The sequence below is a fragment of the Oreochromis aureus genome, linkage group 14 (assembly GCF_013358895.1).
Source record: "Oreochromis aureus strain Israel breed Guangdong linkage group 14, ZZ_aureus, whole genome shotgun sequence".
NCBI lineage: Eukaryota > Metazoa > Chordata > Actinopteri > Cichliformes > Cichlidae > Oreochromis > Oreochromis aureus.
In genome coordinates, this window is record NC_052955.1 from 26,371,963 (window position 1) to 26,630,136 (window position 258,174).

The 258,174-nt window shown below is 41.4% G+C and overlaps 7 protein-coding genes and 1 long non-coding RNA gene across 12 annotated transcripts; 5 read left to right on the forward strand and 3 right to left on the reverse strand.

The window, feature by feature from the left end:
- Window positions 1–254: 254 nt before the first annotated feature.
- On the forward strand, window positions 255–11,185 carry rps6kb1b (ribosomal protein S6 kinase b, polypeptide 1b). Its single transcript, XM_031752749.2, has 15 exons — window positions 255–445; window positions 1,820–1,857; window positions 1,955–2,075; window positions 2,201–2,269; window positions 5,580–5,727; window positions 6,619–6,676; window positions 6,913–7,013; window positions 7,126–7,216; window positions 7,341–7,431; window positions 7,560–7,667; window positions 7,751–7,813; window positions 7,945–8,022; window positions 8,170–8,277; window positions 8,559–8,671; window positions 9,778–11,185. Exons 1-15 carry the CDS (start codon window positions 377–379, stop codon window positions 10,031–10,033), a joined length of 1,512 nt encoding a protein of 503 aa, XP_031608609.1. The 5' UTR covers window positions 255–376; the 3' UTR covers window positions 10,034–11,185.
- Window positions 11,186–11,231: 46 nt separating this feature from the next.
- Window positions 11,232–18,047, reverse strand: slc33a1 (solute carrier family 33 member 1). Of its 3 annotated transcripts, XM_031752667.2 has the most exons (11): window positions 17,802–18,047; window positions 17,662–17,694; window positions 17,467–17,547; window positions 16,699–17,132; window positions 16,424–16,577; window positions 16,140–16,335; window positions 15,845–16,044; window positions 15,569–15,753; window positions 15,375–15,492; window positions 14,472–14,687; window positions 11,232–14,369 (listed from the first exon to the last, which is right to left on the reverse strand). In XM_031752667.2, exons 4-11 carry the CDS (start codon window positions 17,088–17,090, stop codon window positions 14,205–14,207), a joined length of 1,626 nt encoding a protein of 541 aa, XP_031608527.1. In that variant the 5' UTR covers window positions 17,091–17,132; window positions 17,467–17,547; window positions 17,662–17,694; window positions 17,802–18,047; the 3' UTR covers window positions 11,232–14,204. The 3 variants fall into 3 exon arrangements, with proteins under 3 accessions (XP_031608527.1, XP_031608526.1, XP_031608528.1); XM_031752666.2 differs by lacking the exon at window positions 17,662–17,694; XM_031752668.2 differs by lacking the exons at window positions 17,467–17,547; window positions 17,662–17,694.
- Window positions 18,048–20,812: 2,765 nt separating this feature from the next.
- Window positions 20,813–32,985, forward strand: gmps (guanine monophosphate synthase). Of its 2 annotated transcripts, none has more exons than XM_031752657.2 (16): window positions 20,813–21,081; window positions 22,427–22,599; window positions 22,748–22,862; window positions 23,209–23,306; window positions 23,539–23,642; window positions 23,898–24,091; window positions 24,725–24,890; window positions 25,754–25,905; window positions 26,035–26,208; window positions 26,533–26,638; window positions 26,837–26,952; window positions 27,617–27,742; window positions 28,458–28,573; window positions 28,654–28,784; window positions 30,597–30,769; window positions 30,950–32,985. In XM_031752657.2, exons 1-16 carry the CDS (start codon window positions 21,055–21,057, stop codon window positions 31,049–31,051), a joined length of 2,073 nt encoding a protein of 690 aa, XP_031608517.2. In that variant the 5' UTR covers window positions 20,813–21,054; the 3' UTR covers window positions 31,052–32,985. The 2 variants fall into 2 exon arrangements, with proteins under 2 accessions (XP_031608517.2, XP_039453883.1); XM_039597949.1 differs by lacking the exon at window positions 20,813–21,081 and adding an exon at window positions 21,806–21,824.
- Window positions 32,986–35,191: 2,206 nt separating this feature from the next.
- Window positions 35,192–40,721, forward strand: LOC116330344 (vomeronasal type-2 receptor 1). The gene is made up of 14 exons (XM_031752626.2): window positions 35,192–35,415; window positions 35,933–36,224; window positions 36,330–36,572; window positions 36,688–36,882; window positions 36,997–37,122; window positions 37,290–37,474; window positions 37,864–37,984; window positions 38,064–38,291; window positions 38,384–38,507; window positions 38,709–38,869; window positions 38,969–39,164; window positions 39,317–39,564; window positions 39,694–39,893; window positions 40,030–40,721. The coding sequence occupies exons 1-14, from the start codon at window positions 35,192–35,194 to the stop codon at window positions 40,343–40,345; spliced, it is 2,859 nt and encodes a 952-aa protein (XP_031608486.1). The 3' UTR covers window positions 40,346–40,721.
- Window positions 40,722–58,561: 17,840 nt separating this feature from the next.
- On the forward strand, window positions 58,562–178,594 carry kcnab1a (potassium voltage-gated channel, shaker-related subfamily, beta member 1 a). Of its 2 annotated transcripts, none has more exons than XM_031752741.2 (14): window positions 58,562–59,311; window positions 128,695–128,738; window positions 144,874–144,911; window positions 164,467–164,546; window positions 165,087–165,131; window positions 166,658–166,702; window positions 167,915–167,958; window positions 168,119–168,205; window positions 171,961–172,046; window positions 173,263–173,383; window positions 173,618–173,712; window positions 174,222–174,342; window positions 174,739–174,827; window positions 175,034–178,594. In XM_031752741.2, exons 1-14 carry the CDS (start codon window positions 59,025–59,027, stop codon window positions 175,121–175,123), a joined length of 1,272 nt encoding a protein of 423 aa, XP_031608601.2. In that variant the 5' UTR covers window positions 58,562–59,024; the 3' UTR covers window positions 175,124–178,594. The 2 variants fall into 2 exon arrangements, with proteins under 2 accessions (XP_031608601.2, XP_031608599.1); XM_031752739.2 differs by lacking the exon at window positions 58,562–59,311 and adding an exon at window positions 89,538–90,428 and having other exon boundaries at window positions 175,034–178,593.
- An 84-nt stretch (window positions 178,595–178,678) lies between these two features.
- Window positions 178,679–181,842, reverse strand: ssr3 (signal sequence receptor, gamma). The gene is made up of 5 exons (XM_031752729.2): window positions 181,630–181,842; window positions 181,161–181,287; window positions 180,692–180,790; window positions 179,570–179,701; window positions 178,679–178,943 (listed from the first exon to the last, which is right to left on the reverse strand). The coding sequence occupies exons 1-5, from the start codon at window positions 181,760–181,762 to the stop codon at window positions 178,877–178,879; spliced, it is 558 nt and encodes a 185-aa protein (XP_031608589.1). The 5' UTR covers window positions 181,763–181,842; the 3' UTR covers window positions 178,679–178,876.
- A 33,600-nt stretch (window positions 181,843–215,442) lies between these two features.
- On the reverse strand, window positions 215,443–221,106 carry LOC120443622. The gene is made up of 3 exons (XR_005615541.1): window positions 220,998–221,106; window positions 220,749–220,836; window positions 215,443–215,571 (listed from the first exon to the last, which is right to left on the reverse strand). It is a non-coding gene; the product is annotated as an uncharacterized LOC120443622 (long non-coding RNA).
- An 11,136-nt stretch (window positions 221,107–232,242) lies between these two features.
- LOC116330357 (TCDD-inducible poly(ADP-ribose) polymerase) lies at window positions 232,243–252,146 on the forward strand. The gene is made up of 7 exons (XM_031752640.2): window positions 232,243–232,545; window positions 233,571–234,614; window positions 242,325–242,514; window positions 242,820–243,007; window positions 247,344–247,694; window positions 249,195–249,452; window positions 250,514–252,146. The coding sequence occupies exons 2-7, from the start codon at window positions 233,596–233,598 to the stop codon at window positions 250,701–250,703; spliced, it is 2,196 nt and encodes a 731-aa protein (XP_031608500.1). The 5' UTR covers window positions 232,243–232,545; window positions 233,571–233,595; the 3' UTR covers window positions 250,704–252,146.
- Window positions 252,147–258,174: the final 6,028 nt, after the last annotated feature.

Here is a 258,174-nt window from a genome sequence, read left to right on the forward strand (position 1 = left end):
ATACTTATCTCTGCCTTCAAGAGTCAAGCTTTCATATTTAACAGTACCCTTGTCTACAAATCTTGTAAAGTGAATGTTAATGTTTTGCCGGCTTTTTGACTTACACATTACTTGTTAATATTTAAGCTGAAATAAACGTATTTTATTTACGAATAACAATTTCCAAGTAAATAAAAGCCAGAGGAGGAATTCCCAGCAGTGAATCCTAACTTGTGAAAAAAGCAGTGAAAAGAGGTTACCGCCCACTTTGTGAGTGCCGCAGTGCGCATGCTCAGTGTAGTAGCCGGTTATGGCGGCGGTGTGTGTTTGTCCATGAGGTGGGGGACTCCTGCTATTCTTGCGGTGTGTGACAGAGCGATCCGAGCGAAGCGCTGCCATGGCTGGAGTGTTTGACATTGATTTGGACCAGCCGGAGGAAAATGTCTCCGACGATGAGAACGAGGAGGTATACTTTAGCGGGAGACGCTGACGATTTACCGCGAAAGCTGTCACAGCAGAAACTCTCCACGCACGGAAGCTAGCTGCTTAGCCTGGTAGCCTGCCTGACAGCCGCCCGCAGGCCTTCTCCTGCAGCCGGACAGCTCAGGCCCTTTTCACACAGGGACATAGCCGAAGCTAGTGCTAATTAGCACGACCGGGATCGCGACAGAGCTGTCACCGGCTTTAATGCTAACGTGATCCGGCGATGACATGCGCACGGTGTTGACGCTGTGTCAAAGCCCAGCGCTGTCATGTTGGGAGTTGAGCAAAACGTCCTTACTTGGCCAAAGGTGCTGCAGTGATAAATGTAGCTCCGAGCGCAACAGTTTATTTTGGCAGGACTGTGACAGCCAGAGTGGGAATGTGCAGTGGAGTGTCCGCTTGTTTCTGTTCTCGCTGAGATATAAAAGGCAGCAATACTCCAGAAATACACTGCATTTTTAAAATGAGGGGCTTTGAAGAGCTGCTGTCCCAGAGTCTCGGCTTCTTATTACAAAAACAGCAAGAAAAAAACTTCCAAGTGCAGCTGCTGAACAGAAGAGAGTGCATTATACAGCACACACGTCTATATGTATAAACTTTATTTAGAAAGCTTTCCTGAAAGGTCACATCAGCCTCTTTAAAGAAGAAGATATGTTTATTAAGCCTATTGTGCAAGAGGCTATAATTTAGGTACTGCTATAAATATTTATTGTTTTCACGAGTGATTATTTAAGTGAGTTGTAGATCAGTTATTACTGACCAAAAGGCAAGAAAACAGCAAGAAAAGCAGTAAGTGGAGAAGCTGTAAGAAGAAAATGTTTGGTATTTTTTGCTAAACATTGACTTAATCAATATTCAAAAGAGCTGCTGAGTAACTGAATTCCCAAGAATTTATTGATGAAACAAGTCAGCTGTAAATGTAAACAGCTGTTTCCCTGCATGCTGCCAAGAACAGTGTTAGAAATGCTTTATTGTAGTAGTTACTTAAACATGTAGAGGACTGGGTATGTCCTTATGAAGTTAAAAGCTGAGAGAAAGCCTTAAAAACTGGTGGATCTGTCACAAGCTCCTTCAGTCCACATATTAAAGTATCCTTGGACACACTGAAAGTTTCCCTGGGTGCATCCATCGGAGTGTGAGTGTTAGAAAAAGCACTTAGGGATAGAGAATAGTCCCGTGTGTGATTGGACGAATAAGACGTGTAGAAAGAAGCACTTTGAAGAACTTTAGTAGGAAGGCGCTATTTATAAGTACCAGTCCATTTACCATTTACATCATGGGTGCTGTGGATTCTGTTCATGACAAAAACAAAGAAAAATCCTTCACAACTTATTTTGTTTTCCTCTTTTTCACCCAGGGTCAAATCGCTGATCTCATGGAGCAGTGCATTGAGTTGTAAGTTTTTAAAACTTGACTTTTGTGAGATTTTTATAACCAAAGAGGTCAAAAAGAGGCACGGGCATAATAGAAAGGCGAACATGTCTCACTGCAGCAACATGGATGACTGCGAGAAGATCGAGATATCCGAGGACAACGTCAATCAGGGCACAGAGAGCATCCGACCGGAGTGCTTCGAGCTGCTGCGCGTCCTGGGGAAGGGTGGCTACGGAAAGGTAGTCATTGCCTTGACAAAGCGCTCTTTTATTTTGTGCCTGTGATGTGGCGTCTGCTAGTGCTTTGACCCGCATTTCTTAAAGCGCATCTTTCTGACATGTCGATCCCTTTCCTCCCTGGGCAGGTTTTTCAAGTTCGAAAGGTTGTCGGCGCTGCGGCGGGCAAAATATTTGCCATGAAAGTTTTAAAAAAGGTACATTTCTTCCCCTTTTCTTTGCAATGTTACCCCTCGCCAATTCCAGAACACACAATCCTGTTCATCAATTAGAGCTCCTCTCATTTTGTTTCATATGAACACAGCTGCATGTTTGTCATTAAACATTACGATGCTTTGGTCTGCAAACACTGGCTGCCTCTGAAGCCTGTGGCGGGGTAAGATTTCACTGCTAGTTGGTAGATTGCCATCAGCTCTGCTCTACTGCAGCCTTGGCACTTAAAACACTCTGCCTCAGCCCATTAGACGCTGCTCGATTCTCACACTGCTTCTGCTTTATTGGCTTACGTGACCCTAGTGACACATTAAAGAACTGCCACGTTTCAGTTATTTGTTTAAACCCCTTGGCTTTAAGGCAGCGGCACAGCTCCGATATGGGGCTGTAGGGTGGCGATAGAGGCCAGGTTTCATCTTTATGAAGCATCTCAAGGTATGAAATCAGTCCTGACTTGCCCAAAATTCCCAGTTGCATACATTTATTTTCTTAAACTACAGTTTATCATCTCACGTTGGTCTGTCCTAACCTGCCAGTTGTTCCCTCCATGTGGACGGAGATCACTGTATGAATGCAGAATTTGAGTTAAATACCAGAATTTTCCAGAGATCACACTGAGATAAAACTTCCATTCAGATTTCATGTCCAATGAAGGAAAAGCTTAGATATTCTTCTTAATTTAAAACAATCAGATAAAGTTTGAGCAGTGATTTACAACTTAGAGCGTTTTCACACCTATCGTTCATTGACTCGAATCAGTTTTAGACTTGGAGCGTTTTCCTGTGGTTTGGTTTGTTTTCAGTATTTTTCAAAGAAAAATCAAAGCGACCAAATGCGTCGATACAAAACACGTGAGAACATTCAATCTACTCATTTGCCATATGTGTCCCTTTGAACCTATAGCTTCATTAGAAAACACATATGCATATGTAGAGTACTGTGTAAAAGTCCTGAGCTACCCCTCATATCTTGCTTCCACTGGGATGACTTTTAAATTACCTTGTCATTTTTAAAGTGGTCTTGAGGAATAGTTCTCCAGGCTGTTAAACCACGTTCTTTAACTGTGAATCATTCAAGCAGAGCAAAGAACCACTTTTAAGTAGTATAAAAGCACATCTCTTAAGGTGAATCTACAAAGAAATGCCAAAGATATATCAGGCTGACGGGCATAAAATAGGTTTGGTTGAAAACTTGGCATATCTTGGCATGGTAAATATATATATATCCATGAGACATGGAAAAATATCCAGCAATACTATCAGCCATGGATTGGCCTCCCCAGAGGCCGGACCTCAACATTACTGAAGCTGTGTGTGATCATCTTGATGGAGAACATCCAAAGAAGAGCTTTGAATGTCCTTCAAGAAGTTTGGAAAACTATTCCTGAAGACACTTAAAGAAATGACACGACAGCTTTCCTAACAGAGTTCAGGCTGTGTTAAGGGATAATAGTGATCATACCAGAAATTGGCCTCAAAGCTTGTTAGAATTGTACAAACTCTGCTTTGTATTTTCATGTAAGTTTGCTTGTTTCAATAAATTGCTGCATCTGTTTCCCATTCTCTTAGTAAAATGTAAAGAAAAGAGTTGGCTTAAGACTTTTGTTCAGCACCGTGTAAAATCCAGAATAGTGGTGTTTGCTTCAGCCTGTCAGTGTTTTTAACGTGATAGCCGAACTGCTGAACGCGTCGTCATTATCCCGTGTGTTAATGTTTCAGCCTGGACTGCCATAAAACCATCATATAATTTATGATTTACTCTCTAGTTGGAACTTTGATTCAGGGCTGCATGTGTGAGAGAGAGAGGGAAAGGGTCAAAGTTCTGAGGTTGGACTGCGGTGCTTCTGAGATGCTTGATAATCACATGTTAGTAGAGTAGTTAGAAGAAGTGAGAAGGGCTGGAAATTCACATTAAATTGCACAAATCAGCCAGTTCTCATTGGTCTTTCACTCAGTGCTGAGACAGCAGAGTTGCTGACGGGCAGCTTTTTGGCCTTCTGACAAAAGTGTTTAGTAAACAAAAAGAAGAGTGAAGGAAGAGAGCTTCTCTCTGTGCACGTAATGATTCCCACTAGACTGACACCGGTGTACTCCGGTAGGGCTGCATGTATTTTAATGCATGTTTTTTTTTGTTTAGTTTATAACTTACCAGGTGATTGATCTGCCTTCTTAAACTTATTAAAGTAGACTTAGAATTATAATAATGAAATGTGAATCTGCTGCTTTAATATGGAAGAACAAAAGATTCAAAAGCTTGACAAAAGCGAGACGCCACTCAGCACGTGCTGATTAAAAACAAGAAAACACAAATATCTCTTTAAGAAAAACCCCAAACCTTGGTATTATTTATCTGACAAATGACAACCGGAAGAACAGAGACAGCACACTGGACTTGATGCATGACATTCAACCACTAAAACTAATGTTTCTGTCCACGAATACAAGTAAATAACTGTAATTTGGCATCTCAATGAAAAATAATAGAAATGTGCTTTACTCTTTATTCTTTATTTCTATATTTTCTGCTTTATTGTGAAATAGTAAATTATTGTTGTTAGGCATGAATTTTTATGTTCAAACATTAAAAATATAATTTCAGTTAAAGGGTTTGCACGTACTGGTAGATTAACCATTACATTACTACAACATTAGTAATGTAATTACAAATACTTTTAACTTTAGGCCAGCTCTGACATAAACCTTACACTAATACATTTGTTAAGCACTGCACTATCCAGCTGGTTGTATCATGTGATCCAGCTCGGCAGCCAAATGCAAATGTTTTTACTTTAAAGGGTTTTGCACTTCCTGGCGACAGCAGTGAATTAACTGAGTTCTGTCTGTGCAAGATATCGTATATGATGGGCACTGTTTGCTAACTTTACTTTCATATTGCAAAATAAGATGTTACAGCATTTTATTTTGAGGAACTTAAGTGTTTAATGGACACAGAAGTAGCTTTTCAAACTACGAACATCCACGCTGTCGTTTATTTTCGGGATAAAAATTTAGTCTAGTCACTTGTGTAAAATGTTATCTTTTACTTACACTGTGACTCACATACATATATAGTGTCTCTGTGTCGCCTGGATGGGTGGCGTGTTGTTGGTCAAGCTTTTGAGTTGTTCTGCCCACCGTACTGCAGATGACTAAGCTGAAGCCCTGAGTCTTACAGTGAAGCCCTGTTATTTTCTCTGGATTAGTTACGCCGGACAAACAGGCAGTGACAGAACATGTGCTGCATATAATGCTGCTGTGTCTGCTTCTTAAATAATGTCGATTTATTCATTTGCAGGCTATGATTGTGCGCAACGCCAAGGACACAGCCCACACCAAGGCGGAGAGGAACATCCTGGAGGAAGTGAAGCATCCCTTCATTGTCGATCTCATCTACGCCTTTCAGACGGGAGGGAAGCTATACCTCATCCTGGAGTACCTGAGTGGTCAGTGCAAGCAGTACACTCACATATACAGAGCTTTAATATGGCTCCTAGCAGGCACTCTTCTTGTATCTTACTATATGCGTGAAATCTCTGTCTGCCTGTGAGCTCCTCCTAAAAACCAGCACAAGTTGAGCAACCAAAATTGGCACATAGATGCGTCTTACAGGGGATTTATGCTTCAGTGGGAAATCTACGCAATTTACCTAACGTCGTAACCTCAAATCCCTCTGAAACCTCACGCCAGATAAAATATAAAATTACCAGAAATGTAACTACAACAATCGTATGACCCCCTCAACCCTATGAGCAAGTGCTTTGGTGACAGTGGGAAGGAAAAACTCCCTTTTAACAGGAAGAAACCAGGTTCAGCGTAAACATCAGATCTGAATATTGTAAATACACTGAAATTAGTGTTCTTTGCATTTTATTTTCCGCCTTTTTTCTTTTTCCTTCTTCACTCTCTCATCTCTCTATAGTGCTCTCACGCGGTCTTCAAACTGTATGTAACAGGATCTAATGCACACATCCATTACACTGTAGCTGTCTTGTTAATCATGCATTTATCTCTTATGTGTCTGATATTAGATAATGTTATACTATTTCATTTCACTGTGAGGCAATTAACAGTTAATGTGCAGCGGTGGGAGGGGTCACAGCAATTTTCCTCGCCCGTCTCGGTGTGATGGAGGCGTAAAGGTTTATGGAGGTTAATATACGAGTAGTGTGAGTCACATAATTGTGGTTTAGATTCCCGAGCAGAAACGTTTGCGTCTATCGAACACGAGAACCTGACAGTCACCTCTTCTTTCTGCTCGGCCGTTCCACACGGGTCAGACATTTAGGAGTGTGGATATGGCTGTTAGTAGCATGAACATGTGTTCACCTGTGCAGGAGGAGAACTCTTTATGCAGCTGGAGAGAGAGGGCATCTTCATGGAAGACACAGCCTGGTGAGCATGACGATGCACTGAAACACAGATTGCAGGATGAAATGTTCGGATTGGTTAAAGATGATGTAATATCTCAGAGACCTCCGTTATAGATGTCGACAGTCTGAATGACTTCATTAGTTCTGTTACACTGCAGATAAGCATAAGCAGCAAAATATATGCTTTGTCTTTTCTTGTCTGATGGCTCAGATGCAATGTGGACCTCAGACCGCCTTAAAGTTTTTCTTTTTCTTTAGTTTTTACCTGGCAGAGATCTCCATGGCTCTGGGCCACCTGCACCAGAAGGGCATCATCTACAGAGACCTAAAGCCCGAGAACATCATGCTTAACAGCCAAGGTGAGAGGGGAAATGGCTAAAAAATTAAAAATGACCTTAAGATTTATAATGGCAGCTCTTTTTCAATATATATGTTAATGTGAGGCTAATGTTTGTGCCGTTTTCCTCAAAGGTCACGTAAAGCTGACAGACTTCGGGCTGTGTAAAGAATCCATTCACGACGGCACGGTCACGCACACTTTCTGTGGCACCATCGAGTACATGTGAGTACACTTCTTGTTTTTAATTAATCTCTTATCCAGCAATGAGAATCGCTCTTCATGCCAGCTTGATGATCTTTGCTAAGTAATATTACTGCACCAGTAATACGCACTCGCATTATCACAGGGCTCCAGAGATCCTCATGAGAAGTGGGCACAACAGAGCGGTGGACTGGTGGAGTCTGGGCGCTCTGATGTACGACATGCTCACAGGAGCGGTCAGTTAAACATTAACAGCCTGCAAAGAAAAAAAAGCTTTCTCATTGGCTCTTATTAATGGACTGTTATAAAATATGAATCCGCATTAGCGACGGTAGAGTAACCTCAGCTCCATCTTTTACTGCAGCCGCCTTTTACTGGTGAAAACCGAAAAAAGACAATTGACAAGATCCTGAAGTGCAAGCTCAGCCTCCCGCCCTACCTCACACAAGAAGCTCGAGACCTCCTAAAAAAGGTATCTAGAGGTTTTTTTCCCTCCTGTTAGTTGACTGTTGTCTTGTTATTGTCTTCTTATTTTTATTTTTTACTTTTTTGCAGTTGCTAAAGAGAAACGCTTCATTGCGGCTGGGAGCGGGAGCAGGAGACGCTGCAGAGGTGCAGGTGAGAATAAGCAGCTGGATATCGGTGATAAGTCGCACCAGCTCTTCCATGAACTACTCAGTGCTTATTTATAGACGCAGAACACGCATATTCCATCTGTTCATTGCGCTTTGTGTGTGGTTTTGCCATAGAGTCATAATTTCTTCCGACACATCAACTGGGACGATTTGCTGGCTCGGAAAGTGGAGCCTCCCTTCAAGCCTTTTCTGGTGAGTACTCGAGCGGGAAACTGCAAGAAGTCCTCAGCTTAAGTTTCAAGTTACGTTTCGGGAATGGCAACCAGGTCCTCTCCTGTTTCAGACGTGCTCGTGTTGCTGTACCCCCTCACCTGCGTGTCCTCTGTTCTGTCTTCGCAGCAATCGGCTGACGACGTGAGTCAGTTTGACTCAAAGTTCACCAGTCAGACGCCCGTCGATAGCCCGGATGACTCGACCCTCAGTGAGAGCGCCAATCAAGCCTTCCTGGTAACTTCTGACTCAGGCTCTGTTAGAGTTTTCAGTACTGAATCCATGTGCAGCATCTCTTAAGGGTCAAAGGATGACAGTAAGGTGTCATCTTAATGATTTCTCAATTGTTTGAGGATTTAATGATAAACTGTAAAGATTATTAATTATCACAGGGCAGAAACAAATATGAGACTGACAGTCGCTGCACTTGGCTCATTAGTAAACGAGGAGTCCTCTCATTAGTTTTGTCCTAAACACGACTTCTTCTCCCCTGACCTGTTTCTTTCCCTGTGATTTAGGGTTTCACGTATATTGCTCCATCGGTCCTTGAAAACATCAAAGAAAAATTCTCGTATGAGCCAAAAATCCGCTCACCGCGACGCATCATGGACAGCCCAAGAACACCGCTCAGGTAATGCCAGCGTCAGAAACGAGCGTGTTTGTGTTGCGACGGATGGTCCTCAGGCTGATGCCTCTGGTACAAATGCTTTTCATACAGAAGTAACGTTATCAGATCGCACTGAAAGTATGTTTTTTGGATAAAGTGATCACTTATGGTCTTTACATACAGTGCAGATTCTCAGTTGGTTTCATTTTGTATTAAACACAGAAGCAATTAGCTTAAAAACGAGTTAAAATAACATAGTTAACATTTTATTTTGTAAGTTATGGTGCTTTTAGTATAAAATTAGTGGCATGACCTCTAAAGATGTCCTGTGATGAGAGGCAGCAGATCATGTAAGTCCTGCATGTTCCAAGGTGTGCCCAAGTGAGTCGGCCTGAAGCCGAGGAGAGGCTGGGTTTTACCACACGACAGAGAGGCTGAAGCAGAGCACAAATTATGTTTGGGAACACAAGTCAATCCTGACCTAAGGGACTGTGACATGAGCTGGATGAAACATCAAGTTGTTGCTCCCGAAGGAGTTTCTATAAGTTCCTAAATTTAAGAACTTACTGTGTTTTTCCAGCATGGAGTCAGTTTTTACTCAGTGAGTTCAATAAAGACATGAAAGGTCCAGCTGACCTCCTGTGTGTTAGTTTAGTCCGATGGTTTTAAGACTGCATCTGTTGCTTAGTCGAAGATCACGCCACACTTTGACAGTAATCGGTGCTGAAATCCTGCTGATTCTCCAGGGTACAAATACTTTTTCTCAGATCTCTCTGCTTTCTGAGGAAGCTCAGATCCTTCAGTGAGTGCCGCAAGATGCTGGATCTTGTACCAGTCTGCATATTTAAACCAGTGAAGGGCAGGAGGTCACTGAGCAAACTTAGTGATGCTCTCCATCTCACCCGCTCGGCTCCACACTCCTGAGATTCTCCCTCAGACAGTAAAGAAACATCTGTCTCAATCATCTTTTTTTTTCTTCTCCATCACAATATTTCATCAGTTCAGCTGATAAAATCACTTGAAGTTCTTGTTACTGTGTCTGAATTTTGTCCTTTTTCTGCTGTTAAAATACAGAAAATAATCAATTTGCCGTTTTTCATCATTCACCTGTTTTTCCTCTGTCCTTTCAGCCCGGTCAAGTTTTCAGGCGGGCACTGTTGGCATCGGAGCCCCCTCGTTCCCAGCAGTGGACCCGGTGTCCTCCAGTCTCCTCAAGACCAGGCCATGGAACTGTCCACCCCAGAGCAGATGGACATCACAACCAGCGCCGAGGCCTCGGCCCCTCTCCCCATCCGTCAGCCTGCTGGGATCAACCTTGCTCAGATGAAGCAGCAAGCCTATCCTGTCATGGCCAAACGGCCCGAGCATCTACGTATGAACCTATGACCCCGCCGCCACTGTTTAGGAGAGTTTATTTCTTGACTCTTTTTTTTTTTTCTTCCTCCCACCAATGTTATTTTTTTAAGAAACAAAGCAAAAAAAATGGATGCTAGAGACAATGAAAATCCAAAATTGCACATCCGCACACTACATATACTGTCAGAACCTGGAGTTTGTGCGTGCATTTGGGACTCCGGCGTGCTATGGTTAAGTGCTACCGACAATATCACGTCTCACCACTTCTGACACCTCAGGTCTGTTGACCTTCGTCTTCTGCCCCGACCCCACCCCCACTCAAATGGACTACAACAGATGTTTGGAGGAGCTGCAGCCTGTAACGTATCTCACGGTGTGCAAGCAACTCAAACTGAAATGCAGTCGGCCTAGAAGGTATCCAAAGTGCTTTACGCTGTTTAAAAGTGGGGGGAGAGGCGAGCTTCTTCCATTGGAAGAATTTGGACAGGACTTCTCAGATAAAATGCTTCCTGTCTCTGAGTGAAAAGGTATGAATTTATTTAAAAAAAGAAAGATTGGTTAAGGAAATTGTCTTTGAGTAGCAGACAAGAAGAGGCTCTGGGGATGATGAATATAGCTTTATGTCTTAACAAACACATCAACGATGAACCAGAGAGCCTTGATTCAAAGGAGGAAACCCCCTGTTGATTTTTACAATCTTTGAGCGTTGGTGTTATGGATGACGTGTGAAACGGTTCATTTGGCGTGGGATCCCTGCCTCAGTTATCCACTCTTCAGGCATTACCACACTATAGGTTGTATCACTGGGGTTAGCTGGCACGTCACCAGGTACACGGGCCTCATTCAGCATTAGCGTGAACCACTTTCTCTTCCCCTATCGTCACACAAAACAAACTGATTTCGGTGCTGCTTTCTTTGACCCCACCCTCCTCAGTCTTACACCCAGCAGGAGATGCTGCGCCCCTGCGGTTTTTGGGACGTCGGACCTCACCTGACCCGTGGAATGATTCACATCGGAGACTGCGGCACCAGTTGATCTGGACTGTCTGCCGTTTTTATGCTCCAAAAACCTGGAGCAGCATTTACAGCCTCCTTGCCTCTGCATTAACTTGTTAAGGAGCAACATTTTAGAAGTCTTGGAAAGCAAGAAAAATTATAAATAAACTGTAAAAGAAATACAAACTGCCGTGTCGTGTTTTAATTGCAAGAAAAGCACCGGGAGACCTCGTATGTTTGCATATCGTTTAATTACAAAGTTGTGCTACGAGCACATTTAAATGTATCACCAGACATCTAATCAGTCATTTTTCCTTTTCTTTTGTAACTGGACATTTGAACTCATCACAAACACAAAAGGTGCAAAGTAAAAAAAACTAATGTAATTAAAAAAAATTAATCTTTTGAAGAGAGTAGTTTGTCACTCAAAGACTAGCTTATCGGGAAATAATCTGAAACCTCTACTTATTAAAAAAAAAAAAAAAAAAGTCACACTTTACTGATTCCCAAACAAAATCAAAACAATCATAGCGCCCTGATGATGCTGAAAAAGGATCTCAGCTGTTTAAAAAAAAATAAAACGTGGCCACAAATGAACATGAAAGGCCCCGCAGTCATTTGAAGTGGTTAATTTAATGTAAACTATGAGGGACTGAACAAAAACATGAAAAAAACCTATAAAAACATACAGTTTACAAACAGTTTGAGTTCAAAAGTAGCCGTACCCTTACACAAACTCTGATTGTGCAGTTCTGCTTTTCTATCTGACACAGTCGGACTTTTAAGTGCTGGTTTCAGAGGAATTCATTCATGAATGTGTGTACAGTATGAAAAACATCAGGAAAAAAAAAAACATACGCTCGTCAAGTTTCACTCCAAAGGCTGCTGGTCTGAGATCTGAATTGTTTGGTGGCCATTAAATTCTTTTCATTTCTTACAGGCAACAGCAAGTAAAACCCTTATCTACCTGCTACAAATATGTAATGATAAAAACTCGGGAATGAAACACCTGCCAAAGAGATACACTTCCACTCTTGGGCTTGTGAGATCACATTGAAACATTTTTTTTTAAGGAAAGCATATTTGTGTATAGCTCTTCAAATGAAGCATTATATAATAATTTCTCATAAACGTATAATTTTCAGTGGAATATCTACATAGACATATAGAGGACATTTTTGCCAACCATCAATGCTGTATTCCAGTGTTCACTAATGTGTCAAAAAGCTGATTGATGATAAAAAAATAAACTTTTTCCAGTGATGCTGTCACAGCTGTAAAACACTTGGCTAGTTTAGTGTTACTTATAGTCTCAAAATGTTTTTTTAATGCAACTATGTCTACTACTCCCTTCACAGAACTGAGCGTAATGGAAAGAGGAGTGAGGAGACCTCTGTGCACAGCCGAATACATCAGTGGGTCTAGCTTTAAAAAACAAAACAGATGTCTCATTGGTTCTTGATTGACTGCTTAGTTAGAAAGTACTCATCAGAGCTACACCGTCTTGATCCATGCTCAATCATCCAGGTAAGTAAATCCCAGAAAGTTAATTCCGTTAATCTAGAAGCTGCATTTTTGGTGGGAGAAACATTTCGTCATCCAAGGGACTTCTTCCATCTTGGCTACATCTGCATAATGACCAAAACTAGCACCACTGACTAACAATGACCAACGCAATTTTTCTGGGATATTAGAGCTAGGCTGTGCTTGTTTGAGAAGGGAGTAGTTCACACTGTAGCACAAAAACACATTCAAACAAGGATGCTGTGATGACGTCTAAAAATGATATATCATTTCAAGTTAGATGAAAAAAAAGTGCTTTTCCTGCAAAAACAAGGACCTTTCTAAGTGATCACAGCAAAAGCTGACCGTACTGTGCGAGCAGGTGCACTCAGCTAAGAGATCCTCGATATGCACTGCAAATGCAGACAGACTATATAGTTAAATGCCTACATTAGGTTTAATATGTGCTGCATCAATAATCTATAAATCTGGAGAATGCAGTCTATTAGTATCTGGGACCTGGCTGAATACTGAAGCATGCCAAGTATACTGTCAGGTGAAAAATCATACCAGCTGTCTTTGGAAGCTGAAACACCTTTACCTGGCAAGCTCTACTGAAAACCTAAATGGTCCAACAGTGAAGAGTGGCACTGACCAACAATGCAATTCCATTTTTAATTGGTCCTTATTTAAGAAACACATTTATAAAGCAGTTTAGATTTCAGATATCTCACTTCATGTAACCACAGATGGTTCGCAGTATGCAATTTAGAGTCTTCATAAGGAATATGCACTTAGCTGCCCAATCAGAAAAATAACTGGCGTATGAAAGCAGCCATATCGTTAAGTGCAGCTTTCTAAATGACAGTATATTTGTGAAAATGAGTATTCTTCATTGTAACTAATATTCTCTGCCTTCATTTTTTAACTACAGAGGAGCTCAGACGTTAGCGATGGTTTGTTTTTTTAAAGACTTAAAAGCTAAATAAGGCACAAATTACTTTACTGGAAAAAAAACCTACTCAAAAAGTCTTTTTAAGAAAATATTGAGGGGGAGGTAATTTAGCTGGATTACTACATGGACTGAGTTAAACTGCATATACTTAGGTCAGATTAAGTGCTTCTGCGTATCCTGACTGTCTTTCCCTCAAGTATCCTTTTAACGTAGACCAAACAAAAGTGTGGCAGGTGAACCAGTCTGTCTAAGATTTCTTCTATGAAAGGTTTAGAAAGAATGCTGTGCTTCTGCCATTTAGGGGAAAAAAACAAAACAAAACAGAAAAACTGCACAGAGCAGCATAGCCTGGCCATCCAAGCACATTTAAACGAACCCAAAACATGACCTACTCTTTGACTGAGCTCTTTTTGGTTAAGCGATTTCAAGCAGCAGGATATATATGAGAGACAAATCAAGATAACTTTGTAGCTATAGTCTGAGGGTTGTTTCAGTTTTGAGTACAATATCATTTACTATTAGCGAGATTAATGACAAAAGACAAAAATAGTGAAGATCTTCATGTATGTATAATTCAGCGTGACAGAAGCAAAGCGTGGGGGTAAATGTTTTCTGAATGTAGCAGCTAGAGCAGGGCCGGAGACACGGGATGTATGAGGATGGAAGTAGTTCAGCAGTTTTTGGAGTAGTTAATGAAGGTAAAGTGAACCAAAGAGTGCCTGCGGTGTAGCAGATAGCGCGTTCTCCTCAGTTCACTCTGCACTTCCAAGCAGCCGGGCTCTGCTCCTGCAGACGCCTCATTTTCTTCCCTAACCACACCCACCAGGCTAAACCAATCACAACACAGACCACAGACTCCACGTAGTAACCGTCCAGTGTCGTCACACAGACGCCGCCTTCCTTCACACACAGCTAGAGGTTTGAACATGGGAGAAAAAATTTTCGAACTTTTAGAGCATTATAGAAGAGAACACACACACCATCTTGCTCCATCCTCATCCTCTGATCACTTACCAGAGCCTCTTCAGAAGAGCCACAGCTCTGCCCAGCAGCCCCCTGGCATTCCTTAGAGGTCAGTGGATCGACCAGCCACAGAGCCACAGTGGAAGGCCAGTTTCCTCCGAGGTTAGTGACCGTGTTCAGCAGGGTCATGTAGGTCCCGCCGATAAGGGGGTCACTCACTTTGGCATGGAAAGCCATGCAGGCCACGTACATGCTATACAACGCCACCTGGAGAATAATAAACAAAAAACAGGAGGTTAACGAAGTTCTTTCAGTCTACTAAAACCTGATTTTTCTTGCTTAATTATCTTATTAATTCAGGCTTGTTGGCAAATTTCTAAAGGACTGCAGTCCTGTATAGTGTTTGTTCATGTAGGCCATCAAATCCTCAACTCTGGCAAATCAGCTAATGATTCACCTGGAACTTCTTCTCATCCAGCACATCCTTGTCACAAGGGGGCAAGCTCTGCATGTCGGATGCCCTTCCTGACACAGCCGCAGAGGGGAGTGCCTCTGTCAGTGGACTTGACCAGCGGCCTTTTGCTTCCCAAGTGAATGTTTAAGCCACTCTACTATGAAACGACTCAATCTCAAATCTCATATTTGCTGTTAACCTCCGTACACTTTCTGCATATCTTGAAGCTGCTTTGCAACCCATCTCCACTCAGTTTCTCTTTTCATGCTCTGTATAACTTAATCAGTCCCTGTTGGCATTGATGGCTGCTCTGTTATGTGCTGGGCTCTTGCTCCTGCTCTGCCAGAACAGAGCCACACTGCCCGATATCAATTACAGCAGATGGAAATAAGAGTCTTCTTTTGACTACAGCGGCTAGTAGTCTTTTCACAGAGGCAGTCACCTGGAAGACACTGTAGCACTCTGGACTAGAAAATAAGAACAGCAAAGAAATTGCAAACCTGATGCAATGCATAGCTGAGCAGCACTACGGCATAGTAGTAAACTGGGAAGCCTCCTTCTTGTTTTACGCTGGGAGTCCACCACACTAGCAAAGCAAACTCCAATCCAATAAGCAGCCTGCAGCATAGAACAAGATCGTTTTAGCTTTCTGTTTACTGAATGTGTGCGTAGTGTGTGCAGAATGCATTACAACCTAAATGGGAAGGCCTTGTAGAAGATGTCCAGAGGTCTGGGCCCTGCTGTGTATCTACTGATGACCACTGGTAGAAAGATCTGGAGAGGCACCATGGGCACTGCTAGCAATGCTAGCTGCTCCTTGGGAACTCCAGCCTCCATCAGCTTCAGACCTGTAACCGCATCTGCTGCAGAGAAACCCATCTGAAACACAAAGAGAGTGGAGAAAATTTACATTTCCACCCGGCAAATATCCAAAAGTGACACCTTCGTGTATCCAATAGTGACCAAGTACTTTAGCAGTGAGAAGCAGGAGACAAAAGGTGAAGACTGTTGGCATCTTGATGATGGATAATAGCAACTTGTAGGTTTCCATGACACCCTGTGTTTCCTCTGGGGTGGTAGTCGTTCTTCTGCCACGTACATTTTCCCTTTTAAAGATGGCAACCAGAGTGGTGGAAATCAGGAATACCACACCCCAAAAGAACAAGAAATCTGCACCAGAGGAAACAAAAGACCAAAACTGCTGTTTATCCACCAACAGAAATATATTTGACTTTTTTTTTTTAGGGGTTATGGAGAGAAAGTACCTGACAAGGTAACAATGCCGGTGTCTTTGGGCACTATTCTGAGGTATTTGTTGCAGAAGTCAGGAGACTCCAGAGCCAGAAAGAGCACATTTCCCAGGAAGTAGCCAGCTGTCTGGCCTACAGAGTTGCATGTAGATGCATAGCCCACATTTTCTCTGGATAACATAGTCAGTGCCCAGCCATCCACAGCTATATCCTTAAATAACAAGGAGGTAAAGAAAGCAAACGCCTTTTATTTATCGTTCTAAATATCTGTCTGTATCATGGTGTTTAAAGAAGCTTACCTGTGTGGCTGCCAGGAAGGCAAGCATGAAGAAGACCGCAGTAAGCGTAACCACATCTGGTCCTCCCTTACTCTGCAGCAGTGAATCAACCTTTGCGGAAAGGTAGAGCATGAAGAGGCCCAAGAGGTACTGTGTGGGCACCAGCCATGACTTTCTGCAGAAACATGAGGAAGACATCATTTGGAGAAGGATGTGCAGTCTAGAGATATCAAGTGTAATAACATGGATACAGATTAAAACATCAGGATAATCAGACATCCAGATGTCTTTCTTACCTCCTACCAAACCTACTGAAGTACAGGGCGTCCACCAGGGGTGCCCATAAAAGCTTGAGACTAAAGGGCCAGAAGACAAAGCTGAAGAAGGCTTGGTCTTTGTAGCTGACATTCTTACTCTGCAAAATCAGAGGGATGCTTCCACCCAGTCCAAGAGGAATCCCCTGCAGCACATAGAGAAACAGAAGCAGCAACACATTCCCCAGCTCGCCGTGTATCCCAGACCTGCGAGGCGACCCTCGCAGCAGAAGAGAACCCTGCTCTCTTTCGTCTTCTATCCCCGGCTCAGAGAAGTCACTCTCCATGTCGTTCAGGTTTTCAGGTGGGAGGGTGCCACCCACCTGCTTCCTCTGCCTCCCGTTCTTGTGTCTGATTAAATTTGAGGACTCCATGATGGATTAGTGGGCCTCAACCCTGCGGTCCTCTCAGCAAATCTGCAAAAGGAGATGAGTGAAAACGACTGATACAACTAAACCGATTTTTAGTTGAAGCTGCTATAAATGCCTTCAATCATTTAGTTTGTACAATGACAGCATTATGGGAAGCAGAAACATGCAGATCAAAGCAGATAGGTTAATATCATTTTTAATATGCAATGGAGAAGCAGTGAAAAGGTGCAGTGAAAAGGTGCAGTGAGCAACAAACAATGAAATGGGGAATTCACTGGACTGAACAATTCTGATGAAGACGAGAAAGTGAGTTTGTAAAAATTAATCAAATTACGCTGCATGCACATGGCAACACATCAGAAAAAAGATGACCACATACCAGTGCGCCTGTGCAAATACTTTGCATTAATCATAAACTGTGGCAGTCACTCATTGTTGGGGTTGAAGGTAGAACTGACGACTGCATGGAATCACAAAAAATCAAAATATAAAACTAAGTTAAACCCTGATCTATAATAAATGACAGTACAGCAAAGAGAAGAGATGTTGCTAAGGTTTACTATACTCAGAGTACATTAAGACGCAGGGTCCCGCTCTCATCTGAAAACTACCAAGTGTTACAGAAAGGTAGAAATAAAACACATCAAATCAATATAAGACGTTTTCAAGACGTTACAAAGCACATGTAAGTTGAAAAGGTGAATTTAGACATACCTGGTGATGGCAGCATGCCAGATCATAAAACACAGACGGTTGAATCACAGATTTAATCAACGGAAAAATCAGCTCATTCAGTTTTTTTCATTCAGAGGTAGGAAACATCTTCATAAAGACGAGAAAACACGAGAAACTGAAAAGCATTTCACTTAAAACTCTCACATCGGTGGACATCAACACAGCCAAGCAAGGAAATGCGACAAGTACAGCTTACAAATGTGTCCGGCGCCTACAGCTGACGTGTCAAAATATGACTGCATGTAGTTCCGCTTCAGTGTACGTAACGTCAGTACTAAATGTTGGTAAAAATACACTCAAGCGGAACTCCAGTTGGTATAATTTACATAAAGCATATTACAAAAAATGTAAAATGAACTTTAAATAAAAACCAGACCTAAAAAATATAAAAATGAAAAAACCTTCACAATTAACTGTTAAGTTCTTGTTTAGTGTTGTAAATAAATGCAATGAGTACAAATGTAAGTAATTTGTGTAAAATTAAATCGCATTATTCATATAATTATAATAATCATATTATTTTTGTCAATTTTCTGACATTCAGCCACAGCGTTGGAGATAAATTGTTAAATGTTAAGAACAGGAAGTTAGTGCGTGAAGTGATAAAGTTTGCAGTAAATAAAATCAACAGTTAACAGTATTTATTAAAAAATCAGTATTTTTTATAACTATAAGTCCATTTACTAGTTTTCCAGCAGTATTGTGACATATAACAGCCGCAAACTACCCAATATCTCATGTGCATTAAAACTACAAAACTGTATTACAAACAATTTTCTGTATTTTTAATCTTAAGTTGTTGTTTACACACAACCCTGTTTTTTCTCTTTTATGTGTGTGTGTGTAGTTAACTACCGAGACTATAAACAATAAATACTAAAAATGTCTTTATTGGGTTAATTGAGCTGTTTTACTTCATTTAAATTATTTTGTGAGAGGTTGTATTAAATATTTCGGCTGCTGTAACACAGTAGTTGTAACTTTTTGGATAAAGCACATCTCATCTCATTTTAATTTAATATTTCCTCTCTACTTTAATCTCTTTTGGCTGTAAGCTTGTAAGAGTGAAAATTTGTTAAAAAAAAAAAAAAAAATCAACAACAAACCAAAAACAAAATTTGAACATGGGTGAATGCTTTGTGCAATAAACTTAATTGAATCACAATTTCCCAGCACTTTGTTGTGATTCCTATCATACACAGTGGTTTGGATGACTTTTCCACGTGCAGCATTAGAATAGTGTTGCTGCAGTTCAACCTCTTTCAGTGTGCAGTAATTAGTAGTTTGCCTAACGATGAATGCAATGATCCATAATGCATATTAATTAAGCTGCTGTATTATTGTATGCTGCTTGGCAGCCCTGGATTATGTTAACCAATTAGGAAATTTTATTCATGCATCATTATTGAAAGCCTGTTACTACAATCACGCTTCTTCTCATTCATCTTTTACACTGTAGGGTGAGTTGAGCTACTCCTGAACTTTGAGAATCCAGATGAAAGAACATGATAGCGATACTGTAAAATCAAAATAAAGAAGATACGGATCGAAAACTCTTCGACCACCCCACGGGTTTTAAACAGGGCTCACACTGATGTTTTCTCCTTGATCAAAAGGTCTTTTGGCGAGGGTCATGATAAACCCATTACCCCACATTTAATTTAGAGAAAATGAATAACAGCATGCTTGGCCTTGTGGTTGCCATGAGTGCATGTGAAGCTGCTTATCCTCACAGATGGCATGTGACAACACACACGGGCATATTTGAGAATATCAGCATGTGATGGAGACTGTGAAGCTGCAGTTGCACTCATGTGAGAAGGTCTGTGTCGGTGTCAATCTACACTGAACTGCTCCGGGGCTCCACACTGTCAGCAGCTATGATATGTCTGAATTACTCTATTGTAACCCCATAAAATTTAACTATCAGTGTGCACAAATTATGTCATCTAGAGGGCTCTTGTATCAAACTATACATGAATCACCAAAAACCTGCAGACAGGGATCTTGAGCCTACTTTTAAACTATATGCTGGGGTGAATTATTCAAAACATTCCAATGATTCGGATTATTTGAGCAGATTACTTTATGTCACATGAGGACTGCTACAGTGGTTACCTTATTGGTTGGTTTATATCATCTGACTGGCCTTAAAGGACTCATTACAATACATTACAACAAATCTATGATTGGTATTTTCCCCTGGTCACGTTATGTTGTTCATCACATTTTCCACTGGATGGTGCTAAAATCAGCACATCTGAATATACTGTAGTAATTCTCAGATTCATGCACCTTAAAATAGTCCAACTTCCCTGCTCAGGGATATTTAATGGCTATTTCGTTTTTCACTTAACACGTGACTGACCTTGTGACCTCCAAGAGCTGGCTTTTTTCTTTTTTCATCAAGCCTCCAGAAATAATACTTTAAAGTGTGGCAACCTTGAAGCATTCATTGCTTCTTCTTGTTGCCAAATGACTGAGAATCCAAACTGGAGATGGAGAGATGGCTACATAGCAGCAATTTCTGCAAGCAAGTTGGGCCTGGGTGGGTGCTGGTCTTTGAAGTATGCAATAATCTATAAGTATAGAAACTGTGGCCACTGCAACATTATTATTGGCGAAATGAATGGAAACTGGATGAGTGAATGTAACTCTTAGTTTCTTCTTTAAGCTGCCTGAAAAATACATGGGAACAGTTTAATGTCACCCACACCTGGAACATCTAGTACAGTAGATGTGTTAAAGTACAGCGAGTTCCTCTCACATATTTGATGCTCCTGCTTGACAGAGACTGAGGTGTTATCACTGGAGCTACCTTATATTTTAGCATATATCGTTAAACTGTTCCTGAGATTCACAGTTTTGTCTGTTTTGAGAGATTGACTCATTTTAAGTCCCCAAACAAACATATAGTAATGATAGGCTGAGGAACGAAATTATGCTTGATGCCCAGCCCCCACGGGGGCCTTTCTCCCTTACTCCGATCATTTAACTTTTCGCTCCACCCATGACATATTCGCGCTACATATTTACTTAGCCTGCTCCCACTATGAAAGTTATTTCCCGGTCAGAGGAGGAGAGACTGTGACATCTTCAAACCAACAGCCCAATCTGCTTTTCCAACAGTAGTCGGCGTGCTGAGCCAGGAGCTAACCAGCAGCCCTCTCTCTGTGAGACCTGGGACAGCGAGGCGAAGGGGAGAGCTCATTCCACAACACGGCAGTCATCCATGGCTCTGTGCAACGGAGACAGCAAGGTCAGTTGAGCGGGAGATACCCGGGGCTCCAGTATAAGGTAGCCCTGGTGACTTAGTGCTAGGACCCGGGTTACTGCTGTAGTCCTCCCCCCGGTTAATTTCGGCCTCTGTGTACCTCGGGGGGGAAAGTTAAGAGAGCATGCAACGTTATCAACAGTACTGCTGAGGAGGAGCAGTGTGTGCCTGTTGCAGTGTTACATTAACATGTTGCTCATAGCTGCTAACAAGCCGGACGTGATAACTAATTGATGTTAAACCGGGAAAAAAAGGTTTCACTGATTTTCCCAGTAAACGTGGTTGCCCTTCTCTTATGGTGGACCCCCCAACCCCCAAGACACTACAGCTCCAAGCACCGCGTGGGTTTTAGCATAGCTCCGCTAACCTAGCAGCTACTCACAGCACTGCTAACAGGCTAACGCTCGTTACTACTGTTTATTCCAGCGGTGCGCTAGCTCGCTACACGGATAAACTGTTAGCTAGCTGTGGCCGGGCGCTCACAGTTTGTAATGACAGCACCGCAGAGCAAGAATGTTGTCTTACGATAACGTCTGTGTTCTTTAAGTAAGCGGAAATTGTGCTTTTGCTGAACTAATTTACCTCAAGCGGTAGCTGTCACACTCTTCGTGCTAACGTACGTTAACTGTCAGTTTGCTAACATCGTCACGAAGCTAGTGTGTGAGCCAACTTGTGGTTTACCCGTCTAACAATTGAAGCTGCTTACAGCTGCCTTATCAGCTGATATGGTGAAGTTTGCTCTGAAACGATTGAGTGATTTTTCTCTTGTGATTATTCTGCTTCAGTCCATGTTATTACCGGTTGTGCTTTAAAGGTTAAAATTGGAGGTGAGGGGGGTACCCAGCAAGTTGTTTTCAGAAACATTTACGGCGGAAGTTTCCCACTGACCACGTGGGATAATGTTTCTCTAATGTGTACCCACTTCGTTTGTTTATAAAGAATAATTTACTGTATTTAATTAACTGTAGAATGGATGGCACACTTCCCACAGAGCATGCATGCGTTTAAATAAATAACATTTGCATATAGCTGAGTGCTGAGGATCAGAGTTTGAACTGCTTCAAATACTGAGATCTCAGTCTTGATAATGTCTGACTTGTGAGATTCATGTGATAGGCTGAATGGTTGCAGCACATTTCACAAGATTTGCTGTCCGTCTCTGTTTCAGCTCACATGGCAACAATTATGTTAGGTTAGGCTTTATTGAGTCACAGCACTGGAGGAGAGTAAACTCAAGAAGGAATTGAGTTACCTTCTGCTGTCAGACCACTAGAAAGCTAGTCACCTCACATGCAAGTCTTCACTAATCTTTCTAAATGTGTGTCCACAGCTGGAGATCAGCAGCGCAGAGCAGAATGGGTCATGTGAAGGGGCGGTGGCGATCCTCGATGCCGGGGCGCAGTACGGGAAGGTGATTGACCGAAGAGTGCGAGAGCTGTGTGTACGCTCTGAAATCCTCCCTTTAGAGACCCCGGCCTTTGCTATCAGAGAACAGGGCTTCAGGTGAGCACATAAAACGCATCTGTACTTGAGACGTTTTATTTGATGCCTGTCATCATGTTTAAACACACTACTGTGTCAATGTTGAAGCCTTGAAAGTGCTTTAAAATGCAGTTTTACATGATTGTTTTCTTTGTGTTTCATGCCTTAGGGCAATAATTATTTCAGGAGGTCCAGCATCTGTGTATGCAGAAGATGCTCCCTGGTTCGACCCTGCCATATTCACTATAGGAAAGCCCGTCCTTGGGATTTGCTATGGGATGCAGGTATGCACACAATAAAATAAACTGTGATTGTATTCTTAAGAAAACTAAGTGTATTTCCACAAGGCTCTTGTCAAGGAAACATTTTTTACACAGATTGTCTCTAAGTAGCAACACGTTACTGTCACTCTGATTGAACCAGCTCCTCAGCTCTCCCACACCAGCTGGGACTTCACCACCTTCTTCAAGAGTACTTTTACACTGGTGGAAGAGAAGAGTAATACTCACTCTCTTTTCCCAGTGAGACAAAAAAAATAACAAGTACACTTCTTTACAGTGCAGGCAGTTTTACAGTCCCTGTAGCATATCTGTTTCCATTCCTTAACTCTGGTGTGTGTGTGTGTTGCAGATGATGAATAAAGTTTTTGGAGGAACGGTACACAAAAAGAGTGTAAGGGAGGATGGAGTCTTCAGCATTGGACTAGACAACACTTGCTCCCTTTTTAGGTATTGTAATTTCTTGTAACTTAAATATGTAGTGTTTTGTTATGTTTTACATACAGATCACATACATAGTAGTTGTTTTCATGCTGATGTAAAGGGGCTATTACACAAATAATGAGGAGTCTAAGGTAAAGGGTGTAGTCTTTATTTCCCTTATATAAACAAAGTGCTGAAAACGGTAACATGTATAGGCGATTTAATGAATCTTTTCGTGTGTGTGTGTTAATCCAATCAGAGGCCTTCAGAAGGAGGAAGTAGTCTTGCTGACCCATGGAGACAGTGTGGATAAAGTGGCAGATGGCTTTAAAGTGGTGGCCCAATCAGGGAACATCATTGCTGGTGAGCAGGACACAAGAAATGTTCCAATCCTGTTGAATATAATAAAGTATATTATGGTAAATTACAAAAGCGGCTTTATTTGGATTTGATGTTAAGTAAGCCTGAGGCTGTATCATATATATTTACATCTCACATAGCCTTTGAAGATGATGCTAATTTGTATCCTGGGTAAAAGTGCTTTTCCCTGACATCTCTTTGTTTTTTTCTTAAAGCTTACTAAATGAGCCCCTTAAAACATCTCTGTTTTCCCTTTAGGGATCGCCAATGAGCAGAAAAAGCTGTATGGGACGCAGTTTCACCCTGAGGTCGACCTGACGGAGCGAGGCATGGAGATGTTACGTAACTTTGTGTTTGAGATTGCGGGCTGCACGAGCAACTTCACCGTACAGAGCCGCCAACAGGCCTGCATCAGTGAGATCAGAGAAAAAGTAGACAAGTCGAAAGTGCTGGTGAGTGATGATGGGGGGGAAAAAGGACCAAAACTGAATATGTACTGTGGGAGATGATTCAACTAAAAGGCTGAAGCTAAAAAGCTGACAGTCAAGTGTGGTAGTCGCTCAGGAGGCGATGACAGTAGCAATGGTGGGAAGTTAAGTAGAACCAGTTAAACTCTCAAATTAAACCCTGTTGCATCTGAAAAGAAGGTAGCCCACTCCCAGAGTGGCTTCAAACTGGGTTTCATCTCAGGGGAGGGTGAAGGCGATAATTGAGTGTGGAAAATGGGCTTAAAGTACTGATATTATACTGTACAGTGAGTGGGATAGTTGGTAATATCTGTGACAATACTCTTATTCTGCTGTAGCGTGTTCCTGCAGCGAGTACAACATTTTGGATGATTTCCAAGAACAGGTTTAATCTTCTCTTTCTTAGGCTTAATATTTAGTAGCCTGCCAACAGATGAAACACCAGATGTGTGTATGACTAATAAAACAAGAAGCCTAAATAAATATAAACCACACATTTGCAGATAATTAGTGGGTAGTGTGAGTTGTGAAAATTGGGGCCAGGTGGTGAAGAATCAGATTTAATCTTTGCTCAGCTTTATCTCTGAAGACACGGTTTCTTTCTGATGATACTCGCAGGTGCTGCTGAGTGGTGGAGTAGACTCAACAGTCTGCACAGCCCTCCTGAACAAAGCTCTGAACCAGGACCAGGTGATAGCAGTTCACATCGACAACGGCTTCATGAGGAAGAGAGAAAGTCAGAGCGTGGAGGAGGCCCTGACCAAGTTGGGAATCAAACTCAAAGGTAGGGATCCAAATCCTGCAGTTCTTAAGCGTGTACATAAGGTATTTATTTGAAATTCATTTTTATCACACTTTATTTTTCTTTTTTTCTGAATTAATGGCACTCTTTTAATGCCTTCAGGTTCTTATTTTGAATAGTTTTCACTTTATGGAGTTACCCTTTCCAAAATGTTGTGACTAGAGCACATTCTTGTTTATAAAAAAAAAGGCTAATATCGTACAGCCTTGTGGTTTCTACAGGAGGGACATATCATCAGTGTTGTAGTAAGTCTGCTTTGGATTGTTACAGTATTGGGGATTATAATCAAAAATCCCTGTGGAGGATATGAGTGGGGTCTTTCCTTGTGGAACCTCGCTGTTAAGCTCTGTTGGGGTTTCAGCCAGGACTCTGTCTTTAACCCAGTGAGCGCTGAGCTCTTTCTGTACCTGCTGCTGGCCGAACGGCTCTGTTTTCACCAGCTGCACAGATGCACAGATATTCATTACAGCGCACAGCGGTTACAAAGTTAAAAGATGGTTGAACTTTGACCTTCTTTGCTCACTGGAGTGACAAACCTTGGCTGCACAGCATAAGCCACTGCAAATAATAATTTTCAGACAACCATGGTGCCATCGTTGTGACCTGTCTGAAAGCCGCTCACATCAGTAAACACAGGTGCATTCTGGGAAAACATTATCTGCCAAAGCCAGATCCATTTCTCCTTGTTGCTTTATTATTTTGGTCGCCCTCCTCCACCATACCAGTTTTATTATATTCACTTTTGTAGTTGAGTAACAACACCACAAGCTTACACCTGAGACTGAAAGTAAAGTTGGGATTGAGTTTTTGTTTTGCTGTTAACCTTGTGGTTCGTCTTCCTTCAGTGGTAAATGCAGCGCACACCTTCTATAATGGAACAACAACTCTTCCCATCTCTGAGGAGGACAGGACACCACGGAAACGCATCAGTAAAACATTGAATATGACCACCAACCCTGAGGAGAAAAGGAAAATTATTGGAGACACATTTGTCAAAGTGAGGATAAGTTTGAGTACTTTATTGGAAAGTGTTATTTATTGTTGGTGACATAAAAATGTCAGTGTGTTTAAGTTGTTTTCTGTGCCACCATACTGTTCTGACTGTATGAATTGTCCTACATCACAGGTGGCAAATGAAGTGATTGGAGAGATGAATCTGAAACCAGAAGAGGTTTTCCTGGCACAGGGTACCTTGAGGCCTGATCTTATTGAGAGCGCCTCTCACCTCGCCAGTGGTAAAGCAGAGGTCATCAAAACACACCACAACGACACTGAGCTCATCCGCAAACTCAGAGATGAGGTAAATCTAATTTCCCTAACCTTCTTAGCTAGCTACTTCAGTTTATAGCCATATTATTTGCAATAAAGTAGATGCATGGTTCAAGGAGAGCTTTATTGGAGTTTAAATCATAATAAGAAGCACAAAACATTTACATCGCTTACGCTCCAGCTCACAACACCAGTGACGCGTCTTTGTCTTATTAGCGTATTCATTGTCATGGATTATTTGCTGTTTGTTGTTATGTGCAGCCTCTTCTTGTGAATGCACAACTGTTTGACACCTAAGCGTAACGCTAGCCCGCTCACTGTGCATTGCTGATTCTACTCTGTTGTAATCCTCCAGGGAAAAGTAATCGAACCGCTGAAAGATTTCCATAAAGATGAGGTGAGAGCACTGGGGAGAGAGCTTGGCCTGCCAGAAGAGATTGTTTCTCGGCATCCTTTCCCTGGCAAGTACATAAACTCACAGGCCTATAATGTGACTGTTCTGACTGAACTTTACAAAAGTGTAAATATAATTACTGAGTCACACTAGAAGCCTTACATCCTTCATTTGCTAAAAGTGTTAATATATTTCCTGAGTCAGACACTCAAAGACTCACTTCCTTCATTTGCTCAAAGTGACAGTCATTCCTCTTCTTCTCTAGGTCCTGGTTTGTCCATCAGAGTGATTTGTGCAGAGGAGCCTTACATCTGTAAGGATTTTGCTGAAACAAACAACATTCTCAAAATCGTTACAGACTTCTCTGCAAGTGTCAAAAAGGTAAAAGAACTGCTGATTTACAGCAAAATCCCAGCAGCCTGGTATCATTTGTCTGTATTTTTATCATAAAGCGTCTTGTCACTGTTTTTACTCGTGAAGTTGCAGATAACTGCAAGATATCGCACACTAACTCAAATGTTGTGATGCGATAAGCTTGGATGGCAACCCTCCAAACATGCTTTGAGCTGATTGAACTAAAACAGCAGATTGTATGCTCTATGTTTGCTCTGAAGCTTGCTGCTAATTTTACTGATAATCACTGGAAACACTCCTCAGCTAGTTTTATCACTTCAGTTGTTTTGGACAATCGATAAAGTTTTATTTTCAGTTACGATTTTGGCTTCCAACAAATTAATTTTCCCCCCAAATTCACTCCCAGCCATGTTGTGCTAGATACAGGTCAGTTCATACTAATGAATTTACACTTGTGGTTAAATAAAATCTCCTGACAGGGCTGATGGGCATATTATAAGCTCCTGTGAAAGAGGATATTGGTATGTCATTTGATGAAAGAGCAAGCAAAAATTTTGCAAAGTTTGAAATTGATGAAGTGTTGTTGAAAACTGCTAGTCACATCGTCAGAGCTGCAGTGGTTTGTATATTGCAGGCTGCTGTCTCTCAGTTCCACACTTACAAGGTGCTTTTATTCCCATCTCCTCTCCAGCCCCATGCCTTGCTGCAGAGAGTCAAGTCGTGCATATCAGATGAAGAGGAGGAGAAGCTCATGCAGATCACCAGCCTTCATTCACTCAATGCCTTCCTGCTGCCCATCAAAACTGTTGGTGTCCAGGTGAGACAGCTGATCAAATGACATACAGTTAAAGAAATAGGAAAAGACATTGGACAGAAACTGCTGGCACATGTTTTGGTCAGTAAGAAAATGTACTTTATTGACAATTTGTGGATATTAATGTAAACATCATCTTTCCTCAGTGATTTTGTAAAAATCACATGTATTTATCTTTAGTCATGATTAAGATAATGTGGAGAATCCAAGTGTCCTCAGGTCCAGTGAAAACTTGACAAAGTATATGTTGCCAGCTGTTTGTCTGTTGCTGCGTTATAACTGTAATTAAGTGGTCAGCCACAAGACCAAGACACACCCAAACAAAGAGTGTCAGATTCTCCGTTTTAGAGTCTTTCTCCCTGTTGTCTATGGAGGGTGTGTCCTGTAGTAACTGTTAAATATGCCAAAAATGTTGGATTAGTCACGACTACTTTCCTCACCCAAAACGCTGCAGTCAGACAGTGTGTAGGTGTCTGTTAGTACTTCCTGTCTGAAGCCAGAGGTTTAAATTTGCCCTCAACCTCAAACTGGGACAGACTGTGGGCAAACACTGGCAGCTTTCAGCGGCTTTTCTAAAAGTGGAAGCTGACAGGTTATGTAGAAACTTAGTTTTGGCACACAAAAACAAATTTTAACAAAATGCCTTTCATACTTGATGACATGTATGAGATGTTGATTTTTGGCTAGATGGTAAGAATAAGAACATTTCCTGTCTCAGGGTGATTGCCGGTCCTACAGTTATGTGTGCGGTGTCACAAGTAAAGAATCTCCACACTGGGAATCGCTCATGTTCCTGGCCAGACTCATCCCTCGCATGTGCCATAACATCAATAGGTAAGTCATAAAATCAGGTTTCATTCGTCCACCCTCAGTGGACAACCGGGCAAAACATTCATGCCTCTTCTTTTTTCCAGAGTTGTGTATGTATTTGGGTCCCATATGAAGGAGCCGCCAACAGACATTACTCCAACTTTCCTGACCACGGGTGTTCTGAGCACGCTCAGACAGGCTGACTTTGTAGCTCACTCTATTCTTAGAGAGTCTGGTAAGTGCACGGTTTCAAATGTTTAAAGCCTCGTCTATTTTAGAATATTTAGGACTGAAGATGATTTAAAAGGTAAAAAATGCCCCAAACAAGCATGGTTATCGCAAAGAGGAAAACAAATCAAATCAAGACAAGTAGTAGAGATGGTAGATTTATTTATTTAAAACAGGAAGCACATAAAATAAAACGGGGGGCAAATTAAAGTTTTGCTTGCTTTCTGTTTGCAAGGGTGGAGAATTAAAGGGAACCTTAAAGGTGTAAATAGGATTTATGTAATGTTCATGCTCAAGCCATTTAATGGCCTCTAAGCCCTGTTCTCCAGGAAGAGATTACTCCTGTCAGGCTAGAAATGTTTCATTAAGGATAAAACAGTGTTGCACTGACTTGCAGTGATGCTTTCTGCCATACCAGCATACCAGCATACCACGTGACCATCATCAGATCTGCCGTGTAGTTCTACTGTTAAAGTAAAAATTAAACTAGGCATGTTTACATTTTAGTTAACTGATATAAGAATTAAGACTAATTTTCAGAAAAACCTGTACCTAATTGAAATGACATTGTGTGTTAATATAATATACAGGAAATAACTTTAGTTTTAGTCTTTATTAATTCAAATTATTATTCAAATTTAGGACGTTCATAGCAACTAAGAAAGTAATTGCTAGGAAAAAAACAAAACAAAAAAAGAGACTGTAGCTGTAGTTGGTTTCCTGTGAACAGTAGATTTGTAAAAGTTGAAGTTTGTAAATTTGTAGCTTTTTTTCTGTGGTTTGGTTGTTTTCGCACAGAGAAAAGTGCAAGTGAACTACAAGCGAACCAAAATGCGTCACTACAAACCATGTGAGAATGTTGAGTTCCCTCATTGGCCAGATGTGTCTGGGGCGGGAGCAACAAAAGTAGACACAGGAAGAAGATGCTGTGAGAGAACGGAGAATTTACGTTCATTTCACAGTCTCCCGTACAGACTTTTGCACATTTATAGTTCCTTCCCACATCGAAAATACAGAACATGTGTAACAGTTACACGTTTTTAGTTCAAACGTGTAACGCAAAGCTGGTAGTTGGTTCAGATCGGGGTCGGATCACGTTCACACCATGAACAAACCACTCTGGAGTTTGTTTGGAACTGCACCAAGACCACCTCCTCCAAATGGTCTGTGTGATGTTTTTGGTCTGAACCAGAGTATGATTACCGTGTTCACAGCTACACCAAGGGATTAAACCAATGTTAAATATATAAAAGCATCACATAATATTAAAATATGACAAATTACAATAAACTATCCAACCATTTTATTTCGCTTATCTGAAGTTGGGTCACGGGGGCAGCAAGTAGGGAAGCCCAGACCTCCCTCTTGTCAGTTGCCTCCTCCATCTTATCTGGGGAAATATCAAGTAGTTCTCAGGCCAGCCAGTTGAAATAAGTGTGTCCTGGATTTACCAAGGGGCCTCTTCACAATAGGATATTCCCGTCTGGAACACCTTACACAGGATGCGACCACCTCAATAGGCTCCTCTTGATGTGGAGGAGTAGCACCTCTACTCTGTGTCTCCTGAATAACCGAACTCTTCACTGTGTCGTTCAGAGAGAGCCCATCCACCCTTCACAGGAACCTCAATTCTGCTGCTTGTTGCTATGAAAACATTCTTTTTCCTTTTAAAAAAATAACTAACCTTAATAGTGTTTTTAAAACGATCAAGCCTAAATCAGTAGATTTATGGAGTTTGTCAACAGCAATGCTCTGTCTTTTCTGCCAGTTTTATGTTTCCTTTGGCTATTTTATGTGTAACTTCTGTTTCCCCGTTCAGGCTATTCTGGGAAGATCAGCCAGATGCCGATCATCCTCACCCCCCTGCACTTTGACCGTGACCCGCTGCAAAAGCAGCCATCATGCCGGCGCTCCGTGGTGATTCGTACCTTCATCACCAGCGACTTCATGACAGGAATCCCTGCCATGCCAGGCAACCATATCCCAGAGGAGGTATACCATTTGTTAAACCTGTACAGCTAACATTTTTCTGCTTATCTTGCCATCATGGCTCCTAATTCTGGTTTTCAGGATTGGAAATGAGTGACCCAGGAATTATTTAAATAATAATCATATCAACATTTCTCTTTATTTGTGTGTTTTAAGAGTTATTTGTCTTGTCTGATTCATCAGGTGGTGCTGAAGATGGTAAATGAGATCAAGAAGATCCCAGGTATCTCCAGAGTCATGTATGATCTGACCTCCAAACCACCTGGCACCACAGAGTGGGAATAAAATGCAAACATGACATCACAGTATAGAGAGAACAGACACACATATACACATACACACACATACACAGTGCACAAACACAATAGATATCAGTGAGGGCTGGTGAACTGCTCTCCTTTTCTGTCCTTCCAACTTTACTCCCCTCCCAGTCTCCCTCTGCTACCTCCCCCATCTCTTCCCTTTATCTTTAACATTCCCACGGAAGGCAGACTGTACTGTGACAGGCGCACACACAAAGCCACTACTGCTCTGCTCTCCCCACCACTCTACCCCGGTCTTAATATTTTTGGCGATAGGCATTGATAAATCCTGGTTATTGATAATATATTGTCTGTTTTGGGGGTTTTTTTGGTTTTGTTTTTTTAAACCTTCATGTACAACTGTGTATTTCCTCGCTACAGTGAAAAGGTAAATTGCTACTTCCAGGTGGCCAGAAGCTGTGAAAGTTCAGTGAGTGGACTTGGTGTTGTGCCTCAGGATGAATAAAACATGAAAGCAAGCAAATGGTAGTGTCATTAAAGGAAAAACAGAAAGGGGTGGGGGGTTAAAAATCTATAGCGGTTTTCTTTTTTTTCCTTCAGATGTTTTTGTTAAATTCTTGTAGGTGAGAATGTTCTCGACCTAAGACTATCTGATTTGTTCATTTCACTTCCTACCAAAGGTGGTGTGAACAGTACAGCTGAACAGACGAGCTATGTGACCAATCATCATTTAAAAATTTTTTTTTTTTTTTTGTTCGTTTTGTTTTAACATAAGTAGAGTTTGCTGTAGTGATCTGTTGTGGGCTCTTGACGATCTTCTCCAAGCTAATATCGTTGACGAGCTGCTGCTGTCGCCCCAGTGGGCAGCAGTCGACCCAAGAATATCTTCAGTATACGGACTAATGTGCAGCTGTGGAGGAGGCCAATATGACGGATAACTTTGTACGTGCCTGTTCTGTTGTTTTATTTTGGTTTTTCTTTGTTTTTTGGTGTGACCTGACCTGGACTCTGAGGATATAACACTGTTTCTCCTCATGCTGCAATATGTATGCTTTTTATGAAGAAGAAAAAGGCAAGAGGTCTAATAACTTATAACTACGGTAGAGTTTATAGCCACATTGTGTCGGTTGCTGGTGTCACCTCATCATGATTTTTGTTGCTCTTGTTGTGCGAGGGCAAAAACTTTTGCACATTTCGTTGTCGATCACCCGTTCAAGCCTCGGTGCTTTATCAACATAACAAATCACACATCCGGTGGAAACTTCATCCCCGTACATCGTGTCACCCTCGTCGTGTCAAAGGTCCTCGCCCTCTCTTGCCATCTTCGACTAAAGTTCAGTGTTTCAGAAAGGCATTACTGCTTTCGTTTATCTGCGTTCTGTGCTGTCAGAGCGTTCAGCGTATCATAATCTCTAGTCTCCAGTCGTTTAGACCTCCGTGAATACGGCGCTCAGGTTTAACTGAGTTTTAAAAGTGTGTGGTATCACGTCAGAAGTGTCACTCGGATGTGGTGGTGCTCATGCCTCCAGAATTTGTTTTTTTTGTGCCTCTCATCCCTCTTATATCCTTAACCTTTAGTGGCAAAGTACTCCTCATGCAAAATGAAAGGGGGAGAAAAAAACCCCCAAACTTGTCTTAACTGCAATGTCCTTCCCTCTGTTCTGCCTTTTTATACATCTGTGTTTATGTTACGTGTCTCCAATTTAAAACAAGAAAAACAAAAAACAATAGCTAATAATGACATATGACTTTGTAGTTCAATTTGATTGAGATATCCATGAGATTAAGTTATGCAATTCTACATCCGATTATTTTTCTGTTTGTGTGTGTTTTTAGTCAACAATGCTCATTCTCCTTAGTAACGTGCCTCAAACCAAGCCACTGCATGCAGTTTCAACTATGACATTTGTACAATGGAAAACTGAGCTTTAATAAAGATCTCAATGTTGAAACTTACCACTTCTATGAAAAGTGTCTTTTTTTTAAATTTTTAACCATTTCTGTTTTGCCTTTCAGAATTCTGTATTTATTTGTAATTTACACAATTAACTTTAATGGGTACACACCCAAAAAAAGCACTGATACATTTCTATTAAAAATGCAGTCAAACACTAATTGTTAACCCACAATGATATATAAGTCAACACAATACTGTAATAAACCAAATCTAGTTAATATTTTTAAATTAAAGCAGAAGTCTGCAGTTTATATTAACCCATCTTATTCCTAAAACAAGGCTTAATAGACATAACCTGCCAAAAGGCCCAGTTGGTCCACAAAGTGAAAGTTTCAGACAAAGTGCAGTTTTTAAAAAAAAAATCATTTTTTCATAATAATCATCTAACTAAATAAATCTAAGGCAAAAGGCTAAATTGCTGACAATTTCAAGGCCTTTGTATTTTCAGACATTACCCCCAGCCTGCCGCGCCAAAACAAGAATCCAAGCACCTGCGTTTCTTTTATGACAGCAGGCAAAAACTTGAGTCATATTTTCATAATGCACTTTTTACTCTTAAGCCCATCTTGAGATGTTCTTGATCTGTCTTGTGTGTAGATTATTTAATGTTAACATGCTCATTTATAGCAAAAGAACTGCAAAGTTATTGCTGGGCTGCATCAGGTTTGTGTTAACATGATCTGAATGTCCAAGAAAATTCACCCCAAGGTCAAACCTTAGGATCAAATCACAGGACTTTGTGATCAATGGAGAACAGTGGACATGTTTGGCCAAAACCAAATGCAGCATATCAGCTGTTCAGCACGGCGGTAGAGGAGTGATGATTTGGGCATTTTTGCAGCTACCTGCCCTGCAGTCTTTTAGTCAACTTTGAATCAAATGTACAACAGAATGTCTGAAAAAGAAAAGGTGAGCGTAAAGCTCAGCAGTCTGAAGCAACCTTTTAAAGAACAGTGGCCCAAAATTCCTCCACAATGCTGATGATATAGAAAACGATCAGTACAACTTCTTGCTACTGAGGGTTGTTCTAAAAGCTGCTGAGTCATGGTGGGATGTACTAACTTTTAACAGGAGTACATACAGTCCTGTAAAGGCATTCATTTCACATGACTACCTTATCTTTAGTCACATCTAAGTTTCTTCAAAATGCACAAATGTGCTTTTAAAACCTACACAGCACATTTAAAATAATTTAATGTAAATTATTACACATAATTGATTTCTTGCTGATCTCATCAACATCAGTCTGAGACAAATCACAAAGACCCAATCACACACTCCCGCTCCCACGCAGAGACCCCTGAGGTCAAGTTTCATCACTCAACTGTAAATGCAATACAACCAAATATATGAACGTTTAGATTGCAGCTTTCCTTGCCTTAATATAACTTAATGTACTAACACAGACACACAGAAAAGCTGCAGACTGTAATGGTGTTCAGTGTAATTTAGTTTTATCATGCACCTTTTGTGCGCAGTCAACCATCGTTTACTAACACGCGTCCCTCTGCGTGCCAGAGGTTCAGGTGTTTGCTGCTCCCCTCTGACTGAGAAACATGAGCAGACAAGCAGACGGTCACCCATCAACACACCCAGACCCGTACGCAGGGGACAAGGGACGATTTAGAAACAGTCACAGCGTTGTAAAATTGCATAGAGACTGTACAAGTTACCACATGCAGCTGCCAATTAACTCCTGGCCGGTGGCGGTTTATCTGCAGCACAGACTAATGAACTGCTTGGTATTTTCATACAGAGAGCACAGAGATAAACGAAATTAAATGATGGGATATTTCTAGGAATTTGAGGCAGATGTGTTTACGTGTTTTTTTGTGAATCTTTGGTGGTTCCAAAGTCCAGATTTCGTTCCTCGGAAGAAGCTTAAACCTGTTTGCAGCCTTTGGATTTGAAGCACACCTATTTTATTATTATTTTTACATTATTAATGACAAATTGGCATAAAGCTTGTGTGTTTAATCAAAATTTTAAAACCCTTGTCTGTGTTTCATATTGAGAAAACAATGAAGATACCATCAGCTGCTCATTTCAACCCGTGGCCCTCCTCTTTTGCCCTGCTGAATCTGTTAGGTTGCCTCGTGCAGCACTTTTCCCCAGAGAGCAGATAAGACACCTGTCGAACATTGCTGCTTCCATTTGCTGTCTACAGCTACTAGAGCTCACAACCCCTGTCTGCGTCTACACAGCATGGACATCAAACTCTTTTTCCTTGGATTATGTGCCCTTTTCTGCATCTTCAGACCTCTCTCGGCACAGTCTACATGCAAGCTGAAGGCCAAGTTCAACCTGGGCGGCTATAAGGACGTAGAAAAGAAGACGGTCGTGGTTGGGGGAATGTTTCCTGTTCACAAGCGCGTTGCTTCCAACAAGGGCAACACTTCGAGTGTGCCTCTCTCCTCAGGCTGTGTGGGGTGAGTCGGACATGTTTATGTGTCTTTTTTCATCATCGTTACTATGCTGGGTTAGTCTTCTAGCTTAGGGCGCTGGTACACTGTATTAAACGAACTAAAATTAAACTTATATAGGATCTTAAATGATTAAAGAAATTTTGTTAAAGTATCCTCATTTTAGTACTTTCCAACCTGACAGTTTACTCCTGGGAGTCTTGGCTTCATAATTTTATAACAGAATCAAGACAGAGTAGTGTAACACCTCTGGGGCCAATTAGTTACAGCAGGCCATATTATTATGGAGGCAGGCCTACAAAGTGTAGCACACAACAATAATCAGCAAATTTATTAAGGGCTAGTTTAAATTATAATGTCACAAGACTAAAATGGATTGCAATTAGTTGGTTTTCATGTATTGTCATTTTCTGCATACACTGAATACCTGTATTAACTGAAAGAAAGGTTCTTTCTTGCACAACTGTTTGTACTGGCTGATCTTTATTAATCTGCTGTTCCTTCGTCACTTATCATCCTGTAGGTTTAACTTTCGTACCTTCCGCTGGGCACAGACCATGTTGTTTGCCATCAAGGAAATTAATGCAAGGCACGACCTGCTTCCCAAAACTGACCTGGGTTACGTCATCTACGACTCCTGCTTCACCATCTCCAAGGCTGTGGAGGGCACCCTGACCTACCTGACAGGCCAAGACGAAGCTGTACCCAACTACCGCTGCGGCGATGGGGCACCACTGGCTGCTCTAGTGGGAGCCGGTGGCTCGGATCTGTCCATCGCGACTGCCAGGATCCTGGGACTTTATCATTTTCCGCAGGTAAGCCTGACACTTGGGTCAAAAAAATTGATAAAGTTAAGGAAAATGAACAAAGATAAAGAGTTCAGGCAAAAAGCAACAGCGTGTTCGTACTCTTGTCTTTAGGTCAGTTATTGTTCGACATGCTCTGCTCTGAAAAGTAAGTTCCAGTTCCCCACCTTCTTAAGGACCATTCCCAATGACGAGCACCAGTCTACAGCTATGGCCAAGATGGTGCTACACTTTGGTTGGACTTGGGTGGGCACCATAGCTGCTGATGATGATTATGGCAAATACGGCATCAAAGACTTCAAGGACCAGGTTGAGCAAGCTGGCGTCTGCATCTCCTTCTCTGAGACCTTGCCCAAGGTGGACAGATTTTAGTCAGTTTCGCCAGTCAGTATTTCCCTAAACCAACTGTTAGTTCACACAGGCATTTCATTTCTGCTGAAAAAAAAATTGTACTCTGATCTTTGGACTTTAGGTGCATTCCCCAGAGGCCATCCACCGCATTGTTCAAACTGTAATTGACTCCACAGCCAAGATCATTGTGGTCTTTTCATCTGACGTGGACCTCAGTCCTCTCATCAACGAGCTGCTCCGCAACAATGTGACCAACCGTACCTGGATCGCCAGCGAGGCCTGGATTACCTCTGCTCTCATCAGCCAGCCGCCGGGGGTGAGCAAACAGCTGACTGATGACCGAACGTGAAGAAATCCAGAAGGTTTAAACCAGTCTGGACCAAATTTTACTGTTTGAGCTTAGCTTGATTATTTGAATGCTTCTATCCAGGTGAGCTCAGTCCTTGCCGGCACCCTGGGTTTTGGGGTGAAGAGGGCTGACATCCCCGGTCTTCAGCATCATCTACTGAATCTGGACCCCTATGCAGACTTGCTCACTGAGGAATTCTGGGAGACGGTGTGTTTGTTAACCTTGGGAACTTGCAAACACCTACATGGTAGAATCAGTATTGCAGTGACAATTAAACTGTGAATGGTGAACCTTCATTGAAAACACTGACAATTAAACAGACGCCCCACAAATCCCGAATATAACAATTTTGTGATTTTACTTTTGTCTTGCAGCTGTTTAACTGCACGTTGGACTACAGCAAAGCTCTGAGAATGGCAAAACAGAGGGCCACGTACGTGAACGGCACACTGTCCAGGACAGTGACAGGATTGCCTGATGGGCTGTGTACTGGGCAGGAGTCTGTGGCACAACTCAACAACACGTACTCTGACGTCTCTCAGTTACGAATCACTTACAGGTCAGCTCATAATGCCACCGCTCAAAAAACAACCAACCAAAAACAGCAACTGATATATAACCTTAACCCAGACAATTAAATGTGCTACTGTTGCAGCATACACTGAGAAAACACTGAGAGCAACTTTGTTGCTGTTGTCGCACAGTGTTCCTGAAAGCAATTTATAGTTATCTATTTTAGTCCTGTATGTAAAGCCTCAGTAGCAGTGAGCCCTGTGTGAACCATTCACTCAGTGCAGTGTGTGCAGCTTTCCTGTGAACTGTTTCTACCACAGAAAATAGCTCCCGAGTAAGCAAGGTACTAATTCTGAAAAGGCACATTTGTCCTTTTGTTGTCTCGCTGTAGCAGGGTGGTGATGTTTATAATAATGAGGAAACTGTTTCACGCAGTGTGTACAAAGCTGTGTATGCTGTGGCCCACGCCTTGCACAACCTGGAGCACTGTGAACCTGGAAAAGGGCCGTTTGTCGGGAAAACCTGTGCTGACATCAACAACTTTGAGCCGTGGCAGGTAAACGTGTGCAATAATGAGGTCACGTGTGTGCGTATTGTACTTTTGCTACTTAAACCTCAATTTTTCTCCTCCTTAGCTGATGTATTACGTGAAGAACGTGCGTTTCAAAATGCCAAACACAGGGGAGGAGATCTTCTTTAACGACGGAGATGTAGAAGGCTTCTATGACATCATCAACTGGCAGGTCAATCATAATGGGGAGATATCTTATGTCACTGTGGGGAACTACAATGGCTCTGCAGCTCCAGGGGACAGGATGACCATAATGAACGACTCCATTGTGTGGAACAATGACATGTTGGAGGTCAGCGGTATATCGATAAAGAAGAAGTTAGCATATGCTCTTTTTAGATTATGATTCGGTAGCTCATGTATTTCTGTTGCTATGTGTAAAAGCCTCCTCGGTCAGTGTGCAGTGAGAACTGTCAGCCGGGCACCAGGAAGGGGATCCGACAGGGAGAGCCGGTCTGCTGCTTTGACTGCATTCCCTGTGCTGACGGAGAGATCAGCAACACAACTGGTAATTAAACAACAGGACTACATTTCTTAAATGGTTCATGGGCTCATTCTTCTACTCTACTTGAGCACTCAAAGCACAGTCACTGTTGACAATTTAAAAACTCAAGAATTTTGAAATAGACCCAACACCATTAGCACATGTAGATTATGGTAAACATGGTCCTGCTGCCCTCGTATTACACTTGGCCTCCCTTTATCACAGATGCCCGTGAATGCATCCTGTGCACTGGCGATTTCTGGTCCAATGCGGCTCATGACGCCTGTGTACCAAAACTAATTGAGTTCCTGGCCTTTGGAGAACCACTGGGAATTACTCTTATTGCCATTTCTGCCTTTGGAGCTTTAGTCACCATCGCTGTCGGGGTGAGAAAAGCCAAACACAAAATTATACCTCTGAGAAGCTCCAATGTGGAGAGGAAACAAGCAAAAAAAAATGTTTAACTTCTTATTTTTTTCTCCCAGGTATTGTTTATTATGCACATTGGAACCCCTCTGGTGAAAGCCAACGATACACTGTTGAGTTTTTCACTGCTCTTCTCTCTGGTGGTGACCTTCCTCTGCTCCATCGTCTTCCTCGGAGAGCCACAGCACTGGAGCTGCATGACCAGTCAAGTAGCCTTGGCTCTAGGATTCGCCCTCTGCCTTTCCTCCATAATTGGTTGGTTACCAATTGAAATCATTTCCCATTTTTTATAGCTTATTTAACCTTTTTATGTGCCTTGATCCAGTCAAAATCAAAATCACTGAGATTTTCTCTATAAGGGGCAAAAAGGCAATCTGTGTGTTCACAGTGAACTTTTTTCCCTTCAGGTAAAGCAGCAGTATTGATGCTGAGAGCCCAGGTGCTGAAAGCTGCCCGAGCCCGAGCAAAAGCTGCTGCCAAAGCTGCAAAAGCTGCTGCAAGAGCAGCCGCTGAAGCAGCGGCGAATGATGGCAGTCCTGATGTCATCGTAACCAACACACTCCACAATGACACCAGTGCCCCTGCTATCCCCGAGGTCGACCGTCTCACCTGTGCTCACCAGAGGGCAATAGCTGCTGTAGCTACATTAATACAGGTAAACATAAATAACTCATCACTGGGGTAAATCTTAACCAGCTGTAAAATACGTCTGTCCCTGACCTCTAAATGTTTGTAACTTAAAACCATGTGGAAGTACTGCGGACATTAACATCCTTCTTCCCAGGCTATAGCGTGCACAGTGTGGCTCATCGTCCTACCTCCACACCCGGTCAAGAACACCTCTGGTCAGAATACAAAGATCATTCTCGAGTGCGACGAAGGCTCTGTGATTTTCATCTGTTGCATCTTTGCTTATGACATCCTGCTGGCTCTGCTGGCCTTCATCTTTGCCTTCATAGCTCGCAAACTGGAGGACTACGTCAGGTAGGTCACAAAAGGATAGTTAAGCATTTTGCAGTGCACAGCCTAATTTTTCTTGTGGGGGAAATATTTCATAACACACAATGTCATTTATATTTTTGTCACATTAGTTGTGTTCTCTTTTTAAAAACTTTTACAGTGAGGCAAAATGTCTTACCTTCGGCATGCTGGTCTTCTTCATCGTGTGGATCTCTTTTGTCCCGGCTTACCTCAGCACCCGTGGCAAGTTCATGGTTGCCGTTCAGATTTTTGCCATCCTGGCTTCCAGCTTTGGCCTGCTGACCTGCATCTTCTTGCCCAAGTGCTACATCCTTTTGATCAAACCTGATCGTAATAAGGAGGAGCTGATGAAGCCCCGACCCAAACCTAAAGATGGAACCTCAACTGGGACGTCAGCGTCTCTCGCTACGACTGCAACTGAGGCTACAATTGCAACCACTGCTATCGATGACTAGTGGCGAAGTAATAACTAAAATTAGCCACAAATGTAAAAATAATGTAGATAGAAGTTGTGCCACTGACAGCTGGTGCTTTTAATTAGGCTTTTTAGTCGTGTTGATCACATCATCATGCTTGGTCTATAATTAATGGGCAAAATATTTTATTCTGAAAAAGATATATATATTTCTTTTGGATCCACAAGTATTCATGCAAAATTGTGTCCATCTCTGAATACCTAAATAGACTGAATGTGTGTACCAAAAACAGATATATTTGTAGATATAATAGCAAGTTCAGGCTGTTAATGTAAAACCTCTTTTCAAACACTGTCCATTTCTTTAAAACAAATTGCATACACTTAGCTTCCTGTAAAAAACACAAAAATGTATGTATAGTGCACCTCTGTTGGATAATTTTATTACTTAATAATATAATAAATGTTATTATCATTACAATTATCATTATGTCATTATCATTCACTAAAATATACATTTTTCTCCTTAAAGAAAAACATTATTATTATTTTTGTAGATTTTTATATATTATGCTAGATAACTTTAATAAAAAGTGGATCTGATGCCTTGGAGTTGGCCTCCTGTGTTGTCTTCCATAGTACAAATGAGTTTGTAATGAATGTTATTGGCGCACTATCAGCCTTGCATAGTGCCAAGTACTTCAGTATCCATGTGTGGGGCACTGAGTCATAGGCTTTGTTGAAGTCAATCCAAGCAGTGCTTAGGTTGGTCTGCCTGGTCTTAGAGCCCTGGTGTACTGCTCTATCAACCAGGAGCTGGTGCTATAACCCTCTCACGTTATTTCTAATGCCTTTCTGAGTTGTGCTCATGCATTGCCTCATTTGCCTACTCTGCTAAGTTGCTACCATGCCTGTTAGGAGCTTCGGTGATGTGGAGAGGCATTTGCCTGGTAGTTTGATGCCATTGTGCCCTTGTGGGGCTCCTTCATGATTAGGATTGTTTTGCCATTCATGACATGGTCCTCCAGTCCTCCTGTGCTGGCTCACCCTTTTCTCTCTCTATCCCTCCACTCTTCATCTTCTATCTCTGTGTATAGACGTGCATGTGTGTGTCCAGCACACCTGTGCTGATAAACTCACCTGTTGGCAATCCTGTGATCACCTGGTCACTACTTAGGAGTCTTGTTGGCTACTCTTGCTTCAGTCTGTGCTGTGCTTTTCTTAGGTTTCCAGCTTACCTGTTCTGTTCCCCTCTGTGCAGGACTCAGGATCCTTCCAAGTGAGAAAGAGTTTTTCCTATGAAGACATATTATTCTGTTAATTTACCTGAACTGGAGCCCTGAAACCCTCTGACTGCTTATCCATCTTCATCCATTGTCATTCACAGTAAATAAATGCACTGAACTCAACCTCCTGAGGCTCCATTATGAGTCCACCAGTTTATATCTGTTATGACAGTCTAGATAAGTACCTGCTGTTAGCAGCCCTGTTATTTTTGCTGCCAGGCAATCATGGAGTCCTGTTCTTCCTTCAGCCAGTCTGTTCACTGAAGTGCAGAAGACTGTTAGTAGAGACAGGTCCTATATAAAAAAGAGGTACAACAAAATGTCTATAAATGAGGCTCTAGAAACGGCCAAACAAAGCCTCACGGCTCTGGCCACTAGGCTGAAGAGATATACCAGAGAAGCCAAGAGAATAAATGGCCTGTTCTCCAAAGATTCATCCAGGGTGTTTGCTTAGCTACAAGGGAATAATAGCACAAGGACAGACCCATACACACACATCTGGGAGAGCGAGGTATTACACAACACCAAGGCCAAGTGGCTGGTAGATACAGCAACCTCACAGAGCGAGAGCCAGCCAACATCTCAAAGGCAGACAGACATCAAATAACAAGTTTTCAGGATGAAGAGCTGGACAGCACCAGAGCCTGCCATGATCCATTAGTAAAGACAACACTGTAGGCCAAAACCAAGGCAGTTACATAAGTTACCATCAAATGCAGAATATATGAAAGCGATGCACTGTCCCCGCTGTTCTTCAGGAATAGTTCTCCAGGCTTCTTGAAGGACATTCAAAGCTCTTCTTTGGGTGTTGGAGGCCAATCCAAGATTGATAGTGTTCAATTTTTTTAATTGTGTGTTTTTCGATCTATGTATGCTTTTGCTGCATCTGACATGTGTTGGTGTCATCCCGAAAAATTAAGAATTTGCCAGTCGGATACTTTCCAGATGGTTTTGCATGGTGGATCAAAATTTAATGGTACTTCATAATTTCATGAGCTTTGTCAAGATCTCCAACACCACTAGTTAAAATGCAGCCGCCTTTCCACTAAGACCGTTTCTGATCAGGTTACTAATGATGCAGAAGTCACAAAAACTCACAAAAAACAATTTAGCAAATATGATATACTTGGCTTTAGAGGGTTAAGCAGCCAACAGGCCAGATGTTGATGTCAGGGGCTGATATCAAGAAAAACATAAGGACATTTGAAATGTATTGTACAGTGGTGTGAAAACGTGTTTGCCCCTTCCTGATGTTCCATTTTTTTCTATGTTTGTCACACTTAAATGTTTCCTAAGCCTAATAACTGGCTGGGCCACCCTTAGCAGCAACAGCTTTAATCAAGCGTTAGCGAAAACTGGCAATGTGTCTATTACAGCGCTGTGGAGGAATTTTGGCCCACTCTTCTTTGGAGAATTGGTTTTTGAGCATGAACCACCTTTTTAAGGACATGCGACAGCATCTCAATGGGATTAAGGTCAGGACTTTGACTGAGCCAATCCAACGTCGTCATTTTGTTTTACTTAAGCGATTCAGTGGTGGACTTTTTTGGATCATTGTCCTGCAGCAGAACCCAAGACATTCTCGTTCAGGATGTTTTGGTCGACAGTAGAATTCGTGGTTCCATTTACCACAGCAAGTCTTCCAGGTCCTGAGGAAGCACAACAGTCCCACACCATCAAACTACCACCATCATGTTTTATTGCTGGTATGAATTTCCTTTTCTAAAGTGCTGTGCTAGTTTTATGCCAGATGTAACAGGACTCAAACCTTCTAATAAGTTCAGTTTTTGTCTCATTGCTCCACAGAATATTTTCCCAAATGTTTTGGGGATCATCAAGATGTTTTTTTTTTGGCAAATGTGAGATAAGCCTTTGTGTTCCTTTTGGTCAGCATTGGGTTTCTCCTTGAACTCTTCCCATGGATGCCATTTTTGCCCGCTCTCTTTCTTATTGTTGAATCATGAAACCTTAACTGAAACAAGTGAGGCCTGCAGTTCTTTAATGTTGCTCTGGGTTCTTTTGTAATCTCCTGGATGAGTCGTCAATGTGCTCTTGGAATAATTGTGGTTAATCACTGTTAATTCATGATTTAACAAGAAGGAGAACTACTTTCTCCTTCACACTTTCACATCACTGTAAAGCTCTTAGCTGGCTAGAACAATCCAGCAGAGGGCGCTGATGTAAGATTTTCTTTTCTTCTTCTTCTTTTTAAAATGCATGTTGGTTGTATATGCACTAAATTGGCCACAACTCTCACTCTGATTTAAGACATCAAATTACTTTGATGAAAGGCTCTAATTTGATATCAATACAGGAAAAAAACATACTACATCAATATATATGGAGTGGTGAAAGATTAAAAAGATATGATGAATTTTTCAGACTAATTTTATGAGATGGAGAGATATTAATTATGATGGATTGCATGTGATGGGCTCTTACTGCTGAAGAGATAAAAGGAAGCACAGAGACAGCAGAGCGCATCATGATATCATGTGTGGGTCTGTGTGTGTTTGCTGCTATAATGCTTTGATAATGTCTGTGTTACAAATGATGGAAAAGCTATATTTTGTGTTGCTTTATGCCTCTTTCATCATCATCATCATCATCATCATCCACCACTGCTATTTTTTTTCTGCACGTCAGCCTGTGTGCTGATCTGTGAGTGTGTGTGTGAGTGTGTGTTCTCTCTCACTCCTGAGCACGTGACTTTCTGGGAAATGGTGAACTGTGTCCAATCAAAGCTATCGGTGCGGACGGTAATAAATTCCCCTGGTGACAGAGGGGTGAAGGAAGGAATGTTTATAAGTTATTGTCAGCTGACGACAATGAACAGAAACACTGGTGCTAAATTGAGACATAATGTGTGCACGTGCATCACTGCATATATGTGTATGTTAATTTTACTTTGTTTCTGAGCGTGCGTCCGTGCTTGTTTTCAGTTATCTGTAGGCTGTCAGAATAGTTTACACTCTGTGTTTTTAGTAAACGTCAATTCTCAACACCTGTCTGCTATAAATAAGAACTGTGCCTATTTCAAACTGATGGCTTATAGCATTTGTGTTTCTTGACAAGTGCAAAATCCAGTGTTTAGCAAGTCCCCTTCTGTATAAAATCTAATAAATATGAAATTCAATAACTTAAAAATCTAAATACTCATAATGGTGGAAGTTGGGAAATTCCTGTGCTACAACGGCCAAAACATGAAAATGACTGATTGATTGAGAAGGTGGGACTGTTTTTTTGTTCTGTGGCTCTGATTAGTTATCAGTTACCATCATGTTCATGCAAGAGTTATGGAAGGGAACATTTAGATCTGGGCTTGCCAGAGTCTGTCTACACCTTTTAAACTGCCAGCAGGAACTCGAAATTTAACAGCACATGTGATGGAAACAGGAATTTGTGGAGGTAAGTGTCTTAGATTACAGTGATGTACCAGGGAGATAGACTCACACAAGTTTTCCAGAATTGCTTACTTGGTTATCGTTGTTAACAAGCTGTGGAAGTCTGTGTAGGTTCTCAGACATCCAGGTTGTGGTAGTCTTAGGAGCTTAAAAAAAATAATGGCAACTGGACTTCTTCAAGTTTCTCTTATCCAAGATGCTTCTTCAGTTCTAAAAGTACTGAAAGCTGCCAGTGATACCCCCACAGCCCCACAGTAGCACCCATGGTATCAGTTTCAAAATCCTACTCTTCTTGAGTTATTGCATTCACAGATTTTCAGAAAACGTGCCCTCTGACTTTGAGGTCGAGGTTACTGAAATTCAAACTCTTCAGAGGTTTTTAAAAGATGGTGTCAATTGGAAAATCCTAGAGGATTTTCAGAACCTGACCTTTGGCCTTGAGGTCAAGGTCACCAAAGTTCAACCTCATTCAAGAGTTTTGGTAGATGCATTTATATGGCGAGGTAGGATATATCACAGGGCAGGGACTGGAAACTCAGAAACTGAGAGGAAAGGACATAATACCAACTGCCAGGATGAATAGAACAGAATATTGCTGAATTTGAAATGTTTTTCCTCTGGCTTACTTGTTGTTTCCTGAACAGAGGCACCAGAAGGCTACATGACTGGCAGGCGAGAATATGAGAGAGCTGGAGAGTAGGCAGACAGGTGGAAAACAGGTAAGTCATTTCCCTGGCTGGGAATAGGAGAAACAGATTGGTGTAGACAGACTCAGGTAAATGGATATCCAGGTAAACCGATTTTCAGGTTGGGGTCCAAGCAGACAACTAGGAAGGAGATCAACACACGATACCATAGAATAAAAGCCAAAAACAGTAGCAGGTAAAAAGGAAGGCCTGATTACCATGGTAACGACAAGAACAGCCTAGCAGAGACAGCTACACCGTCCAGCCTTTAAATACCAGGAACCAGGAGCCCATGCGTAGGCCAGTACAGCAGAGCCAGCCCAATACTTCCACCTGAAGCTTGAAAGTAAAGGTGGAGAGAAAGAAAAGGGGAAGAAGACCCAAACTCTATGTTGCTGGGTCCATAACAGTATAAGAATTTACTTATAAGACTTTCCACTCATTTAATAATGTTGTTCATTTCATTGGTATGTTATTTCAGCAGTGGCATTCCATCATGATAAGCAAGTCAAGCAAGGCAGTGCTTGACTTCTCAATCTAAAAACAGACATAAATTAAAATATACGATGTTGTTGAAATGCCATGAAGCCGCTTGCGCGTTTGCATCTATCGTTTACATTACTGTCATCTTGCAGCTGCAGTCTGCTATTGCCTCTGAAAGCTGCACTGATTTCCTGCTCGTAGGAAACTATAGCTGTGTCTGTTTTACAGGCATGTCCTTCTCCCATTAACTACTGGACTGGAGCTGGGCAGACAGGTTTTTTTATGCGCATCTTTTACTTTAAACTGTTGGGAGACCAGAGATCAGTTATAATAGAGAGAAAATGAAGTTGTGCAGAAAAGTGATGGAGTCCATGTGAGGGTTGGGGGTGAGGGTAATGTGGAAAGTCTCTGCTTGCTTTTCCATAAAATTCCCAACATGCCATTGCAATTTAGAACAAAAGACTACTTCCTTACATGAAGCTTATCAAAACTTGCCTTCACCTCTTCTCATAGCTTAAGTTACCCTCACTGGTTACATAGGCAGGTAAACAGTAAACACCATTAAGGACCTTTCATCGTCATGAAACCAGTCACTTCAGAATAGTTTCCATGACATTTGTGTCATTACCTTGCACTCAGGGACCCAGGCGTGTAAAGGATCACTTGAGCTCCTGGTGATCTGTATGTGTGTAATTCACAAAGACATATTTCATTTAGTTTATACAGCTATATTCCTTCTTCTATTACTATTATACTTCAGGCGCATGTTAAGAAGATCACAGTGTTGGCAGCTGACACCTGTCACTAACTGTATTTATACAGTCTATTTCCCCCCTGTGGAGTGAGAAGAAAAACGCCTGCAATAAATAATATTTCAAAGCTGCAATTATCTCTTTCCAGCATCTCATACTGAAGATAAAACGAACTAACCTGTCAGGAGCTGTTCTAATCAAAGGAGTTTCTTTTCTGTTGAAAGAACACTAGCAGGGTATCGGACGTGTGAAGCTAGCTCCTTGCCCTTAGTTTTACAACACTCCAGGACATATTGCTTATAAAAATATAAAATAAAATATTACATATATCTTATTCTACTAATTTTCTTTTGTTAAAAGAGAAATAAGTGGCTGCTACATATTAAAAAAACACTTTGTGAGAGAAAATGGAGACCAGTGGGAGGTGCAAAGGCTCAACATGCGTCTTCTAATTTAATAGTGGAAGGAGCAGCTGTCCTGTTTTGCTCCACACAGTTTGGCACCTGTGCAGTACATATGTGTGTGTGTGCATGTTTGTGTGTCTTTTTGTTTAAACTCTATAATGTCACCACATTTTCTTTATCACCCTCTCACCATTCCTTTACTGCATTTCACCCTTCCTCTCTCTCTCTTTATATAAATGTAGTCTGTATATCCACCTATACTGTAGTATTTGCTGTAGTAATAGTAGTAGTACTATCAGTTTACCTTTCAGTGAGAGCTCATGAAAACAACACGAATGACGGATTTTGTTCGTCCTAGAATTTCCACCCTAGTGACTCCGACATTGCACACGGGTCAGGTTCGATACACACTGTGTGACAAATTTTCTAAATGACCTTGAAGGACAACAGGTCTCCAAGTAGAGGTGGTGAGTGCAGGTCCATGTGAACTTTGGAAATATGATGGTTTATCTCAAGAGACCAAAAGTGGACGCACTAAGCTAGGAGGAAATTAACTTCTAACACTGGGAGATGCTAAAGCTCTGAGCCATGTGAAATCCTGGCCAACTAACACATAACACTTCTAACTACTACCCGCCTAAATGTTACTCTCCAGTGTAAGAAGAAGGAAACTTGATTTGATGTCAGAGGGCTGCAGTGACTTTTGCAGAAAGGGAAGCAGACACACACAGACACACAAAAAGCACCCTCCACCTATTAACAAGACAAATAATAACCATTTTATGCTGTCCTTTATTCTTTAAATATGCTGATAGCCTCCTGTAGCTTCATGGACTCGACATGGATGTCTTAGTAAATTATTATTATTTGTATAATTAAATAAACATCTACCATACTACCCCAAACATTTACTATTTTACTATACGTTTTACTATTATCTGACAATGAAGAGTGGTGGAGGACGTTTTTAGAACCATTTCTTTAGCAAAAGAAGCAAGAAAACACTATGAAAATATCCACCACATAGAAAATTGTATCATTGGAAAATTTACATAAATTATCAAAAGTAAAAAATAAATATTCTGCACAAAAATATTAAGCTCTATATAAAGCTCTTGAGGAGTGGAGCTATAGACGTTACTTTTATTTTTATTGCACAGAAGGACAAGGGCGTGACAGGTATGTGCAAACAGCATCCAGGCTAGAAGCAACCGCTAACACAATTTCAGGTCTTTGTAAGCACCCGCACAGACAGCATGCTAACACTAAGCTAAGCTAAGCTAAGAGCCCACAGTGATTATAAAGCTGATGTGTGCCGACCCCAGCCCAGCAGCCAGAGCGAGAACTTCAACAGGTAAAAAAGTGATGCTCAGTCAGGTTTGCAGCCTACCGTTTCTACCTGTTCATGTTTCTAAGGTAGAATCATTGTGATGATTGCTTTGAAGTCTCTTTAGGCTGGTTTTCATGTTTGCTTTGTATTCATACTTGCACACTAAAATAAAGACCTTATGTATATCTTAATTAGCACAGGGTTTTATGTCGGTGTGTGGAACTGTTGCCTCAGGTTTAGATTGTTAACTGGTAATTTTAACACAGTGTGATTTAGTAATTTTATGAGAGTTGTGTAACAAATTACTTTCTTAAATAAATAAAATAGTGTAATGCATTAGCAACAAGTAAAATGTTATACATTACTTTTTTGTGTAATGAACCCAACACTTGTGGTCAGTAAGAAAACTTATCTATTGATAAATGACAGAAGCTTATCTCTTTTCTATTGCCAGCTGTTTCCACCCAAAGTGTGGTTCATAACTGAGCAGTGAAAGTAGTTTCAGCAGCAGCTTAGTTCTCACACTAGTCTCCTGTCAGTCTCCCATCACAGACCGAAAGTTTATCCACAATGAACAAACACAGATAACCAGAAAAGTCTCTGGGCCTCTCAGCTTGACAAGCTCTTGCCATTGTTTATGGGTCGTAAAATGAAGACATACTACAGTTTCATATGGCATCCAAGGCAAGCAGAGCTTCCAGTAGCAATAGCCAGTTGTAGCCACAAGATGGCAGTAATGTGAAGGATGGATGCAAACATGACATGCTTTATGGCAGAACAATGTTTGAGATTAAAGGAGAGGGATCACTTTAACTCTGGTACATTTCACCTAATGTCTATTTTTAGATTTGATTAGGCAAGCAACTGAAGCGACTCCAAGTGTAGGATTGCACTGATCTGTGTAAATACATAGAGTTATCTGGACAACTGGAGCCTGGAATGTCCTCTGGGAACCAGTTGTTATTGACAAAATGATGGGCAACAAGCGAACCTCTTTGTGTTTGAACCCAAAAAAGGATGTAGGTTCAACGTATGTCTCCTCCCTTTGGTAGTAATGTGGTCCAGTAAGACCAAGAACAAAATTATCTTTGAGCTAACTGTCCCAAGGAAGAAGTTAGTATAAGAAATGACTGACATACTCAGATCTTTGCTGTTAGTGCAGTGATTTGGCTGAAGAACCATCACCTAACCTGTGGAAGCAGGATGCCACTGATGTTGGTACGTGAAGAGTAACTGGAAGAAGCCAGAAAGACTTGGCTGACAAGTCAGAGAAAAGTAGCTTTTGGCTCTTACTGTGGAAAGAAGAGAAGTATTGGACGTAAAACCTAAACTGAGATCTAGTTGCAGGAGACGACAGGGAGACTTTTCTGCTCCGCCAACAGAAGAAGAAAAGAGTGACATTTTGAATATTGATAGCATCTGACTGAAGACCCTACAGGTGACCTAGCAGTCATATAGAAGAGGTGCAACAAGCAGAAATTCCCCAACCGACTAACATCTTGGCTAAATGGAAAAAGAAAAAACTGATGCAGTTCGTCATAGAACCAGATGTAAAAACTGAAGAAACATGTCTGTAATTTCATATATGTTTCTGATATTTTAAGTTGTTTTTTTTAATATATCAGACATTTTAAAAACATCCCGCGTAAACAACAAAGTGCAAAGTCCCAGCAAGTTTCCAATCCAAATTAGCTGCTGACCATAGGCGGAGGTTCACCCTGCAGCCAGCACTGACCCCAACCTTTGCCCCGGGCCCCTCACACATGTCCAGTGAGCTATCAGGCTCCCATTACTTGGTTGAATAATTTAGGGCTGACACTCCATCACTGATCTATTCACTTGACCTCTGAGGACACCAATCTTTGGGTGTCCACTGTGCATTTAAACTGGTGCATGCATTTGCTTTTTAAGGTCTGTTGGCTGGATAATAAACCACTAATGGATCAATATAAAAGAGGAGCATTTTTGTCTACCTCTGTCAGAAGTCAAGACACTTGAGAAAGTTAGCGAAAGTTTGGAGACTGCATTATGTGCCAAGCTTTCCCGCAAAGCTCACTCTTGGCCTTCAAGTGACGGCACCTTACTAAGCCTGCTTTTAAATGAACTCCACAATAAGCCCAAATCCTCTTTCTGCTTTCCTGCTTTTGCTTTTACTTTACTGCTTGTATTTGACTAGCTTTATGCTGAGTCAGGTGGCGAATAGCCCCGTAGGTCCTGTGCTCTCCTGACATTAATTTGCATCTCATCAGCATGCTATCCCTCTCCTCTCCACAGACAATGCTTGAAAGAGTGCACCGAGCGGGTCCTTCCACTCACCTTCACTTTTCCCCTTCTTTTCACCATTGTGCTTTGCTGTTTTGTTCACCGGTTTCTGGTACATTCTGGCAGGAAATATAATTTACATCTGACTATGGTTTAAAAAAAACATTATTGAAATGTTGGGTTCAATTTTGAGCATCGAACTTTGCTTAGAAAAATGAACTCACATGTCCTTGCATGCAAATCTGCGAGCACGCACACACAGAATCTACACATGCAATACAACTTCAAATAACATAGTAATCTAGACAGCAGTTCCATGCCCTGACTCCCTTTTTTGGTCACTTAAAATACTGTGAATATTTAATAAACTGGGTTTCCCTGTTTATATTGTAACATCTAAATTGCTGCAGTGGTGTCAGTGCTATAGATGAAAAACAAGCAAAGGGGTGTGCGCTTCAAACAATCACGTGCAGTGTGTATTTCCAATTTACAACTTCTCTCTATAATTGTGCATTATGAGCTCGGGCTTGTGCGTTTGCAATGTGTGTGTTATCGTATCCTTTTATAATTCTTTCAGCTGTTTTAGAACTCGGATATGTTGTGTACTCCTGCGTGTGTGAGAGACTGTGCGAGTGTGTATGCATTGTCGACACCCAGTCGTGTTTGGCTCCCTCCTTTTAGGCCAGCGCAGGCTGTGACGAGACAAGGAAACTGGGATCCTGTTTCAAGCTGGATGAGGCTATAAGAGACCAGGGAGCACTCTGCACAGACAGACACACTGACAGGCAGAAAGGAGAGAAAAAGAACCAAGTTCAAAGAGAAAGAAGTTCTAGAGCTAAGGACAGTTTCAGATAGTTTGGTAGAAGGTATCTAAAAATTATTGAGAGCGTTGCTGGGTGATTACAGGACAGTGAGATATGCATCACTCATTGAGGCTGGAGTAACCGTCATCTCCAAACGAAGGTGCAGGATCAAGAAACATTTGGAAACCTTAAGTGCGCTCTTTTCACCTTGATCTCTGAGCTCTGCTCTTGAGGGGAGGGGGCCACGCTCTGGGGCCATGCTAGCTGCCCGAAGCAGCGGAGGGGGCGTCGGAGGGCCCGGCGGGCACCAGCCTCCCCACGTGCACCGAAAACACTCAGTGGCCTCTCTCAGTGGGCTAAAAGCCCAGCGCAGCAACTCCCAGGATGCCAAGCGCAATTCCTCCTCCGGGAAACAGGTGGCACAGCATAGAAACAAGGCAGCCGTAATCAGAGAGATGGAAACCAACTGGTACCTGAAAATGTTTGGCCTGGGCAAAGACGAGACAGTTGCACAAAAGACTGGCATGCTGTACAGGTCAGTTAAACCCTGTCTAAGTGTGTGTGGGCATGTTTGTCAGTGAGTGATTGTAGATACTTGAGAGTGCAAACAGACTGATGGCCTAACGTGTTACACAGAGCAGCTTGTTGATGAGCACAAATCATTTGTGAGGTGAATCATGCACTCACCTCACAAGTACTTTGGAACACACACAAACACGGACACGAACACAAGCGTCAAGTCTTTTTTTATGATTATCTACACATCATTAACACCGTCATTGGTAAGTTTGTTTGTGCAACTGTCAGGAAATTCATAAAGTGCGTGCATGCACACTGATAGATTGTTCAAGTATTTCTGTGCTGGACCCTCAGGGCTATCTGATGACAAGCGGTTCCCCCTCCGTCCAACCGTTTCATTTGTGTGTCACAGGAGTCACGCTGGTCATTACGACCTCGGCTTAAAGTTGTGTCACCAGATCTGTCCTTAATGCTAATAGCAAGCATCTGTCTCGCTGAATTAGACGGTGTTGACATCTTCCACCACCATGGTGACAAAACATGGAGGCTGGAGGGAGTGTTTTCATTCTTTTCTGTGTGATTGACAGACAGGAAGCACCAATAGCGTTGATTCCTAATCCCATGTTTTTGACGTAGACTAGTGCAGCGAGTGTCTTTTTTTTCTTCTTCTTTTTTCCTCACACATGGATATTTTTAGTATCGGGTTCCCCCAGCCCCCTTGTAATGTCTCCCCCTCTCATCGCTCCACTGCTCTCTCTTGTTGCTAAATGCCTAATCCATCTGTGTCCCATTCCAATCATTCAAGCCTAAAGCTCCACATTTATCAGTCTGCAGTCCTGCCTCTTCCTTTCCCTCCTTCTTCTTCCCTCTCTATATTCTCTGTCCTCTCCGCTGCTTTTGGCTTTGTTCCCTTTAATTTAGAAAAAACAAAGCAGAGCAGGGAAAAGAGACCAGAATGTTAAAGCAGCAAGGGACACGCTGTGATTAAATAAGGTTGAGGTCTCACAAATATTGATGGATTCATTTATGTTGCAGAGCAGCCATTCAGAAAGGATTGCTATAATCCAAATTTATTTGTTTAGTCTTCATAAAAATTAACTGGCGGAGGGTCAAAGAATCAAACTGTACACCCACACACACGAACGTGCACACGCTGTGTGTGTGGCTCAGTTGTAAACTTACAAAGGAGATTATTTTCCCCAGTGTTGCACATTGTATTTTGCCTACACTGGCTTATTGGAAAACTGGAAGCAGTATTTAGGAATAATGGTAAAAAGAACAAAAAGGCAGCTTGGAATAGTTTGCAAAAAAAATATACTGTACTGCATTACCAAGATGATGCATGTGCATCAATAATGGTAGTTTTACGCTGTCATCATAGCACCCCGGTGCAAATTCGCAGGAATGGTGCACTCAGTGGATCGGTGCCTGTTTGTGATATTACCACAAAATACTTCTTTGCCTTTTTTGTGTTGCTTTCAAATTGTTTCAGAAAATTGCACAAAGACATATTATAACAAAGAATTAAGTAAAAACAAGCCCGACTTGTCTAACGAAAAATGCACATTAAGCATCGGAGTGCTGTTTTCAAATGTGACTTCAAATGGTATTAAACAGTCTTTCCGATGACATGCTTGGGGCTGCACACTTCACATGCTCTTTATTTACGGGCTCATAAAAGTATGATGAAAGCCTCTCGCGGTTTGATTGACAGCCCTACAGCTGCGTGTGGAACGTGAGGACAGTGTGTGTGTGTGTGTGTGTGTGTGTGAGTGAGTGAGTGCATTTAATGGGCATGTTTCCAAAGTGGTGAGCTCAATGTGCCACCAATAAAACCTACACTGTGTGAATCACTGTAAGATTAGCACGACCTTCACACATGTGCACTTACCCTCTCTAACATGGACAAGAAAAAGCTTTATAATTGTTTCCGTTTAGAGAATCGGTACTGACCATTTTGTCCAATCACTCTGACTCAACTGTTATGTTGTGGATTCAGTCTTCTACTTGAAAGAACAGATAACAGTTTCCTCTGACCTAGAAATGCATGAACCCCTCTACAAGTCTCCGTCTTGCCAGTCAGCCAACTCGTGCCTGACACACACACACACACACACACACACACACACATCTGCCAGCGCTGTGCTTTGAGCCGCTGACGTGATGCCAAACATCATGCGATGACTGGCTATCTGCTCTGTCTTAATTTAAATCAGAACAATTGATGCAGTTTTTAGCTCTCTGGTGATTCGTCTTGAAACTCGGGACAGACCATAACTAGAAATAATCTGCTTTGTAACCACTTCTTTATAAATTGCCTTTTCTACCCCCGTGCTAATGCATTCCTTTCTGTGCCACAGATTCATTAAATGCTCATTTATTTATTCTTTGACAAAACAGGGTATTTAAACGATGTTTTCCCTAATTGCTTTTGTTCAGGTATTGAAAATTTAATTAACATTTTCTGCTTAGCCAAATTAATTATGCGGCCTATTTTCATTTTCTTTTGCAGCCAGATACTGAGAAATAACCTCGTAAACTTACCTTTCATCATTGTTTGTTTGCCCATTATTGCAAAGATATTATGGATTACTTTAGTTTTTAAATAGAACATAGTGAGTATTTGTCAGGGACAAGCTTTGGAACATTTAGCCTAGATGTTACAATGCAAACACTCTGTTCATGTCCAAACTGAGGCAATAGTATACTTAAACTCACTGGACTTTTTATTCTAACAGGTTTGACCCCCTTTTGTGTCCAGAGCAGCCTTAATTCTTGATGGCACAGATTCAACAAGGTGCTGAAATCATTCCTCAAAGATTTCGGTCCATGTTGATTTGACAGCATCGCACACTTGCTGCAAATTTGTCCCAAAGGTACTCTGCTGGTTTAAGATCTGGTGCCCGTAGAGGCCATTTGACTACACTCAACTCAGTGTCATGTTCAAGAAACTGGTTTTAAATGAGTTTGTGTCATGGAGCGTTATTCTGCTGTAAGCAGATGGTCAGTAACAATACTCAGACAGGCTTTGACATTTAAACGATGATTAGTTTGTACAAGGGGCCAAAGTGTGCCAAGAAAATACCCCACACATCAACAGCCTGAACTGCTGATACAAGGCAGGATGGATCCTTGCTTTCATGTTGTTTATGTGAATGTTGCAGCAGAAATTAAGAGTCCACTTTTGGTTAGCCTGCGTGAATTGTAGCCTCTGTTTCCTGTCCTTGGGTACCCGGTGTGGTCTGCTGTTGTAGCCCATCTGCTTCAAAATTTGCAGAGATGCTCTTCTGCATGTCTTGGTTGTAATAAGCGCTTATTTGAGTTTCTGTTGTCTTCATCAGCTTAAAGCGGTCTGAACATTACCCTCTGACCTCTGTAGATACTGTTTTTCTTTGTGGTCTGCACAGAGTGACTTAGATTGATGAGTCAAATAATTTATTAGCACCGACCCTGTTAACAAAGTCTTTCCTTTTTTGACTTAAAACTACATAAACACATCCCTGACGATAAATGCTTTTCATGGAAATGGACCATATAAAAAGCAGCACATAATAACTCCTGTGACCTGGAGATGATCAGCAGAATTATTCACAAGCTACGATTAGTTTGTAATGTACTTGTGTTTCCATTTACACTGGGCTGAATCAATATCTCATTAAACCCTGTTGCTTTTTCAGAGCGTACAGTAAGCCAGGCAGCAACAGTTCTAGGAATAAAACTCAACTGACCCGAATAATGACAGCCAACAGTATCGTTGCCCTCGTCTGACCGTGTATTGAGATTATATTTCCTGATACCTTCGGCACCAGGTGTGACAAAGGTGCGGCAACACGATACTATTGTTGCAGAACAAAAACACATGTTCCTGTAGAGCTTGATGGATGAAACACGGGGATGGTGTCAAGATCGGCAGTTTGATTCACACAGCTGGGATTCTTTTGCACACATGCGGGCGTGCTAAAGTATCCATCCCATAATATGGAAACACTGTAATACTGAGATAAGTGTTAAAAATATTTATCAGTCACATAATATGTTCTTTTCTTGTTAGATCACACCTCTTCAATGATTAAAAGAGCACATGAAAAGACAGATTTCCAGGCTGTCTTTGCCATGTGTGTGTGTTGTTCTTATGTCATATGTGGCGAATGAAATAATTTTGTCTGCCTCACTCTTCTCAGCATTAATATAGATATTCATTGATAATAACAATGGGAGTTAGTGGGGGAATTTAGGCCAGCACACTGGTGTTAAACAGGAGCAGGACAGTCCCTGAGGGCTGGAGACTGATCGCTGACATGATTATTGCTGCCTTTGAGTCAGATGGCAAAGACGAGGCTTCTTTTTTCTTCTTCTCCTGCACGTAAACAACACAGAAATGTTGTTTTATTACACTGCAGATAATACGAGGTTACAGCATCCACACACATGACCGGTGTGTCTTTTTGAACGTCGTCCGCAAACTGCTAAACTTGTCCTGTTCCTAATATACCGTGGGCACTCGGTAATATGCAATCTTTATATGGGGATTCGCTCACTGGAGGGAGGATATGTGGGGGTGGTGGGGACAAAATGAAAGAGACGACTAATTAATCTCAGGGAACAATGAGCTGGTTTTAAAATGAGAGTCGAAACGTATGAACTAAAGAGTTAAAAGAGAATAAATGAGGGGGGAGGAACTCGAACTGTGTCACAACAAGGACTGGGACAAAAAGGTTGTTTATGCCTAATTTTGCTGCTCATACATGCCCCCAAACTGTCCCAGCTTCTCCGTCCTGGTGCCTCTTTTGCTTTTCTTCCATCATTCGCCCTCTGTTTTTTTTTTCTTTTCTTCATCAGTGACTCACCTGCCTAAATGTTGAGCGGCTCAAAGGAGAATGTGACTGTTGTGAACACCAGAGGCCAAAATAAAAATTAAAAATAGAAAACAGAAGAGAAAAAAAAATCCAAGTGAGACAGAGAGAAAAAGAGTGAAATTAATTGGAGCTTTTAATACGACAGAGAGCATCTGTTGTTCGAATGTATGTGCATCAAAGGTGTGTGCAATGTATAGTATGGACGTGAATATTCCAGGTCCATAAATACACTGTAAACACACTCAGGCGTTGCATAAGCTCAGATGACTTCCAGCTGCCAGGCATGATCAGGTTTTCCACCCACCATGCTGGACAACAAGCACAGCTGCCTCTTTACCAACCTCCATGTGTCATTTTTGCATTAATAGTCTGCCATAATTTCACGTCCTGCAGGTACAGAACAGTAAACCTTGAGGTTATTACCCCCAAAACCCCAAAACAAACAAACAAACCACCCCCAAAACGAAATATCCCACGTTCAAACAAATTCTTTTATCACATAGATTCTACAGTTCCTGCATATAGCTTTTGGCTGTTGCCACTGGATGTCTGCAGGATAAAATGAGGAGCAGTCAGGCAGTATTTGCTCTATACTGACACATACACAGATGATGGAAGACTGAAATTCCATCATCTGTGTATGTGTCTACTTGTGGAAAGAGTGACAGTGTGTATCTTAACTCAAATTTCCTGATATGGAAGAGTGGCATTCCTCATGATTCCCACAATCCACTGGAGGACCAGACATGATGTCATTGAACGCTCCCATGAGAAGGCTAGAGGGGAGAGATTATATACTGTGTGTGTGTTTGTGCAGTCAAGAAGAAGGAAAGACGAGAAAACAGGCTTTTCCACTTTATTTTTTTGGTTTACCTAATTATGAAAACGCCACTCTTACACTGTGCACGACTGAATAACACGCCGTCGGCCGTGTGCAAGCATCTGCTCGAGTATGTGTGTCTGCATGTTTATATTACGTGTTTGTTATGGGCAGAACTGCAGAGTACACATTGTTTAGAATAAGAAGGAGCAGAAAGAGGGCAGGGTAGGAAAAGAGAGGCAAAAAAGATGAAAAAGAATTTAAAGGTTGTTGAAAGTGAAAAAAAGTGACTGCTTTAAAAGTGCAACGAGTGTGAGAGACGGGCTGACAAAAACCAAATGGCAGGAGACGTGAATGCTGGAAGAGAGACGAGAGAGAAAATCAGGAGTAAGTGAAAGGGCTTGTGACGGAGGGAATACTGGGAGACAAAAGAGGGATGATGAGGAAAGGCAGGGTGGGAGAGAGGATAAGGGGGTGGGGGGTGGAGAGGAAAAAGGGGTAAAGGAAGGAGAGAGTGAGAGAGAAACAGAGAGTGAGAGGGAGGGAGGGAGAGAGAAAAAAATGTCCCAGATTCCCATGCTATTTAATAGGGAGCAAAACCAAACTGAGCTTATAATGTAGACTGGCTGAGCAGGGGGCAAAGTGACAGCATCAGTGTGTGGGTGTGTGTGTGTTACGTGTGTGTGTGAGAGGAGAGGGACTGTGTGTTTGGCCCTTTTGTTAATCTGTCGTCATGTGTGTATATGTGCAGACAACATATATGGCCTGGTGCATGGAGAAGTACATGTAAGGAAGTAACCTGTTTTCCCAGTGTGGACGAGCAGCCTGCAGACAGACTGGACTCCAGATTTCAGTTTGAAAAAAGGCTCCTTTCAGGGCTGGATGTTTTGTTTTTGTTTTTAATAAGAGGAGGACTTGTGCAGCTTTATTTTGGAGGAATACTTCACACTAAGATTTAATCAGATGCTCTCACACACACGCTCCTCTGCTCTGTGTAGCTGTGCGTGGGTGAGGGGCCTACCTGGATTAATCTGAGCGCACATGATTGTGGGACATGCGAACAGCAGAAAGGAGCGATTGAAGGGGAGGATAAAGTGAAGAAGAAAGCTGGAAGATGTACTTGTACAAGGCAACGTGCCCGGAGATCCCCAACCCGAAACAGAAGGGGTCCAGGATTCAGGGTGGAGGTCAGGGTGGGGTCCAGGCCCAAGGCCTGGGACAGGGGAGGCTTGTCGGAAAGACGTCTATGGGGACGGGAACGCGACCCTACCCTCCTCTGATGCTGTGGACGGCAAACAAACCCAACGGTGTGGTGGAGCTCAAGCAGCTGGAGGAGTTCCTCAACTTCCACTCGCTGTCGCTGCACGACACGGTGAAGAGTCAGACAGGCATGGCCTACAGGTAACCTTACCTGTATGTCTCTGTGAGGGGAAGTCATGTTCGGTCATGTTGACAGACTTATCATTTCTCTTTAAAGAGTTAGTAATGAAGAGAGTTTTTTATAATTAGTGTTTGGTTGATTCTACATCTGTGACATCTGAAGAGAAGCGTGGATAAAAATCAAACAGTGTTTCAAGCTCTCCCCCCACATGCTCTGCGTTTACATGCTTCTAAGGTCATGCTTGCTTTGTAATGCCCACTGCATAATGGGAACTATTGATCTCTTTTGAAACTCCCAAGCTAATTGATCAGTAGCTCTGAGTGCTGTATACATAATTTTGAGTCCTCTCTGTTTCTGATGGATGCATTCATCAAGTAAGTAATACTAAGTATAATAAGCTATAGTTTCAGCTGCATGCTGTATTGAGCTAGCCGGCACATACAGAACTAACTGTGGCAGGAAAAAATGGTTGAATAAGTCACATGTCAACAAGCATCACCACAAGCGCATATGTTTGTAATGCACACGTGCTTAGGTTCTTTTTTTCCCTTTTTAATTTTGTGAATCCAAGATTTGTGGGTGTTTTCTTTAAATATGTACAAAATTCATGTTCACAAATGCTTTACAGTGCTTTAAGAGTTGTCAGCACCCCTTGGATTTGATATGAGTGCATATTTTTCAATGTATCAGAGTGTGCACACAGCAGGTAGAAAATGAGCGTCATCATTCAAATAGCTCCTGTTAAATGATTTTTTGTTTTGAAGGTAATCCGGTTCATGCTCCTTGTGCGCTGGTAGAATCTGCTGTCATGTGCTTGTTGTTTTTCTCCAAGTTCGTCATCTGTGACTAAGCGCCGTGTTGGTGAGTGGTTTGAGCGAGTGTGATCGGGACATTGTGGATCGCTGCTCAGCCCCCAGGCAAAAAAAGTAACACGTAGCTTCTTTGCCTGAATCGCCTGGTTGTCTCCGGAGAGGACAAGAGAGGGGGATGAGCTTGAGTAAAGCCTTCTCTGTTGTTTACCTCAGCTTGTTAGAGCTCATTAATCTTAATTTATACCTGAATATGAATCTTTTTAATTGCTTAAATGTTTAAAAATGTTTCTTTTTCAATTAGAAACTTAAAAAAACATCCAGTGTGAACTGAGAGTCCACACTGACAAAACGGAATAAAAAAACAACTTGGGAATCAGAGGAAATAAAATATTCTTATTCAACAAAGTAAATCAATAAAACTGCATAGTGTGGTTTTAAAAAATTAGTGTCCATGTGTGTTTTATATTTGGAGACACTGCTGGCTTAGCATTTCCATGAACTATATTTCTGTCATTCGTTCCCTGGGGCTTCCTCATCAGTGGTTCTTTGCAAAATCCTGCCAACATATTTCACTGTATTACAGTCAGTGTAATAATAACACGGACTAAACTTATTCCGTTGTTGTGTTGGTTTAGAAGATCTGGCAGCTCAGAGCGTGACTTTTCCATCACCCCTCTGTGCCCACCAATGGAGAAAGGGGGTGTAGAGAGGAGTGTGATGGGAGTCTGTATCTCTGTTGGATCAACCTGGCTAAAGGAGCTCATATGGCCATTCGCTATTAGCATTTGCCTGGGGACATATTGGCATATGTGCGTTCGAGGGCCTGTGTGTGTGTGTGTTTAAAAGTTTGTGGCTATTGCCATGGTAACCTAATAGAACAGCTGGCTGCCCACGACCTTTTCCAGGTCAGTGTGCTTGTCGGTGGTCAAGTTGAGCAGTCCGTTCACTCAGACGCACACAAATAAGAAAGAAATTTGAAATTTTGTTAAGTAGAAAACATTTCCCTGCATTAGCATGTAAAACAAGCAAACCTTAGTTTTAACCATAAAAGAGATAAAACGGGGCGTCAGTTTAGCTCATGGGGTGAGCAGGTTATCAAAGGTGGCGGCCCCGGGTTTGAGTCTGACCTGAGGCCCTTTGCTACGTCTGCTCTCTGTCCACGATCTACAACTGTGCTTTCTAATAAAGGCAGTTTTTTTGTGGGGGGTCTTTTAATGTGGGGAAAAAATAAAACAAACAAAACCATTCGTCACTTCACCCTCCCAAAAAAGGGTTACAAGATATTAATAAAAATGCTTTTATTAGCACATGAACACCCCAAAGGAAGAGATGCAATTCAGTCAAGTGCCCTCTGTGACCCTTTAATGTGTTTTCCTTTTAAAGCCCTGCCAGCTCTGTGGGGGTGAGCTGAGGGGAGTTGTGACTTGACAAAACATAGAGAGCATTTTCTAACCTTTTTGGCTTGTGATCCCTTAAAACAATGAATCTGTTCTTATGATACTTTAATATTTTATAAGAGGCTGGAAAATCCTGACCACAAGTTTAAACACTTAACTAAAAGCAATTTCAAGCCCAGCTTGTTTGGTGCTGTGTCTAAATATTATATTTTAAGACTCGAGTTTGTAAAATAGCTACGTAAAGTATAGTGGCTTTTATGTATGGAAGATCCAAACCTGGCGCAACCGAACTGTACACTTACCACTTTATTAGGCACATCAGTTTAATCACATGGCAGAATATGCAAATTGAAGCATTTAGGCATGCAGACGTAGTCAAAATGACCTGCCGAAGTTCAAGTTGAGCCTCAGAATGGGGAAGAAAGGTGATTTTGAGCTTGGTGTGGTTGTTGGTGCCAGAAAGGCTGATCTACAGGAATCTTCTTGAATAATCATCTTTAGGGTTAACAGAGAATCTCCAAAAGTTGATTCTGTTCATCTGGACGCAGCGTTTTGTGGGAGAAACGTTTCGTCACTCATCCAAGTGACGGATGAGTGATGAAACGTTTCTCCCACAAAACTTTTGGAGATTTACTTTCCTGGATGATTGAGAATGCATCAAGACGTTAACAGAGAATGATCTGAAAGATCTGTCTCATAGCAAGAGGGTGTCCTTGTGCCTGTGAGGGCTCTCATTCGGTACAGCAGCTTCCTCTTTTTTCATATAAAAAAAAAGGCATTTTTTGTCTTCCCCACCCCCACATTGGAAAGCTATGACATCACAACAATGTGACTGGTCAACTGCAATGTTGATCGTGGATCAGCATTATTGTGATGATGCTAATGGGTGATTCTATGGATGGATGGACTGGATCCATATCATGAGAACAGATGATATGGATCCACATGAACAAGTGCCTGGTTAATGTCTTAGGTCAGAGGAGAATGCAGAGTGCATCGAGCTAACGTTACAACCGAGGTATGCAGAAGAGCATCCCTCAATCGTGAAGCAGATGGGCTCCAGCAGCAGAAGACCGCACCTTCTTCCATCCCTGAAAGCAATGAGCAGGAAACTGAGGCTACAGTTCACACAAGCTCAACAAAACTGGACAGCAGAGGATTGGATTGTGTTGTGGGCTCAAATATCTCCAACTGATTTCTTTCACTGTACCGAAAAATCCTCCACAGGCAAATCTCAATTCATTAGAGCACCTTTGGGATGTGGTGGAACAAGAAATTCACATCTGCAGCGACTGTGTGATGCTGTCATGCCAGCATGGACCAAAATCTCAGAGGACTATTTCCAGCACTTTATTGAATCCGTGCCACAAAGAATTAATTCAGTTCTCCGAGCAAAAAGGTCCAACCTGATATTAGCAAGGTGTATGGTGGGTTTAAAACAGGAACACACAGACACACAGGCATTCTTTCAAATGATCCAAAGTGCACAGATGGAAAGAGGAAGAAGAGGCAAATTCCATGTAGATATGAGCTCCACAGAGTGCCCTCACATGCCCTTTAGTTTATTATTCATGAGTGTGTGTGCCTGTTTGTGGGGCGTAGGTGAGTCCTTTCAGTTGTGCAAGAGCATCAGTGAGTGTTTGTTAGACAGCAAATTACCTCAGTGTGTGTGCATGTTCATTATATCATTAATATGGGCCCTGACTATGTAGGTTATGGTGACATCATAGTGTTCATTTCAGAACATATGCATTTAACATTTTCTCTGGGCTAATGTTAACACAAGTCGGGGAGATAATGATGCACTGTGACACTGTAAGTAGCATTTTAGAGAAGCGGTGATTGCTCTGTACCAGAACGTAGCCTCGGAAATGGATTTTGACATCAACCCAGTGCGTGTTAGTCCTGAACACTCCACTACAATGAATAAATATCAAGCTGAAAGCTAAGTTTTGTGTTCAATCAGCCTCCAGAGCGACAAACAAAAAGCGTGAATCGAGTACATCCCCTTTTAACCTAGATTCCAAAGTTATTACGCACGCAAATGCACTCTGCCGATGTTTGATTACTCACGCTGAATTAAAACAGACATCAATTCAATCAGCCAAGTGGGGAAAAAGATTAATCTAAAGGCCATGATATTATTGGATACAGCAGGGGAATGCTGGGTAAGGGCACAACAGTGAAGGGGAATTCAAACCTCCAGGGGGCAGAAGGTCACATTATGAAGCATATGCCATGTGCTCTTGGGTGTACTAATGTGTGTTTGTGAGTACGCGTGTGTGTACTTGTATTGCTCATGTTTTCACAGTCACATCGCGGGGACCTAAAAAGGGGATGGAGACAAAAAGACCCCATAATTATTGGACAGAGACTTGGTTCAAGGTTAGGACAAGGCTAAGTTTCTAGAAAATGATTGTAAGACGATGAAAATTCGCTTGAAGTGATTGAAACTGAACTGCCAGTGTGTGTGTGTATGTGTGTTTGTGTGTGTGTTCAGACAGTCTGGATGTTTGTCAGTCCATCTGATTAAATGAGCTCTGCCTGCTGATCGACTGTGCTGTGAAGGTGACAGAGTTACATTGTCCCTGCAGTTGCTTCTCTCCTCCCCTGTCACTCACTTCTTTCTCTGTCCCTGCAGCCTTTGCTGATTTTGTTCTGTGCATAATTCATAGTCTGTGTGCATCAGCCATTTCTACTCAGCCTTTGCTGTTTTCAGAATGTGAATTAAATTCTCCACACTGTAAAACACTGATACTAGAAATGACTTCCCTAGATTTGTAGTGTTAGGAATGTATTCCAAGGTCTGTACCATGAAGTAAGATTTCAGCTTATTCGGATAACTTATTGGGTTAACTCTGGGTTTTCTGTACTGCAAAGGTAGTTCACATCAGCAGGTATGAAGTCAGCGGATACTCACCAGTCAGTAAAATCAGTGTTAATTCTGACAGTCTGATAGTCTTATGACTAAAATTTCATTTTGTTTTAGTCATTATTTAGACATCTAAATTCTTTCATAAGATTATACTAGACTCAGTCTGAAGTTGATTACAATATAAAGTATAAAAAGTTTGTTGTGTTTTTATTGGTCAGAGTTGCTCCACACACTTAAAAAAGCATCTTATTTTTCTTGATATCAAATGAGAAATGTCCCCTTCGGTCTACTCTACTCTTCCTCCCAAGCGTTGACATTTTCTTGCATTTTCAGGAGAAACTGGGAGTATGAAAGATGTTTTTATAAGAACTCTTTACTTGCTCTCAGACCAATAAAGACCACTGAGGTTGTAGCTAAAACAATAAAACCAAGACTGCCTTTTAAACTTTTATCTAATGAAATACTGGATATAATCCACCAGATTCTTCCGTGTCTTCGTGATAGAGCTGTGACGTTAATAACTCTGTTAACTTACACAGTTGGCATTTTTACCAGCTTTCTTTCCAGCCTTCAAATAGACTAAACTTTATGGATAGAAATAAATCTTCCTCCAGTCCTGCTGACCAAAGTGCTCAAAGCTCGCCCGCATTCATACAGGACTTTTAATACTGAACTCCTGCACAGTGCTTTTCCTCACACACTCACACAGCAGCCGTGTTGCTTTCAGTTTGTGTTATGTGTTCAACCTCCCCATAATTTTCCAATTTTATGGTTTTGTCTCCGCTGCATTTTTTCATGTTTGTGATTGGCCAGCACCACTTTTTTTCCCGTGAACCTGTGAACTCCTCATCCTGATGGCCAGTGTTAGAGTAATTGGTATGTAATGGAAAGACACCATGGGCATGTAAACTTGTGCTATAGCAGAAGGGTCTTCTGAACTTACAGAAGATACATAAAAGTAAAAGTTTGCAGTTCATTACTATTACAGTTGCTTTTAATGGCAGTAATGAATGCTCCCTTGCACCTGGAGACATTTTTCATATATTAAAATGTATAAAATTGACCGATTACTAGCTGGAATTATACTGTAGAGCACCGCTCTTTGGTAACAAATCCCTCAGGTCCTGCTGCTGGTTTGTCAAATCAAAACGGAACTCCAGTACTGTGTAATATACTAGGCTTACTGACCTCTCAAAGTGCTTTACAAAACTACAAATCACATTTTAACCATACAGCACATTATATACGTCACATCTATGGTCCATTTAGTATAACCAGTCTTAGGGTTGGTGGAGGAAGCCCGTGCAGGCACAGAGATAACATGCAAACTTCAGCGAGGCCACAGGAAGGCTGCAGCCAACCTGGAGGTTGGAATCAGGGGACAACACCACTAACCACTGCTCCACCGTGCCTGCCATAAAGGCCAGTGAAGGTCATGTCAAAGTGGACGTGAGCCCTGTACCTACCCTGCTCGACTGTCCTGGCCTTGAACCTCATGTGTTTTCTCTCTATTAGTAGTAAATCAATATTCAATATTACATTAAAAAAGTGTCTTTAAATGGCAGATATCAGAATGTCTGGATGTAGCACAGAGCCACGGCTCAGCGTGTGCGCTTGAAGCCATTTATGATTCTTAATTTGTTTGATCTGCTGCTCACCTCAAACAAGTACAAGCAGAAATTTTGGATTTTTAACTATATACTGTAAATTTCTGTTTTTTTGTTGTTGTTTTTTTTTTACAAGTACAGTTAAAAATTAAAAAACAAAACAAAAACTGTCTGGGCAAAGAGTCACCAGAACTTTTTCTGTAATTTTACACATTTATTTCTTACAATTTAAGTCCAAAGAGTCGTGCTGACAGATTTCTCTCTTTGTCACAGCAGCTTTTACTTTGTAGAAAAACAGTTAAATGTAGGACTTCTTTACACTGACAGGAAGGGGAATTTCAGTGGTCTGGACCACTTAAGATCAAAGTGGGCTGTATGTGGCCTGCCATGTATAGGCTGTCAGGGGTGTCAGTGAGTTTGACACCCCTGGTCTATGGCCTTTTGTCTGACTTCCTTGGGGAAAACGCCGTCTCAGTGTGGACGGGAGGCCAAAACAGAGAGAAAACATGGACGTAGCCTCAGGGACCACGGTGTTGCTTTTTATGGCCATTTCCCTTATTTCCGGGTTTCAAAAATGGCAGTTTTGATTTCTGTGAAGGAGTCGCCTTCATGACTCGTGACATCCCTGACAGACTAACTGGTGACATGCGGTCTGTTGACGTCATGTTTTTGGATTGACTTGGCACGCTTGGGAACCCGGCTGAGCAGGTACTAAAAAAGTACCTGGTACCAGGTACAACCACCTAATGGAAAACCCTAAAAACCGAGTTGAGTTGAGCCGAGTAGGTACTTGTGGAAAAGGGTTATACATGTAATAGGACTAATTTACAACTGTAATCCCTCCACTAACAAACTGTCTGTGAAGCTGGATTTAAAGTTAGTTTTTAGAGTGTGCGAGTACAGAAAGCGATTTCAGTGCCAATGAGTTTTATGTAACTAAGTTTCTTACCAAGGAATGACTGATAAGAATCTGACATCTATCAGGATGCATCTGGAGGAAAAAATCTCCACAGATTTCCTTCATCTACATTTGGGCTTGGAATTTCTAAACCAAAGCATGAAATAAGGTTTCATAATTATGGCATGTCTTCCTCGGAGGCTCCTGTTGTTTTTGGTCACACACCAATCTATTTTCTCTGTGGACGTGCCGGATGGACGTCAGTATTCCTGATCGTGCTTCAGCTGTTATCCTGTAATCTGGTTGCGTGTGTTTGGGGAAAAGAGAGACTGAACCCTGAGATAACTTAAATTAAACTTTAATATTGCACACAGACGGTGTTGATTGCATTTTACGTACATTAACTAACTAATGTAAGTCTAATAGCAGCAACCAACCATCCAACCCAGTGACGTCACTTTCTGTGCTCTCACAAGGTGGTGCTACACATTCTCTAAAAACCTCTAAAGACTTTTTTCTTAAATCCAGCTTTACACCAGTTGACAGTTTTGCAGAGTAGTGCTGCATGGTGTAATGGTGTAGTGTTTCGTGTCCACTTTAAATCAGGACTAAGAGATTTGAGCCCTAAGCTGCAAACCCAACTCAGAAACTGTTTCTGTGCTCCACATCACTTCAAAGCATGAGAAATATAAATAAATGTTAAATAATAAAATATAACAGCTGTGTTTGACTACCCAAAGAGCAGCAGTGACAATTTATTGACTAAAACCAGTCACAAGCCTCTCCTCTGTGGACCGGAGCCCTTCTGTTCACCCACAGTGTTTATGCTCAAGCTTTTGCCTATGTAAGGAGAAACTGTTCAGGCACTGCACTCCATTTATTACTCACAGACACAAAGAGAAGGAAGAGCAAAGTATTGGGTGGGCGAAAATGGGCGATGTTAAAAAAATACAAATGCTTTAAAAATGATCTTTAGGGAAGCACATTGATAATATTATATTATTTATAGCCTCTGCAGTGTGTCATGGAGTTTAGACCCTAATCTGTTCTTCCTCACTTCATGTTGTGTATGTATTTGTTTCTGTGTGCACAACAGTGTGCGTGCGCGTTTGTCAGAGATGGGAAGCTGTAGTTTGTAACCAAGACGCACAGTTGCGCTCCTAACCAGTGAGTTACGGAGCGAGTAAATACACACACTCACAGAAACAGATACGCCACAGTCAGACACACAAACACGCAGATAAATGCGTCAATTGCTCATCCTTTATTCATCTTGGAAAACAAGTGAATATTTAACAGAAGAGCTGGTGTCCTCTTTAAATAGTTAATTGGTCAGCCGGTCACAGAAGTGGCGTGCGTGTGTGCAGTCATGTATCTAACTTTATAAATACCATACAAGTCTACAATCTGTACATCACAGTCTAAGTTTCTGCATCACTAAATAAAAAAATAAAAAAATGAAGAAGAATCTAAGGTGCCTGCATTAGTTCTTGCTTTAGAGTCTTTTCTATTATGAATGTAGAGGTTGTGTTAAACTGTGAAGGGCTTTACACACTTGGTATTACACCGGCCAAGATCCTGTGACACCTTTGGCTTAGAACCAGTCATGTAATAAATTACTTTGGACTTGGAGAAAGAGAGCGCCTCATTTTGTACTGTAATTACAAGATAGGGCGGTCTGTTTAATCAGGGATTTGATTGTACATGTTCAGTTAGGTTACATGCTAAAGCTGCAGTATAGTTTTATTCAAGCACTTTATTCAAGTACAAATTTGAGGTAGTCTTAGTATGAGTGTCACACCACTTCATTCTGCCAGTTTAATATGGCAACAGGAAGGATGCAGTACTTTATTTATTTTCTACAATTATCTCACAGCTTTAGTAATCTTAGTATTATTGCCTATTAAATATAACTCTTATAGCATAGAAAGCTATATTATAGGCTTTGACAAGTATAGGTGAACTGGATCTGAAGACCTCACTCTCCTCAGGAAAGAAATTAAACAAAGTAGCAAAGTCCTGCTGACTGCAAAAACTGATAACAGTTAGTCTTTGTTAAAGCTTTCATTGCAGGACTACAGCTGAGATTTGTAGGAGAAGCTTTGTGAAATTATTTGATTAGTTTTAAAACCTAAACATTTGTTACTACCAGTGCTGGGATCGTTCCTCAAGAAAAGCAATGTATTGCACAGTTCTTGTTACCTTTCTTAAAAGTAATGCAGTTTGTTACTTAATTCGTTACAGTACTTGTTACATTAATTTTATTACATTACTTTGTAAAATGATCTGAAACGCATTGTTTTCGTGATTCTTATTAAACGTTAGGCTGCAATCCCACACACTAATGCAAAACTCTATGCTAATGAAGTCTGACTGCAATCTTTCTTTTTAGAGTTTAAGTATGAACACAAAGCCGACAGCACAAAGCAAAGATGAAAACCAGCCACTCGTAAAGGACTGGATCACTTGACTGTAACCAAGTGCTCGTCTACAGCTATATACACTCATTAGGTATACCTTACTAGTATTAGGTTGGACACTGTTTGCCTTCAGAAATGCCTTAATTCTTCACGGCATAGATTCAACAAGGTGCTGAACTCATTCCTCAGAAATGTTGGTCCCTGCTGACATGACGGTATCACACAGATCTCCACATCTACCACATCCCAAAGGTGCTCTGTTGGATTGAGATCTGGTGACTGTGGAGGCCATTTGAGTACAGTGAACTCACTGTCATGTTTGGAAAAACCAGTTTGAGATGATTTGAACTTTGTGCCATGGTGTGTTATCTTACTGGAAGCAGCCATCGGGAGATGGGTAGACTGTGGTTACAAGGGATGGACGTGCTCAGCAACAATACTCAGGTAAGGCTGTGGTCAATGCTCAGTTGTTACTAAGGGGCTCAAATTGTGCCAAGAAAACTGAAGCCTGAACTGTTGATGCAAGGCAAGATGGAGCCGTGCTTTTATGATGTTTATGCTCAAATTCCGACCCTACCGTCTGAATTTTGTAGCAGAAATTGAGACTCATCAGGCCAGGTAACATTTTTCCAATCTATTGTTCAGTTTCGGTGACCCTGTGTGAACTGTAGCCTCAATTTCCTGTTCTTATTCCCTGACTGGATGGACACCTGGTGTGGTCTTCTGGTGCTGTAGCTCACCTGCTTCAAGCTTTGACATGTTGTGCACTCAGAGATGCTCTTCTGCATTCCCTGGTTGTAATGAGTGGTTATTTCCAATTAGTGTTGCCTTCCTATCAGCTTGAAGCAGTCTCTAAATTTTCCTTTGACCTCTGACGTCAACAAGGCATTTCCATCCAGTGAATGGATATTTTTGCTCTTTTAGATCATTCTCTGTAAACTTTAGAAATGGTTTTGTTGCAACATCCCAGCAGATCAAGAGATTTTTGTTCTTCTAATATGTGTGTGTAGGAGTGTATATGCAGGAATGGATGAAAATCTGTTTGCTTCTGTGTTTGCATGTATATGTACGCTTATTTTTAATGTGTTTTCATTCAAACTGTGAAGCATTTTGTAGCTGTGTGTTTCAAAAAGTGCTACATGAATAAAGTTACTATTACTAAAAATAAACGCTTCTCTTGTAAAGCCATATTTGCTCCAGTCTGGCTTTACGTGTACTCAGACAAATGGCCCCTGCACACTTGCACAGGTGTTTTAGCTCTGGCTGATTGCACATCTGCTTAGATTGAGCCTGAGAGTAATGAATGTTGATGCCGTCCTTAAAAAAATTGATAAAGTTAGTAGGTTTTTCTGCTCTGACAGGTGCAGACTAATTAGAGGGAAATGGAAATTCCCCTTAATCAAGCACGCTCGCACAGTTACAAGAAGAGTTGCAATCACACAGTATGAGTGAAATCACCTGTGCAGACGTTCAGACAAGTTACATTTTGCTCATGAAGAGCGATTTGGTAGATGGTTAAATAGGTTTTTATTGTAAAAGCCCTTTTACTTAAATACAGATTAAAGTGTTAGACGTAGCAGATCCAAACTAAAAGAAGAGGAATAAAGATTATTCCTCAGGAAGAATTGCTTGAAGCTTTTTTGCAGTCTTCTTGTTCTCACTTAGACACATTTTTGCTATTTTTAAAGTGACTTATTAATTCCCCGTGGCTTATCCTGTTCTATCAAATGCTTAAACAAAGACATAACCCTTAACTTACACCCAGCACAGAATCAGTTCTAGTGTTACTCTGTTACACCGATTCATGATTAATCAATACGGGTCCAATAGTGGGGGCAACACTTTCACACACATCTCCGCTTCATTAGTCTGTTGAGTGAGCTAAAGTGTATTCTTAACACGACTCTCATCAATAATTGAACTCCACAGCTTGAAAAATCAGCTGGACTCTGAACACGTGCAGCTATGAGTTTTTTCTGGCTCCTCTTTACCCCGTGCTGTGTCTCAGCCACACACACACAAACACACACACAAACACACACACGCACACCCTCTGATGTTCCACTTATGTCAGCACTGGCCGACTGCGTAAACCAATAGGACATGAGTTTGTCCTATTGACTTGCTGTTTGGGAGTGTGGCAGACAGGACCTAACTCTGCCAGATCGGGCCAAACCCTCATCATGGATCAGTATGCTTGACTGACCTTTCTTTGAAACTCTCTTGGCTTTAAAAGGAATTTGCAACTTGGTATTAAATCCATGAAAGACAAACACAGACTCGTAGATCTGAGCACTGGTATGTTAGAAAGAAAAAGTCATGATGTTATCACTGCGGTGTAGTAATTTGAACTTTTTCTTCTCCTTGGTACGGGCTTTGAACATTAGAAAAGCACGACTATCTTGCTCCTTGGTATTTGTCCATTATTGATGAGGGGTGTTAGGCGTCATTTAGGAGGGAGACCTCTCCTTGGGTCTCACTGAGGTCACTGGAGGATAAAGCCACGGTGGAGCTTCATCTTACTCTCCCACACTGCTTTACGTCAAAGGAAGGGAACCTTGCCAAGTTTAACTTTGTGTCTCTTGGACGCACGCTCATCCTTTCCCTTTAAAATTATAGGCCGCTCTTCCAGGTAAGTCTGTAGCCTCCGGCAAATCTGACCACAGCCAAAGTATCACAAGTTCTAAAGATAATCTTTGAGTTACGAGCACACATCTGTGTAACTCAGTTTTAAAAACCCCACTGGAGGTAGCTGATGGGTGTGTATATATATGTGTGTTTCTAGCAAGGCTGGGATGTGAAGCTGAACCACTTTCTCTTCAACCACTATTTTAAGATGAGTCTTTGAGATAAGAGCAGCAGTTAAATGCCTAATTTGTACCAATGGTGCAGTGCGCAGGAGGGGAAATGGCGTGGGTGTGAGATGAGCCCCTAGAGGGGAAAGGAGCATGTTTAACAGTTAGATGTGGGTGTGTGAGTGAGGAGGTGTGGGTTAGAGAAAGAAGATCCGAAATGAGACACTTGGGACTCTGGTAAGGAGATCAAAAGAAAGAGGCTTAAAGACGGTGGAGAGGAGTCCTGTTGTTTAAGTGTTGGTTTCAAGTTTTAACACTAGGGGGAGCCATAGATCTGCTGTCCCTTTACCTTTGGACAACAAAAGCATCAACCTCTAGACTCTTTTCAGCTGATTGAGGACCAGTGATTGTCTGCAGTCACTTCATTTGCACTTGATCAATTTTAAGCAGAGTAGGTCTGAATATTTAATTATCTGTGCATTGTGTCATCATTGTTTGCTTTTCTTGATTACGAGGTGAAAGGGGGAAAAAACTGTGCACAGCTGATGATTGTAGATCAATGTAACTAACAGTCCCTTGTTCCAGTGATGTTACCAGAAATACTGTTTGCCACAAGAGAGAAAAAAAGGGCCTGACTGAAGTGAAATGTTGCTTTAAGGGGTGCTGCAGTGCTCATGCAGAGGTGGAATCAGTTGGAGTGTCGCCTATTGAGGATTTCACAGACCTTTCAAAACCACCGCTCAAGAATGTCAATGAAAAAAAAAAAGAGAAAAGTAACCTGGCTCCTTCAGCAGAGAAGCAAATCCTTTTCTCCTCATATCGCTCACGCTCTCATCTTCCATCTTTTCACTTTGCCCAGGTCACCTTTTTTTTCTTGTTGCTTTTTGTCACCTTGATGTTTTGCCTTGTTCTGCTGTTTCCTTCTTTCTCTTTCTTTTAATGATCTTTTCCCCTCCAAAATTTCTTTGTCATTTCTTTAATTCCTTTCGGCTTGCTCTTACTTTATCTGCTTTTGTCACATTGCTAGTACGACTTGGGTTATAGACTTTAGAAGGTCGCACTTTTCACAAATATCTCACACACAAACAGAACAGTCAGGTTTACAGCTGCAGCGTTATCTTGGAAACTTTTTCAGCCGATAGCTCAGCTGACACCCTTTTACACACCCAGATGGCAAATTTCATACAGAGTTGCTCTGCAGCTGCAAGCTGTTTTGCAACCCACCTCATGAGAAAAGAGCTTCTGCTCTTTTCACCTGTAGCTTCACGTATATGCAGCTTGGGCCTCATGCTTTCCACGATAAAGCAGATCCGTACAGCTAAATATAAGTTACTGCAGAAATAAAATTAAACACAGAGCCTATATCGTCAGTCATCGCCCTCGTTCTCCTCATTCTGCTACTGGAGTGAATTCACTGCAAGCAGATAATGGTGCTAAAGAGATGGCATTCATCCAAGACTTAGCATAATTTGACACAATTTGGCAAACATAGTACCTGCATACAGACACATTTGATCATATTTGTAACTCATATTACCTCAGTGGTCATGTAAAACAATCAAATATGGGTAGGAACGGTTAAAAAATATTGTATTTTTCTACAGGTTGAGTGATATAATATTCTTACTGGCTTCATACTGCTTTGACTGCAATTACATTAATAAGAGTAGTTTTTTGGCAACTTCATCTGGGTTCTGTCTCCACTGCTGCCTGCTGTGTATCTATGTGTGTTTGACAGGGAGGAGAAGCTGCAGCTCAAAACATGGTTTAGAAAATTTAGTGTAGTTCTTTTTCCTCTTTGGCTCAGGTGCTGTGAAGAAAAACACTTAGCTTGCTGCGTCTAGTTCGTAAAAGTGTGGAAAAGCTTAAACGAGCCACATCAAACAAGCTGTTCTGTCTAAGCACACTCGTAAAACTATCACGCGGATGGAACTGCGGTAAATTCATTCATTGCACAGACAGAACTTTTTCAGTGCCCAGCCATATATCTCCACTCAGCAGCACTAAGCTGATACAGTGGCGTAGGCAAAGTTTAGAATCACTTCCTTGGATCAGCACTTTTCTCATCTGTTCTCGGTGTGTCTCCCCAGATTGTAATACAGAGGAGTGGAGCTTGAACCTTTTCCAGACTCTGTGTGTGTGTGTGTAATGCTTATGTGTGTTCATGGGTACAGTGTGATAAGAAAAGGTAATACATTGCACTCCCTCAAGACCCATTAAGAGAGGAGAGGTAAGAGAACAGGGGACAAAAAGTGCAACATAAAAGATTTCGGTTGTATCGGGTATACATGCACGCACACGTGCACGGATCCTGACGACTTTGCTGCAGCATTTATCACTGTTTCACAAACAGCTGGTAACCGCTGCAGCAAGAGACTCACAAGTCCCAACAATGTGTGAAAGTACCACACAATTAGCTTCATGAAGGCAGATACACAAATTTAGAAGTTTACTGTTTTAGAGCGACTTCACTGCAGCAATGCAGCACATCTCTGGTGACTGCAGTCTCCTGTTTTTAGCATATCTTCTTCTTCTTTTGGCGCCTCCCTTTAGAAGTCGCCACAGCAGCCTCACCCTGTCCCCAACATCCTCCTCTGTCACATTAACCCTCCACATCTGCTCCATCCTGGCAGCTCCATCTTCAGCATCCTTTTTCCAACATATCTACCATCCATCCTCTGCACATGTCCCCACCATCTCAGCCTTGCCTCTCTAACTTCGTCTCTAATCACTCCCAGTGAAAATCTGAATATCTTCAGCTCTCCAGCCTCCAGCTCGGCCTCCTGTCTTTTTGTCAGTGCCACCGTCTCCAAACCACACATCATAGCAGGTCTCACTACCATCATGTAACCCTATCCTTCTGTCACAAATCACCCCTGACACTCGTCTCCACCCACTACACCCTGCCGGCACTCTCTTCTTCACCTCTCTTGTGCACCCAGGTATTTAAATTCACCCATCTTCACTCTTACACTGGTTTCCCTCTCCTGTTTTCAGTGTATAATTATGTTGATTTTCACTCATCCTACTACAATGTTAGCTCACTTGCGGATGTTGCTTTTCAAAAATATATTAACCACAATAGGTTCAATATGAAGCACGAATTATTGAGATAGAGTAATAATAGTTAATGTGTTTGGCAGTTAAACTCCGATGACCCATCATGACAGAACAAAATCCCAGTGGTGAGAAGATTTAGGAAAGGACCCCCCCTGGGTTTTGATAGCGGTGAAGATGAAGACTGAGGCTTGGACGGAGTGCTGAGTGAGAGCGGGGTGGATGTATGAGGTAGAGGAGCTCACCTACTAATGTCAGATTGGTGGTTCGACCTCTAGCTGCTCCAAATATCCATGAACAAGATACTCATCCCAAGGCTGCACCCATCAGGTTGTGAATGTTAGATTGAAAGCATTTAAACATAGAAAAAACATGCATGTTGTAGAAAGGGCTTTAAGTGCTCAGGTAGAGTAGAAAAAGGCTTTATTTAGTAGTATTTAGCATTTACCATGAGACCCTTAAAGGGAGAATGACAGGGGGCGCAGATTTAAACGGTGCAGAGTGGCAGCTGATTGGCCCAGAGAAGGTGGGAAAGAAGATGATTGGACTAGATTACCGTAGAAGTATTGACAATGACAGCGTGGGCGGATGAGTGATTACAGATCTTCCTTACTGAACTTACGCATGAGCTTCAATACAAAACCGTCCTTGGGTCACTTAAAGCAATTTAACTGAATAGCTGCAGGGTCGTCCAATAATCGGAAGGTGAGTGATTTGACCCCTGGCTTACTCATTCAGTAAGTTGCAGTACTCTTGGGCAAGATGCTGTAAACTATAAAACCTGCCCCTCATGTGTCATCTGTGTGAAAAACAGCTGTAGGTTTAAAAAGAAATAAAAGGTTTTGATGGGGTTAATGTGTCGTTTAGTCTGCGTGACTTGAAAAGTTCTATAAATGCAACACATGTGTTTCTATAACTTGAGAAGCCCAGTCACGGTCTGGTCTCATTTTAAAAGACTGCAGTTCATCCAGGATTCCTCAGCTTAGCGGGAGTACACCACATTGTTCTCAGATTGTTGCACTGGATACAGGACATGTTCACTCTCACTTCCTTTAACAAGGATAGAAACTTGCATTTTCATGACTACAGTAGTATTATGTGCCATTAGTGCATCTCAGTCAGTGAATTGTTGCCTGCGTGGGTAATGTGACACAATAACTGTGAATGGCTCAGTCTAGTTTTATTTTTTAAACTTCTGTCCTTAATAAACAGCATTCTCTTCAGCTAACCAGAATGTTTTTGTCATTTCTGCTGTGTACCATGCATATCACTGTAACAATATGCCAAATTTCAGTAATCATGTATAATATACAAGGAAACCAAAAGCAGCACCTGTAGAAAATGATTGTTTAATCCCTACTATTCCTTCGATTGTTAATTCAAAGCAACAGTAAATGTGTCATGTGCTGAAGTTTGGCTTCTTGTCTAACTGTAAAGTCTCTGAATTCGATTATTATTTAAGAGCTTCTGGCAGGTACAAAAATATTGTCCTCTGAGACATTTATTAATATTGCAAACTTATTTTTCGGGCCCTTTAATTACATAAATATTTCACAAAGTCTGGAGATTATTGATGCCAAAATGTCTCAGAGGAAAGTGTCATTAAAAGTTGTCTCTTCCTCATGAAACTATTAAAAAATGTAACTGGAGCAGCACATCTAATTTATTTTATGACTACAATTCATTTCATTAAAAGTCCAAACTTCAACAGTAAATCAACTTTAAAGGCCAGTCCTCTATTTGAGGTACACACTTAAAACATTGTGTTATTTTAGCAATTTAATGAAGCCACAATAAGGCACTAATCAGAAGAGCCAAGTGGTTTGGGATGAGGTGAAAGCTCTCCCTCGTATGGCCGCTTCACCTCCCCATTATCTTCAAGTGGTTTCATTTCAGCACCTCAATGATTATTAAAGCGGGGCAAGCGAGTGCATTTGCGGTTATCGTTATTGAATCTCTCCTTCCAAAAAACTACTGAGGCCACTTTGCGAATTAGGCTTACTGAGGCTGTAAATGTAAATATACACTGACATCTAAATAAGTAATAGGTCATTGGAAGGAATGAGAGCGAGATCCATCAAACCAGGCTATGGAAACACAGTTTTAATCAGGTAAAATAACCTGATGATAATAGATTTTCACGCATGTAATGTCAGATACACGATGAAACAGCAGGACGTGCAGTCCGTCTTCCATACGGTGTACGAGCACACGTACGTGATTGTGCATGCAAATGAAGGTATGCAAATACAAATGCAGACACCAGAGTCAGGGCAGTGCGGGGCGGTGAGTAAGCTATGTGAGGAATAATTTCCATACAGATGAGCTAAGCGTTTTCTGCTTCACACCAGGTTTACATTTAAAGGTTGCTTATTGATTTAAATGCTTCTCACTGTGGGGCTCCATGTTACAGTACTCAAAGCGTTCACCTGTTCAGCTAAAGGTGCCAGTCTTTTTCCAGTGCAACTCCAGCGTACACCAACTTTAATTTAGGGGCTGAAAGAACATCAAAACACAGAGCAATCAAGACTCTCGTTCTGTTTTATATGTTTTATTTTTATCCAACTGTTTTTTTCGGGTTCTTGCTTTCCTGATACCTGATCTTGTGGCCATCATAGGCATAATATTTGGTGTAATGGAGTCTGGAGGGTGGTGTCATCTTCTCGTGCTGTGGGTGTCATCACTGCAGTTCAGAGCTGGGATGGAGAAAAGAAAACTTGCTGGAGTTTTTGCCCGAATTTGCTTGATAAGAGTAATTCTTACCTTTAAAGCATTAATTTATTTTCTCTGTTGCACCACTAAAAGACTCGCTTCAGACGCATCAAAGCGTCTCCAACGTGCTGTGTCATTGTAGTCCCATATTGTTTCATCTCCAAGGAAACCAGAGTGTATCCTGCGTTCCTACAGATGCTTCCTGGTTGCCATCTGGCATCTTTATTCTTGCCTGGTGTTATTTTATTGCTGCTTTTTTCCCACACATATAACGCCTCCATACTGTTTCCATAGCAATGCTATTGCTGAGATGACGGTTATCTCTTGTTGTTACAGCTCTTGACTATCAAGTGTCCATATCTGGAGACTCTCTAGCAGTCAGGAACGCTGCTCCCTGCAACAAATAGCTAATTGTGGTGCAGGTGGTGTAGGCGTAGAGGCTTATTACGAAGTGCAAGTTGGAGGACAACCCTGTTACGTCACGCATGAAGGTACAAAACTTTTACAAAAAAAAAGTTGTGCTTTGCAAGTTTGGTGCCTTTGCGAGTTCTTATTGTTCACTTCTTAACTTGGTGAAATGAGAGTTTTATTTCTGTTTCTTCACCAAGCTGTTAGACTGCAGCAGTAAACACTGGCTATGAGTTGTGCTGTGGGAAGGAAGCGTTAACACACACACACACACACACACATGCACACACAGCAGGACGGTACAAAAATTATACTGCTGTTGCAGTCCTGCAGAAGTACGAGAGCCCAGTGCCTTGCTCACAGGCACTTTATAATAAGCTCCTCTGCCATTTGTGCATACACAGTGTTTCCCTCCAGACAGCTCATGTTCCCATGGTGACCAACTTAGTGATTAGTATTAACATAAAGGCATCCAACAAAGACATAAAGCTCAGATGGCAGAACATGTGGAATTCGACTGCATACATGCTGCAGCTTCCGCTATAGTTGCTATTTTTAAATTCCAGTGATCTTAGTTTTTATATTCACATCAATAACCTCAACAGTTCAAAAATTCCTGTCTCAAACTGGCTCTGAGAACTTGGTCCAGGCATTTAAATCAAGTAGTTTAGAGTATTGTAACGCTCTATTTGCCAGATGATCCAAATCAGGGATGTCCAGCTCACTTTACCGCATACAGCCCACTTTTATCTCCAGTGTGTCGAACCCTTAAGACTCAGTGTAAATATGTTTAAAACCACATTCAGTCCCATTTTATTATAAGAAAAATGAATGCATTTTTAATAGTATGTCTCAGTTTTTCTATAAGAAAAAGAAGAATTGCAGCTGCAGTAAATGAAAGAAAAGTGCAGTGTTTTTCCTGTTATTGTTTATCTGATAATTAATTACTTTGGTGTAGTGTGACTGGGGGGTCTTGATCATTAGGGAGAAACTGTGAAAGCTACAGTAAAAAGTCAGAAATCGACGCCCGCTGTCATTTTCTAAAGCTATCCAGGGGGCCAGATTGGAGTCTTTGCCTGGCCGAGTCTGGCCCCTGGGCCTTATGTTTACACCATCTCTCCCCTCCAGTACATCTCTAAGTTGCTCAGTGTCTATAACCCAGTCAGAGCTCTCATGTCTTTAGGTTCTTTTTACTGTTCTCAGAATTGGATCTGAGTGTGTTGAGGATGCTTTCAGTTACTGTGCTCCTATTCTTTGGAACAAGCTGCCCACTGACCTGAGATCAGTTACATACTGATCTGCGCATACATTTAAAAACAGACTCAAAACCTCTTATTACATTTTGCTGTTTATTACAACAATTATTTTATCTTCTGTGTTAAGCACATTGAGTTTCCATGTAATGAAATTTGCTATATAAATATAATTGCAGGTAAACCTTCCATTCGTAGAGCAGAAGAGGAAACTATTGGTCTGATTTTAATCTCAAAACACCTTCTGTTTACATTTTTTGCTTTTATTGCCTTTTAAAAGCATTTTTGTCCTACTGAAGTCTTGGCTCTTGGCTACCAATGAAAATCAGGTTGTTGTCGCAGATGCCATCGAATAATAGCCGATGGGATACAACCAGAGACCAGGCTGAACGGAGATAAGCTAAAACAGTTTTTGAGGTAAATTTATGGGGGCCAGATTAACAGAGCAACTTAAATCTGTCTTGTTGAAAGTGTAGCTGTTGTGCTCAGTGATGTTAGCAGGTGCTGCCATGCATTGGCATTTCAGCGCAGGGAGGCCAGAAGTTAGTCTTAGAGTTAAGTTGATTGGTTTCCTTTACACCATTAATTTATTTGTGATTGGGATTAGCTGTCAATATGTAATCTACAGTAATTTGAAGGTAACAATATTTTTGATTTGACGGGCATGCTGTTGCTTCGCAAGTTAGACAATCAGCTCTTTAACTAATCGCAGTGCACTCACACTAATTGCAGTAATTTAACTCTTGAGCTGGGCCTGCTGAAATGTTTAATTACAAAAAATCCATTAATTATAGCATGAAGAGTAATTATGTCTGAAGATGCATAGCTCTGGATACCGAGTCCCCATGTAACAACATGTTCACCGTTTTCAGCCCATCTGTTATGAGAAAATATTTTTCATTAATAATCAAAACATATGAGCTGACTGTCACTAACACAGAGAAGCTGGTGTGATGCATATAAGACCAGGAGAGTTTGACCCTTCTTGTTTTCACCCGCTATCTGACGTCTAAATAACTAGTTGTAATCGAATGCTCCCCCAAGAACAATGAGTCAGTGAATGGATACTCTCAGGATTATGACCCAGTAATGACCTGTCTGTGTTGGTGTCTGGGTTTTTATATCAGCGGATGAGCCAGAGATTACAGAAAAAGGAGAAATGAATGCTTTTAAGTGTTCTATTAATATACTAACGTGTGTTTATTGTATTTTTTCAGAGAGTACATATTGGATTCCTAAGAGAACCAAATACACACAAGAAATACAAGCAATACTCATATATACTGCCGCCTATTATCAGCTAATGTAATGAGTTTTTGACATGATATGAAAAAAGTGTAATTGTTTCTGCCTAAATAGGAGTGTTCTGCTCTCCCAATACACATTTTTCAAAGATGTATTGTTCTATTTTTTCTTTTAAATTTAGCGTTAAATCGTAGAGAGTGCCACACTACTTAACTGGCACTTTGTCACATACAGTAGCCTGTTGTAGAGTAGATGTGGTTTTATTTTCAGCAGTAATGTGTATGCTGTGAGTGGAGGTGGCAGCTGCAAAGGGTCTGGCTTCTTTTCACTCTGACACACCTCAGCGCTCGGCCACCGGAGAGTGGAACCTCTGCCTTTTATGCAAAGCTGAGTGGGGATGTTCTGCTCATTTGTCACGGCAGAGGAGCAAACTAGGCCCGTCCGCCCACCTTTGCATTTGTAAAATACATTTTACCAGTTTTGCTTTTGTGATGTAGATTCTAATGATACAGAAAATGTAAGTAGCTTGGAGAGAAGGGCTCTGAATGTGAGCGAAGACAGCAGCTGTTGCGTTTGGGATGGCTTTCATATCTTGACGCTTCATCTCCCGCACATAACACGCACAAAAAAAGGAGACGTTTCATTTTATGATACCTGTGGTGGGCCGTACTGTAAAAAGGTTGAAATGCTTTAAGATCTGTTCACAAAAACTGAACCCTTCAGGTAGTTAAATGCAATTATGCAGCTCAGAAGCTGCTCATTTGAATCACATTACAGCCCATCTCAAACTCAGTGTATGTCCCCACTCAATACATATGGGTGTACCAGTGTGAGGAGAGGGAGGAAGGGATGACTAATATTTTATTTAAGACCCATCTCATATGTGTAGTATGATCCATGATGATGCGTGGATGATCTTAAGGTCGAGATGCATCACTTTAATACTCTTATAGCCATAGCATCCTTCACTCATAGCATCATTCTGTCATGGCTGTGTGTAGGCAGGCAGGGAGGAAGGACCCAAAATGCAGGACTCGGAGGCAGATATAAACTAAAAACACACCGCTTTATTGGCGGACGGAAAAGGCACATAAACTTAACTAAACTGAGAATACAGAAATAAACTAAGCAGACAGGCAGGCTAGCAGACGGAACACACAGTTAACTTGAGGGTAGGAGACGTTAACGATGCGACAGAGAACAAAGGTAACACAGGGCTAATATACACACGGCAGTAATCAAGGAATGAGGCACAGAAGGGGAACACACCTGGGAGAAATCACAGCTGACGAGACAGGGGAATAGTAAACCGAACACACTGACACCAGACACGAACCTCCAAAGTAAAACAGGAAACAAGAAACAACTTACAAGGAGGCAGACAGACACTGCACTTAATCTAGAATAATAATCAATACTATAGAAATATACCAAAATATAAAGAACTGAAGAAGCTGGGTCAGAATGACCCAGAACCGTGACACATTCACTCATAGTATCCTTCACTCATAGCATCCTTCACTCACGATCTACTCTGGGGCAGTAAACATCGTGCTTTAATATCACAGACGATACAGGAATAAATCCCCGAAGAAATGTGCGTTATTCACCAGGTGTCAGCAACTTATTACCCAGGATGCTCTGCAAGTGTATGTATATATACAACACGTGTACTTGGAATAAAATCACGTTCCATTCTCAGCGAAACATACGAGCGCTTACCAAGATTATTTGAAACCTCAATAACTATAATGTAGCAATATGCTAATGCTTGCAGTAGGTTTTCCCTAATCACATGTTAGCATGGTTTGCATAGTCGTATTCTGAAAATTGTGAAGAATAATTTGTGCATGATGGTAATATTTACACAAGATATGAGAAAAAGCAGATACGCAGTATAACTTGTTTCAAATGTTTCCGAACTGATAGACTACACAGTAAAAAAGAACTTCCTACTCTTAAAATTCACACCGCTAAGCTAAACCACATAAAAAAAAAAAGCTGCCAAATATTGTGTAGGTTCACCTTGTGCTGCTGAGAAAGCTGTAACACCACAACATGGATTCCACAAGACCTGTGGGCATTGTCCTGTGATATCGAGTGCTAAAACTTCAGCAGCATGGACTTTAAGTCTTGTTAGTTGTGAGGAAGGCTGATCTGGGGATTGGAGTTAGTTTTCAAACACAGCCCACAGACATTTGATGTCTGGATCATTCGAAGGCAGAGTCAACAACTTGACTCCGTGTTCCTCAAATCATTCCTGAGCAATTTTTGTAATGGAGTAAGAGCGATTATCCTGCTAAAGAGACACCTGCCATCAGAGAAAAACAGCTGCTGTGAAGATTTGCTGCAATGTTTAAACAGTTGGTATGTACCAAAATAACTCATGATGGATCATCGGAGTCTAATCGCCAAATAGACTGATTAATTAATTGCATCTTCTTGAGCAAGCTATATTTAATATGAAGATACCACCAGCACACCTGGACCCCTTTAAAGTACAGCAGTCTGCAAGGGGTGACACTCCAAAGGTTTAGCACTGTGGTGTGTTAAAAATAAGACATCATAAGAACCCTAAACCCCAGTATCACTTTTCTTCTTCTTCTTCTTGTTTTTCTTTCGGACTATAACAAAGTTTGTTCTCCTCAAGTTTTGCTTAGCGTGCAGTTCAGGAACGAAAATGAGGACACAAACGGATTCCCCCCCAGCTGCCTTCATGGTTCAGTCCGTGGTGGGGACAGCTCGTCAGATTGGCAGGAAATGAGCAGCTTTTATTGTCGTAAGGAGGACAAATGTCCCCAATGCTGTTGACTTACATCATCGCTCTCAGAGCAAAACTGCAAACAAGGTCATAATTATGCAGTATGTACGACACAAAGAGAACACGATGTGCTGTAGTTCATTCATTTTAACAGCTCTCTAACAGTTTTTTACTTGTTTCTGAGAAAGAAATTGATTTTGTCCTATTGAGATTTTATACACAACATATTTAATGCACAACATAAAGAATAAAATAAGCAAATTAAACATTTTCTGTTGACGCTGCGAGAAATTAAAAGCCAAGTCTGTTTTTATAATTTGTTCGTAATCTATTATTAGAAATTATTTGTGAGCGACTTTTAACCAAAAATCACATGAATAGATGCTCTAAGAAGAAAATACATCAGGCAGAATTGTTGGCTGTCACAGCTGTGTGTAATACTGTGCTTCAAAATACAAACATATGCTGCATCATATTAATGAATAATCAATTTTTCCACCTCACCGCATAATTTTGCACACAAGACACATCGGTAAAAACAACTTGGACATTTCTTAATGCCCTCATCAGCTGAGAGTCCTTAGCTGTATACATCTTCATTTACATTTTGTAAAATCTAAAAATTTATAATTTTTTGAAAAGTAGAATTGACTTGTGCTGGTTAAAACGAGTCAGTGAATATAAAATTCCTCTAAATTGACCAATAATTTGAATTGATAGAAGTTAATTTGTAGTTTGGATTACTAACGTCACCCATTACTAACACATCAGTCGTTGCCGAGCAAAACACTGAAATCCATCTTTAGCAAAGACAAAAAGTGCAGCAGTTTCTAAACCTTCAACTAACTCGGGTGTATAATTTCTAAAGATTTGCGCTATTTTGAGAAATGACAGATTTCCAGAGTACAGACAATATAACAGGGATGCTGTTCTCCACAGATACAACATAACAAAACTGCGAGATTGCCAGTGATTCCCACTTCTAATCTACATAAACACTCATTCGTAGCTTGAGGTATCTCATGAGGATTTCACTATGTAGTGTGTGGGCTTTTGCTGACAAAGCTTATGACCCAGCATAAACACAAAACATGCGTGCACCCACCCACACACACACACACACACAATCAGGTGCAAAAGTAGGACACCGTCTTGCGCTCAGAGTTATGGATGTGTCATCACTTGCTGCTTATGGGGCAGCTGCAGGGAAAACAAAAACAAAGCAGAGACAATAAACAGAGAAAAAAAGGCTCAAACTGTGCAAACTAATTAATAGATCATAGAAACGGGGCCACATTTTAAGCTCACAAGATATTTTAGTCCACAGCCCTGATATTGTAATCTGGCAGTTCTTAAGTTAGTTGGACAGCCCTAAATATTTCACATAGATCAGTAATGTATGTGCCTTCATGGGACACAGCTGCAAAAACTCCTGTGAGCTGACTGCTAGAGCATTTTCAGTTTACCTTGACCCAAAGAGAGAGCCAGAAGTGATACGTCGTTTAACTACCCCTGTTTTAAAATACCCGTCATTACTCACAATTAAATCAAACGCACAGTGTTGTAATTGTAATTGATGTTCAAATACTGACAGTGTTGTTTGAGTGGATGTGTCCTAAAATGGTATGGACCCAAATCAGCATACTATTTAAATGGCCTGTATTTGTATAGCGCTTTACTAGTCTCTAAGGACCCCAAAGCGCTTTACACAACCAGTCATCCACCCATTCACACACACACTCACACACTGGTGATGGCAAGCTACATTGCAGCCACAGCCACCCTGGGGCGCACTGACAGAGGCGAGGCTGCCGGCAGGTAACAAATTGATCAGTAAGCAATTCTGATACAGTAATTCTTCAAATGAAATTTTGTAAAGTAATAATAAAGCAAATATTTAATTGCTACTTAAAGATACTCACTGCACACTTTGTTAGCAGTTGAACAGGTTAACTACACCTGTACCTATTAACACAAAAAGGCCCATTAACACAAATATCTAATCAGCCAATCATATGGCAGGAATCCTTTGTATTTAGGCATGCAGGTCAAGATGACCAGCTGAAGTTGAGCACATGAATGGTGAAGAAAGATGATTAATTCAGATGTGCTGGTCTGAGCAGTTCAGAAACAGCTGATCTGCTGGGATTTTCCCACAAAACCATCTGTAGGGTTTACTGGGCAGCTCTCTGGGCAGAAATGTCTTCATGATGTCAGAGGTCAGAGGAGTTTGGCCAGAATGCTTTGAGCTGATAGGAATGGATGTAGAAGAGCATCTCCAAACACTGAACCTTGAAGCAGCCACAGCAGCAGCAGAAGACCGCACCACAGGTGCAGCTCCTGCCAGCAAATAACACAAAGCAAACTACAGTTCAACAGAACATTGGAGACACTTGATTTGTCCCAACTGAGCATCATTTAAACGCCACAGTCTGCCTGCGTATTTAACACACGTATCACGAAAGCTGATATAATCTCTGAGTGGTTTCTCGAACATTACACAGCTGACTGTACTAAAACAGTCACCAGACCTCCACAGTTAATGGGAGGATAGAGAGATGTTGGAGGCCTAGAGGTATAAATTATGTACAGATAGCATCAAATGAGACTTCACTGCGAAACTTAATGTATTTTCTGATTTTTCTGCCAAGTGAACTGCCAAATTGTTTGAGCTGGGTGTTTTTATGACACAATGGGATTCAGGTTTCAGTATAAAATGTATGTACTTAAGATGTTGGGAAAGTTAAATCATGTGACAGAAGCTTCGGTGGAACAATGGGACAATTTTTGAACCTACATGTCTACCTGACTTAATGCAACAGATGTTGAAACCTCACTGTTTTTGTTTTGTTTCGTTTTTCTTGTTCTTTTTTGTTTGTTTGCTTCTTGCTTTTGTTTGCTGTATTTTTGTATTTGTTGTTATAAAATGCAAAATCTAATAAATACTTGGAATTTAAAATGTATGTACTTGTAAAAACACATACAGGGTTTTCTCTCTGTATACTGTGTGATTCAAAGTCCAGTCAGTCCAGCTTTGTAGCACACTTTAAATAATCTTCCTTTCTACTCAGCACTTTTCTCCTCATTAGATGAGTTCCTGCTCCATGTTTGCAGTGGGTTGGGGATCTGTGGCTCTCTTGAGGAGCAAGGCAGTATTGATCCAGAATGAGCTGCTTTTCAATAAAGTGGAAGATTGATCCAAAGCTCCGTATATCTTCTCAGTCAAGGAAGAGATATGAGAGGGGTGAGATGATGTGAGGTTTTTTTTTCCTTGAGTTAGGAATCAGAAATCCTGACATTTACAAAAAAAACCCCATAATATATTTTATACATATATATACATATATATATATGTGTGTGTGTTATGTTTTCTGTATGTGTCATAGTCAGATATCATCATTAACCTCTGCCAAAAGCTGTTTCCCTGGTTTCCTTAAGCCACTTTACCTCAAACGGCTGTATTTTAAGCCCTATTTAGACGGGGCTAGTTTATCAGGAAGAGTTGCTGTGATGTTGTTATATTTATCATGTGTATAGACTCCATAGATCCATTAGTTTTTGATTCTACAAGCTATTTTTCCTGTGGATGATAACTGTCAGAAATGTTTCTGCAGTGCTAACAGATCCTACTGATCACACTGCGACAGCAGCAGTAAGCATCATATTGTGTGGAAGCTCTGAGTGCTTGGTTAAATATGTTGTCTGTATATGTCTGGACTAAAGCAGGTCTGTCTTGAAGTTGGCCCAATGCAACCATCTAACCAGTAGTTAAAACACTTGGACTTTTCAACTGCATCTTTCTGCATGTAGATGGTTACTATACAATTTATGTGTATTAAAATGCCCTTTTCATTTCAGAACTAACTCTTAGTTAGCTCTTGGAAACATTGCTCAGAGATTTTGGTGTGACATGATACCGTCACACAGCTGCTGCAGATTTGTTTGGCTACACATGGATGATGTGAAACTCCTGATCCACCACATCCCAAAGGTGCTCTGTTGGTTGCTCTGCTGATTGTGAAGGCCATTTGAGTACAGTGAACTGTAGCCTCAGTTTTCTGTTCTTATCTGACAGGAGTGGCACCCGATGTGGCCTTGTAGCTCATCAGCTTCAAGGTTCAGTGTTTTGTGGATTCATAGATGCTATCTGCAAACCTTGGATGTAACAGGTGGTTATTTGAGTTACTGTTGCCTTCCTGTCAGCTTGAAGCAGCCTGCCAATTCTCCTCTGATCTCTGACATCAAGAAGGCATTTTCTCCCAGAGATCTGCTGCTCTCTGGATAGTTTCTCTTATCTGTAAACCCCATAAATGGTTATGTGAGAAAATCCCAGCAGATCAGCAGTTTCTGAAGTACTCAGACCAGCCTGTGTGGCACCAACAGCTGTCCCACGTTCAAAGCCACTGAAATCACCTTTCTTCCTCATTCTGATGCTCAGTTTGAAATTCAGCAGCTCGTCTCGAACATGTTTCTGTGATCAAATGGATTGAGTTGCTGCCATTTGATTGGCTGATTGGATATTTGTGCTAATAAGCAGTTGAAGCTATTTAATGAAGTGGCCTGTGAGTGCTGTTACTTAAGGAAGAAATATGAATAATTTGCTTGGACAAACAAACCAAATAAGCTAACAATGAATGAAAAACACTATTTTTTGTTGATTATGTTAAGTTAGTGCAAACTTGCATAAATGCTGCAGTGTTGATATTTACCCTGCATGTATGTGAATATGACTGCACACGCGCGCACAAACAAAAGACAGAGCCTGGAGCAAAATGCTCCATTTACCTCTGTTTGACACCCCTCATCGAATTACTGAAAAGCACACAACAATAACACCTTACAACACACACACACACACACACACACACGCACACACAGTCACACAATTGGATGTGCTGTGATCAAACACACAAAGATTTATAAATTCTGTCTCTTCTCAGCTTTGTTTAGCCTCAGCCTGCTCCTTTGTGGTCATTTTCTTTCTCCTGATTCCAGTTTCTCCACACCTCCCTCATTTCATTCATCCATCCTCTTCTCATTCTCTTTGATTTGTAGCTGGCTTTTCGGTTGGATGCATCATGTGCTAGGGGATTTCAGAAAACTGTTACTTTATGTCAGCAAATACTCTATGATCCTGACTTGCACATTTGCTTACTGGAGATTTTTTTTATGCATGCTGCAACATCCATTTAATTTTCTAGTTACAAGCTTTATAAGCCAAAATTTCTCATTCATTCTGGTAAGTTTCAGTATGTGCCTTGGTGATAGGATATCTCGCCCTTTTAGTGCTAGTTGTACCCAACACTGAAAGCCTTTGAGACAAATAAGTCCAGAAAATAAGGATGTAGTAAAAGACAAAAAAAGAGAGGGGAAAAGAAAAAAATGAAATGGCTCAGAGAGGATCGTGGGTAGAGTGTTAGAGAGGGAATAATAGCTTTGCTGTACTGACATTAAAGGTGCAGGAAGGAACCTTAGAAACGTGTGACAGGTGAGCAGCAGTGAGAGAGGGCGAGTGAGACAGGTAGAGTGGGAGCTAGAGAGAGAGAGCGCAACAGAGAGCGAGTGGGAGTGAGTGAGAGAGAGAGAGAGAGAGGCTGTGTGCTGCACCACATCTCTTTCAGTTCCCCTGAAGGTGCGCTTTTGGTAAATGTGGCTTCCCTGCTGAGAAAAACAAAAAATAAAAATAAAAATAAAGAGAAGCCAGAGGAGCTCAAAACGAGCAGAGCGTCCAAAAACTGAGAACAAACATCAGTTAACGAGGGAGTCGGAAGAGTGGGGGGAGAAAAGAGGGGGAGAAACTGGGGCATGGGCACATTAGTGACACGCATTAACATCGGCAGGCGGGACCAAAGGAGCGCCGAGGAGAAGAAGTGAAGAGACGCGGGGGGGTGGGGGGTGCTGATGGCAAAAAAGTGCGATGGGGCACAGTGACGGCACCTGAGAGTGACTCCTCTGCTTTGTTTTGTCTGTCCTTGCTGCCCTGTCTCCTTATCCCTTTCCTGACCCTGTCCCCTCCTCCTCCTCCTCCTCCTCCCTCGCTCTCTCTCGCACATGCTATCGCTCGCTCTCTCTTCCCACAGTCAGACCGGGGAGAGCGCAGCGCCTGGGTCGCATCTCCATCTCTCTGTTTCCCTTTCGCTCCCCTGCCATCCTGCTGCACCCTCTCCACCTCCACTTATTGTCATTCTGCAGCTGAAACCCTGTTAGGAGAAACAAAAAAAAAATAAAGATCTCCCGGCTCTGCATCAGAGGCAAGACACAGGAGAAGGAAAAACCAGCGGGGGAAATAGATTGGGGATCCCTCACAGAACTGAGGAGTCTTTGTTCTTCTCTAGCTTTTGATGACTGACCTGTTCTGCTGACTCTCTTCTGAAAGGAAATACTTAAAATGGGACACTTGATGTGAGCACAGAAGGAAAAAATAGAGGAAAAGCTTTTCTTTCTTTCTTTTTTTTTTCTTGCTGGTTTATCTTGCTTCACAGAACAAAGTGGTGCACATGGAGAGGGAGCATTTGCGAGAGAGCGACTGAAGACTGAAGTCCATTTACGAGGAAAACAAAAGCGCTTCGAGAGACGAGGAGAACCCGAGTCTGAGCTAAAGAATCAAAAAGAGGCTCCTTTCCTCCTCCTCACTCCTCCTTGTCCCGTCTGTAGTTTTCCTCTTCGCTCCCCCGACTGAAGCCCAGCCATGCAGGTGTCCATCGCCTGTACGGACCACAACCTGAAGAGGGGCAATGGGGACCACAGCAAGCAGAGCGCCACCAGCCCCAACGTGGTCAACCAGGCCAGGGCCAAGTTCCGTACCGTGGCCATCATTGCGCGAAGCTTCGGCTCCTTCACGCCACGCCACATCTCACTCAAGGAGTCGACGGGAAAACACACTGGCATGAAGTACAGGTGTGTTAGAGTATGTGTGGGGCACCTTTAACAAAAAGCAGAATTTGTTTTTTTGTGTGTCCATCTCATTTACTGTATCCCAATGTTTTTCTGTTATACTTACCTACAAAAATGCCCTCATATCAGTGGAGATGTATCTATATTCTTTAATCAGTTAATCAGTTTATTGACGTGACATTTGATCATGTCTTTTTAGCAAATGTTTTTTTTCTCCAAAATAGGGACCCAAAGTTTTCAGATAAAGACTCTTTAGATGAATGAGCTCTTATTTAAAAAAACAACAACAACAAAAACGATTGTTATCTACATCTGTAGTGACTTTCTCTGCCTTTAAGCTGAAGCACCTTCTGCCAAACCTGTGTTATATTTGCTGTGAGCTTGCGCTACACTTTTAAAAATTGTGATCTGCAGACTCCAGACTGATCAGTAAGTCGTGCAGAAGCTGCTCAGCCTGACGGGACTCGTAAATATAACGCCGTGCCGGGAGATTACCGACAGCTCCCGCGGGTTGATTGTCTGTTCTGTCCGTCGCTCTGACTGCCTCGCTCCTTACAGTTCATTTACACTTTCTTTATGTCTCACACATCGTCTCGCACACATCTTTAAACCTCTCCGTCTTCCTCTCAAATGCTCAAATTCTCACGTCTCAGAATGCCATGAATGGAAGCAGAGTCTTTTTGCTTCTGCCTCTCTCCCACACACCTAAACACTTTTCTGCCCCACTCTTCTCTCGGCCTCTCTGTGGTGTGCAGAGACAGCTCTGCAGTGTGGGCAGAGCGTCTGAGTTGGATTTGACCTCAGCAGTATTGCTGCTCAGCTGACTTGTGTGTTTGACTCTCATCGCCCGGAGCTTCGAATCTTATGTAAAATATGGTGGCATCGCTTGATTTCCGAATCTCTGCGGATGACGGCGAAATCGAGCTGAAAAGCACGTGTCAGAGGGTCTGAAATGACTGCTGGTTTCTGTGCGCATAGCGATGAGACAGTGATGCACTGCGTTCTATTAAACAAAGCTGTTTTTATAAAAGTCAACACGGTGCCAAAGCAGAAACTCGATCTGGCAGCGATTTTGCTGCAGTTGGTAAGTGTGTGGCAGCTGAAGCCAAATCAAAAATCTGCAAATGTGGCTACTTTTCATGCTCTGATGGTGATGAAAATGGTAATCGATGGAGAAAAACATTTTTCCACTTCCAACTGTGAGCAAAAGTGCACGGTTCTTTTCTTCTTCTTTTATTTTTTTCTTCTTTTCGGAGGGAAAGTGTGAAGGTATTGAACCATTGTTAGCATGAGTGATTTTATTCAACTTCAGCAAACATCAGTTGACAGCTCAGAGTCACAGTTTACTGTGAGGGCGTCTGGATGCCTTGCTGATTAATTGTGACATGGGTGCATTTGCCTTGCACACTGAAGTCTTCCTCACTCCTTTTTTATTGGCCGGAGCTGCAGAGAACACACAAACTGATTATCAACAAAACATAGTGGCTGTACTAAATATTCTCTAATGCTTAATGATGTTTGGAATAAGGATGTGATGATTTATCCTCTAGTCTATTAATTGTCATTCTTTATCCTGGATATGTTGGCTTGGAAAATTGTAACATTTTTCAGGCTAAGAGTTTCATTACATACTCACTGGAATATGAACTTGTCTAGACACCGGGTTATGTAAGTGGGTTGTGATACTGCAGGACCAGTAACTAGAGACAGGTGATACGTCACCCTGTGATGAACACCTGTGACGCACCTGAAGTCAAATTTGCAGAGCTACACTTGGCAAGGAAACTGTGTTATTAACATGAAGCACGTTTAGTTTAGGAGTCTAAAACCATTATCCCACTTAAACTTTACAGTCATGTTTCTCATAAACCACCACAGAGATCATGCCAGCGTTGATTACCATAGTGCCGCGTCAGCGCTTTGATGATGTGAATTTAGACACTCACAGTAAGCTTTGGGAAGATCAGCGACTCACCTCATAGCGGGGGTCAAACGAGTATTGATTGAGCTGCCTTGAAAACAGACGTGGTTGGCAATAGTGCTGACATTACTGTGATGCCAGTAATTACAAGCACTGCAAATTAATTGCACTCATTCCTTGCGTGGCCAGTATTGCTGTCCACATGATTATTTGTAATAAGAAGATGAAACCGATACGACAGATGTGGAGATCTTGGCGCTAAATGACTGCAAAGAGGAGAAAATAAAGCCAAAAATGTTTGTTTTTTTTAAGGAATAAATGTATTTAAAATGAGGTAAACTAAAAAAGAAAATCCTAAACTCAGTCCATCTCGCATGTTGAGGTTGTGGGAAGAAAACAAGCAACAAGCAGACAGTCGGCTACAGTGATGCCATGAGAGTAGTGTTGTGTGTGTGCCAGGATTTTGCAGCTTTAGTCGTGCATATGTCAGCACAAATATGCCCACAGTTCAGGCAGAGTGTGTCTATGTATATATAACATATATAACAGCTTAACACTTTAGTTTTTCCAGTTCAACTTTAAATGGAGCTCTGTACACATCTGCACACACTCGCTTAAACATGGCTCCCTGTACAGGAGAGTGAACCATATGCCAGCACAGTCATCCTGTCAGTTTGTCTTCAAGCTTTCAGTTGACAGACGGTGGTGAAAAAATGACTTGTGACAATAGACGAGGACAGGCTAGAGTTTCTACTCACTGCTGTACAGAAACAATGAGCGGAAAGATGGAGAGAAAAGAGGAGAGAGATGGAAACGAAAAGAGACAGAGAGACGATACCAGCGCGAGTGCTAATCATTCCACGCAGCATTGTCTTCTCCTGACAGTAATGCTGATGGACAGTATGGGAGGAGATAGTCCCACACTGTCCATCTCTACCACTCTTTCCCATCGCTCTCTCTGCTTCTTTTCGTTTCAGGAAGTGAACCCAGGGTTGCGCACACCATCTGCTCTGGCACTGCAGTGTAGGTGAAAGCATGACAACAGGAGAGGTGTTTCATTCTCTGTGTGCACCTGTGTGTGTGTGTATGTGCTCCTCACGGCACAATAACACACACACACACTGCTGCCGCTGCAGGCTTTTAAGTGTTTACTCCCTTTAAATACGAAGTTATTTGTTTTGTGCCTCGAAGCCACAAAACAAATAGTCATAAATGTCTTTGTGAATTGTGGTGAAAAAAAAAATCAAAAACTATTAAACTAGCACAATGAGGCTTCTGTTTGTTTTGTACAGCGCACCCACTGGGCATGTCCGCCTTTGTAAAAGATCGACGTAGCCACTGTGATGTCAACTGTTTTGAAGCTGCTGCCTTTTGTGCTCATTTTGAAGCTAAATACGATGATGTTTGGATGAGAGGCTCGAGCTCGGGAGTGATCAGCTGATGCTAAACCAAGATGAGATGGGAAGGTTGTCATTTACTGTTAGAAGTAATTTACTGCAAAAAGCAAAACGTTTGACTTTTATTACAACAACCAAGGGAACGAGGGAAATACGCTAATAAATATGTCATTATTAGTCATAGAGACCAAAACTTTTTTTTGCCCCTACAAGACTGTAAACAGAATTATTTCTATTCTGTTGGGATTTACTTACTTCCATAGCTATCCTCAAGTTGGTATTTGGGGAACTTTTTGGCTCATTGTTTTTAAGGTTGAAGTTGCATCTTGGACAGGTGAAAATTTAGAGAGGGTTTGTAGTGATAGCAGTAATTTAAATGTTGTCATATTCAGATAGGACTTGTACAGAACTGCTGAAGTGCATCAATACTTGCCTTATTAATTCATTAGCTGGTGGAATATGTTGTTGTTGTCCTGCATGCAAGTCTGACTGAGTAGAAATCATTGGAATCATTTTTGAATAATTTCAGTTGAAGCAGAGAATTGTAGGTCTGGTTTGTGCATGTGGTGCTGCAGGATTTAAATACATGACAGGATGGAAACACAACTGGAAACTGATACAGACTAACAGGACAGGGGAAGCAAAGCAGAACACAATGCACACAGGACAACAGACTATCACAATAAAACAGGAAGTATGATAACCACAGAGACAAAGATTACGACACATGGGCTTGACACAGGGATGGAACAGACACAGGAACATGACTGACTTTGGAGACAGAAAAGGAACACTAAACATGGAGACAAGAGATAAACATAAAGACAAGGCTGACTAAATGTGGAACACAGGCATGGAAACGGAAACCTAACGACTAGATGACAAAATGAAGACCAGAAAACGTAATATTACACAAAGCGGAAACACATCTAAAAGAACCAGAACCGAGATTATAAAATAAACCTTAGAGTATGAAATAAACCAGAATCCAAAGATTCTAAATACATAAACACAGAGTCACAGACCCAGGACCATGACAGGGATAAAGTAAATATGAAAAAGTAGGAGAGATTTGTAACTTTTTTTTTCTTATTCTTTATTATTCTTTAAAAAAAAAAAAGAAATAAATGTTTATGTGGTTGTGAAAAGAAAGGTAGGGTTTTTTAAAACATATTGTGAAATGTCAGGCATGGCATTATGTCCACTGGCAGGTGAAGTGACTAACACTGATTATCTCTTCTTCATGGCACCTGTTAGTGGGTGGGTGCAGGTGAACATTTCATCCTCAAAGTTGGTGTGTTGGAAGCAGGGAAAATGGGCGAGTGTAAGGATTTGATTGAGTTTGACAAGGACCAAATTATGATGGTTAGACTGGGTCAATCTGCAGTGGTCAGTATCAAAAGTGGTCCAAGGAAGAAACAGAGGTGAATTAGCAACAGGGTTATAGGTAGCCAAGGTTCATTGATGCATGTGGTGAGTGAAGGCTGGCCTGTGTGCTCCGATCCAACAGACGAATTACTGTAGCTCACATGGTTGATGCTGGTTCTGATTTAAAGTTGTCAGAGAACAGATAAGGAGCTGCATAGCCTCAGACCTGTTGCTGTGCCCATGCTGACCACTGTCCACTGTGGAATTACCAACAATGGGCATGTGAGCATCAGGACTGAACCACGGAGCGATGGAAGGAGTTGGCTTGGTTTGATCTTGCTCTCTTTTACATGGATTTCTGGGTGAGTGTGCATTGCCTACCTGGGGAACTCCTGGTACCAGAGTGCACAAAAATGGTTCAGGAATGATTTGAGGAGAACAACAATGACTTTGAGGTAATTTCCCAGATCGCAATCTAATCAAGCATCTGTGGGATGTACTGAACAAACAAGTCTGATCCGTGGAGGCCCCACCTCACAACTAACAGGACTTAAAGGATCTGTAGCTAATATCTTGGTGCCAGATCACAGCACACCTTCAGGAGTCTAGTGGAGTTCATGCTTCGATGCGTCATAGTGTTATGCCTAATCAGTGTATGATAAGCAATCATATAAGATGTATTTGTTATTAAAAGTAGTGGCTAAAATTAATAATAATCAACTGTGTATATACTTAAGTTTATTAGTAGAGGAAATTCTGTATTACAAGGACAGATTCAGCTTCAGCATCAGTACTAACACAGACCCATTACAGCGTCAGCTCTAGCAGATTAGCTTGTGTTTGCCAATTGCTATGCAGCTCAGCCAAAGCTTTAATTTCCTATTACTGCATGCTAATGTTGATATTCAATCATCTTAGGATTCTAAATGTTTGTTTGTATAAATCTCATTCTGTTTAGTATAGGTCGACTTTGTTTTACACCAACAGATGGAGGAAACTGTTTTAAAGGAGGGGGGTGGGGTTGTTGTGGGAACAGCGGGGGTGTCAGGTGTGACTGTGAGGTAATGGCAAATGGTTTACAGGACTCACGGGTCTAGTAGGAGGCTCCCTCAGCAGAATTTGGCTTAGGGCTCCAGGGAGGTGAGGACCAGCTTTGAGTTTTACTTTTGTCACAGTGCATGGCATCTGTTGGGCACCCTCCTGTTTCTTTGTACAGTCATTTCGGAGACATATGTGACTTTTAGTTGTGAAGCTACTGTGGGGCAACGGATTGGCTCAGAGGAGCATAGAGAGGCAAAGTCAACACTATCTGACAAATAAGCCTCCACTACAGCAGCTGCTATTAGAAACATTCACGACTTTAGCACCTTAAGTTGAACGGCCACATCACGAGCACGGAAAATCAGCACCTCCCCCCGAAGAGTACTGATTTCATGAAGTAATCTGCCTGTCTTTTGAAAAAACTTCTGCACTGCTGAGTCTTCTCTGCCCTGCTGTTGTTGCAGAAATGCGGAATCTAAACAAGCTACCGCCTTTTGCTCAGAGAGGCTCTTCTGACGAGCGGCAGCGCGGCGGGAGGACAGAGATACTGAACAAACAACAGTGTTAGATTGTTTTCTTTTGGAAATGCCGCGCAGATCTAAATTTGTGACGTGATCAAAGCAACATGCTGTTGATAAAGGCTGAGTTCCAAGGTTTTCTTCCTTCTGACAGAGAGCCTGGAAGTTTCGGATTCGCTTTGAATCTCTATGACTCTCTGTCCTTAGGCCTCACTTTTTGAAGAGTATTCTGTATTCTCCTAAAGGAACACATGTAACAGAGGTGGGATGATGAAAAGCGAGGTAGTATTTACCTGAAGTGACTCTAGCTCTATGTGGTCTTTCAACAGCAGCTCTCCCTGCGTTCTCAGGTCACTGAGTACACACAGGGAACAGGATGCCACTTTATACTGTGTTTTACCAAGCGTGCTACCACCTCAATGCACCAATCGCTCTCAGGACGTCGAAGGAGTTGCCCAGGCTTCATGTTAACACTGTGTCTCACCTCGTGCTGAACCAATGTGCACCCTGTGCTTTGACAGATGTATTTGAGGACACACACACACACACACACACACACACACACACACACACACACACACACACACACACACACACACACATGTGAAAAAGAGTTATCTCAGGACTCTTTGCAGTCCTGTGAAAACTGAGTACATCTTTACAGCCTCAACAGCTTATTAGCAGTGCTAATAAAATGCACTTGATTAACTGATCATCATCAAGTGTGAGCACCTCTATAAAAGCAGAAGTTTTGGCAGTTTGCTGGTCTAGAGCATTTAGGTGTGTGTTAACAGAGCTACGATCTTCCCAGCAAATTCACTCCAAGGTCAGAGGAACCACAAATACTCTATACATTGGGCAGCACTCAGTTAGCATGCTTAATGTCAAAGCTGAGATAAGACTAAACAAGTTTGGCTTTTATGGAAGGGTTGCCAGGAAAAATCTACTTCCCTCTAAAATCGAAAAGGGTTGCACAACTTCTGGAACGAAGTCCTTCGGACGGATGAGACCAGACTGGAGATCTTTAGCAGTAATGCACAGCACATGTTTGAGGATTGTTTTGCAACTACTACTGTATACAAATGTATTCTAGAGTCAAATGTGAGTGAGGCCCAAATTGCTTCATGCAACAAGCACAGCAGCAAATCTACAACAGAAAAACTAAACGCAGCATTGCAACGGCCCAAAGTTCAAAGTTCAGACCTCAGCCTGACTGAAATGCTGTGCATACATGAATATCTCAGTCAACCTCAACTCTGTAAAGAAGAGTGGGACAAAATTCCTCCATAACAATGTGAGAACGATTAAGTCATACAGAAAACAATTACTTCACCTTATTACTGTTTATATTTGGTTCTTAGAGTTACTGAATCATGAGGTGTGCTTAGTTTTTCACATGACTGTATGAAAATCACAATACCAAATTTTCCTAGCTCACTGTTTATTGTATTTTTTATTTTGCCATGGATGTGTGGGCTTGAATGTCTAATGTGTACATGATACGAGGAGTTTAATGGGTTACAGGCAATGCCAGGGATGAGTAACTGACACGCAGCAAACCAGTGGAGTGGAAACAGGAAATTCAGATAAACTGGCAAATATTCGTAACAAGAAAAATGACACGCTCACAGAAAGCTGCTTATTTATCAGTGTTTCTGCTTAAAAGTATGAAGAAAAGGGTCGATATTCACATTTATGTTGGTAGAAAGAAGAGGAGACTGTTCGTCTAAAAAACTGTCACTGGTTTAGATGTGATTGGGCCATATGTGGCAAAAAAAAAATCTGAAAAACTTGGCAGGAAAAAAAGCTAATTCCCGATGACCTTTCAACATGTGTTGCAATGAAAAAGACATGAAGGCTTTGTGAAAACTGGGCAAGCTTTTGCATGAGCTAATTCACACACTGCTAATTTGGCAGAAGAGGGTTGGTGTCAGCTCAGTTACTGTACATTGCCTGCTGAGAGCTTGCACAGCGTTGTGAAAGGCCGGATTAGCAACTTCTGTAAAAGGAAAAAGAAGAGTGTCCATGTGTTGTGGCGTTCTACGGAGGAGCTGTGAAACGAGAAAGATGATAATGAATAAAGGAAGGAATTCTTTGCCTGCTGGTCCCGCTCCAAAACCACCAAACAACAAATACTCAACAGCCCTATCCAACGCATTATCTATGCTTGTTGCTATGGTAATCGTGTCCTCGACTCTATAGTGCCATCATTCAATTTGGAACACTTTAAAAGACATCCACACACACACACACACACACACACTCCTGTTTAACATCATTTTAGAGGACATCACCATGACTAACGCTCATTTCCTGAGACTCACTCTAACCTGAAACACAGTCACAGCTGACTTTAACCAACACAGCGTATAAACTGTCTGAACAGACTAGTTACTTGTCTCCAGAAGATCGCCAAGAGACCCGCAGATACACAATGAATACTTCAAGCTGAGGGTAAACGGAAAAAGGCAACTGAAGCCAGCGGAGGACTAATAGACATAACTGTGTTGGAAACATGGAGGGGGATATGATGTGATGCGATAAAAGCAGAATAAACAGCGAGCGCTATCGGGTTTCCGTTCAAATATTGTGCAAAGTTTGAGCAAATTCCCCGAAACTGCCAAAACAATGCAGTTTAATGTCTGTTCTCATTAACAACCATTATGCAAATATCAGTAATAGCTGACTGAGATAAACAGCTGGTGGCACTAAATCTCCAGTCGGGTGCTATTAAGCAAAGGAAGAAGGATACGAGTTGAAAACTTGACATAGTTAAGGAAGCACAGTCAGACCTCCAATTATGGCGACGTGGGCTGTGTTTTGTGGTTGCTGTTTTTGCTGCTGCTCGTTGCGTTGTCCATATCAGTCAGTGTTATGCACATGCTGACAGCGCTCCTTAAAAGCATGTGGCTGGAAGCGCGCTCGGTGTCGTAATTACTTAAAAAGTTGCTGATGTAAGAGTAGGTGGTGAAGATGTTGTACTAATTGGTACTGATTTCAGCATAACTGGTGATCTAAGAGAAAACTGTGGTTCATAATTTATTTATTTTTTTGTTACATGTCTCCTAAAAAAGCTTAACAAGCCTCACAACTACTGTACTTTCATATTCCCCTAGATCGCTGCTAAACGGCATAATTTAAATAATAAAATAAATCTCTTCTAAGGAGCCTTCATGGGGGTTTGACGGGTGGGTTTAAAGTCTTTTCAAAGGTAGCAAAAGCCTCTATTTAAATCACTCAAGTGATGCTGGGATGATTAGAGGAGCATAGAAAAGCAAAAAGGGAGGCAAAAATGAAAAAGAGAAGAAAGAGGTGTGTCAAATGTCTGTGAAGGTTCTCAGTCATCAGGTGTGTCAAATGTACAAATTATACAAGTAAATCCCTGTGGGTGCTTATCATATTGAACTGTGGGAGGAATAACAAAGTGTGATTGTCTGTGAACTGTTTCTCTGTCCTTGAGCGTCCTGTAAGGCGCTGATAGGAGCTAATATTAATTATAGCGACAGGTCCGCAGCTGAAACTGGCGCTGACTTCAAACCTTTTATCTCATATGTGACAAAAATTGATAAGAATAACAGCTCTCTGTGCGTAGCCGTGCAAAATATATCACACAGTCAGTGGCAGCTGACTTTGTCGTTCATTGTTGTTCTTTAATTAGATCCCAGTAGCATGCTAGATACTGAGCCCAGTCCCAGCTCGTCACTTTTGGGCATTTGGTACGGGGCATTTGACAGTTTGGCTTTTTTTCCTTTTCTTTTTTCTTTGTTTTTGTAAAAATACAATGAAAAGTTGAATTTTAAACCAAACCACCTAAACCTGACCGTAGGTAGATTCTGTTGTTCTGTTAAATAGGAGTGTCTGTGCATCCAGTACTGACACAGACAGACTAAAGGACGACTTTTGTATGTGTTTCATACTGCTGTGATAAAACAGCACTATTTGACATCTTTGGAGAGAGAACCAGAGTTGAGAATAGCATGATCAACTTTTACCCCCATAAAGATGACATTTGGAGACATCTCTTGTAGATTTAATGAAAAGTTTTGACACCTTGGTATATATCGATAAAGATGTTTTGACTATTATTAGAATAGTTTCCAGATGTTTTTAAAGGGAAGCTGCACAGGCAGATACTATTGTCACTAACATCTGATGGATACCCAGTTGTTTTGTTCTGTAAGCAGCTCTGATACACGACAGAAGCCACTCAGAAAACGGATGTTCTCGGATGGTTTGTCAGTGTTTATGGTGTATTGTTTTGGTGTAAGTAAAGTAGCTCAGTATTGCAGATGTTTTTGGATTGCTAAGGTTCTTATTCTGTTTAGTGTCCAACTGTGTTTTAGCTCATGTAAGCAAAAAAATGACTCTTCTTTATTCGCACTACCCGTGTTATTAGTGCTTGTGGTTATCTGCGTGTTGATCCTCCAAGGATTCATTAGTTGCTCTGGAAGCTGGTAATTAATCCTTCATCCCAGAAACAGGCTTCTTAGCAATTACCGCAAACAAGTTGTTCTCTTTCGAGTTGTTAAATCTGTTTTTGGTTTCTCAAGTTAAAGTGCAACATTTAGCTAATTTTGATGCTTCTGCCATCCTGACAGCAGCAGGACATTTGCTTGATTTCTTGAAGGTTCGTGCACCAAGTTTACATAAACCAGGAAGAGATACAGTTTTGTGCAAAAGTTTTGAATCAGCCATTATTTTTTTACATTTTGCTTCCAGGGAGCCAGAGTCTTTTGTAATCTTTTAAATTGGCAATAGTTCTCCAACTTTCTGAAGTCTGAAGACTTTCAGAGACTTTCCACTCTGGAGAAACTACTTACAGCTAGCTTGCCTAAGAAAGTGTTAAGGAATAAAGGTGCTCATACTAAATATTGACCTTCAAACTTCACATTTTCCCAGCAAAATATAAAAAAATGAAGACTAGCATGAGATTTTTGAACAGCACTGCATAATGGATAAAATGTTTGCCTGTTAAATATAAACCATGAATAATCAAAGGGTCATTAATCAATAATCAATTGAGGTATATGCTGGTGCTCTTCTTGACCCTCTTCTCCTCTTAATTATAGCAGATGCAGGTGTGGATAGTGCTGTGAGTTTCAGAGGGGACACACACTGCCACTCTGTAAGCTGTAGTGGGATGGATGACAAAAAGCAAAAATTACTATGCTTCCTTTGACATTGTTTCAAACCACACAAGTTGAAAATTGTGCCAAAAAGCAGAACAAAGCTGCACAGCTCTCTCTCTCGCCTCCAGCTAAAAATCTCTGCATCCTGACAGCCATGCCAGTGTTGAAACCACATGTCCATCAGCCAAAATGCTCTATGTGTGTGTGTGTGTGTGTGTAACAGCTGATCCCCTCAGGATGCCTGTCTCTTTCACACTACATTGCCTGACAGCTCTTTTGCTGCATTTTCCAGGATTAACTGTGATTGTGGCCCCACTGGTCAGGAAACGTGAAGTCATATACATTTGTGCATGGCACCATTCGTCCCTGCTAGCAGCAGCCATAAATCAAACTGTGAATACTTCACCTTGATCTTTGTCAAATCGAGTGCATAATTCAGTATTTGAGAGATGAAAAGCAGTATTTTATAAGGCACCTTAAAAAACGGGTTCTTAAAAAGCCTCTGTTGTTTGCGCTTTAACTTTCAACATGCATTTTCTGTTTACCTGTTTAAGGTGGACCTTTTTGGGACAGGCAGGTAGAAACAGACTGTCAAAACCAACATCTCTGTACAGTCAGACCCATTTTATGGGCTAATAGCTCAGATTTGCTCAAATTATGGCTCCAGGTGTAAGAAGACAAAATATGTGATTTAATAATAAACAGCAATGATGGTGGAAATTGTGATCAACCCCAGTAAGAACTTGGACCACTCTGCCACCAGTTAACTTTTAAATAAGCTTCATCTTGTCTTATGATAAGACATATTTCAAGAAGTATTCTCACAACACCACACTTACAAAAATGTGTGCAAAATGCAAGTACGCGAGCACTTAATTGCTCCCTGATGCAGCAGTAAGCTTTGCATTTTGATCCCGAATTGAACTTTTAAATCCCACTCATCCATGTGCAACAACTTGAGACCACAGTACCCCAACCTTTGTTCCACCTGCCATATTAACTATTAAATCAAAACATCTTTAATTTAAAGGGTTCAGGATGCTTTAAATCAGCTGTGAATTGTTCATTCCTGTTGAGCATTAACCAGGATAGTATGCAGGGTGAGAAGCCTGCTGTCGAAGCCTCCTCCTGGCTGCATCACACTGTCCCCCTGATCTGTCTGCAAGAGTTATTGTGTCTTAAATAACAAGAAAAGAAAAGTGCAGCCATGTTTCATGGTAAGGGATGCGGTCATACTGAGATGATCTGGAATGTGCTTGGTTTTAGATTTATTACGGTGTTAACTTTGAAACAGTTTACTTGACATTATGTGAGTACAGAGAAAATTTTTGTTAGTATTTAACTGCTAAAAGCATGTGGCAACCGCTTAAATAGCTGGTGTAAGCTTATAAGTGTGCTATTTCAAAGTAATTGTGCTTTTAACAGCTTTAGGGAGTGCAACCCAAACCGTATTTACTCTACAAAACATTCATTTCTTTTATTGCCTTAAACATAACAAGAATAGCTGGTATTTTTACTGCTGCTGGCTGTGAGTACAGCTAAGCCTGGCATTGCAATATGTTTCCATCATTGGTATGTGAGCTGAATTGCACCTTTATTTCACACAACAGTCAGAAGCAGTTCTTTGTGGGCTCTAGTAATTTCTCCAGCATGACTTCCCCTCTTTTTCTCTCTATTGCAAATCACAGATCCTGGGAAAATGTTAATGATTTAGAGCTTTGCGCTCAAATAAGTGTGGAAGTTTAAAAATCAAAGGCGATAAAAACCTCTGAGCACATCACTCTGCAACCAACTGCTGCCTGGCACGCTTTGATCTCTGGCGTATTGTAATGACAACATTAACATTCAGCTTTTTGAAAACAGCGTTGGCTTCTTTTTGTCTCCCGTACATCAGGTTCGACATTTTGCTGACATGACAATGGAACTGCGCTGAATTACCATCAGATCGTGATGCAGAGAGACGTAAAAGACTGAGAGATCGAAAGTGAGAGAAGGTGTCAGACTGATTATTACTGAGCCTGAGCAAATCCTCAGCTTCAATGATGTCTCGCACATTACTATGTGTAAGCCCGCCTGATTTTGCAGCGTGCATCAGGGCGCTTGTTCTTTGGTGCCTGTATGAAATACTACACAAATGATAGATGGCTTCCTTTTTGAATTACAGGTGGGGCACACTAATTCATTCGCAGTGTTTTCTTTGCAGATGTTCTTTTTATCCTGACTTCAGATGAGTCTCCTTTTCTCCTTTTGTCCCTTTCTGTTTTGATCTCCTTTCTCTCACTTTGTCTCTTCGTTTCACTTCCTGTACGGAGAACAGTGGCATTACTTATTACCATGGTGAATGGATGCTACTCAATTTTGCTGTAGCCTGTGAATGATGTCATGTTATCTGCATGGTGGACTCCAATTCACATGCCCAGTATGACATGAAGTCACTCGTGAAATGCAGACATGTTAACTTCAGCACACTTGTGCTTCACATTTTGCTCATGACTGAGCAGGAAAGGCTCTCAGATCGTCTCTACGCACGAACACACTAACATACTTTTCTACATGGGGAAATCTCCCTTTGATGTATTGCTGTAGCCCAAAACATCTGCATGATTTTTGGTTATTTACAGTTAAATTTAACCCATTTATGTAGCCCTTTTTTCCAGTTTAAACAAAAATTTTCAGAACACATCTGAAATGTTTTTGGGGAGACAATAATGTGACGGACCAGCTGTGGAAGTGACAGAAACTAAAACATGTGAAAGACTGCACTCAGGCTTAAAAGTATCAGACGTTTCATGTGTGTTGATTGTTCTGAGTGGAAAAAGATGCAAGTTAATGTGTTTTTAATTGCATGATTCATATAATACTTCCGATGCATGTTTAGCGTTAGCTGTTTGATGTTAGCTTGTCACTTCTGCAGCTGTTCTGTCCCATTGTTGTCTCCCCAAAAACACTTCCTTTGTGTTTCACGGGATTTTGTTTTTATTTTGTTTTTTGTTGAGCTTTTGCAGCATTTTTTCTGTTTCTATTGTGTTTTATTCAACTTATTTTGTGTACATTTGACCTTTCAGACAAAACAAACAATATAAATGGAGGCGAGAAAACCGTGATGTGCGTTTTTTAAAATTATTTTTTCTTTGGCAGTTTATAATACTTTATTAGTTGTTCAGTATAAAAAAATTAATAATTACAGATTATTTATAATATAAACAAACCCTGTTCCTAAAACACTGTCTGTAAAACACAGAGTGAATTGTTTAACTTTGCAAATGCCCCACTTTAAAAAAGGCACACTGCTGCCAAGGCAAAATCTCAGTTTTTCCAGTTTTAAAGAAGGTGATGTTGTTGGTTTTTTCGCCTGGTCATTGCTCCACCTCTTCACCAGATTTCATGGATTTCAGACAGAAAGGTGTTGCATAATCTTTTAACAGACAAACAAGCAACACTGAAAGCATACCTCTAGCATGGCTTTGTGTCGGAGAAGGGAACAGTTCAAAACTAGAGTAAAAACTAGAAGGGCATGAAAGAGGTCAGCCCACCAAAGACTCCATATAAAAGATGGATGTAGCTTCAGGGTCTAAAAGATGAAGCCAATGTGGAAAGGCTATAAAACTACATTTTTATTTTATTCTTTTTACTGCAACAGAGGATTCAAAGGAAGTCTAATGTTTAGATCTCTATTAGAGAGCAACTCTTCGGGCTCTGTGATATATGACCTCAAACACTTTCCTAATAAGTTGTGGGCTTTGAACTCCTGGTGAATACAACAGAATGTTCATTTTATAAATCATGGTCCTCATTAGAGTCAAAAAGAACGGTATGCTTTAGATTGGGCCTAAAGTGTGTGATTGGCAAGTCCCTGCAGCAAAAGCGTGTAATGCACGTACTGTGTCAACTTTCAGAACTCCAAGTTGGTAGTGGATGTGTATGTCACTGACTGAAATAAGTGTTTTATCCTCAAGGAAACCATGACATGCTGAAGAAACCCTTGTTGGCAAACAGTGCTAAGATGCTTCTTGTAGTTGGTCACCAGGTTTGCACATGTCTTGGGAAGGATTTTGTCCCGCTTCTCTTTGCAGAAACTCTCTAAATCTTTTAGGTGGTGGTCAGATGGTTTCATCTGACCACAGCACTTTCTCTCAAGCCTTTGTTCATTTAGATGTTCACTGGTAAACTGAAGACAGTGTCTGTACATGTGCCTTTTTGAGCAGGTGCTGGAGCAGGGTGCTGCAAGATTTCAGTCCATTACAGTGTAGTGTGTTACCGATGATGTTCTAGGTGACTGTTCTCCCAGAGGCCTACAGGTTATTGACACGCTCCTCCTGTGCAATTTTGGGTTGATATACCACCTTTCTCATGATCGTCCTTGTTCCATGCTTGCATGGAGCTCCAGACCGAGAGTGATTGATGGCCATTCTGTATGTCTTCCATTTCTAAATAATTGCACCAGCAATTTTCACCTTCTCACCATGCTTCTACCTGATGGACTCTTTCTAGCAGGTCTTGTCCTGATGCCATTTGGCAGCTCATTGGTCTTACCCTACACACATAATGACTTGATATCAAGAGACTCTGTAATTGATTGATTGGTTGGCTGTGTGCCCATGTGGAACACAGGTTACAAGCTGTGTTAACCTTTAAAGAACATCCCGTTACTTTGCTTTGAGAAACTCTTTAGTTGCTTTTGCAGGAAGGTTTGTATTATTCTTCTTTTGCACTGTGAAGCCCATGCTGTCAGTCTGCACTTCAATCACATATTGATACTTTTATTTAAAAACTATTAAGGTGGTATACAGATGTAAAATCTGTATCTGACTGTATCTTGCAATTCAGCAGAGGCATAAGCATTTGAGAGATTTGGGTTCAGTTCCCGGCAGCAGTGTTTACTGCTCAGGAAGCTAATCAATCCAGCTGTCAATGTTTGTGTAAGAGGAAGATTAAAAAGTGATCATGTCCTCATTATCACATTATCAAATCCTGCTGTCCATCCAGAAAAGAGAAAAGTGTGAACCTGCAATGTGTTTTGGATGAGGACTATTGTAGTCTACAAGCTAAAGCTTTGAAACTAGAAATAGTACAAGGAGATAATCAAGAAACAATAATGTCCTTTATGCATGCTGATGAATGAGTAAGGAATGTTCCTGATCATATCTGCATATGTAGTGTTGGGGGAGATGAACTGTGTGTGTATGAGGGTGTGTGTGTGTGTGTGTGTTGCTATATGAAGGCCATATACAGTAATTGACTTCCGTCTCCATGGAGATGTGGATAACTGCAGGAACCTCTGTTGTGTGGGTTTGTCTAATGCATGCAAGATTTTTACTTGGTGGATGTTTTGTGGCTGTATTTGAAAGAGGCAACTGGTTTGTGCAAGCTGAGTTGCAGAGTGTGAATTCAACAATGCATACTGTGTGTGTATGTGTGTCTGGATGCTGTATTGTGATTTCCAGCTGCAATAGCATAGATGGTATTGTTTTCACCTTAAAGAAAAATCTGGTCCGAATACTCAGAGAATTTGCCCACATGATCGTATCACAAATTTAGTGATTGGATCTTGAACACATCTGGCACTAAGTGTAAATTTGAATTTCTGGGTTACTGGGTTAGCCTGAATCTCCCCATTACAACTGCACATGCTGGAAACCGCCTACGACATGCGAGAACACATGCACTATGACAACAGCAAACATCCAGAATAATAACAGTGATTCTTGAGGAGAGCACGGATGAATTAAAGGGAGACTAAAAGTGCGAGTGGGGTGGAAGGTGTTAAAAGACCACCCGACAGTGTGAGTGGGTGTGATGACTGAACAGCGGAGGAAGGTATAAAGACAGGTATTCAATCACAGACTGAGTGAAAAACTCCCTCGGTTAATTCTTTAATACGAAGAAGATGGATTTGTTTTCTTCCGTCTCTCGTTTCGCATCCAGTTTTTAATGTGTCGACATCAAAGCTGACAGAATAAGATCTTCCTGTGGAGAGGCTTGACCTCTTATGTTCGCTGCACTCATCCTCAAGCAATGCACAAAAGGCAGCTGTAGTTTAAAACCCACAGCATCATTGTAAAGCCCTTCTTAGCAACTGAAGGCTTGAACATTTATCTCTTCGTGTAGAGAAAGTCTTCTCTTCTTCTCCTCGAAAACTAACACCTGGAAACTGCATCTTTGGATATGAGACCGACATTAAAAACTGGACTGATAAGAACTCAGAAACTCATTACTGAAATTAAAAGAATCAGTACTGCTCACATGTCACATTTCTTGGCATGGCTTTATTGCCTGCTGGTGGATTACACGTTCAAACTCTTAATCCCCCCTTTGCTGTCAAAATGGCCGTAACCTTTTGAGACATGGACTCCACTGAAAGTGTGCTGTGGTATCTGGCAACAAGATGTTAGCCACACATCCTTTAAGTCCAGTAAGTTGCAGACCAGGCCTCAATGGACTGGTCTTGTTTGTCCAGCACATCCCAGAGATGCACGATTGAGATCTGGGGAAATCTGAGGTTGTGTTGTGCCCCTCAAACTATTTCTGCTGGGTGACCGGGGGCATTATCCCCCATCAGAAGATACTGTTTCTATGAATGGGAGTAGATGGTCTGTAATAATGCTTAGGTAGGCAGGACCCAAAGTTTTTGAGCAGAACATCATCCAAAGCATCAAACTGCCTCCACTTGCTGCTGCTTATAGTGCATCCTGGTGCCAGGTGTTCCCCAGGTAAGTGACACACATGAACCCAATGTAAAAAAAGAAACAAAACAAATGATTCATCAGGCCAGGCAATCTTCTTCCATTACTCCATACTCCAGTTAGTGTCTATTATTGGCAGTTTCTGCAGTGAACAGGGGTCAGCTTGGGTACCCTGACTGGTCTGTGGCTACTCAGCCGCATATCAAACAAACAGCAATGAACTGTGTATTCTGTCACCTTTATATCAGAACCAGGATCAACTTTTTCTACAATTTGAACTGCTCATCTGTTGCATCAAAGCCTTTGCTCCCTACATGCATCAATGTGCCTTGTCTGCCAATGACCCTGTGGTTGGATCACAGCTGTTTCTTCCTTAGACCAGGAATACACAACATGACCTTCAGCTTTGGAGATACTTTGGAGATAGCATTTTTCTGCTTCCAACACAGGACAAAATGTTCAGTTGCTCCCTAATATAACCCACCCACTAACAGGAGCAATGATGAAGTCGGTGTGTGTGTGTGTTTAAATATATTTTTTCTTTTCCCTTATCTCTTCCTGCATCTGTCCACCTCTCTATCATGCTCCAGTTCCACATGTTAGTGCAAATCCACAGTATTCAGTGAGCACAGCTTGTTTCCCTTTAAAGAAACGTGTGATTAGTTCTGCATACATCAGCATGGAGATACATTTGTGCACACTAATTGTAGCTTTACTAAATGACCCCCTTCTTTTGTCCTGGTTCTATAATTCCTCTATAATTATCCCCATTTCTCCATTTCCATATCCCCTCCTTTTATTTGCCGTAGTTTGCTGGTGTTGGAAAGGGTTGATGTTGTACAAGTGAGTGTGTGCTTTAAGGTATAGTATGATATACACCATAAGCTTTATTTAACAAAAACTTTGCACTGTGTTTTGAGCCAGATAAGAATTTTTTAAATTGCTTACATTGCCTGGCAAATAGGTCAACAGAATCCCAGTAGATATTGCATTTTTAATGATGTAATTTTGTTTGTGAAAAATGGATTGTAGGGTTCATTAGTGTTTAATCACCCAGCACAGCATTATTCTTTTCATATCACTTAGCAAGCACTTTTTATCTGAAACCTAATTTATCACATTTACTTCTTCAGATAAAGATGTGATATATACACCTGGCAAATACAAATACACTTAAGAACTTAAACCTTACGATGGGAACCTTAATACCTTATATGTCTGAAGAGTTTGTAATTAACCCCTACCCTTCACTGGATATCAGCAGGTGCAGACTGATGCAGTGGGAAAACTTGAAACAATGAACTTCCACCATGAGGTGGTGAATAACTGTGCTGCAATAAGCAAATAACATGAAAAAATTAGAATATATTTGGATACAACACATAATAACAAGGTACATCTTAACATTAATCCTTTTTTTAGGTGTTCAGCTAAGGCCCAAGTCACACAGGCCAGCTAGTGAACAGTTGTGAAGGAAAAATATGTATCCCTTGACTTCTTGCAAATAGTTGCTTGAGGTTGATAGCCGTCGGTATCAAACTGATTGCTAAAGGCTATTCATGCAGGTATAGAGATGGTCAGTGACCATATGGCAACAACAGGTTGCTCGGGGAAAAATGTGTTTTCCCCAAATAGCTGATTAATGGTTACTGGGAGTCACTCTGTCAAATTGCTTGCAGTGCTGCACAACTGCTAGCAGAGTGGCTCGCTAACTACTATCTAAGCGCTAGTAAGTATGACACAAACCAGAAATGAGGGCCATTGTGCCTCAAGGTAAAAGTTGCAACAATTGAAACATGATGGCTGTAGTAGTGAGGCACAGCTTTTATTTTGAAATTGAATGTTCCCCATTTCTAGTTTGTGTCACAATTTTTCAAATTGTTCTGCCGTTTGGCTAGTAGTTAGCAAGTTTGTAGACAAGTTGGCCCAAAGCTGTGGGAAGTAGGGTGGTGTTGCAAAAAGCAGACGTCAGAATAATGTGGCAGGATGCTGTAGAGCTTCTGTTTTTTGTTCTGTTTGACGACTGGTTTAAAGGATAGCACCGGACACAAAATAGAATTTTAACCATGCTTTTCTTTCTGTACTTTTTATGAACTCACCAAGGGTCATCTCCTTAATTCCTTATGTTCTTTATTCCACATGCTGTAGTTAAGTGAGCTAAAGGGTAAAAACAAAGATCATTAAAAAATATCATCAAATAAAACTTGCGAATCTCAAATAAAACAGTAAACAAAGTGGAACGGAAAGGCTTTTTACTGAGTATAACCTGAGAGTAGGTCTGCTGCAGTGTGCTGCTGGCTCAGGAAGCATTATTACCGAATCTGGCAACCCATTTGTAAGGATAAAAAGTGACAATTTCACATCTTTGTTCCTGATGTTTTAAACCTCTACGAACTCAGCAGGGAGGTAATCAAATAAAGAGTTTGTGAAGTGTAAAAACCTGCCCTCTTGGCCAGGTCTCTCTCGGAAAAGAGATTTTAATCTAAATGAGACTTGTACCTGGATAAGTAAACGATAATGAAAAAGGTTCTTGACTGTCAGACATATTGTGGTTGCCAAGCAAGACACACATGCAAAAGAAAAGAAAGGCTTGTTGGGGTAAAGTTATTTTTTATGCAGGATAAGAAACTGAGCATCATGAAGAAGAAAGGTGATTTTGTAAGTGACTTTGAATGGTTGTTGGTGCCAGGTGGCCTGAGTATTTCAGAAACTGCTGATCTACTGGGATTTTCCCTACACAACCAACTCTATTGTTTACAGAGAATGATCTGAAAAAGATAAAATATCCAGAAAGCGGCAAGTCTCTGGGAGAAAAGAGTTTGTTGATGTTAGAGGTCAGAGGAGAATGGTCAGGCTGCTTTGAGGCTGTTCCAACCAAGGTATGCAGCAGAGCATCTCTGAACCTGCAACACGTCAAACTTAGAAGCAGATGGGCTGCTGTAGCAGAATATCACACCAGGTGTCACTCCTGTCAGCTAAGAACGTGAAACTGACACAGCAATATACACAGGCTTTGTGTGAAGGTTGCCAGGTTGGATGAGTCTCTCCGTCTGCAGCAACATTCAGATGGTAGGGTCAGAAACAACATGGATCCTTCCTACCTTGTATCAATGCTTAAGGCTGGTGCTTTTTCACTTTGCACATTTTGGGCCACTTAGTAACAGCTGAGCTTTAATCACAGCCTCCCTGAGTGTTGTTGGTGACCATATCCATCCCTTTGTAACCACAGTCTACCCATCTTCTGATGGCTGCTTTCTCAGTCCAGTAGAGCACCTTTGGGATGTGGTGCAACAGGAGATTCACATCATGGATGTGCAGCTGACAAAACTGTGTGATGCTGTCATCTGAGGAATGTTTCCAGCTCCTCGTTGAATCTATGTCATGAAGAATAAAAGGACCTCTGATGGTAACAGAGGGACCAATCCAGTGCTAGTAAGGTGTACTTAATGAAGTGAGGTACAAGTGGTGCAGGCTTGTTAAGAAAGCTTGACCCCATGGTAAGGAAGCACCAAAAGTCTTTTTATTCTGGTGACTATGCTGCAGGACCCACATAAACTAATTCACTTCCATGCTAGACTCACCGACATATCGACTAACTGACATTTATTTTAGCAGATCTGAGAAACTCTATTGTGTCCAAATCAATCGTGAAGTGTTTAGAAAGTATTACAAGGAGCAATAAGTGCTGGAACACAAGTTTTCCTATATATTGAATAATTCTGGTCTGCAGATTTTCTATGTCAGTTTAGTGAATGCTCGACTTTCCTCACAGTGTTTAAGCTGTAAACCTTTTGTAAATCCAACCTTAGTTCAGCAAAGGTTAACTTAGTTTGTGAAGAACTGAATCAAAGCGCTGAAGACAATTGTTGATCCTTCAAAGGGACACAGAGGCTGAATTTAAATGGTGAAGCAGCCTGAATGTTAGGCGGTCTCCTTGTGCACTGCACAGTATATAGTATAGGGTGTTATCAATTAATTAGACAACCTAGCGAAAGATATATATCACAGAAAAATAAAAGAAATATTATGCAGCTCTAAGTGTGTTCAGTATAAAGGTTATCAGAGAGATTTAGAACAATAACAAAAACCATAATCAGATACAATTTGATTGGGTTTCCCCCCTGAGCAGTGTCAGTTTACAGAGCCTCAGTTTTTTTGTGAGAAAAGACATTTCCACCTTTTTTATATCTATAAAAAAGTATAATTAAGAATCATAGCTCATTTTGGGTTTCTTTTTATTAGCACTATAAATATGCAGTGATAACGGCGTGGAAACAGCAGTGAGTAATAATAATGTGCTGTACGTGGACCCGGCCAGGCTTGACTGTTTCTTGGAAAAGCCTGTGCTAGTATATTATGCCTTTTACGCTCCACAGCAGCTTTATGACATTTATTAAGATGCTCATTCTAACAGTGTGTGCACTCGCAGTATTGTCTGTGTGTGTGTGTGTGTGTGTGTGTGTGTGTGTGTGTGTGTGTGTGTGTGTGTGTGTGTGTGTGTGTGTGTGTGTGTGCATGCAGTTGTATGTGGGAGTGCATGCACCTGTGTCCACCAGCGTATGGTATGTCTGTATGTGGCTCTGTGCCTGTACTCCTGTTAGTGGTGTGAGAGTCTGTGTGCACATGTGTTCAATCAAATCTATAAAGCGATAACTTAAAGAAAATCCCATCAGAGCATTTCTGGTCGGCTGTTCTGAAGGATTTACTGATTGTGGCCCACACACTTCACTTCCCCCGACAAGCACTGTGATCGCTAGAAAATGTGCTGGCTTTGACTTTTCTCCACATGAGTAAAATTCAATTCAGTTTCTGAACTTTGGTGGCTGAAAGTGTCAGTACTATGTTGTGGATGTTTTGAAAGAGATTTTTGACACGCTAAGGTTTGTCTTGTTATTGCTTGCATATGCGATTGTGTTTGCTTATTCAACAGCTTGCAGATTGTTTGCATGTCTACTTTTGTGTCTTGCAGATGCGAGTTTTTGCCCGTCAGTGATTTTTGATGGTGTTTCATTGTGTAACTTGTTCCACTTTAGTTACAGCTTTACCCATGATGGAAACCCCTGAGGGTTATCACAGCCTATTAAAGTGAATATATTATCCTTTAATCATGGTGAAGTGAAACCTTGCTTGCATATGTTCGATTCAGCAGCGACAGTCTCAATGCGTCTCTGGGGAGAGTTTTAAACAGGCTTATAGACAATCATTACTTCTATGTTCCTTTTTTTTTTTTTTTTTTTTTTACCAAGATAGTAGAGTGTGGGTGAACTAATTATCTACAATGTGTTTACCCCAAGATAAAGCTTTTTGTTTTCTTTCTCATGGGTCTCTCTGTTCTGGGTCAGGCAAATAAACAACTAGCTACTTTGTTTGGGCATCAGACATCATTTGGAGATCTTCAGCTGATTTCTTTATGAGATAAAAATCAAAAAGCACTCCTGGTTTGAATTTCGCTTCTATCCTATTTGAACTCATCTCCTTGTGCACCTCTTGACCACTTTTCAGTCCTGCTGTTGTCTTTAGAGTCCTTCCTCGTGTACTAACCACTTGCAGAAGCACATCTGGACTATTGCAGTGAACGTTCATGTCAAGCTGACCCAACTTTCATGTTTAGGATCATCAGTGCTAATAAGAGCTGGGCCCCAGCAGCACATCAGGTCAGGTGCAGGGCCAGGTGGTCCTCAGTTCCCCCGGGGTTGGACTGTCAGTGCTAATTTCAAAAAACTCCTCAGTGAGAAGAATCTGCAGAACTGTTGTTGCATGCCATTGCACTTGTTCAAAGTCCATTGAAAAGTTTAATTTGATTTGCCAGATTTGGCTCTTTGCAATTTCGTCCTGGACGGAAATTCAAGTCGCATTTTAAACATAGTGGAGAAGATCCAGCATGCATCCGAGATGCAGAAATGCAAGTGAAAATGTGACTTCCAGAGAGCGATCTAAAAGTAGCAGAAGTGCTCAAAGCACTGCAGACTGTAGTCTTTATTACAAAGAGTCAAGTGTTCTTTAAGTTATGCTGGGAGTATCACAGAAAGCCGTACCTTTAGCTTTACCAGATTTACTCCTCACAGGGTAGTCTGGAGCTGGAGCCTCTCCCGGCTGTCGTTGGGTGAGAGGCGGGCACCCTGGGCAGGTCGCCAGTCCATCACAGGCGTAACACAAACAGACAGACACCTACAGCTACTTTAGAATCAGACAAAGGCACATGCAGAGAGAACGTGCAAACTCTATACAAAAAAGGTCCCAGTCGACCAGCACGTTTGAATCTGCTAACTTTCTGTTGTGAGATGTTAGTGCTTAGCTCTACACCACAGTGCCACCCTGATTAGTGATGTTACAGTAATACAGGCATACATGCAGTTGGTTATTCTATATGGTCCATTAGTAGTGACAATGTCTTTAGCAACATTCTTGTGTTTCCTTGTTAAGACCAATAATAAAAACTAATAATAATAATAAAAAAAAACCCCCATCTATTTATATTGCAATGGTTTTTACACTGGAATGATAAGTAATAACTTGGACTTTAGCAACACAGAGTCATCAGGACACCTAAGTAGTCTATTTTGCGTGATATGCCTCCATAGTCTTTCTCTTGGTTGCTTAGCACCTTATCATTTACTGAATGTAATTTTCTCAGTGCTTTTTAAAGACATATTAAGGTTTCTCCCTCGTAGCGTGCCAATTTGATATCATGCATCTCTAACGTACTGACCGTGACCCAGTAGATGAAAGAAATCCTTATGTTTAAATAATTAATAAAGGTCTGGACTAATTGTTTGACATTCATCGGGCAACCATTGTTTCCCTGCTATAGGCTGCATGGATTAGACTGCCTGAATAGGAGATTACATCAACTTTTTTGTTTTGTTATGTCCTTTATTGTTATAATAGAAACTAATCGCTTTAAACAGGCTTGACAGCAATGTTGCATCTTCTCCAGTCAAACTTTTGATATTTAATTCATGTCTTTATAGATTAAAAGATCTCATAAAGGTTGTATGTTTCCATTTCCATTTGGGCTCCTAATGTTGTTGTAAAGTAAAGTTTGTAAAATTTCTGGATTTATTACTATTATTGTTTTGTTTCAGACTTTCTGGTTTGTCTGAAAGTGTGTGAGTGTGTGTCCGTGCATTAATCTCCTTTATTGATTGAAGTCCTAATTAATGTATAAAGCAGCCAATAAGGATTAGTTGAACAAACAGCTTAAAAGAAAACACAACAAAGAGCCTCTTGTTATTGCTAAATGGTGAGTTTTTGTTATTTGTACATTTTAGATAGGGTGTCTACAGTTGAAAGGAAAACATATTTAATTTTTAATTTTACTCGTGCACCCACTTCATATGTACACAGCTGGCAGTGATCGTGTGCGCTCATTCCACTTCTTCGCTTGCGTTTTCCAAATTGCTTCAGGGACTCGATCTACAAATCTTCTGGTGACAACACCACTTAGATACAGTATATCTGAGGTGGCTCGTGGCTCCGTTTGTCCTGTCCTTCTGTCGCTGGCTGATCCTCTGCTGCTCAGCGATGAGTCTCAATACAGAGAAACAGATCAGCCTTGTGGTCCTTGTCACAGCAACAGACATGCCGTACAGGTGGCATATTTTTAGACGACAGACAGATATGCTGAGTTTTATTTAACAGCTGCTGATGTGGTACACTTCTCCTAATTTGTACATCTTAATAATGCACACTGCAAACTCATTACTGTTCCTCTGTATTAAAGGGCTCACCACATAATTCAAATAATCCCCGGGCTGTGAAGCTCACAGAAACTGTATCACTCTGCAGAAGAAAAATTCCATCTATGATTTCTGAAAAGAGACATTCTGCTGAGGCTTTCAAATGATTTTTTTGATGCTTGCCACAAGGCAAGTGCCATCTGGTTCCATTATATCCAAGTGAAAGCAGACATCTCTACAGCTGATAACCACAAAACTTGGCAACTCATGCCTGGACAGTGCATAAATAGCACTGCAGGCCAGAGAAACATAAAAATAAAAATAAAATAAACATGTTAATTTGGTTTTGGGGTGAACTGTTAATACGAGGTCTTGACTCTCTGCCAGCAGCCCTTACAGCTTTTAGGCTCATCTGTATGTGTGCACTCTGGTGTGTCTGACTGACTGTTTGAATCAAGATTTCTGTGTAAAGATGGACTTGAGTGCCCCGGACGCCTAAATGTTATTTGTTACAGTGTGAAAATGTGTTATTTTGTATGAAGCTTGTTAATTCCTCATTTAGTTGCAGAGAACTTCAGGCGGAAATACATGCTAATCCCTGTTTAAACAGGATTAGTGTTTCTCCGAGTCTGATAATGGGAATGTTGCAAGTGGCATCCTTAATTTGGATCCAATGGGAATCTGCTGTGGCTGTCATTTTTAAAAGCCTGTGAAGTGCAAAATCCACAACAACCTATTTGAGTTTAGCCAACAAATAATGTTTAATATATATGATAATTTAGTCTGACATGTTAATCCTGCATTATGTTTTTATCATCCAGCAGATGATGCTGGACCAGCTGTTCATGTTAAAGCACAGACTCCTGTGCAAAGCCGGGAGCTTTAACCTGTGCAAAAGATTCTCTTGGAGTTAATATGGAAAAAAACGAAAAACATAAGAGACCCTTTTCCACAACATTAATCCAAGCACATAGTGATAGAAATCCTCAGTAAATTACAAGGTCAGCAAATACACAACGGTGGTGTGATCACAATTTTGTGGTTACTCCGAGTCGGTTAGATGGATATTTTATAGCAGCAAAAGCAGAGCGACATGTACGCAGAGACTCGATTTAACTTGTTAAGTTTATAAAAGTGAAGGAAAAGTCGTCTGAAACACTAAAACTTAAATTTCAGACGCTTACAGCAGTGTACCCCTCTATCTCCATGCTCATAATGAAGTCAAGCTGAAACCATCAGCCTCACCTGGCACAGTCCTGCACTGATCATCCACCTCATGTTTACAGATTTTAAATAATCGCTTTCTTTTTTATTGTTTTGTCAATACTTCAGAGGTTTGTGTATAATCTTTTTTGTGATTTGGAAACTAAATTAAAAATAAAAAGACTACCACGTTTGAAAGCTCATAATCGAAACAGAAGTGTGTGTGTCTGTGTGTCTCTTCTGGCTGACGCTGAAATCTGTGATTTTTTTTATTTTTTTAAACTTAAAATGTTATTTGATTAATGTGGCACATTACAACGAGACAAGAATCTTGCTGACGTAATTTCTCTAGTGAATACACTGCTACTAATTCTGGGTCAGTTGGTCGGTCACTCTTTTTGTCTGCTCTTATTATCCACATCTTCATTTTCTCTCCCTCTGCGTGGAAATCCGTGTTCAACAACAGGAAAGAGACCTTTTTAATATAGTCACGATCGTAGTGCAGAATCTCAGAACAGTTAACACAACAGCATCACAACGAAACAGCCTTTAAGATGTGTGTGTTTGTGTCTGTGCACGCCTGTGTGTATGCATGTGTGCCTCTGTGTGTGGGCACAGTCTTTGCTGAAGGAAAATGTGGGATCATTGAAAAATCTCATTTAGTGTTTGCTTTGTTTTGCCCCCAGGCTCTGAGTCATGTAGGACCACAGTTGAGGTTCGGGGAAATTAAACCAGAGAGATCTGTTTGTTAGACACTTTGAAAAAAATGGATTGATTTTGTTCTTCTCAAATAACAAATCCAGACAAATTTGCAGTGTTCTGAAACAGTGGGCATGTGTAAGTACATGTATATTGATCTGCTCGTCTGAATGTCTGAAAAGTGAAGCAAATCCGCTTTCTGTATTGGCCAGGAGAGGGTGAATCACCTGGCTTTGGAAAAGAAGTCCAAATTTATAGAATAAGGGAAAACATCTCATTCTAACTTGATTTATGACCTCAGTGAACACTTCCCTCACGAGTTTATGGTCTCAGTTGGGAGTTTCAGTTCCTGTTACAGGAAATAGACAATAAAGCAGGCTATGATGGAGGGCCGCCTTGTAATTGATAAGTCATAAGGTGTTAGCCTGCCTTGTCCTCGGTTTTTCCATTAGAGCCCACTCTTGCTTGTCAAGTCTGGTTTCAAAATGATGGGAACATCTAAAATGCCAAATCCAAGGCTTCAAAATGACTCCAGAACTGTCGTTTATATACAGTCCGTCATAAAATTGTACAATATTTCTGTTTCTGCGTTGCCAGAAAGCAAAATATTGCAAACCAACAAGAAAATATATTTCAGTTCAGGATTTCATCAACAGTCTGTCCTTAGTTTTCACTTGAAGCTGCTGCAGATACCCCCCAACAATATCATAATCTACTGCAAAAAGCCCCTCAAGAATAGTTTTTGACAGTAGCGTGAAATATCTGCAGTCAGCACCTCTGAAAATTGAAGGGAAATTGATTTGCGCCTGCATGAGTGGGGTGCTGTTTTGGGATGATGGATATCAGCTTGGTTCAATATGGCAAAGGGAAAAATTATAGAACAACAGATGAGAGAATTACCTGACTCACCAACAGAGGCTCTGTAGCGGTATGGATCATGTTTTGTGGAAATTGCCTTTCTTTCCCCGAGATACTTTGGAAACCACTAACGCTGAACAAGAAGGCCACTTGACAACAACTAGATCAGAGACTTTGGCAGAATGATTCAGGCCTGAGTGATGAGTATCCTTGCCTACGCAGCCAGTCTGAGTCACTGCAGACGCACACAGCGCTGTGCCCGGTTGTGTCCTTCTGCAACTGTTCTGCTGTGCCAGTAACGTGTACACACAGCTAATGGTGCCTACTGATTTTTACACATGCAAGATTGTACCGGAATCCACACGGCTTTTTATTTCCCTCGCCCCTCGTGAGTAAACGTACAACAATAACACGATTACATCTGTGCATATATATTCCCGGCTCATTTCTGTAAGCGTGAAGCTAATTGTTGGTAATTTGCATTTTAAATATCTAACTTAATGCAGATTTGCCTCAAGAGCAAAATTAAGCATGTATGTATTTTTTCATAACAAGGGGACCACTACAACTGCAATCCTGTTCCAACAGAGCTGAATAGATGGGAGTGTCTGATCCATTATAGCTCCTGGTGGTATTCCCCTATTGTGGGGGCTGAATTACAGTACACTGCAGGTCCTTTTATTATTTCCTTGTACAGCGAGCTGAACTCATTCCTCATGTCCATGTTTCGCTTGTGTCAAATTTTCTTCCAGTTCTCAATCAGTTTCTCCTTGAAGTAGCTTACAGAGCATGCAGCATACCAAGAGCTTATCATATCCTCAAGTCATATTGTAGGGGAGAGTGTGGATCCAAAAAGTAGACTCAGATGATGGAAGTGATTAACAGAAAACAACTTTCCAATAAGCAGCGAATATAGAAACAATATTCATAAAGCCAAACCGGGGAAACTGGGAGATATTTGAGGAGGAGTCCTACAGATGATAAAAAAACAATTGATAGTCCAAAGTCAAAAACGCAGGGTCAGACCCAGGACCATGACATCTTATGTTTCTGGGTCAGGAAGTCCATTAAATCATGTCAGAAAAAGAGTTTGTATTTGTAAACTTAAAGAGTGGAAAGCATGGAGGTCCGGATGTTAGCGCTGTTGACTCACAGCAAGAAGGTCTGAGGTTTGAATCCACCATTTGCCTGGGGCTTTTCTGTGTGTAGTTGGCATGTTCTCCCCGTGACTGTGTAGGTACTCTGACTTTCTCCCACAATCCAAAGACATGCAGTTAGTGAGGTTTGGATAATTGCTCAATCTAAACTTCCCATAGGTGTGAACTCCCCCACCCCCCACCCCTACTCCCCCACCCCCCAACCCTCAACTGGATGGACAGTTGGAACTTAAGGTTATTATAATACACAGACATGCATTTTTGTACACAAAGGCGCCACCTTAAATTTTCACACTCACACAACTGTAAAGTTGTCCAAAGACTGATTGGCTGAAAGTGCACCTCCTGCTGCTCGTATTAGTCGTATTATCTCGCCCCCATTGCTAGGTGACAGCTTTTATATTGCTCCCATACACAGGCTGCTGCATTACTCTGTCTGTGTGTAGGCTTTAAGAGCTCCTCCCATTACCTTTTTACCCCACCCACTCAGTGTTCAAGCTTTAACCGACATTGAATAACCCCACTGCTGAGACTGCTCCTTCGTGTATGCACTAACATATGCCAACAACACGACACTGACCTATAATGCACGGAAACATTTTCGCTCAGATGGACCCACTGGCAGGCACAACATGTGAGTTGATGCAAACGGATGTATAGACACACACACACTCGTGCAAGTGTATGTATAAAGCACACGTGAGCATATTTACACATAAAAACAGAATTAGCCTCTTTTTTCTGCAATAACAGGCATCAGTGCGTTTTCCAATTGAGCTCCACAGTAGTAGACAATATTAGAAAGAAAAAATGAATTATTAATGTGTGTTGGAGCTGCAGCCTTAAACCTTAAGGACACGACATAACAGTAACATGGAGATCTGTGGTCACGCATGTTGGTTTGTTTGTTCCTTTGCAGGGACAAAAGTACAAATATTACTGTTTATTTCATAAAGGGTTTAATAAGGCTGTGGTTTAAGATATTAGTTCTCCAGTGGAGTAGTTTTTCACTCATTTTCAGTCTAGTCCTCCTACCTGACCATTTTCTTTTTTTTATGTTAAACAACATGACATTGACCTATAAAAAGGGCACCTAATTCATGGGGTGAACCATCTGTGGTTTGGGGCTGCATTTCAGCCAGTGGTGTTGGGGATCTTGTCAAAACTGATGGACTTACAATGCAGAAAAGTATCACCTGGAAGGCACATTGATCCCAAACACGCTGCCCTGCAGTGAAAGCATACTTGGATAGAAAAACACACAAAGGATCACGATCAGTCATGGATTGACCTCCTCAGAACCTCAGCAATATTGAACCAGTGTGGGATCATCTTGTCAGAGATCAGAAAAAAAAGGCAGAAAAATCCAAAGACGAGCTTTGAATGTCCTGCAAGAGGCCTGGAGAACTATTCCTGAAGACTGTTTAAACAAAAGACAAGAAAGGTTGTGTTGAAAGCCTGTTGAAAATTGTGCACATTGGATGAATTCTAAATACATTTTCATTTACTCTTCCTACTTGTATTTATTTATTAATTTTCAGTGGAGAAAAAATGACTAACAGGAGTTGTCCCAGTTACTCTTCATGGTGAAGCTAAGTCGGCAAAGATGGATTCAGGAGTTGATGGCGAGAATGCAAGAAAAAAAACTATTCAGTTCCAGCTGTGACAAAACCAAACAAGCTTTAATACACAAAGGAGCACATACAGTACAGTATCTATCCCTACGTTCTGTTTTTTACATTTTTTAATTTGGCTTCACCGTTGAAAATGTGATCGATAGTGACGCATGCAGTCAGTAGAAACGTGTAGCGAGTTAATGTTTAAAAGATGGTGGCACGTAAGTGGGAGGTGAAAGGAAAGTGAGAGGACAGCAGCGATGTTGGTTTGTGTCAGAGGAGGAGGACTCATGGCAACAATGTGATTATACAGTATGCTTTTAAATGACTAACAACGCTGCATATTTTTACATAGTTCAAACCGATCTTTTTCTCTACTGGCAAAACACTGGCAAAACAATTATATGTATATATATATAAACACACTGCTAATGATGTGAAAGCATACCTGGATAGAAAAACACACCCTATCAGTCATGGATTGGCCTCCCCAGAGTCCAGACCTCACTGAAGCAGAGTGGGATCATCTTGACTGAGGGCAGAACAAAAGGCAGCCAACAACCAAAGAAGAGCTTTGAATGTTCTTCAAATGCTTGGAGAACTATTCCTGAAGACAAGAATAATGGAATAAATATATAATAAAGGTGGTCATATCAAATATTAACTTTTAAGCTTACACTATATTTTCATATATGTTTATCACATTTTAGTAAATCACTGCACCTTTCCCCCCATTTTCCTAGAAATATATAAGAAAAGGAACAGCGACTCAAGACTTTTGCACAACACTGTAGGTGTTAATGTGAGTCGGTTTGTCTCCCACTGTATTTCTCCCTGTGAGAGACTGGTGTCTTGACCAGGGTATAGCCTGGCTGTTTTCCGTAACCCTGAACTGGACAAGCTGTAAAAAAAAAATGTACGAATGGAGATGAATGTGAAGGTCAGGGCATATGTGAGAATATGTGGAAAAATGACACGCAAAGGAGTTGATCTGAGTACTGCAGTATCTACAGATACAAGTACAAGAAACTAAAGCACTTAAACAGGGATGTCTCCATTAAGCGATGCCACAGACAAACAACGTATGTTGCCAGAATTAGTGTGATTACTGTAACATTGTAACCTACTTTATCTGGAGCTCAGGTGGCCTTTAGGCATGCATCCAGTGCCTCGTCGTCATCCCCCCTCTCTCTCTCTGACACTCTCTTTCTGTCTCTCTTTCTCACAGACTTTTTTACACTCGATGGAGAAGTGTGTCAGCCAGTCTCTTGTGGCTCATTACTGTTTCTGCATATGACGAGAAGCAATTTGATTTTAATTTGCAATAGGGTTGCAAATGTGAAACTAATCTATTTAAAAGGCATCCACAATATCATCAAACCAATGGCAGACCTGAAATTATTTTGTTAGACATTATCTAATAACAAGAGCAGATAGGCTGCCTCATGATGCGCTTTTTAAAATCAGTTGTACCTCAAAATAAAGTGTACAGTGTTTATTGATTAGGGTTTTAAAGTGTTTGCATATGAATAAATAAAGAGATAAAGGTACAAACATTTCAACTAATATGAAATCATAAAGTTTTGATAGGGAAGTATGAATTAGTTTTAAAGTGCTTTCCAACTGTTTTAAATATTTTTCACCAGTGGGCATCTTCCTGTAAGTACCAGCGGCTCAGAATGGCAGTAGTTCCACCTTTGCTGAAGGATATCGGTGTTTTTTCACTGTAAATAAAAGTCCACATATATGCAGGCATATGAAGAGCCAGATGTTCGCAGTTATTTTCACACCGTGTATTTCAACACCAAAACTAGTTGGTTAGGTTTAGGAAGTGAAGTTAACTGGCATTACCGCCAGAGATTTTATATGCGCCTCTTCTCATAGACGTCTCCTACATCATCTGGACAGCTTTCTGTTTATTATTATGACAAATGATAACTGCCGTCTCCGCCCGCTGCAGCAGGGCATATCTATCGGGCGTTTACTTTCAAATTCAGGGAAATTTCCTGTCTGCCAGCTTTTATCTGCTATTTCGTCTAAAATAAATGAGTCCAGTCGTAGTAATAAATACAACCTGACTGGTGACAAACTTAGACACTGCCTCAGTCAACAGACATCTTAGTCATTATTATCATGACGGGATTAAAGCACAAGCAAAACTGACACTAAAGTCTTTTGTCACATTTAGAGCATTCCCAATGCTTCTGGGCCAATTACACTCCGCTGTCTAGTAAAAACAAAATAATGTTAAAAATGCAGAGTTGAAGTACAACCTATTTTTTCTTTCTTTTTTCCTGATTGCAGATCCTTTCCCTACTATACTGGGAGAGGTAATCAGTGACAGATCTGTGATGATGACTGCTGGCTTGCAGGAGAGAAACGGAGAGAGGCTGTTTTTGGCAGATGAAGAGAGAGGATAATATTGCCCATAGTGCCGGGGGTATTAGAGAAAGTCATTACTGTCCATCATCAGGCAAATGAAGACATGTTTAAGCGGAGATGAATAGGCTCATTGTTGGGAAGGCTTGTTATGGTAGATCTGATGGGAAAAGTGACTGTGGGGGGGCAGGTTTCATATTTCAATAAATATTTGATGGGAAGGGATGGCTGTATTGGTTTGCATTAGCATGTGTGTGTTTGGTGGTGGCTTGGTTATTTACGTCTGGCTGTAAATGGTTGCATAACTACGAAGAACCATTTGAAAGACGCTTTTGACGTGGGAGAAATCACTTTCTTACTTCATCTATGGAGCATAGAGAGCAATCCTATTTTCTTCCTCTTTCAAACCTCCTCTCTGTCTCATCTATTATCATCATCACCGTCATTCCTTTATCCATCATGCAATTAAAGCCTCAGAAAGCTGAATGAGAGGACGTATTGTGTCAGCTCACCAGGCCGCCTGACCTGATCTGAGAAGTTACGTGTTTTACTGGAGTATAAAAACTTCTAGGAAAACATGCATGTGGTTATTTTATATTCCCTGTTTCTTTCACGGTACAGTAAGAGGTAATTTCAAGCAACTTTGCAGCTTTGCTGTTATTTAGGAAAGTCAAAGTTTTATTCTGGAAACCTACTCTTTGTTTTAGGATGTTGAACCAGTCCTGTGATTCCTGTTGTTTGGTTCATTGATTTTGAAGCAACAAGGCCTCCAAATCAGATCAATTGGATGGGCTGGCATTTATGCTCTACTTTCTAGTCTTATGTACCGTTCAAATCATTTTGGACAGTAGCTAGTGTACATGCAGTAGGGTGTTTATTTCATATCTCAGAATCAACCTATAGGAGTGTACTGGAGGCAGGAGTTTTGTCACAGGTATAATGGTAAATGTTATTGTAGAGATTTGTTAAGAGTCAAGTACAAACGGATCATCTATCCATTCACTATTTTCCACATATCCAAAGTCGAGTCGCAGTGGCAGCCAGCCACATGTCCTTTCCCTCAGCCACATTTTCTAGATCCTCCTGCAGGATCCTGTAGACTTTATTCTTTTGGTCATTGCCCAGATTAATGTGGGACATCGATGAACTGGTACATCGGAAGCTTTCCCTTCAGTTCAGTTGTCTCTTAACCACAACAGTCTGCTGCACTGCCTGCAATACTGCTGACGCTGCACCAACTGGTCCACCCCACACTACACCTTCTCGTTAATCATAAATAAGCTTTTAAAATACTTGAACCCTCTTCTTTGTGACAGCCTCTGTTCTTGAATCCAGAAGTATTTCACCGAGAACAATGGCCTCAGACTTGGAGGTGTTGTCACCCCAACTGTTCCACAATTAAAACTGGAAACGAGGCTGTCTGGCTGTCGGTCATTGCGTGACTTTTGTCAACCCATCCATCCACCCCAACCTCCTCCCTACCCACACTTTATGACTCCATAATAAAGTCACATAAGTTCCTTCTTTTGCTTTTGTAATCATTTTTCCTTTAATGTGAACTTATTTGGTTTGTTTTGTAGTTCAGAGTTTTGTAGTTTTGAGTTTTCTTTAGAGTTTTTCAGGTCCGACTATCAGACGTTATATACTGCAGTGTTTTAGGACAGCTCCTCATTACAAGCATAGCCCATCATCATTACATTTGCTGCACAAATGCTCTGTCTAAATGAATTGGTGGCTTCTTTATTAGTCATCACGGAGGGCAGTTTTTTGCTTTGCTAGTTCTTTGTTGGTAGATGTATGCTCTGTTTTGGCTCAAATAAAGCTTTTCTCTTTAGACCTTAAATAGAGTGCACCTGTATTATCATCACTCATGGTCGTGGCCAGGAAACTGAGGCATCATCATTAATCGTCAGCAGGGGCATCCACTGACTGACTCAGCACCTCTAGTTTCTATGATCTAAATTCAAATATTGCCCTGAATAAAAGCCTTAACTTTGGGCTTTTTATAAATATCCTCATTTTTTCTATAACTGAGAAGCTACACAGAGCAGTATTCATACATTTTCTAAATTGCTTTCCTGTTCTGGGTCACCGGGAGGGCTAAAGCCTGAGTCTGTGAAGATCAGGTGAAAGACTCCAAAATGCAGTTTGAGTCATTTACAGAAAAAGTTCTGGTCATATTTACATACTCGTACTTAAATACTGTATTCTGACCATAGTATTAAGAAACTTCAGTGGATGAACTTTGGCTTTGTGTGGAAATCATAAACAGGTAAAAGGCTCTTCTAACCATATTTCACTATTAAAGGATAATAAAAGTGTAGTAATACAATAAAAACATAATTTATAATAACTTTTTGTAGCTCCTGTTACTTGTTGTTCAAGAGCACCTTGTTCTTAATGTCCTTTATGGATATTTTACAGGTGTCAGAGGATTTAATGCATCATCTAAAACAGATTTTTATGCCTGATTTAGTATTCTGATACAAAGGTCACATGGGTAATGAAAAAATTAAGTAGTTTTGACAGGTGGGCCAAAATGAAAGATGCTGACAGCTGTGAATAATGCACTGCAAACCTGATGCTGTAGTGAGGCCATGATGTGTTTTAATGAAAACTTGGTTGGATGAAAATTTTTGTTTTTTTTACATAAACTTTCAATGAATAAATAGATAAAATGTTACATTTAGATAAAATCCACTTTATCAGCACTTTTAAGTTCTTGTATGTTATCTGTATGGCAGTACAGGTGGTCAGTGACTTCAATAGGAAATATAAAAGGGATTAAGGAAGTTTTCGATATTTTCATTGTCCTGTGTGTGTGTGTGTGTGTGTGTGTGTGTGTGTGTGTGTGTGTGTCCTGCTTTAGGGGTTTAAGGAGTTGTGCATGCTTTCATCCCAACTGCTTTTATACAGAGCGTACAGCAGCATGATGAACAGTGGTTCCTTTTTTGGGCTTTCAACTTTTCAGGCTGCAGAACGAACGATAAGAAGTTTATATACAAAAATGATGACGTAGATTACAATTCCAGGTCAATTATATACTATCCTCTAAAACTACAGTACAGTAGCAAGTACAAAAGTGCAAGCACAACATATTGTAACAGCTTCCCCCAGGAAAATCATTCACGTGTGTGTTGCCTACAGGCTGATGAATTGGAGCGGCTGTTTTACCCCTGCACCTGCTTAAACCCCAGAAGTCAGTATTAAAACTGTGCTATGAGTATGTGTGTGGGTTGGTGTGCATTTGCATTATCATGTCCAATGGTGACTTTATCTTGATCGCACACTAATCCACGGGGACACTGTGGGGTGAAAAATCTAGGTCCCCAGTGAATATTCAACTTGTATATCTGGATATGGAGGACAACATTTTGGTTGATTAAGGAATTTAACATGGGGGAGCTTATGCTCATGACTACCATCACTGCAACTAATTTACTTTAATCTTCTTTACATATTTTACCAATCAGATTTGTCAGCTGGGCACAAACACAGCTCCAAAAATTTAGATAATGTTGGTAGGTGCCCACTAGATGTTTAGGGTGAAATCATTAGTTCCCATATCAGCCCTAGAAATGTGCAACTTTTACATTTACTCATCTTTGTGCTGTCCCTAAAAGAATAATTATTGCAGAACTTAAATTATAGGTTAATATTATTGTTATTAATGTTTAGTTTTTATGTGTATTTATGCAGTCCAGTGTTTTTTTTTTAAATGCTAAACAGAGCAAATGTCTTGAGATACTCTGCACACTGTTATCAGCGTGTCTCTGATTTGGTGGGTTAATAAGGTTGCAGGCAGCATGATGATTTGTGCCATAAGAGGATGGTCTTATTACTTTTATACTAAAGCGATGCAAAAAACATACTCTGCAAGATGTATGTAAATAACATCACTAATGAGGCTATTAGAGCTCATCAATAGTAAACACACACACACAGTTTTGACACCTTTACACATCTTTCTTTAACCTTTCATGTGTGCAAATATTCCTCACTGCTAGATGCATACATCCAGCAGTTTTGCATCTCTTTTGCATCTTGTTTGCACCAGTGTAGTTTTTCTTTACTCTGCCAACCTGCTTTAACTCATGTCTCTCTCTGCATCACACTGTTATTAATAACTGTGTGATTTTCTCCTCCCTGCGGATGGAAACATAACATCAAAGGGCAGCTAACCATTTGAATCAGCCTCATCATCATCTCCACCTCCTATACATCCATGCAGGTTGTATAGGAGGATTACTTGGAGACCTGGATGAGTGAAATTCATTTTAACTTTTCACAGAGAAATCAGGAAGAGAAGCGTACTGTCAAGCTGTCATGTGATTATGTCAAGCAAAGCCAAATTCAGCGTCTTGTAAAAAAAAAAAAAAAAAAATAGACCAGCTTGTTAGTCTCCAGACTGTCAGTCTGCTTGACGTTTTGCTGCATACACAGGTTAATATTGACTACAGGTGAAAATGCCTGTAAGCGGACACTATTGAAGGTAAAGTTTGTAATCGGTCAGATTAACGACTGAGTCTCGTCTTTAAAATATTATCCACATGTGTTCATTCCGCCGAGGTGTTTGTATTTTATCGAGATCTGACGCATGTTTTTTTTCCTATTCATGCAGGAACCTTGGAAAGTCCGGACTCAGAGTATCTTGCTTAGGACTGGGTGAGTAGACTTCACTCTGCTTCGCTGCCCACGCTTCTTCACATTGTCCCAAACTCAGAAAAGATCAGGGAATTGATTGATTAGGTTTGACCTTTTTTTCTCATAAACTAACAAACACTACTGTTGCAAACATGCACATACTAGACCAAATCACTGAGTGTCTAATCAGGTCATATAGATGCTGTTCTGTGTAGGCTGATGGTGAAATTTCCTTACTTTGCTCTTAGGTTCAATGTAGTCCCACACAAAACCAGTGGCCTGCATGCCTATTTCTGCCACCATGTAGGGCTCTTAAAACAACAGAAGAGCCTTTTTTTAGGTATACACAAAAATATAACAAAATGTTTTCTACATCTTTTATCGGTTGAACTCCGAGGAGGACTCCTGTTACTGAAACACAGAGTTGGCTAAATAAAAAGCAGCCTGGAGTATATAACCCCTAAATCATAAGACAAACAGTATAGCTATAGTTTTACCAGTGGAGACAAACTGTATGTAGGCCTGCAAGATAAATGGACGCAACTGTGACATAAGCATAACTGTAAAAGAGAACAAATGCAGAAGCTGAATTAACCTAAAAATTGAACTCTGGGTAAGAAAACGGTGAGTTTGCCTGCTTTGATTTATGGCTTGACTTCCATTGATTGGAAGGATTTTGATTCGGTGACCCACTCTATTTTTGATGCTTTGATAAATACTGTAGTGGTTTACACATTCAACTAATGAAGATCTCCAGTTCAATCCTGGGAAGAGACACAAATCCATTTGGGGGTTATGTGAGGAAAGGCATCCAGCGTAAAAGTCTTCCAGATCACACACATGGAGCTGCTCGCTGTGGAAAAGAAGAGAGCAACTCAACTATCATCTAATATAATATTAGTGGTTTTTTTCCATTTCTTACAAGAACTACAGTTTATTTGCTAAACATTTGTCCGGAAATCCATTAATCAAAACCTCAATCTTTATTTTCCAAGCTTGAATGCCAACCATCATATTTAAACACATAATATATTTAATTTCAGTCCAGCTTTTGAAGTTATAGAGAAACTAGAGATCATTACCAACTCAGATTCACAGAAGCTGAAATATTTATTATTTTTTCTTGTCCAATTTTTTTGTGGAAGTCCTCTGATATTGCACACGCTGATCCAATCATAGTCCCTGCACTCTACCATCATTTATAAATAAGTCATGTATCTTCTCATGAGTCCTTCTCCACCACTAACATCCTACAAATTAGAAAGGGAAACTTGAGTGTGTTTAAAGCTAAGGACCGTGTAAATAAAACTGCATATAATCATGAAATGCCTTAATTATCTTTAGTGTACCTCTCAGACACATTTTTGCAGAGGTGCATATAAATTGATGGCATATGCAACAGGAAAATAGTTTGTAACAGTTTGACAATAGTTAAGGAGTACTGGTGGTTCTTACTCTTAAGGTGGTCGAGCAGCGACCATCAACAAAATCACATCAAAACTCACAGTGTGTTTTGTAGAGTAGTAGTAGATACAAGGTGTGATCAAAAAGTTCTGGGATCAGGTCCATCAAAATCGATCCGTGGCAGATTGAGTAGTAAAGGTCTTGATCACGAGCATGCCTAGCTTTCAGCAGGGCTGCTATTTTCAGCTCATCTGGCTGAAGGAGTGATGACCTCAAGGGTTGCTACTCCTTTAGTACCGGTCAGATTTTATTGAAACTTGCACACAATGTTCTTCTAATGGTTTTTCATCTAAACTGTGCTCAGATCAAGGTCACATTTTTCATTTTGCAGTCAATAATTTGTGAATTGTGGTGGATTCAGGGCCAGATGAGCTCCTACATCATTAATGTTCTGGTTAGATTGCTTCCTGAAAGTCCCGTTCTGACCACCACTGTGCACTCAAAGCTTCAGCAGAGAGCAAACATCTGGCCTGAATTACTCGTGGACATTCATGTCCAGTGATGAAAGCTGGATCTTCATCCGTGAGTGAGCAGCTTTTTTAGCATTGTAAACACACTTTGTAGTCATGGTTAAACACAGAGTTTTCTTTACCTGCGTTCATTATACAGGGTGGGCCATTTATATGGATACACCGTAATAAAATGGGAATGGTTGGTGATATTAAAGTCCTGTTTGTGGCACATTAGTATATGTGAGGGGGCAAACTTCTCAAGATGGGTGGTGACCATGGTGGCCATTTAGAAGTCGGCCATCTTGGGTACAACTTTTGTTTTTTCAATAGGAAGAGGGCCATGTGACACATCAAACTTGTTGATAATGTCACAAGAAAAACAATGGTGTGCTTGGTTTCAACGTAACTTTATTCTTTCATGAGTTATTTACAAGTTTCTCTTTGTTCACAGCCATTGACATGTCGAAGAGGTTAACACGTGAGGAGCGGATCGAAATTGTGTTGATATCTGGTGAACGCAGTAACCGGGTCATTGCAGCAGATTTCAATGCAAGACACCCTAAGAGACCACCCATCTCCCATGCTACAGTTAGCAAACTGCTTCCTAAGTTTCGTGAAACTGGTTCAGTGTTGGATTTGACAAAATGTGGACGCAAGAAAACTGTCACTAATGAAGAAACATAAGTGGCTGTCCTAGCTTCATTCAGCAAGAGCCCACAGCACTCGCCGCATGTCACTGGAGAGTAGCATTAGTCGAACATCCCTTCGGCGGATATTAGCTACTCACAAATGACACCCTTACAAACTCCAGCTACTGCAGCATCTCAACGAGGATGACCCAGATCGGCGCACAGAATTTGCAGAATGGGCAAAACAAAAATTGGAACAGGACCCTCAGTTCACGCAGAAGATTTTGTTCAGTGATGAGGCAAACTTTTATGTGAATGGTGAAGTTAACAAACAAAACCACCGCTATTGGTCTGACACTAACCCACATTGGATGGATCCTCCAAGACTGTTGGAACACAAAAGTGATGGTTTGGTGTGGTATATGGGGTACAACGATAGTGGGTCCATTCTTCATCAATGGAAACCTCAAGGCCACTGGATATTTGAAATTGCTACATGATGATGTGTTTCCCTCTTTATGCACTGAAGCTGGCACGTTCCCTGAGTTTTTCCAGCAAGATGGTGCACCACCACATTATGGGTGCCAGGTCCGAGCATTCCTAGATGAACAGTTTCCTGGAAAGTGGATTGGTCGTCGTGGGCCAGTTGAATGGCCCCAAGGTCTCCCGATCTGACCCCTTAGACTTTTATCTTTGGGGTCATCTGAAGGCAATTGTCTATGGTGTGAAGATACGAGATGTGCAGCACCTGAAACTACGGATACTGGATGCCTGTGCTGGCATTTCTCCTGCTGTGTTGCTATCAGTGTGTGAAGAGTGGGAGAAGAGGGTTGCATTGACAATCCAACACAATGGGCAGCACATTGAACACATTTTATAAGTGGTCAGAAACTTGTAAATAACTCATGAAAGAATAAAGTTACGTTGAAACCAAGCACACCATTGTTTTTCTTGTGACATTATCAATAAGTTTGATGTGTCACATGGCCCTCTTCCTATTGAAAAAACAAAAGTTGTATCCAAGATGGCCGACTTCTAAATGGCCACCATGGTCACCACCCATCTTGAGAAGTTTGCCCCCTCACATATACTAATGTGCCACAAACAGGACTTTAATATCACCAACCATTCCCATTTTATTACGGTGTATCAGTGGCGGTCCTAGCCTGTTTGGCGCCCTGGGCGAACACCCCCTCGGGTCCCCCCACCCCCCTCACACACACACACACACACACACACACACACACACACATATGAAGAGAGAGAGAGTATGCATAGTGTGCAAACGTCTACTAAACAGACATCATAATTCGTCATGATATGATGGTCAGATTGTGTGAGGGTAGATACCAATAACAGCTTGAGCTGATTTAACTCCGGTGAGAATTGGATCAAGGTAAAGGTCACACCAAATGTGAAAATAAGGAAAAACTTTACATTACACAGTCTTGATAGATGTTCAATCATCCAGGTAAGGAAATCCCAAAAAACTGACTCTGTTCATGTGGACTTAACGTTTTCAGTGGAGACTGAAGAAGTCACTTGGATAAAATTCACTTGGAAAATCAATTGCATGCAAAAAACACATTTTCAAACATCAACGTGTTAGTATTTGGAATAAATAGCATAAAGTTAGTTGTTCTCACTTCCCAAAACCTGTTCAACTACTTCTTAATGCAAATATTTTATCAGCCCATCAAACGGCAACCACTCCTGCATTTAAAAATATCAACATGGTCATGAAAAAGAGCTAAAGTTCACACTGAGCTTCAGAATGGGGACAAAAGATGATTTAAGCATGATGCATGGTGCAAAAATGCTGATCTACTGGAATTTTTCCACTCAACCATCTCTAGGTGTTTCAGTGAATGGTTATAAAAAGAAACACACACACACACATGAAGAGAGAGAGAGTAGGCATAGTATGCAAACGTCTACTAAACAGACATCATAATTCGTCATGCAATGAGAACAGGAAAAATCAACAATTGACACTGACTAATTAATATTATATTATTGTATATATTGTTTGGAGTTTAGTCTGTTACTGTTACTATTTTTACCATTTCTTCTTGGAGGAACTGTAACCCACATAATTTCCTTAGGGATTAAGAAAGTATTCTGATTCTTAATGTTTTAGGATACATGACCTGCCATTATCCAGTGACACATCTGCTTACCTGTATCTTTTGCTCGTTTCTCCTTGTAGGAGCCATAATTAAATGTATTGAATTTTAATGATCACTGGGTTTTCGTTTGTTTGGTTGCTATGGTGATGTGTAACGGGAGTCACGTGGGTGCTAGCGGCGACATTAAGAGGATGTTGTCAGTCTGTCATTGATTGGTTTGATTTTGACAGAGCAGGGCTGGGTAGCCGTAGTTTTTGTTGACCGTAGCACAACGAGTTTCCCCTTGTTGCATTAGAGCCTGTGATGTTTTAAGAGTTTGAATCGCGAGCCGATCACATTGCTCTGTAAACTTTTCAAGCACTTTAATAAACAAGCCAGCAATTCCACCTCTCGCATTATTGCGTAAAGTTCACAGCGCGTCAGGCAAATAGGCTCAATCCCCGGCCTCTAGCGACTGTGGAAGTCGCTACACTCCTCTTCTTTTCTCTTTTTTTTTAAACTTTAAAAACGGGTTGTGTGTGAGACTTTAAATCAACAAAATATAAAATACACATTTTAAATTGTTATTGATCCCTTTACCCCGAGTCCTAAAATGTATATTTATTTTTTTACTCTTAAATATTTATTGTTCGTTTACTTGCACTGCTGTAAGCCTCGTGGTCTCGTCTCTCTATATACTGGACTGTATGTAGCGGAGAAGTTTACTTTGACTTCTTTGACTACTTCGACTTTGCCTGCGAGTAGGTGCACCGAGGGCTCTCGCGCTCACTTTTCGCGTATAGAATTTTGAAAAAACATCGGTGCAAATTATAAGTCTGTATCATAATGTCTGGTGTTTTCGTGTTTGTTGGTTTGTTTTTATTTTGTTTTATTTTGCGAGTTGGTAATTTTGCTGCTCCAGCCAGCCAGAGAATCCCCGCCTCCCGCCCTCTCCTCCCTGTGCATAAAGCAGCAGGCGCACCTATAAAACGGAGGGCCCCCTTACTCCCAGCAAATGGGCGATAGAAAACCGATCGGTGCCTATGACATTCCCAATATGTCATGGCATGATGTCGGGGCAGCATGAGTACGAGCAATTTTTTTTTTTTTTGCCGATACCCGTGATGCCGCCCCCACCACGATGCCACCCCGGGCAACCGCCCGTGTCGCCCGTATCTAAAACCGCTACTGCGGTGTATCCATATAAATGGCCCACCCTGTACTTTTGACACACTGATGTTGTTCCTTAACTATTTGTCACTATTTGTTGTTATTTGCCCCAACTATAGACTTTTCCTGGCTTTCTCATGTTCATAAGAAGTGCTGCCGATCTCAGAGATGTCAAGTCGACCCAATTTGCTTTCTTGATTATATATTCCAGCTGTACCTTCTACTCTGTTTACAGCCTAAACTGCACATCTGGTTCAAGACACTGGCTATTTTTAGCCACTTGTGATGCTTGACATGAAACAACACTGAATGAAACAGTTTCTAGATTATTTGAGATGGTTCCACTCAAAATGTGTTGTGGTTATTTTTACTTCACTTGGATATTTCCCGATAGAGAGCGCAGGAGGAAAGTTTCTCTGTGCTCGTGTCTCGGGTTAATACAGATCCATAAGGCATTAATTTTTCTCATGGACTTTTTTCTCTCCTTTCACCCAGGCTGGTTGAGGCAGACTGCCACCCACCCAGAGTGTGAGGTCTCTGCTTATTACATTTTTTTCTCCTACTATTGCCAAACACTTTCTTAAAGGGATCAGTAGATTTTAACTAAAGCAATCAAGATGTAATTGAAGACTTTCTGTTTTAATTCAAGGGCTTTAACAAAAGTGTTGCATTAACTGTTTATGAATTACAGTTAATGAAATAGCAGAAAATGCCATTTAAAAGAATGAAGAAGCTTATTGAGTTCATCAGTCAGAATCTGATGTTTAAAACAAGCATCAGGTATTCAACTAAATTATAAGCAGCTCCCTCTTAGCAGCATGTAGAAATAAATAACAATAAAAACAAATCTAAAAACACCAAAACATTCCAATGTACAGAGTTTGTTCTGTACTATCATGATTTTGTTCTCCACTGGCCCCATTTCCTAGTTTGTCTCCTCTTTATGTAAAAGGATCTTTACTGTTGTAAGTTTAGCTGCTGAGGTTTATCATGTGATGCCATGTGTCCATTAGCCAAGAATGTCGACATTATAGTGGTTTCTGTCTGTCACGGGATACAATCTGTCGCAAAGAAGGTTGCTGCATCAAAAACCTCCTAGATATTGCTTTGGTTGCTAGGAAATTGTCATAGTTGTCTGTAGTTTCTCATGTTTCTGTAAATACTCGCTAACTATTAGCCCAGCGGTAGTAAAATTTGAGAAAGTTCATTGCAAACTGGAAATGGGATAGGTTCGCCTTCAGAGTAAAAGTTGCATATTTGAAACATGTTGGATGAAGCGTTTTTACGCACAGCTGTTACATTTTTTTGCTTTTTCTACTTTGCATTGTCTTTTTCAAAGTTTCAGCTACAGCTAGCATGGCTGCGATACGCTAGCTACCAATGCAATCACATAGAGGATTTTGTCAGCCGGCTGGGGAATACTCTTTTCCTCTAGTGCCAAGTGGTTGCCAGATGGTCACGGACCACTCTCTAGGCTTGTGCAACTGGTGCCTCATTCACTTGATCCTACATTGTTGCCATGGTTGTCGCACATTCAAAATGGCGGACGAGTTAACGTGGCTAGTGGTCACGTGTCTGCAAAACCTCAAACCTTTTGTTGGGTGACAAAAATTACTGCAAAGGCTAAATCAGATGTGTAAGTTTTTGAAGCATCATTAAAAAGTATCTCATGCCATTCATATTGTATTTTAAGAGGTGTTTATGTGCCGTATACTATGTATATACTATACAAACATGCACCACCTTTAATTTTAAGGTGACAACTTGCTGGATGCATTTTTTTTAATAAATATGCAGCTGACACAAAATTATTTTCCAGGGACACCTTTGGGTGCATTGCAGAACTTTTGTGTGGCTGTAAGGTTTGGCTCCTCCACAGGACGATGCTGAGGGCTGCTGCCTCAGGTGGTTCATGGAAGATTGAGAGGTCTGATTCAAACTGGCTGAAATCCACAGTGCAGAAAAGGTCAGCATAATGCTAGCTACCTGCCACACGCTGCGGGCAGGCCAGACATGATGCTGGCAGGAGAGGGGGGGGAAGAGAGACGGCAAAGGGCAGGATGCTAAATTGTGTTTCATTGTCACACTTGATGGTAGAGAAAATAGATGAGGATGTAATGGGTGTACGCTGTGAGAGACTTGTCTGTAGCTATTCTCATAGCTCTACTGTACTGTCAGACCAAAGTTCATCAGAACAAAATATGATGACACACTCAGTCAGTCATGTTAAATCATGCCTGTCAGTGTGCAAAGTCATGACGATGCCATGGGGGATACACAGACCTTTGTGAACATGTGGTTTAAACAGTTGAAAATGTTTCCACACCTGTTTACTGGCTAATCCTGAGATCTCATCAGGTTAAAACTGTAAATAATCCTGGTTTTCACACTGAAACATTAGATCCATACAGATGAGTTAATCATGTCAGTTTCTAAAACAGTGATTTTATCTTTGCTGCACTCTAACCAAGGACCCAGGGCTGCTTTTAAAAGTTAGAAGTTGCTCAACTTGGCCAAAAAGAAGTGTGTTTTGGATAAAGCGTCCAAGAGTTATGTAACAATAAAGGAGCAAATTGACCTTGTCACGGAGTGGCTGACTTCACACTGCAGCTACTGCAAAAATAATGACTGCTGCTGTGTTTAAGATTCAGAGCAACACTGCTGAGGTGCACTTAAACAAAAGAGGAGAAAAGCAACATTTTCAATATATTTAAGGTGTAATTGCAGTACTGTAAATAGAACATAAATAATACAGTAGAGCAATTTCAGTTTCCATTACTAGGATAGATCACTATTATATTCAATTTGCTGAGATTATTTTCTTCAGATAAATTTTACAATTAATTCAAATATTTGGAAAAAGTGTCATTATCTGCAAATCGTGTTTAATCTTTAGGTTCGTCTCAGGTTGTGTTAATGTTTAATGCAGGTATTTGGTTAAGAACATGATTTTTTTGTAACTAAAGGATTCCATTAAGGATACTTAGCATAGCCCGTTTCTCTTCCAAGCTGTTTTCTTGTGCTGCGTTACTCAAAATGTAAAAGATAACCTGCACCACAGATGAATTAGCATTCCCAACAAGTCCTGATCCCAGGGACACAGTGCAGTTTGGAGGGATAGCTGAGAAGACAAGAACGGGGAAAGTCAAGAAAAAAAGAGGAAAACAAACAACACAACTTCTGAACTGTCTTTGTTTAGCAGTTTTGCCCTTGCTCTGCCAGTCTCCATCGCGTACTCACTCTGTCTTTATCTCTGTGAACCGCGCTTCTTCTCTCCTCATCTGCAATCCTTTCTCTATCCAAACTCTCTTTTAACACTAGAAGGATGTGGAAGGATGAAATCTGGGGTGTGCAGTGAGAGCGTTTAATGACATGCGCGTATGTTTCTGTGCAAATCTTTTAGGCACTGTTTAATTCAAAAAATGTGACAAATGAAATTTTAGCTCATCCGGACAATGAGCCAGTGAGCATGGTAAGGTGTCCATCTTTCTGTCTACAGTTCTCAAGAAGTAACTACATAACATTATAACATTATGACCACAGACAGGTGAAGGGAATGACACTGATTGTATCTCCATCATAGTACCTGTTAGTGGCTGGGCTATATTATGGAGCAAGAGAACATCTTGTCCTCAAAGTTGATGTGTTGGAAGCAGTAAAAATGGACGAGCGTAAGGATTTGACAAAAGGCCATATTGTGATGGCTAGATGACTGGGTCGACTGGGTCAGTGCATCTCCAAACTGCAGCACTTGTGGGGCGTTACTGGTCTGCATCTATCAGCATCTATCAAAAGTGGTCAAAGGAAGAACCGTAGTTAACCAGCAACAGGGTCATGGGTGGCCAAGGTTAATTGATCTGCATGGTGAGCAAAGGTTAGCCCGTGTGGTCAGATCCAACAGACGAGCTGCTGTAGCTCACAATGCCAAAAAACTTGATGCTAATTCTGATGGAAAGGTGTCAGAATGCACAGTCTGTCGCTGTTTGTTGTGCATGGGGCTGCATAGCCACAGAGCATTCAGAGTGCCCATGCTGACCTCTGTCCAGCACTGGATCATTAAACAGTGGAAGAAGTTGGCCTGGTTTGATGAACCATGTTTTCTTTTACATCACTTGAATAGCTGGGTGAGTGTGAGTGTTACCTGGGCAACACCTAGCACTAGGATTCCCTGGTGGCTGTGACCTCTTCTCAGAGCTCAGTCCAATCCATGGAGGCCCCACCTCGCAGCTTAAAGAACCTGCTGCTGACATCTTGGTGCCGATGCCACAGCACACGTTCGGAGGACTGGAGTCCACGCCTCGACGGGTCAGGGCTGTTTTGGCAAGTGTAAAGATTTGAACAAGTTTGTTTCACAGCACTTTACTTTTAAAACTCTTACACTTGAGTACATTAAGTACTCCACAGTATTGCTCATTATAAAATATATTTGGATCTTAATATCTGAAACAATATTCTATCATAAAAAAGAATTATCCTCTCAGGACACTCATAAAAGTTCATGATTTGGATTTTCATGAAGACGGGACGCTTTAGTTATCTAGAAATTGTCCTCAGTTTAAGTTTGTTCAGTCCAGCTGACACACGCTAGTCTGCAGGGGCATTTCTGTTGCAGTCCTATTCCAGTTCTAAAGAACTGAATTGAAACTCCTTCTCAGCGCAGGCATGCAGAAGCTCTGTGCCTGTGCAGTTACAGCAGGCAGTGCAATGATCACACCACCAAACAAAGCTTACTTTGCAGTGTTTTCAGATTAATCTGTCTTTTAATGATGTGCAAACAAGTGGGAAAAAACTGTTCATTAATCCAACACTACTCAGCGAGTTCTGCCTCCTGTTTTTCCTGGCAGCCTTCCACAATAAGAAACCGTTTACACAATCTCGCTGAAGCTGACAGTTAAATATAATCTGTTTATTAGCATCTGAAGCTCAGTTTAATCAGTTATTTCCATCCCACTAACAATTAATCAACCCGTTCCACATTCACTCAAAGCCGAATGTCATGTTAGCTCAATTTATATTCATACGAAACTGAAAAAGTTACAGACCGTGTAACGACTGTCTGCAAATGTAAAAACCTCTCACCAGTTAATGGAAAATGAATTGATTTTTTTAAAAAGGTGATTATCACAAGTGAGAGACCTGGAGGGTGGATTAATTGATAGGTGATTAGTGAATTCATCGCGTCCTCTCAGTGTTGGCTGTCTGCTGCTGCAGATAAACCATTATCTCTTCAGTCAGTGAGAAAGCTAACAGAGTGCCTATTGGGGTCTGCAGTGGCCTCACTATGCTGTCAACACACACTGGCTCCAGCCGTGCTGATTGGTTGTGGAAAATGGAAAACAGAGTGTTTGTGGAAACCTATTTTTAGTTGCTGACAAAACCAAAAATAAAGTCGATGCAGAATTCACGATCAGCATTATTTGAGTCTTCAGCACTTCTGTGTGAACCCGAAAACTTTGTAATCTGTCATCTCGCTCATAGCACACAATCCAGGACCTTTTTTTTTCCCTTTAAAGCCTGCTGCACTGATGCGGCACAAGTGATTGATGAATTCTTAAAATGGTTCTCCTGGAAAATCCTGCAGTGTTTAAGACAGGAAGAGGTCGGACCTCTGTGTGCGTGTCGCCGAGATTAACAGTCCACAGCTTCTACAGCACATTCTGTTTTCTACTTTGACTTTACTGTACTTTAGTGCAATTCAGTGAAAATGATCACCTTCATTAGTTCAGCCTCAGTAATCAGTCATACTTCGTCATGCAGCACTTAAAGTTTCCTCCTACTTTTCACTCATTTTAACCCTAAAAGTAAAATTTCAACTCCTCTGTGGCTGTAACCTTGGCCTTCAGGTGGTGATATAACCACTGCCAACAAACTGCATCTGATGATCTGAGCTGGCTCTCGCTGATCATCTTATGAACAAGAGACGAGGTAGTTTATGACAAATGCCTTTTTTAAGTTGCAGTATTTCTAGAATTTATATATATATATACTTTCTTATGTTGTTGGCTTGTTCACTACCTGTGAGCCACAATGTAGCCAAAAGAGTAGACAAGGTAGAAATAGATATGGATTTAACAGGAGACGAAGGATGGAAATCAATAAAACTTGTGCAGGAGACAAAGGCATAAAACTGGACTGAAAATAGGTCCAAAGGAGTCTGTGCGTGTGTGTGTGTGTGTGTGAGAATGAGAGCTTTTCTTTGTGTTTGTGTTCATGTATTATAAAAATAAAAGGCACCACACAAGGTATGAAATACAGGTCAGAATACCAAAAACATGCATATGTAGATATGCATAAATATGCATATGCCTCAGTATGGAGGTTCATATCCAAACATAAATACGGTTATTAACTGATTTTTAGACACTTAAATAGCCCCACAGTGTGTCGCTGGAAGGACCAGGGGATTTTTGTTAGTTTAATATACTCACTTCAAACTTTCAGTACCTTTCCTGACTCAGCCTTTCCATTTGCAGCCAGAAAGGTTCAAAATACTGAAAAGAAGAGTTAAGAGGTCAGTTTAAGTGAGACACCAGAGAAATGCTTCATCTAAATTTGTGCCATCCATCACACTGTCAAGCACCGGACTTGGGTCCACCTCTGAGAAATTTAGGTTAAAAGGACTCCCACAAAGCTCTTTCCACAAAGCTGCTTATATTCTTATCATATTCCTCCCCTTTAACTTCTTCTTGGGATCGTATCGTATTTATTTTGGTTTTACTTGACCTGCTCTTTGAAAACAAATTCTAATCTGGTAGAAAAGGTCGAAGAAGTCGAAATGAGAAAGGCATTTAGACATATTCCTGTGCCATTATTATAAATGTTACCGACTTGTTTCTTGATGTGAACACTTTTCAGGTTTAGAAAAAGGCACTGCAAGGTTATCAGGTTTATTATTGTTGCATAGCAACATCAAGTGACTCTTCCAGCACTTTCCACTGGCAGCTGCAAGAAAAAAAAAAAGAAAGCTTGTCTTTTTTCAGGGCTTTAATTTCCATCAAACAGAAACGTCAGCTGGATCTCGGAGAGCGGTGGCCTTGACACTAGAGCTCCGCAGGGTTTTCATCCCACGCTGAGCCTCAGACACAAAGCCCAGAGCAGCCACTGGACATCGTCGGCTGTGATTACATTTCCACCATGCTGGAGAAAGCTTTAAGGGATGATTGAGCCCACACACACACAGACACACACAACGTCCAAATGTCGACACAGATATTACAACACACAGCGGCGAACTTCATGCGCACGTGTTGATAAGAAATAACCTGCGCTGTACATACACTGTATAATAAGGATTAGCTCTCATGACTGCACCGCAGGTACACTTGAGGCGTACGGAAGCTGCCATGGTAACTTGTGTTAAGGAAGTCTAAAGGCAACTTTTTCCACCAGCCGCTGGCGTCACTTCACCCAGGCTCCACCTCTGCTTAAAAACTTTTGATGTATGTTTAAACCTCAGCTTTTTTTTTTTTAGCTCCTTATTAAATCAGTTTCATTATGCACCAAAAAGATCCAATACATCCTCCGGGTGTCATCTGTAAGTTAAACCTCAGTGGAGTTGATGATACTGCAATGTATGGAATAATGAGCTGTAGGATATCAAAAGCATCCTGCCTGTTGGGAATGAGGAGTTTCTTCTCATTCCCCCACGCTTTCTCTGAGGTTTATAAATTGTTTCATGACAGCTGAGCTGCTGAGGTCAACAAGGCCTGAAGAAGAAAGACTGCGTGTTCATTTGGTGTGAAATTGTGACCACTGGAGCACGGAGTGGGCAAGAGAATGACGATATAATACATTTAATAAAAAGAGAGCAGGAAGAGGTGGAGACTAGCATGGCCCGAAGGTAATTAACAAATATACTAAGGAAGAGAGTGATCGGTTGGCTAGTTGGTTGGAGGGGTTGCTTTATTAGCCTCATCACTATTGAAAATGAATACTGAGAGAAAGGTAGAAGGACACACCATGTTCTCTGTGACTTACTGAAAGTAATGTTTGCACTAAAAATGGTCAAAATGTATAGGGCAGTACATGAAATTCATGTGATCCTAATAAAATGTTTATATGTGTTACAAAAAGAGATCAGTGAGTATGAATAGATGAATAAAATCTAACTGATGCTTGTGAAATGTGTTATGTTCTGGATCAGTATTGGCACTGAAATCGTCCTCTGTGTAGGCCAGTGTGACACTGAAGTTGCCCTGAGACTGAAGTACAGAGTTGGACTGTATAGATCCAGGTGTTTTCAGTCCCATTGTCACAGGTGTATAAAGTCAAGTCTTGAAAGAATGAGTCGTCCTAAAGATCTCACTGAATTCAAGCGTGGTGATGTAATAGGATGCCACTGTTGCAGCAAATCGGTTTATGATATGTTTTTCTCCTCCTCCGATCAGCTGTGAGTGGTAATAATGTAAAATGGAAATGTTTATGGTCAAGTGGTGGAGTTTTAAGTATGTCAGGGTATTGTTCACGAGTAAAAGGAGAGTTAAGACACTGGTCATTTTCGGAGGCACTTGGAGTAAAGCTGCTACTCATTCACATTAGGAAGTGCCAGTTGAGGTGATTTTTGGCTAGATTGCGACTCGGAAGGTCTGCTAGGTGAGGTGTTCCTGGCATGTCCTACCAGGAAGAGGCCCTGGGTAGGATGTAATCCCTCCAGGATACCCTAAAGCCTGTCTGGCTTGGGAATGTCTCGGTCTCCTTCAGAGAAGCTGGATGAGGTGGCTAGGGATAGAGCGGTCTGGGTTAGACTGCTGCTGCCCAGATGATGGATGGATGGATGGTTGGTTGGTTAGTTGGTTGGTTGGATAAATAACTTCAGGAACCACAGTAACTCAGCCATGAAGTGGTAGACCTTGCAAAGGTAGAGAGTGAGGTTGTGGAGAGGTGCACAGTGAATGAAAGTGACCAGTGTTCTGCTGGCTCAGTAACCGCAGAACTCTAAATCTCCTCTGGCATTAACGTCAGTACAAAAACTGTACACAAGGAGCTTCGTGCCATGGATTTGTCATACTTTTATTCATATAGTGTATGTCTGATTTCACCAGTGGAAAAGTTTGGGGAGTGGGGGATGGGGTTCAGGATTACTGCTGCATAAGAAGATTTCTCTTGAATTTCTCAATATTTTAAAGATGTTATGTACAATAGATGATAAAAAAGGTCACTGTTTAACTGTCTGAACACATTGTCTTTCATAAAGCCTTTCTTAATGCCCTTATCATACAGTTGCATTAGGTGACTGTAGCTGCTTGTAGGGTGATTGTGGCGCAGGAGTAGAGCTAGACAGAAAGCTCACTGATGTAGTAAAAAGTACGTGTATGAATGTGTGAATGAGACAGGTTGTATAAAGTGCGTTGAGTGCCAAGGTAGACTAGAAAAGTGCTATTTATGAGCCAGTCAATTTACGATTTGGTGACCACAAAAAAAACATAATTAGTTCTGAAATGTTCCACCAGGGCTTTCTGGTGTTTAGGCTGAAAGTGCGATGTTTATTCATGCATGGAATTCGATGCAGGCAACACATTTTGAAAAAGCTGGGAATACTGGCAACAGAAGACTGGCAAAGTTGTGCAATGCTTAATCACCATTTTATGTGACACGGTCCATTTTTGGAAGTTCCCTTTAGCTCAATTTAGGAAAAAATATGTGATGACAGTTTCCATGGACCTGCTGCCAAACTTCACAGGTGAACTGCCTCATATCTTGTCAGGCAGCCCAGATTTTCTTGCAACTACCAAAATACACATAAGCCTTTCTGCATTAACAGGTGAGCAGCAGACACTTTTCTGATATAAAAAGGTGTTCCTGTCTCTCTGTCTGTCTGGCAGAGTGGGACGCTTTCAGATAGCTAAAACTGTTTTGACTCAATCTGAATAGAAAGCTACGTGCATAATTCCCTGAGGGAATGTGCTGAGGATTTAGTGTCTCCTCCGGTTGTGGCGGCTCAGCCTTTTGTCTGGCTTATCGGTATTGTCTGCGGGACAATCGGGACCGTGGCGTCATTATTCTCACATGCACAAGCACATGAGGACAGGGGATGCAAGGTCTTCCAAATATGCACGGCCGTAGCAAACGAACAGTCATCAGTAAAGACAGAGAGAGCTAACAGGGGCTCACACTAGGTGATACTTCAGTACTGAGCAGCAGCTCTAAACAGGACAGATTTTTCTCTTGGGAACTTGACAGCCTCCCTCGAATGGTGTCACAGCCCCGGGATTAGTTCTGTTTACTTCACGATGTCAAACAAACACACACACACACACACTGACACAGACAGAAAGGGCTCACAGTATAGAAATGTTCCCTAATGATGAAATGTCTCTGCCTCTCTCCCCTCCAGGTACATGGGTGACATTTGGAGGACAGATAACAGACGAGGTATGAAACGCTTTCCTTTATTTTACATGTCTACTTGATGTCAGTGCAGTCTGTTCATTGATTACACCGATGCACAGTGTATGGCACGTTAGACCGGTTGGTGTGGCTTCTTTTTTTACCTATTAAATAATGACACAACTTTTTTGCCAGTCAAATGTTTAAATGCAATGAAACATGCTATATAGAGAAAGCTGCCTTACTTATGGATGAAACAGCAAATATGGGTCCAAGTGCACTGATATAGGAAACTGATGAGCCATAATAGACAATGTAGCTTAAAATTACACTGACATCACTGCCCACTTGCCATAAAAAAGAATGAATTCAAAACTGAATCCCTTTTGAAAATTGCCAACAAAGTCAAAAAAGGCTGCAGGCCAAGACAAGTTGGCAGCATTCGAGGTAGAGTGGCCATCCGTAGCCATTTCTGTTCTCCGCTGTTTTATTTCTTGTTTAAAAAAGAAAAAGATGCAATCTTTTTTGTTTGTTTTTGAATCAGAATAAATACAGATTGACACTGTAAATGATCCACGGCAGACCAAACGACATGTACATGCTTTGCAGCGTACTTTATTAACAGACGGTTGCTGTACAAACGCAGTCAGCTGCAGCTCCGCAGCTCACAGCCCGACACATACTAACAACCATTACAGCAGGACCCAGTACAGACTTTAAGCCGGCGAGGCGTGATTGCGGATGCCGCTCAGGTGCGTCCGCCTCCCCTGCAGTGGCACCGCAGACCACGCCTCGCCGCAGACACTTCCAGTGTTTCTTTTTTCTGTGTCGTATTTATTTGAAAGTCTGTAAGCTCCTGAAGCAGGTGCAGCTGTGTAGTCCTCCAGGAAGGTTAATTCTTCTAACTATAATCCATCAAGCAAAATGTCACATACAAAGGAGCAAAAACATAATCTGGTGAAGGGATTTTCCATTCTGTACAACAGTTAGAGTCATAAGTTAACCAAAGAACTGTCACTGTGACTGTGGGACATCTGTCATGACTGTTTTTTTCTGACTGAGTGGTGTCACAGTTAACCTTCAGCACACCATACTGACAGAGCCCTCTAACACCCACAGGCTCAATTACGCCACAGTTTCACTTTGTATTCCTTTATTCCTTTAAAGTCACAGCCTTCACCGAAACCTCAGGTTCGATGAGTCGCTTTGTTTGGATCGCAACACTTTGGTCCACACAGGACAGAAAAGGTCAGCATGATGGCTACGCGTGCACACCGAATTCTCCTTTGCACTTATGCTGATGAACTCTAACGTGCTCTGATGTTGCCCCTGGGGTCCCGGTCTTGGTCACCGCACATACGCACACACTTAAATTGACACAGAAGAGAACAGCGCTCACCCAGGGGTACGCAGAAGCACCGAGCTTATGTAAGGGTATTATTTTTCTTTCCTTAGGGTTGCTGGCGTTGACTTACTTGGTACCCTCACTCAAGGCTTAGCACCCTTTTCCCCTTCCATTATCCTGAACGTCCCCAGTTCAGTGTCAGTAGCATCACTCAGGCACTTCAGGCTGTGACAGCTGGGGGCGTTATGATCAATTCTGGCTGTCTCGTGTGAACGTGGCTTTAAATTTTTAAATCTTCTGTGTGCTCGTGATCTGTGTAAAGTGATCTACGGTAGGAACAACCAGAAAAAGAAGCTGGTAGGGCAGACAGAGGGTCTCGATGGACATGCAAAAGCAAGAGTACTATCATTACATGCAGTGCTGGTAGGTTAACCAGTCCTCCAGTGCCCTGTTCAATGTCATTGTCATCAAGTCTGCCCTAAATTTGCTAAAACGTCCTCAGCAGGGTTCATCGTCCCTGTCCTCATTAAGAAATGCACAACAACTGTAGCACACAAACGGAGATAAAAATGCACAAGGCATCAACACGCAACACTAATATTTTCCCTTTATTTGTATTCAGAATAATTGTGTAATAACTTTATTGATATTGGAAGAATATACTAAAATATTAGTATAGATTTTCTAACGCTAGGCAATTCTTGGAGAGCACGTCTTATCAAAGCGCTACATCCTCGTCTTAACGATAACACATTCCCAGACAGGCAGGAAGTTCAGATTAGCGTGGCGGTTAGCGAGCTGATATTGCTTACTCATCCAAAAAGGGCAAAAGTGGATCCATAAATCATACAGTGAATTTGAAGACAGCGTCTCTTGTTCGTGTCAACGTTGATGCAGTGAGTTTGAAAGGGGAGGAGGCAGCGCAGTCATAAAGTCCTCGCTCAAGGTTGTGTGGGTAGTATGTGGGAGGCTGCTGCGGCCTTGATTCTGAGGAAATAAAAAAATTAAAAAAGTCAATTTTTTTTCTTATTATATTCCCTCCATCTATGAAAATCCAATTGTCTTCCACCTTTTGTGCGCCTGAAGAAAAAAAAGGGGAAAAAAATGAGGACAGAAGCCTGAAGCGTAGTCGCCCATGTGTTCCTGCAACTTCACAGTGACTCAGTGTTTGACTACAGGAGGAGGTTTTTATTTTATAGACGTGCTGCTTCTGCAGTTTCTGCCTGTTTTTTTTTTTTAAAGCATCCCATCGTTTGAAGGCCGTCACTCATATTCAGCTCATCTGAAATGCCTAGAAGTCAAAGCAGAATTGAGTAAGCAGTGATGCTTCAACACCACTGCAAACTTTCTGACTTCACAAATGTCCCTTTCAGCTCTTTGACAGCGACCGGCCTGTTAGCATGTTGTGAGACTCGTCATCAATAAGCAGTCACCCTGAAACTATCGCTCGTGTTCTGGTTTAATTCACTTTGTCCTTGTAACGCTCTCTTCTGCATGTTTCTAACTCTACCAGCAAATAAATATCAGTTTTAAGTTGTCACCACTTTTCATTTATGCAATCCATCTATTAGCTTCTTACTTACCTCATCCTTCATCCTGTAGCTGTTATCTTACCTAAGACCTCCATTCATTCACTTTATTGAAAATGACCCTCCGGTGTGGCCGACAGTTCTGGCATGAGGTTGCTTCCCTGTTTGCACTCAGCGGAGACCAGTAAGGGAAAGAACATGCTTTTCATATTCTCTGTAATCCCTCTTCCCCAAATCTTTCTCTCCTTAAGTGACATCTCCTTTCTCTAACCTTTCCATTATCCAGCTCCATCTTTTTATTCTGCTCTGTTTGTCTGATGGCAGTCCAGGGCTCGGAGACTGAATGAGCCATTTTGAAATGTGGACACTGTTATGTCCGTCCTTTATTTCCTTTCCTGGCTGTTCACTGAACCTTATCTGAAAGCCCTGGATTTGCATCTAATGCATTTCTTTAAAAAAGGAAAAAAAAAAAAACAAGAAAAAATGAAATATATGAATATATTGTATTAATGTTGGTTATACTAAGCTGAGAAAAAAACACTTATAAAATTACTTTTCACAGAGGGAACAGAACAAAATGCTGTTTGCTGTAAAGATTCATCAAAGACTGGATATAAAACATGGCCATGGCTCCAGTTGTGGTTATTCCAACCTTTCCTATTTCTCAGATGATTTTCTTTCTACAAGCTATAACAAACAAAAATCTATTTTACTTTAATGTAAAATATTATTTTATAATAAAATAAATTATTGAACTTTAAAATGTTGCACAGGATTTTTCAAAATAAAGTGCTCTGCTACTAGAAAGAGGTGCAAATAAGAAATAAATGGAAATAAATTTTACCTGATGGTGGTTTCGAATATTTTACCTAAACAAACAGAAGCAAATGCAACACATTTATGTAACAGAACAAATTTCAGATACTGGTTTTGACCAGTAATGGGACAATGACCTTTTTTGCTTTCTAAAAGCGCTTTGATCCTGTCGATGCTTATACCGAGGCTCACACCAAGGCTCCTGGCTTTTGGTTGTCTCTGAACTCTGGTTGGATTTAGCTTTAGCTACTTTTTCCCTTTTAGCGTCTTTAAAATGTCCCTATTTACCCAGATGAGGGGATTTAGGTGTCTGGTTAGGTTTGTCATTATAAACACTTTCACGCCAACACTTTTTATCTCAACTATGAGTGAAGAGCTTTTGTGCTAACAACATGTTAGCATATAGCTGTGAGTGTGAACTGGGCCGATTAACAATCAGCCAATCTCAGACCTCGGCAGGTAGATCGTGACGCCTTCGGTGCCTACTGAATTTTTTTGATTTCTCTGTCAGGTCCACTCGTCACTCTAAAGCTGGTGACGTCCAAAATGCTGATCTTGAGGCAATAAAACAAGAGTTTCTGAACCACTGTTGACTGTTGTCATGGTAGTATGTCTGTCTTTTAAATACAGTCAGTAGGGTGCAACAATCTGAAACACTGGATTAGTTTTTTTCAGTCATGTCATAACATCATTCATGTATATTTACTTTAGCAAGACAGGTTTCAGCATCAAATCAATGGTTTCATGTTATTTTCCATAACTGTTACTACAAAGAGTTTACACAAGGTGATTTATAGACGGTTATTATAGTTTTAGATCTTTTAATTACTTTATATTTTTATTTCATTTTGACTTTTTGTTTTTAATTCAGTTGTGTTTCGAGAGTGTATTTTTTTTCTTTTATTTCAGTTTAGTTTTTTATTGTTTAAAATGTTTGTTAGTTTGCCTTTTTAATTATTATCGTATGAAGGGGATATGTCCATGCAAAACTTGGGAAATCAGTTGAGGTTTTACAATAGCATTTACAATAAAATCACAATAAAAACGCAGAACGTCTTGAAAGCAGTAGACTAACAGCGTTGTAGACATTCAGAGTCTCATTAAACACGCCTGCCAACGCCTCATTTGTGATACTATTTTACCAACCTAACAAATTCTAAAACTAAGGATATTACTTCTTCTTAAATGTATATTATTTTAGTTATTTTTTCAACTTCAAAAAATTAATTTCAGGGGTTGTTTTTTTTTTTTTTTCAAAACTGTTAAATAAAATAAATTAAAAACTAACTACAACATATTTTTCACCTTTAGTTTAGTTCTAGTTTTACAGATTTTAAAAGAAGGGAAATGTAATTACTTCTATTGCAGTGATAGGATAGGTTCTTCTTCCAGGATTCCCCAAATCCAAGTATCAGAATTGGTGCTGAGAGAAATGAGTTAGACTGACGGATCTGTAACAAACAACAACAGCAAAAAAAGAAATAACTTGTCATTCATACTTTAATTGTTACACACTCAGAACCCGTTTATATCTTTGGATAATTGAGAGAAAAGATTACAGGATTTGATTTCCTCTCTGCTGGCATAAAGGCCAAAGATGACTCGCCCAGGTGATTCTGAATGCACAAGTGTTCGCCACTACAACACTAGGATAAAAAGCCAGCAGCTGCACTTTTCTTCTAATTCGTTGTAGTTTTAGCAGCTAAAACTACTCAGTATTATGTTGGCAGGAGATGAAGAATGCCTCTCTCTTTTTTTCTCCTTAAGCCTTTTCCTGCTGTAGAGGAACACCACTTGGATTCCTGCTTTGCTGCTACAAGTAAAAATGCCATTTTAAGACTTTCCACAGCTGGCAATTTCTCCATTGAGAACAGGTGCTGCTGTTTCAACAGGTGATGCTACATTATCTTACCAAGAATCTCTTCTGAGGATTGCGGTTAACTTTAAAAATGGATTTTAACGTATAAACTAGAAAGCGAAAATTTCAGAAGAAATTTTATGTGTGCCTATGCCGCTGCTAATCAGTGTAGTTTGCCATTCATACGGCTACAGAGAGCAAAACTCAGCAGAGCAGCCATTCTCCACCATGAATTATGATAAAAACAAACACCGCTCGCGCCTCACAGATGACAGCTTACAGTTTTGGGTAAAGATGAGGTGACTTCGTACAGCCCCGATTTGCAGACGCTGTGCACAGAGGTTCATGAGCAGAAGTCCCATTGTATCACGGCAGACCCCGACAATGTTTGCATGAACATGCTTTGAAGCATTACGTTATGGACCACTTTTCACACATGGTTGGTGTACCCACACAGGCAGCCGTAGCTTTTCAACTCATAGCCCAACACACACCCAAAAACAGCCAAGAGAGCACAGACTTTACACCCGTGGGTCCACCTCCCCTGCAGCGGCACTGCAGACCACGCCCGACACACACATCAAACACATAAAATAAATATGTATGCACTTTCGCATTCACTTTTTGTTTTTGTTATTTTTACACAGTGTTCTGAATGATGAACAATGGTCTACAGCCAATCTTGTGTATTATTATACAAACTTTGGTTGTAAGATTCAGATAAGCATTTAATAAATGCTAAATATTTTATATGAGAGTAAGAAAGAAAAGTATATCTTTATGTCCACCTTTCTCTGTTAATGCCCTACCTGGCCCCTGGCAAAAGCTTTGCTAGATCCGCCCCTGCACAGTTACCAGCTGTCAGCTACACAAAAAAAAGGAGCTTGGTGTTTACAGGGAGTGCAGAATTATTAGGCAAATCAGTATTTTGTCCACATCATCCTCTTCATGCATGTTGTCTTACTCCAAGCTGTATAGGCTCGAAAGCCTACTACCAATTAAGCATATTAGGTGATGTGCATCTCTGTAATGAGAAGGGGTGTGGTCTAATGACATCAACACCCTATATCAGGTGTGCATAATTATTAGGCAACCTCCTTTCCTTTGGCAAAATGGGTCAAAAGAAGGACTTGACAGGCTCAGAAAAGTCAAAAATAGTGAGATATCTTGCAGAGGGATGCAGCAGTCTTAAAATTGCAAAGCTTGTGAAGCGTGATCATCGAACAATCAAGCGTTTCATTCAAAATAGTCAACAGGGTCGCAAGAAGCGTGTGGAAAAACCAAGGCGCAAAATAACTGCCCATGAACTGAGAAAAGTCAAGTGTGCAGCTGCCAAGATGCCACTTGCCACCAGTTTGGCCATATTTCAGAGCTGCAACATCACTGGAGTGCCCAAAAGCACAAGGTGTGCAATACTCAGAGACACGGCCAAGGTAAGAAAGGCTGAAAGACGACCACCACTGAACAAGACACACAAGCTGAAACGTCAAGACTGGGCCAAGAAATATCTCAAGACTGATTTTTCTAAGGTTTTATGGACTGATGAAATGAGAGTGAGTCTTGATGGGCCAGATGGATGGGCCCGTGGCTGGATTGGTAAAGGGCAGAGAGCTCCAGTCCGACTCTGGCGCCAGCAAGGTGGAGGTGGAGTACTGGTTTGGGCTGGTATCATCAAAGATGAGCTTGTGGGGCCTTTTCGGGTTGAGGATGGAGTCAAGCTCAACTCCCAGTCCTACTGCCAGTTTCTGGAAGACACCTTCTTCAAGCAGTGGTACAGGAAGAAGTCTGCATCCTTCAAGAAAAACATGATTTTCATGCAGGACAATGCTCCATCACACGCAGCGTCCAAGTACTCCACAGCGTGGCTGGCAAGAAAAGGGTATAAAAGAAGGAAAAACTAATGACATGGCCTCCTTGTTCACCTGATCTGAACCCCATTGAGAACCTGTGGTCCATCATCAAATGTGAGATTTACAAGGAGGGAAAACAGTACACCTCTCTGAACAGTGTCTGGGAGGCTGTGGTTGCTGCTGCACATAATGTTGATGGTGAACAGATCAAAACACTGACAGAATCCATGGATGGCAGGCTTTTGAGTGTCCTTGCAAAGAAAGGTGGCTATATTGGTCGCTGATTTGTTTTTGTTTTGTTTTTGAATGTCAGAAATGTATATTTGTGAATGTGGAGATGTTATATTGGTTTCACTGGTAAAATAAATAATTGAAATGGGTATATATTTGTTTTTGTTAAGTTGCCTAATAATTATGCACAGTAATAGTCACCTGCACACACAGATATCCCCTAAAATAGCTAAAACTAAACACAAACTAAAAACTACTTCCGAAAACATTCAGCTTTGATATTAATGTGTTTTTGGGTTCATTGAGAACATGGTTGTTGTTCAATAATAAAATTATTCCTCAAAAATACAACTTGCCTAATAATTCTGCACTCCTGTATGAGATTAAGAAAGAAAAGTATATCTTTGTGTCCACCTTTCTCTGTTAATGCCCTACCTGGCCCCTGGCAAAAGCTTTGCTAGATCCGCCCCTGCACAGTTACCAGCTGTCAGCTAAATAAAAAAGGAGCTTGGTGTTTATTTCTCTCAGAAACAGTTCATAACTTCCTTCAACTCATTCATGTCACCTAAAAAAGGGTAAACCTGTTTCTCCCTCACCAGTTCAGCTCTGATGATTCAGTAAGGTCATCTCCTGGTTTTGACCAGCCGCTTCTACAGCTGTGGCTCCAGCAAACATCAGCTGATACTAGAAATTAAAATCAAATGAATTCTAACAACAGCTGATCAAGCTTAAACGTGCTGCTGTTGTTTAGCGCGATAAACAAACAAGAGAGAAAAGCCGATCATTGATCAGTTTCATGACTGAAGTTTGAACAGGCGAGAGAATGACAGGGGAGGCTGTCATAAACTCCATCGTGCTAGCTACCACGCAGTACGAGTTATTATAACTGATTGTAAAAAGTCAGCACAACAAAAATAAACTACACCTAAACTCGGTTTATATCTGACCCAAATAGAGTGCAGGTCATAACTTCTTACCTGAAATTCAGTTCACCTCACGCTCCGACCGGCAGCCGCCTGCTTCTCCTGCCTTCGGTTTCCCTGATCCGCGATCTACCACCGGTCGATCGGCGGTCGCCTCGCCGCCTCTCGTTCCCGCATGTTCTTTCTGACACACACGGTGGATAGCTGCCCTCGGTTGTAGCTCCGGCGTCAGCGACTACCAAACAACTCAGTTATTTTTCCACATCGACCAGCATCTGGACAATCCACCGCCTTTCACTGTTTGTGTCGTTACTAAAAAAAAACCCTCATCGGCTCATAAAAACGAAAAATAAGTCCAGCTATGACCCTGAGTCAAAAAAAGACAGCCAGCTCGGGTTAGCTAGCTACCTGTCTAGCTCTTTGCAGGCACCGAAAACATCAGAGCTAATATGGGATGTCTTGGTAACACGAGCAGATATTTGAAGTTTACATCTGGCCAATCCACCACCTTTCACTGTTTATACCGTTACTAAAATGAATAAATAAATAAATCATCGGTCCATATAAACGAAAAATAAGTCCAGCTAAAACACATACTGTCGGCGACGACCGGTGCTGACACGAGTTTCACCCGCCTCAATATAAGCCAAGCCTGGGTGCTTTTTCACGAAGGGTCGCTAGCGGTGCTAGCTAACTATGCTAGCGGCACTAGCTAGCTAGCCGGCTATCAGCAACACATAAGAGAACTGCTGCTAAATAAACTACACCTAAACTCGGTTTATATCTGACCCAAATAGAGTGCAGGTCATAACTTCTTACCTGAAATTCAGTTCACCTCACGCTCCTGCCTTCGCTTTCCCTGATCCACGATTGACCTCCGCGTTAGTTAGCAAACACCGGTCGATCGGCGGTCGCGGCATGTCCTTTCTGTCATACACCGTGGATAGCTGCCCACTGTTGTAGCTCCGCGTTATAGCACCACCAAACAACTCAGTTATTTTTTCACATCCAGCTGTAACTCCGATTCTGTGCGAGCATTTGCGAGAGACCGGGGAGGTGAAACGACAGAGAGAGTCCCTCGCTATCCATTTGCAGCCAAGTGCGGCAGCTAGCTAGGTAGCCGGCTAGCTGTCAGGCAGGACCGACGTCGTCAGAGCACTGTCGCTAAATATGGGATGTCTTGATAAAACAAGCAGATATTTGAAGTTTACACACCTACATTCTCGCCTGAAAATATCTTAAAAGTTTATTTTGTGACCTAGAAACACGAATAAAAGACATATAAAAAAGCGAAGTGGTGGCCGCCATTGTTCACTCTGTAGAGGCGTGCTATGAATTGTGGGATATGGAGTTTTCAACACAAGGATAAATCTTTTCGGCTGTACTACCCGGTATACCACTAGAGAGAGCCAAGACACCACAAATGAAGTCTGTTTATTTGGCGCCAAAAGATGAATTGGCCTAAATTTGTACTAAAATATTAATATTTAAAAAACTATAAAAGTCATAAACACCAAAAGTCACAACATAATAGTCCAGCTCCAGCCGCACAAAATGATCTAACATATGTAATCCTAATGTCAAAACTGTTTGGCAGAGGAGCGGGAAAATTTTCACTAAAATATTAATATTTAAAAACTATAAAATTCATAAACACCAAAAGTCATAGCACACCATTCCAGATCCGGCCGCACAAAATGAGGTAACATATATGAAGCTTGTCTCAAAACTGCGGGCGTGATACGTGCGAAATTTAGGCGGAAGATGGAGAATAATAATAACTAGAAAGCGAAAATTTCAGAAGAAATTTTATGTGTGCCTATGCCGCTGCTAATCACTGTAGTTGCCATTCATACGGCTACAGAGAGCAAAACTCAGAAGAGCAGCCATTCTCCACCATGAACTATGGTAAAACAAACACCGCTCACGCTTCACAGATGACAGCTTACAGTTTTGTGTAAAGATGAAGTTACTTCATTACAGCGCCGATTTGCAGGCGCTGTGCACACAGGTTCATGAGCAGAAGTCCCATTGTACCACGGCAGACCCGACAATGTTTGCATGAACACGCTTTGAAGCATTACATTATGGACCACTTTTCACACATGCATTCACTTTTTGTTTTTTGTTATTTTTACACAGTGTTCTGAATGATGAACAATGGTCTACAGCCAATCTTGTGTATTATTATACAAACTTTGGTTGTAAGATTCGGATAAGCATTTAATAAAAGCTAAATATTTTATATGAGAGTAAGAAAGAAAAGTATATCTTTGTGTCCACCTTTCTCTGTTAATGCCCTACCTGGCCCCCTGGCAAAAGCTTTGCTAGATCCGCCCCTGCACAGTTACCAGCTGTCAGCTACACAAAAAAAGGAGCTTGGTGTTTACAGGAGTGCAGAATTATTAGGCAAATGAGTATTTTGTCCACATCATCCTCTTCATGCATGTTGTCTTACTCCAAGCTGTATAGGCTCGAAAGCCTACTACCAATTAAGCATATTAGGTGATGTGCATCTCTGTAATGAGAAGGGGTGTGGTCTAATGACATCAACACCCTATATCAGGTGTGCATAATTATTAGGCAACTTCCTTTCCTTTGGCAAAATGGGTCAAAAGAAGGACTTGACAGGCTCAGAAAAGTCAAAAATAGTGAGATATCTTGCAGAGGGATGCAGCAGTCTTAAAATTGCAAAGCTTCTGAAGCGTGATCATCGAACAATCAAGCGTTTCATTCAAAATAGTCAACAGGGTCGCAAGAAGCGTGTGGAAAAACCAAGGCGCAAAATAACTGCCCATGAACTGAGAAAAGTCAAGCGTGCAGCTGCCAAGATGCCACTTGCCACCAGTTTGGCCATATTTCAGAGCTGCAACATCACTGGAGTGCCCAAAAGCACAAGGTGTGCAATACTCAGAGACATGGCCAAGGTAAGAAAGGCTGAAAGACGACCACCACTGAACAAGACACACAAGCTGAAACGTCAAGACTGGGCCAAGAAATATCTCAAGACTGATTTTTCTAAGGTTTTATGGACTGATGAAATGAGAGTGAGTCTTGATGGGCCAGATGGATGGGCCCGTGGCTGGATTGGTAAGGGCAGAGAGCTCCAGTCCCACTCAGATGCCAGCAAGGTGGAGGTGGAGTACTGGTTTGGGCTGGTATCATCAAAGATGAGCTTGTGGGGCCTTTTCGGGTTGAGGATGGAGTCAAGCTCAACTCCCGGTCCTACTGCCAGTTTCTGGAAGACACCTTCTTCAAGCAGTGGTACAGGAAGAAGTCTGCATCCTTCAAGAAAAACATGATTTTCATGCAGGACAATGCTCCATCACACGCGTCCAAGTACTCCACAGCGTGGCTGGCAAGAAAGGGTATAAAAGAAGAAAAACTAATGACATGGCCTCCTTGTTCACCTGATCTGAACCCCATTGAGAACCTGTGGTCCATCATCAAATGTGAGATTTACAAGGAGGGAAAACAGTACACCTCTCTGAACAGTGTCTGGGAGGCTGTGGTTGCTGCTGCACGCAATGTTGATGGTGAACAGATCAAAACACTGACAGAATCCATGGATGGCAGGCTTTTGAGTGTCCTTGCAAAGAAAGGTGGCTATATTGGTCGCTGATTTGCTTTGGTTTTGTTTTGAATGTCAGAAATGTATATTTGTGAATGTGGAGATGTTATATTGGTTTCACTGGTAAAAATAAAATAATTGAAATGGGTATATATTTGTTTTTGTTAAGTTGCCTAATAATTATGCACAGTAATAGTCACCTGCACACACAGATATCCCCTAAAATAGCTAAAACTAAAACTACTTCCAAAACTTTCAGCTTTGATATTAATGAGTTTTTGGGTTCATTTAGAACATGGTTGTTGTTCAATAATAAAATTATTCCTCAAAAATACAACTTGCCTAATAATTCTGCACTCCCTGTATTTGTCTGTCAAAAATAGTTCATAACTTCCTTCAACTTATTCATGTCACCTAAAGAGTAAACCTGTTTCTCCATCACCAGTTCAGCTCTGATGATTCAGTAAGGACATCTGCCGTTTTACAGCTGTAGCTCCAGCAAACATCAGCTGATACCAGAAATTAAAAGCAAATGAATTCTAACAACAGCTGATCAAGCTTAAACGTGCTGCTGTTGTTTTGCGCGATAAACAAACAAGAGAGAAACGCCGATCATTGATCAGTTTCATGACTGAAGTTTCAACAGGCGAGAGAATGACAGGGAGGCTGTCATAAAGTTCAACATGCGCACACAGCTGTATAGAAACTCCGTCGTGCTAGCTAGAACGCAGTACGAGTTATTGTAAGTGATTGAAAAAGTCAGCACAACGAAAATAAACTACACCTAAACTCGGTTTATATCTGACCGAAATAGAGTGCAGTTCATAACTTCTTACCTGAAATTCAGTTCACCTCACGCTCCTGCCTTCGCTTTCCCTGATCCATGATTGACCACCGCGTTAGCAATCGCCTGCCCGGCCTCATATGTCTCGTTGGCGGCATGTCCTTTCTGTCACACCGTGGATAGCTGCCCTCTGTTGTAGCTCCACCACCAAACAACTCAGTTATTTTTCCACATCGACCAGCATCATCGGCCCATATAAGCGAAAAATAAGTCCAGCTAAGACACAGACCCTTGCCGGCGATCGGGCGATTAAACAAATTTTAGCCACCTCACTATCAGCCAAGCCTGGGTGGTTTTCACGAAGGTCGCTAGCAGCTAGCTAGCTAAGCTAGCGGTGCTAGCTAGCTAAGCTAGCAGCTAGCTAGCTAAGCTAGCGGTGCTAGCTAGCTAGCCAGCCGGCTATCAGCAACACGTAAGAGAACTGTTGCTAAATAAACTACACCTAAACTCGGTTTATATCTGACCCAAATAGAGTGCAGGTCATAACTTCTTACCTGAAATTCAGTTCACCTCACGCTCCTGCCTTCGCTTTCCCTGATCCACGATTGACCACCGCGTTAGCAACCACCGGTCATCGGCGGTCGCCTGCCCGGCCTCGAATGTCTCGTTGGCGGCATGTCCTTTCTGTCACACACCGGTGGATAGCTGCCCTCTGTTGTAGCTCCGGCTAGCCACCACCAAACAACTCGGTTATTTTTTCCACATCGACCAGCATCATCGGCCCATATGAACGAAAAATAAGTCCAGCTAAAACACAGACCCGTGTCGAGCGATCAGCGGTCGCCTGCCCGCCTCGTATGTCTCATTCGCGGCATGTCCTTTCTGTCATACACGGTGGATAGCTGCCCACTGTTGTAGCTCCGCGTTATAGCACCACCAAACAACTCAGTTATTTTTTCCACATCCAGCTGTAACTCCGATTCTATCACGAGCATTTGCGAGAGACCGGGAGGTGAAACGACAGAGAGAGTCCCTCGCTATCCATTTGCAGCCAAGTGCGGCAGCTAGCTAGGTAGCCGGCTAGCTGTCAGGCAGGACCGATGTAGTCAGAGCACTGTCGCTAAATATGGGATGTCTTGATAAAACAAGCAGATATTTGAAGTTTACACACCTACATTCTCGCCTGAAAATATCTTAAAAGCTTATTTTGTGACCTAGAAACACGAATAAAAGACATATAAAAGCGAAGTGGTGGCCGCCATTGTTCACTCTGTAGAGGCGTGCTATGAATTGTGGGATATTGAGTTTTCCACCAAGCATTACCGTAACTTTTGAATGATTTGCGCAACCTTAAAAATTCCAATGGCTCCTGAAAGCAGCGACGCTGTGCGCACCGTTGAAATTGTCATCATTACGGTAATCCAAATAAGGGTACACAGGCTGTACCACTCCCGGCATACCACTAGAGAGAGCCAACACACCACAAATGAAGTCTGTTTATTTGGCGCCAAAAGATGAATTGGCCTAAATTTGCACTAAAATATTAATATTTAAAAACTATAAAAGTCATGAACACCAAAAGTCATGACATAATAGTCCAGCTCCAGCCGCACAAAATGATCTAACATATGTAACCCTAATGTCAAAGCTGTTCGGCAGAGGAGCGCGGGAAAATTTTCACTAAAATATTAATATTTAAAAAACTATAAAATTCACAAAGACCAAAAGTCATAGCACACCATTCCAGATCCGGCCGCACAAAATGAGGTAACATATATGAAGCTTGTCTCAAAACTGCGGGCGAGATTAAGCTGCAAAATTTCAGGCGGAAACTGGAGAATAATAATAATAACTAGAAAGCGAAAATTTCAGAAGAAATTTTATGTGTGCCTATGCCGCTGCTAATCACTGTAGTTTGCCATTCATACGGCTACAGAGAGCAAAACTCAGAAGAGCAGCCATTCTCCACCATGAACTATGGTAAAAACAAACACCGCTCACGCTTCACAGATGACAGCTTACAGTTTTGTGTAAAGATGAAGTTACTTTGTACAGCGCCGATTTGCAGACGCTGTGCACACAGGTTCATGAGCAGAAGTCCCATTGTACCACGGCAGACCCGACAATGTTTGCATGAACACACTTTGAAGCATTACATTATAGACCACTTTTCACACATGCATTCACTTTTGTTTTTGTTATTTTTACACAGTGTTCTGAATTATGAACAATGGTCTACAGCAGGGGTGGGCAATTCCAGGCCCGAGGGCGGTGTCCTGCAGGTTTTAGATCTCACCTTGGGTCAACACACCTGAATCACATGATTAGTTCGTTATCAGGCCTTTGGAGAACAGGACATGTTGAGGAGCTAATTTAGCCATTTAAATCAGCTGTGTTGGTTCAAGGACACATCTAAAACCTGCAGGGACACCGCCCCTCGGGCCTGGAATTGCCCACCCTGGTCTACAGCCAATCCTGTGTATTATTATACAAACTTTGGTTGTGAGATTCAGATAACTATTTAATAAAAGCTAAATATTTTATATGAGAGTAAGAAAGAAAAGTATATCTTTGTGTCCACCTTTCTCTGTTAATGCCCCCCCCTAAAAGCTTTGCTAGATCCGCCCCTGCACAGTTACCAGCTGTCAGCTACACAAAAAGGAGCTTGGTCTTTGTCTCTCAGAAACAACTCATAACTTCCCTTCAACTCATTCATGTCACCTAAAGTGTAAACCTGTTTCTCCATCACCAGTTCAGCTCTGATGATTCAGTAAGGACATCTCCTGATTTCATCTTCATGCTCCAGCAAACATCAGCTGATACTAGAAATTAAAATCAAAAGAATTCTAACAACAGCTGATCAAGCTTAAACGTGCTGCTGTTGTTTAGCGCGATAAATAAGAGCGAACAGCCGATCATTGATCAGTTTCATGATTGACGTTTCAACACGCGAGAGAATGACAGGGGAGGCTTCGTAACGACAGAATAAATCATAATGTTTTCTCTGAATGTGGGACGATTCCGTTTGTACAGCACGGCAACTCTATGAACTAACCCTAATGAATAAAATAAAGTCCAACGTCAGTAACTTAGTGCGCACACAGCTGTATATAAACTCCCGTGGCATTACGATTGTAAAGGTCAACGAAAATAAATTACACCTAAACTCGGTTTATATCTGACCCAAATAGAGAGCGACCGGTGCTGACACGAGTTTCACCCGCCTCAATATAAGCCAAGCCTGGGTGCTTTTTCACGAAGGGTTGCTAGCGGCGCGAGCTAACTATGCTAGCGGCGCTAGCTAGCTAACCGACTATCAGCAACACATAAGAGAACTGCTGCTAAATAAACTACACCTAAACTCGGTTTATATCTGACCCAAATAGAGAGCGACCGGTGCTGACACGAGTTTCACCCGCCTCAATATAAGCCAAGCCTGGGTGCTTTTTCACCAAGGGTTGCTAGCGGCGCTAGCTAACTATGCTAGCGGCGCTAGCTAGCTAACCGACTATCAGCAACACATAAGAGAACTGCTGCTAAATAAACTACACCTAAACTCGGTTTATATCTGACCCAAATAGAGTGCAGGTCATAACTTCTTACCTGAAATTCAGTTCACCTCACGCTCCTGCCTTCGCTTTCCCTGATCCACGATTGACCTCCGCGTTAGCAAACACGGTCGATCGGCGGTAGCCTCACCGCCTTTTATGTCTCGTTCGCGGCATGTCCTTTCTGTCACACACCGGTGGATAGCTGCCCTCTGTTGTAGCTCCACCACCAAACAACTCAGTTATTTTTTCCACATCGACATCAGCTGATACTAGAAATTAGAAGCAAATGAATTCTAACAACAGCTGATCAAGCTTAAACGTGCAGCTGTTGTTTAGGCGATAAACAAACAAGAGCGAAAAGCCGATCATTGATCAGTTTCATGATTGAAGTTGCAACAGGCAGAGAATGACAGGGGAGGCTTCGTAATGACAGAATAAATCGTAATATTTTCTGTGAATGTGGCACGATTCCGTTTGTACGGCAACTCTGAACTAACCATTATGAATAAAATAAAGTCCAACGTCAGTAACTTAGCGCGCACACAGCTGTATATAAACTCCCGTCGTGCTAGCTAGCGAGAGAGAGAGAGTCCCTCGCTATCCATTTGCAGCCAAGTCGGCAGCTAGCTAGGTAGCCGGCTAGCTGTCAGGCAGGACCGACGTCGTCAGAGCACTGTCGCTAAATATGGGATGTCTTGATAAAACAAGCAGATATTTGAAGTTTACACACCTACATTCTCGCCTGAAAATATCTTAAAAGCTTATTTTGTGACCTAGAAACACGAATAAAAGACATATAAAACGCAGTGGTGGCCGCCATTGTTCACTCTGTAGAGGCGTGCTATGAATTGTGGGATATTGAGTTTTCCACCAAGCATTACCGTAACTTTTGAATGATTTGCGCAACCTTAAAAATTCCAATGGCTCCTGAAAGCAGCGGCGCTGTGCGCACCGTTGAAATTGTCATCATTACGGTAATCCAAATAAGGGTAGACAGGCTGTACCACTCCCGGCATACCACTAGAGAGAGCCAACACACCACAAATGAAGTCTGTTTATTTGGCGCCAAAAGATGAATTGGCCCAAATTTGCACTAAAATCTAAATATTTCAAAAACTATAAAAGTTATAAACACCAAAAGTCAGACCATACTAGTCCAGCTTCAGCCGCACAAAATGATGTAACATATGTAACCCTATTGTCAAAGCTGTTTGGCAGAGGAGCGGGAAAATTTTCACTAAAATATTAATATTTAAAAAACTATAAAATTCATAAACACCAAAAGTCATAGCACACCATTCCAGATCCAGCCGCACAAAATGAGGTAACATATATGAAGCTTGTCTCAAAACTGCGGGTCGAGATACACTGCAAAATTTCAGGCGGAAAAAGGAAAATAATAATAATAATAAGAATAATAAATCCGAGGAATAGTAATATGTGTGCCTCTTGGCATAGGCACACATAATAATAATAAATCCGACGAATAGTAATATGTGTGCCTCTTTCCATAGGCACACATAATAATAAGAATAATAAATCCGACGAATAGTAATATGTGTGCCTCTTGGCATAGGCACACATAATGACTGTTTTCAGCTTTGCCTCCGAGCAAAAGGCCCATGTGGGAGCTGCTCTGTGGCTACAACATCTTAAATCAGTTTACAAACACACTTTTTATTGACTTTTATTTTGCTTCCTTTTGGTCCTTTTCCATTTTTTATGACTTTTGTTTCTTTTTGTGTGTGTTGTCGTTTGTTTTGTTGCCGTTCTATATAACATTGTGTTACACAGGGGATGTGCCTTCAGCATGTTCATCAAAGGAATGTTAGTTACTAATAGATACTAATAAAATCAAATTTACTATCATTGTTGTTATCACACAGAGGCTAGGAATGCTATCCCGCTTCATGCTAGTTGCAAAGTGATGGTTGAGGAAGGCCGAAAACATTTCTCAGAGGAGACGTTATCTCATTCTTCGAGAAGCAACGCCTCCACTGTCTGCCATCACACACACAAAAACCCACACATACTGTACATGCATTTGCACAAACTCACGCACCTCATGCAGACACGTGAACACAAACACAACACAGCACACCCTTGTGTCACTACAGAACTCCACAGGGAAATGACAGTAAATTCACTTAAAGTCCTCCATGTAATAAAAGTCACCTCAGGGAAATTGGATCTCAGTTAGATGATTTATGGTCACCATGTCTGCAAATACAAAAAAAGGCCACACACAAACACACACACACTGGCACAAAGCATGAGTTAACTAAAGAGAAAAGAGCTGATACAGCCGTACATCATGGAGTCGAATGATTTTTCACAGCTAATTACACTGCGGTCCTACTTGCTCAATAAAATCTGAATATGAACAGACTTCCAGCGTAGCTTCACACGTGTGCAGTTCTGCTTAAACAAAATGGAAACGTTCACAGTCGTTCTGAACCACCAGGTGAAGCATGAATATAAAGGCGAGCGTCACTGAGGTGGTTCGCCATTGTGACGTTCACTGTCACATGAGGTTCACGTAAATCTGATAACACCAATCTTACTGACCAGCCAAGAGGCAGTCTGGCTTCTGAAGGTATTTGACCGCCATTTCTGCTCCTCTGGAAGCTCTCTGTGCCTCACTTCAGCTCAGCTTTTCTTTTATTAATATCATACTACCCATTTTTTTATGCTTTCTGAACCAGATTATGTGTTATTAAGTCGCTCTCGAGATGGCGTGGTCTTTTATATTTGTTATATTGAAATACGCCATTGCCTGTAACGTGCTGCATAAAAATCATTTGCAGTTAAATAATACTCCAAGGAAGCCCTCTGGTTGTAATTCCTCAGCAGTGATTCCTAGATGAAATGCGAAGCTGCACAGGCTGATGATGTGTGTCATGTTTTCCTACTTTGAAAGAGATTTGGGTAAATCTTGGACACTGTATCCGTGGAAACACATGAATATTTAAAAGGAAGATACTGATATGCGGGAATAATGCGGCTCCCTCACGGCCGATTCATCAGTAGGCGCCTGAAAGAGGAAAAAAATTGTTTCTTTTTGGTAAAATAAAAACTGCAAACTAACCTTTCTGTATCCTCTCTTTTTTTCCTGTGTGTGCTCGATCTGACCGCTTGCCAGGTTGCAGAGCAGCTAATGACGATTGCCTACGAGAGTGGAGTCAACTTGTTTGACACAGCTGAGGTGTACGCGGGCGGCAGGTGGGTGATACACACACCAGTGTTTTTGTGTAATCGGCTGCAGGTGTCTGGTCTAGCTATCGCCAAAGTGCTCTTACTATAATATTCTCTAAACAGTTAGAAACCATGTCACATTTAGTGTGATTATTCATGAGCTTAAAAGACATTATTCATTCGAAATTGTAGGTTTCTGTTCAGGATTGTAGCAATGTTTTGAATTTCTTGCACATGTCTGTTCTTTGCTTTTCTCGACCACCGTTATCGTCTCATTTGTGAGGTCTTTTTATTTGTGACCTCACAGATGAAAGCGTATGTCAGTGACCTTGTAATGCAACAGCAAGCACTGCAGTTCCAATAAAAAGACTTCTACTTGCAGGAAGTATTACAATACGTTTTTGAAGACCCTTTTATTTCGCCGTCCAACTGCCTGATTCATAAACAACCGGTTTGCACGAGGGCCTCTTTTGTTCCTCTCTGTACTGTGGGCCGATACTGTGGAAGGAATGTTTATGATTTCAAAGTGCGATTTAATAACAACGCTTCGTTTATATTGCCTTGCAGGGCTGAAATCATTCTAGGAAACATCATCAAGAAGAAATGCTGGAGGTAATGGTGACATTAAAACGTATGATTGCTTCAATACTTCTGCCTGAGAGAGAAACATGGAGAAGGATGATCTGTGTGTGTGTGTGTGTGTGTGTGTGTGTGTGTGTGTGTGTGTGTGTGTGTGTGTGTGTGTGTGTGTGTGTGTGTGTGTGTGTGTGTTGCAGATGAAAGATGCATGACACTGTGTTTTGGATTTTTTTTTCTTTTCCAGTGAGGAATTGTACTTTGTGTCAAAGCAAAAAAAGGGAAAAAAAACCATTTATTAGTATTAATTCCTGCCTTATCATCATAGTTTTGTTTTTCTTTTATTAAATGAAGTTAAATGTCTAGTTCATGGACAATACAGACACAATACAGCAGCGTGAAATGCCTGCAGGCATTTTTTCCACAAATTTAAATATTCTTTTTATGGAGTTATTTAAACATGCTCATTTTTTTTTTATTATTGATCAGCTCTGTAGGAGACGGGGAGAAGAGGAGTTACAGTAACATCAAAGGAAGCTCAAATATTGCACATTTATACGTCTGAGTGCAAAAGAAGCTGCACAAAAAGTTGAATTTTCAGATCATAGTGATGAGATACTGTGGGATCACCGCCTGACGTATTTGATATGAAGCCGTACCCCTAACCTAAATTGTCTTAGAACAACAGGATGTGATAAGTGATGGAGTCTCCCTGCAACAATAACGCTTGCCACTCTATTATATGAAGCTATGGAAACATGTATTTGCTAATCATTAGGTGGATTAGGCAGATCGGTGTCATGCACCGATCTGCCTACACCAGTCTGCGAGTGCTATCATGACAAATGCAAAGAACAAGCGCTCCACTTTACACTTCTTGGTCATATGTTGAGAATTTAGTGTTGGTAACGTGACGCACAACAGCGCTGAATAATAATAAAAAGCTGCAGGGCATTTATTGATTTGTCCCATGTGACTAAAGTCTGCAAACACTCTCACAGCTCCTGCATTTAATTTGCAACTCTAATGCGGTGAAACCAGGAATCGTGTTTGCTTTTGCTGCCGTGTGAGATGCTGTAGAGTTTAATGATTTCACACAGCGCCAGATGTGAAATGACAAGGATGTCATCAAAACTCTTAAGCAAGACGGGCGTAGCATTTTCACACCTGTTGCGTGGATAACTCATTAGTCCGCAGTGTGACTAAACATTGAGGTACAACAAGACTGTGCTTTTGAATAAACAACTTAGCAATTAAAATGAATTAAAATGGGAAAATAGCTGTAACAGACATGGTAGTGAGGAAAGCTGCAATGCAGTTAGTCTTTTTTATAATACAGAGTCTTATATATATAACACAGAGAAAACCCCAACAATCAGATGACCCGTATGAGCAAGCACTGGTGACAGTGGGAAGGAAAAACTCCCTTTTAACAGGAAGAAACCTCTAGCAGGAAGACAGAACAAAAGACACTTTGCATGTGTCTTTGCACTTTGTCACGTTATTACAATACAGCACATTGCACTAACTTTGCCTTATCCTGCTTTCTCTTTGCTTTCTAGGAGATCCAGCTTGGTCATTACAACTAAACTGTACTGGGGAGGAAAGTAAGTAAGAAACCCTGCAAACTCTTCACTTCCATGATATGAACTGTAATATCTTTTTTAGGTTGTGTTGCTCACAAATTCTCAGTAATGTATTATCTGTTTGCAAAAACCCCTTGCATTGCATTTCTTTCATGTGAAACATTTGCAAAGCTCTTTTTAAATCCTGCATTGTTTACACGAAGGTTGGTATCCGTCTTCTTCTTCTTCCTTTTCCTGTGTTACAACAAAAATAAAATACAAATAAAATAAAAATATGTCCTTGTGCATCTGCGCTCGCAATGCAAGCAAAACAGGGACCATCTGACAGAAAGATAGTAGTATTTGAAGATACCTCGAGTTTTCTTGGGCCAAATTTGCAAACGTGAAACGATTTTTTTCTGTGTCACAGAAATAAAATATCGTCAAAAATCATTAAAAAAAACCACCTAAGCACCTAACTTTGTTCAGATAAATAAAAATGAAGCATGTATTTTAGTTAAGTCACTCAAAATCATAGAAAAGACATTATTTTCTCCTTTTGTCTCTGCTACATTTATCATTTTATATCCTTAATGTCTTTCAAAGCATTCAAACTTTTGCCTCTCTGCACCAAAGAAAGTTTCCTTTTCATGTGTCCATTTATCTCTGTTAACAACCTGAACGGCAACATGTCACGTAAAGTAACAACCAATGGGAGAACCAATTCTTCTGCTGAGACTGCAGAGAGAGAGAGGAGAGGGGATAAAGAAATCTACTTTATAGCACACACATCCAAAACACACACACACACACACAGAAAAGAAAGAGAAAGTCTGTCAAGCTCCAAGCCAGAGGCTGCCCAACTGGGTCTTGTGATAAGGAAGAGGTTATTCTCTAGTTTTCAAGCATTTCCTCCAAACGCAGAGTCTGTGCTACGTCTCTCTCCTGCAGAGTCTGGATGCATAATGATGCTGAACAGCTGAGCGTGCGCTGACCTATTTACTTTAAACAGCCTGAAATGTACATTTGGAGCTCGTGTTTTTTGGTCGCCCAGCGGGGTTCAAAAGTACCTTAAATTGACTTTAAGTCTGCAAAGTAAAACCAGTTTGAATTCCCACAATTTCAGGAACTTTAAAAAAAAATCTTATTCCATTTTTGTATATAAAAAAACAAGTGAAGCTGTTTTTTTGCTGTTGTTGTTTAATTAAGTGCAGTTTATGATTGATGTGATATGTATGTGTTTTATTCGATCAGAGCAGAGACAGAGAGAGGGTTGTCAAGGAAACACATTATTGAAGGTGAGACATGCAAATTTAACATCTCCAAAAATGACAAAGTTTTTTTTTCTTAAAGAGTGAAATTGTTTAAAATTAGATCCCAGTAACATGTTATAAGTCTTTCAGTTCATTAACCTTTGAGTGTCCTTTGCCTCCGTGTGTGTGTGTGTGTGTGTGTCAGGTCTGAAAGGCTCTTTACAAAGGATGCAGCTGGAGTACGTGGACGTAGTTTTTGCCAATCGCCCAGATAGCAATACTCCCATGGAGGGTGAGTCAGTGTATCAATATTTCCAACAACATCCAGCTATGAAACTAATTGAATCAGCTGGCTCTCATTCACAGTGTCTGACTTTCAGCAAATGGAACTGTTGGTGTTATTGTGATAGTTTGTAAGATTCATGAAATAGTTGCGTTGTTGCTCCACAGAATCATATATTTACACTTGCAGAAACATGGCTTGGGTTACCAGTATCATGGCTGAGAACTGTATATAAAAATAATCAAGTATCTGTAAGTAATGTAAGTTATTATGTCTTTTCAAACATAATTCTGATTTTTGACTGTAGAGAAGCTGTCGGTGAAATCCAGTGTGCAGAAAGCTATTTTCTGTTTGCAAGACAAATTCAAGAAAACCTCAGAATATCTTGTCTAATCTGAAACACAGTGCATTAATTTATCACGAGTGTTTGTACAGTGTCTTTGACGAAGAACATATTTACCTAGTGGTGTTAGAGCTACTTATTATTTCTATTATATTGAACTAGACATGTAGACTAGTTTTGCTCTTGGAAAATCTGTTCTTTAGTATAACTAAAGTGAGGCAGGCAGTTCTGCATAATTCATGATCAAGAAGTTTCTTATTAACATGCATATTAGTAGTCCAGTGGTTCCTCATTAATCATTATAAATTGATTGGGTACTATTGCTTACTGAGGTAGAGCCTCTTAACAGTGTGGTTTGTTTCAGTAGCTTTTTAATTAGTGCTTCTAAGCAGTCAGTAGAGCTGCTTTGTTTTATATGAACTGTGCTCTGGTTAATATTACATTTTAATATTCCAATATAAATATGATGTGACACTGACGTGAATGACAGTCCATTTAACAGCATTAAAGCAAAATGCTCTCGCTATTATAAATTTATATTGCTGAAGCTTTAAACATTGCATAAGTGAGCTTTTAATAGCAATAGTGTAGTGGTTTACACTAGTCAGAAGCTGGAGACACAAATCCCCTTTGGGGTTGGATCAGGAGGGGCGTCCAGCTCAAAAACTGCAAAATCAAACATGCAGAGCTGCCCGGTGTGGTGACCTGTTATGAAAGGGGAGCGGTCAAAAGTAGCTTTTAATAATAGCAAATAGCTACTGTATATACCAGGGAAAGGTAATGGTAAAGTAAGGGCATCTTTCACACAGAACTAACACTCCACACACACACACACACACACACACACACACACACACACACACACACACACACACACACACACACACACACACACACACACACACACACACACAGTGAAACAGAGAGCAGGTTGTAACTGGATGTTTTTTTGTCAGTTCTTTTGTGCTTAAGCTTGTCAATTCCTTTATCTTGAAGCTGTTTGGGATCTGCTCCTGTACACACTTATTTTCTTTTGCCTGGTGCCCTCACTGTTCTCTTCTTATTTAATTCCTTCAGCTTTTAGATGTTTTTCATGCTTGTTGATGCACGCTTTCTTGTTTTTCATGCTTCCCCAGACTTGTTTTGCTCTCTGTTTTGCTATGCTGCCCGGAAATAGATGCAGGTTGCATTTAAATGTGAGCGCAGCATGATGCTACGTAAATACAGAGCAAGGACGACAGGAGGGAAGGGCAAAGAGAGGAAGACAACAATAACAAACGAAAGGAAAGAAAGCGAATTGTTGTCTTGTCTTAATCCTGTGTTATTTCCCCTGGCAGCATACTATTGAGTAAGACGTCTGTGCTTCAGGTTAATTATTACTCTGTGCAGGGAAAAACAAAAATCTTCATTACAAGTCTTCTTGGTTTGTCTTGATTATATACTATTGGTGCATGTTGTTTTTTCTTTTCTCTCTGGGAGTTCTTAAACTTTCTCGCCCCGCATAATCGGTTATCTTGCCAAGTATCGGTTGTGCAGAGTGAAAAACAAGAGTCCTGCCACAGTGAACGATTGCACTATAATTGGAGTGAGCACAGGGCGATGATGAATAACCTTAATGACAGTCCTAATCTCAGTTTTTGTTGGCCCTGACTGCCGTTGGCTCTCACAGTCAGCAGCGTTGGAGCTAATTGCACCATTAAAAATGCAGTAGCTTGAATGTGATCAGAAGGGCTTTAGTATGTGAGCTTGTTAGTTTGTCCCCGGAGTCGTCGGGGAGGGGTGATGAGCCGTCAGCAGGTAAAAAAGACTTGAGGAGGCGGGCGGCCTTGTGAGGGTTTAATACATTTATTTATTTATTTTCGATTAGGTCATGACAGAAACTGGAACGACATGAAGAAGAAGCTTCTTTCAAGGCCGCTGATTCTCTCAAATGTTGCCTTTTTATTTTCTTAGTCTTTTAGTTTTTGACTGGTTTTAGTTTTCAATCTTTTATTCATCATCTTTTCTGGCATTGTCTTTTTATGTAGCTCGGCTAAAAATATTTTGCCAAGCTCTAGATGTTTCACATCAATCTTCTGATAATATTCTGACTACGTTATCGTCATATTCTGTTGAGAAAAGGTTAAAAAATTCTCATTTTTGAGATTTCTTTTGCTTTTCTTTCTAAAGTATTTATATGTTTGACATGTCCCTGTCCATCTGCTGTGTAATTCTGGTTTTACTGCACTGTATGTGGCTGAATCTTAGGGGTCACCACAGTTTCCATCTCTTCCTGTCCTCCACTTCTTCCTCATTTACACCACCCACCTGCGAGCCATGGCCACATCATAGTTTTCTTTGGCTTTACTTTTATCCGCTTGTTCTGCAGCTCTGTGTTAGTCCTTGTTTTAATATTTACCAAACCTCTCCTCTGCATAAGTCCAAGCCAGCACAATCTCACCTCTCTACTTTTTCCCTGAACTCTCTGATCCAAGTTGTGTCTCTGTGATATGTTGAGTCCTAATAATCCTGTCCATCTTTCCATCTGCCTCCAGCTCCACCTCCTCTCTTTTCATCTGCAACATTATCTCCAACCTATATGCAGCGAGGGCTTAATGTAACTGAACAATGATTTTTGTAATGTAAACCACCACAGTGGGTTTAAACCAGTGCAGACTTTAAGCTTTAAATCAACTGATTTGACAAAAGTATCCCAAATAACTTTTTCAGAATTACAGCCATTTTTATACATTGTCCTTCATTTTCAAAGGCTCAAAAGTAATTGGACGTGGCCAGATGTGGCCCGTTCTCTTCCTATTTCATGACAAATCAGGTAGATGAAAGATCTGGAGTTGTTTGCAAGTAGCTGTTCACCTTGATATCACTTGCTAGTCTCCAATTCTACAATCACGAGAGGCCTTCATGATGCAATCACTTAAAAGAAGGCCAGTTTGGACTTTGCCAGCAAACATCTAAAAGAGTCTGAACAGCTCTGGAAATAACAAAAATATTTGGGCAGATGAAACCAAGATGAACTTTTTCCAGAAGGATGGGAAGAAAAAGTTCATGAACTGAAGATAACCACATCTTCTGTCAAACATGGTAGAGGAAATGTTATAACTGTGTGACTTACAGTAGAACAGGGTGATTATTTATTTATTTATTTAGTATTTACTGATGATATGACTGCTGATAGAAGCAGCACGATGAATTATTTAGTGCAGTCTTGGATTGTTTTATTTAAAATCCACTAGCAGTGCAGTAAAGTGGCAAAATTACAAAATAGTGTCTTTTGTACTCTTGCACTCTTCTCTCACTACAAATCACAAGCATCTATAAATATTAGTGATGATGTTTCTCAGCGAGCAAAACCGAAACACACACAATTTGTTCACTGTCGATCCAGCTGACTGATACGTGTGATAACTGCGTTTATCTACAGAGATTGTTCGAGCCATGACCTACGTGATAAACCAAGGCATGGCCATGTACTGGGGGACATCTCGGTGGACGGCCATGGAGATCATGGTAAGCAGCAAACAGCTTTGAGTATAAGAAATGAAGAAGAATGAAGATTTCCAAATAAATGTTTCCTTTACACATTTGGTAACCGACCACAGATTGTATATAAATGGTGGATATAGCATCAGGGCGTGAACAGTCAAGCCAATGCAGATGTGCCTTTCCAGTGACCAGCATATTCACAGTATTGAAAATGAATGAGTAATTACGGAGCTGATAATTGGAGGGAAGTAGGGAAAAAAAAAGTAGAGTGACTGTAAAAGACTGAGAGTGAAAAGAGGCTTTTTCAGTAAGTGGCACAGGCACAGTGGCTTCTTCTGGCTTTTGTTTTGTTTTCCTGTCAGAGATAATCCACTTCCTGTTTCAACCACTGCTGCATTAATGAATATATACATGAGGCAGAGAGTTATGAAGTGAACACATGCCTGAAGTGACACTCAAGGACGTAGCATCCATCCCCTCTTATCCCTCTTGGTCTCTTTATCACCCTCCTCCTCCCTCTAAGCACACTGCAATGTGTTGACATTCTCCCTCTCTGGCTGTGAAGAAGAAGCAGATATCTTTATAAAGAACAACAGGCCCAGATGAACACTGTGTAATTTAGATAGCATCGCTAATGAAGGTGGCTTTGATTCTCAGCAGTACAGCATGCACATGCAGTTACATGCATGGACGCGCACACAGGCTGGAGGCACATGTCACGGGTTGCAGCGCAGAAGGGCAACTGGTAATTTGTAAGTTGAGTGATGGCAGTGATATTATCCGTGCATCACACAGAATACACTCCCACTTCGACTGTGCTCTCATCCTGACATGTGTTGCACAGCAGGAAACCCACTAAATTAAAGGGTATTTAAAGAAGCAACAATGGCACTGTTTTTCTCTGAGTAGGTGTGTGTGTGTGTGACTCCTCTGGCATTTGCCTTTAAAGGATCCGTGGAGAAAATAGATAAGGAAATTTGAACATGGTGCCTCCAAGTTGTGATATGAAATATTGATTCGCTGACTTACTGAGAGGCATGCATTTGAATTTGTGCCACGCTCCCACAAGCTGATTAACAACCCTCCCTCTCTCATTTCTTCCCCCGAGTTTATCCCAAACCTGCCTGCTTACAGACCAAATAGCTATATAGCTATAAAATAACAATCTTTTGAACAATATATGAAAGTAAATCCGCATGAAACATCGTGATGAGCATCTTTTCTCTGTCTTTATCTCTAGGAGGCTTACTCTGTGGCGAGACAGTTTAATCTGATCCCGCCAGTGTGCGAGCAGGCCGAGTATCATCTTTTCCAGAGGGAGAAAGTAGAAGTGCAACTGCCCGAACTTTACCATAAGATAGGCAAGTGTTTTCTGCGTGTTTGTCCACAGCTTGATCAGTCACATGCATCCTTGTGTCACTTCCCTATCCACTCCATCCAACAACCTTTCTGACCAAGTTTCTCTCCTTCTCTGTTGCTCATTTCCACTGCGCGTTAATCACCCTCTCACGTTTCCACTTTTTCTGACGCTCTTCTCACACATTTCATCTCACTAAAACTCCTCTTCAACTCTCCTGCTGTGTCCATGGTTACAGGAGTTGGTGCGATGACGTGGTCACCGCTGGCATGCGGCATCATCACAGGAAAATATGAAAATGGCATTCCTGAGTCATCCAGGGCCTCCATGAAGGTAAGCGTGAGGGTTCGTCAAAACAGAGTGACAGTGAGAATCAGATTCAAAGCAGTGATTCATGACTTGCGCACTTCAGGTGGTGTCGATATCTAAGACATGAGACAGATGAGATCTGGGGAGGGTTTATGGAGGTTTGATTTGGACACACTGAAACTTCGGGACATGCATATGCAATGTTTTCGGTTTAGATGTAACCAGACAGAGTTGTCTCCGCATACATGTTCACCTTAAAGTTAAATATACTCATGCTTTAGTTTTCCAAGTTGCCTCATGTTTTGCATCTTTGAGTGCATCTGTGTCCCTGACTTGAGTTGAACAAACAGATCAATACAAGTTTACTTTAATTAATTGAATAAATGATGAAATTAAGGCATGTCTGTAGCACTGTGACTACACCTCTGTGTGTCAATAAATTAAATCATACATCAGCTCTGGAGTCTCCAGGCTCTCAGGCTACACCCTGCGTCTCTTCACTCATTCAGTCTGTGTCTTCTCTGTGCTGTCAGTCCTATCAGTGGTTGAAGGAGAAAATAATAAGTGAGGATGGAAGGAAGCAACAAGCCAAGCTGAAGGAGCTCAACCACATCGCAGAGAAGCTGGGATGTACCCTGCCTCAGCTGGCTGTGGGTAAGACTTCCCCGTCTTATAGCAAATACAGCAGAAGCAGCTTAAAGCAAAGCTTTTAAACCATAAATGCACAGACCTGTCAGACAGGAGCTGGTTTATGTAAGACCGGCACATTTCTCATCACCTTCGTTGGGTATTTGTTGTCTTTCCTGTTTGATATTTCCTCCAGCTTCCAGTCTACACACCAACGCAAAACTTTTCTGATGCACTTGTGCTTGCACTGCATCCCTGTGGATGTTCAAATAAATAGCTGGGTGTGTTGTGCACTCCCCATGTGATAAATAGATATCCAGGTTATGTGCAAGAGTGCTGGAACTTGAAGACAATAATCAGAAAGTAATAATCAGACGTGTGCCGCTAAATAGTCAATGACTGACTATCTTCTGCTTTCTGCAGCTTGGTGTCTAAGAAATGAAGGGGTGAGCTCGGTCCTTCTGGGAACATCCAATCCTGAGCAGCTCACTGAAAACCTCGGGGCCATACAGGTCAGAACAAGCAGACACACATTTTGCTGTTACCTTTGTTTCTTCACCTGCATCCTCTGCTGTCTTCCACTTATATTGATTTCTAGATCAAAAAAGCTGTCCCAAGTCTGTACCTATAATGACTTCAGACTTTCTTCACATTATTCTCCATGTCTTCCTTCCTTCGCTCCTCTCAGGCTTACTCAGCACATCTCTTTCTTTCTTAGGTCCTTCCCAAGATGACCTCCCATGTGGTGTCAGAGATCGACCACATCCTAGGCAACAGACCGTACAGTAAGAAGGACTACCGCTCTTAGACCAGGCAGGTGGACTTCCAAGAGGTCAGCTGTACCTACCTACCTAACCATACTGCTACCTTGGACCCTCCATTCAGTGTTCATGTCCATGGTTCTCTCCTCGGGCCCCACTCAGCTCCAGCCTGCCTCAGCCTGGAACAGACAGCCTTGCTAAGTCCAGCGTTGCATACTGTACCTTTGTCTGTTTGAGCCTTGTCCTGATCTGATCAGCTCTACCAGGCTCATCTCAGGTGCCCAGCTCAGCTACGTCATGCTTGAGAAACTCAGCTTTTTGCAGCCTGAAACACAAAACATGATCCGCTTCAGTAGTTCTAAACTTTGTGCTCCTCCCAAATCAAAGTGCTGCCACGTGCAGGTAGAACTATGCAGATCTTAAAGTAGAACATGTAAAAGTTTAGATTCAGGCTTATATTTGAGATCCCACAACATCCTAGTTCAGCTCCATCCAGGGATAGATATACAACTGACCTGATATTTGGATTAAAATTGTATGAAACTACAACTGTGGCGCCTCATTTTTAGAATATATCCAACTTTACACTCACATCCAGTTAGCAGATAAACCAAAAGAAGCAAAGCGGGCGTATTTAAAGTGCCTTCCCGAAGGGCACCTTGATAGTAGCTGCTAAATGAGACGCCTGTGTTACTTATTTATTGAGCTCAGGCCTTCAGGTCTCGAGCCCGCCCATTGAAAGCCAAGACCTCCACTCACAAGTAACATAATTTGAGCACAAAATTCATATTGGGCCCATATTTCATTCATGAGTACCACTGTACCACAGCTGAATACATGAATGCAAGAAATCAGAGGTATCTCAGGAAAGTGGACAGTTGTATTCTGAACCCCACCCGCCCCCACCCCACTCAGTGCTTTCATTAAATCGCTATGCAGAGCAACAAACAGAATTACCATAAGAGTGTAAAACTCCAACCTCCTGTGTTGGAGGTAAGCAGCAACCAGGTGACCTGCGCATAATACAGAGTTTTATTAACATGAATGAAGCCTCAACAGACCCGATCCCTATTAGCCTGAATTAGCTTTTAAATACCTACCAAGTATATTCTGTCCCGTATTTAGAATAGTTCAAAATAAGTATTCAGTGGATTATAAAGGCTGCAAATCGTGAGCGTATTTACCACCAGATGCATGTTTCCCTGCTATAGTGTGCCTCTTTCTTCTTTTCGACAAAGCACATAATTAAAGACTAAAAGAGGGTTTGATCAAAAAGTCCTGCAAGCTTGTCCCCCCAGCCCCCCAGGTGTGACAGAGTGCTGCGGGACTTTGAGTACTATTACATATTGGACTCTGTTTGAGGAGAGAGTGAAGCATGTCGCCCCCGTGTGTTCTCTCTGAGGAACTGCTGAAGAATCCCACAGAAGAGAAATAAAGCGCACTGCTTTTCTGCCTGTGAACCGAACCTGCATCGCTAGATCGCTCCAGCAAACCTTGAGGATTTTGGACTTAAGCTTACGATGAATCTATGAAATAAAAGATAAACTCGCCTCTGGTCTTGTCGTGTTTAGACGACTGCTTGTTTAAATGGCCCAACGGGGCACAGACTCAAGGTATTTGGGATGTGGCAAAGATTACAGTATTTATTCTAGAGTAGTTAATATATATGAACTTTATTTTGACATTTTGAAATACTGCTTTTGTTTGAAGATGCTAAATGTACATAGGATGTTAAGAAATACTGTGTAACATAAGGAGAAACCCATCGAGGAGCCTCTCGTGCAGACGAGGACTTCACCGCAGTGTATGGCTCACACATAGCAGACGTGTAAATAAAGTCACTTTCCTGCTCCTCTGCAGCATCTGCAGCATCGCTGCATCAGTTGCAACGTTTAGGCCGCCCTCCAGCCCGTCCTGCTCCTTCCATCCTGACAAAAATGTACTTTTGTCTCCTCAAAGACAAAGAAAGTCAGAACTATTTATAAGGATTAAGATTTAAATTTGTATTTCTCTTTTGGATTCTGCGTCAATAAGAGAATCGTTCTAAAAATGAGCTTCTCTAATGAGACGTGACAAATGAGATTAAAGGTTTGTTAAAGGACTTGAACGTGGATCGACCCTTCGGATTTCATGGCTGTCACCTTGACGCATTATTTTTGTTCTCTTTCATGTGGAAAACAAGCCATCTCTGAGATCAGCAGAAATGTTGGCCAGGTTCCGACTGAGTCACTGTCTTGTCCTTGGTGTGCATCTGTTGACTTGCACCACAGATACCATCTATATATGTATCAATCAAGGGAAATCTCATTAGATTACAAGCGCCTACAGTTATCCAGAGCACGCTGTTACCTGTTTTGGGATGACACACTAAAATCTGTTTGGCTCACAGCTTATTTAAGAAGTCTGGCCTTGGAGGAAAACTAGAGTTGGATCCAAAATGCCTTGAAATCAAGAAAAAAACATCATATTTTGCTTATTTCTCATTCTCTATGTGAAAACTGCACCAACTTTTCCTACACAGAATCTGTATTTGCTTTGTTCACTTATTTTTTAGCTTTTGGTGGCAAACACGTGCGACTGAGACACAAAGGTAAACATTTAAGTTTTTGTGCAAGTCAACAGCTTTCCCATCAGTTTGAGTCGGTCACTGTTGGACTGTGGCCACCTGGCAGAGTGCCTTGAATTCCTTCGACAGGAATAAATTCAGGGATGTCTTTCACTACAAGTTGGTAAATGGGGTTTGGCTTCTGGCCTACAAGATATGTAAGATTTTAAAACAAATGTATGCAGATGATATTATTTGATTGCCTAATCTGTCTCCTGTGTCACTTTAATAGAAAGTTGTAAGCATCAAGCACACGCTGACAGTGTAGCTACAAAAAAGTGCTGTCTTTAAATTGTTATTATTCTCTATTGAATGATGCGCTTACTGAGGGTTATGTCACCGAACAGTGGAGCTGATTCTGTAAACTGGTAGCTTCTCCGTAAATGGGACTCGCTTTCAGAGGAATGCAAAACCTACATATTATCAGCTCCACAAACTTCGGGAACAAGCAGTGCAACAGTCCTACAGATATTAGGAAAAGTAATGCAAGATGGACATTAACCTTCTTGTTGTCTGAGAGAACAGTGACTTGTCTTTGTGGTCTTCTCAATTTCTTACAGACTTGGAAACAAATCTAAAATAAAAACAAGCAAGTCATCTGTGGCTGTTTTTCAACTTGTTGAAATCCTGTAATGTGCCACATCAACTGTTACCCAAGGTTTCTGGTTTTGGTATGAGTCCTACCTGATAATCAGCTCTGAAAACTCAGAGGTCACTGATTCTACGTGTTGTTGGGTGGATGAAAAACACTTGAGAGACATTGAGTTTGGTTCTTGTTGTGTCATTATATCGTTTCCCCTCCTGATCAGTGGTTTCTCTGTAAATACTCTATATGAAAGTGTGATTAGAAATAAAAGCATTGCCAATGGAAACGGTGTCTAAGCCAATCAATGGACCGTATAATTCAAACAGATTAATAATCACGCGAAATCCTGTTGTTTTCTTAAATTAGATGTAAAAAAGCAGACTGAACAACACACAAATCAAATGACACAGATGACAAGTAAACAGACTTGCTTTATTTGTTACAAAAACAACAGAAGACAGATCTGTAGAAACACCTCTGGAGATAATTTGATCACGAATTTCATGAAGATGAAAAGTCATATTCCCCTTGTAAACCCTGTTCCTAACATGAGTGTACACTTCTTTAGCCCATTTCCTACCCTCCAACCCAATCCCCCCCTTTCTTTCTTTACTTTGAGCCGGTGGAGAGCAAAGCAATGAGTCCTGAAGAGGCACTGATGGACAGAATGTAGTTGCTGGGAAAAGGTGGGTTAAGGTAAACGCTGGTAAGAAAAGTTGGCAGACATTCTGTGCAGATATGAAGCATACAGTGTTACTTTAGACAGGGAGTTTTGTTTTAGTTTTAGTTTTAGTCATAATTTAAACATCAAATTTCTTTTAGTCAATTAAATATAGACTAAAATATAAAGTATAAAAATGTTAGTTTGTAAAGTTTGGCGGGCAGACGGTGTGGATACTCAAAGTTGTAAATGTGGTATCTTAATGTAGGATTTTCAATGTTTAATGTTTCAACCTTCGACCTTATTGCACGAGGAGATTACTTCTGATGGGATCAATTCCAAACTCGTCCTGCCTTTCTACACAACGTGATCAATTCTATTTATTTGTTGAAAAAAGTGTCAGCACACCTCATCATAGGTTTTGCTCCTCGTGCATTAGTTTTAATAGTTATCGTCATTTACGATCAGTATGGCAAAACTAACTCTGGTAGCATAAACCTGAAATAATCAGTTTTCTATTAATCTGTTAAGATGTGTTAAAAGAATAAATGTGCTACAACAAAACCTGTCATACATTTCCAACTTAAATATACTTGTGAACTATATACCACCACATTTCTCATACAGACGTGAAAGGATACACGGTGGGGTTGAAGTTCTTGAGCAGGAAGAAAGAGGCGATGATGACGAGAACCAGGAAGAGTGTGTTGTTGTAGAAGATGGAGAAGGTGGTGGCCTCGTAGTCAGCGACCTCGTTCTTCTTCCACAGAATTCTGGACAGGAGATAACAAGGACGACATTTGGTTTTTATCTACATGTACCAGGCTAACGCAGACTTTGTTAGAGACAGTGTGTGAACAGAAACAAGGTGTTTGATGCCAAACATAGACTTACACCCTATTTGTGCTCACTGGATTGGTCCATTTAAATGCAAACAGTGAAGGTGCCACAGCTCCATCAGCATTTATACCAGCGCTGAGGGTGTGAGTACGCCCTGAGGGTGTGAGTACGCCCTGCTGTATTCTCCTGAAGTGTCGCCACTCGGACAAAACCTTTTCCCAGAAAGTGTCTTCTTTTCAAAATGTTGGAACATCTCCCTCCATATAATCTCTGACTTTCCGATCTTCAGTACTGATTTATCATCATACTTTTGACTTTTGATGTACGGTGACGTTCACAAGGGCGAGACCAGTGAAGATAAATGCGTCATTAATGCGACCAGAAGAGACTGCACCTGAGTTTAGCACCTAACGCTGGCAGAAGAGGGTGTTGTGATATGTTGACATGAGATTATAGTGTAACTATTATGAATATAATACAGACTAAAATACTGTAAACCTGTAAGCTCACATATTAATGATCTGTCCCATTCTCACCACAAAGGCTGACTGCTGCTTTCTTACATTCATTACAGTTATAAAGACTTTCTGCCTGTGTAATTCATTTGCCAGGAAAAATAAAAGTTAAAGATAAAGTTGGTAAAATTTATAATTTATAATTTCACTTTTAAGATTACTGACACAAACCAGAAATACTCACATCAGTTTGCAGCTTTCCCAGAGACAAAAAAAGGTGTCGCACCACTGAATGAGGTATGTAAAACTGTATCCTTACAGGCTCAGAGTCAGATTGCTATATAACCTACTTCCACTTGGTTTGAAACACCACCTAAATTGGTGGCCCCTCCACACAAATAAGCAAACGCAAGTGTGTACAGAGCGTGTAGTTGCTGAATTTGGGCTTACATGTGCACTACGTTTTACCTCTCATCTTTCTCCTTGCGGGACATCTTGCGGTTGTCAGCCTCAGACAACTTCCTGGTTACCTCCTTTGAAACAGCATCCTCACGTTTCTGTGCGACCCTGGAGCGTGATGAGTGGAAGATAACAAGCATTAAGACTTTAATCAAATCAAAACACAACAGCAACCCTCAGTAGATTCAGTTTCTAATAAGAAGTAACAAAATACTTTCTGTACTCAGTCTGTCGATTCTTAATCTGTTTCAAAGTTTCCCCAATGAATAACATCACATCTGTCAATCGAGTTGATCGAATTAAAAAAGCTCTAACTCTACAGAGACAGTTTGATTCCCTATTTGTGTTCAAACTACTGATGATTATATGTTTGTGTTCTTGTCCCCGTGTAACTGAAGTTAAAAGGTATGAATAAAGTATAATATGAGGCCCATTTAACCAAACATATTAGCGCGTGTAGTGGATTTGTCCTTCTTACTTGTGTTTGAGCACAAACTTGACGTTCTTGTAGGCAAAAGCAACCAGGTAGGTGCTGACCAGAGTCATCACAGCATACAGAACTGCAGACTGGACCAGGTCCATATGCCAGATCCTCCAAAACAGCCCTAAAGAGAGAAAAAACAAGCACAAAAACCTGATCAAACTAATTAACTGGGACTGGAATTTTTCAAGTAAAATCTCCCTGAGCTTTTTTGTGTTTTGATTCATTTGTTACTGCACTTCGTATCACAGCGTTATTACGAGGTCACATTAGCATTCCTGATCAATATTATTAACTGTCCTATGTGCTATATCTCTGAACATTACGTGAGCTTAAATATGTAAAGTAGCGGCTCTGAAAAGCTCGTTTTTATGAACAGTTTCTCATTTTTCCTCCTCCACTCACTCAGTGTTAGCTAAATTAGCGGTTAGCAGCAGCTAGCTTCCCCAGTCTATGCTGTACTCACAGATGGGGATGGCAGAAACGATGAGTGCATTTCCGTAAAACAGAGCTGTGGACTTTGCCGACAAGTTTCTGCTGAAGTCCTGAAGGAGAAGATCTTCTTCTGACTGCTGCTTGTTGCTGCTTTTGGGAGCCATGAGTGCTCACTGAACGGCCTGCCTGCTTCTCAGCTCCGGGTAGAAGAAGACTGACACGTCGGTGAATGGAGAAGAAGAGAAGAGAGACGCGTCAGCACTCCGTCTTCTTCTTCTTCTTCTTTGTTTGGACGACGAGGGAGATGCTGTGGCTTATTGCTGCCCTCCACAGGAAGATAAGGACACAGCACTTGTGCCGTTGCACAATAGCCTACTTTAACGATATTTTTGTGCACCTTAATATAATGGGCATTTTGACATGTAGAATTAGGTAAACACGTCTGATTCTGATCACATTAATGAGGGCTGTTTCATGTAGGACCACAAGCCTAATAAAGTGACTGGTAACAGGGTTATAGAGCTATCAGATGTGGTGACCCTTTGACAAGGAAACAACTGAAAATGGCTTAGAATTAGCTGTAAAATTGTTTGATGAAGCCTTAGAGATCAGTCAGTAGGCCCCTTGTAACCATTGGTTCAAGGCAAAAGTGTGTATTTTATTACTAGCTGGTAAGTTGTTACTGTAGGCTGCCGGCAGTCGCTAGCATGAAATAGGTCAAAAAGAGACATAGTGATATGTAGTGCTGCAATAGACACCCTGTGATTGCTTTGGCCACTAGCGGGTTGCTGTGGTCACCAGTAGCTGCATGGAAGATGCCAACTTGTCTGCAAACACTTCACTGAGTCTCTGACCCGGAGTGAAACTGTGAAAAATGATATATGAAATCCCCAAAAACCGATTCTGTTCATCTGGATGTAGCGTTTTCAGTGGGAGAAACGTTTTGTCACTCATCCAAGTGTCTTCATTCTCAGCTGACTGCACGTTTCCCCAGCCTTATAAACAGTACCTTTGCACAATGAAACTAGCCCACTGAATGAACAATGGACTGTGAGGTCAGTTTCTTGATCAATAATATGCAAATTGTCATGATGCCATTAATCAACAACCACTGATCAAAGACCGTTGATCAATGGCCATGAGCACCATTCACAGAAAGTTGAGGAATGGATGCAATCACAGCATTGTAATATGCTCCCTTCTTGATTCAGTTGTTAATACGCTTTAAGCTCTTAAGATATTCTGATGGCCTCTTTCTTGTTTTCCTAATCTGCTGTTGCAGTGAGCAGTGTATGCTCATGATTAACTCATATTTAGCACACGTTTCACGTCATACTAAAGTGAACACAGTGAGACTGTCTCTACCTTCTTTGAATGTATATGAAGTCCTGTTACAAACCTTTTTCGTAGCAATATATATATGACAGCATAATATAACAGTGTATTACTATACTAATACTTCCTCCCCTCTGAGAGTCTCTACCATATTGTGGTGGAAGTGTGTGTGTGCACCCAGGAGCTATATTGTTCTGGGTGAAAGGCCAGATAAAGAAAACTCTTATGATGACCAAAACATCAAGGGACCAGTTTATCTTGCCCACAACAGAGCCCAGCGCTGATGTGGAGGGTGTGAGTCTGGTGGCTGGTGGCCAGATGCTTAGCCCAAAGCAGCTACATGGGTCCCTCCTCCTATGGGCTCAACACCCAGGGGTAGATTGAGGATTGAGTGACTATTTATCATGAGGTTTGGCAGCAACCTGGAGGCGAATGGACCCTGGTAAAAGAAATTATTGTTTCTATTTGGATGTACGCAGTTAGTATATAATTCTTGTTTTGTGTACATATATAAACAAAACATCCATTTCTATACCACTGTTTTTTTGCCTCATGACACCGAGACAAATTTGTAATTTTTGGTGTTTAAACTTGGGAATAAACGTAATTCTGATTGTGAATTTTTTGGTATGTGTGTCAATTCTGTGACAGTCATCACCAGCCAGCAAATAGCTGATTACAAAATAAAAGAATTAAGCTCTCTATCCTGTTACACCGCATCACAGTGCAGTCAGATTAGCATGCCGTGCAGCACACTTTAATATAGTAACAGTTTGTTTTCTAACAGTAAACAGGTCAACAACCCACTGCTTTAACTGCTTGTCCTACTTCTCATTTGCATCTTCCTCTCTGCAGCATCTGTCATTTAGAAACAGATGCTATCATATCACCAATCTCATTCGTGATGACATGAAAGATAATTCTTGAGCAATGTCATTCTAAAGCTCCAGTCAAGAGTTCAGCTGCTTGGAATATTTTAAAAATTTCCCCACTAGAGGGCGATATCTATTGCTGTATACTCTGTGTGTGTCATTTAAGGTGGCCAAATCTCCAGTCATTGGTGTAACAGTTGATCTGCAGGTCTCAGATTACTGGGATTTTTATAAACACCCACAGAGAGTAAGACTGTGGCTCACAGTCGCTGAGTTGCCAAAGTATTTCTCACCCTTAAAAGTTGGCTAAAAATCAGATATTTTAGACTTTATGGAAAAGTATGAGCTGACACTTTGTGAAGGCAATGAGGATAAGTGGATTATAATGCCTTTAAAAGCACCACATCACTTAAATTCTCAGTTTCCATGTATAGGTTAGTAAAATAGGCCTTGTCTTTACTCTACAGGCAGATTACTTCTCCTCTTGCACATATTTGCAGCTCCTCCTCTACACATATTTCTGAGAAGGAGGCCATAGTCCATGCTGTTCACTTGAGTGTGACCATACAGTCACAGATGCACGGCACATTAGTACACCATGAGCCTTTAACCCCTCTCCTCTTTATCTCATCATCCAAGCCTGTCACTTCCCAGCCCCTGCAGACATTTTAGGACTGCAGAAAAAAACGGACAGATAGTCTGCTGCTGCAGCCAGCACAGTGCTTAACCCCCCACTGAGCTATTTTCTTTCTTTCTATGTGTTTGGACAGAGGAAACAGCACGCATGTTTGACTGAGTGCGTGCATTGAGCGGGGGTTGTTACGTGTGTGTGTGTGTGTGTGTGCTTGGACGCAATGCAGACAGGCAGGTTTGCGTGATGTCCCTGTCTTTAAATGGGGATAGAGCTTAGGGATTAACCGTGCACTTCAGGGGTGCAGGAGAGAGGCAAAGAGGAGGAGCGGGAGGCAGGCAGTGATGCCAAAAGCCCTGCCAACACAATGCCAGACAAGGCTGTTGATCTCGCTCTCTTTCTCTCTGCCTGTCCTGTGTAAGTGCACATGTTTCTGCTAGATTACCCTGGCTTTGGTGACACCATAGACATAACCGCTACAGCACAGTGGCACATGCAGGACTCCTCCAAGGCAGCTGGCCTGGCAGTGCTGCAGTTGTAGCTCCTTTCTTGTTCTTCCTTAAGGAGAGTTTATGACAGCTCAGCTATCAGCAGTGACAAATTCTTTTTGAGTTATCTTTTCTCGCTTGCCTGAAGCTTATGGCTCTAGGAGCATCTACATTTCTAAAATCTTTATGTAAGCATGAGGTGATGATACCATGTGGAAATACCAGCGTTGTGTCACTAGCTTTCCAAAGAAATGAGATTATAGTCTAAGCATGTACTTTATCCACGAAGCCAGGTTTCATATATCTTGATTATCAGACACGAATGCAGTTAGTTTCGCAAAAATACAGTCTAAACTCACTGAACATGAATAATGGATTTTAAAACAAAAGTGGTCACAGAACTAAGTCGCTTTCCACAGCTTTGCACATTATGGAAGTCCCCTGCCGCCGCAAGAAATATCTCCCAAATGGTATAAAGTGTGAGTGAGCTGCCGTGTTGTCAGACGACATCCTCTGACTTCAAATGGATGAAAGAGGAACAGCATTTATTAATGTTTCATCACAGACATGTGGCTCTGAAGTGATGGAGTTAGAGGACTCAGAGATGCGGCTTTTAGGTTTTGTTTTCCTTTCCCTCAAACTGTTTGGTTTCTAAATAAAGAAAGAGAGAACTCAACAGAGCATTTTTATTCTGTGGATTACAGCTGAAAAGGAGCTGTTTCTATGTACATCATTACTTCTACGGTGTCTCAGAAATGTGTGAGTATATATTTTAGTTTTAATTCGCTGTCATGTACCACATTTGAGCAAATGTGCTTTGCCAAACAATAAACTGAAAATACTTGAGGCTGAATTGAAAAAGCCAAAAAACAAACAAGAAATCCAGTTGAAAGTCAAATGGAAAAGGCCACAAGCGTTTTCCAACAATGGAATTAAAGAGCAAACTCAGTCCATAGGGTATAGCTGTAAACAGTGGAATTGCCCAAGGGTGGACCTTGGGCAATTCGCCCTAGGAGTGGCATCAGACAAAAAAACTTCTATACTACCAAGGAAGGTCAACAAAGCCATGCTCTCTCAGCCTTAGCTGGCTTGAAAGATCTGGCTTTCTGCTCCAGGTGCTTTGTGCATCCACATAAAAGGGTGCATTTCACACGTCACATCACTTTTATTCTTCTCAAAATGATCCCCGTGAGTGACACCCACTGCGATTAGAGAAATCTATAAAGAACACAAAAACATAACAGCAACTGTTGCTTCTTATATACAGCTGATTATTGGAGCTCTGACAACTTTAGGCTGGATAAATTTAAACAGTACAGCTTACTGTCCCATTCCCTAATTAAGAAATGTGGAAATCGCTTTAGTTTGTCAGCAGATTAAGGTGAATTACTTTTATTGATTAGATACGTATTCTTGTTGTGTGTCCTGTGCTCTAGTAGCTGCAGTTCCAGCAGTGTAAAAGAGACTAAAAAGAGCTGATTAGAATCAAGCATTAAAAACATGTGCACATTTTCTGCACCACCAGAGAATTGCACGCAAATTCCAGTGACAATGTGATGCACTGTTTGAGCTGCTGTCACTTTACATGCTAGATGTTAATAAGGCACAGCTTAACAAGTTGTGCACCACCCAGCAAAGAATCTGTTATACACTTAAAAACCTGCTGTAAGTAAAAGACTTTGTGAAAACACTGCAATCCTTGCTGATTTTAATCCAAGCCGACCAACATAAGGTACCATGGTGATTTGGCCCAGTAAAAAAAAACAGAGAGACACTTGCATGACACAGAAAACCCTGACTTTAAGCTGGACATAGCTCATTAACCCAATAATCCCACAGTAGACCTCTTCAGCCTGTAAACATGTTTGTTTCTGGGATAAGTTGGTATTTTAACATCAGTCTATGGGGGACTGACTTTTAGAGCCAGCCTCGACCCAGCTGAAAAACTCAGTTTTGGGCGCTTCATCATTTCTTTTATTTGTCTTTTAACCTCCGGGCTAAGTTGCTGCTTGGGCAGGATCTTTATTGAGTGAAATTATTTGCAGCCCTGACAACGAAATTTCAGAGGAGTAGACAAGCAAGAAAAAACTTCAAAAGCACTGCCATGACTAGATGTAGGGTATTTTACATTTTTCCTTTATTTAAGTTCGGGTAGAGACGTTTGTTGAAATTGCTGGCTCAAAAGGAATCACTGGGTTTCTCAAAGTGCCCTGAGGTGACTTTTATTGTGCCGTTTAGGTAAAACTGAACTGGAAATACAGAGTTATCAAAGATCTCTACGCATGTGCTTCATCTGTTAGACAACAGGGGCAGCTGTCCCTCCCCCTCACCCCACCCCCACAGTTGTCCACCAGCTGCAGGTTGTGGAGACGTCACCAAGCCTCTGGCACCGCATTTCCTTCAACATGCCACGTTGGTGTGACAGGCCCTTAATGGTGAGATTTTAAGTCGTTTCTTAAGGCACGGAGACAGTGGCAGCAACATCAGCATCCACCCACCCTCCCTTCCTCCCAGATACACCCAGCAGCCCTTTCACCCCCACTCCCCCACCCGTAATGTCTCTCCCGTTCACAGACATTTACTCAGATGGTTGCGTGTGCTGCTCCGCTCCTTCCTCCTTCGTGTCCTGTGATTTATGTTTCCCCTTCGGCTCAAAAGCACGGAGGAAAATGTGATATGGTGGTGTAGGGAAGGTGGAGGGGAAAGGCTGCGGGTGTGGGGTGGGGATTCCTCAGAGAGAGATTAAGGGAGGAAAAGGAGTGAAATACTTGTCTTTTCAAAGGATGCCAGACATGTGTTTACACTTTCTGCCCACTTTCACCATAAATAGTTTCCTCACACTCAGGGTTGCACTCTCACATGTGAATCTGCACGACTCTGTGTTTATGTGTGTGTGTGTGTGTGTGTGTGTGTGTGTGTGTGTGTGTGTGTGTGTGTGTGTGTGTGTGTGTGTGTGTGTGTGTGCATCTGTTGTTTCTTGCATGATTTTGATTGGTGGTCCTCAAAATTAGTCTCTTATGCAGATGATTATACATTAACGAGCACTCGCTCTGGAAAAATGACATAACTTTCTTCAAAAATCTCTTAATATCTGCCAATTATGTGAGGATTTTCATTTGTTTCCACACAGTTATGGCCTGTTTTAAAAATCATTTCTGCATAAAGTACCATTTGTCATTACTGAGGCCCAGTTCGGGGAAATCCATTGAAACTTGAGGCTGATTGGTGTATCCATTTTTTAAAAGAAAATCATTTTTCTTGCGTTATGTTTATAAGTTTACGAGATGATAATGACAGCAATGCTGTGTGAATCATGTTGTAGGTGTGGAGGTGCAGCTTCGGTCAGACAGACATTATTTATCGGGTCAGCTAGACCCAGGCGCTGCGATTCATAACTATTCGGATTGCGATGACACAGGCTTAGCTTCCCCTGGCAGAGTTACGGTGACCCTCCAGGCAGAGCTCGGTCCCAAAACAAACGCTTGCACAGTTCCAACTCTTCACTCCAGTAAACCCCAGATTTCACAGCGTACTCACAGAGAAAGCAGATAGATAAGATAGCTGTGTTGCAATGTGTGGATGCGTAAAGAGAAAGCAGTCGTCTGTTTGCAGTGTTTGCTATTAATGAACTATGTGGGAATTTATATCCTTAAACAAATCAAAAGAGGACGCTTTGCACAGGACATTGTGTGCATCATGCGTGTGCATGTGTGTGTGCTTTGCCAATGTGCAGAGACAAGGAGGCTAACCTGCTGCCAACTCAGTTTTTCTTAGAAGCAAAGAGAGAGCAGAAGATGTTGACATTCTGGCAGTGGAGGGGAGCTGCTGTTCCATCTGCATCTGAAAGGTCACTGCGGTGGGTTTTAGAGCACGATTTGTGTGTGGATGCGTGCATGTGTGTGTGCGCCAGTGTGCCTGCCAAAAGCAATGTGTTTAATGTGTGTGTCTTTCTCATCAATTCTGTGTGAAAGAGCAGAGGAGAGCTATAAACAAAGATGCTGGAAGTGTTGGGCATAGCACAAACAGAATAGTAGGAATCCAACCCCCTACCTCTCTGACACACACACACACACACACACACACACACACACACACACACACACACACACACACACACACACACATACGTGTTTTCGTGAAATATCAGGACCTATGACAAAAATGTGACAAATGGGAACGTGCCTTTCTGAAGGTCCTAGAGGCATGGGAATCACACAAAGTTTGACCCATGCTTCCAGGAACACGCCCATCTGTTGAGATTTTGGCTAGGGTGAAATTTTGGTCAAACCTGAATTTAATGCTACTTGTGAGGACACTGTCAGGTTTATGTGACTTATGAGTACCATAAGGTCACACACTGATATTTCATGTTTAGGTGAATTGTGAAGCCCATGGAAACACATAATTTTCAAGTATATATGACTTATAAGGACCAGGTAAGGGTAGGTTCTGTATTTTTAAGCTTGGCTCCTTTTGAGATTACAATATAATAGGCATGGATGCACAATAGTAATGCTCACCAGTCGGGTAACTTCTGACAGAAATATCAGACATTTATGTGTTAATAAAACAGTAAATATGAGCTGTGTAGAGACTTAAAAAAGACATAGGTCAAATGTGGTCAGTCTACTTTTTAAGTCTTAATATTGTAATGCATTAATTCATTTTGTAGTGAATGTTCATGTCAATAAAAACGTGGAACATTATCTGCCTTTCTTATCATTTAATTGGAAAAAGCACCCAGCATAAACCACAGATTTATGAGTAAGAACAATGCAATACAGAAAACTACAATATTGACATAACTGTGGAAGCAACAAAGTATCTCTCTTGGTTGTTTCTTTTTTCCTTGCATCTTTCTTTTAATGCAATGATCCTGTTGTGGATGTAGTACTTTATGGCAACCCAGTCTCTGCCTTTTACGAGCTGCCGGCTCTGCTTGGAAGCAGCAGTCACATTCCTTTTACCTGGTACTTTGCAGCAACCTTTACTTCATCATTTGTCCACTTGCTTCTCACCTTCCCAGCTGTCATAAATGGAAACAAAAGAAAATATCTTAATGTGAATGCAAGAAAAGATAGAAAATATTCTAGTTTATAGTTTATAATGTGAATACAAAATGTTCTTAAACCTTGCTTTCTACTGGAGCACTTTAAAGGAGCAATGTAACACAAACTAGAGTTGTTGGTTCTACCAATTGAGAAAGGCTACAAAAACACATTCATGTCCTTCACAGCTTAAAACAATATGAGGACAATGTAACACAAAAACACAAAAATATCAAATTTAGTAGGAATAAATATCAAGCTGATGCTTTAAAGGGAAAGTTAGAACTAACAAATGGTACGCCAATTTCTTTCTCCTAAGATCTTCACAAAGAAGTAAAGCTAATGTTGATTTTGGGAAACTTTGACTCAAACTGATTGTTTTAATACAATCAAAGTGCATTTAATTTATGCACTAGGCCCAACTGACACATAAACTTGATTACTAAATACAAAAAACATGATGTGTAACCTGTTGGAAGAATGAAGTGGGTATGTCACTCACCAATTGGTCTGTATGAGGCTGAGACAGGACCTCAGCACTTGGTGTCTGCAACAAAAGACAACAATATAACGTCAGAAACATTCTCTAGTATAAATCCCGACTAGATGATCAACTACAGATCATATTTGTAGCAGTGAACATTATTCACAGAAGGATCCGACTTCCTTATACAAGATTCTATAGAAACTTAACACTGTACAGTTCTGCTACCAACAATATGAGGACAGTGTAACACACACTAGAGTTGTTGGTCCAACCACATGAGGAAGGCAACTGAAACACACTCATGTCCTTCACAGCTTAAAACAATATGAGGACATTGTAACACACACTACAATCACTGGTCCTACCATATGAGGACTTCTTCTTAAACACACTCATGTCCTTCACAGCTTAAAACAATATGAGGACAGTGTAACACACACACTACAATCACTGGTCCTACCACATGAGGACTTCTACTTAAACACACTCATGTCCTTCACAGCTTAAAACAATATGAGGACATGACGACTGAACACATGTAGAGTTCATGTTCCTGACTTCTAACTTCTCCTGCTGTTGTCAATAAAAGCTCTAAACCCAACACTGATGTAAAGCCATCTATTTCCCCAGAAATTAAATCATGTAAACTGATCAGCGGGAGGTTAAATGGACAAAAACATGTGTAAAAGGACAAAAATATCAAATGTAGTCAGAATAAAGATCAAGCTGATGCTTTAAGGGTAAGTTTGACTAACAAATGGTATAGACCAGGGTGCCCAATCCCAGTCCTCGAGAGCTACTGCCCTGCAGCTTTTAGATGCGTCCTTGTTCGAACACCCTGAATCAAATGAATGGCTCGTTATCAGGCCTTTGCCAGACTTGATGGCATGCCGAATTGGTAATCCAACTATTTGATTCAGCTGTGTTGGAGTAGGGATGCATCTAAAAGCTGCAGGACAGTAGCTCTCGAGGACTGGGATTGGGCACCCCTGGTATAGACAATTACTTTCTCCTAATGCTAATGTTGATTTTGGTTAACTTTGACTGAAACTGATTGTTTTAATACAATTAAAGTACATTTCATTTATGCACTAGGCCCATCTGACACATATACTTGATACCAAATACAAAAATATGATGTGTAACCTGTTGGAAGAATGAAGTGGGTAAGTCACTCACCGATTGGTCTGTATGAGGCTGAGACAGGACCTCAGCACTTGGTGTCTGCAACAAAAGACAACAATATAACGTCAGAAACATTCTCTAGTATAAATCCCGACTAGATGATCAACTACAGATCATATTTGTAGCAGTGAACATTATTACAGAAGGATCCGACTTCCTTATACCAGATTCTAAAGAAACTTAACACTGTACAGTTCTGCTACCAACAATATGAGGACAGTGTAACACACACTAGAGTTGTTGGTCCAACCACATGAAGAAGGCAACTGAAACACACTCATGTCCTTCACAGCTTAAAACAATATGAGGACAGTGTAACACACACTACAATCACTGGTCCTACCATATGAGGACTTCTACTTAAACACACTCATGTCCTTCACAGCTTAAAACAATATGAGGACATTGTAACACACACTACAATCACTGGTCCTACCATATGAGGACTTCTTCTTAAACACACTCATGTCCTTCACAGCTTAAAACAATATGAGGACATGACGACTGAACACATGTAGAGTTCATGTTCCTGACTTCTAACTTCTCCTGCTGTTGTCAATAAAAGCTCTAAACCCAACACTGATGTAAAGCCATCTATTTCCCCAGAAATTAAATCATGTAAACTGATCGGCGGGAGGTTAAATGGACAAAAACGTGTAAAAGGACAAAAATATCAAATGTAGTCAGAATAAAGATCAAGCTGATGCTTTAAGGAAAGTTTGGACTAACAAATGGTATAGACAATTGCTTTCTCCTAATACTAATGTTGATTTTGGGAAACTTTTCCTCAAACTGATTGTATTAAAACAATCAAAGTGCATTTCATTTATGCACTAGGCCCAACTGGCACATATACTTGATACCAAATACAAAAACATGATGTGTAACCTGTTGGAAGAATGAAGTGGGTATGTCACTCACCGATTGGTCTGTATGAGGCTGAGACAGGACCTCAGCACTTGGTGTCTGCAACAAAAGACAACAATATAACGTCAGAAACATTCTCTAGGATAAATCCCGACTAGATAATTAACTACAGATCATATTTGTAGCAGTGAACATTATTACAGAAGGATCTGACTTCCTTATACCAGATTCTAAAGAAACTTAACACTGTACAGTTCTGCTACCAACAATATGAGGACAGTGTAACACACACACTACAATCACTGGTCCTACCATATGAGGACTTCTACTTAAACACACTCATGTCCTTCACAGCTTAAAACAATATGAGGACATGACGACTGAACACATGTAGAGTTCATGTTCCTGACTTCTAACTTCTCCTGCTGTTGTCAATAAAAGCTCTAAACCCAACACTGATGTAAAGCCATCTATTTCCCCAGAAATTAAATCATGTAAACTGATCAGCGGGAGGTTAAATGGACAAAAAACGTGTAAAAGGACAAAAATATCAAATGTAGTCAGAATAAAGATCAAGCTGATGCTTAAAGGAAAGTTTGGACTAACAAATGGTATAGACAATTACTTTCTCCTAATGCTAATGTTGATTTTGGTTAACTTTGACTGAAACTGATTGTTTTAATACAATTAAAGTGCATTTCATTTATGCACTAGGCCCATCTGACACATATACTTGATACCAAATACAAAAATATGATGTGTAACCTGTTGGAAGAATGAAGTGGGTAAGTCACTCACCGATTGGTCTGTATGAGGCTGAGACAGGACCTCAGCACTTGGTGTCTGCAACAAAAGACAACAATATAACGTCAGAAACATTCTCTAGTATAAATCCCAACTAGATGATCAACTACAGATCATATTTGTAGCAGTGAACATTATTACAGAAGGATCCGACTTCCTTATACCAGATTCTAAAGAAACTTAACACTGTACAGTTCTGCTACCAACAATATGAGGACAGTGTAACACACACTAGAGTTGTTGGTCCAACCACATGAAGAAGGCAACTGAAACACACTCATGTCCTTCACAGCTTAAAACAATATGAGGACAGTGTAACACACACTACAATCACTGGTCCTACCATATGAGGACTTCTACTTAAACACACTCATGTCCTTCACAGCTTAAAACAATATGAGGACATGACGACTGAACACATGTAGAGTTCATGTTCCTGACTTCTAACTTCTCCTGCTGTTGTCAATAAAAGCTCTAAACCCAACACTGATGTAAAGCCATCTATTTCCCCAGAAATTAAATCATGTAAACTGATCAGCGGGAGGTTAAATGGACAAAAACATGTGTAAAAGGACAAAAATATCAAATGTAGTCAGAATAAAGATCACGCTGATGCTTTAAGGAAAGTTTGGACTAACAAATGGTATAGACAATTACTTTCTCCTAATGCTAATGTTGATTTTGGTTAACTTTGACTGAAACTGATTGTTTTAATACAATCAAAGTGCATTTCATTTATGCACTAGGCCCAACTGGCACATATACTTGATACCAAATACAAAAACATGATGTGTAACCTGTTGGAAGAATGAAGTGGGTATGTCACTCACCAATTGGTCTGTATGAGGCTGAGACAGGACCTCAGCACTTGGTGTCTGCAACAAAAAACACAACAATATAACGTCAGAAACATTCTCTAGGATAAATCCCGACTAGATAATTAACTACAGATCATATTTGTAGCAGTGAACATTATTACAGAAGGATCCGACTTCCTTATACCAGATTCTAAAGAAACTTAACACTGTACAGTTCTGCTACCAACAATATGAGGACAGTGTAACACACACTAGAGTTGTTGGTCCAACCACATGAAGAAGGCAACTGAAACACACTCATGTCCTTCACAGCTTAAAACAATATGAGGACATGACGACTGAACACATGTAGAGTTCATGTTCCTGACTTCTAACTTCTCCTGCTGTTGTCAATAAAAGCTCTAAACCCAACACTGATGTAAAGCCATCTATTTCCCCAGAAATTAAATCATGTAAACTGATCAGCAGGAGGTTAAATGGACAAAAACATGTGTAAAAGGACAAAAATATCAAATGTAGTCAGAATAAAGATCACGCTGATGCTTTAAGGAAAGTTTGGACTAACAAATGGTATAGACAATTACTTTCTCCTAATGCTAATGTTGATTTTGGTTAACTTTGACTGAAACTGATTGTTTTAATACAATTAAAGTGCATTTCATTTATGCACTAGGCCCATCTGACACATATACTTGATACCAAATACAAAAACATGATGTGTAACCTGTTGGAAGAATGAAGTGGGTAAGTCACTCACCGATTGGTCTGTATGAGGCTGAGACAGGACCTCAGCACTTGGTGTCTGCAACAAAAAGACAATATAACGTCAGAAACATTCTCTAGTATAAATCCCGACTAGATGATCAACTACAGATCATATTTGTAGCAGTGAACATTATTCACAGAAGGATCTGACTTCCTTATACCAGATTCTATAGAAACTTAACACTGTACAGTTCTGCTACACACAATATGAGGACAGTGTAACACACACTAGAGTTGTTGGTCCAACCACATGAAGAAGGCAACTGAAACACACTCATGTCCTTCACAGCTTAAAACAATATGAGGACATGACGACTGAACACATGTAGAGTTCATGTTCCTGACTTCTAACTTCTCCTGCTGTTGTCAATAAAAGCTCTAAACCCAACACTGATGTAAAGCCATCTATTTCCCCAGAAATTAAATCATGTAAACTGATCAGCGGGAGGTTAAATGGACAAAAACATGTGTAAAAGGACAAAAATATCAAATGTAGTCAGAATAAAGATCACGCTGATGCTTAAAGGGAAAGTTTGGACTAACAAATGGTATAGACAATTACTTTCTCCTAATGCTAATGTTGATTTTGGTTAACTTTGACTGAAACTGATTGTTTTAATACAATTAAAGTGCATTTAATTTATGCACTAGGCCCATCTGACACATATACTTGATACCAAATACAAAAACATGATGTGTAACCTGTTGGAAGAATGAAGTGGGTAAGTCACTCACCGATTGGTCTGTATGAGGCTGAGACAGGACCTCAGCACTTGGTGTCTGCAACAAAAGACAACAATATAACGTCAGAAACATTCTCTAGTATAAATCCCGACTAGATGATCAACTACAGATCATATTTGTAGCAGTGAACATTATTACAGAAGGATCCGACTTCCTTATACCAGATTCTAAAGAAACTTAACACTGTACAGTTCTGCTACCAACAATATGAGGACAGTGTAACACACACTAGAGTTGTTGGTCCAACCACATGAGGAAGGCAACTGAAACACACTCATGTCCTTCACAGCTTAAAACAATATGAGGACAGTGTAACACACACTACAATCACTGGTCCTACCATATGAGGACTTCTTCTTAAACACACTCATGTCCTTCACAGCTTAAAACAATATGAGGACATGACGACTGAACACATGTAGAGTTCATGTTCCTGACTTCTAACTTCTTCTGCTGTTGTCAATAAAAGCTCCAAACCCAACACTGATTTAAAGGCATCTATTTCCCCAGAAATTAAATCATGTAAACTGATCAGCGGGAGGTTAAATGGACAAAAACATGTGTAAAAGGACAAAAATATCAAATGTAGTCAGAATAAAGATCACGCTGATGCTTTAAGGGAAAGTTTGGACTAACAAATGGTATAGACAATTACTTTCTCCTAATGCTAATGTTGATTTTGGTTAACTTTGACTGAAACTGATTGTTTTAATACAATTAAAGTGCATTTCATTTATGCACTAGGCCCATCTGACACATATACTTGATACCAAATACAAAAATATGATGTGTAACCTGTTGGAAGAATGAAGTGGGTAAGTCACTCACCGATTGGTCTGTATGAGGCTGAGACAGGACCTCAGCACTTGGTGTCTGCAACAAAAGACAACAATATAACGTCAGAAACATTCTCTAGGATAAATCCCGACTAGATAATTAACTACAGATCATATTTGTAGCAGTGAACATTATTACAGAAGGATCCGACTTCCTTATACCAGATTCTAAAGAAACTTAACACTGTACAGTTCTGCTACCAACAATATGAGGACAGTGTAACACACACTAGAGTTGTTGGTCCAACCACATGAAGAAGGCAACTGAAACACACTCATGTCCTTCACAGCTTAAAACAATATGAGGACATGACGACTGAACACATGTAGAGTTCATGTTCCTGACTTCTAACTTCTCCTGCTGTTGTCAATAAAAGCTCTAAACCCAACACTGATGTAAAGCCATCTATTTCCCCAGAAATTAAATCATGTAAACTGATCAGCAGGAGGTTAAATGGACAAAAACATGTGTAAAAGGACAAAAATATCAAATGTAGTCAGAATAAAGATCAAGCTGATGCTTAAAGGGAAAGTTTGGACTAACAAATGGTATAGACAATTACTTTCTCCTAATGCTAATGTTGATTTTGGTTAACTTTGACTGAAACTGATTGTTTTAATACAATTAAAGTGCATTTCATTTATGCACTAGGCCCATCTGACACATATACTTGATACCAAATACAAAAACATGATGTGTAACCTGTTGGAAGAATGAAGTGGGTAAGTCACTCACCGATTGGTCTGTATGAGGCTGAGACAGGACCTCAGCACTTGGTGTCTGCAACAAAAGACAATATAACGTCAGAAACATTCTCTAGTATAAATCCCGACTAGATGATCAACTACAGATCATATTTGTAGCAGTGAACATTATTCACAGAAGGATCTGACTTCCTTATACCAGATTCTATAGAAACTTAACACTGTACAGTTCTGCTACACACAATATGAGGACAGTGTAACACACACTAGAGTTGTTGGTCCAACCACATGAAGAAGGCAACTGAAACACACTCATGTCCTTCACAGCTTAAAACAATATGAGGACATGACGACTGAACACATGTAGAGTTCATGTTCCTGACTTCTAACTTCTCCTGCTGTTGTCAATAAAAGCTCTAAACCCAACACTGATGTAAAGCCATCTATTTCCCCAGAAATTAAATCATGTAAACTGATCAGCGGGAGGTTAAATGGACAAAAACATGTGTAAAAGGACAAAAATATCAAATGTAGTCAGAATAAAGATCAAGCTGATGCTTAAAGGGAAAGTTTGGACTAACAAATGGTATAGACAATTACTTTCTCCTAATGCTAATGTTGATTTTGGTTAACTTTGACTGAAACTGATTGTTTTAATACAATTAAAGTGCATTTCATTTATGCACTAGGCCCATCTGACACATATACTTGATACCAAATACAAAAACATGATGTGTAACCTGTTGGAAGAATGAAGTGGGTATGTCACTCACCGATTGGTCTGTATGAGGCTGAGACAGGACCTCAGCACTTGGTGTCTGCAACAAAAGACAACAATATAACGTCAGAAACATTCTCTAGTATAAATCCCGACTAGATGATCAACTACAGATCATATTTGTAGCAGTGAACATTATTACAGAAGGATCCGACTTCCTTATACCAGATTCTAAAGAAACTTAACACTGTACAGTTCTGCTACCAACAATATGAGGACAGTGTAACACACACTAGAGTTGTTGGTCCAACCACATGAGGAAGGCAACTGAAACACACTCATGTCCTTCACAGCTTAAAACAATATGAGGACAGTGTAACACACACTACAATCACTGGTCCTACCATATGAGGACTTCTTCTTAAACACACTCATGTCCTTCACAGCTTAAAACAATATGAGGACATGACGACTGAACACATGTAGAGTTCATGTTCCTGACTTCTAACTTCTTCTGCTGTTGTCAATAAAAGCTCCAAACCCAACACTGATTTAAAGGCATCTATTTCCCCAGAAATTAAATCATGTAAACTGATCAGCGGGAGGTTAAATGGACAAAAACATGTGTAAAAGGACAAAAATATCAAATGTAGTCAGAATAAAGATCACGCTGATGCTTTACGGGAAAGTTTGGACTAACAAATGGTATAGACAATTACTTTCTCCTAATGCTAATGTTGATTTTGGTTAACTTTGACTGAAACTGATTGTTTTAATACAATTAAAGTGCATTTCATTTATGCACTAGGCCCATCTGACACATATACTTGATACCAAATACAAAAATATGATGTGTAACCTGTTGGAAGAATGAAGTGGGTAAGTATGAGGCTGAGACAGGACCTCAGCACTTGGTGTCTGCAACAAAAGACAACAATATAACGTCAGAAACATTCTCTAGTATAAATCCCGACTAGATAATTAACTACAGATCATATTTGTATCAGTGAACATTATTACAGAAGGATCCGACTTCCTTATACCAGATTCTAAAGAAACTTAACACTGTACAGTTCTGCTACCCACAATATGAGGACAGTGTAACACACACTAGAGTTGTTGATCCAACCACATGAGGAAGGCAACTGAAACACACTCATGTCCTTCACAGCTTAAAACAATATGAGGACAGTGTAACACACACACTACAATCACTGGTCCTACCATATGAGGACTTCTACTTTCCTGTTGGAGGTTGAGACAGGATGGAAGGAGAGCAGGGAAGTAGCTGGCACAAATGATTCTATTGACACAACAGGTCAGTGAGATTAATGAACTGAACACAACAGACTCTTTCAAAATAAAACAGGAAAAATGGCATGAAAATACAAACGTTGTAATATACAACCCTAACATAAACTCCTTAAAACAATGTTAATAACGTTAAGCCAAACTCAACTAACCCGCCACTAAACATAAGAAACTCAAAACCTTAGAATAATAACGTCAGAAACGCTGGGCCAGAGACCCAGACCCTATTGGTTTGTGCTAAATACGAAAACATTATTATTAACATTTAAATCCCCCAAACATATCTTGTGTTGAAAAAAAAAAAATGTGTGTTGCAGTTAGCTACACTTAAAAAGAGCTTAGACTGACTGTCTGTGCAGTTGAAGATGCAGAGCACGTGCAAGGCCACAGGTCCCTTTAACTCCAGTGGGAATTTAAAAACAGTTAAATTAAACTTCTAATATCTATTGTTGAAGATAAATCTTAAGTAATTTTTAGCATTTATCATCATTCATCACACAGTTTGTTCAAATCGATTGTGTATTGTTTTAGTTCCGTTTAACTAGCGTTAATTAGCTTGTTAAACATACAACTTTACCTTGCTAAATGTGCGTCGAGTCATGGATATCAAAGGTAAATACATACGTCAAGACAAATCTCTGCTGAGTGCTGAAGGTCCCGGATGTGCAGTTCACTCAGAGCTCCGGCGAGTTTGTATCTTGCCGTGACCAGCAGCTCTTTGGTTGAGGCTTTCGAACAATCAGATGCAGCGTTACTCACTTGTTGTCCAATCACAGACGTCGTTCTATGCTCCACTGACGAAATGCCGCATCCTCTCACCAGCCACGGGCTCTCCTCGTCCATTTAACAACAAAACACAGCAACACTCGCTGTATTTGAGGTAGGAACACTTGAGAAGTGTCACAGTGTTTTGCAAACTGCTGTTACAGTTAATTTCGTTCCGTTAATTTGTTTGGTTCCTATTCTTAAGTAACACTTAAATACACATGTGGTTAGCTTGCTGGTCTAGTTTAAGTTAGCATGGGCATGCTGTTCACTGATGGAGTAATGCCAAAATTGGCCTGATATTGTCAGTGTGTTATCATAAACATGTCCTAATTTGTCATGAAAAGAAGAGCAGTACCCTAGACCCTCAAGTGAAAATACAGATAATAGATAAGCAATTTAAGAAAATAAGTATAATGTGTATAATAAATGATTTTACTGTCACTTTCCTGGGTTTGTTGACCCAGCATTTTAAGTTTTAGTTTGTTTGGATGTCGATGTTTATTTATAAGTTCTTTAGGTTAGCTAAGTTCATTTGTTTATTAGATTACCCTTGTGATGTCTGTTTTATTGTGAAAGTCCTTGTCCTATATGCAGTGAGTCTAGTTTTGTTTCCCTTGTCTTGTTAGGTCTGATTTGTCCCAGCTGTTCCTCATCCCCTCATTGTCTCTCTGTGTACTTACAAGGGCTTGCAAAAGTATTCGTCCCCTTTTCCACATTTTGTCACATTACTGCCACAAACATGAATCAATTTTAATGGAATCCAATTTCAGCAAAAGGTGGTTCTACAAAGTATTGACTCAGGGGCTGAATAATTACGCACACCCCTTTTCAGTTATTTATTTGTAAAAATGTTTGGAATCATGTATGATTTTCATTCCACTTCTCACGTGTAGACCACTTTGTATTGGTCTTTCATGTGCGAGTCCAATAAAATTGATTCATGTTTGTGGCAGTAATGTGACAAAATGTGGAAAAGTTCAAGGGGCGAATACTTTTGCAAGCCACTGTAAGTCCTGTCCTCATTTGTTCAGTGTCAGGTCATCTGTTGTCTTTGGTGCCACGTTTCCATGTTCCAGGTATGTTTGTATCCATGTCAGGTTTCATGGTTTGTCCCCAGGTTAGGTTATTGTTTAGCTTCACTTCTGCCTTTTGTTTTGTAATCTTTTAATTCAATTAAATTCAATTTTATTTATATAGCACCAAATCACAACAACAATCGCCTCAAGGCGCTTTATATTGTACAGTAGATCGCACAATAATAGATACAGAAGAAAAACCCAACAATCATCGACCACCTATGAGCAAGAACTTTGGCGACAGTGCGAAGGAAAAACTCCCTTTAACAGGAAGAAACCTCCAGCAGAACCAGGCTCAGGGAGGGCGGGCCATCTGCTGTGATTGGTTGGGGTGAGAGAAGGAAGACAGGATAAAGACATGCTGTGGATTAATAACAAGTATGATTCAGTGCAGAGAGGTCTATTAACACATAGTGAGTGAGAAAGGTGACTGGAAAGGAAAAAACTCAGTGCATCATGGGAATCCCCGGCAGCCTCACGTTCACTGCAGCACAACTAAGGGAGGATTCAGGGTCACCTGATCCTGCCCTAACTATATGCTTTAGCAAAAGGAAAGTTTGAAGCCTAATCTTAAAAGTAGAGATAGTGTCTGTCTCCCGAATCCAAACTGGAAGCTGGTTCTGCCTATTTTACCAGCCTTAATAAACAGCTTGCTTTCTGTTAATATTAAAATTTTCTTTCACGTTCCTTTGTGTCTGCATTTTGGGTCCATTCCTCAAATTCATACATGTGTCTAACCGTTTTTCCCCACTCGGCGACACACCGTCGGGGTCAAACTCTGGTAATTGGTGATTCTGTTCTCAGACATGTGAAGCTAGAGACACCGGCAACCATAGTTAATTGTCTTCCAGGGGCCAGAGCAGGCGACATTGAAGGAAATTTAAAACTGCTGGCTAAGTGTAGTGAAGTAGATTCTGGGGTAGGATTTTACATGATGTCCACAAACGCACCACTAACATCCACACCTTCCCAGTTGACAATTAGCAGGCTTATAAGAAACAGCTGCGCTTCACTACCAGAAGGAGTCATTTGGTAGTCTTGTCCATCCAAGGTGGCTGCGAGCATTAGGCAGTTAAGCGCTGCAGATCTCTCCAGGAAAGTTACTCAGTTTAGTATTGCCCTTTAGAGAGTGGTAAGTGGGACTCTTGTGTTCATCATAACGTGGCATAGTAGGGTGGACTTTGACAACTGTTTCCCTCTTTTGTTGCAGGCTTGCACTATACTACTGCTGTCTTGTCATATGCTGTTTTGTTTGTTACGCAATGCTTTTATAACAAACAGTAATTTGGGGTGTATTTGTTTTATGTAGATCTTTTACTAATCTGTTTAATGTTTTATGCTTTCTTTTATTGCTTTAGTGGAGGTGTGGCTGCTTGTTGAGGGGCTAGGCACGTGAGGTGGAATCCCTCCCGATGCATGCGAGTGTACACACCGGGCATAGGTAGATTGCACCGTTTAGTGTGAGTGAGGTCTGCAGTGAAATCACATGGGTGAGTAATTGGTGGCACCCTTGGGCACTCCTCCCTGTAGGTTGCCTCCTCAAGTGGCGGTCTCCACCATTTTGTTTAGTTGCTCTTTTATCATGTTGTGATTGTTTTTTAGGGTAGCATCGTGGTAGGGAGTCTGGTCGTTTTAATTAACTATTTTGCCGTCTCAACCCTGCTACCTTAGGTGCCTCTTTGATTTTATAATTCTATGTTTTTAGTAGTTCTTCTTAATAAACCTTGATTTGTAAAATTCACCTGCCTCACCTTTGCCGTTAATAACAAGTCTGTGGGCTTTGGTTGCCAGTGTAACACTTACATTGGCTAGAGATATCTTTCCTGGGGTGTAACTCCCTCCCCAGGTGGCGTTGTCAACATCTTAGTTACCGTCCCCGGTTATTCCTCATTCGCGCCACCACATAAGGGTAAACGTAAATTCAGTAAAATCATAATTCACATCGGCAGTAATGACACCCAGTTACGCCAATCGGAGGTCACTGAAATCAATATCGAATCAGTGTGTAACTTTGCCAAAACAATGTTGACTCTGTAGTTTTCTCTGGTCCCCTCCCCAATCAGACCAGGAGTGACCTGTTTAGCTGCATTTCTCCTTAAATTGCTGTCTGTGTTGTCCCAGAAATGATGTCGGCTTCATAGATAATTGGCAAAGCTTCTGGAGGAAACCTGGTCTTGTTAGGAGAGACGGCATCCATCCCACTTTGGATGGAGCAGCTCTCATTTCTAGAAATATGGACAAATTTATTAAAGCCCCAAAATATGACTATCCAGAGTTGGGACCAAGAAGCAGAGTTGCAGTCTTACACGCCTCTCTGCAGCTTCTCTCCTCCTGCTACCCCCAAAACCCATCTCCACTGAGACCGTGTCAGCTCCCAAACAGACAAAACAAACTAAAACCAGCAAAAACAATTTAAACATAAAAAAATCAAAAAGAAAGAACAATACAGTATCCACATCTGAACCAAAGAGTAAAACATTGTGGATTATTAAATATTAGGGCGCTCTCCTCCAAGTCTGTTAGTACATGACTTAATAATTGATCAACAAATCGATTTACTCTGCCTTACAGAAACCTGGTTGCAGTCGGATGATTATGTTAGTTAAAATGAATCAACACCCCGAGTAATTCTAACTACCAGAAATCGCAAAGCACAGGCGGAGGGGGCGGTGTGGCAGCAATTTTTCACACCAGCCTATTAATTAACGAAAGACCAAGACAGACTTTTAATTCATTTGAAAGCCTGATGCTTAGCCTCGTCCACCCCAGCTGTAAAACTCAGAAACCAGTCTTACTTGTTATCATCTATCGTCCACCTGGGCCTTACAGAGTTTCTGTCTGATTTCTCAGACTTTTATCTGATTTAGTGCTCAGCTCAGATAAAATAATTATTGTGGGTGATTTTAACATCCATGTAGATGCTAAAAATGACAGCCTCAACATGGCATTTAATCTGTTATTAGACTCAATTGGCTTCTCTCAAAATGTAAAAGAACCCACCCACCACTTTTATCACACTCTAGATCTTGTTTTAACATATGAAATAGAAACTGAACATTTAACAGTGTTTCCTGAAAACCCTCTGCCGTCTGATCATTTCCTGATAACATGTACATTTACAGTAATTGATTACACAGCAGTAAAGGCCCTGGTGTGGTGCCTATGGGTCTAGCTAGGCCCTGGTGCGGTGCAGATGGCCTCAGAAAACAGCACAGGCCCTGGTTGAGGCTCAGTTGGTTTATGCTAGCAGCACAGGCCCTGGTGTGGTGCAGACAACTTCTGGTAGTAGCAGAGGAGAAAAACCAAAACAAAAAAACAACCCAAAATTCAAAGCAGACATTCAACAAGGAGACATGCTGCTGCCCTCTTGGAATTCAGAGTCGAGACTGAGCCTGATGATCATACTGAATCACATGACAGCGGCAGGAATCTCTAAGTTCAACTGCAGATTGCAGATGCAATTATATTAATGCAGATTAATATAAACTCTTCAAGGGTCAAAATCTGCACACACATCATTCTGCTTAGTGAAGGTCAGACAATTTGTGCATTGATTTTGAGAAGTAAGACTCATTAAATAACAGTAATATAATTACACAAATGTTGAAACTTTATATTTTGAGACATTTTGTCAACAACAAAAACCCCAAGATGTGCAGGCACTAATAACTGAATCTAAAGACCTTCATTTTTGTCAAGATTTGCCTGATTTAACTGTTGTTACCCTTGCTTAAGCCCCAAGAAGGGTATAACCTGGGTCAAATGTGTTATTGTGTCTGACACACCTACAAAATGAGGACTCGCAGAGTGACGTCACTATAACCTGGGTCAAATGTGTTATTGTGTCTGACACACCTACAAAATGAGGACTCACAGAGTGACGTCACTGAAAGTGTGTTAAAAGTGTGTTTTGTTCCAAAACTGGCCAGTAGGCGGCGAAACTGAAAGTGAGCAAAAACGCTAAACACACTTAAACACACTTTTTCATAAAATTGTGATATTTCAGGACATTCGAGATTTTTGGTTTGGGAGCATGTTGGGGCCTCTAGAACACTTTAGAAGGCTCGGAAAAATGAGGACCTCAAAATGTCCTCATTTTTCCGAAAGCGTCCTCATTTTGTGAGTGTGTTATCATAAAATTGTCCTCAGATGTCACGAAAACAAGTACACACACACACACACACACACACACACACATCCTGGCTTTGAAGATGTTTATAGGAAGTATGTGGGAACAGGCTGGCAGCAAAAATTAGACATTTTACAATAAAAAAAAAAAAAAAGACTCTTACAACTGAGTAAAAGAGACAGTTCCTCTGGACTGTGGCGCTGCTTATCCGGTATGGTTAGATCGTGGCTCTAGAGCTGTCGGCCTTTTCTAGAATAATGGAATTAATTGGGACTTGCCTTGCCAAGAAACTGTACTTTAAAGAGATCCACACACCTTGTTATGGGATGCTTTCCAGATGGGATTGCATGGTGGATCAAAAGCTGATGGTATTTTTTCGCCTTCAGATGAGCATCTCAGGTCCTGTCAGGTTGTCAGGCTGGATTTTTCCCTGTGTTTTAAGGACATGACTTCTAGGTACTACTCATCTGCTGTAGATCATGTCACTTCTTCTTTTGTCCTCCATTTATCTGGTTTCGAAGGATAGACGACACACCATGCTGAGATATCCCAAGTTTCCAGCTAACAGCTTTGTAAATACCCTTGTTGGTGCAAAAATACTGTTTTATTCCTATTATACATTTAACAAAAGAAATCAGAACAAATGAGTTTTTTTGAACAAAGTCCCTAAAGATACAATTTAAAATTGTAGGGACTTTTGATTCTCTGATACATTGTCTGTTATGTGTAGACACAACACTGGTTCATCCCAGTTGGGTATTTTTTTTTTTTGCTCGAATGATTCATAGGTCTGTGTTAGGTGACTTAACAAAGAGACAAACAAAAAGAAACATTTTCTGCAGGTGGTTACACATAAGGATCGGAGTGCAAATGCAGGGCAAAGGAGCCAATGACCAAAGAAAAACTCAGAAAGACCATTCGAGTCTGGTTCGAGGTGGTTCGAGACTTTGGCACATGATTGTCATGAGTTGTGAAAAGAGCTGCGTTTTTGAGTTTTTTAAATCTTAAATTTGATTTTGGTTTAACTTCCTAAGACCCAATTCTTCCGTGGCATGCCTTTTTAATTTCTCTTTGATCTTTGGGCATATTGGGACCCGATGAAAGTAAAAACACAGAATTACCGTTTTTTGGGGGGTTTTTTTACCCAATTTTTATTTCTAAAAGAAATGAGATCTACATATGAGGATATTCGTTTAAAATTTGATAGAACAGTGGCAGTATAATGTCCTTGTAAGTGGATATCAGGCCCCTGTAGGGCAAGATTTAGTATTTTGGTCTAGACAACCCAAAATGTGATGTCCACATATGTGGACGCCAGGTCCTAGGAGGTTAAACTGCCCCTAAACATGCCTCCACATGTAAATGCACGACAGAAATCTAATAATAAAATAAAATAATTTATAGTCAAGTCGTAGATGTGCTGAAATGTACTTTGGTTCTTTCTTTCATTGATTCTTTCATTCTTCCTGTAATTAATGACAGTCTTTGGCTCTTTGGCTTTTAAAAGTTTCAATATGTTCACCACCTGAAAGCTAACTGCTAATTTGCCTGTCTGCCTTCTGGTGACGGGCAGATTGTGTACTCTGGGTTTAAGCAGAGATTTTTAGTGAAAATAGATTCCTGCTGTGGCTGAAAATGATCAATGAGATCGGGAAGGATGAACTCTGCATGCTGCTGTATAAAAACAATGTGCTTAAAGATCCTAAAGGACTCTATAAAGGCCACCCAACGGCCATTTTTAAAACTTTTAACCTGGTATTATTTTGTTTTGCTGAGTTATTATATTCTTAATTTGTCATTTGCCACACATAGATGCCATTTAACTATGTGAAGCACGTTTGGACAGCTGCTGACAATGACCAGAGAACCTAGCTCTCCGCACTTGAAGACATTTGTGCTGTCTGTGGAAAAGTAACACAGTTGTGAGGGCAACTGGTGGGGAGCTGTATCAAATAACCGGAGGGGTTGGGGCTTATAAGCATAAAGGATGCTTCAGGCCTATGTTGGAAATAAAGTATTTCAACTGTCACCTGACAAGAAGTTTGGACAGTCAGTCCACTGTTGTGAAAGCAGCTGCGACGAGCGATGGCCAAAATATGATCTGGTATGTAGTCAGCTCATAACTTTGCAGCCTGCAGTACTTCACCGAAAGCAGTTTCATATTTATACCGAACAAAGATTCCATCTTGATCATTTAACAACAAAAGGGCTTTGCGCAGTCTTAGAGATGTTTTAAGATCTGTAAACAGCAAATATATCTCGAGAGACGCGTGTGTGGAGGGTGAAAAGCCTCACACTTGGTGCTCTTGGCTTTAAGTCTCTTTCAAGTCGGGTGTCAGATGTGTTGTTTACGATGCTCATGAAATAGATATTAAGATGCCAGAAAAGTGTGGAAAGTATGCAGCGTGGTGTCATTACAGCGGTATGTCTGTTGTTTGCAGATGATTCTCATAAGACTGTGAAATAAGCTGGAGTGATTGGTTCATCTCCGAAGTTCCCGATCAGGTTTAGAGTGTGGAACCAAAGCAAAGGAGTGATGGCTACAGTAAAAAAGGCCTGTAAACTGTTTAGGCCTGTAAAAGGTGGACTGTACACTTTTACCAAGCAGAGAGTTCACCTTTGTGGGCAACATATTAAAAAGGGGCAACCTCAGACAAGGCCCAGACTAGAGTCTCTTGATATTGTCCTGAGTTCATCACTAAAACCAGCTTATGACTAAGTGACGGCTGGTTGGTCTTGTCTACTTCCAAAGACATGAGAAATGTTTGAATCAAGGCTTAAATCAGGAATGGGTAAACCTTGATTTATTTAACTTGTGTGTGCACTGCAGGCTATGGTGTGCACAAGCCTGTGCACAAAGCACCATATGTCGAGTGATCGGACATGTGGCTGGAGAACATATGTGAGATAACAGGAATTCTTCTTGGATACAATGTGTGTCTAAACAACTTCATATAAAATCCAGGATCAAAGCTGCAGGATCGCTGCTGCAGACTGTCTGTCTGATTCAACTACAGTTACCGACCATTTTTTTTTTCTTCGAGTTTGTATCCCGGCCCGTCACCTCTTAGAAATTGTTTGTAAATATTTTTTTGTTTCCTGTCCCTCGTTTTATGTGTTTTCATTTTCAATTTCCATCTTTTTTCATTCTTAAAACTTGCAGATAACTTGCAGGATTGTACAGAATTTAACCATAATGCACAGCACAGGGGGATCACACTCCTCAGCCTCCCTGGGAAAGTCTATGCCAGGGTGCTGGAAAGGAGAGTTCGTCCGTTAGTCGAACCTCGGATACAGGAGGAACAATGCGGTTTTCGTCCTGGTCGCGGAACACTGGACCAGCTCTTTATCCTCTCGAGGATACTTGAGGGTGCATGGGAGTTTGCCCAACCAGTCTACATGTGTTTTGTGGACTTGGAGAAGGCATTCGACCGTGTCCCTCGGGGTGTCCTGTGGGAGGTGTTGCGGGAGTATGGGGTGTCTGGCCCACTGTTACGGGCCATTCGATCCCTATACAACCGTTGCAAGAGTTTGGTTCGCATTGCCGGCAATAAGTCGGACTTGTTTCCGGTGGGTGATGGGCTCCGCCAGGGCTGCCCTTTGTCACCGATTCTGTTCATAATTTTATGGACAGGATTTCTAGGCGCAGCCAAGTGGCGGAGGGCTTTCACTTGGTGGCCTCAGAATCTCATCTCTGCTTTTGCGGATGATGTGGTTCTGATGGCTTCATCGGTGGGGGCCTCCAGCTCGCACTGGAACGGTTCGCAGCCGAGTGTGAAGCAGCGGGAATGAGGATCAGCACCTCCAAATCTGAGGCCATGGTTCTCAGCCGGAAAAAGGGTGGAGTGCCCACTCCGGGTCGGGGATGAGTTCCTGCCCCAAGTGGAGGAGTTCAAGTATCTCGGGGTCTTGTTCGCGAGTGATGGGAGAAGGGCCGGAGATCGACAGACGGATTGGTGCTGCGGCTGCAGTGATGCGGACGCTGCACCGGTCCGTCGTGGTGAAGAGGGAGCTGAGTGTAAAAGCGAAGCTCTCAATTTACCGGTCGATCTACGTCCCGACCCTCACCTATGGCCACGAGCTGTGGGTAGTGACCGAAAAAAGAACGAGATCGCGGGTACAAGCGGCAGAAATGAGCTTCCTCCGGGGTGGCTGGCCTCTCCCTTAGAGATAGGGTGAGAAGTTCGGCCATCCGGGAGGGGCTCAGAGTAGAGCCGCTGCTCCTCCACATCGAAAGGAGCCAGTTGAGGTGGTTCGGGCATCTGACAAGGATGCCCCTGGGCGCCTCCTGGGTGAGGTGTTCGGGCATGTCCCACCGGGAGGAGGCCCAGGGCAGACCCAGGACGCGCTGGAGAGATTATATCTCGGCTGGCCTGGGAACGCCTTGGTGTTCCCCGGATGAGCTGGAGGAGGTGGCTGGGGAGAGGGAGGTCTGGGCTTCTCTGCTTAGGCTGCTGCCCCCGCGACCCGACTTCGGATAAAGCGGATGAGGATGGATGGATGGATGCACAGCACCAAGTTTGGAGAAAACCAAACACAACATATCAGCACAAACACCTCATGCAAACTGTCAAGCACGGTGGTGGAAGGGTGATGACTTGGGTTTGTTTTGCAACCACAAGTGTTCCCCTGCAGTCTCTGAGTCAATCATGAACTCCTCTAGGGTCAGATGTGAGGTTGTATGACTGGCAATGATGCCAAGCACAGCAATTCTACAACAGAAATGCTGAAGAAAAAAAGAATTAAGGTTTTGCAATGATCCAAAGTCCAGACCTCAACCTGATTGAAATGCAGAACCATAAGAGAGCTGTGAATAAATGAATGCCTGCAAACCTTAATGAACTGAAGCAGCATTGTAAAGTGGGACAAAACTCCTCCACAACAATGTGAGAGGCTGATAAAGTCATGCAGAAAATGATTACTTCAAGTTATTCCTGCTGAAAGTGTTTCTACAAGCTATTGAAACATGGAGTGTTTTTTTTTTAACTCCCAGTGTACATGGGGCATAAAAAACGACTTACCTTATTTTTTAAATAATATTTTAGATCATGACACTTTGTTAAACTTGCTAGACTATAACATGAAGGATCTGAGCATAATTGCTTTAAAGCAGACATTAGCTTTTTGTAAAATAAACCCATTAAAAATGTTTCTAATTTGTTTCTTCTTCTCTCAGGTTCAAACCTTTTGCCAGGGTTGCACAGCTAGCTCCGCATCCGCCTGTTTGTCCATCCAGTCTGTCTGCGTTTCTGTCCATGCAAGATCAAAGACATTCCCTCCAAATGAAATCCAGGTCCTGTTACATGCAACTGGCATGCACCGTTTGCATTCACATTTGTGAGGTCTGCATATTAAACACCACTGGTAGCTAACGTTCGTGTCGAAAAGGAAGAGTGTGCCGAGGCTACTAATGGCATGGTAATAAAAAACACATTTGCATGATACGGCATGTGTGTATCTATCATGCAAAAATATGGAAGTACTTTGCTGGTGTAATCACATGTTCAGGATTGACATATTTGCACAGGATCGTACAAATGCGTGAGTATTTGTGTGCGACTACTTGAGGCAGCGCCCAGGTCTCGTGAGGAAAAGTGCTGTGCATGTGAATGTGTAGGAAGAGCGTATAAACAAGCTAGTGAATTAGATGCTCAGTGAGGAGTGGAAGAGGTGAATGTTGTGTGAGGACTTGTGTGTGTTTACATGTGTGAACCGCAGTGCTAATGAAATCTGAAATCCCTCCAAGTCACCTCTGTCCTCCTCCTCCTCCACTGAATCCAGTCCGCCCCATCTCTCCCTCTTTCGCACACATTAACAGACATGTTTGCACGGCTCGTGTTAACACGGGACTGTTAGCGTGGAAAGAGGTCGGTCACAGCTCCTCTTTGTTTTCTCCATTCTGTGACGCAATGGCTCTCCCTGGGCATGTTGATAATACAGCTGGCAGTCAGGGAGCCTCCGAGCACACACAAATACACACACACACATGCATTCATGCATGCATGCAGACAAAGGCACGCTAAGCAGGAGGCCATGAAGCTGCTGGTGTGAAGGACAGACACCAGAGTCTGATATTAGAAAAGTAGGGAGCCTTGCTGACATGCACTGGGAACCATTGTCAGGAAAACAATGGGTTGTTTTACCATAAGGGTCTGTGTGGATAGGTTTAGGCACTATGATGTGACAGTATCATGTTCCAGAGTGTGCATATGTGAAGGTATATTTTTTGATAATTGGTCATTAGCCAAATCTATCCCGAGAAATTGTCTGTCGTAGGCTTGACATAGCTGTCTAGCCTCGGATTATTGCTCGTGTTAACGCAACAGCATTGGGCAGCAGTGACAGCTACAGTTTCTATTTTATTTTTCTAATCAAAATAAAACACTGGAGCGAATAGGTTAGGTAGAAACTGTAAACAATCTGTTCTAGAGCAAGTTGCATTGTTTGCTTGTATGGCTATCAAGACCAAGAGAGCAAACACATTATTTTGTGGGTCTACAAATTATGCTAAAAATACCCAGAACATGACTACATACAACCACTGGATGGCAAGGCATCACTTATTAGGCTAACATGAGTAACGCTATAATTAGCTGTTGTATTTTGAGATGTTAACAAACTGATACTCTTAGTCACTCCTTTGTCCCATGTGGAAGCCTCCAGATCAAGGTTATTATTAGCTAAAACTAAACTAAAAACTAGATGTGGAAAAGCATTTCAGTAACTAAAGTAAAAATACAAACCTTAAGAATTAAATGAATTAATCAAAACTCACTGAAACAATTTTGTTAACATGGAATATGTTATTATAATTTATATATTTCTGTACTAAATTTGTATATAAATACTTAGTATTTGCTAGTGTGGTCAGAATTTTATTACAGATTGCCTCTGTCAACTGCTTTCAAAAATATCTCGGTTTTTATACTTGATTTTCCTCAATCTGACATTTGCCCTCCATACAATAATATTTACAAAGACTAAAAATAAGTCTGCAACTAATAAAAATTAAACTAAAACTAAACATTTTCAGATGTTTCATTTCTAACTAAACTGAATTAAAAATAAAACTGAAAATTAAAATAAAAACGAAACATAAAATGAAAACCTATAATATAATAAATGATATAATAATCTGGTCCAGATGAATGTTTTCACCGTCTTGATGTTTTCAAACGAACGTGGGAGGCTAGTGGCAGAACTGAATGTGAAACCACACGTTCCTTGGCTCACCAATCAGCAAAATTTACAAAAAACATATTACTGTTTCATTTAGTATGAACTGAAAGGAACAACTCATAGGACAAGTGTTTACAGAGCTAAAACCAGAGGGACATTTTTTCATATGATCATAAGTGTTTTTGGTAGCCATGTTGGTTTCATGTTTCACACATGGAAGCTATGTCCAACTTTAATGCTTTATATCAGGGATGCCAAATTTTCAGTTCATTTTAAATTGTGGACCACCCAATTTTTTATTATGTATCTAAACTATGGATGTTCCTGACGACTAATGTTTTAGTCGATTGACTGTGTAAAAAAATGTGACTAAACACATCATTATAAATGATCCACGCTGTTTGAAATTTCATGACAAACACTTTAATAAAAGTTAAAATCTAAAATAACAAAACAATAAATCATCCAGCTATTTTTTCCATTAATCTGAAGTCAGGTCAGGCAGGGACAGCAGCAAGGAAGCCCAAACCTCCCTCTCACCACCTCCTCTAGCTTTTCCTGGGAAACATCAAGTCTTTTCCAGGCCAGCCGATAGATGTAATCTCTCCAGTCTGGCCGGCCAGAACATTTTACCAAGGAGCCTTAGCTGTCTCTTTTCCCACATGACTGAACTCCTCACCCTATCGCTAAAGGAGAGTCCATCACCCTTTCAGAGAAACCTAATTTCCGCCACTTGTATTGCTAACTCGTTCTCATAGTGTTAACATAACGATCAGACCAAGATTAACAAATTTATAACGTTTCTCAACAATGATGCGCCATCTGGTGGCAGATGGCTGCATAACATTTAGAACACAATAGTTTACCAGCATTGGGCATCAAATAAAATTTTAACAATTAGATTAGATGACTAGCAAGTCTGATACCGACTAGTGGCAACAGCAATGATTAGTGAGATGTCTTAGTAAGAAGTGCAATATTAACAATATTTTCTATATCAAAAAAGCATACGTTTACAGAAATGGATCTGGCAGCCGATCACCCAGATTGACCAGAGTGTGTGTATAAAACATAGTTTTGATTAATTCACAGAAAAAGGGTTTTTTTTAATCTTTCTTTTTGACACTGTGAACCCACTATAAAAACTAGAAATTTCTATATTAGATATTGAAAAACAGGAACTGTTCTGTTATTAATTGTTTATCTATTACTTAACTAGTTTGATGGGAATGGGGGAGGTCTTGATCAGTAGGAAAAGCTTTAAAATGTATGAAAATATGTTTTAAAGCTCAAAATCTATGCCTTCCTATACATTTTCCAAAGCCTTCCCGTGGGCCGGACCGGAGTCTTTGCCAGGCCAATTCTGGGCCCCAGACCTTATGTCTGACATCCCTGCTGTGTATGAACATGCTACTTTAAATTACAGTAATAAAGCATGGATAAAATGTGCCTTTCTTGTCAAAGATAGCATGCTGAGCAGGTAAACAGGATTAGTCTGGGGTAGTATTGCAATTACACAAGCGCTAGCAAATGGATGGGTAATGCTAAGTGGCAGCATGTGTGACCATCTCTCTTAAAATATCCAGCTGTAGTCACAGCCTTTAAACTCGATATTATGTAAGTAGCTATCATGTAAATTGCTAAGACACTCAGATGACACAACAGTCGCCTGAGTCAGAAATTTGGAGCAGGCCAACCGCTGTTATTTTTAGCTAATGTTTTAGCTCAGCTAGCTTAACTTGACATCATTTTCTTTGTTTTTATCACTGTTGCGTTTACAATTTATTTCTCCATTGTCTCACATTATATAAGTCTCTTGTAATGGCCTCTCGTACCTTTACTTTTACATTGTTGCTTTTATTATTGATTATAGTATTTTTATTCTTTACCCAGCTGCTGTAACACGCAGTGTTTGAATTTCATCCGACAAAAGCGATAGCCATTAGCAAGAAATTTGTTCTTGAAAATTATTAGGAACTTCAGGCATATCAATACTGTGCAAACAGAGAAAGCCCAGTGAACAAATCAAGTAACCGTGTGCGGTTTTGTCATCTCTCAGTTTACAACACAAATGCTGGTTCGTGAATATTAGAATACATATAATAATACTTTATATTTCCTGTCAGGCCTTTAAATATTAGTCAGGTTGGTTTCCTGTGAACTGATCCAGTGTATTTACTGTAGATGACTGGTGTGAGATGGTTGTCTGAGATAAATCCTTTTTCTCAAGAAAGCTTAAAACTTTTTGCATGTGGCGGTTTTTTCTTCCACACGCACACACATATGCAGTATACGTGCATCTGTGTTCCAGATGGGTCAGCACTCCTCTAGTGAATCATACAAGCTCTATGACTTAACCATTGCACAAAGACAGTAGTAAGGAGCACATTTTCCATATTACCACCTCCTCCCCTTTGCTTCTTGCCTTCCCACCACTATCTGTGTTTTAGTTTTGCTCTCTAATGTTTGCTCCCCTCTATCTGTCTGACTGTTTAATACTTTCTTTGTCTTCCTCCCTATCTTTCTCTGGTTTCTATTAGTCTCCTCAGTGTTTTTTTTTTCTATCCCACTGTGCGCTGTGTTTATCTTTCCAGTGATGTGTCATCCTTTTACTTCAACAGCCAAAACTTTTGGGTACTTTATTTCTAATTTGTCCTTTTTTCCCCTCACTGATGTTAAGACAGTTTTCATTTACTGTAATCCCCTTCTCTTGTCTGAAGTTGGAGCCAAGGTATGGGAGTAATGGTAAACATCTACCCTGTTAGTGCAAAAAGGGAAGAAAATGCACTTATTAGTGTGTTTAAACGTAAACTTTTTGAAACAGTAATAAACACATTAATTCCTATTTGCATTCAAAGGTTGCTGTTTTACATGACGGATGAGGAAATGTCCTTAACCCTCTCAAGCATTCTTTCAGTAGATCTCATGTGGGGCAGCTGAGCAATTTTCAATATCTGCAAAAAGACATTTCTGAGCTTTCTCAAGTGTTCTTAGAAAGTACAGGCCCTTTTGTTCTTTCTTGATGACTCTCCATGAGTTGATGGAATAATGAGAAATTGTCCATTACCCTCAGGAAAGTGAAGCTTCTGTAGGCCACAACCCGTTCTCCTCAACTCAGAAAGATGGTCCTCGTGTTGTAGTGGTCAAAGTCCGCCAGCGCCAATACAAAGCATCTTTCAGGTGAGATGTTCATCCGTTGGGTAGCATCTGGTGATATACAGGCAGAAGCTACAATGTCCATTGTAAACTCCCTGGAGTTATGAAAGGATCTGGACCTTGTCATCTGAATTTTTAATGAAGTATAGCAGTGACTGGCAACAACAGTAACACAGTACACCAAGGTTAACTTACATACTAGAGCCCTACCAGTTATTGGCCGATGTTAGCTGTTTGCATTGGCATTTATAGCAGCTGATAAAATGGGAGAAACACCCTTAAACCTGCTCTGCAACATATCTGTTAGCAGCATGTTTGTAATACATACAGTAATCTGTACTGGTCTTAAAAACTCTGTATCTGTCAGGCTCTGCCATATATATTTACACTGCCTGGTAGAAATTTTGTATATGCTGATTTTGTTGTCGTGTCTCGTTTTTGTTTTGATTTCTTTAAAGTTTTGCTTTTCCAGCTGGCTGCTGATTAAACCAAAATACCACCAGTTCTTGATGTCCACTGGGATTTTCCAGCTGTATGAAGTATTCCCATTGGTGATCCAACAGAAAATTATTTTATCAACCAGGTAATTTAAATGAATCTTTCTTCTAATCATGGGAGGATATTCTTTATAGAAACTGTAATTGGACATTTGTTTATATAGTACATTTCATTACATGTAAACTCAATGGGAATTGCATAAGAAATCAGCTTGCCTTGATTTTATCATACTCATGTAAAGAAAGTGAATAGGCATTTTTTCCAAAACTGCTTTCATTTCATCTGCACATGTGTACATGTCTGTATGTGAACAAAGAGAATTAAAGAGGCCATCACAATACCTGCCCAGATATGTGCACTGTTGTCGGCAAAGCTGGGTTTAGATACAAAAGTCTGAACATTCATATTATTTTTGTCTGGTATTTGGACATTTTACATGTAAAATAAATCTAATAAAGTCATGTCCTGTAAATGCATAAACACGCATATGTAGTATTGATCTTGACAGTGTCAGATATGGGATAATGTTCTTAGATCAGACATTAGAAGAGCCATCTGTGTAATGTTATGCTCGTGTTTAGTCTGCTGCAGCAAATGAGTGTGAGATATCTGTAATGAGAAACCCCATGCACATGAATGTTATAGGAAATGGGATTTGTTCCAGACAGAATATCATTATGAATATCTATAATTTCAACTGTGAACAGGTAACATTTGACTGATGATAACTGACTAGGAAGAATTGTATTACAGCAATGTGCAAAATCCATCTAGTCCATTTTTAAAATGTTAACAGCTTGCACAGATTCCAACCTCTGATTTCCTGTTACGACAGACATTGTTCACACAGAGATCGAGTCATAATCTCACTAAAAAGACAACTTTCTTGAGCCCTCTTTGCTTTTTCAGTATAAAGATTGATGTTTAAAACAGAAGAACCTGTGTCTATGGCCTGTTCCACCATGTTGGCTTTAGTTCTCACACAGACCTTGATTTTGCTCCTTAAATATGTGCTACCTTAAATCTGGACTGAAAATGCACTCCCATTTTGTCTCTACCTTTCACAGAAAACTTTGAACAGGCAGTGTGAGAAAAAAGTAGAAGATGGGGCCAACCCCTGAGGCCTTCAGGCTGGGAGGACTGAACGGCCTCGTAGCCACGTTTCAGCTAAACATTTGTAAAGCATTTTTAAAAGCTGATTCCTTAACAGTAACTGAGTCACCTAAATCAGGTTTTTTTTTTCATTTTCCTTCTTCCTGCCCTGGCATGCAGTGTGTGTATGAAAACAGCAGTCCAGGAGGTGGAGCTAAAGTCTTCATATTTTATTATTGTTTTTTTCTATTAGGAGACAAATTAGTTTTGTCATATTATTCACAAAGTGGATTTGGTAGTTAGTGACTTCCCGTGAAGAGACTGTTACAAGGTCTGCTTCCTTTAAAGGAAAGGGTTAGACACAGAGCACCTCCTCTAGAGACCTGCTAGGGATTGAGCCTGTTGCTCAAGGACACTTCAGCAGGGAGTGTGCTTATCCTCAGAAAGTCATGAACTGTGGACAGAGGACAACTTGTTGTTCATTACACCACCTGTTGCAAACACTTCCTGGACTTTTTGACACAAAAAGATTGTTTCTGTGTTTTTCCTGTGTACTTTTCAACTCATCCTCTCACTACTCCTCTCGTGCCACACTGCCCTCTTGCCAGGAAATGAGGTGATTGATTCAGTTTCAAAACCTGCCGCAAAACAAAGGCAACTGCTGCACACATGCTTCCTGTGTAAAATGAACAGGGGATAAAGTTCAGGCCCTGTATGACTCAGTTGTCCTCCAGCGAACACCCACATCCACCAGTGGACTTTCAATTATAGTGCTCCCTTAAAAAAAAGCACCCACCCACCCCCCCCAAAAAAACAACCCAAACATGTACACACACGCACGTACGACACACACCAACCTTTTACCTTTTACTCAATTACCCGCAGCTCATCTCTTACACTTATTGCTGGTACTTGTTGCATAACTGTTAACTGTGGTTAACGTGCAAGCTGGAACACACAGCACAATGTACAGAACAAAGCGCGTGCGTGTTTGTGTGTGTGTGTGTGTGTGTGTGTGTGCGCGCTGTGTAGCTCGCTCGGAGACAGAGGGGAAGCAATAACCGAATACTCCGTCCTGGCAACAAGCTGTTTTCCTGTCAACACTGCTGTATCTGTGCATCAGTGTGTGAGCGTCTAACTGACCATTCTGCCAAACTGTTTTTCCAGTCAGGAAATGGTGGAGTGTCATTCCTCTATCATCCTCCACCACTCCTCCGGTGAATTTTAACACAAGCTGAGAGCTATCTACCTCTCTTATTCATGTGTTTTTCCCCCCACTGCTTCTCTTTTTATTCCTCTGATGTCTTTGTGTAGCTGTCATTGGGGTAATGGAGAGCCGGTGAGGGAGGAGGAAAAGGAAACTTAATATGACAGTAAAAGCAGAAGGTAGGAGTGCAGATTAGTAAGAGAGTGAGGAAACAGGAGAAAGGTTAGAACTGAGAAAAGAAATCCTTTTTTTTTTTTTTTTTAAATCTCTGTAACTGGGCAGTGAGTGGGCATTTAAATGGGATGTTGTAGAACAAAGACCAAGGATGCTAAAAAAAAAAAAAGCTCCAATTTCAGAGCCTGCATTGCTTATCCCATCTTATATAATGATATCATCATACACGAATGCGCAATAGGATCTTTGGATCGATTTATAGATCCACCTTGGGAGCTCAAATGTGTCCAGTCATGTTCACTGTAATTTAATCATAGATTGTTGTGAAAAGCCGATGTTATGGCATTATCCAAAAGAGTCCAAAGTAGAAGATTTCTTAGATGAGACCATGAGCAGGAAGATTAGTAGGTCAGGAAAATCACTGGGAATGACTCTTTGGGGTGTTTGTGCTATATTTCTTGGCAGTCTGGCCAGTAGTCTTTTCATTTCTTTTTCGGGAACAACATTTCCCGGGAACGCAGGGATAGACAGATGGACCAAATGATTAATACCGAAACCCTGAGTCTAGCAATCACATAAATAAACATTGAGACTCTGAGGAACATCATAAACATGTCTGAGGGAGAAAAAAAAGCCAAAAGCTTCCTCTTTTTTAACTGATTTCATGTCATATAGATAAGCAAATATATTCATTTTACAGTTAGTGGTTACTACTACAAGTAGAATGAGGCGAATACCGCAGTTAAGCCAACTACGACCATATATAGTGTTGAAAAAGATGCAAGAAAAGCAGTTGTAGCCACTTCCTAAACAGAATTTGATGTGTATGTTCTCGTTTTCTGACTGTTGTCTGAAGCCTCGGGTTTCGGTGGTTGAATTCTATATGCCAGGGGTGGCGCCAGGCGGTCACTGTGTCAGAAAAATGGCACTGCTTGATCTGACAGAGTCCTTGTTTAACAGGTGCAGCAGTGTTTCAGGCACAGGCATGGCGGAGACTGCTGACAGTGAGGCAGACATCAGGACAGATTCAGAGAGAGGTTGGTATTAATGTCCAAAGCTGTTATTTTAAGCTGCGTTTGACCCAGTCTGCAGATGAGGCTGTGCAGGCGATGATCACATTTAAGGGAAGTAGAAAAATCAAATGCTGATTGCGATCCTGTGAGCTGGTAACGATAATATATGGGGGAAGGTTTAATAAAGGGAAGAAGTCGTGCACAAGCATATGAGAATCGAGTAAATAAAGTGATAAATTTTAATAATTCTGCCTCGAAGGTGATCAGATATCATTCGATATTCGCAACTCAAGTGGTATGGCAGTGAGTAATATACAAAACAAGCTACAGCTAAGCTTAGGACGAAAGCAGAGGCAGAGAATGAAAAGCAAAACTTCCCTCCACCCCACGCTGAAAGAGTCACGTGCACAAGAGCCAGTAACACTACAGCAGGCCCAGGGACTGATTAGAGGGAGACGGCGTCCAGAGGCTTCGGCTTGTGAAACTGAAGGTGGGGTCTAGCAGAGAAAGGAAAACGGGAGTCACACCATTCTGCCATGGTGTGACTCACACATCACACACAGGGTTAAAGGTAAGCTTGGGATATTTACTGAACTGTGAAAAGGGAAAGGTAACACGAGCTCTCGTAAACAGAAACTCAGAGTAATCATTACCCATCTCTGGGTTTCAAAACATGCAGAGCCACAAGAAAGACAAACACCATCATAAAGGGTAACCGCATGTTCCGAAAAACATGCTGTTACTGCAAATAATGTGTCTGATATTTAACTTAAGAAGAGGCAGGGGTCCTTCTCTCCTGTGCGAGGGAGAAGTAGAGGAGGAAGACAAGGGAACTATCTGTGGCATTCAACCCCTCCAGACCTGCTGGGCTGGTTTCTGGGTCATTAAAATTCCTCCTCTCCTCACTTCTCCTCTCCGAAGCCACAGTTTGTGCCCCAAGCGACATGTTGGCTCATGTCCACCTGCTCGGCCTTGCCTTCCTCTCCTCTACCTCTCTCTTTCTCTCTCTCTGTTATCTCACTGCTGCAGACCACACTGCTTTGTCTGTGAGTCAGGAAGACGTTTTTTCTTTGGCTTTCTCTCCGGCTGTCTCGTGCTTCCGTCTCTGTCACTCTTTCTCCCCTTGCTTTTTCTTTTCTGTACCCCGATGTGATCACAACAAATCCACCTAGACGGCACAGATCTAGAAAGTCATCCCTCATCTTTGTCTTGTTTCGGTTCCTTCCAAATTCCCCCCTCCTTACCTCACCTTTCTCTCCTCGGTGCCTGCTCCCTCTCTCTCCAGCGAAGCGTGTAAGGCGGTATTCTCTGGAGTGTCACTTCTGCTCAAATCTGAGATGATGAAGCAAACAAAATAAACGTCAGACCTGCCCAGACTCCTTACCACTAGTTTAAGTATCCCCTGCAACAACAACCGCCACAAAAACAGCCATGACCTGACTAAAATATGTCATGGTAACTTGAGCTTCCCAGCACTTCCAAATGTCACCTACACGGGAAAGAACATGACGACAACAAGTCTTGCAGAAACAGCGATGGCTCGACTAGAGAGGCTTTACGTGATTAAATTAAATTGGAAAATATTCTGTGTGTCTGACGCTGACTGAGGACTGCTGTTTATCTGTCATAAAACAGGCTCGTTGTCCCTGCATACCAAGTGCAGATACCAAAGTAGCTTCGCTTTTTAATCCAAGTCAAATGGGTCGCCATATATAAGATACTTTGTTGTAGTTGCCTTCAAGCTATTTAAAGTTTCCATATAGAGAAATAAACAGAATATTAGTGGATGTCTTAATTTTGAATGCATCATGGTGCTTGTGACAGTATGGATCTATATACTTTTTTTTATCCTCTTGCATGTAAGGAAGCAAAAGCTAGGCATCCTTGTACACACTGGCTGCAAAGACTACTTAGATTAACTTAAAAAAAAAAACAGAGAAACCCAACAATTGTATGACCCCCCTTTGAAAACGTGCTTTGGTGACAGAGGGAGAAAAAACTCCCTTTTAACAGGAAGAAACCTCCGGCAGAACCAGGCTCAGGGAGGGCGGCCATATGCTGCAACCAGCTGGGGTGATGGGAAGAAGACAGAACGAAGACACACAGGGGAAGAGAGACAGAGATTGATAACAACTAATAATTGAATGCAGAGAGGTGTATAAGCACATAGTGAGTGAAAAAGGTGAGTGAAGAAGAAACACCCAGCAGCCTAGGCCTATTGCAGCCTAACTAAGGGAGGATTCAGAGTCACCAGATCCAAAACTAAGTCTACGCTTTATAAAAAGGAAAGTTTTAAGCCTAATCTTAAAAGTAGAGATAGTGTCTGTCTCCCAAATTCAAACTGGAAGCTGGGTCAACAGAACAGAGGCCTACAGGCTGACAGCTCTGCCTCCCATTCTACTTTAAAATGCTCTAGGAACTACAGGTAAACCTGCAGTCCAAGAGCAAAGTGCTCTAATGGGGTGATATGGTACTATCAGGTCGTTAAGATAAGATGCGGCCTGATTATTCAAGGCCTTGTATGTGATTAGCAGGAATTTAAATTTGATTCTGGATTTAACAGGGAGCCGATGAAGAGAAGTCAGTATGGGAGAAATATATTGATTTTTTCTAGTCCTTGTCATTGATCTTGCTGCAGTATTTTGAATCACCTGAAGGCTTTTTGGGGTGTTTTTAAGACATCCTGATAATAGTGAATTACAATAATCCAGCCTAGAAGTAAAAAATGCATCAACTAGTTTTTCAGCGCCGTATGTGTGAGTGTGTGTCTTTTATCACGTCTTCCTCCCATCATAACAAACCGGTGGTGGCAGATTGCTGCCCCTCCCCTGCCAGAGGTGTCTTCCTGTTAAAAGGGAGTTTTTCCTTCCCATCATTGCCAAGTGCTTGCTCATAGTTGGTTATCTGATTGTTTTTGGTTTCTCTGTAATTTTGTAGGGTGTTTATTTTACAATATAAAATGGCTTGGGGTGACTGTTGTTGTGAATTGGCGCTATATAAATAAAACTGAATTGAAATGAATTGATGGGTGAGGCACCACTATGAACACAGTTTCGCTTTACTTGTTTCCTGTAAATAGACACATTTTCAGAAACAGAATCCATCATGATTAGCGTGTCCCCACAACAGATTTTTGATAAGCTATTTCAGCTGCTTCTCTATTCACAGTGTGTCACCACAGCCAGTAACTGCACATGTTTATTTTGGCAGATTTCTTTTACACCACATGCTATTCCTGATGCAACACCTAAGGGATTTGTGTCCCCTCCTGGGATCAAGCTGGGGATGTTTTTGCTTGTTGGGTGAAGGTGTAAACTGCTACACTGTGGAGCTACTACCCTACACTGTATTTTACATGCCTTTAATCATTTAAGGAAATTTCAGAGGAGAATAATTTTCTTCACAGTCAAACAGTAATTGTTTTCTCTGGCTCTGGAGTAGCCGCTCCAAGTCTGACCCAAAAATAACCCTGATAATGCCACAATCACGTTGTTTGTATTATCAGGGTCTGGAGATTATGAGTGAGCTCATTCAGTCATTACAACAGACACTGTGTTTCACCAAATAGTGAGCAAGCAAATGGGAATCGTCATTTACTGACACAAAATTGAGTTTTGTATCTATAAGATACATATACATTGTGTATTATATACATTGTTAGGTGACATTGTCATGAATGGTGAAACAAAACCTGTGAAACAAAGTGGATGCTGAAATGCAATGTAAACCACCTGGTGGAAATGTCGGAGATAAAAGAAAACTGTATGGACAAAAGTACTGGGTTACCTACAGCTTATCAGCCATGGAAACCCATGCAGTGAAGCTCCCAGCATACAGTTTATGAGCTGATGTTAATGCCAGAGGAGCTTTGAAACTCTGCAGTTACAGAGTCAGCAGAATGTTGGCACTATATGTGCCTCAGCACTCACTTACAGTTGATCAAGAAATATCTAGGAAGGGAGAAATTGAATGAACTGGCAAACAGCACCACCCTCAAATTCAGTGAGCTCTTAGAGCGACCCATCCTTTCACAAATGTTTGTAAAGGCAGACTGCAAGGTGAGGTGTTTGGTCTTGTATACCTGTGCCAATGAGACTGAAGATATATCCCCATGTGGTGTATGTGAGTTATCTTTGAGTCAGCTGCTGGAATTTCTGTCATTTTTTTTAATCTTTCTCTTCTTGCCGACTTCCATTAATGAAACACTAAGAAGTCCAACAGTTGAGGGTGAATGGCATTTATCACTTGCCACCTGTGTTTACTGAAAATAGTTATAATTGTAATGACTCACTTTCCGTGCCAGTCCTTTCGTGATACGTTGGCACTTTGACCAGCAAGCCAAAGACCGAAACATTCAATAAAGCTCAGCTTTATAACAATATGTGCATTACAATTACAATTGCACACACCTGCTGCTATATATTTTTAGTATTTTCTTTAGCACTATTTATATTATTTATATTACTATTACTGCTGCTACAGTCTTATGCTGCATTAAAACAAAAACACTTACCAACCACAACCTGGGACTACGTCAAGTAGACAAGTACACTACTTTCCAGGGCGCACTGTGGAACACTTTATTATATGTTATGTGTAGGTCCTGTCTTGTCACATCCTGTATGTACCTAAATGTTGTGCATCTGCACTTTATTGTTGTCTCTGTCTACGCATGGGACAGTGTGAAACGTAATTTCAATTCCTTTGTATGGCAAGTACATCTGAAGAAATTGACAAATAAAACTGACTTTGACTTTGACTTTGACGTGGACTCGGCAAGGTGTTGGCCTCAGGCAACAAACCACATTCGTTGTCATTACACTTTCTCTTATTTTTTAAATTTATAAATGTATTTATTTAATAACACAAGACACCTCAGTTTTCAGTCAAATGAGGAGTAAAATAGGGTTTGACCTTTAACCTGGGGGTGGAGCAATCCTTTCAAGAACCAAATCCGCATGGGACACAGTGCTAGCTAGTGCTTAAAAAAAAAAAATCTGTTTGCATGTATATGCATATCTGCAGAAGGGTTGGTTGGTTGTTTTCTATGCATTTGGGCAACTTTTCTAAGGGGAATAATGGTTAACCAATGCCTCTAAACTCTGGTCCTTCAGACTGATTGTTTTAGGCTTTTGGGTTTTTGCTATACCCAGCTGATCATTTAAATCAAGTGTGTTGGGGCAGAGATTGAGGTCTCATTTTGAGAGCGTTGACTGGTGGGATGTATAACCAATCAAAGCATGCACTAATAGGAACTTGCACTTCACTTACAGGAAATGGGAACAAAAGGTTTTATGGGAGGAAGACATGTCATTGGACAGTTGCAGATCCGGGGTTAGTTAAGGGCCACGTATGATATGTGAAGGTAGGAACTAGTGTGTGCATGCAAATTATGATGTGTGTACACGTGTGTGTGCGCTATTAGTTTGGGGAGAGCTTTGTGAAGGGAGATGTAAGGTACCAAGATGCAACGTTACTGCAAAAGTCAGATGACAGAAATGTGATATCCAAGTGTGACGTATGAAGTTCCACAGAGTCAACGGTCATTGTCAGATCCATTCAGATACACAGAAACACGTGTGATTGGACCTACAGGCTAACCCATGAGCACAAACACACACAGTTATTTGACTGATTGTATTTGTATGAAAATTAACTTGATACTTGTTGAAAGAAAAAAAAAGATAAACAGCTTTTTTTCTCCTGTATACACAGAAAACCGTGACATTTTGGTACCCTTATAGGACATTGTTGCCCTGAGGAAGTGAACCAATTCCTGCTGAGTGGGGGTGGGTGGGGGACTAATTTATCGATTAGTCCCCAAAAAGTAGGTGAAAATGTTTTTTTTCTCCCAAAAAATAAAATTCACCCATAGAGGGCTAAGTAAAATTGAATGTGTGACTGATCGCTGTATTTTTACGGCAGTCACATTGCTTTCTGACATTGTGTATCTATAACTAAACCATTCTGTAACTGCCAAAGAAAAAAATGTTCCTTCCTTCCTTACTTGAGTGTTCTTCCTAATGTGTAATCATAAAAGCCGCCCACCACTCTAGACTTTGATGAATGGCACGCTGTTTTTTTGGGAAATAACCCAAGACCTTCTGACCCACACATTACCACACACACACGGTACTCCCTCCTGGGCTAATCTCCTGCACTGCTCCCCGACCCTCCAGCTCCATCCCCAGGAGCCAGAGCTTGCCTTTGATCAACACACATTGTGAAAGCACACTAGGTGACCTGTGTGTGTGTGCATGTGTGCATCTGTTTGAGGGAGAAATACTTCAGACCGGTGGGGCTGGGAGGTCCTAACCTGAAGTGCCGGATATTGTTCCGCTACTTCCTGCCCTTAAGCCTTGACCCGGAGAACCCGAGCCAAAGGGCCTTTTGTTTGGCTGACCCTCAACCTCTCCTCTGCTCCTCCCTGAACAGCTCACGTCCTCCTTCTTTCTTCTTGTCTTCTCTAGCCCCTCTCTCTCTCTCCTTGAACCTCAAACGTACACTAATGCCGAACTCTTGGAATCGATCATCAAAGAGACCACCAGAGCGCCCTCATACAAACACACACACATACATTCCTGTTATGTTGCCATAGCAGCAGAGAGCCCTGATAGCCTGATGCTTTGAACCTGTGTGCGAGTAGGTCATTCTCACCTTTAGGGGTCCGCTGAGACAGATTGGATATGACACTGAGAAAGGTTAATGTATGGTTAGAAGCCTCAAATGTCTCAGGAGAAGATATCATGTATTGTACACCGTCATGATCAGCAATGAGAGAATAGACACAACGATGTGGGAGAAACACATGGACGCATTAGCATGGCAACCACCTGCCATTTCACTGAGTCCGTGTTGACCAGATCTGAGGCAGATTGAGCCACCATGCACGCATAAATGAAGTCTTTTGTTATCCCGTGGAGAGCCTACAGCTCACTTACGTAAGAAAGGTAATACGTTCATGGTGATAGACTTGCATGCGTAGAGGAATGTAAGCACAAGATGCACACGCATAAAAACATTAAAGCTAGATGGTATTTTAGGAGCTTGGTCCACTTTAAATAACGTGCTTGCCATAGCTGTGCTATTTTGGGTTACATACAGCTGCCAGACAGAAAGAGAGAGCAAGGAAGACATTTACAGGTAGCCTGACTGGTTAGATCACAAAGCGAGGGATGTCATTGTGTTTTGTAGCTCAACGTGAGAGGATAATGCAAGTTAACGTAACACAATTAGCATGCAGAACAATCTTGATCCCCATTGAAAGATGGTTCAAAAGACGAGAGAAATTTCCTTCATGCTTCAGCAGGGAAGGAAACCTTGTGATAGGTCACAGCAGCATGGGGTTTCCCTCAGCACCTTGGGTCATTAGTTGCCCCATTCAGCCTCTCCCAGTTACATCATCTGGTAAATGGACTGCTTCTTATATAGCGCTTTTCTACTCTTCTGGAGCACTCAGAGATCTTTATACAACATGCCTCATTGACGCAAGCATTTTTTCTATGCTTAAGTGCTTCCACTCCAACATTCACACACATTCATCTATCAGAAAGCAACCTGGTGTTCAATATTTTGCCCAGACTGCAGACTGGAGCAGCAAGGACCTGAACTACCAGCCCTCCAATTAGTAGATGACCTGCTCTACCTGCTGAGCTACAGCCACTCTCTACTCAGAAAAACGCATAGATCTCTGACAAACGATCATGTATCAAAGCCTTCCTGCAAATAAGATATTATCAGTGCATCCTTTTAACACGAGAGGAAACCCAGAAGCAATATTTTAGCGCGCATCAGCTGTGCGTGTGGGTGGATGCAGGCTGCAGGTAGCTCGTTGGTGATATTACCCTCCCCTCTTACAGGCTGGTTGCATTTAAAAATCATCAGTTCACTTTGTTTGACAGGGTGTTGACTAGATATGGTTCACGGAGCAGGCAGACACAAGGCAGGTGTTTCTCACTAAAGCACAGACGATAAAAAATTTATTCATTTCAGGTGGAAGTATCATGTGGGCATTATTTTTTTCTATCGCTTAGACCTGTAATAACCCCACTGTGACTTTTACACACCTTTCATTTTCTTTTTGGCACCAAACACAATTTGCCATCTGCCGTGTTGTGTCTTTGGCTGGATTAAAAGACTAGCTAATAAGAAATAGGTTACACTATACACAATATATGTAGAAGTACTGATATCACATTCCAAGTATTTTTAAGTGCAGTTAAAAAACCATCCACAAACTCCCTCGTCTGTCACAAGAAAACAATTAGTCATATGAAAAGGTCACAACGGAGATCAGGTAGTATCAGACACGCAAAACCAGTTTCAGTCTGAAAGAAGGGCACGAGCTGAGTCACCGAATCAAAAAAATAAGGCACCTGTTTCGGGCGTTGGAGGTCAGAAATATGTGGAACTTTAGTCATATAAAGCAAAAACAGTCCTGAGTTCCTCCTCTCTGTCACATCATAGAAACTTATCAGGGGTGTAGGAATTATTCAGATCTCCGAGAATAAAGCCAGAACAGCTCATTAAGAGTCCTGCGTTGAGGAGCTTTGTTTCAGCAAAAGTAATGAGCAACAGAACTGGAATAACTCATTATGCAGACGTGTAAAATAACTAAAAAGCAATCCATTGTGATTCACATGAAAGAGACCGAATTACTGCCCGTAATCACAGCGATTACAAAGTGAGACTTTCATCGTTGTTTACGGCTCCCATTGGTTCCACTGCCAGTCAAATTGCCTCAATAAAATGGATTTCTGCGTTTCCATGACACGAAACAGGCGTGTCGAGGCTGAGACGCTGGCCCCAGTGTTAACTGATCTGCCTCCAGTAATCGTGTTGTGTGCAGGCATGTGAACAGATAAGACTAAGGGTGGAGGGTGAAACATCACCTTTACCCTATTTGTACGTAGAATCGCTTTTACCCTACACTTTATTTTAGACCGAGTGTTTAGCCACCAAAGGTTTTAAAACAGATTCAGGTCTCTGTTGTTGCTCCTGACAGACTCCAAACTGCACCTATGACCTTTCACCTCATTTTTCAAGGAGCTGAGTGTACGTGTATTTATCCGCAGGGACTGATCAAGAGTCAGAGCAAGAACAATTTCGCTTCAAGTCAGAAAGACACTGTACACGTAAACGTAGCCAAATCAGTATTTTTCCCATACTTTCAGTACTCTGTGGTACATTGTGTTATTCTTTTAACCCATGATTATATAACATGCCTGCAATGTTTCTTTAGGCTATTGAATTATTTCTTAAGAGCATTGCTTCCCAGATGTATTAAACGACCCTCCCTGTGTTTGTTGTTGCATTTGTTCAGTTCACTCGCTGACTTTCCTGAGACAACAAGCAAGACGGATTAAGCAAGCAGGTATCTCCTTTATAGGGCGTCCTCAGAGGCAAGTCGGTACTTGAACAATAGGACGTTGTTGCGCATGTCAGCCAAGGAGGAATGCTCAAGATCTGTCGGTATGCAGCCAGGCAATTATTCTCATATACGTCAGTTGTTAAGTGTCTTCAGAGACAAACCTATAATTTCCCAATTACTAACCCTCATTGGAACTATTTCAACGACATCGGTGTTTGTCCTGAAGCTGTTGATCTCTTTTTGAACCACAACCTGTGGGACATACACAATAACCTCATGGAAAAATCAATAATTTAACAACTTTCCAGGAAGGGTTGACCTTTGACATTTAAGTTCAGGAAGTTAATAAAGGAAGAAGATGAAAGATAAGCAGGTTTAAATGTTGTTGAGTGAGTCATTAATAGTTAATTTGAAGAAAAGAGCTCCTAAAGGGGATATGATGCTTCATTTAATGTTATTTAGAACAATTAAAAAACAGATGTGCGAGACGTAATGTTCCACCTCACTGTTACTGTCAGTGAGGTGGAACATGGTGGAGCATTTAGATTTATGGAAAATGATCACCCTCTCCATTGTTTGCATTCTGACAAGCACAGATACGTTGGCAGTTTGAATTTTGTGGTTATTAAATAGCTCCTATTGAGAAATCCACCCTTTAGAAACCAAAGACGGTTTGGCTGAGCAAGCTGGAAGGATGAAACTGAGGCAGGAAGGCAGTGTCACACAGCAGGTTCCTAAAAAACTACTTCTGGTAAAACAGCACAGAGAGGGAAGCTGACTCAATGCAAAGTCAGTAAACATTACACTCCCTTATGGAAACACGACAAATTAGCCACACAGGGTGGCCAAATTTTTCCTGCAATACTTAAAGGGAAACAATATATTCTAGGTAATCATAAAAAAAGTGACTCACCCTTCATATGTGGGTGACTTACATATGCCTCAGCAGGTTTCACACTTAGTCTCATGCGAAAGAAGACAGGCTTGACAAAATATTGACTTAGCAAATTTCTTGTATGTAAAATTGATTACCATTCCAGTCTATTTAAGTTATGAAATGAGTAGGCTGTATTCTCTCGGGCAGTGTTCTTAAAGCACGTAATCTTCACTGACTGCGTCCTTTATGCAGCTGTCATGTGGCTGCTTCTTCATTTTCATATGTGGCAGCATTGTACATCTTTACTGTCTTACATTTATGGTAGTCCGTCTCCCACATATCAGGAACACGTTAAACCCAGGTTCAATGTGTTTGCATAATACTACTTCATGTCCTTTACTTTCTAATCTTCTTGTGTATTTTCACTGTTCCTCTGTCTAGATTTAAGATCATCTCTAACAGTCATTACACTGCTGTAAGTTGTCACATTTGCATGTTTCAGATCATCAAACAATATTAAACAGAGATGACCCAAACGATTAAACACTTTATTTGGAAAACTGAGTTCAGTTTCACTAACCACATCAAGGCCTGATTACTAGCAGACCTGTTAAATTAAGAACTCTCTTAACCAGAATCAGATAAAGTGAAGTACGCTAAAAGATCTCAAAAATTAGCACATCATGCCCTGATAAAAAAAAGAAAAAAGTAAATGAGAAACAAATTAATTGAAATCTATCATTTTGGAAAATGTTACAAAGCTATTTTTAAGGCTTTGGGTCTCCAGTGAACCACGGTGAGAACCATTATCCACAAATAAAGAAAAATCAGAACAGTGGTGAACCTCTCCAAGATTGTCTGGCTGACCAAAATTACTCCAAGAGCGCATCAACAATTCATCCAGAAGGTCACAAAAGAACTCAGAACAACATCTAAAGACCTGCAGGCCTCACTTGTCTCAGTTTCTGTTATGTAAAATTGATTACTATTCTAGTGCATGTAAGTTATGAAATGAGTAGGCTGTGTTCTCTCAGCCAGTGTTGTTAAAGCATTTAATCTTTACTGACTGTGTCCTTTATACAGCCATCATGTGGCTTCATCTTCTTCATTTTCTGTTGATCTCTTCGTAAACCACAAGATTTTCATCATCTAAAGACCTTAAGATTTCAAGGTCAGAATTCAAGATTTAATACTAAGAAAGAGACTGGACAAAAATGGTATCCATGGGAGAGGTCCGAGGAGAAAATCACCGCTGACCAGAAAGAACACAAGGGGAACCATTGTGATGTTTGCCAACAAACATCTTGATGGTTCCCAAGACTTCTGGAAAAATACTCTGTGGACGGATGAGACACAAACTGAAGTTTCTGGAAGGCTGAGTCCCATTTAATCCGTTGTAAAACTGTATCATACCATCAGTCAAACATGGTTCTGGTAGTGTGATGGTCTGGGGCTGCCATAGTTGAAGGAACTATGAATTCTGCTCTCCAGAAAATTCTGAAAGAGAATCTCTGGTCATCGGTTCACACCTTGAAACTCAAGTACACTGGGGTTATTTAGCAGGACAATGATCCAAAACACAGCAACACAGCAGTCCATCTCTGAATAATTTTCTTAAAAAGGGGAAGGGGGGAGGGGAGTGAGTGGCCCATTAAGATGCTTTGGCACTTACTGAAACAGGCTGTTCATGCTCAAAAACCCTCCAATGAGTCTGAGCAATTCTACAAAGATGAGAGGGCCAAAAAGATGTGAAAGACTCTGCCAGTTATCACAGACGCTTGAATGCAGTTCTTGCTGTAAAAGGTGACACAACCAGTTATTGGGTTTATGGGGGAATTACTTTTCACATCAGGTCAGGTTAGTTTGGATACCTTTTTTCTCTTAATAAATTTGTTTGTTGATCTAAAACATGTAAGGGGGATAAATGTGAAGAAAAGAGAGAGACAGACAGACAGAAAGACACACACACAGTAACAGAGAATGAAATCAGGGAAATCAGCAAGAGGGAGAATACTATTTCTCAACTGTGGTAATTAAAACAACCGCAAAATAAGTATAAATAGAAATGTTTTGGTTTGTGGGTTTAGAATATAGCTCCGAAACTCACTACTGCTTCACTGGTTGAATGGGTTAAATGCAGATAAGTAATTTCCCTACCGGGACTAACACATACACTTTATTACAGCATCCTACCAAAGCACTTTTCATATAGTATAAAGTTTTTTACCTAAACCATGAATCCACTGGTTTTACTTGGAATGGATATATCTAAATTATTTAATTATTTTTCCATCAAAGAGCTGCAATTAACTTTAACAGTAAACTGTATGTTAATGCTTGTTTGTTTTTAGAAACCTACTTCCGGGGTCGGTGAGGTTTCCCTACACTCCCATGCAGCGTTTCCGGCCCCGCCTCCCTTCGAGCCGAAGCCCAGCCTTCCTTTGAAGAGACCCCGCCTCTGACAGGTTACGGGGGCGGAGCCAGACTGTGCAGAGATGGGAGAGCAGGCAGTCAGTTAGAGCGTCTCTCGCTACAGCTGTACGTTCCTCTGTTCTCTTCTCAGTCTCCTTTTCCTATCCGGCAGAAGGATACAAAGAAAAGGAGACACCATGAAATAGAGACGTAGTATGAACGCGTCAGGGGCAACAGAAGGACGAGAGCAACCGAACCGGACAACAGTCTAGCCCCGGACACGGATACTATTATCCCCGGAGCTTCGCCGATGAGTGCACTGGATTTTACCCACCAACTAGCGTCGAGACCGGGGGGGAGTGGGGCGGACATTAAAGCGCAGGTAGGGTTTTGTCGCCTCGGTGTGAGAGAAGCGGGTCGCTGGGGCTGTCCTGTGGGGAAGCTGGGCATGCTGCAGTGCTTCTCTGTGTGTTTCTCTCACACGGACAGCCCGCAGAGCCCCGGGTCTGCTGACCAAGTGTTTCTGCTTAAAGAACGACGAGAGCTGCCGTTTGTGTAGCGGAGCGCTGAAACAAGTCTCCGGGGTGTCCCGCCTGTCTTTTGTCGCTGCTCGGCTTTTGCGGTGCGTGTGTGTCTCTGTGTGTGTGTATATATGGGACTCTGTGTGTGTATTTGTCAGCTGTAAAGCGTACGTGCAAAGTTGCTCGAGCAGCGACGTGTGAGCGGCACGTAGACGGCAGGGGCCGCGTATCGGACTCCCCTGATCAAAATACACCGTCCCGGGAGAGGGAGGTTTTGTTACATTGATGATTTTATCGCTCCCGTTCGGATACGCAGCTGTAATTGCAGGAATGACGTTAGCAGCACACCAAAGAAAGGCACAACAAGAAGGAGGAGGAGGAGGAAAAAGCATAAGACACTGCAATTATATGTTCTCGTTTTTTTTATGATTAATCTGAGGCTGGAGCCCAAGTTCCCTGCAGCAGGATTAGGTAATATTTTTCCGCTTCAGTTGGCCTGCTGACTGCACTAAGCTGCTTCCCTAACGAGACTCGGTATAACAGGCTGTTCCTGTAATATTCCTATAAGGACTGGGGTTTATAATGACCGCAGATGATGATGATGGTGGTGTAACATGTGCTGGGTCATTCTGGGACCAGAGCAGTTTTGGTCTGCGGAGGGAGGGGGGTGAACTGGTTTCGTTTCGGTATATAGAGGGTGAGGGTTTTCCTTTCCAGGAAAGGAAAGATGAGTTTATGATATGGGCTAATACCTCGTCCGAGCGACACACACTATTAATCATTTCTTTATGCGCTAGGATGACTTCACCTTGGAAACTAGGCTTAAAGGATTATAGGTGTTGTCTTTGATGACTACCTCTTTCTTTTCTCTTTCTCCATCTCCCAGGACTGACGGGCTTTCACAGAAGCTCATGGACAAAACTTTGCACGTTCTCCAGAAATCCGCAGATGTTGGGCCGACCGGGATCACCCTGGATTTGAGTTTGAATATGGACGAAGGGGAAGATTTCACGGAGCAACAGATCGTGGGGCTCTCGGACAAAATACCGCTGGTGAAACCTTATTTCAAGAAGAAACAAAGGAAATTGGATGCCAAATGCCTCCACCGAGCCCTGGAGGATCCTATACTGACTACTTTGCTGAGCACAGATACGCTGGTCTCCGGGGATGGGGTGTTTGTTCCCCGGAACCAGCCGGGCCGGACTCCGGGGAATTTGTGCGCAGCGGCTGTAGTGAAACAGAACTGCATGGGCCAGGTGTGCCTCAAAGACCGGGGCACCGCTGACAATGCCACCGCTGGGGCCGGTGTGCCTGGGTTGATCACCCAGGACGTTGATGTGGAAATAGCCGATACTACTACGGAGCTGGATGAGACTGTACGGCGAGGGGAGCGACCTAAGATCAGCGATTCTTCCCCCGACTGCTTCCAGCTGAAACCGGGCCTCAGGGAGTCTGGTAGCGCGGTGACAATAACAGCTCCCAGCAGGGATATACCTCCCATAGTTGCACCCCAGGTTCCTCCACACCAGGAGGGGGCAATCAAAAGCAATGACCTCCTAACCTCTGGGGCAACAAATCTTCCAGTCAAAGACTGCACTGGAATCTCGGACCCCCTCCTCCTGCAGCCTGACAAAGGAGTGCTATTTCAGGACAAAAGTGAAGAGGCCTCACTGGATCTGGTTTTTGAGCTGCTCACTCAGCTCCAGTATCACACGCACCAGTCAGATTCAGTGGACATTTGTGTGGATTTCCTCCAGGGACTGTGCGTTTATGGCAATGACTGTGCCCACCACCACACCGTCCTGCCCTATCACTGGCAGATCCGCAAGAGCAGCAGCCAGACCTGGCAGAGCATAGCAGATGACTCCCAGGAGCAGCTGGAGAGACTGTACTGCAACCCTGACAATGAGCAAGTCAGGCTAAAGTATCAGTAAGTATCCCACTGTAGTGTTTACTGCAACCTGTACTCTGTGTTAATCAGGAGCATATGTGCTGCAAACTCCCTGGTTAGATACAGGACCCCTGCTACAGAGGGAAGCAGCATCAAAGTATTTCTGTTTTGTTTTTGGGTTTTTTTGTTTTTGTTTTTTCTTTGGTTGGCTCTTTGCCATCTGTGTCTGTGGGTGATGGGACAATTCACTTTGCATTTAGTCAATTGAAAGTAGGAAGTGAAACCACAATTCATGCCCCAAGAGTGTCACCCTTCGGCATTTCTCTTTATTCCCGACAATTGTTTTCATAGATATTATAATATTTCCGATATAAGTGGACAATTAAACCGTTTCAAGTTTTAACCCAAATCCTCACTCTGTATAAGCAGGGCTGAAATTGGAGAATACTGCCACCACCCCAGTCCATTTGGTGTTGAACATACTGCTGAAAGGACTGTGTGTTAGATCGATGGGTATTTGTGACATAGCAACAATGGTGCAGTAATCTGATAGGCTGCATGCAAGTGATAGTCTAAGCCACTTCTGGTTCGGAGTGTTGGAAACCGTAGACCTGAGTTTCCTCTTTGGTTTTGCCACTGGTGACAAACTGAAAACACTGCACAGCTGTTCTGTACATGCGTGGATGATGGACTGCAGACAAGTGACTGCTCCTCCCAATGCTGACTGTTGCTTTCACAGCTTTATAATGCACATAGTCCGTCTGTCCTTCTAGTTAATGTGTCACCTGCATCTACTGTATCTCTTTATTTGAACAGCTATCATGCCCTTGTGTAGGCACGGCCCTGATATCGGTTATCTATTTCCTGCACTTCCCTTCTTCCAAACCCAGATCTGTGATTGGCCGGAGAGCCGTCAAAAGCGAGGCTTTTTCTTTTATTTCTTCTTCTTTTCTTTTTTTTTTATAGCACTCGTTGCAGAAAGCCGTGAACTTGCGTGACCCCCAGCTGCCTTGTGCGGTCAGTGACACAGATGCACTTGGCAGCTTCTCTTCTTCCCTCGGTCATAAGCGTGCGCGTCACTGTGTACACTCGCACCCACACTCACACACGCACTGCTTGGCACGCAAACACTCGCACGAATAAGCTGCACAGGGAAGCAAAGTGACTCGCAGTGCTCTCACGCTCGCCTTTTAGCAGACGGAGATAAACGTCTTTTTCTCCCTCACTCACACACTCACACAAGATACACAAGCACTTGGCAAGCCCCATTGGGGTGACATAAAGGAGCATCTACTGCTTCCTGTGAAACTGTACTGTATGCAAGTACAGTCACACTCTCACACACACAAAGAGTACTTGTACACAGGTTTGACCCTATGCTTTCAATCTCTTCTGCAGTGTTCGCGAGTTAGAGGCGTCCCCATAGTTTCATGTCATTATGTGGATCTAATTACAAGTGCACTTTATGTCAGTATAGTGTAATCTTAAGGCATTAACCCCATCCACACCCCCACTCACATTTAAAGCCCTTTAAGCATCTGTGTGTTTTTCTTTCTTTTTTTTATGCTTTTGTGGATGCTGCTCACACACATACACACTAAGGTTTTGAGGTGTGCACCAACTTTTGTGTGTGTGTGTTTGACTTGTTGACTCATGTTTTCAGCTGAAACTATGCAAAGAGCATATTGCTCCACAAACAGGATATGCACCTGGTGGTGTCAACCCAGATTCTTCAGAGGCCTTTTGAGTGTGTCTCATACAGTAAGACAGGCCCATCTGGCTCACTTGACTGAAACTGCAGTGGAAACCAGAAACGCCAGAAAATTTTTACCAGCACATTTTTAATGTGTATATGTGGAAGTTCTGTATCATATGGATAATCCTGTAATGACTGTTTTTGTTTCCTTTACATAAAAGAAAAAAAAATACTTTGAGGCATTTCAGTCAGTTTTCTTTTTTAGTCTGACTCTGGTGTATCCTCTGATGACTGGAGTTTTGTTAAAAGCTAATTCATTAATATATCTTTGCCATTTTCTAATATACCCAAGTAGCAAAGGATCCATTTTTAGTGTGGCTAAAAAGGAATTCTCCAACCCTGACCCTTAAAACAGGTTTGACTGTTTGTGGATGGTTGAATGAAAACACAACGTAAAATATTTTCACATGATCCAATCCCAGATATGTCCTTTTCTTGCGTGTTTAGCTTTTTATCTGCAGGGAGTAAACAATGGCCAGTTTCTGGGTTGTTGTTTTTTGGGTTTTTTGTTTTTTTTTCTAAGGTGGGCCATTGTAGATTTTATTTACACCACAGGTAAGGACCGTAAATAAGCTTGTCTCTGGTAGATCCGATTATGTGCACTATGGGCAAACTTTAATATCGGTCGGGGGCTCTGAAAGCGGAGCAGCCTACCGAGTGATGACACACAAACTGGGGGAAAGTCGGTTAGCCGTGCAGCGTCGACACAAATCAGCTCATTCAGCCAACTGCTCAAAGCTTTGTGTAGCACTGGGTGTGTGTGAGAGCTCTTTTGATCGTCTTTCTTTAGAGATGCAACCCAGCTTGTCTTTTCATGCACGCAAGCAGCCACACGCACACACAGGGTGGAAGGCGTCACCGTGGTTACGGCAGCCAAATGATAACATCGTTAGCAGTATAAAGAGGAGCAGATGACTTAACAAGCTCTGCCGTCGGTATGGAGACGCAGGCCCATTTGGCCTTTGGCCGCGCGCGCGCGCGTGTGTGTGTGGCAGGAAAGAAAATGCACGACTGCTTTTGTATATCTCCATCTGATTATATTTTGCATGGCCTACTACAGGGCGTGTGAGTGTGTTCTGTGCTGAGCTGTTCCTGTGTGTGTGTGTGTGTGTGTGTGTGTGTGTGTGTGTGTGTGTGTGTGTGTGTGTGTGTGTGTGTGTGTGTGTGTGTGTGTGTGTGTGTGTGTGTGTGTGTGTGTGTGTGTGTGTGTGTGTGTGTGTGAGATCCATAGCACAGGTTAATCCCATCCATATGATAAGCAGAAATGGAAGTCCGGTTAATCCATCTTAGTCATGAACTCAGCAGTGAGGAGGAATGTCACAGTCATCGCTTCTAAAACTTATACTGTAATAATCCTGCACCGTACAGTTGTTCATTTGTGCTGCCCTGTGTGTGTGTGAGAGTGAGGAATAGTGTTCACTTTTATAAGCTGATTGTGTGACAACCGTTAACTTACAACAAAATACAAACTCTTTTTCCTGTAATATCTGTTTAAGGAGGAACTTTAGCACTTGGCATCTTGCAGTAAAGGGCACATTATCTGTGTGTGTGTGTGCCATGAAGACAGGCCTTTTTTTGTTAACCAGGTGATAAAAGCTGTGCTTGTCATTAACTTGCATAAAGAGGCACTGAGCGCCAAGGGCAGAGCAACCTGACACCAAGGTGTGTGTGTGTGTGTGTGTGTGTGTGTGTGTGTCTTTGTGTGTGAGTGCGTCTTTGTGTTTCTATCACAGGGGATTCTGTGTTACCTTGATGTGTTTCATGAGTCTCAGAAAATCAAGGATGATTGTGTCTAAGTGAGCTGTGTTTGTTTGTGAGAGAAGAGGCAGTGTCAAGATAGTCAGACTGGATGTGTGTGTGTGTTTGTGTGGATATAATGTGTCAGACAGATCACGCCATGAATCAGAGGGGCGAGGTCTGGGTCGCTCTGCCTCTCATTACTCAAGAGTCTGCCTCCATTTTTATTTTTTATTTTTTTTATTTTTATTCCAGCTCCACCTCCTTTTATTTAATTCTTTTTTGTTCTTAATAATTCCACACCGGATTTCATTTTTTTGTCTTCTACATTTCCTTGACGTGCCCATTTTCTTCCCTTTTATTCCTCTGTCTCTCTCTTTTTCTTTATTCCTTACTTTTCCCTGAAGGGCCCCAAAGAGGTGGGAGAGATGTCCCAGTGCTCTCAAGCAGAATGCTTTTCCCCGTGATTTCAAACCATTTTTCTTTCTCTGGTCTTCTCCTCCTTCAAGTGTTAATTAAGTGTTGATTTAAATTCCAAACTCATTTGCTTATCTTCCCCCTTTTTCATCTCCTTTTTTTTAAAAGCCTCACATTCTTTATAGGCTGGGCACTTTGAATATTTTCAAAAGAGAGGCTTAAAGGACTGAGAGAGGACACCCTGAGCTATGAGCTCAATTATGTGGACAGATACACTCATACTGGAAAAATCCAGGACGTGCAGGTGACGCGAGTGTACGCTTCTTCCTGTTCTGTGTGTGCGTGTGTGTGACTTTGTTGTGTGCTCACTGCCTGTAAAGCTAAAAAACAGGAACAAATGAAGCCTATTTAAATAGATAACTGGAGAGTGAATACAAGGAAATAACACTAGCACATGACATCAAGTTTCTGTGTGTGTGTGTGTGTGTGTGTGTGTGTGTGTGTGTGTAAAAGAAGTGTTCGTCAGCAGATTTGGTTGACTGACTGACTTATCTGGGCGTGACTGGATGAAGTTTTGCGTGTACGTACATGAATCTGTCCAAAGAATGTGTGTGTGTGCGCGTATGTAGACAAGTGAGCCTCCAGTGTGTGACGTTCACAATAGCATGAGTGATGTTGGAATGTGGGTCCTTTGGTGTGTAGTCGTGAGAAAGTTTGAAGGTGTGTGTGCTATAGGCATATTGGGGGGGGGGTGCAGTTTTCTTAACCTTTATTCATGCAGGGAAATGTTTTCCTTAGGAGCCGCTTTTACTTTTTCCATCGCCTTGCCTGCTGTAGTGTTGGGAGCTGCTCGGTACGAGTACCTTTCCTTTTGGGTGCACCTTTTCCAAAGTGGGAGAAGCCCCGCATTTCCAGCATGGTCTTTGACTCTGCTGGAGTGGGCGTGCTTTGGGTCACTATCCAACTCTTGATTGGCCTTCTCACCAAATCTCAGTTCACTTAATTTAACTGCTGGAATTTTATTTTTAAAATGGCGCAAACTAGATGGGGAGGAAGGGGCGACTATGTGAAAGGATTTGGAAATAATCAACTCCGGAGACTCCAGTATTTGTCTGAGGTAGATACAGAGGCTACATCCTTTTTAAAATTTCCAATCAGTGTTTTATGATGAAATGACAGGGTTGAAAAAGCAAGGCTGAGGTGGTTTGTGGAGATGGTGGCTATATTGGTCGGAGGAGGAAAAGAAGACCTCACAGGAGGTCATGGATGTAGTGAAGTGGGACACATGACATGACACATGGTTGGAAGGGGTAGAGTGAGATGGAGGCAGAAGTGGGTCAGAGGCTTTTCAAACAGTCTGTTTTAGAGGTCCTAGTAGACCAGAATAGTGCAGACCTGAGGCGAAAACATATCAAGTGTGTTTTTAAATGAAAACATATCAGTAACGACACTGTGGTAATGAGTGAGGTAGGATGGAAAGCTCAAGTTAATTTTCTCAGAACACTTGTGCATGGTTTGTTAGTCAGCCACACACACACGTGTCATCATTGCATACCGTCACAGGCAGAAAACGTTCTGTACTGATACCATGAAAGCATGTCACAGGAGAGCGCACAGGTGCAGGACAAGGTGAAACTGAAGATCAGTATCAGTGAAAATCAGATTTATTTATTTTTGTATCTTCACTCCCTTGCACCTTTTTTCATTGTTGTTCTGTTTTTCTCTTCCATTTCTGCCTTTCATTTTCACATTAATACAGTTGTTTTGTTTTGTTTTTCCCCATTTTAAACTGAAATGTGTCTCTGTTAATGGAGAAGAATTCAGAAAGTTGCAGGGATTATCTGCACCGTCTCTCTCTGTGTTTCTGGTAATCAGGTGATCTGATTATCAGTGACTCACTCTTCAGTTACTGTTTTGTTTCTGCACGTGCTCTCTAAATGAACTCTCATTTCACTTCCTATTCCAGTGATGTGTTCGCGGTATGACTTTGCAGAAGTACAGATGTAAATTTAGGGTATGTAACTACCATTTGAGTCAGTGTTTATGCAAGTTTTCAGAAAACGACACGGGGCCTCTCATTATCACCTTCCTGTGAGACACCGGTGTGTGTGCCAGTAACCCCAGCGGCCAGTAACTGCACTTAGTGGATGAAACTGAAGAGTTGTTTTCTCTTCGGCCATTGTAATACGAGGTTTCACCGCTTCAGGCTGTTGAACTTATAAGGAGGTTTCAGCGCTACTGCTGCTGCTCCACTTCTCTGTTTTTCAGTGGGAAACCTCTAAACTGTGTAGTGTACTTTATTTAAAGTAACCCACAAACACACACAGTGTAACATTTTGATGTTATATTCACTTAGGTTCTCACTAATAATCAATGAGACAATTAACATCATCATGCAATGTGCCCACTTCTATGGCTGTGGTGTCATGTGCATGCTTAGTGTGTTAAATATATGTATAGATAGTGTATATGTGTGTGTGTCCTTGCCGTAGCATGCCAGTGTGTTTGGCCACATTTATGTAAGTGGTATGTCTGACCCAGAAAGGATTTGCCGGAGGCTCGAGGGAGGACTAATGCAGCGCGACTGATGCACATGCACACACTCAGACATGCACGCAACAGGGTTTTGACCTGCGTGTGTTGAGACAGAGAGGGGTTAAGACGAGGTTGTGTGGACGTGAAAAGATTACGTGTTTCCCCTATTTATTTTTTGGCAGATGGTAACTCTGTGTTTAGATATTCTACTGTACTATGCTGAAGTGCATTCACTGACCACCTACAGCTACATTATTCTGCAGGTGAGCCTGATTGTCTGCTACTCGAAATAGCAAGGCTTTAGAGCAGGGGCTGGATTATTATCATTATTATCATCGTGTCTAGATTATTGTAATTCATTGTTCACTGGTCAAAGCAAAAACTCCCTGAATCGTCTGCAGCTGCACTAACTCCCCACTGAATGCAGAATTCATTTTAAGACTGTGGTTCTGACTTTTAGAGACAAGCACCAGCTTACGTCAGTGAACTTTTACATTCTTACGTCCCCAGCAGGTCCCTGAGGTCATGTGATCAGGGCCTGCTGGCTGCGTATCATACGAGGCTGAAAAGGACACAGCTTTTCCAACATCGGCTCTCAGACTCTGTAGCTCTTTCCCTCTGAGAGAGCTACAGAGTCTGAGAGCCTGAGATCTGTGGACTCGGTGATCTCTTTATAAAAAAACAGAACAAAACAACTAAAAACTCACATTTTTAAATTTGTGTTTGGTTAACTTTTTTTTTTTTAATGTTCCGGTATTTTGTTTGTTTATGTTTACTGATGTTTTGATTTGGGAGGGCTAACCTATCTTTTTATATAATATAAACTTTGCTAGGCAGCTAATTGGCTACTTACTGTAAAGATTTGAGAGCAACATCAACCATCGTTGTACATAATGAGAGAGCTGTTCCCATGAGCTGATTCCATGGGGAAGTCAAAGTAAAGTTAATCCTAGTACCTTGCTCAAGGGCACTTTGAAGCTCAGTTGTCATGCATGGCTTTCTGTTTTTCATTTGTAAGTCATTTACTTTAAATTTACACCCTGTGCAGCTCAGTATAAGTGACTAATTAGAGGTTTGGTCATCCTGCTCCAGGGCACACGGATTAAGTTAACGTTCCATCAACAGCTTCGTGCTTTGTAGCACGACTTCTAATGGAAATATAAACTGTGACCATTTAACAACAAGGTCATCACTCCACAGCCCCGTGTGCTAGCCGTCCGGGTTAATGTGCATTGCTTGTCTACATGCTGACTGCAGCGCTTAGCTACGTAGTTATTCTAATGATTTCAAACCTTGTGTTGCAGGGGTCGAGTGTTTGCCCTAGACTTTGGGACGATGCGAGTGTGCGACCTCGAGTTCGACTGCGTCCGACGACTGACCACCCCCCCCAGCCCTCTACCCCTGCCTGCGACGAACCCGAACCCCACCCCCAGCTGTCACACAGTGTGGAAGTACTACTGCAGAGACAATTTTGGCTGGAGGGAATACTCCGAGGTGAGCCATTCGGTGCATTTATTTGTGTGTTCGGGCGTATTCAGGCTCTGCGAACAGGATGCCAGACACATTAGCTTCGCCCACATTAATCAGTTGTCCAGTGATGGGGTGGATTTAGAAAAAAAGCTCTCATGTACACAAACTACTTGCTTTTGTAACACAGCTTTTTATCCATGTGTGACCTTTTATTTATCATTTTTTACAATGGCCACATTTGATTTACAGGTAAAATGGAAAAATGCAGAAGTCACCTGCAGAAAATGGTAAACAAATGTGTTTTTCCTCCCTTTCCTTCTGCTCCACAGCCTGTGGTTAAGCTTATAGAGGAGGCGAGTTCGAGAGGTCTTAAGGAGGTGAGGTTCATTACGCTCCAGAACCAGTATATCCTCAACATCAGGGAGGGCTTCCAGCAGAACGCAGTCTTCGGGTTCCGACGTCAGATCAAGAAGCGGCCCATGTTCATGTCCTCCGTGATTCTCACACCACACCTACAGTAAGTAAACACGGCTGATATTTGATCTAACTACAGCTTTGCTTTTGTGGTTAGGAGGTGAGCACTAATAGAGCTATAGCTGGATCCAGAGGTTGAGGTTTTGGCCATGGTGAGGACATGGCTCGAGTAGATAAACAACAACACAGCTGAGATGTCTCCACAGTGACTTAGTGGCTTGCTCTCAGAGCATCGCTTGCAGTAATGTAAGCAGAGACTCGTTTTTGTGAACATGTTACTATATTCAGAGGAACTGTATTGAACGCTGCGCTGGCATTAGGCTTAGTTTAGATTGGGCGGAGTGATACACCCAGTATGGTGGCTGTTCTGAACTACCTAATGTGACGGTTGTTGTGATGCAGACTTTAAATAAAGGACTGCTTCTGAGGCCAAAGCTGTTAATCACATAATGACTATTGCCAAGGTACACCCAGCCTTATAGTAAGTAATGCCAGAAAACGACTTTTTCCAGAGCTTAGTATTGGTACTAATTAATAGTAGCAGTTCTCATTTGAAAGGTAGCAGTCATTAACTAGATTAATAGCCTTGCTTTTCTGTTTTTCCCTGCTGGCTTCCCTTTGTACTTTCCAACAGAGCTGTCTAAATCGTTTAGCACTTAGATCAGAGAACATTTAGTATTTTGCACATGAAGCAACACTGACTTTTAGAACAAAGTTCTGCGTTCAACACAAAAAAAAGTCCCTGGCAACATGTGCAAAGTAACTCGCGCACAAAGTTGGTTCTTGAGTATCTGACACGCCATCTTCTTGTGGCTCTCTGTGTTCTCTGAGCGTCCTGAATTTGTAGTTTGGAGACGCTGCAGGCACACAGAGGTCGGTACATGATGTTAATGTCAGAGTCGGCGTTGAATACGGAACACTGTATTCACATTTTATCTTTTCTGCTGCACATTGGCAGCCTGAGCTGAACTCAAACCCCATCTTTACCACTTACCACGGCTCAGATTTTTGGCACGTCAAACAGAGTCACTGGGACACGGGGAGATGTCCTGTGCAGAGCGAAACAGATGGACGGGAAAATGAGATAAAGGAGGCGAACGAGAACAGACGAGACAGAAGACGAGACGGGGGAGAGGCAGAAATCAAGGAAAGGGTGAAAAGAAGCAAAACATTAGCGCTCCAGATCCAGCGAACCTTTCCTAATGCGTTTCTTTCCCCCTCTTTTCTTTAAAAAAAAAAAAAAAAATTCTTTCTTTAGCTCAGTCAACTTCCTGTCCTTACAGCAGTGAAGTGATCTGGCTCGCAGCGCTCGCAGCGCTCGGATCTTATTTTTGAAACAAGTGATACCAGATTGGAAACAAGTGGAGTCATTTCACCCCATTTGCAGAATCTTTCACTTCCTTTGCCGAGCAGGCTGCTGTAGCGGTGTCCTGCCAGTTTCCCACACAGAGCGAACGCTAGAACGAGCTGTTCCTACCGGGGCCCTGACAGTCAGGGGAAGACAAAATGGAGAGCAGGAGATGGAGGGAGAAAAGGAGAGAAGGAAAAGAGAGAGAGAGAGAGAAGGAGGGAGATGGAGAGCACATCTGAGGAAGTGAATGAGGTCTAAATGGTTTCCAGACTGGGTGCACAGCAGAGTGGAGTTGGTGAGTGAAGGAGTGTGAAATGTTCCTGTGAGGAGCTGGAATTTGAATTGAGGGATTTGTTATGGGACGTTGTCATCCATTTGGTGTGTTTGTGTGCTTCAGTTAATTATTTTATCTGATCACAGTCACACAATGGGCACCAAAAAAAAAGCTTCCAGCCAGGCGATCCAATAAAATGTGAGTTTTATTTGTGTAAAGGAATGGCTGTCAGTCCGTCCGGTGTCCTTTCGAGTGACCCGAAACTGTTTGTGGGCGTGTGTGTGTGTGTGTGTGTGTGTGTGTCTATCAGGAACAATCTGTGCCTGGGCTTGGAGGTTGAGGTCATTAGCTTGATTGGCACTCTCCCCCCTCACTCCCCACCGCTCTCCCCCCGCCTTCCTTTTGTCATCTCTTTCTGCTCTGCTGGTGTTATTTTCAGCCATCTCCTCCCCTCTCTCCCTCCCTTGTTATCTGCCCCTAATCTTCCTCCTTTTCTTTTTTTCCTCACTCTTTTCTCTCCCCCAAGTCCATCATTCTCGTGTTATCTGTCCCTTTTCATTTCACACTTGTTTTCTGCAGCAGGCTGTCTGTGATCTCTTCAAAGCACACGGGGAATAGAGACATCGATTTCAGGGAGGAGGGGGGAGAGATCGAGACCGGACAGACAAGATAAGAGAGAGAGAGAGAGAAAGGAGATGAGAAAAACTGTCGCACCGACTTAGAGTCACTCTGATCACAGTCTCCTGACAACACGCACACGCGCGCGCGCACGCACACACACTCACTTTCTTATGGCTGATAGCACTAACAGCATTTACACTTGGAGGGCGATAACTTGACAGCCAAACTACTGTTACCGACTCAAATGCCAGACGTAATAGTTTTCTTTTTTTGTCACTTTTTGACAGCTCCACAATGGGCATTTTATTTTTCCCCCCCTCGTGTCTTGTTCTCACTCCTGTCTCTGCTTCACTTCGCCTCCCTGTTGTCTTGTTTGGTGTCTGGGTTTCATTTTCGCGCAGTCCTGTTGTTTTGTTTGGTCGGTGATGGCTGACGGCTGCTGAGGAGCTGCTCCGCTCCCCTGTGCGGTGATGTCATTGTTGACAGTCAGTGGCGGATGATTTTTAGAGAGCGCGCTCGTGGAAATGCTAGTCCATTGCGGCAGGCAGGCGGGCAGTGTTGTTTCACTCTTGGGGATTTTTGGGTGTGTGTGTGTGGGAGGGGGGGGGTATTGATTGGAGGCATATGGGAGCGCAGCTATAGGAAGGTGGAGAGATGGGGAGTGTGCTGGGGTGCCATTAGGTGACGGTTTGGTTGCTGTAAATTCCTCCAAAGCTGCTCTCACTGACCTTCAGCAGGCATGGATAAAGGCAGATGAAAAGAGATGAGGTTTCAATAAAGGGCAGCAACTATCATCCCTCTGTGAAGCACACTTGATCAGAGTAATAGGCGCTTCTGATCCAGTCGCAGTTGTCCGGTCTTTCTGAGCATCGTGTGAAGGCCTTTTCATAGTGCGGATTCTCAACTATGAGCAGTTTATTGATTTTTTTGTTGTTTGGGGTTTTTTTGTTGTCGTCTGCCATTCTTCTTCTTCTTGTTCTTCTCCTCCTCCTCGCTGGCTTATGTGGTGCTGTTTTTTTTGTAAACAGACCATACTTCAAAACAATTGAAGCTGGTGAGAGACCTTCCTCTGTCACCTATTCCTCAGTGGCTTAGGGGATAAGTTACCACTCACTCACCTGTCCCTTGTATGTTGAAGGTCGGGGGTTCAAGTACAGCATGGGGTGTTTTTCAGGATGACACTTTTTTTTGTCTATATCATGTAATACTCATCAACACACTTTTCAGAAATCATTTTTATTTTTTTTAAACTGTAAATATTTTCCCAAGTACAAAATTATTGCGTACTGCAGAGGGACAGCTTTACTACAGCAAGGTAAATGTCCCTGAACAGTGAGGGTGACTACACTTTGAATACAAAACCGGTATGACAGAAATTATTATGATCACTCAGAGTAATCCCATTATGTTCCAAGTAGCTGCTATCTCAGGTAACACTTGTGGCCTTGTCTTTATGAGCAGTCTCTCTTCAACTCTGTGAGCCAACCCCTTTATCTCTGGCTTTTTAGCTGCACCGAAGTCAAGCTACAGATCGAGTCCACCCATAGCAACAATCCCACCACAGTTTCTCCAGAAATTGCGTAGTCTAGTTATTTATAAGATTGCATGCGAGTAAGATCATCTCACTGCCCTCTAAATAGTCCTAACTTACATAATACTTCCTAGTAACATTTTTAATGACTTTATATTGCCTATAAAATTAAATGAATCATACTTTATTCAAGGTGACAGAATTAGCATACAGCTACAGCTGCTTTCTTATATGTGATTGGTTGGTAGTAATCAGGCTACAAACAGAAAACGTCCCTTTGCCTGCAGATCTGATTATAGAAATTCGAGCTGCACTGAATATTTTTCATATAAACCTCATCACAACTTCCCAGAGCAAAAACTGATGTTTGTTTTGTCTGATCAAGCAACTTGCAAATTTATAAAATGTCTTTTATCCCATTCAGTTGATCAAACAGCCTATTGTCAGTAGCTTGGTTTGTCCTGAATATAAATATATATGTCTATATAATGTGCGGTATATGCCCTGAATATGCTGTTAACATAGGAACTAAGTAACCATTAATGATGTTTCTTACACTACTGTCAGACATCTAACGCTTTCTTTTCTTTCTTTCGTTTTAGGACTTTGAGCGGCCTCTCTCTATCTCCTCTCCCCTGTTCGTCATCCTCTTCCTCGTCCTGCTCATCATCCTCTTCCTCCTCCTCATTATCATCATCCTCCTCCTCTTTGTCCATGGACCTTCCTGCGTCATATCCCCTCTCACCAACTACCACCAACCCACCCAGCCTTTTTCCTGAAACGTGGTTGCCGATGACCATGAGCCAGGACTTCCTTCGGGTGCCGGTTTCCCGCGAAGACCGCAGCTACAGGACGGTGTACAGCCTGTTCCACAAGACGGTTTCGGAGACCAAGTTCAGGATCATCAAGATCCTACGTGTGCAGAACGCCTTCCTCTGGGAGAAGTATAAGAGGTAAGAGGAGAAGCAGATTATTATAGAGATGTCTTTTAATCATGTATAACTCCTACAAACTTTAACCATGACACCAGGAAACCTTTCTGTTAGTAAGTGTGCTGGCAGGGTTGCATGTATTAATTTATTGTGCATGTAGCTTTTTTTTTTTTTTTTTTTTTTTTTTTGTTCATGCTTTGTGGGAAAGCTGTGGCATCCGAATTTGATGCATATGTGGTTGTGTTGTCGAGCACAGCTCTGCTGAAATAATCAAACATCTACGATGTCATGAGAAAGGCACGAGTTTCAAAACTTGTTTTGACAGTCGAGAGATTTGACCTCGCTTGAGGACATAAAATAAGTATTGATGTTAAAAGCAACGATCTGTGTTTTATATAATGAATCCATAGTGTTGCTGAAGTTGCACCAGAGTACGGTGGTAGTTTCACATACTTTGCTGTTGCGGTGCAGACTGGGTGTTAATCCTTTTTATTCAGATATCTGTTATTGAAGTCGAAAATATTTCAGACGGAAACAATAATCAAAAAAAGGCTTAATGTACACAGAGAAGATAAAAATGTTAAGAGTGGGGGAGGTAAGAAAGAAAATAGGCCAAATGGGAGCAGCTGTGTGGGACTTCGTGAGAACGAGTCAGCAGTGGTGTGTGAAAACAGCAGATGGAGAGATGTTTGGTGATGATGATGTTCCTGTCTTCAACACACAGGGCTAACCGCTGTGATTAGTGCAGGGCAAGGCCTATCAGCTGTGACAGTTATACTCTCCCACACGGGTACCACACGGTTTCAAAATGACTGAAGGTGTGTGTTTCTGTGCGTGCGTGTCACTGAATTTGAAAGTGTTGCCCCCCTCTGAATGTCGGTAGATTTCCTCTTCCCACACTCTGGTTATGACAGGAAACCCATAACTGCTTGTTTGCTTGTCTGTTTGTGCGCGTGTGTGTATTTGCACGCAAATGACTTGTGAAATGTTCATGTGAAAAGAGAGCGTTTATCACCTCTTTTCTAAATTTGGAAATTAAGTGTGCATGTTTGCCGAGGTGTGTGTGTGTGTGTGTGTGTGTGTGTGTGTGTGTGTGTGTGTGTGTGTGTGTGTGTGTGTGTGTGTGTGTGTGTGTGTGTGTGTGTGTGTGTGTGTGTGTGTGTGTGTGTGTGTGTGTGTGTGTGTGTGTGTGTGTGTGTGTGTGTGTGTGTGTGTGTGTGTGTGTGTGCGTGCGTGTGCACGGGCGCGCTTGGATGTGTGTCACTAACGAGCTGAGAGATCATGGGAGGTCATGCCAGGGTCACAGCCTTTCTGGCCTGAAACACTTTCAAAACGAGCAGCGCGTTGCAGCGTCACTGTACCGATCGTTGCGCAAGAACCAGATTCGGGGCCGCGTTTTTGCACAGTTTCAGTGCAAACAAGGTTGTGGTCCCAGTTAGTGTAAAGTCGTATTTTCTCATCAATACAGTCTGTGTGTTATTTTCGCTGACGAATCCCCTCTCGCCTCCTCTGCTCCGACAGGAAGAAGGAGTACATGTCGCGGCGCATGTCGGAGAGGGACCGGCAGCTGAGCGAGCGTCACCTCTTCCACGGCACCTCGGCCGACGTGGTGGAGGGCATCTGCAAGCACAACTTCGACCCCCGAGTCTGTGGCAAACACGCCACCATGTTCGGCCAGGGATCCTACTTTGCCCGTAAAGCTGTCTACTCGCACAACTTCTCCAAACGCTCACCGAAAGGAGTCCACTGCATGTTCCTGGCCAAAGTCCTCACTGGAAGGTAGGTGTGTGTGTGCATGCGTGTGTGGACACTGATAAGAAAACATCTCCAGTTATGGGTGGAGTTTTATTTATCTGGAGGGGAAAAAATAACACGTCATTTAGGTTAAATTGTTGGGAATATATTGGCTTAATGATGTGAATTATGTGCCTCTAAAGCAATGGACCCCACTTATACCACTCACAGTGCTTTGCTTTGTTTAATTGTTCCCCTTTTACATCTTAGCTAGATGTAAATCTGCTTTGGTTTAAAGGAGGTCGGAAAGAACATAGTTTGGTAAATGCTAAATCAAGGCCTTATGTGTCCTGGGTTTATCGCTGGCTTGCGCGGTTTAGCGTCCCTAATGAACCGTTTGCAGTGTTTGACAAGTATGTTCCCTCCAGTGCACGGCTCTGCATAAACAACTTTTCCTTTTTGACCCCCGTCTCGCAAACGCTCGAATACTTCTACAGAACACATCGGCATCAATTTGGATCGTGAGAAACCGGAGGTTCTTTTCCATAAACCATCTTTCATGTCATACTATCGTCATGCTACACCCATTCCTTTTAAAGCGCAAGTCAAATGTTGAGCCACACATGTAAAACAGCTGATTTGGCTGTGCCCATCGTACGTTGCCGGCTTTGTTTTGCTGCAGCAGAGAGTGTGTGGTGCACCCAGGGGATTGTGTGGCGGTTTGGGAACAACACTCTGTCTGTAAACCTGGGTCCAATCTGTTCCACGGTATAAGCGTCAGACCCGAACAGCAACACAGACTCCACGTCTCTACCCGCTGCCTTTGTCTTATTTATGATCCCCGAATAAGCAGCGCAGAGACTGATGGATGACGGGTCTTTGGGGATTGACATGAATATTTAAGCGAGGAAAAACAGCCCGCCTACAGTGCACAGTTTCATTTCATCCAGTCGCTTCATGATATTTTATATAAAGTGTGGCGAAAGATACGGCAGTCTTGTTGTCTTGAAATTTAGAAGATTTCTGTGTGGTAAATTATTATCTGTAACTCCAGAGTCCCAGCTCCTTAACTGAGCTTTTCTGTTGTCCTCTTTGTTTTCACACAGGTATACTGTAGGAAATCCCTCCATGCGACGGCCTCCACCTATCAACCCTCGTGACGCCTCTAGCGACCTCTACGACTCCTGCGTGGACAACTGGATGGACCCCCAAATCTTTGTCATCTTCAATGATGACCAGAGCTACCCTTACTTCATCATTCACTATGAGGAGGTGCCCAGTACAGTCGCTGTCTGAGCCCAAGATTGCAACGCGGTGTCTGTATTTGCAAACACTTAATCGCGGTCTGTGCAGAGTCTGTTCAGGTTGTAGATGAGTGGATGTCTGCCACTTTAAAATAACAATTAAGACCAATTAAAAAGAAAGTATATATCCACTTTGGTTTAACAGACTCTATTGTAATCGGTTTGTTACACTAAATTTAATCCAACGGAAGGTGAAACCAGTCGAAACAGACTAAAAAATGTTTGCAAATACTCAGTGTTCCCGGTCTGTAGTCAGCTGGATCCACCTAGCCTGGACTGCATCAAGGAATAACAGACCGGATTCATCAGGACAAAACTGGACTAGCAGAGGACACACCTGTTTTAATCTAGTGTTCAGAGGTGGATGGCAACTGAAAACAGCTGCAACAGACTTGAGTGGACTCGTATAGCACACTTTGTCTGTTGTGGACAGGAGCCCAGTGATTATCGTCACTGTGGAAAAAGAGGAATTGTACTTTACTGATTTGGAGCAGATGCAGGTAAAACCAAATCTAGCCCCGCACCCCCACACTTAGCCTAGCCTGGCTGCCCCTCCTTGAGCCTGCTTCTGATGGAGGTCCCTTCCTGTTAAAAGGGAGTTCTTCCGCCCCGCTGTTGCCAAGTGCTTGCTGACGAGAGCCTGTTGGGTTTCTCTCTGTAATACTGTGGGGTCCTTACCTTGCATTATAAAGCGCCTTTGGGATGACTGTTGTTCTGAACCTGCGCTTATATAAATAAATAAATTTAATTGGGTAATTTTGACTTGTACATGATCGTGGTTCCCACTGGACAAACGCTGTAGTAGACAGTTGGCGTCCTCTCAGTACTGTGAATGACCACCTGGCCACATTATTATTTTGAGGAAGCATCAACAGACCAATCAGAGGCTTCCACAGAGAAGCTGTCGGAAACCCTGACCCTCCTGTTAAAGTGTTTACCCAGCCTTCGGCCCATTTTCAAGTATATGTGCTGCGTGTATGAATCTTTTAAGTTTAATGGACATTTATTTTGTGGCCTCTTCTTACCAGGCAGTGGATGTGAGTTTCAGAGGGACTTTCCACATACTGTTAACCTCATGGCAGAGGATTTACGTGAAGCTAGTGCTGCTCCCGGATGCCGTTTTAGCTGTTGTGCCCACCACTTAGGCTCCTTTGAGGGGCTGAGGCGTGTACGTCATGCTGAGACATAATGCTGCTGCAACGGTGGCAGCGCTGTAGCGTTCTGTCAACAAACCCCATTGAAACTCATTTCTCTCGGATCGCTCTGTCGCTCAGAGACGGTAGAATTTCTTTTAGTTTGTTTTTGTTTTACGAGACAAGGTGTACAGGCGTTCTTTGTTTATATTTGAACTGTGTGCCTTTTGTTCATAAAAATGTTTATTTATGTTAGTTTAATGTAACATTGGTTAAATAAAAGAATCTAAAAGAGAAAATGACTGACTGGTCAACCTGTGCTTTATTTAAATCGCTTCATTCATTAGTAACTTGTGCTAATGGTGTTTTTATTGGATATTTCTGTATATAACAAAATCTGTATAATTCTAAGAAACTTCAAAACATCAGATTTGACAAGCTCTCCAACACCCCTGACAGAAATGTAGCCCCAAACCATGACAGAGCCTCCACCGTGTTTTACAGATGGCTGTACCTCTGTCCTGACCTCCGCCCTACATACTGATGATAAAACCCAAAGTTTCATATTTAAAGGCATCATTGCATCACATCTGGTGCCACTGATTTTCAGTCCAGTTCTTGTGTAAATTGGGAAACCTCAGCCTTTTTACTCGGTTTCCCTTCCTTAAGAATGGCTTCTTGACAGCCGTCCTTCCACTGAGATCATTTCTGATGAGGCTTCAATGAACAGTAGATGGATCAAGCGAAGGGCCAGATGCATCGCTCAGGTCCCGTGTCAGGTCTTTGTTTGACACAACATTCAGATTCCGCTCATCTCCTGTAGCCGGTGGCAAGTTTTCAGCTAATAGCTTTATGGTGCAAGAATATTATTTTATTCCTGTCAAACTTTGTTTGACGTTTTTCAGAGATTCAACTAAAGAAATGGGTGGAAAAATGATACGTTTGTGTGACAGGCTGCTAGTAACAAAGTGTCTCAAGATATCATTTCAACCGGTTCTTTGCTAAGTTACACCCAACTCAACATTCCTCTAAAAATAGTCGGGTACAAGATCTGGACTGAAAATAAGTGACAAAGCAGCCAAAAAAACCTCTGAAAGACCTTCAGAAAGCCTGAAGAAACTGTTGCTCAAGACTACTTTAAAAGATGACTGAGTCTGGCTCCTTGGCACCTACATTTAAATAAATAAGGGGTGTTATTCCCAGTATTGTAATATAGGTTTAAATCCTGCTGTATATATAAAATGTATATGGAAATTGTTTTTGCCACAGTAGTTTCTTGCTGACAAATGTCTAAACGGCTCTTCTGGGAGCGATGGGAACGTCGCTCGATCAGTTCAGCTCAGAAGCCGACTGCTGACACTTTCAGCAAACTCAGATCTCTTCTAAAGTCTAAAGAAAAGAAAATAAGATACAAAGACAGTCAAGTGCACTTCCTGGATTTACTATAAATACACTAAAATCCAGTAAACAAAGTGTGTCTCATGAATGCGGGCGCTGTATCTTAAGTCAGAATGCATTGCTTTATATCCACGATGCTTCAGCTTCTTTTCAGTTCAGTGAAGTCAACAATAATCCTTCTAACTGCCATGGAGAAACACTGGCTTGATGTATTGAGACAAAAGCATTTGTTTTATCTTCTAAAGATACAACATGGCCTGTGCAGCTTTTATTCTGTCATATTTATACTGTTGTACGCTGGTGGATGCAATTTTAAACATGGCAACAATTTGAAGTAATCTCTATGAGCCACAAGCTAACTGTTTAGTTTCAGACCATTATTTTTCTACTGTCGATAAAATGTGAAAGTAGTTATGTTCATCTGGTCCACAGCATCCACATCTATTTGCTTTTCAAACCTGCTAACGAGGGGCAGCCAATCACAAAAGAGGAGGAGCTAAAACAGCTTGCTTCAATCAGACAAGTAGCAAAGACTCTGCACAAAGGTGCGCTATAAGATCAATAAGGTTTATTTTGACCTTGGAACCACAGCTAATCTAGCAAATAAAAATATGGCGCTGGAAGTGAACATAATTAGCCCTCCTTAAGGGCACATCTACTTGAGATTGTAGCTGAAGCAGGCTGCCAAGTGTTTTCTATTATGCAACTGGTCAGAAGTCTGCATTAAAGTTTAACCAACAGAGTGTATGAACTCCAGGTGAAAAATTTAATTGGCCACTATCATTAAATTATAGATGAACATTTAATTGTGTAGTTGTAAATCATTTATTATAAACCACCTCTGCAGTTTATATATTCAGCTGTAGTTATTCAAATTCTCTTTCTATGCTTCGGTTTTAAGCTTTTAATTGAATGAGATATAATAAGTCAGTCACAGAGTTTTCAGCATGCTCAATGGTGGCATCAATCTTGTCATCTAACTGTTAACAAGAAAGCAAATGAGCCTATTTTACCCAGAAATGTCATCAAATGCTTAAAGAACACGTGCTCTATGAAATACAATGTGGAGATTTAGTTGTAGTATCAATACCTGATTTTTCAGGTAGTCTGCATTTCAAAGGGGAATGTTTGTTCTTGCCTTGGTGCAGTGGTAGTTAACTCGGAAAACAAAAATCTCCCATGCTCAGGTCTCTCTGTCTCCACCTCCCCTGGATCTCCTTCCCCTCATCCCCACAAGTGTATTATCTAAGCACGATGTCTAATGCGGTCCAGAAGGAGGTTGGCAGATGCGAGGATCAATCCCAAAATCCTAGAAATCATTCACAGAATATCTCTCCACATCTATTTATCTCATCTGTTGTGTTTCTGGCTTGTTTGTGAGTTGTATTTGTTTCCAGTGCTACCATTTAGGCCACTGGTGGACATATATACTGTATATATATCCAGTATCTTTCTGTTCAGCACATTAAACTTGGAGTGTGTCTGAAAGTGTGTGTTTCAACATATAACAAACACAATCAGTGCTGGTATTTTGCCAGTCAGGATCTAGATACGGTCTCTGGGTAATATGGGGCAGGACGGTGGTGAAGAGGTCACTGTTGTATCAGAAGTCCTGGGTTTGAATCCAACATCCTCCCAGGCCCTTTCTGTGTGGAGTTTGCATGTTCTCCGCACGTCTGTGTGGGTTCTCTCTTCCTCCCAGAGTCCAAAGACATGCAATTAGTGGGGTCAGGTTATTTGGTGATTCAATATTGACCATAGAAGTGACTGTGAGTGTAAATGGTTGTGTGTCTCTATGTGTTAGCCCTGCGTTAGACTGGCAATCAATCCAAATATCAATAGTATTGATACCAAGGCTGGTATTGGTATTGAATCAATACTAGCGTCAGTTCAGTACGTTGCTCCCTGTCATCAGAAAGGAGACGTTTTTTCATGTTCAGCAGAAGTTGATCCAAAGTCCTTTAGAGACAGACACATGTACATTCCATTCCATAATCCGCCTTTATAGGTTAAAAGTATCAGCATACGTATTGGTATGAGCAATACTGGCCTTATATTTACTTGGTATTGGATCAGTACTGAAATTTGCAGTATTGCACACCACTACTTGTGACCTTTCACCCAATGGCAGTTGGGATCGGCACCAGCTCCAAACCCCAGGTGACCCTGAACTAATAGAAGAAAATGGATTGATGGATTTAGATCAGGTGGCACATTGCTGTAGCAGTTAGCCTCACAACAAGAAGGTCCTGGGTTTGAATCCAGGCAGGGTCTTTGTGTGTGGAGTGTGCATGTTCTCTCTGGATACTCCGGCTTTCCTCCCTCAGTCCGGAAAAATGCATGGGGTTAGGTTAATTGGTGCCAGATTGGCAACCTGTCCAGGATGCACCCTGCCTCTCGTCGTGTGACAGCTGGGATAGGCTCCCATCTATCTGTCAGTAACATTTGGTACGCAGTAATTGACAGGCTATCTGCAAGCATCCCAGCTATCCTGACGTGGCTATCCTCATCTATCAGCAGCAACCTTTATCTGCTTTCTCTCTCTCTCTCTCTCTCTCTAAGTGCATCCTTCTGTCTCGGGCCTGCGCTCGGGTTCAGGCCGCTCATGTAAGACTGTCATGCTGAGCTTCACTTTTTTGGCAGAAGAGAGATCAATTGGAGAGACTGAGTGAAAGGAGGGGACGTGGAGAGACAGAGGTATATATAGAGAGAGGTGGGGGGAGGAGGAGAAGGACTTCTTTTACGCGCTCTCTTCGAACCTCCTCGCTGAGCTGCGTGCCTGCTCTTCTCATGTGCGTGCGAGGTCGCGCAGGTTGCCCTCCATTTGCCCCCATCTCCCACTCTCTCCACGTCTCTTTCCTCTCCCACTCTTAATCTCCCTTACCGCCTTTTGCACTCTCAACACTTTTTTTTTTTTACCCCAATCTCCTTCTGTTTCCTCTCATCGCCTCTTAACCGCTTCAAATCTTTTTGCTCTCTCATCTTAATGATTCTACCCCTTTCCTCTCGCTCTGTCTCTGTATCTCTGTGAGTCATGCAGTGGGCACTGCCTGGGTTTGTTTGCCTGACTGCCCTCCAGGAATTGCTGCTGGCACACAGAGAGCACTACTCTGTAGACCTGCTGGCTGCTGGGGTTAGGAGAGGAGAGACGAAAGGAGGGGGAGGGGGAGGAGGAGTGCAGGAGAAGATGAAGATAGGGGATGAGAGGAGAGACGAGATGAGAGAGACAAGGGATGTGTGAGGGCAGAATTTAAAAAATGGAAGAGGGACAGAGGAGAGATGAGGCTGCGGAAACACAAACAGGACTCGGTGTGTGTGAGAGAAAGATAAAGTATAGCCATCATAAGAACAACGACAGAACTTTGAATTATTCAAAGGAGTGTGTTGCTTCATGCTGTGTGTGTGTGTGTTTATGTCTTAATGTTGCTTGCTCATTTAAAGTAAGACTCTGAATGGAGACTGGGCTTCTAAAACAGATCCAAATCAATTTGGATGGATTTATAATTCATTTGGGTCTCATTGTACATTAGCTTCAAATGTGCACCTACACACACACACACAAAAGCAGACATACACAAAAACACACACACACACATGCATCAGTTTGATTCCAGCTCATTAAATTTTCCAGTCTAAATTATTCAGTGGGCAAAAAGGGGCTTTTCTTTGTAAAGAAATGAGACAGTAAACACTCCCAAACTGATTTGTAACATGTAGCAGTGTGCATGTAAAATTGCCTTTGCTGGTTTTACAGTCGGGGCTTGCATTTCACTCGTTGTGTTATTTTATCATCTTATAGATGACAATGTAACCAAGACAAGCAGCAGAACAATTGCACGTTTGATCTGCTGCGGGCTGTGTAAGAAAGCAGGCAGTTATTTCTTTGTGTGAGATGCAGTTTCAGACGTAACATCTGCGTTTGACTCAAGAATTTTAGAGCTGAAACTGTGTATTTTGTTTTCTCACAGCACTCAATAACTGTCACAGCCATTTTCTATTCTATTCAGTTTTATTTATATAGTGCCAAATTACAAGAACAGTTGTCTCAGGTAGCTTTATACTGTAAAGTACAGGCTGTACAGTAATACAGAGAAAATAAAGAAAACCCAAACAGTCGGATGAAAATATGAGCACGTGCTTTGGCGACAGTGGGAAGGAAAAACTCCCTTCCCATGATGCACCAATTGTTCTTCACTCACCTTTTTTTCACTCAATACGTGTTTATACACCCCTCTACATTTAATCACTAGTTATTATTAATCCCTGGCTGGCTTTCACAGCGTGTCTTTGTCCTGTCTTCCTCCCCTCACCCCCAACCGGTCGCAGCAGATGGCTGCCTCTCCCTGAGCCTGGTTCTGCCGGAGGTTTCTTCCTGTTAAAAGGGAGTTTTTCCTTGCCAATGTTGCCAGCACTCCATCACTCTCCTTCTTGGTCAAATCGCCTTTACACAGCCTGGAGGTGTGTTTGGGGTCATTGTCCTGTTGAAAAATAAATGATGGTCAAACTAAACGGAAACTAGATGGGATGGCATGTCGCTGCAGGATGTTGTGGTAGCCATGCCAGTTCAGTGTGCCTTCAGTTTTGAATAAACCCCCAACAGGTCACCAGCAAAGCATCCCTACACCATCACAGATCCTCCACCATGCTTCAAGGTGGAAACCATGCATGTGGAGACCATCCATTCACCTTTTCTGTGTTGCACAAACACACGGTGGGTGGAACCAAAAATCTCAAATTTGGACTCATCAGACCAAAGCACAGATTCCCACTGGTCTAATGTCTATTCCTTGTGTTTCTTGGCCCAAATAAATCTCTCTGTTTGTTGTTTTTCCTTTATAGTGGTTTCTTAGCAGCTATTTGACCATAAAGGTCTGATTCACACAGTCTCCTCTGAACAGTTGATGTAGAGATGTGTCTGCTAATGGAACTGTG

Excerpts from the sequence above, each read along its gene's own strand:
- rps6kb1b (XM_031752749.2), top strand. The coding sequence starts at position 377 with ATGGCTGGAGTGTTTGACATTGATTTGGACCAGCCGGAGGAAAATGTC. Across the intron at positions 1,858-1,954 it reads ATGGAGCAGTGCATTGAGTT|CAACATGGATGACTGCGAGA; the intron begins GTAAGTTTTTAA and ends GTCTCACTGCAG. Across the intron at positions 6,677-6,912 it reads TTCATGGAAGACACAGCCTG|TTTTTACCTGGCAGAGATCT; the intron begins GTGAGCATGACG and ends CTTTTTCTTTAG.
- slc33a1 (XM_031752668.2), bottom strand. The coding sequence starts at position 17,090 with ATGGAGTCCTCAAATTTAATCAGACACAAGAACGGGAGGCAGAGGAAG. Across the intron at positions 16,336-16,423 it reads CCTTCCTGGCAGCCACACAG|GATATAGCTGTGGATGGCTG; the intron begins GTAAGCTTCTTT and ends TTGTTATTTAAG. Across the intron at positions 14,688-15,374 it reads TCAGCTATGCATTGCATCAG|GTGGCGTTGTATAGCATGTA; the intron begins GTTTGCAATTTC and ends ATTATTCTCCAG.
- gmps (XM_031752657.2), top strand. The coding sequence starts at position 21,055 with ATGGCTCTGTGCAACGGAGACAGCAAG. Across the intron at positions 23,307-23,538 it reads AACACTTGCTCCCTTTTTAG|AGGCCTTCAGAAGGAGGAAG; the intron begins GTATTGTAATTT and ends TAATCCAATCAG. Across the intron at positions 26,953-27,616 it reads TCTCTGCAAGTGTCAAAAAG|CCCCATGCCTTGCTGCAGAG; the intron begins GTAAAAGAACTG and ends TCTCCTCTCCAG.
- LOC116330344 (XM_031752626.2), top strand. The coding sequence starts at position 35,192 with ATGGACATCAAACTCTTTTTCCTTGGATTATGTGCCCTTTTCTGCATC. Across the intron at positions 36,883-36,996 it reads TCATCAGCCAGCCGCCGGGG|GTGAGCTCAGTCCTTGCCGG; the intron begins GTGAGCAAACAG and ends GCTTCTATCCAG. Across the intron at positions 38,508-38,708 it reads AGAGATCAGCAACACAACTG|ATGCCCGTGAATGCATCCTG; the intron begins GTAATTAAACAA and ends CCTTTATCACAG.
- kcnab1a (XM_031752741.2), top strand. The coding sequence starts at position 59,025 with ATGTACTTGTACAAGGCAACGTGCCCGGAGATCCCCAACCCGAAACAG. Across the intron at positions 144,912-164,466 it reads GAGGACAGATAACAGACGAG|GTTGCAGAGCAGCTAATGAC; the intron begins GTATGAAACGCT and ends ACCGCTTGCCAG. Across the intron at positions 167,959-168,118 it reads AAGGAAACACATTATTGAAG|GTCTGAAAGGCTCTTTACAA; the intron begins GTGAGACATGCA and ends TGTGTGTGTCAG.
- ssr3 (XM_031752729.2), bottom strand. The coding sequence starts at position 181,762 with ATGGCTCCCAAAAGCAGCAACAAGCAGCAGTCAGAAGAAGATCTTCTC. Across the intron at positions 181,288-181,629 it reads CGTTTCTGCCATCCCCATCT|GGCTGTTTTGGAGGATCTGG; the intron begins GTGAGTACAGCA and ends TTCTCTCTTTAG. Across the intron at positions 180,791-181,160 it reads AAGTTTGTGCTCAAACACAA|GGTCGCACAGAAACGTGAGG; the intron begins GTAAGAAGGACA and ends ATCACGCTCCAG.
- LOC116330357 (XM_031752640.2), top strand. The coding sequence starts at position 233,596 with ATGGACAAAACTTTGCACGTTCTCCAGAAATCCGCAGATGTTGGGCCG. Across the intron at positions 247,695-249,194 it reads CTCTGGGAGAAGTATAAGAG|GAAGAAGGAGTACATGTCGC; the intron begins GTAAGAGGAGAA and ends CTGCTCCGACAG. Across the intron at positions 249,453-250,513 it reads GCCAAAGTCCTCACTGGAAG|GTATACTGTAGGAAATCCCT; the intron begins GTAGGTGTGTGT and ends GTTTTCACACAG.